Source organism: Rhipicephalus sanguineus, chromosome 4 (assembly GCF_013339695.2).
Source record: "Rhipicephalus sanguineus isolate Rsan-2018 chromosome 4, BIME_Rsan_1.4, whole genome shotgun sequence".
NCBI classification, from domain to species: Eukaryota; Metazoa; Arthropoda; class Arachnida; order Ixodida; family Ixodidae; genus Rhipicephalus; species Rhipicephalus sanguineus.
This window is the reverse complement of record NC_051179.1, coordinates 183,031,842-183,320,199: the sequence shown is the minus strand read 5'-3', so window position 1 is coordinate 183,320,199 and position 288,358 is coordinate 183,031,842. Positions and strand designations below refer to the sequence as shown.

At 47.9% G+C, this 288,358-nt stretch overlaps 2 protein-coding genes and 1 long non-coding RNA gene across 3 annotated transcripts; all 3 read left to right on the top strand.

Moving 5' to 3' along the window:
* Positions 1–20,458: 20,458 nt before the first annotated feature.
* On the top strand, positions 20,459–31,485 carry LOC125758155 (uncharacterized). Its single transcript, XR_007415913.1, has 3 exons — positions 20,459–20,477; positions 29,726–29,823; positions 31,236–31,485. It is a non-coding gene; the product is annotated as an uncharacterized LOC125758155 (long non-coding RNA).
* Positions 31,486–140,168: 108,683 nt separating this feature from the next.
* On the top strand, positions 140,169–221,155 carry LOC125758361 (uncharacterized). Its single transcript, XM_049415439.1, has 5 exons — positions 140,169–140,191; positions 140,894–140,956; positions 147,007–147,130; positions 186,344–186,439; positions 220,922–221,155. Exons 1-5 carry the CDS (start codon positions 140,169–140,171, stop codon positions 221,153–221,155), a joined length of 540 nt encoding a protein of 179 aa, XP_049271396.1.
* Positions 221,156–233,049: 11,894 nt separating this feature from the next.
* Positions 233,050–284,426, top strand: LOC119391901 (uncharacterized). Its single transcript, XM_037659551.2, has 8 exons — positions 233,050–233,161; positions 244,822–244,982; positions 261,490–261,591; positions 264,129–264,243; positions 270,571–270,643; positions 278,567–278,626; positions 280,157–280,232; positions 284,240–284,426. Exons 1-8 carry the CDS (start codon positions 233,077–233,079, stop codon positions 284,360–284,362), a joined length of 795 nt encoding a protein of 264 aa, XP_037515479.2. The 5' UTR covers positions 233,050–233,076; the 3' UTR covers positions 284,363–284,426.
* Positions 284,427–288,358: the final 3,932 nt, after the last annotated feature.

The following is a 288,358-nucleotide window of genomic DNA, read 5'->3' as shown; positions in this document are numbered from 1 at the left end:
AGTGCGGCGTTTTCGAGCGTGTGCTGCTGCTTCTACGCAGTGGCCAGGCTTGGCCTGCTTGGCTGTGGCTACTTGAAGTATAAGACGTGTTGAAAGTGCTTTCAACGTTTTTTTGTTCGATTATTTAATGCACAGTATAATATTTAAAGAATGCAACTTTGCGTGAAACGTATTTTCGTTGAGAGTTTAACACGGCGTACTCGGAGAGTTCAGCTGTAGCGTGCCGCCGCAGCGACATCGTCTCAAGATCTCAACATGTTGCCGGCTTGCGATAAGCCCAAGGAGGTTAAAAAAAATTTCCTTGGATAAGCCCCTCCTTGGATAAGCCACGCGAGCAACGCACGGTTCATGCTCCTGGGACGTTCAAACCACGAAAAAACACGCGCTGGCAAAGAACGAGTGCTGATAACACCCCAAGGTAATGCTCGATGAAAGCTTCAGCGTGAAAAATGCTGCGTATATCCACCGAGGATTGAATACTAGAAGCTACCGCCTACGTCACTGAAATGCTAGACTTCACCACGAACCGACGGTTAACGGTGCCTTCGTTTATTGCAAATATGTCGAGAGCACCGTCGAGCACCATGACGCAAAGTTGACGTCGGCGGAATTACCAGATGGCGCCCTAACTTTTCCGGTTTGCTCAATAGCCAATCACCGCGCACCAAAGGCGATACTTTTGCGATTGTCGCCTTTTGAGAATACGGGCCCTGCAGTCAACGCGCGCCGTTCGCTCTCTCTCGCCACACGGCGAGCGGCGCGGCGCTGGCGCCCTCTCTTGCGCTCAAGCAAATGGACAGGACCAATTGCACCCAGAGGGCGCTGACAGGACACGACGCTTAAAGTCCCTGAAACTTCGTAAAGTAGCGACATACGTGCATAAAAGCGCGCCTCCTCTCTTTTCTCCCTCCTCTGCCCTCTCCGAGGCTGACGCCGCGTCGGCATTGGCCAACAGCCGTCACGTGGGACAGCGCGCCGCTTTCGTTTTTTTACAGTCGCTCGCGACTGCCATCTTTGCTCTCGAAGTGCGGGCTCGCTGGTTCTCAGCGCACGTGTTCTATGGATACGCACTTTCCATACCGCGTGCGTTGTGCTCTGTGATACCTTGCGCACAAGACCGACGTCGCGGTTGGTTGCCATGGGCTTCTGCTGCGCTTTCGGATGCCGAAACAAATAAAGCGAAGGCAAAAACCGTCCGGGAAGCGCAACGAGTTGCGAAGGAAGGCTTGGTTACACCGAATCGGAAGATAGAACTTTCGGCCGACGCTTTCGACGCGACTGTGCGAGGTAAGTTGCTATCCTCCCACTATAAGTACTCGTCGAGGTTCGCGCAAATAGCTGCGTGCTATAACGCCGTAGACAGGTGTCGGTTAATTGTGCAGTACGTCGCTATTCCTCACACGTTTTATTGCTGCTTCTGCGGGGTCTGTACTCGGTGTTTTTTTCTTCAAGAATATATGGTTAGGTTTTCTGCTTGACGTGACGCGCCTACTGGTTTGAGTTTGCGGTATTGGTCTGTGCGCCTAGCATGGCACGCCGACTACGGAGGCACGCCGACTGACGATCGAAAATGTGATTGCGAAACTTCAGAGATTCGGCGCAGTTCTTTTGAAGAAACAAAGCTGTAGTGTGAAAACTCACATTAGGAGTGGTACTCTCTGTTTGTTTTTCTTGCATGCTCGGTTGTTTTTGTTTTTGTTTTTCCTGGAGCAAAGAGCTTTCTGTGGCTCTTGTACGTCGACAGATCCGCCGGTGGACTTGCGATAGAAGGTAGGTAGGCAAAGCGTGCGTGCCCAACCGAGTCGCAGGGTGCGTTCATCGTTTAGGAACCTCACGTACACGTGTTATTTAGCGCGAAGGTTTACGTGCCGTTTCGTGTGGAGGTTTATATCCGCCAGTGGCTTTCCGCCGCGGTGGAGCAGAGGTTATGGTGCTCGGCTGCTGACCCGAAGGTCGCGACCGACCGCGGCGGTCACATTTCGATGGAGGCGAATAGCTTGAGGCCAGTGTGCCGTGAGATGTCAATGCTCGTTAAAGAACATCAGATGATCAAAATTTCCCGAGCCCTCCACTACGGCGTCTCTCATAATCATATTGTGGTATTGGGACGTAAAAACCCAGATGACGTTATTATCCGCGAGTGGATCTCTCGCGAAGGAAACGTTTACGGTGGCAGCTGGCTAGTTTATTCTTTCGTTTGCTCGTTCATTGAGCAGCGAGTATAGTTCGTATGTCAAGTACGTCTACGAGGCGCACTTGCGCACTATGGTTGGTGCGTCTAATCTCTTAACGAATCAACCAACGCTGTCTTGACTGGAAATGATGTACGCCTTCTGGCGCATTCTTCTTTCAATGAAGCTCCGAGTTGCTGCTTGAACTGACAGTCATTTTCTAAATAAATATTAGTCGCCTCTCTTTAACTAGCATAATACCGCCAACACCCATTGCCCATGTGTTTCTTGCACTCTAAAAACTGTCCGTACCCTTTGTAGAGTATTCTTGCCCCTCACCAACAACCGTCGTCTGGCTAGTTTGAGCTTCCTTTCTTGAAAACTCAGCGCTCGCCGCTTTCCTATCAAGGTGCTGTTAATTAACACGCACGCCATTCGTGCCTGGAAGTACGGTGCGCCCGGCGATAATGCAAGGAAAGACACGCGAGATTGATGGCTTTGTTTCGGGACAGAAATACGCCTCTTAGCACGCAGAGATTTGGTGAAAAAGAAAAAAAAAACAAGCGAGCGAAATGCTGGATATCGTTTTGTGGGAAAGAGATGCCTCAAATACGCCCCCTTTTATACTGCAGTGTACAGTGCTACATAATACAGGCACGTATAGCGGCGTTAACTATATTTACCCAACCGATACTTCGGAACGGCTACCTCTAGTGCGTACTGGCAGCCTCAGTGCGTCATTGGTATGCATGACGAATTCGCCTCGCGAGGACGACGTATACAATGTATAAGTTTCAGAAGGCTTCATGTAGAGCGGGACATTAACGTTCAACATTACGCATGTCCTTTACAAACGCGTCCTAACATCTCCTAAACAACATATAATTTAAAAAACAAACGATACCAAGAGCTTGACGGCTAGTGCGAATTAGGGTGCCTCGATGCGCGCGGAGCGCGCGGTCATTGAGGCACCCTAGTGCGAATGCTTAAAGCGCGCCGCCTGGCAAGCAAGCGCTCTCTTTGCGAAGCGTCGTCTGCTACGCGGGAGCAAGGTAGGTGGCGCCATGCTCGAAAAGAGAGTGCGAAGGAGAGGAGAACGAGGAGGAACGCGAGCGGAGGAGGAAAGTGTCGTTACTTTACGAAGTTTCAGGGGCTTTAACGACGCTGCACGCGGCGACAGCAGACGACAATGCCCGCCGACACGCCGACACCCTAGGGTTCTTTGCCCCTAAAAGTAGTAGATGGCTTTAGCCTTCGAGTCGACTGAGGCGGATGCATAAGGGACCCTGACAGTTTTTTACGATATCAGAGTGTGCCGCGTAATAGCCAAGGATCAGTCTTGGGCAGTAACTAGTTACTAGTAACGCGTTACCGGTAACTAGTTACTTTTTTCAGTAACTTGTAACTGTAACTAGTTACTTTTAAGTTAGAGGAACTTGTAACTGTAACACTGTTACTTTTTTCGCAGTAACCGTAACGGAAAATGCCGTTACAGTTACTTCTGTCTTTATGAAAAATTATCCAACAGCAACACTTTTTCGAACTTTCTTCTTTACCATATATCCTCTCCACCCCTCAACTTTCCAGAATAGGGCTTCCCTCGCAGTTTAGGAGAGGAGGTGACTAAGCGTATTATCTTCCCTGCAGAAGACCGAGGTTGGAGGTCTGTCATTAACGCCACATGTAAATCAATCGTGGTTCAACTGAACAGCCTAGCTGCTAAGTTCGCGTCAGTTTTTTAAAGACGATAGTCTTTCTTGGGGAACTTAAACGCAGAAATTTTGGTCTGTCTTTCTGTCTGTCTGTCTGTCTTTCTGTTTGTCGGCACGTCCCTCGATTCAGCCACTCGGCCAAAGTTGAACCACTTGCCCAAGGGCCAGCCGTCTTGAACTGGTACGGCTTTTCATACTTGTGAACGTTGTCGATCAAAAAGTAAATATCATGCATATCTCAGGTGCAACATCACTAGGTAAGTATTAGGTGGCGTGTTCCTTTAATAGAAAATGCATACATACGTAATTTTAAGGACCCTAGTTTCTTAAGCTGCGCTGAAAATGCATAAGAATGGAAGCTTGAGCGAGTTGGTATGCGTTCATCTTTGTTGAAACAGCGCTCACTAGACGACGACGAAGTAAAAGAAGGCACAGGACAGGCGCTGCCTGTCCTGTGCCTTCTTTTACTTCGTCGTCGTCTAGTGAGCGCTGTTTCAACAAAGCTGAAAATGCGACTGCGCTGAAATTTGCCTTCCTCCGTGCCCTTCGCTCGAGCTCATTGTCGTGTTTCGGTTTCGGTTCTGTATTGCACTGTACGAATGCCATGGGTTGGTGTTGAAAAAGTTTAGTTTTGAGAAGGCCAAGAAGGTGAAAAAAAATATTTAAAAAATGAAAAAGCAGCGTTGTGGGCGGCCTTCAGGCTGCCGGTTGTGGGCGCCGCTCTGGCGTTCCTGTTTTACCCAGGCGACGTGTAAATAAAAGAGTGTGTGGAGAGTACTCGTTGAGTGCGGACGTTTCTCTGCTTCAGCGCTTCGCGCCAAACCGCGTTTTCGGGCTGGCTGGCGCCCCGCCGGTCGCGTTGGTCACCGCCGGTCTTCGCCTGCTGCTGCGCCGGGACTACCAGCACGCAACACAGCACTCATGTTTCCCGACGTATTGCCAGATGGCGTCCATATCTCACACAGCGCCTCATCTATCGTCTTTACACGACATTTGCAGCGAAGCACGCAGATACGCGGCCAATTTTTTTTTCAGCATATATATTCTTTTCGTCACTTGAGCATCTAGCTATGTTCTTGGTGTACAGGTGGAGGAGCATTAGGATGCCATGTTTATAGTCTCCCTCGTCTGAGGCTCCGAGCTAATCGTGTTTGACAGGTGGCTAGAAAACAGCAGAACGCGAAACGGCTAAGGCCAGAAATTCCGTGAACTAGCGAAGCGATATTTTAAAACTTCTTTGTAATTGGTTGTAAAATGTTTACTCCGCCCTAATGCAACAATTATTAACAAAATGACAGACGTTTCACCCCGAATGCAGGTGGCATCCTAAAAAAGAAAAAAAAAATGAGCCGAGGTCAGCCAGTCCACTAGTCACACATGTCCTTGCAAATGTCCAGTGGAGGACCGCGGCTGTTTTTGCAAGCCGCGGCGAATTAACCACGATGCCAGGAGTTGCTTTTCCCCCACCTTCATTCACAAACCGGCGTCGTCGCATTGTTTAGGTCAAAGCTATGACCTGTCATCCAGCAGTGCTCAACAAGCTTGGTCTTAGAACGCGTTGTATGGGTTGCTTTAGCGACATTCCGCTTGAGTTCTTTAGGCCTCGTTGATCATTTCCTGCCCGTTTCGCCGATCCCCGCATCGCATTTTTAGATACCGCCATGATCATCCGCAGGTGTGTAGTCTTAGGATTTCGTGAACACACGTTGTCATGTTCCAAGCTTTAATAACGGGACTTAAAGACGGTCTGTATGTCCGGCGAACCGGAAGCTCTCCGAACAGAGTCTGACACACCTTAAACATATGGAGCAGACACAATGGACGTCGTAACCACTCGTGATGCACTCCCCGCTGCTCTTCGTATGCGCTTCTGGGTATAGTTAATAAACGTCTTACGATATACTGCCGTCGTTCCAGTACATCAACCACGTTTTCCACTTCAAGTAATAGGCGTTCAAAGTGATTGCTGGTGTTGGGCCCCCTTTTATGTTTCCTTCGTCTAGGGTTTTACGACGTGCAACCCTTATTAAATAAATTCTATAATTTGATTTGTGATCTATTATTTTATACAGTAACGGAAAAGTAACGACGTTACTTTTGCACAGTAACTGTAACTGTAACAAGTTACATTCGGAAACTCTGTAACTGTAACTGTAACAGAGTTACATTTTTTGCTTAGGTAACTGTAACTGTAACACTGTTAGTTTTTACTGGTAACGCGCCCATGACTGCCAAGGATCAACTTCTTCGAGCGAGGTCGGTATCGCCCACGAATCTGACCACTGAAGATTATGCTCAGATCAAAAAATTGACGTGAACCTTGGACCTTCACCACATGATTTACGCAACTTCAATACTTCTTTTGTTGACCCCGCCTTCCCGTGAGGCACGTTTTATAGCAAAACGAGGTAATCATTCACCTACCTAAAAACTTTGCAAACATGCAGTGTCAAGAGAAGAAGCCACACGATTGTGAATATAGGCTAAATGTATATCGCTTAAGGTCGGAGCTATACATGAGACAATGCACACGCCTTGTCTTCAGAGCGGAAGCTGTACTACTCCATGTCTCGCAAAGTCGTTTATTTCGCTCATATGACCTCGAGCCGCCGGAGAGCAAGCACAACGCAAGGCGCGTCTGCTGAGCCTCGGCACAAGAAGAGGAGCCGCACGACTCGAGGCGCTTCACTCTCGGCCGGCTCGGACGCTACAGCCGCAGCTGCTGCTCTTTCGTCTCTGGTACGTCTCTGCGTCTTTCGAGCTTCAAGGCACGTCGCGTGATCAACGGCGGAGGAGCGTCGCAGTCCGGAGACCCCAGCTAGAGGGACCTTGATTAGAAGGAGTGTCCAAAGCGCCGGCTCCCGCGTGGGCCTTTTGCGGTGAACTCCCGCGCCGCGCCGCTGCTGCGTCGGACCCGTGGGCTTTCCGCGCTCTGGAAGCGCGCGGAAAGCGAGGGGCGTCTGCTACGCGCTGTAGTTTTTTGCGCTGAGTTTCCACACAGGGCACTTGAAGTCTACTTAACTTTTATAATGCGGTGCGGAATGGAGCTTATCCAGCGTTGTGTTATTGCTGGGGAAACAACAGAATGCAAAAAAATCATGTGTTAAGTGGCATCAGCGTGGTCTAGTTCGAGAACGTTGGTGCGTGCGTAAAAACGCGCTAAACGAACACGCACAAGGAAACAACGAAAAAAACGTATTGGCACAGGTAATCGGGCAACAGCATCACGCATGCAAGAATTAAGAGTAAAAAAAAGTCACAGTTTTGCCGCAACGGGGAAGCAATGAATGCGACAGCAACAAATTGGAATGTAAGGCGAAGAACGGAAAACAGCTCGAAATTGCCAGCGCATCGCTAAAGAATAAAGGACGCACGAAAAGAACGCACACAGGACGAGCGTGAACTATCATGCGTCACAGCTCGACACTTGAAGCGCGCCAATCAAACATAAAGCAGGACGCACGAAACGAACGAACAGGTACACACAGGACGAGCGCGAACTAACTGTCACAGTTGTCACTTATTTCTGTTTGAACAGCGCGCTCCTTTTGCAAACGCGGCCGCTGCAGCGAGCGAAATGACCTTCGTACGCTCTGTGATTTCAGCGCGGACATCGCGGGGAAAGCACAAGACATAAACCCCCCGCCCCCTCCCCTCATTCCTTGAGATAAGCGCGCGCAGGCGACCACGCCCTGTAGGGCGAAGAGCATCGGCGTTCGCAGGAGCGGGGCGACGACCTTTAAAGCGCGCCCGCGCGCACTTTGCGCCATCTCGCTGGTGCCCAAGAAAGCATGCTGAAGTAAATGGTGTATTAAACGGCTCGCCGTTAGGAGGCTGAAAAACGTATTTTGTCGTGGCCTAGCCGTCTAACGCCGCGCCCTGCGGAGCGTGAGGTCGCCCGGTCAATTCCTCGCTTCGGAATAAATTTTCCTGATTTTTCTTTGTGGCTCTTGTATATATATATATATATATATATATATATATATATATATATATATATATATATATATATATATATATATATATATATATATATATATACGGTCCCTGACGGTGTCGACGAACGGCGACGGCAAAAACCAGCCGAGAGTGTCCATGTAATTCCTATCGCAATAAAAGTAAACTACACGCGCAGTCAGCTGAAATACGCGCAGTGACCGCGTCACACTACGAACTATTTACCCATGGTCACGAGTGGTTCGCTAGCCATATGCACACTGCTTTATTCCACAAGTTGGTAGCCTCTGCTAACACTTTATTATGGACAGAGCACACCGGGAAGACGTAAGGGAAACAAAAGAAAGAGTAGGGACTGCTGTACGACCGTAATGCTGTTGGCTTATTTTTGCTTCTGAGCATACCCTGCAATTCGGGACATCGCTTTTAGTTCACGTTTTTCACGCCACATGGCGTACAGACATTGAAGATTCAAAATTCGCGCGATGGGACGCCGACAGCATAGCGCCCACAAAGACAGACGACAATATCGACTTTCACCACCGAGCGCGAACCGGCAATCGCCGACTGATAACGACAACGCATACGACGAGCGGGCGAGTGCTCAACAGTGAATCGGCAGTTTTGCATCACAGTGGCTCGTTCCGTTATCGAGACGATGGAATCTGGAAAGGGCGTTCTGCCCTTCCTCTCGTCTCCGGCCCCTTCAATATTTTTCGTCCGATCGTACTGCCGTTGGCCTCCCCTGGTCTTTTAAAGTTGGGGAAAACGCCTTTGGTCGCTGTAGTGTTTTGAATCGCTGAAGCTAATTTATAGAAATACTACCATCTTAAATTACGATGGTCTCGTTGTTCCAAAATATGCATGCTCGGGATAGACTTTCCTAATTTTATTGGCGTCATTTTATAAACCCACGATATTGCACATTTGGGTGAAAGCACCAAGTCACGTGTTATAGTCGCCGAGAGAGACTTCGTGACAGAGCAAAGGTCTAGGTTTTCCATTTGTCTGGAAGGACAACCCACCAGCCAGCGTTGAACACCAGAAAGGGTTAGGAGCAAAGTAGGGCAAACTGTGCAGCACGCGAAGTGCACGAAATAAACCTGGCATTGTTGCGGTCACAATACGGCATTTTGTTAATCAGGGCTCATTACAGCAGTACACTACATGCCTGAAGGAAATTACGAACGCTAACTAGGGATGCAAACGTATGCTTGTTGGCCGGAGAGTGGAGGGGGGGGGGGGGGAGGGAAGGAGGGAGAAGGGGGCACACTCTTGCCACTCCTTAACTGGCGCCTCTGTACAGGCAAAACTCGCACCTGAGTGTCTCATGCCATACACTTGTCCTGCTACAACACAGTAAGCTCCATACATGTACTTCAAATAATTGAGGTGATGAAAAGTGCTCAAACAAGGAACAGTGCTGAAGTGGCTTATATACATATTAAAAACAACAGCGGATAATGGTATAAAATCTGGACAAATGCAGTATAATGTAACAATGTCAAATGAGGTGCCTTGCTGGAAAAAGTGCTAAATAATAATTGCAGATAATGGCGAATAGAATCCAAATACAATACAGCGGAAGTTTCGAGGTATAATGACTAAGTAATAAAGTGTAGAGCTTTATGAGCGAACACCGTGATATGATTAAGCAGTGCGCCACAGAGGGCGACCACGCATTAATTTTAGCTACCTGGGGTTCTTCAACGTGCACAAATCTAAGTGCACGGCAGTTTCTGTATTTCGCCCCCATCTAAATGCTGCTGCCGGGATCAGGAATAGAACCCGCGTCCTTGGTCTTAGCAGCGCAACGCTTTAAAGCCCATTTTAAAGGATTTTTGTCCACTGCCCACAACATCACTGTAATAAAACTGAACTGAACGACGGCTGCTATAAAAACAAAGGCATCCATGAGCCATGCAACAGATCGCTAGAACAGCATATTCACTGCCATCATTTGTAGCTCGAGTTGCATTTACTGTTAGGTACCACACCACGTTACAAAGCAAGGCTCACAGCGCGATGAGGTTATGCTGGTATGCAGTTTGTGGCAAAAAAAAAAACAATATTGAAGTGGACTCCCATTTTGCTTCGTTGCATGAAAAGTTTTAGTATCATAATATTAGACCACCACTATTTTGAATTAAATGAAGCCGTTCTACAAAAACTATTTAAGCAAATTTGTTAAGCAGTTACACGCGTGCGCGCACACACATACACACGCACACGCACGCAAGCACGCACACACACGCGCACACAAACACACACACACAGAGGACAACCTGCGTGAAGCAGGTTATCCGAATTCTCTTATTTCTCTGACCTGCGATAAGTTGCTTCGGGAAATCAAGGGGCAGCCCTCACGAATGAGCGTAAAGATTACACTATATCCCATATGTCCATTCCTTTTCACACAGATTGAAGAAAATCGTATCCATGTTTAGAATAAATGTCGGGTTTTCGAGTAAAACCAAGCTAAACGAAATTTTCCAGGCGTTTCTGCAGTAATAGGTGCGTAGACAGAAAAGGGAGTAGAACAGGTCAGCAATGCAGTATGAAACATGCTCTGAAGTTTGTTCCTTGCATCCAGAACGTTGTGTATTCAATTACTTTTTCGTGCGGTCGTCAGTACGTGGGTCAGAGCGGGCGGTGTTTGAATATTCGGTTGAGGGAATACCACAGTTCATTGAAAGGCTTTGCGCATTCGCACTTGTCTATGCATTGTGGCGATTCTGAGTGCCACCCGCTCTTTGATAAAACAAACGTACTCTTCAAGTACCCCGAAAAACTATCAAGAGAGATCATGGAGTCGCTTTTTATAAATAAGAACGGGTCTCAATGTGTCAGACAGTTATCCGTTCCCTTACTGGATAACGAAGCTTCCATATTAGTCAGTGGATGAGGATATTATGGTACCTCGTGCCTAGTTTTTGGTTACGTTTTAATTTTTATTTTCGCATTCTATACGTCTACTTGACAATGCTTAGGTGCACAGTGTACTTTTTAGTGGAATGGCTAAGGCCGGGTTAGTCACGAGGCGTTCTGTTTGTGTTTTGTATATGTTATCGTTTTCTTCAATAAAAATTCAGTTGAAAGAAACAGCGCTGTGCTGTGTCCACTTCTCGTACTCGTCTGTGTTTTTCGCGCTGTTGGCCACGATGAGGTATTATTAATTTTAGTACTAAAATAATAAAATCTCAAGCAAAAGCAAACTTGCGTGGTGAAATTCCAGGGCAAATGGAGGACAGATTAGCGCGTTGCAGGGAAAGTTACGAAGCGCGGAAGCGTCCAATATATATATATATATATATATATATATATATATATATATATATATATATATATATATATATATATATTGTCACGTGATGCTGTAACGGGAACCTGTAACTAGCAGTACAGCAGAACGTCAGGCTGGTCCGATCATTGGCACAACGACCTCATCGTCCTTTTCACGAGCTCGTCATCATCTTTTCGACAGCGGCACATACAAGCCTGCCAAGAACAGTGCTAGGTGATCTTTACTCGTGGCATTACCCCCCCTTTTGGAGAGCATCGTCCCGATGCCACATCACGATTACGAGAAACAGAAAAAAAAACACACACACAATCACCAGGACACACGACGTAACGGTGACGAAGTGCTCACAAGGTTACACAAGAGAGTCTGACGAATAGTCAACGTTGGTAAAATGGTTTCATCCTTGAAACGTGGACGATGTCTGTCTGCTTGGAACGACGGGATCGATGAGCTGTCTCTTCAAGAACAACTTCGTAGTTCACTTCGCTGAGGCGACGGAGAACTCTATAGGGACCAAAGTAGCGGTGCAATAACTTTTCCGACCGGCCTCGTTGGCGAATGGGGATCCACAGCCATACTTGATCACCCGGTTGGTAAATAACCTCGCGATGACGAGCATTGTACCGCTGGGAGTCGATGCGTTGCTGGTTATTGATCCGCTCGAATGCAAGCTTGCGAGCGGCGTCCGCGAGTCGGATGAATTCGTTCGTATCGACACTAATGTCGTACCTGTCGGGTAGGAGCATGGCATCGAGCATTGTTGTGGCCTCCCTGCCGTGAAGCAACCGGAACGGTGTGAACCCAGTAGTTTCTTGAACGGCGGTGTTGTACGCGAACGTGATGTAGGGCAGGACATCATCCCAGTTTTTGTGGTCTCGGTCAACGTACATGGATAGCATGTCCGCGATCGTTTTGTTGAGTCTCTCTGTAAGGCCGTTGCTTTGTGGGTGGTATGCGGTAGTTTTCCGATGAGTTGTGCCACTAAGCTGCAGGACGTCTTGCATCATCTGTGCAGTGAAAGCTGTTCCACGATCGGTTATTACTACTGCGGGTGCTCCATAGCGGAGAACGATGTTCTTCATGAAGAAGTGAGCAATCTCACTGGCAGTGCCTCGTTGTAATGCTTTCGTTTCGCAGTATCGCGTCATGTAATCAGTGGCGACTACAATCCAGCGGTTTCCCTCGTGAGACTTGGGGAAAGGTCCGAGCAGGTCCATGCCAATTTGATGGAACGGTTTTGTTGGAGGAGCAACAGGCTTGAGAAAACCGGCTGGGCGTAGAGGTGGCGCTTTACGGCGCTGACATTCGCGACACGTTTTTACATAATGCTTCACGTCCTGCGTGAGCTTAGGCCAGTAGTAGTGTTGGCGAATCCGAGCCAAGGTACGCGTGAATCCCAAGTGGCCGGACGAAGCCTCATCGTGACATGCAGATAAGACGTCCGCTCGTAGAGCTGATGGAACGACGAGCAGGTGTTGAGTCGCGTAAGGGTTGAAGTTCTTTTTATAAAGGATATTGCTGCGAACACAAAACGACAATCGCGAGCGCGCGAATGCTAGTGGAGGGTCCGGACTGCGGCCTTCAAGATATTCGATAAGTTGTCGAAGCTCGGAATCGGTCTTCTGCTGTTGAGCCAAGTCAGATGCACCGATAGCGCAAAGAAAACGACCGTCGATGTCGTCATCACTTGACGTCGTTGTAAGGGGAGCGCGTGAAAGGCAATCCGCGTCAGTGTGCTTCCGTCCAGACTTGTAAACGATTGTCAAGTCGAATTCTTGAAGGCGTAAGCTCCACCTGGCCAGACGTCCTGAAGGGTCTTTGAGATTGGCCAGCCAGCAGAGGGCATGGTGATCTGTAACAACTCTGAACGGGTGGCCATACAGGTACGGTCGGAACTTTGCTATTGCCCAGACAACAGCTAGACATTCCTTTTCCGTGGTTGAGTAATTCGCCTCCGCTGATGATAAAATCCTGCTAGCATAAGCAATAGCACGTTCAACGCCGTCTTGCCACTGGACGAGGACTGCACCAAGGCCGACGTTACTGGCATCTGTGTGCAGTTCAGTGTCAGCATCTTCATCGAAGTGTCCGAGTAAGGGCTGAGTCTGAAGGCGCTGCTGAAGTTCGGCGAAGGCGCGTGTTTACTCAGGGCCCCACACAAAGAGAACATCATCTCTTGTCAGACGGGTCAGAGGTTCGGCTATGTTTGAAAAATTTGGCACAAAACGTCGGTAGTATGCGCAGAGGCCTAAAAATCGACGCACGTCACGTTTGTTGGCAGGTGGTGGGAATGCAGCGACAGCCAATGTCTTTTCTGGGTCCGGCCGAATACCATCGTGGCTAACAAGGTGGCCGAGGAACTTTAGTTCATCGTAACCAAAATGGCATTTCTATGGTTTCAGTGATAGGCCTGCCGTACGAATTGCGACAAAGATCGGAGCCGCTGCAAGTGCTGCTCAAACGTTTGTGAAAAGATAACGACGTCGTCTAAGTAAACAAGGCATGATTCCCACTTAAGACCTGACAGTACTGTATCCATCATTCTTTGGAATGTAGCGGGAGCAGAACACAGGCCGAATGGCAGCACTTTAAATTTGTACAGACCATCAGGAGTTATGAAGGCTGTCTTTTCGCGGTCGCGTTCATCGACTTCGATCTGCCAGTAGCCGCTTCGTAAATCCATGGAGGAGAAATATCGTGCATGTCGAAGGCGATCCAGTGAGTCGATGCGTGGAAGAGGGTAAACGTCTTTCTTCGTCACTTTGTTGAGCTTCCGGTAATCGACGCAAAATCGAAGAGTGCCGTCCTTCTTCTTTACCTGTACGACGGGGGACGCCCATGGACTGGTCGAGGGTTGGATTACATCGTCGTCGAGCATCTGCTTCACCTGAGAACGTATAACCTCTTGTTCCTTTTGTGACACTCGGTAGGCGTGCTGGCGCACTGGTCGTTCAGCAGGGTCCGTTATAATGCGGTGCTTCACGGTCGGGGTTTGCTTTATTTTGGATGTAGACGCGAAACAGTCACTAAACATGTGTAGCATACAGCGGATTTGCTCCTTCTGCGCGCATGACAGCTTCGGATTGACATCGACTGTATTGGCCACCGAGGTGTCACCTTTGACGGCTGCGGAAATCGGAGCAATCGTTGAACATGCTTCATCGTCAATTGCTTCGAAGTGAGCGACGGCCGTCCGCTTGGCCAAATGTTGGTATTCGCCGCTGAAATTCGTAAGCAAGAGCTCAGTCATCCCACGTTGGATTTGGATTATGCCGCGGGCAACGCAGATTTGCCGAGCCAAGAGCACCGACAGGTTTGCTTCGGCGATACCGCTACTGCCATAATCTGTGTCGCTCTGTACAGTCACGAACATACTGGTTCGCGGCGGAAGTGTGACGGCGTCGTCGACAATGCGAAGCGTTGTCCTCTGCACATTGGTATCCCTTGGTTTCGGGACATGGCCGTCCGCAAACGTTATTAGTAAGTCTCGAAGATCAATAACAGCTCCGTGCTCGCGGAGATAACTTTCCATGGCAAAGATAACTTTCCGGGAACATTCGCGCAACACGATGAAATAAGCGATGAATGTTGACTCACGGATTTGCAGCCTGGCGGTGCATCTCCCGATCGGTGTCAAGAGGTGACCTCCTGCTGACCGGAGGTTTGGTCCATGCCCCCAAGGAGTCGTAACCTTCCTTAGTTCAGCAACGAGTTCAGCGCTGATAACAGAATAATCGGCGCCAGTGTCGACCAGAGCAGTTACTGGATGGTTGTCGACAAGAATGGAAATGTCAGCAGAAACGCGTTTGTCGTCAATGGGGGGTGTCGGCGAGAAGGTATCGTCGGATGTCGGCGGACGAGTCGGAGGAGGATGTTTTAACGATCGTGAAGCAGCGGTCCCACCCCCGGAGGCCGCTGCTCCTAGTTTCCCCGGCGTGGGCTAGGGGACCTAGGCGATCGTCCCGCAACAACGTCGGCGAAGGTGGAGTGTTGACCCGGGGATGTAGAACGTCGAGGAGACGGAGAGCGGGATTGGCGTCGCTGAAGACCTGACGACTGAAGGCTTGCCAAGTACTCGGCAATAGCGCGGGGCCGTTCACCATCACGGGGTCGACGAGCATCTGGCCGAAAGCCAGGGAGGCCCATCTGTCGGTACGAACACTCACGGTACAAGTGTCCTAGCTCACCACAATGGTAGCAAAGGGGCCGATTGTCTTGGGCGCGCCACACACTAGATTTCCGAACATTAAGTCGCGGGTTCTGGTCATGCGGCGGGCCCGAGAAGTACTGCGGCGTCTGCAAGGTAGAAGGTCGGGGGGAATAGCTGACAGCCGGCGCAGGAGTGCGCAAAGCTTCCGCGTACGTTAGGAGAGGAGCTTCGGCTGGAGGCGCCACCAACGGTTGTACCAGCTGCCGTACCTCTTCGCGGACTACGTCCGTTAGAGCAGCCACTTGGAGCTGGTGAGACACTGTGCGAAACTTTTGCAGCTCCTCGCGTACGATGCTGCGCACTAGCTCCGCGAGGTCCCTGATGGTCGCGATGTCCGGTGTTGCCAAAGCCGAAGACAGACATGAAAGGTTGTTCGGCCGCTCATACTGAGAAGACCGCTGTCTTAGCATTCGCTCCATCGTTGTGGCTTCACGGAGGAATTCCGCCACAGTAGCTGGTGGGTTGCGCACAAGTCCTGCAAACAGCTGCTCTTTTACGCCCCGCATCAGGAAGCGTACCTTCTTGTCTTCCGCCATTGCGGGATCAGCTCGCCGGAACAGCCAAGACATCTCCTCAACGAACATGGCAACGCTTTCGTTTGGTCTTTGATTCCTGGAATTGAGGAGACGTTCTGCTTGCTCTTTCCGGTCGGGACTTCCATACGTGTTCTGCAGCTGAGTACAAAACTCCGGCCAGGTTGTCAAAGCAGCTTCATGGTTCTCAAACCAAATGCGCGCCGAATCCTCCAGATAGAAGTAAACATACCGGAGCTTCCGATGCTCGTCCCATTCGTTGGCGACGGCGACTCGATCGTATTGGTCCAGCCAGTCTTCAACGTCTTCGTATGCGTCCCCATGGAAGGGTTTTGGGGTTCGCGGGGCGTTGAAAGGCCATGGGGCAGACGGGGCCGTGGTCTGTTCCGTCTGGCTTGCCGTTGTTGCGCTTGCCATGTTTCTGAGCGTTGTGGAAGAGGGCCGAATTGGGGTGGTAGGCCTAATTGCCGCCGACTATGCCGAAGGTCAGCTGGTTCTTCCAAGGCGTCGCTGTTGGTGTCGGGATCTTCCTGGTGGTCGCAGTGCATAGACTGCTACCCAGCACCTCCACCAGTAATGTCACGTGATGCTGTAACGGGAACCTGTAACTAGCAGTACAGCAGAACGTCAGGCTGGTCCGATCACTGGCACAACGACCTCATCGTCCTTTTCACGAGCTCGTCCTCATCATCTTTTCGACAGCGGCACATACAAGCCTGCCAAGAACAGTGCTAGGCGATCTTTACTCGTGGCAATATATATATATATATATATATATATATATATATATATATATATATATATATATATATATATATATATATATATATATATATATATATATATATATATATATATATGTGTGTGTGTGTGTGTGTGTGTGTGTGTGTGTGTGTGTGTGTGTGTGTGTGTGTGTGTGTGTGTGTGTGTGCGAGAGTGTGCACGCTGTTTTTCTACTGTAAAGAAATGCCAGCGTATGTTCTGTCCTTCCAGGTCCATCGAGCAGTCGTACTCCCAACTGCCAAAGTTTATGTGCTACACGCTCAGCTGGCGAAAACACAAGGGCATGGAGTACGTACATCAGAACCCACTTTACTTTGGTGAGCTAGAAATTTCTGTATTTTCGTAAAATGTGGTTATTTCACGAGGATGGCTTGTAAGAAAGAGTGGCAGTGATTTCGATGAAGCAGAAAAAGATACGGTATTCAGCATGCAGCGTTACGCTTCCGTGTGCACCGCAGGAGTGTATTGAGCAGCGTTAATGGCAATAAATAATGTCATGTGACAATGAAGCCTAAGTATTTCCAGTGAGTTGTGAATGCAGAAGCATCAATGAACAATTGAACGCCAGAGTTAGTAAGCAGCGGCTGGCATGCGCTGCCAATGCCGTATGCCACCGGCGACCCGTGCGACGAGACCGAGGCAGCAACAGCTAGAAAGATAGCGGCCGTTCGCATACGCTTTAAGTTCACTAAATTTAATTAAATAATTAAGCATAGCTATTACATTTGTGAGCACGGCTGAGCACGTCCTTGCTGCACATTGTCTGTCAAGAACATTGTCCGAATATGGGGCAATCTCTATCGATTACTATCGAATCGCTTCAGTTCTAACGGCCGTAGTTTAGACCTTACGCAGACACAAGCTTGGTTGTTCGTATGGCGCAATGCCTGGCGCGTACGAGTATCTTGAAGCTCTAAAGAAAGTTTGAACGCCATTGTATCAGCATTGCCTTCATGTTTGCCACTGCGTAATGCATCACTCTCGATTGGTGCACGAGGCGTCTTGTTTAGCATGCTCTCATCGGTTTTGGTCATGTGCACGTAGAGTGCTTCAATCCATTCATGTAAAATATTGACTTGTCATACTGGCAGCTGTTGCTGTTCGTCCAGAATACTATAGCCGCTCGTGTTCGGATGTCGTCCACTTACGCCATAAGAGTGGCCGCTCCATTAGTGAACTGCCAGGCACCGTATATAGTGCACCATCGCTCATTGATCAGGGTGACGTCGTTCTGGAGACCCCGGCGCAGCTTGGGTGTCATGTGGTGGGTCTCAAGCGACGATACGTCCGCATGCCGTACTATTCTTTAATGAGACAATGAAAACAAAGAAGTAAATAAAGAAAAAAAAAGAAAGTATATAGTTAAATGGATTCTAACACGTCTTGACCATTTCGTTGTCTTTGCTGACCACTGCTCCGACAGACTGCTTGTTGACTCTGGCGTTCTCCGGGGCTCCGTGCTAGGACCACCACTCTTTTCCCTGTTTATTAATGATATACTGTTGCTGACAATCCTGTTAAAATCAAACTTTACGCTGGTGACTGTGTCCTGTATGAAGAAATATGCTGTCTATCTGACCAGCACATGCTAAAAATGCTCCACAAAAAGCGGGGGTTGGTGTGACCCACTTTTTGTGGGTCACACCAACCCACAAATGTCTATTAACTTCGAAAAAACTGTGTTTATGCAAATCACTATCAAAAATCTATTAAAATTTTTCTACTGCATAACCACACCAAACTTTCTCAAGTCACGCGCTACAAATATCTCGGTTTAAGGATCACAAATGACCTTAACTGGGCCAAACACATTCAGACAGCAACTAACACTGCAATCCGAAAGCCTCTTTTCCTCTGAAGAGTTTTGAAACTTACAACCCCCCCCCCCCCCAGTCCGTCTTCTCGCATATAAATCTATCATTATACCGACCTTGGATTACGCTTCAATTATCTGGAACCCTTTCACTAAAGACAATATCAACAAGTTAGAAAGAGTACCCGCCGCGGTGGTCTAGTAGTTATGGCGATCGACGGCTGACCCGAAGGTCGCGGGATTAAATCCTGGCCGTGGCACCCGCATTTTCGACGGAGGCGGAACTGCTAGAGGCCCGTGTACTTAGATTACAGTGCACGTTAAAGAGCCCCAGGTGGTGGAAATTTCAGGAGCGAGCCATTCGTTTTATTTACAACACCTTTGGATACACCTCAACTGCAGAACCTTACAGCACGAACTAATCCGCCGACAATAACTGAACGGAACCATTTAAACGGACTGAAATTTCTATATCAGTTGATAAAAGGACACTACAAGATAGACCTTGCAGAAATCTGTTCATTTTCATCTGGATACGCTACACGACAAAGGCATGAGCTCACAATAACGCCCTGTGTAAGCCGTAACAGCCGTTTTAAATATTCATTCTTTCCGCGAACTACACTCTAAAAACTGAAACTCATGCAGTGAGAGTTACAGAGCTGTGTTACTCCCGCAGATCTCATTATACTCTCTCTCAGGGAGGCGCTTTACTCTCTTTTGCCAGGAGGAGTGAAAAGGCCTTTCACTCCTCCTGGCGAAAGAGAGTAAAGTGCCTGTTTCACTCCCGCATCTCACGAGAGAGTAAAAGGTTCTTTTACTCTCTTGCCATATAAGAGCTTGTTTCAGAGCTTGTTTTAGTCTTGCAGCTCTCCAAATATATGGAGCTGTAAAGAAAAGTTCGTGCAGTCTAAGATCTTTGGCAGTAGCTCAATCGATGAAGTGACGGCGATACATTCCTCGTCAACTTATCGCGACGAAAACCGCTGACACGCACAAAGAATCTGCGATCATAAATGTACGCGATTATACTCACACGTACGCACACTCTGAGTCAGGTCCTAGTTATAAACTGACTAGAGGAGGCACGCTGCAGCGTACGCAATAAAATGCTGTGGACAGACAGCCCGAGAAAAAAAAAAAAGAAAAAAGGGGGGGGGTACTCTTACGTTTCGCCTTTAAAACGCGACAGCGATATCCGTACACACGCACACACACACACACACACACACACACACACACACACACACACACACACACACACACACACACACACACACACACACACACACACACACACACACACACACACACACACACACACACACACACACACACACACACACACTATCGCCTTCTCAATCGCGCTAGCTTGCCTTAGCTTCTCGATGGAGACGTGTACACAGTGCCGCAAGAAAAGCCAAAGTGCAAACGCCCTCTCTCTCTCTTTGCATCTACCTCGAATTTTCGCTCACGACCAAGTTCCAACGCTGCTCTTTCGCTCAGAACCAATGACGCCGACGCCGCCGACACCGGAATTTCTGCGCAACGAGCTCCTTGACGCTCTCGCGTCAAAAAAAAATGATATATATAAACGCGACTTCCTTCAAGCGGCCGCTAAACGGGAGGGCTGTTACATGAGGCGCCGAGAGAGAAATACGATAGCGCAACCTTACGACGCATGTGCGAGCGCGCGTGCTACAGTCGAAGTCTCGCCGTCGCCCGTCGCTGCCTTCACCATTTTCTTCCGTTGCCCGGTCATCGAAGTTTCCGAATCGCTCAGCTGTGTCGGCTGTGCGTGCCCGTGTCCTGTGTGTGCGCGACTGTGATCTCAACGCTGGACGTGAACGGCGTTTAGCGACGGCAGTGCAACATCCCGTACTGTGAGCGTGTTCGCGTTGGTTTCATGATGGTCTGCAGACTCAAGCGAGCTTACACCTTCGTGTATGTGTGTTCGGCCAGCACCTGGTTAGGCACAGTCGGAAATGCGAACGGTAAGTGGTGTTTCTGTGTTCTCAGTTTTGCGTCGCTCACGTGTGTAGTCCTGCACAGTGTGTCGCGTGGAAAGCACAATAAAAAGCAGAATGGAAAAGCATTACGCGCATATACGTGTGATGCCTGATGCGCGTTTAAAAGCTTTTGTGAAGGCACACGCTTCGCACGGCCTGTCTATCAAAGAGCGCGTACGCCTCAATGAAGACAATTTGTGCTATATTGTAGCGTAGTGTTCTGGTCACTACTTGGTCGCCGCCGGAGAGATGACACGTACAAACAGCATATCCATATACTTTCTCCTAAACTGATTTATTTTGCTTAAGTTTCCTAATTAGAGGTTGCACACACTTGTACGCTACATAACTCTTGACAACTCTGAGCAGCGCTCGCTGCAACCTGCTCTCTTGGCGTCTCCGGTGCGACTCTCCTCTCGGCTCCCCCTGGAAGCGTCCCGAGGCCACCGCAGAGACCAAACAAAAAAGCGCCACTCAGAAGTCTCCGTTGACGACACCCAATCGGGTGTCACGAATTCAAACAGGTACACCCAATCGCTGGCGGTCTCCACCGAGTTTGAACTCGATGACCACCGTCATCCTAAAGAATAATGACCTAACTAAAGTAAAAACACACAGGAAGCTACCGCGACATCCGTTAGGCTTCCACCGTACAACTCACCCCGCATACCTTCCGGCGCCGCGGATGCAAAGCCGTCTGCGGTCTCCTAAATGGGGACCGGACCCTCGTAGGAAGGAAGATAATGCGCTCGTACAACAAAACCGGTGAGCCACTCAAGGACACCACCGCGAACCCGGCTCTTAGGCTGACCCGCGACATTGGAACGAGCCAAAAGTTGAAAGAAAATAGCCACATCAAGGTTTACGCGACACCTCCCCTATACGAACTAAGAGTGTCCCCACTCTGGATGAGCTGCAAGTAAACAAAAAACCACAAACAAGGACATAATGTGCTTCGCGCCCTCCCAAAAGAAAAAAACATTTCACGTACATTTAAAAGAAAACGACACATAACTATAACATGCGAAAAAGGTGACCCGCGACCAAATAAATGCACAAAACATTTTACATCTGCAAGACACTAAAACACTAATACACGATGACGAAGTACACATGCTCAAAAATAAACTTGGTTTAAAACAGTGAAACAAGGAAAAGATAAATTGCTAACTACAGTTCTGACGCACACATCTCAGTACGAAAGCACACGCGGAGACACAGAGAGTTACAAAAGGAGTCCTTCAATTCACTCACTCATCACTGGCTGTGTAGTAAATCTCGGTGTCACTCTCATAAGCCCATAGTCTTTTCGGTTCGGTGTCGGATGACTGGTCCCTATATTGTGTCCGCGGATCAAAGTAGACGTCGGTGTCACTAGTCGAATGTTCACTTTGACCGTGATCACTCGCGGGCGGAACTGCGGCACCACCCTGCGGCACTGTGGTGTCAACACGGACCGAACACTCGCGTTCACTCTCACTCTCGTCATCCGCGTCGTCGTCGAGACATGAACGGGGGCGACACAGTTTCAAACGCGCTACATTCACAATGTCCCTCTTCCTTCCGCTGCGGTCCACGACCTCCCAGTTGTTCTCCGCTACTTGTCGAAGGAGGCGAAATGGTCCATGGTAGCGGTGGAGGAGCTTTGTTGTTTTGCCCCTCGTTCGTGAGGGCGTCCACACGTACACGAATTGCCCCGGTTGAAACACAGCACCCCGTCGTCGGGCATCGTACGCTCTCTTGTTTTTTGTTTGCTGGTCCCTCTCGCGCTGAGCCACGAGCTCCCGAGCTTGGCGAAGCCTGCGCGCCACTGCATATGCATTGAAAGCACCCTCATCGTCACGTTGCAGGTTGAGGCTCGCATCAATGGGCAAGGTCGGCTCGCGGCCATGCAACAAGAAAAATGGCGTGAAGCCGGTTGTCTCTTGCTGCGAAGAGTTGTAACCGAAGACGACATAAGGGAGGAATTCGTCCCAATCCCGGTGGTTTGTCGAAACATACATACTGAGCATGTCTGCAAGCGTACGGTTGAACCTCTCGCACAGGCCATTCGTTTGCGGGTGGTAGGCGGTGGTTGTGACGTGGTTGCTCCCCATTGCTCGGAATACCTCTTCAATGAAGTTACTGACAAAATGCTTTCCTCGGTCAGTGATTATCTTCGCCGGGGCTCCATGTCGTAGAACCACTTGCTCCACAAAAGCTTGGGCTGCCTCAGCGGCCGTTGCAGCGGGGCAGGCGACCGCTTCTACCCACTTTGTGTGATAGTCAGTCATCACAAGCACGTAGCGATGGCCGCGTTTACTTTTCACGAAGGGTCCGAGAAAATCCATCCCGATTTGCTCGAATGGCCGCCCCACGGGGGGTATAGGTTGAAGGAAACCGACAGGTTTGCCGGGTGGTGGCTTTCTCGTCTGGCAGTCTGGGCAGGTGAGGACATACTTGCTCACGTATGCAAACATCTTTGGCCAGAAATACCGGCAGCGTACTTTTTCCCATGTGCGCTTGACACCAAGGTGCCCTGCAGTGGTGTCGCCATGGCAGTGCTTTAGGATGTCCGGTCTCAGACACCTGGGGACAACAAGTGCCGCGCGGTCTTCCTGAAACCCTTTTGCCCTCCGATACAGAACACCATCGATCAACCGAAAGCTCCGTGCCGTCCTTTTAGTTTTCCTGACAACGGGCGCATTCGGCCGCTCGAGGTGCTGGATAATTTCTCTCATCCATGGATCTGCCCTCTGCCGTTCCCCAACATCCACTCGATCCAGAGCCAGCAACGGTAATTGATTTTCTTCGCTTGCCGGCGCAGGATCATGAGGAAGGCGAGAAAGCGTATCGGCATTTCCATTCTTCCGGCCTGGGCGGTGTCTCAGCGTTATGTCGAATTCCTGCAGCAACAAAGACCACCGCATGAGACGACCATTCGGATTCCGGACTTTCATAAGCCAAGCAAGGCTAGCTTGGTCGGTCACGACTGTGAATTTAGCCCCGAAAACGTACGGCCGAAACTGTGCACAGGCGTACACGACGGCGAGACATTCCTTCTCAGTGGTGCTGTAATTAATCTCAGCTTTATTAAGGTGCCGGCTAGCATATGCGATGACTCTTTCCTGAGATGCGATTTTCTGAACGAGCACGGCTCCAATGCCGTAATCGCAAGCATCCGTGTGCACCTCTATTGGCCGTCCCGGCTCAAACTGACGCAGAACGGGGGCTGTGATAAGCTTGTCCTTGAGGGATTGCATCGCTACTTCGCAGGCCGCATCCCAGACGAAAGGGGCATCTTTTTTGGTCAGGTTGGTCAGGGGTCGAGAAATACTAGAAAAATCCTTAATGAATCGCCGATAGTAGTTGCAGATTCCCAGAAAGCTCTGCACACCTTTCTTGTTTCGTGGCTGGGGGAATTTTTCGATCGCTGCCACTTTGTCGGGATCCGGCCGGATGTTTTCGCCCGTAAGAATGTGTCCGAGATACTTGATCTCCCTTCGCGCGAAACTGCACTTCTCGGGCTTTAGTCGTAAGTTCGCCGCGTTCAAAGCCGTTAGTACGCTTTCCAAGTCTTTCAAATGGGCTGCCATGGTCTTAGAGAAAATCACAATGTCGTCCAAGTAGGCCAAGCACACCCTCCAGAGCAGGCCGCTGAGAACTTTGTTGATCATTCTCTGAAATGTGGCGGGTGCGTTACACAGACCGAATGGGACAACGTTGAATTCGTAGAGTCCCCGCCAACATGTAAATGCTGTCTTAGGCTTATCCTCCTCTCGAATTCCAATTTGCCAGTAGCCTGATGTCAAATCCAATGTGGTGAAGTAACGGGATCCCTGCAGCACATCAAGAATGTCGTCGATTCTCGGCAAAGGGTGCACGTCTCTCTTTGTGACAGCATTGACTCTTCTGAAATCTACGCAGAAGCGCCAGCCGCCGTTCGGCTTCTTTACCAGAACCACAGGGGACGACCATGGGCTGTTGGACTCTCTGATCACTCCGTCATGAAGCATCTCATCAATCTGCTGGCCAATAACCTCCCTTTCGAAGGTGGAATGTCGGTAGGGATGTTGATGAATGGGAGCCGAATCACCTGTGTCTATGACATGCTCCGCGACGTCAGTTCTCTGAAGTGGGTTATGTTCTCCCGTAAACAAATGGCGGAACTTATTCAAAAGTGAGAGCAGCTCAGCTCTTTCGGTAGGTTGCAAATGGTCCCCAGTGTCCACTTCGAAGTCGCCGCTACCCGCTGTGCAGTGCGGCGCGGCGATGCCGAGCTGCGCATCATAAATAGACGCAGCCCAGCCAAGCTTCGTTCCGCAGTTCAAAGTTACTGGCGACACAGTAGGGTTAGCCACACGGACAATGCCGACACCACTCAACACATTCGTCACGGTTCGTGCCACACGCAACCCGTTTCTCAAATTAACATTTGGCTCGATAATGTGGACGCCGTCTATGGGAACCTGTACAGGCACAATCGCCTCGGTGCGTGGCTCTATGCGGATCTGCTCCTGGCACCTCATTGGGACATCGCCATGAGTGACATTCCTCGGCCCTACTTGAAGATCAAACGCCTGTCCCCCAATCTGCAATTTCTCCGCAGAAAAATCGATAACTAACCGAGCTGCTCGGCAAAATGGGAGCCCACCCAGCAGCTCGTAAGGGCATTCCTTGACAATTAGAAATTTCTGTCTTATTTGAACGGTGCCAAATTCAAGAAGTATTTCCGCTTCCCCCATTGGCGATAGGATATTTCCTCCAATTCCTCTAATCAAAATTCCATTCTCTCTCAGTTCTCGGATTGAAGTGATCTTCTGCGCGAAATCAAGGGAGACAACATTTACAGAAGAGCCGGTGTCGACGATTAGTCTGTCACTTCTTCCGTTTGCCTTGACCGGCAGATAGATCAATTGGTTTACCGCCAATGTGCAGAGTGAACGGCCAGGCTGGCCCCCTATGCCTGGCCGTTCCCGTTTCCCGAGTGAAGATGCCGCTCACCGTTGCCGCTTTGTTCGTCCCTTCTCTGTCGCTGCTGGTCCTCGTACTACCTGTGACACTGTCGCGCGATGTGGCCGAAGCGATGGCAGTAGTAGCACCGGGGGCGCTCATCGCCGCCGCGGGATGTTCTAGGAGGCCACTGGGCAGGCGGCCGGCAAACCTCGTCCTCTACAGCTTTCAACCTGTCGGCAAGTGAGTTAATCGACTCTGCGAGGGCCTTCAATTCCAGATTGCTCGCAGCGTCGCGTCGGTAATGTTGGGCGTCCGAAATGCATGTCGGCACGGCGTCCTGGTGCTCGCGAACGGGGGCGCTCACCAGAGAGGGCTGTCTCGCGATTGATTCCCCAGGAATGGCCGCTGACCACGGCTGCGTAACGTTGGCTGGGAGGTAGCAAATGGGCACGGGCCATCAACGCGGCATGGTTTATCCGCTGCAGAATTTGTAAAAATTTTCCAGAACTTGTCGGGTTGGCGAGGACCATTTTCTCTAGAGAATCGGCACGGAGTCCGCGCAAGAGATGACGTACGCGGTCGTCCTCTTTCATAGCTGGGTCTACGCGGGCGCAGAGCTGCAGTACGTCGTAATAATACTGCTCCGGGCTCTCAGACGGCAGTTGCACTCGATTCCCTAGTCTCAGGCGGGTTATCTCTGCTGCGTGGCGGCCAGTGAAGCTAGACTTAAGCAACGTGGCCCACTCTTCCCACGTATTAGGAGCGCCGGTCATAACTTTCGTAGTGTACCATTTTTTCGCGTCGCCCTCCAAAGCCAAATAAAGAAATTTCACCTTTGTATCGTCGTCCCATGAGTTGAGTGAAGATACATGTTCGTAGCAGGTCACCCACTCCGATACGGATTCCTCAGGTGTACCTTTGAAGATCGGGGGCCCGATGAAGGGTCTCGAGGTCGCAGCAGTTGGAAGGTGGGCCATTCTCGCAACGTCGTCCACGCCGTTCTGGCTCCTCAGAGTGGGCATCACCGTACGGGGGGTTTTCGCTACCGCGCAGCCTCCACCACTTTGTAGCGTAGTGTTCTGGTCGCTACTTGGTCGCCGCCGGAGAGATGACACGTACAAACAGCATATCCATATACTTTCTCCTAAACTGATTTATTTTGCTTAAGTTTCCTAATTAGAGGTTGCACACACTTGTACGCTACATAACTCTTGACAACTCTGAGCAGCGCTCGCTGCAACCTGCTCTCTTGGCGTCTCCGGTGCGACTCTCCTCTCGGCTCCCCCTGGAAGCGTCCCGAGGCCACCACAGAGACCAAACAAAAAAGCGCCACTCAGAAGTCACCGTTGACGACACCCAATCGGGTGTCACGAATTCAAACAGGTACACCCAATAGCTGGCGGTCTCCACCGAGTTTGAACTCGATGACCACCGTCATCCTAAAGAATAATGACCTAACTAAAGTAAAAACACACAGGAAGCTTCCGCGACATCCGTTAGGCTTCCACCGTACAACTCACCCCGCATACCTTCCGGCGCCGCGGATGCAAAGCCGTCTGCGGTCTCCTAAATGGGGACCGGACCCTCGTAGGAAGGAAGATAATGCGCTCGTACAACAAAACCGGTGAGCCACTCAAGGACACCACCGCAAACCCGGCTCTTAGGCTGACCCGCGACATTGGAACGAGCCAAAAGTTGAAAGAAAATAGCCACATCAAGGTTTACGCGACAATGTAATTTCTTTGCTTGCCATAAAGCCTGAGTGCGGCAGCGTGCTTTCAGAAAATATAAACAAGCGAGAGACCGCGGTTATCACTCCGTCATGTGTGCATTAAGGCTAGCTTTTGTTTTCATTTGGTGCAGTTGAAGTTGTCAGCCTCGGTTGTACGATGGTTGCGGTGCTCGATTTGCCTATCGCCTATTAGGTTATCTACGCCGTAACCTATCATCAGCATCCCCTGCAGTCAAACTACTTGCATATAAAACGTTGATTCGATCCAAACTAGAATATGCCTCTGCTATTTATGACAATCACCAAGTTAATATAAACAATTCCCTTGAATCAGTCCAGAACCGCGCTGCCAGGTTCATTCTTTCCGATTATTCCTACAGATCAAGTGTATCCGCCCTAAAATCCCAGCTCTGCCTCCCCTCACTTTCTTCTCGCCGCAAGACTGCTCGTCTGATATTATTTTTTAGGTTTTTCCATTCGCTGCCTCCAGGAAACCAAATCATCATTCCTGCACATCGTCCCGTCGCCACTCACACCAAAATGCTGTATATCTACCACGTGCACATACGACCACCTACCAACGTTCATTTTTCCTGCATACTGCCGGAGAATGGAATGCCCTTCCATCCGATATCGCCCTCATGACCGACATTGCTCAATTCAAAGCTGCCATTGAAGACCATCTTTCAAGACATGAAACCTAACCTGACCCGCCAGTTTTTTCGTTCGCCCACCCCTCATGTAATGTCCCATGTGGGACCTTTGAGGTATTATGAATAAATGAATAAATGAATCGCCGACCCGGAAGTCGCGGCTTCGATCTCGGCCGCGGCGGTAGCATTTCGGTGGAGGCGAAACGCTAAACGCCTGTGTACTCTGCGTTGTCAGTGCACGTTAAAGAAAAATAGATGGACGAAACTTCCGGAGCCCTTCGTTGCGCCCTTCACGTTTTTAGAAAAACGCCTATTTTCATAATTCACTTTCGGTAAAACACCCCCCTCCATCAGAATTTCGCTCCCCCCCCCTTCCCCTGTGGCTACGGGCCTGGCTTACGCTATTCCAAAACTCCCGAATATTAGTAAGTGGGAATACTTTTCGATAACAATTTTGCATTGCGCACTTTGTTCGTCTTTAAGACAAAAAAAGAAACAGCATACCATAGGGTAATTACGTCATTAGGTTGGACTGGATCGAATAAATTATGCTGCAGAGATATGATTATGGCCATATTATGTGAAAGTTGTCTGCTAAGTGACAGCGTTTATGGTGAAGCACGCGCATTTTACGATATTGTCACTTAATTAGTGACACTTTCGTGACATAATTAGTGACATCTTGAACTCTCCTGGATATCATGCGAATATTCTCATCGAGTTCAAGATGTGTGAGGTGTGCCAGGCTTATTCTGTCACATCAGTGCAAGTCAGCTCAATGCAATACTTATGGCAGAGGGACAATCATTTAAAAAATGTGACTCTCATAAGACTATTATGAAGCTTTGAAGCAAGGCTAAGCAGCCATTAAACATTATCACATTTTAAAAATCTAATGTTCAGCAAGGACAGAACACCTTTCGTCATTTCTTATGGTTTACTTCTGTGAGTCATATCTAAGCTTCCTACCTTCATGCTTCTTGATGAATGTAAATATTGTGTTTAGTGCAGCACCAGAAGCAGTAGACAATGGCACGCAGATCACCAGATGACTCTATCGCAAATTCTCAAAGGATGTGCTGTTGTGTACCTTCTCCGTGCTTTATCCTGCTTTGCTTGGAGCTCTTTCATTAGAATGATAGACGGCAAACAACTTAATTTATCAGAAACTCAAATGCTGTGTTTTTGACGAAATAGTAAGTGTGGAGTGAACTTGAAACCGCAAGTATTTGCTTTCTAGTCTCGCACAGGCAGTGCAATTTGTGGTTGGCTGTAGTTGTAGGTTATGTTGGCTGTAGGTTGGCTGTAGGTTATGAATGTTTGTGCAGTTGGCAACACTACACTACTGAACTTGATGTGTATATATGTAAATGCTGCAAGACTTAAAATGAAGGAAGGAAAGAAAGAAATAGATGGGGAAGACAGGCAGGTTAGCCACTTCTTAAACTGGCTGGCCATGCTGTGCAAAGGAAGAGGGTACGAGGAATAAAGGATAATACAAAAGAAACTTTACAGAAAAAGAACAAAACAGGAAAGAAGAGTATGGTGCCTCGTAAAGTCTGTCTCTAAGCTCACTTTTGCATAAGAAGCACAGCAGCACTTTCAATGCTAACATCAAACGGAAACAGCAGTGAAACAGCTCTGGAATCTGTTTTCCCTGAGATAAAAAAAAAAAAAAACGCTTTATCTACCTGCCAGTTTTGTATTATGTACTGAATTAGTTCTTGGTGTTCGAGTGCATTAGGATAATAAATTTAGAGTTAAAAGATTGTTAGATTGTTTCATGCATGGACGTCTAACTGAATTTATGCCGGTTATCTGAATTGGGTATTGGTGTGCTTTACAGCTGTTTAGTGCAGCATGAAATAGTGAGTCACTGCAAAAAATCTGTACATTTCTCTTTTTCTTTGCAGATGGTGCTCAAGATGGCACATGCAACGCTATGCAGCTGTGGACACCAGCAGCTTGATAAGAACTCTCGAAGCTCATCTGGATGCTTCACAGAACCTGGGTTGGTAGCAGCAATCTCGTTAGGACAGAGTGATCAAATAGAATCCATTTCTGAATTGTGCAATGCATCTCTGTGTTTAATGAAGCAAGTCATTGATACATTGGAAACATTGAGAGTATCACTATTTTGAGTCCAATTTCATGGTAGCTCTTATCTCAGTCATCCGATACAGTATACAGAATATGCACCTGCACTCTGTCACGCCTATAACACTATATTGAACTTATAGTGGAGTGCCTCGATAATAGACCCCTGTAGCATGATAGTGACTGTATTGTGAGGGATTCATAGTGTTCCTGGCGAAATGGTCAGTACTTATGTAACGGCAGTGCTAAGAAGACAAGGACAAGAAAGTGCACAGCACAAGCGCTTACTCACAACTGAAAGCTTTATTGCTTCAGCAGAAAATATATACCTAAAGTTGAACCTCGCCTATTACCCGCCAACTAGCTCGCATTCCCGTTTTGCTTCAAACGGTCAGTATTGTGATGCATTACCTTAACAATGAAGTGGCATGTACATCGATATACATTGAAGCTCACCAGCGCATTGTTATTATGGTGTTTAACTTTATTTTTGTGTTCGGTAGTTGCAAAACCGTTCACAAATTTGCGACACAAATGTTAGTCCTGTTGTGAGTCACAACAGGACTAACATAGGATGGGCTGCATGCGCCTTGTGATTTAAGTTATCACTGTTAGGAAAATTTTTACATTCATTTCCACTTGATAGTTATATTAATTGGTTTTTGTCTAGTTTGTGTTGGCTAGGGGAGATTTAAGGTAATAGCAAGCAGAAAGCAGCATAGAAAATTTTCAGTGTGCACGCATTTCATAGTTGGCAGAAGCAGGATGGTGCAGTGCTTACAGGCAGGTGCTATGTGCACCGCTGGTTTAGTCCGAAGTGCTGTGAGAAAGACATCTAGATGCTGCTTTGGCATAAACAGAGTTTGATATTTAAATGTAAATTAAAAAATCGAGGCTGTCCGCTGTGGCATGCCTCATAAGTACTATATATCTATATTTTGTCCCGTCTAGCCTAGGGAGAACTTGCACTAAGTTTTGAGGATAAATGAATTATTTTTGTAATAGGAGTTGCCTCCACAAAACAACAAGCAACACTGCACACTAGCTATTGTACCTTGTTCTCTTGCTAGGTGTATAAAAACATGGCAGCAAAACATGGACAAGCAAATGAGCCTCGTCTTTATTCTAATGCTGCGTCTTTCTAGATATTACAAGAATGAAAGTGTGCTGCACACTCATTGTACATCTCACAAGAAAATACTTGGCAGCTTCTTAATTTTGTATTTTTGTGTTTTTTCGGAAAAGTCTGCAGTAAGAGAAGTCAAGTGGGTATTTTGTATGGATGCAGAAAGCTTAATGGACTTCTTTGCTTGATATCTTTTTCAGGAAGACTGAACACTTTTGGCAAAGCAGCAACAGTTCTGGCCCATCTGTTTGTCTACAAGACGGTCTCTTCCGTGAACACTCCTGTGCCTTACAGTATACTATACTGATGATCTTGTACATCTCTCTGTATTTAGGATTGTCAGCACATGGACTGCTGCACTGTGTTATGCACGGTGCCGAGTCCAAACTTTCCAATAACAGTGTGCATTTGAAAATTTTACATGGTTTGAAAAGATGCTGAATGTTAACGCATTTATTTACTGAGCATGGTTCTTGACTGTTTTACAGCCATTATTTATTCCCTGTTCAATTTTTATTCAACCTCATGGCATGTCCAGTCCTTGGCTCTAATGTGCCAAGCCACCACCAGTATTGATGGGCAATTTTTAATTCAAAGCATGTTATTGCCTATCTCCGAGGTAACTTTCCTGTCACGGTATTCGGATTAATTTTCAATGTGGTACTTCTGCACGAGCCATAAATTGAGCTGTTGAAGGTGACGAAGAACCAATTTTCCGGTCGAATTGGATGGCACTAGCTGGCATGTAAATATTGTAAGCATTGGTCTACTACCTATGCATAATAATACGGGTGAATAGGGTTGCGAAATAATGCCATGTTCCCAAGCTTAACTTTATAAATTTAGATTATTTCTTAAAAATATATGAATAAAGGCGACTGTGTTTACAAACCTTGGCAGGTGGATCTATGGTCGACACCACAGGTCTTTATACAAAAAATTGAACTGCACAATCATGTGTAACATGTTTTCATGCCTGAGGGCAAACTAATGCAATATACAAGAAAAATGGTACACCACCATGCCTAAGTGTTGCAAGCCTTTATTACTTATCGAGTTGCCTTCATGTGTAAGCAGACACCAAGTTCTCTGTGCATCAGGGGCATAGGCAGAAATTTTTTTCGGGGGGGGGGGGGGGGGGGGTCGTCTCCTTGATTTGAAGTGGGAGCCGGGCAGGCAGATGTGTTCAGTTGTCATTTTGGGCTCTGTATGCCATAGCAAAAAAAAATTTCGAGGGGGGGGGGGGCGAGGGAGGCCCGGTGTGCCCCCCTGACTACGCCACTGCTGTGCATGCCATCTCATTGGATTGTACTTGCATACTGGCATTTCGAAGTGTATGTGTCTTGCTTTGTGATGAATTTTCGAACTATACTTTCATAATATTTTACTGCTGTGAATTAGTGCTCAGGTTGCATTGTGTATGTTGTTTCATCTGTTCACTAATGAGCATAGGTTCTGTGGTAGATGAAAATGTATAATTTACATTGACATTGTGAATGTTATTGTTTTGATTCTAATAAAGTGCTACAACCAGCATTTATTGTATCATTTGAAGTTTTAAGAATTTGTAATGCATTCAAACAAAAAAGTCTTTGTACATGTAAAAGAAATTGTTCAGGCTCTGATATATAGGTCGTGGTTCTCAGCCATGGATGTTTTGGAGACCCCTTGTGGACTGGTGCAAGTGATGAGGGACCCCTTGCAGTGAGAAGTAAGGAGGGGGGGGGGGGTGAGGGTTTATAAATTAGCACATTATGCAGCGTGAAATAGGTGCCTTGCGTTTCTCCGTGGCAAAGCATGGTCAAACTAAAGTGCCACGCCAATTCAATCTCAACAGCTTGTCACTAAGTTGTGCGATCTGCCGCCACATTTCAGCTGTTTCTCACTACGCTTTCTCTTCAAATATGCAAGCCTGGAAAAGCACATGTGGTAGAAAATTGCAGTAAAAGCTTTACAGCCATCTCATGGAAAGCATAAGTCAGCTCCGCCGCAATGCATAACCGTTATGCGGTGAAGCAAAACAAAAAATAGTGGGGGCCGCTGTCATTGGACATATTGTTTCTTCAAAGAAGGCGTATTTTCTTTTTTGTTCGAAGATGCGTTTCGTGGACCCCCACAAATGGCTTCGCTGACCCCCCCCCCCCCCCCTCCCTTCTTGAGAACCACTGCATGCTACAGATAATGCTTGCGTTACTAGATGGGTTTAACCGATGATTCTTGCAAAACATCGTGGAAATAAGCGACAGGCAGTAAACGGAAACAGATCAACTGTGATCGAACATTGATGGGTTGATCATTTATCAATGGTCGCATAATTTGTAGATTTGGAAGCAACTACAGGTACACGAGGTAGTAGGAGTGCACATGGCACCCACTTTTTTCAGTTTTTATTTATCTGCTGCACTCATGTTCGTGCTATGTGTAATCCTGAATCACGAAAAAGTCAAGTTGTGTCCTGCCGTGACAAAAATATCCTAATTAAAATGACACCTTATTTTCTGAAGAACAGCTGTTTCACTGAGGCATACAATAATGCCTTTTTTTTTAATAGGTACTGCACAATCTCTTCAGGAGTAGTGCCAACTACACGCGCACGTTCGCAATACAGAGGCGCAACAGTATTATCTTTTCTATTTTAAGGGAGACATGTCACTCGCGAATTAATGGACATCGTGCTTAACCTTGGTGGACGCCTTCGACATACATTTTAACGGCGGCGTGATACGGAAGAGTAAAGGTTACTTAGTAAAAGGCAGCTAGTCTCCGAGTATAAAAACAATTAAATACTGACTATGACTAATTCAGAAGCACTGTATGTCGTGCTTCAGCGCGCGTAAGTGCTCATCACGCAAATATTCGTCTAACTGCTCAGAGGTGCCGCTGACCCTGCGTGCAGATCTCAACAGCACCTACACGCGCAATAAATGCACGAGCTTGTATAGGTGCACGCTAAAATACCCTTGGAACTCTGACATCGACGTATGTAACAAAAATATGCGACATATGATGGTCTTCGAACAGCTGAGAACGCACTGCCGACACTTGCAGCTCGCGGCAAAAATAACCAAAACTGCTCCAACAGCACACGCTCGTAGAATACACATACGTGAGTTTCGCTATCTAAAGGTACTTTTCACGCCGGTATGAGCAAATTTTTGGGCGAGCGAGACATCCACGATGTATGGTGAACACAAAAAACACACGTTTATCATTTCTCTTGCGGCACGACAAACGACGAACAGAAGTCGGAGCTGAAGGTGCTAACGGTGGCCTTCGTGAGTTCATGGCGCCGCGCTAACTGTTTACTAACCTAATCCACGCGCAAACACACGCCGATGATGCAAAAAAAGAAGTAGCAAGCTCCACCCTCTCGTTGCAAACCACTTTGTAAATATATAAGGCCCTGAAAAGTCAACGAAGCACGCGGTGGCTCTGTGGCGTAATAGAGTGTCTGCTTTCGGTGCTTGTGGTCATGAGTTCGATTCCTGTGTCGTGTGCGATTTGTATGTGTTGTCACATGTGCGTGTTTACATTGATGTCCATTTTCTAATTACCCCTAGAGATAAGCATTACAGACATTATTCCGTGAAACGCTGTTCGAGTGCCGAAATTGTTTCTTTTTCGCAGCCGCTTTGTGTGCCGTAGCTGCCGCCACGTCAAGTTGCGCCAGCTATGGAGGATAAAAACAACTAACCGACACATAATGTATGACCTTCGAGATTCCGGGATTGTCACTCGCTAAGCCTGCATCGTTGATTATTTGAGTATGGCTCTCGAAAACGGTGCCGAATCGACACGAATACCTTGCTGTCGAAGCTTAAGGACGTGAACCTAAAGCAAATAAAAGCATCAGTTCGGCGATAACGAGCGACAGAGCGCGCGACGGCCACTTGATAGATTCGAGGTGGGCGGCTATCGCTTTCGGCGGCGCGGCCATGTTTACCGGGCGTGCGTATGCGCAGTTCACACCCGGTATTCCGGTGCAGAGCATTTTGCGTATTGCGGTGTGCCGGACAGACTAAAATCCTCTAATGTATGCGTTTCGGTTGCGAGCGCTCTACGTGTTTTGGTTGCGTGAATGTGTGCGCGTATGAATGTGCCATTTTCTGTGCTCGATTAATTTTATTTCAAAGCTGTTTCAACGTGATAGCTTTACTCCCTCGGAGGAGTGCTTTCACTCTATCGCAGACGGAGTACTGTACTCCATGAGGAGGCGTTGAATCACTCCCTGTCTAGAGGGAGTTGTTTCACCCCAGAAAAGGGAGTGCCCAGCGGGACAAGCCAAAACTCTCACAAAGGGAGTGCCCCGACGCCCTTTGTTTTAAGAGTGTATAAATGACTGGAACGAAGTAACCAACGCCGAAGTCTTGCAGCCATCTCAAGCTTTAGTTTCTTCCAGTCTCAACAAAAGGGCATACATTTACACCTACGCTCTGTAACCGCTCCTTCGATTCATTAGTTCTGCACTGTGGAGTTTTAAGTGCTTCATTCTTACTTTGAGATTGTTTGTGTGTACTTCTATGTTTTTTTATATGCTACCTTTCTTCATTTGTTTGCTTTTATGTTCTTGTTACCATGTAATCCCACTCTGCGAAAATCGCTGAAAGAGATTGCCGTACTTAAAAATAAAATAAAATAAATTAAAAAGAAATGACTCCATGACCTCGAGCGAGTGGCAGCTCCTGAGGAACAGAAACAACATTATGGCAGATTGCCTGCTACGCTGTTGAAAACGGAAGTTCCCACAAGGGCCGCTCGGAGCGGGGTATAGCCTGAAGGTCACATTGTCTTGGACGATTGAGCTCGGGACGACTGCAGTTTTACGATGCTGACGGAAGTGCTTCGTGTAGAGCACTGCACGGGCCGCAATTCTCGGCCCGGGCCCGGGACTCGTTCAAATTTACCCGCCCGAGCCCGGCCCGGCGACTCAAAGCGAGACCCGGGCCCGGCCCGAACCCGGGAAAAAGTTTTGCCTACCCGGTCCGGCCCGGCCCGACCCCAGATAGGGCCCGACAGAGGCCCGGGCCAATAATCTAGGTGCTGTGGCCCGAAGATAGAATAGACCGCAAAGGCGTTTCAAGCGGCATATGTCGACGCATGCTTGGCGCATGCTTCGCTAGCAAGTATACTTTAACCTATGGTACTTTCTTATAAAAAGGGGCTGGCTCACCGTGGAAACAGTTGAGTGGACATACTGGGTGTACGATGAACGTTTGGTCGGCAGTCCCATACTGTTTCTAGGAATACAATCGGGATGATCAAGAGCATTTTGTAGCAGATATTGTAGGAAGAAAAGTGATTTGCACCATGAGTCTCGTTTTGATAAGGAGCGCAATAAAAACAGAGGGGACAGAGAACAGAACGCTCTCTTCACTTTGTTTTTATTGCGTTCTCTATTGAAATTGAAATGGACACGAAAGTGAAATAATGAATCGGCTTAGATTGATAATTGTACTCTGAGAAATCTAATGTCGTTAGTTTCACCAACAGAGGTTCATTAATGAAGGAGAAAATCAAGGTCTATGTATCATTTTTAAATTTTGCGCCAAAATCTCCACACGTGACATCACGGATTTCAAAGTGTATTTTTCGTATTTTGGCGACTTTGGCTGGTAGAAATTTCCTGAAGCTTCGTATGTTAAGCCTACGGCCCACCCTCGGAAGACAATGCATTTCATTTTTACCGATCAGTAACTGCGTAGGATCTAGCAGACGCCGTGAAAATCTATAACGCGTTTGATGCGGGAATTTCAAGGTGGCGTCACGAGCCGTAATTTCTTTTTGCGCGTTTTCTCGCTTACCACGCGTCTTCTCGCGGTAGGCGTGGTGATATTGGAATTGGGAGAGAGTAATTTGCTAGTATGCCAAAAATCGTTTCTCCCCTTTTGGATCTGTAGCACATATGTCTTCATCTAGTAGCACCTTGCCACACCAAGAAAAATAGAGGAAAAAAGTCAAATTTATTACATTTGTTGTAAATACACTAACCTAGATAAAAATGATAACGAACCGCGCGCACCACGTGCACTTTGGAAATACTTATAAGAAGCCGAATGAAAAAAAAAAGCAACTATTTGTCATAGCATTTTTTTCATATATCACACCACTGCTATTATATACAGTCTATAAGTTTTTGTGGCATACTTTATAGTTTATTTGTGCGCATGTTATTGGACAAAAATCAAATTATAAAGAGATTCAACTATAAGCACACCATGGGCCGTTGCATCACATGTCCTGCCGTGCTAAAGTTTCTTGCACTCCTTGCGCTAGCCGCAGGGGCGCACATCTGCCTTGAGAAATGTGAAGGCGTCGGCCGTCGTAGTTCTTAACTTCCACCACTGGAACAAATTAAGGATGTCTTTTTGGACCTCTGCAGAATGAAAATAGCTGCTCCCTTCATTTCTCTCGTTCCCGAACATTGTGCCACTCTTCAATATATTCTATAAATGCCTGTGAGCGCTTCTCCTTGCAGTTTTCAGCAGTTTTAGTTATGCACGGCTTGCACAGGGCTTTTTTTTCGTATTTTAATGGTGTATGCCTTCCTAACGATGTTGTACCGATAGAAGGTGGCTAACGCTGGTAAGACTACACTGGTAGGACTGGCAGTAGGTGGACGAAGTGATTGCGATCTATTTTCGGGGTTCATTCCAGTTTGGTAATAAAGGTGCGAATAAGCTTCTCAACGTTTACTCATTGGATGCATATGATTCGAGGTAAGGGGACATCCCCCGGCATGCAATTCGTGATTCTTATTTCGAGCCAGATATTTCGTCAAGCTAATATACTCTACCTTTAAACATGAATATACATGTTTAATGGGCTTACGCTATTCCTGCACATTCCAACGCTGTTGTGGCAGTATCATGTAGCTCTCGTACTATATAGTGCAGGGGTCTCAGAAACGCGGCCTACGGACCTCTCACTAGCGGCCTGCGGCCCCCACATGACTGTCTTCGTCCCATTTTTTTACTTTTTTTCTTTACAAGTACGTTCTTGAGCTACACACGCGTGGCTGGCCTGAAACATTTTTTTGGTGAGGCACCAGCTGCTGCCACCATGCGTTGATGCAAAATCGTGAAACAAAACTCTGCATTGCAGAATTGGCGTACAGAGTTCAGTCATTTTGGAGATAGGTATCGATATATTGGTGGAAACTTGCCGCCAAATACCCTTCAGAAACGACCCATATATAAAATCGCAAAAAGGTCTTTAAAATAGCAACGTTAGCTTACATCTGGTAGAACCTATTCTCTTCCTCCCCTCCTCCCCCCTCCACTCCTACCTTCGTCACTGTCCTGGCCCTGGCGGAAAGAACTTTTCTGTGAATGCGGCCCGTTAGCTGAGGCGAGTTTGAGGCCCAACAAGACGAACGCTCAGAGGTTAACAATGTGGACACACAAAGTAGGCTGTGCATGTCCATCTCGCGTTACATGACCTCTGTGAGCCTAGACGGAGCCAAGGAAAAATAATGTCTTTTTAGAGATTTTATGCAACGGGACTCCACGCAGTCTTTTCGTTTTAGTGTCTGGAACTTGCAAGAACGCTTCCCCGCCTTGGGGCTCCATGATGGCACTCGCGATGATAAGTTGTAGCTGTAAATTTATTATATGACATTTATCACTGCGATTACAGAACAACATTTGGGATATGAAATAATAACGAATGCAAATAAAGCACGGAATAGCGAGATGTTAGCTATGTTAGCTATATTAGTGCCTGGTCTATTTACTTTCAGCTCGCCCGTTTTAGATAAATCAAGTAGCTCCGTATGCAAGAAGCGAAAGAAGATCAGTACTTGTCGCTCATAAAACGTCGCCAAATAGCTTGCGCCACATAAAAAAAAAACAATCGTTTTATCGAGATAAAATGTGAAACATACATGCACGCGCAACGTATGAGGAACACACTTGAAGGGACAGACACTAAAGAAAAAAACAATTTTTCTATTATCAGTAAATTACTCTTAAAATTTCATAATCACCACGCTCGCTGGGACAACACTCTTGATAAGCGAGAAAATGCGCAAAAAGAAAATGCGGGTGCCGACGCCACCTTGAAAATCGTGCAACAGACACCGTGACGTCATAGATACTGACAGCGTCTACTGGGATCTACGTACGGTTCCTAATCGGTAAAAATGGAATACATTGACCTCTGAGAGGGCCATAGACTTAACATACCAAGTTTCAAGAAGTTTCGTTGAACCAATGTCCCCCAAAAACGGCAAATACAGTTTGAAATGCATGACGTCACGAGCGGAGTTTTCGGCGCGAGATTTAAAAATGGTACTTTGCCCTTTATTTTCTCCTTATGATGGTGAAACTAATTACATTCGAGTTGTCAGAGTACACTTTATCAGTCTTAACCGATCCATATGGTATCACTTTAGTGTCTCCTTAAAAACCCGGCCCCACACGAGCCCGCCACTTCAAACCCGGGGCCGGCCCTAAGCCCGGAGCTTCAGGCCCGAGCCCGGCCCGGGCCCGCCGTGAAAACTACTTTACCCGGCCCGGCCCGGCCAACGGGCCGGGCCAGTCCCGGGTTTTCGGGTAGGCCCGAGCCCGTGCAGTGCTCTAGCTTCGTGTACTACTGCAGACGATGCACAACAGAGCTGGATCATACTCATCCAACCGTGCCTTTCTCAACGAACGAGCATCAATCGACGACGCAAATTGTGAAAATGGCCACTCCTCGCGATACGCTGTTGTATCGAGACGTGAGGTTGCGCGCGTCGGAAAGCGTACGTGCGGCCTTGGCCAAGTCAGGTTGATTCAGAGAAGCGAGAGGCAATGCGATGCGCTTACCCGCTTTTATTTGCGACATTTATTGGGACGGTTCTGTGAAAGTGGGTTTTCAGATTCAACGAGTGACATGTTCGTGTTTTCCTTGCTATGCATGACACTACGTTCGTTCACATAATAGTACACTGCTTCCAGTTATAATGATTTGACAAAACCGAAAAATTTGATCGTTATTACCTGGTATCATTATATATTGACCGGCATAAAAAAGAATAAAAAAGAGGATAACCGCATGTTTCCCCGTGCAAGCTGGATAGTTACTCACCAAGGATAAGTAAATCGGATCGAACAATGAAAGTCATGCTAAAGAACACTGAACGCTTTATTACAGGCTACACAAATAGCCATAAAATCGTTTACGCATGCTTATAAAAGTCAGAAATGGGCGAAAAGGTAAGAATTTGTGAGGAAATCTGCAGCTTTGAGGATCGATTGAATCGTCAGTAGAGAAACCTCATATTTTGTCGTAAGGCTTCCATGATACCGCTCCAGAAATCCCGATGAATTTGCTGCTTCACCTTAGGAGATATCGCCTTGCGCTTGGTCGTAGACAACTTTCACAAACGCACAGACGGGCGGAATCTCGTGTTAATGCGCAAGCTAGACCTGTGCGCTGGTGAATAAATCGCCGGCGATGGCGCGCCGGTGCTTCCACCTCCGGCGGCGGCGCGTGAACGGCGCGGGGGAGGGTGGGGGTGGGGGGGCATGTTAGAGAACGGGTGTTGTGAGAAATTTGTCCCTTGAATTTTGAAAAATAGCCACAGTTTCGGCGAAAGGGCGAAGCAGTTAATGCGATAGCAACAGGTCGTAGACTCATAATAAGTAAGGCTATAGCAGCTAACTCTTTTGGATCCAATCTCGCGTATCTTTACAAAACATTGGTGAACGGGAATACGGCCTCTCCCGGGGCGACATGCGGTTTTAGTGGAGCCTGCCGTCTCAGTGGTCTCGGCGCGAAGGGGTGAGATCACAGCGCGTAGAAGGGCATACGAGCCGTGCCCGATGTCTGCCGAGATGGCGCGCGCGACGACGCCCTTACAGGCAAAGTTCACAGTTGCTGCTTGAGCCACGGTGCCCCCCCCCCCCCCCGCCACACACATCATCGGGGTCCCTTCATGGTCTCTTGCTCAGCGAAAGAGAGGCGGGGCGTTTCCTCTCTGCTTGACGAGCAATCGACGGCAGGCCTCGCACGCAGGGCGATGTTATCGCATGCGCCCTCCAGGCGACGCAGATGGCCAGCTTGTTTCATCACTGCTTCCGCCGCTTTCCTCGCCAGCACTCGCGAGCTTTTACTCGCGGGTAGCACATACGATGCGCGGAGCGATGTTATCGATTTGCACTTTATACTTCACATGACAGCGACGGCGAAAACCGTTGAGAGTTTCCATAAAATTGCTATCGCAATAAAAGAAAATATGCAAGAACTATGTAAGCGGGCTCACCTTTTTTTTGGAGAGTTCCATCGTCTCCACTGTAAAGAGTTCGTCCGTTGAAGAATACAATAATCCGGCGCCTTTGTCATTGTTAAAGGGCCCCAAGACCACTCCGAGCACAAAGACGAGGGAGTGGTTCCTCTCTCGCCATCCCTACCCTTCTTACAAGCGATATATCCTCGCCACTTACTTCTGCATAAAGCACTCGTAAAATGTCAGCACTAAGCGTTGAGCCTATCGGATTTTCACACTTGGCGGCTACACGTCGTCATCTCCGCTTCGCAGTCGGAAACACACAAAATGGAGTGAAATCAGTTCATCGCGCACGATATAGTCATGCAAGACAGAGAAGAAGAGGTGGGCCAAAGCATGGCAAAGAAGGGTAAAAGACAATTCACAACTCATATTTCTCGTGTATGGACCAACCGAGAGCATGTACCCTAATGACGTCGCGTGAATCACTGTTCTGGTGCCGAATTGCGCCAAAAAGACGAGAAACGCCAAGAAAGAATAATACCCCTGTCACACAGGGCAAATTATGTCCTCTTTGAGGGAGTGCCCTACGCCGCTAGTGTCATTCGCACGTTGTCTAACTGGAACGCTTAGTGACACTCCCTGCAAAGCGCACTTGCCGGCGAGTGCGTTCGTCAAACTCATTTCGCTGTCACGGAGTGTCTAGCTTCGGTAGTAGTGGCTCGAGAATAAATAAGGTATTATCCGACGTCGAGCTCGTAGCCTTTTTAAACTATCATTTTCGTTATTAAAATATTCTGCTGCATTAAAACATACTATACCACAAAAAAACTACTCTGCTATTCTCGCTCCCAGGCAGTTTACAGCCACGACCACCAGGGGAATGCCCAGCACACGCCGTGCAATGGCGGCAGCCGCCGCGTTTGTTCGTCAAGTTTATTTTAAGAGCTGCTTATAGCTTGAACATATTATTACTTAAGAAACATTACCTGAAATAACGAATATATGTTGTGGTACTTAAGTACCTATCGCCATTACCGTCAGTTCCAAAGTACACTTCCCTTTCTCGTGTAGCAGCACACCGCCGAAATGACATTCTGGGGGCTTAAGTGCACTAGCTCAAAATGACACTAAATTTGTCAATTAGACCGGGGTATTACGCGCTTATTTTTTTTTTTACTTTCAGAGGCTGTTTAGAAGCAATTTGAAAAGATAAGGCGTGCAAACACGGACACGAGAGAGTAGTCAAGCCACCACAAACGCCGCTAAAAAATGAAAAATTATACAGCGGCGGAAAAGAAGGTATATACACAAATACTTATCTGTGCATTCCCAGAAAAGAGGCGATACCTATCCGGCGCGTGGTGTTCTGCGTGAGAGACAACTGTTCAATCTCTTGACTTCTCTCTTGCGTCCGTCTTTGCACGTCCTGTCTTTTAACATGAATGCCTACCAACTAGCTCAGGTATCTTTTATTTTATAGTTTTTCATTGTCTTTACTTTATCGATTTACTCGAGTAAAAATGAAAGGAAAAAAGTGTACTAACACGTCGATATATATTACTTATCTTTTATTTATCTACGCACAGTGCACTAGGTCCAAAGCTCCACGAATATGCTATCCAGCGAGTTGGGTCGTCGCCCTTAAATGGTGGAGGACGCCGCAGCGTTGAAGTCAGACAATACTCGTGAGACTTCTGGAGGAGAGAAAGATACAACTTCCGGGGAGCTATTCTCGGAAAATGAATACGTCCAACTCGGCAGAGGGCATTCAGTTACTCGAAGAACCGGCGAACCGTGACGTCATCGCGCTCTTGACCACGTCGACGCGCCCAACCCACCAGCACATTCCCAGCGTAGAAGAAAGTGCACAAAATGTGTACAGTAAAAGGACACTTACGCAAACTTGACAAGTTTGAAGTTGCATATGAACGTGTCCCAGATGTTTGAGAACGCTGCAGGGAATGCGTACCGACCTTCACAGGTGCGTTAGACGGGCGGCCGCATTAAACCTAATTCGAGGGTTAACGCGACCAGAGTTCATGCGCGGCCTCGAGATTTACGCCGAAAAGCGGATATCTGGAGGCTGTGTTCGTTCCGTTGAAGCGCATTCCGTCCCTCTAATTGTGTCGAGGGTTGTGAAAGCTTCGTGACGTGAAAATGACGTTGCAGAAGAACCAGAAACAGAGGGCGCACTGCTCGCCGAGCTCCAGCCAATCAGTGGTTGCTGAAATTGAAAGTTCACTGCATGGACATATATACAGAACACTGATCGAGAATAGCTTCCCGGTGACGTGACGTATTTTATGTCCAGATCCTCCAATCGGATTAAAGGAAATAAAAAACGGCGACGCGCCGCAATTATTGCGCGGCGGCGGCGCACAGATCTATGCGCAACCACTGGCACGCGTCGAATGCGCCCCTCAGCGTCGGTTGCACAAGGGAGGGGGGGGGGGGGTGCGTCGCGACGTCTCGAGGTGCGAGCGGTCAAGCAATGTCTGAAATTTTCGCTAACGTCTCTACGCATACGCGGGCGTAGACCAATCAGTGATATCTCGGCATCACACCACGAATTAGAAACACCTCGACAGCTGTGCCTAATAGCCACCGCTTCGAAGGCACCACCGAGTTCTGGGCGAGCACGGACTCTACGGTCGGAAACGTTCGCGAGTGACCGCGATATCAACCAGTACGACAACGACAAGGCGAACGACCGCGAGCACGGAGGAATGACCGCTAGTGCTACCAGTGAGGTGTGGCTTCGTGCCCAGTTCCAGCGACGCCGACAAATCTAGCGAATGTCTGCCGGCTGTCCTCGCGCATGTTTTCAGTGCGATCGTCGGTCGAGTGAACATTTTACTGACTACTGCAGCATGCCACTTCTCCTGCGTTTTGATCTGTATTTAACTGTGCTCGAACCGAGAGGAAACGTAATTCCGAAGTTTCAAGTCTTGCGTGAGCCCTCACCTATCTTTCCAAGTGGGTAGTTTGCGCATCTGCGCCGGCGTCTATATATATAAGCCATATTTTAACAGCAAGCTGTTTAAAGCAATCAGTAACTTGCGCTCCGTCGTGCAAAACTCCACAGGTGGGCATGTGCCACAGAAATGGGGCAAGCCCCAGTCCTGGTTACAGTTGCGGGCTATAAACGAAAACTTTGCTTGGCGAAGTGGAGCACGTGAAACGCGTGAAAGAGAGAGAGAGAGAAAGGTATAGAGAAAAAAACTGGGGAGGGGCGAAGCATGTGGGGAAGGGTGTTTCAGCTCCACTCATAGGCGTGCGCACAAGGGGGGGGGGCGCACCCCTAGTCACCTAAGATTAGAGGGGGGGGGCGCAAGGTCTCCATACTTTGACTTAGAAGGGAGGGGGGCGCTGCAATGAACCTTCGCACCCCCCCCCCCCCCCCACGCCCTGCGTACGCCTATGGCTCCACTAACGTGAAACCTGGGGAGGGGCGAAGCATGCAGTGTGCGCCTGTGTTTCCCACATCAAAGTCGCTGCTAATGGGCAATGAGAGTCCGAAGAAGAAGAAGAAGGGCCTAACCGAGGTAATTCGCCACATTGTTTGGAGATAGATTTCTTTGGTGAGGCACTAGTGGTGCCGAGCCTCAAACCGGGCATGTAGGAAAGGGTATTTCAGCTCCACTAATGTCTTCGGAAAACTGAGTCGGAATGCAGCTTACCCTAAGGTGCGTCTTCTCCTTCTTCTTCCCTGCCTTCCCGGTTTCAGATTCCCTACGGAATGTAGGGAAGGGTAAGGGTGTTTCAGCTCCACTAACGTCGTCGGCTATGGCGAGTAAAGTACCATAACTTTTTGTAGGATATGTGCGCAAAGTGATGAAGTTGGAAGCGAGGGGAAGGGGGGGGGGGTTGAACAGAATATCAGCTAAGGTTGCCGTTTGAAACGAAGAGCTTTCTTATATCTCATACATCTGTCATTCCTGAAGGGGATTTGACGTCAGGACTCGAGAAACTTGTCGATACCGATATCCACAATGACTAAAATCTGGACGCCGATACTGAAGTATAGAGTTTTTGTTCCGCGTTTATGTTTCTGCACAAGTCGATCGCATTGGGTGCCTCACACACACACACACACACACACACACACACACACACACACACACACACACACACACACACACACACACACACACACACACACACACACACACACACACACACACACACACACACACACACACACACACACACACACACACACACACACACACACACACACGCGCGCGCGCGCGCGCACGCACGCACACGCACACGCACACACACAAAAGCTGCTTAAGTTCAGTCACGTTTGTGTAGCTTACCCGAACAAAGCATGAAAATAGGCGAGAAAGTAATGCGAACACCATTTAGCAATGTCACAAACAGTCACAAAGTCATAAAAAAATATGGGGCGAACACTGGCATGTGCAAGCCGCGGGGCGCTAAGGAAAGGTCGGCGGGCCGCGTGTTTGAGACTTCTGGTGTAGACGTCATGCAAGATCTTTTGCCATCTAGCGGCCGCCGTGCGCATTTCCTCCATGTTGAAGGCTAAGCGCGCTCCGCATGTGCACACACTAAGCGTACGTATCAACGTGTGGCGGCTGATAGGAACGGCAATGCCGACATATTTTCGTGTGCCGTGTTGCTCAGATTGGGGAAATGAGGATGCTGGAAACATGTTGCAGGAAACTAACCACCACGTTATTGCATTTCCTCGCGGTAGACGAGAAGCAACAGATCGTTCAGTTGCTCCGGCTACTGCTTACGACTAACGCCGTGTTTGCTTTCGCTGATACACGCGGTATTTGACAGCATCAGGAAACACTATTTCGTGTCATGCCGGAAAGAAACAGTTTTCGCGCCGTGTGTGTGCAGGCACAGACAAACCGACTTCGTGTACTATGTTAAAATGGCTGATTGGGCGAGTTGGTGATTCATGATACTTAAAATACGAGCGCGTAACTTAAAAAGGGACTTCGGAAGACAAGGACAAGCGCATGTCGTTGTCGCTTGTAGATGTCTTCCGAAGTCCCTGTTTAAGTTACGCGCTCGTATTTTATTTTTATGTTTCGTGTACGAGCTTCAAAGCTGTGTCGCGGCTACTCGCGCATGCCTGCGCTGCTGTTGACGACATTACTTTGTTTATTGCATTGCGATAACAATTACATGTTAGACGGGTAGTTCCTGCGCGTAATTTGTTTTCAGCAATGGACCGACTGTGCTGGAACGTGTTGTTTATAGCTAGGTTTCGATTGTGGAGTATAACAAGGTAGCATTTAGTTGGATGCTTTGCGTGCGTGTTGCATCATTATGCGTATTTTTCAAGCATATCATGGGCTATCATTGCCAAATTCAGAGGGGTGGCCCAGATGTCCTGACCGCCGACCTTTTTTTAATGTGTACCCCAAGAAATGGACATATCAGGTTCTCCCAAAAGCTGATCAGCCTTAAGAAACATCCTCTGTCCACCCCCCTGTCCTGTAAAATGTTAACAGACGCTTCAAGTGTGTCGCACTTTTCCTATGAAACTGAAAAAAAATGTTGTTCCAGCAAATGGGTTACATTCGACCGTTGGTGCGCTATCGTTGGTTGCGCGCTCAGGTGGTTTCGCAAGCGTTCAGTCAGCGACGCAAAATTGTGTTGCTGCAACGGGTTCAAGTTGTAAGGCGCCAGTAGGCCCAGAAAGAGACGATGTGAACGCGAATGTTATTGGCGTATCGTGTTATTTACGACCACATGTTCGCATGATATTGCATAAAATACCAGCTAATTGGCACCTATTCGCATGCGTGAGATGCGCAATTTTAACACGAAAGTGTTTTATGCCGGGGTCCACCATGGCTCTACTGACGTATTTCCGTCACGGATATGACGTTGTAAAATATAAAGACTAACAGACGGCATAGAGAAAAAACTAGGAGAAAAGGTCCGTCACCGGGAGTCGAACTTACGACCCCTCGCTGCGCAGCGCGCGGCGCGAAACGATAGCTCCGCAAAGCACTGCTGTTGCTATCAGACCTTTGCCTCCTGGGAGAGCAGTGACCTCTCATTTTCACGCAGAGCTGAACCTGCTCGTTACGTGGATTCAGGAATCAGTGGTTGAGATGGATCCGTACGAATTGAACCTGGGCCTGCACCACGTGGACACAAGCAGCGCAGGGCAGAAGCACGCTCTCAACCTGCAGCCTAGCGGATACTATACGGTCACCTTTCAGCAGGTATTGTTGCTTTGTTACCGTGCTTGGATAAAATTGGTAAAAAAAAAAGATGAAGAGTTGTAGAAGGGTTCTCGGCTGATTGGTAGAGAGGCTTTAAAATGAAAACGGAACATGCGAGAAGTCACCGGACTGCACCTTTAAAAACAAGCGGCCTCCGCGGGTACTACAAGCTTCCTGCGCTTGGCGCAGAACCTCCGTAAATGACGTTTCCCCTTCACCGCCATCTTCAGCGGATAAATTTTTATTGAGTAAATGACTAAGCTTAGCTTCTCAGCAGCATTTTGCTCACGAACAATATTTTTGACAGACACAGACGCGTCTCTGCATTTGACACCGATCTGTTTGAAGAGGCCGTTGCAGTTTCCAAGACGGAGAGAGTTTATTCTGACATAAATCTCATGAACAAGGCGTTATCCAAACCTTTTTTGTCCGAAAGTTCCGCTTATAGCTAATATTTCTCTTGCGTTCGTTCATGTAGCACTAAATGCTCGCTTTGAGCTGCGCAACTGAGCCACAAATCTCCGGGAGATACAAGAATCGCATGTATACTCACATAGGCTGATACATTTAAGGCGGAAAGTTGGGCTAGTTGGTAACGTGAATAATAGGACATGTTTACTAGCGAAAAAAAGACGTGGACGAGAAGAAGGACTACAGGACAACGCTAGACGCTAGCGTTGTCCTGTATTCCTTCTTCTCGTCCACGTCTTTTTTTCGCTAGTGAACATGTCACATAGGCTGCTCACTAGAGGTCTGCCGGACAGTCGACGACGTGACTGACGGACGTGAAAGCCGAAGCGCTGTTGCGATTTCAACAGTTTTGAAGCATATTGAGCTGTTTATGTTTATTGTGGTTTCGTTTTAATTTGTCCTTTCGTGAACACGAGAGAACATATTTACAGTCTAGAAATAGCGGTGGTACAGGCTGTGCTTTTGCAGCCCCAGCGCGTTGAAGAATACAAGAAAGAGAAGAATAAATAAATAAAACCAAACAGCTCAGTGTGCTTCGGAAAGGTTGAAATCACAACAGCGCTTCAGCTTTCACGTCCGTCAGTCGTGTCGTCGACTGCCCGCAGTCCTCTAATGAGCAGCCTATGTGGGTATGAATGCGCTTGTTGTACTCCCCTGAGATTTATGGCTCAGTTGTTCAGCTCAAAGCGAGCGTTTCCCGCTATCTGAACAAGCACAAGAAAAAGATTAGCTATAAGCGGAACTTTCGGAGTATAAAAAATCTGGATGACGCCTTCTTCATGAGTTTTATTCCAGAAGAAAGTCTCTCCCTCTTGGGAACTGCTTCACGCTCTTGAAACAGATCGGCGTAAAATGTACAGATGCGTATGTGTGCTTTTAAAAAATGTGCTTCCTGAGCGAAATGCTGCTGAGGACTAAACTTGGTCAACAGAAATTTCTCCTCTCAAGATTGCACTGAACGGGAAGCGTCAATAGGCGCTGTTAGCTGACCGATTCTGCGGTCCGTTCCCCGTTCCGCTCAAACGCTCAACGTTACCGGAGCGCAACGCGAGTTTTTGGTTTTAGCCAAGCGTCTTTCGGTCAAGGCAAGCGCGACGCCAGCAGTGCATGAAAGTGAAAAGTATGTTGAAAAGGTAAACAAAAATTTTACTTATCTTGCAGCAAGTAAGGAAATTCTGTTTTAAAACAGCGTGAACTGATTTATTAGAGAGTTTGAGAATTGGGGCCCCAAGGAGCTTGGGGACCCAAGAAGCTTGGGGACCCAAGAAGCTTGCGAGCCGCCAGGGCGCATGCGCAGAACCCAAGCACCTCTTGGGCTCTTGCGCTCGCGTTGACCCGAGACGCAAAAATTAGAGAGTTTGAGAATTGGGGACCCGGCCCCCAAGCTGCATTGGGCAGCCTGCTCTTGCGTTCGGATGATCAGCAGAGTTTGAGAATTGGGCCAACGCAGGCTGCGTTGGGTGACGCGCGCGAAGCGCCTTGTGTGACGAAATTAAAATCATGCGAGACGCGGCCCTTCCTGAGCCGTGGCCCGCGCTGCGTCTGTGTCTTCTCTCTTGCGACCCACGACGCCTTGGGGCCCCACGCCAACTTTCGATTGTTGCGTCTTGTGTCAACGCTAGCGCAAGATCCCAAGAGTGGCTTGGGTTCTGCGCATGCGCCCTGGCGACTTGCAACTCTTTGGGTCCCCAAGCTCCTTGGGGCCCCAATTCTCGAACTCTCTATTGAAAACTAGCGTGGGGCCCCAAGGCGTCTTGGGCACGGTGTAAGAAATATACTGTTTAGGTGTGGACACTTCTCGGCTTGCACGCAGAGCGCGTTCGACCAGACAAAGTAACAACGGCGCGCGTCTGTTGGTCCGTAGTGTGCCGCGATGTGTGCGCCCCCCTACAAAACGCGCAACAAAACGCGCATCAAGGCACCCTATTGGTCCGGTGACCGCAGCGGGTATCTAGCGGCGGAAAGACGCAAAGAGAGAAAATGCTTTCTGCACCATTGCTGTAGCAACCTACGCAGTCGGTGGCAACGCCGGCGTCCGCTGCATGTCTTGTTTTTTGCTCGTGAAAAACGCGGTACGCGTTTATAACTTGAGTTGCTGGCGTGCCGTAGCCGCGTTCGCTGACTATGAAATTCAGATTTCCCGCGAATCGCCAGTGGCTACGGGCATAGAGTTTCCTACAATACTTACTAGAGGGAACTCTGGCGCTAGTGTCTACGGGAGCTGCAATGCATCGCGCTTCAGCCAGCATGGGAATCATGGGTAGTACACGGATTTGTCTAAACTTCGTTCTTTCGGTTCCGTTTGGCTCCGCGTCGCCTGCATCCGCTTTGTCGCGAAACGAAGTTCAGCAAAAATCAGCAGTTTCACTTCACCACTTTAACTTCTTTAGGCTCACCGATTCAAATCTGGTCACGAAGTTCACAACGATCCATTCTTTTATCCGAAAGAAAACCAAAACATAGCAATAAACAAAGCCACAAGTGCGTTCGAAGCCCACAAGCACGAAGACTAGGCAAATCCGTGTACTACCCATCATTCCCATGGTGGCTGAACGATCGCAGCGCCAGAGTTCCCTCTAGGTCATTTTAGGAAACTCTATATATGGCTACGGGAACGCGTTTTTGTGTTGAAGTTGCATCATCCCGCCGGTAGGTATCCGCTGCCGTCAGCGGCCCGACTGGCTCTCGGCGTTGTTACTTTATCTGGTCGGTCGCGTCTCGCGAGTGTCCTCACTAGGGTGACCTAGAATAGGGGGAGTGTCCAAAGCGCCGCGCGAATACATGGGAGGAGCGAGGGCCTTTTGCGGTGAACTTCCGCGCCGCGGCGCTGCCGTGCCGGACCCGTGCGGTCTTTATACAGGGCCAAAAAAAAAAAAAAATTGGGGGACCCTTAAGCTTCGCCTTTAAGAGTTGAACGCGATAGCGAAATCCGGCCCCTAGTGCGCACTTCAACCACTAAGTGCATACTTATTAATGTATATTGTTACACACACACACGCACGCACGCGCGCGAATTTTACAGGCTTTTAAAGCAGGAGTCGCATGGCCTCCAAGATATACGCCGCGCGCCGGCCCTCTCGGATGCCATGAAAACTCGAGACATATTTGTCACAATGCCTCACAGATGGCAGCACATTATCTAGCGTTTGCTGCGTTGGCTTGATATGTTTTCCTCTAGATGGACATAGTTGTCCATTTTTAGAGCTGTTTGAAAGTTCATGTGTGTTTTTAGCGGCGATGGCTGCACTATCCCGGCGTTTTTCGACGTAGTTTGATGGCCTCGCGAATGCGCCTACCGTATGGGCTCGTTTTCGTCGTGACACCTGCCGAACAAAATGCGTCGAGACTCCTTTCACTACATGACATTTATGTAGTGTTTTTGTCCGAAGCAGCTGCAAGCAACATCGTGGCTTTGTGGTAAGACACCTGCTTGCCACGCGAACGGCCCGGGTTCGAGCCTCATTGGGACCGAAGATTTTATCGTTTATTTTATTTGCTACTTTCTCGATTTTTCGCTCACGGATGATTTTTCGCTCACAACCAACGGTGCCGACGCCGACAGCGGAATTTCTGCGACACGAGCTCTCTAACGCTACCGCGTTAATACCGAGGGTAAGCGAGTACAAGTACCTCGGAGTATGGGTAAATGAGGGGATAGATATATGGAGGTACAAGAGAAAGCATCGGTAGCAAAGGGAAAGAGGAATGCTGCAATTATGAAGCATAGAGCTTTATGGGGGTACAATAGGTACGAGGTGCTTCGAGGGCTGTGGAAGGGTGTGATGGTCCCGGGGCTTACATTTGGGAACTCAGTGGTGTGCATGAAGTCAGAGGTACAATCAGGAATGGATGTAAATCAAAGGACGGTGGGCCGCCTCGCGTTGGGCGCTCACGGGAAGACGACAAATGAGGCTGTAAAGGGTGATATGGGATGGACAGGCTTTGAAGTGCGGGAAGCTCAGAGCAAAATGAGATTCGAAGAGAGGCTGAGGAAAATGAAGAAGAGTAGATGGGTAGAGAAGGTTTTCAGGTATTTGTATAGAAAAAGCGTTGACACGTAGTGGAGAAAAAGAACTAGGAGGCTCACCAGTAAATATACGGCTAGCAGTGCGGGCGATATGGCAACAAGGAGCATTAAGCGGAAGGTCAGAGAGGCGGAGAGGACTTATTGGATGGCAGCGATGGAAAAGAAGCCGGCTCTGAGTAACTACCGAAAGGGAAAAAACGAAATAAGGAGGGAAAGGTTTTATGATAATTCAAGGGGAAGCGCTTTACTGTTTGAAGCAAGGTCGGGCTGCCTTAGAACGCGTAGTTATAAAGCGAGATTCAGTAACGAAGAAGAACAATGTACATGCTGCGGGGGAACTAAGGAAACGATGGAACATGTACTGATTGAATGTGGCGATATTCACCCAGGTATACGTGTGGGCACGAGTCTACATGAAGCCTTGGGTTTTAGGGACAACAATGGAAAGCTGAACACGTCCGCGATAGAAATAAGTAAGAGACGGTTAGAGTATTGGTGGCAGAAAAGTAGAGATAAAGAACAAAAATAAATAATGGGGGGAAAATAGGGTCATTCTGCCTTAAGAGGCAGAGAGATAGACCGTGAATTTATATTTTTTTGGTATAATAACATAGATTTAATCAATGTAAATAAGGTATTAGGCCAACATAAAACAAGGAAGCTTTTTTTTTTTTTTTTTCTTCGAGCCTGGTGGCAGACATGTCACCGCCCCGTTACAAAGGGGACGCTCATAGCATCCATCCATCCGTGGGCTTTCTCCGCGGCTGAAGCCGCGTGAAAGCGGCGAGCGTCTGCTACGCGCGTGATATTTTGGCCGCTATTAGCTAAAATTGTGGAAATTTGGGCAACATTTATTACTGCGTCACTAAAACATAATACTGCAGCGACTCATCACACAGAGAACGCGTTTGTGTGTTGTGAAACGGGGTTTTTGTATATATCCTTGCAGCTGGTTTGTCACCTCATTGGTCCACACTTCCGCGGCTGTTTGAGGAACGCATCCTGCGCGCACTTCATTGTGAGAAAAGGCGCTTAGCTTACTTTCGTGTGCAATGACGAAAGTAAACTTGCTGCAGGAGAGAATAAACTGGAGATAACCAGGGAGAACGTAGCACATATGCACGTAACTATCTCATGCATGCTAACGCGTCTGCACCCTTCATATCCTATCTTTTATTCGTGCATTCGATTTCTTTTACAAGGCTGCCTCCGGTGCTCTGCTGTTTCAAGCCATTTCATGCGAAGTCGAATCTGTCAGTCGGCGTGGCCGCGGTACCAAAAGTAAAAAATTACTCGCGTAACTCGCGTCTCGTTCAATTGGTATACACGAAAATTGGCACGGAAGGGCACGAATGTACGTATGCCCAACACGACCGATAGGTCATGGCATCACTGACTTGACATGCTTGCTTTTTGCGTAACGACTAACAATAATAATATGGTGTATGGCGCGCATACCCGCTTTCAGCCAGAAATAATTCTGACGATGTGTGCACGGTCTGACGATTTTTCCGTCAGGTTATAAAAAACGTGGTGGTCACCGATATCGATGTCAACATGTTAGACTTACCACATACTATTGAAAGAACTGACCGCGTAGGTAAAATGTATGCGAAAAATTTACATGAAAAAAGAAACATGGTCCTTATGCATTCCCTGAGATGACTCGAAAACGAAAGCCATCGTCTTTTTCGTCAGTCGATGCATTCCCTTACAAAAATCCCATATATGGACATATATAAAATTCCCATATATGGCCACATCAGGAATTGGGCATATCAGGCCCATATATGAATATTCGCCATATATGTGCCATATAGCCATATATGGCTTGATATGCCCAATTCCTGATATGTGCCATATATGGCCATATATGTCCTGATATGCCCAATTCCTGATATACCCATATATGGATGAGGTCTATATATGAATGCAAGCCATATGGCTTTATATGGGTACTTTTATATAGCCATATATAGATGACTGCTACATATGAATTCCGCTTGTGAGCACGCATAAATTAAAGCTGCAGAAATCATTCTACAGCTAGAATTAATGCTCCATGATTATTGATGCCACCCAACGGTCTGCAGTAGGAGTCGTGTTTTCAACACGAGGGTTGTGAGCTGTTTCACTGCCCTCCCAGAAAAATTACAGTTATCCTCAAAGCTTTATTGCTAGAACTGTCATTTTGCTGTTCATTACTGTTTGGGGTCAGCACATGACTGTTAGTCAAGTTATTTTAATGTATGGAGACATTCACCTGCACAAACAACAGTTTGGCAAGGCAGCTAAGATTCAGATCAGTTATATTCTTTTAACATGCACGATCGAAGCATTCTGTGCCCATGTAGCTAAAAAGCATGCAAATAAGTTGCGCTCTAGTTTCTTTTTAGTGATTTCATTCAGGCTATATCAACTTTTCACGAAAAGATACATTGTGTGTAAATGGAGTGCTTATCGACATATTCTATTCAGTTCAACAGGGTGGCTACTTGGCTGGTTGGTACTGCATTCTAAAAGGAAAAATACGTTCTCTTGTGCGCAACAACGTTTCAGGGAAAGACAGATAGGAGTGCGCTCTGTCCTATCTGTCTTTTCTGAAACGTTTTGCGCACAAAGAACGTATTTTTACTATTCAGTTTCATAAACACATTGTCCACTGTGTTTTTATTGAGAATATTTTTGCGTGTCAATTGCGATTCTTTTGCGAGACAAATTAATTATCTACTTGCCACTGACCATGTGGACTGCGTGTGCATTGAATGATTTAGGGGACATGATATTTAACCTTTAAGGAGTTCGACCAATAGCGGCTGGTACGCAAGCTTGTGATATGCAAGTATAGTGAAAAAATGGCGGCTATAAGTCTCTGTGCGAGTAAAAATGGAGTGACATTTGTTGAAAACCAGACGCTAAAAAATTGTGTTTTCAAAACGTTGCCTGCTTTTGATACAGCTACTAAACCATTAATATTTTAATCAGTTGCAAGCCCTAAGCAGATCAGTCGGGTTTAATTTGTCGACTTGTACAAATTACGTACAGTGCTCACGGATTCAAAGGCGAGATCACATTTTTTAGTATAACGACTAGTATGCGCAACCGCTCGAGATAACCACATCATATCACAACTAATCTGGTCTCTACATATAATGTTGCTCTGGTCTGCGCGGTCGAGTCGAAATTACGCCGATATGACCCGAACTGAAGACGGTGGAGACGAAAATATGGGCGTTAATTGGTCCTACATTGTCCCGTTTGAATCCGTGAGTACTGTACACCGTCTTCTAGAATTGCCCTCGCAAGACGTTTTAGCCGTGTGCACTTATCTTCAAGACAAGCGTAATTCTAAAACAAGGTAAAAAGCTGGGCGAGAACCGACAATTTAGGACACGGGCACATATATGTCATGACACATACTTGGGGATGCGGATTGCCAACCGTTTTTCATTTGTTAATTGCGTAAGTTGTAATTGACTTTTGGTGTTCTCTCAAATGTCAAAGCAAAAAAATATCCAGATATATTTAGTTTTTTTTTTTTATTTTTACGAAAACTACAATAACACGAAAGCCATAATTTAGTTGGTACAGCGCTTGCTTCCGATAAATTGGGGGAGTCATGTCTGGAAGAAATAGAAAAGACAAAACAAAATGGTGTTGTAAAAATAAAATAGCTAGAATACGACGTCTTAATCACGTAACCACAATTATTATGCAGTCATATACTAATCGAAACATGCAATGCACTACGCTTTGTGAGTTTTCATAATTTTGAGTACAGCGTAAGAAGGCAATGAAAACGATAAACTTACCTAAAATTTAGCAGAGGCTGTGATGTACAGAGCCAGTAAATCCAAAGGAACTTAATCACAACTTAAGACGACCACACTTATCCGTACAGCTTTTCAGAAAGGAAGATGCGAGGAAAACTTGCACGCAAGCTTAGGCGTCCATTTTCCGCACCAAAAGTTAACGATGGTCAAAACCAACGGCCTCTCCACAAAAACACACTTGCCTCTGCATCCGCAATTGCACCACATGCAGAGAAGTAAATTCCTCAGGTCTGCGTTGAAGTCAGTGCAAAATCAAATCAGTCGCTGAACACGAAATAAGAGCAAGAGAGAATCACAAGTGACGAACATTAGCCGCGCATGCTGCTACGGTCAGCAAAGAAAGCAACAGCGGCGCGGATGGATACAGCCTCGATCATGATGCAGCGCTAAGGTGTCCGTGAGATCACCAATTTACACAGTTGTCGCTGCAGTAATTTTTGCGAAGCTTATTGGCAAACAAAGTTTCAACTCTTCATAATTATTTAACGCGATATTAAACACCTTACAAGTTAAACTTTTCGTGTGCTATTTTCTTTATCGCCAACCGTAGATGGGCCACGCGCCTTCTGGTCGTCTGGTTTCCTGCGTGCAGTGGAAGTTTTCCAGTATGCATTCGCCGAGTTGCTCACCCCTCAGACCGGAATCGCTTGTCCACGCTTGTGTCCGCCGAGTGCAAGCAGCCCCGCGTTTAACTAGTCACGCGGGTTTCGGGACAATAGGGCTCGCTCTATCCCCCGCTGGCTGCCGAGAGGCACAGGTGCATGTCCTTTGAGGGAGGCGTTTCGTAGAAATCTGCAATTCGCTGCTTCACGTACGCTGGCTGCCACGCGTGTTCGATCCGGATATTTATCTTTCTTCTCATGCTTTAATAATAATAATAATAATAATAATAATAATAATAATACTAATAATAATAATAATAATAATAATAATATATAATAATAATAATAATAATAATAATAATACATGTACTGTTCCTACAACCCCTAGATGAACGTTGAATCAACGATATTACTCCCATGGCAAAAAATCATATGGCCCAATTGAAACAAACGGGTGTGTCGCGTACCCATGAGATGCTGCGCGCGAGCGTGTAATTATGCATGTGCGCGCATATGTCTAGTATTCGCGTATAGTTCACAAGCATATGCGCCACACTGTTAGTGTTGAAAGGACATAGCCCCATGTAGTTTTATTATTACGTGGGCTGCTCTACGGGGCGCTGTAAATAAATGGCCAGTCTGGTTTATGTAAGGCCCTTAATTATTCAAAAACGTCTCGTGATAAATGCATTTCCAAGGTAACATTTAAGGCAATTGTGGCACGTTATTAGCGATCCCGATCAAGAAATGACACGCACAAATAGAAGTCTGGTGAGTTCGGTGTTAAAACTGCAGCATTCTGAGCGCTTAATAATTGGTGAATTAAATGTGCATCGTGTGTGCGTCAATTGGACACTTCTTAACGTATACCCTTAAGTATGTATCGAGTGAGGTTCAACTGACGCTTTGCTTTCAAACCTCGCATCAAATGATTCTTTGAATGTACTCATTACAAATGGACATTAAGGTGACGATCTGCACATTCAAGAAGTTTATACGCAGCCAAATGAAACGCAAAGCGCATCCTTGCAAGACATGAGCACGACACCAATTTTTAATGTAAGCATAAGGCCTGCGAGAATTGTACTGTCTCATTTTTGTTTTTGAAAATACTGCCTCAAATATTGCTCTGCGCATACTATTATGGTAAATGTCAACTGAAAGTGATCCCAGATGGAGGTAAACAACGTTCACAGAAACCTCGTTTAAAAGAAGTGTCCAGATATAGCATCACAAACTTCGAATTATCAGCAAGTTTGTCCACTGATGTGCGAGATAAAAAGCTGCATTAAAACTAGCATTTATTTAACCATGCATTACTGTGAACAATAGAGTTGTAATGAATGGCGGTTTTTTATATACCACAACAATACACATCGGCTTGGTTAATGAGAATAGCGAGGTTTGGGAGCTTGCATGTATTATATGTGCGGACAGGATAGCGCCCTTGTAAAAACATCTCGTATATATAATAACGCGATCGTCGTAATAATTGCCACTTATTGTGAAACCTAAAGTTTCATGTAAAACTCAAGTACAAGCTATACCACGCGTGAACCATGCACTGACACGTACATCTACCTTATTATTTTATCTTTCATGATTGCATGTGCACAAATGTTTATTACTTGATACTCTAGGTGTAGATACCAATTAGGCCACTTTCCTGTACGTATTGCCATATATGACAATCCCCATATATGTTAGTAACTCGTGCCGTAATACGTTGTTCAGCCCATATAGGTAGCACAACCCCATATATGATCTACTTGATGTACATATATGGTGTGGCCATGCCATATATGACGCATTCACTCTATATATGGACCAGCCGCGCCATATATGGCTGTATTTGTCTCCATATATGGCCAATCGCGCCATATATGGCCCTATTTACATCCATATATGGTAAGCGGTAGCCCATATGCAACATATATACTCATATATGGCCGCATATAATTTATATAAGTGCCATATATGACATTTCCGTAAGGGTTGATCCTCCCTCGCCCCTCTCCGAAAGCTTTCTGCACATAACGTGGTTTCGGACTGCCGACAGGATCGAAGGCATTGCAAGCTTTTTGCACCTCACCTGCGTTTACATTGCCTACATCGGGGGCCGATTACGGAGGCAATGGAAAGCGACCATGTCATGTGACGGCGTCATCATATGACGTCATTTTGACTGACGTCACAGTGACGTCACAAGTTCTGTCGACGTCATCGCGCGATGATTTTGTGCATCACTCGTGTTGGCTACGCGGGACGCCGACGGTCAAATTTCATGTTTGATGAGGCATATAAGGCTTTAGCGTTAAAAAAACACAAACCAAAGAAAATGAAACGATAACAGTGCAACATCGTGTATGCCTCACTTCATGTTACGAACGATCGCCCGAAAACAGACGTGATTCTCAGTTCAGAGCAGCTGATTGCACGCGTCTGCAGGACAAAAGAGGCTTGCTTTACCCGTCTGGTCATCTCTTTATATTTATTCAAGAGATGAGCAGACTCGCTATTTAAGTACTCCGGAGCTTCAGCACGAAATTGTGGTGGACGCTATATTGAGGTCATCAGGAAAAAGCGGGAAATTGCGGTCGGGTGCCCTGTTGGCGCGCACTCAACTGCCGCAGAAACAAGTGTATTTTATGTAACTACTCGTCCATATCTTTTCGTAAAGTCTCTGAACCGGACGAACGCTAACCTCCGAGAACCGTGAAAACATCTGAAGTTGAGAATCAGTTGTTTGAAACTGTTTTCATTTCGTTCACGCGAACGTTTCATACTGACGTTCAGCGATCGAATGTAACGTGCGATTATAAATATATATATATATATATATATATATATATATATATATATATATATATATATATATATATATATATATATATATATATATATATATATATTCGTTCAGGCAGCTTGCACAGCAAGAATGGGGGCATTTGCAACTTTGTTTCATGATATCTGGATATTTGTAAAACATTTTCTATACTACGCCTTTTATGCAAGAACTTGTGGAATAAGATTAGTTTACCTGGCATTGCTTTTCCTTCAAATGTTTGAGCACGGTGAGCCTTGTTGTACGCTACCTCAGAAACAAAAATAAGCTAACAGCATTGCGGTCGTATGGCCGTCTCTACTCTTTTTTATCTTTTTTTTGTTTCCCTTGCGTCTTACCGGTGTGCCCCGTACATAATAAAGAGCTTCTGGAGGCTAATAAATTGTCAAATAAAGCCGTGTGCATATGGCTAGCAAACCAGTGGCGACTATGAGTAAAACGCTCGTGAAGTCACTGCGCGCAAGTATTTCAGCTGACTGTGCGCGCAATTTACTTTTTTTATTACTCTTAATTCGAGCATGCGTGATGCTATTGCCCGATTACTCGTGCGAATAGGGTTTTGTTTTTCGTTCATTGCTTGTGCGTGTCCGTTTTGCGCGTTTTTACACACGCACCAACGTTCTCGAACTCTGTGACCGCAACTAGGCCACGCTGATGCCGCTTGACACATGATTTTTCGCATTCTGTTGTTGCCCCAGCACTAACACAACGCTTAAAGATGTATAAGCTTCATTCCGCACCGCATTACTAAAGTTAAGTAGACTTCAAGTGCCCTGTGTGGAAACGCGGCGCAAAAAACTACAGCGCGTAGCAGACGCCCCTCGCTTTCCGCGCGCTTCCCGAGCGCGGAAAGCCCACGGGTCCGGCGCAGCAGCGGCGCGGCGCGGGAGTTCACGGCAAAAGGCCCACGCGGGAGCCGGCGCTTTGGACACTCCCCCAATTCTAGTACACTCTAGTCCTCACTATAGTGAACTAGAAGAGATGTAGTGGCACGAAAAGCTTCGCACAGGCGGCCCGTTTTCGCATGGATGCCGTGAGATGGCGCCACTGCAACTTTTCATACTACTATGGCGCGCCAGCCTACGGTCGCCGCGGATTTTCCTCACGCAATAATCGCAGATTTCGATATTATCGGTGCTGCTATCTACACACACCAATCTTACACATGCAATTATTCAGTATTTGCACATTTCTGGTATTGAATGTGCGGGTAAATCAATAACACCCAAACTTTGTGTTATGTAAAATGACTTTTTGAGGGCCCGGATTTTGCGAAATTAGCACCTGCGCCCTTTTTTCGACGCGGACGTCAAGAGAATGAAACATTCTTGATGTGACGAGAGTGTTGATAAGTTCCCAGGGTAGTACGCAGCACCTAGCTAGGGGGTTCCCACCCTTCCACCGCCAGCGAAGACCCACTCATGCCCACCTTCACTCTCGAGATAAATTCTTGATCGTGCAGTTATTTAATATGTAATTCAGGTTAAGTGCAGCGTTCTACACATGGCAGGCAGCTGCTTGCTCAATAATTCAAAGACAAAAAGGCAGGTAAGAAATCTTATTTATTTAAGGTGCAGCGAATAATGTCTAGCACCTGCTCAGTTTAAGATGTTTTGCACTTTCACGCTTTTTGATGCTACGCTGGTTTAGGCTTTTTGTGAAAAAGTGGAGGCGTGTCGTAACATAAAATGCCGTGACTTCGGCTGTGAGTTGCTCAGAATGTTCTGGACATCCAAGTTCAATCTTCTTCTTTTGCTTAAAGTGACTTAAAACATCGAGTACACTGTCAGAATGCAATTCCGAAAGACTAAAACATTCAGTAAAAGCATTTTCCAAGTTTACGACAAACGTATACAGCAAACTTGACGGGTAGAGAAGGCCACCATTGTCTCGCATGCGTGTGAATGTAGCCAGGTTCAAGCATTCTGCAGCCTCTTTAGTCATCAAGAGACGAGTAAGGCATGCCTCACACTCTGACTTCAAGATGCACTTTCGGGCAACATACCCGGCATTGTAGAAAATAAGTCTGTTGTCACTGAAAGCTACAACACAAGATGAATGGTCAGGGGCACTTTCTGTAAGCAGGTCTTCTGCTGCACTCAAGTCTCCCGAATCAAGCAGTTTGTCAACAAGTTGTTGCTTAGCACTTGGGCTAGCTTGGAGACCAGCGTCTGCAGGCAGAAGAGCACTGAGAACTCCTGCCTCGCAATTTCCTCTAGATACTGAGCGTGCTAGGTTGCTGAAACTCAGGCAGTTAATTGTGATGATAAACTGCTGGGGTGTGGGATGGGTGTTGCAGCCAGAAGACTGGCGTACAATTCCAAAAAGGCGCTCGACAGGGTCTTGACTTAACCTAGACGTCATGAGGTACCTATAGCCGAGATCTTCACATAGGTACTTCAAGAGGGCAAGCACACTTCCTATTGTCACTCGTAGTCCTGTCGCTGTAGATTTACTGAGGAATCCTTGTTGCCCTTCTGTGCAATTTTCCCAGCTCTTCAAAAACTCTAGGAATGAATCAAGTTTCTGTACAGCAGTAGAGTTGGGCCGCAGCGCCTCGGAAGGAAAGCGTGATGTCATGATCTCGATGAGGTCGTGAATGACTCTGCAAAAGGGAATGAGAAAGGGTTATACTCTGTACACTGCATTGGTAGTAGAAAGGGTTACTAAGCAGAAAGAAAAAGGCACTACATTAGAGAAAATGAGCAGCACGTACCTGAAAAAATTCAGTGTAGCTGTGATGTCGCCAAAACGTTCCTCAATCGTGGTCTTGTAGAGCTCCATCCCATCAATGACATTTTCCCCAAAAAGCTGGAACGCTAGTGAGACCCTCATCCTCTCGAAATTGTTGGGGTTCGTGTGACTGTTGGTGATCCCAGGCATTGCCTGCAAGGTGACACAATTCCTGGTGCTGTCCTCTCTGATTGCCTTACGAACCACCTGCATAGAGACCTGAAATAAATGCAACGTGATAGTTACTCAACATATCGCCCTTTTACGAAAACTGAAAATGCATAAAAGTCCAGTGTGCACTTTAGCTGCACAAACTTACTTTTCCTTCGGGAACTTGATAGTCAGACTTCAGCAGACGGTTGCGCAGACATTTTATTAAATGTGGGAAATCCGAGAGGAAGTATAGTTGACGACTGGGGTCCACGGGGTGCACAGTACTGCATTTGGTGCCGGTCAGTGATGCAGCAATGCCCATTTTGGTCCACATTTTTCTATTCCATGTTGCGCCATCTGAAGTAATGAAGTCCACTCGCAGCCCAGCTTTTTCTGCTAGAATCACGGCTTCGACCATGATCTTGGCTAGAAGACCACCTTCTACGTTTCCACGTGTGGCAAATGCTCCCAATATTTGAGTCCATTTGCCTACAAAAGGCGAGAGAAAACGAGACGCTGTCTGCTGCAGGCGAATCTTCATCCACTGGTGCTCCACCATCATCCTCATCGCTGCAGGATCGGCTTTGTTGGCACGCTTTCTTCTGCTGCGATTCAGTTGACGCCAGGGCTTTCCTCTTCCTTTCTGGCCTTTGTCGCGGCTTTGCGGTGGAGAGATACGATGGGCAGCCTGGAAGCAGTGTTGGCACGGCGTCTGGAGCAAGAGACGGCTTTCCTCTCGGAATCCGCACTTCGTTGCCGTTTATGACATGCACATAGTCGCGCAGAACGAAGTGCGGTTCAAAGTGGTTCTCGCATACAGCAGAAGAAATGCTGAAAGGTTTATCTTTCCTGTGAAGGTTGCGCTCCCACTTCTTTCGGAGGTCGTCGTCCTTCGGTGCGGCGAAGAGCGACGCTTTTGGCCCATTCGGGTAGCCCGTGCGGCAGCCCGGAGCGAAGCAGTGCGAGTCTGTCCGCCTCTTCGCCATGCCGCGGGCTGCACGCGGCGAACACGCTCAGCGCACACGATCCACACGAGAAGGCACTAAAGCGCAACGGGTGCTCCCAACACTCGCGACACGCAAGCCCAGCCAAACTAGCGCGTTGGACAAGAGAACACGTTGGTGACGTTGGCACGTTGGGCCCAGCCGCCCGCACGATACCGCCGCCAAACACACTATGAAAAGGAGCAGCAGCGCCCCCACCAGCCCTAGCGGCCGTCCAGAGCGTACAGGGACGCTGGGAAACCAGGCGCGCCCCTCCGGTCATGCCACTACATCTCTTTTAGTTCACTATAGTCCTCACCTAAAGAGTGTATATCTTACACCGTGGTCTTGGGTCACCAGCGAGAAGACACAGACGCAGCGCGGGCCACGGTGCAGTATGGCCGCGTCTTGAATGATTTTAAATTTCGTCACGCGTGGCGCTCCGTGCGCTTGACCCAACGCAGCCTGCGTTGGCCCCAATTCTCAAACTCTGCTGATCATCCAAACGCAAAAGCAGGCTGCCCAACGCAGCTTGGGGGCCCAGCGTCTTGGGCCCCCAATTCTCAAACTCTCTATTTTCGCGTTACGGTGGTGCTCGACGCATGAGCCTTTTTTATTTTCTTGTCACGTTGGCTTGGCTAGCCACCACAGCTTGGCGCTGGACTACAATCTAAGCTACAATTATCCAATCTTATGTGCACGGTGCCTTCATGCTGTTAGGTATACATTGTGCTCGCTCAAGTTCCGCTGTGTTCTCCTGTACACTTTGTGTATAGCGAGTACTCGTAGCCCGTGAGCGTGCTACAAGGTCTCCTTCTCTCACAACTGCGATGGACAGAGATGGAGGACCTACTTTCGGCCCATGGGCTTCTGAATATTGAGCGCATGGACGCTGGCGTCTTCAGAACGTATTTCAGATTTGAAAAGAGGGACATCGGAAGACTGAAGGCTGCATTGCTCATACCAGATACAATCTACACAGCCCAAAGGGTAGCTTTGTCCGGAGAAGAGGCACTATGCATAATACTTCGTGCAACTACAGTTCTTATTTAACAACAGCCTCTTGCGTGACTTATTGCGTTAACTACACTGAGCAGTACGCATATAAACTCTTGAACCCATTTTGTTAACTGCTGAGATACAGCAGGCCCGGCATTTGGTGCCTGAAGTGCACATGCCTCCTGGTAGAAGGGTATTCTATTTCATTAAAAACTGAGCAGCTGCTTATGTTACAGAAATAAATATTTGCATCCGAAAATATTGCATTGTTAATGCTGGTAAAGGCTTATTTTCTGCTCCAAAGCGGGGTTTTATCTGCTCCAGAAGTTGGGCTAAAATTGCTTCGATCGATGACGTCACTGAAAGTGGGAGTGAACCCGGAGATGCAAAGGTGTTACGGATACGGTGCGGCACAGATGCCTGGGCATCATCTGGCTCTTGGACTGTGGTTTCTTCTTGCGTGTTGTCCATCTGCACTGCAGTGTCACCACTCCCTGGCAGCTGGTGGCTCAGTTTCCGCATCTCCAATCATTCCCAAGAGGAGTGATGCTATTGACTGATTTTCTGCAGCAGAAGAGAGGGCAATGAAGTGAAATTAAAAAAAAAAAATCCTTGTCCAGCGGAAGACTGTATTGCAAATAGGCGATGAAATCTCGCAATGAGGAAATCACTACCGGTACACCATACTTCTCGTCCTGTGTGGAGCTGCTCTGAAAATTTAGGTTGCGCATAACCCATTAGGGTGGTATTGCGTTTGACGAACGTTCAGAAAAGCAACTGAGCATGAACATTGTCTATGCAATTGCTTGTCCCCCTTTCTCACGGCGCTTCAAAAAACAGAAATTTAGATTAAGAATGCTTTCGACTCTGAACGCAGTTACGAACAGGCAAAACGAAATGGGAAGCAAAACGTCATCACATGCTCACATAACAGCGTACAGCCATGAGAATGCAGTCAGCACTACAACACCGAAAAACATTGTGAACACAAGGTTAGCAGTTTTTCGCATGAATAGAGCATCAACATGACGTCACATATCGCCATATTCTTTAGCGCCACTATGTCGTCCTATAACACCACGTCACAATACGAATTCATCAAATAACATCGTCCATTTGCATTGCATCCGTGATCGGTGCATTAATCACGGAGGCAATGCAACGCGATAACGGAGTTCTATCATCAAGTGCAGCAGAGAAAGGCCAGCGTTATAGTCGGCGAAAATTATGTAACAATTCGTACGTACCATTACCGCGTCCATTTTCAGCTTCCATCCCTTGAGAAGACTGCAGCAGCCGGTGAGAAGCGGCGCCTCTCACCTGCTGCGCCAAGCACACCTCGGCTGCAGCCGACGGCCTTAATGCCTGCCTTCCCACCGAAGCCGTCCTATTTCCTTTGTTAGACCTCGTGCGGGGTTCATAGTGGAACTCATGTGCAAGATCGGGCACTTCTTGAAGGAGCTGCTGCAGCTCTCCATATTGTTCCTCCGTTCCAGACCTAGCAGTGCAAAGTATGAGTTAGCTCAGATGAGCTCACGCAGTATGGACGCTTACCCACGTATTCGGAAAAGCTTCAACTTGACAAGACACCGCCTTCAAAGCGGCACAAACGCGCTTCAAACGGGCTGCCCTGGGGCAGCGCGTTGAGCGCGTTGCCTTGTAGCAAGTCAAACTAAAAAGCGTTTCTGAATAGGTGGGGGAGTGGCTGCTGTTAAAAACCAAATTGTTACTACTTTACATGAAATCGCTTACTTGCGAAGGTTTGCGGAGTCCTGTTGACGGAAGTACAAAAGAAGCAGCTCGAGACGCTCCTTTATGGCCCGAAGTGTCAGCTCTCCATTCATCGCTGCAATGACTTTTCGTGGAACGCCAATCCACATGGAACGCCATCCTACATGGGTTCAAAAGGATTGGCTGCGACGACTTCTCGGAGAAGGCACAGATCCTCGTGTATCCTGAAGTGCTGTCGGGGCTTGCTTGTTGGCCGAACAACCACTATGTTTTCTGAGCAGCGCGGACTCGCGACACAAGAGGCTGCCATTGTCGTTGTTTCTCCTCCTGTCACGTGATCCCTCGCTCGCTACAGTCTAGGCCGACGGCGACGGTCCGGTCACACGCTCAGCGCCTTAACGTCTGGCGCATGCCCAGTGGCGCCACCATCTACTGGCTGAGCGGAGCGGGAGGCGAAATACGGTCAGCTAAAAGCGCCTATTGTCGGACGTCATATACGCCAAGCGCAAGAAGGCGAAGATCATGAGTACCGTCTCCAGGACACTTTCTGCGTCGACCCAGTCTTCCTTGAGTGCCTGTCCCGCGTCCTGTGTGCACTAGGGCTGAAGAAACTGTTGCATGCGAAAACCCGACTCGAGTGTGCATCTAGACGAACTTTTTCCGATAATTGCTTTCGCCGAGAAGAATACTACGACGAGTACAAACCCGCATTTATGTAAATTTGCACTTTAAAGTAACGCTTGGTCTTTTTTCTGTCAATTCGATGTTTCGTGAACCCGAGAGAACGTACTTAAGACATAAAAATCATGACAATGGCAACTATAGCTAGATGCTCACTCATTTATATGGTTGGGCGTGAACGTCGATTCGGACAGATTGGAGGCTTCGTAGCTCCGGTATGACAAAAAAAATTATGCAACGTGTTTTCACAGATGAAGTTAGAACACGTGCATGGCTTTAATTCTGGGGAGTTTAAAGAAAATCAAAGATTGTGTTTTTTTAATCACACTTCAAAACATTGCATTTTTAGAGAGATGCCTTCACTTATGCATTTTGGGTTGGCGTTTGACATCATTCTTGGCAATCATATTTAACACAATTTGAAAACTAATGTGTGGGAACACCCTGGGAAATTTTGGAAATTCTGTGTTTAATAAAAGCGCAGCAAAAAAATCTGAAATTAGAGAATTATTGAGCAATGTGCCGCATTCGTGGTTTTTTAAAGTAAAATATGACGAAAAAAACTGTACCATAACATGTCGTAAACGCACGTTACTTATAGTATGCCAAGAAAAGTTTTCAGACTCACAGCTACAACAGTTGTTTTGTAGGATCTCATGAAAATCCCATCTTCACCTTGTGATGCACTGCCAGGTATGACACGGACCGAAAAAACGAGAGACAACCAGGGCTTAAAGTCAGGGGGGGCTCGGTGGCGCCCAGCCCCCTTTTCCACTTCTTAAGGAGGGGCTATATGTGTGTGTGTGCATGTATGTATACATGTCGCCGCCCTCTGAGGGCCCCCCTCCAATGAAGGGAGACTTTAAGCCCTGGAGACAACACAGGGTCATGCGCAAACTAACAGCTACTTGATTTCGAGAATGGACAGACTTATGCACAAGAACGAAAGGAGGAATAGGAAAAAGAGGGGGGGGGGTGGGATTCAGTCATAAAAAATATGGTAGACAAAAAACTTGTCGCCCGCATCTTCCTACGGGGGAACTCGAGTAAATGCGTCCCAGAGTGGCGGGGGTATCGCGTGAATGTTGCGTAATTGGGTTTCGCAGAAGCTTCGCGCTGCCCGAGTGATGGATCCGCTGCTCGACGTTCACGAACGGTTGCTGCTTCTCGAGCATGACGTTCAGGATACACAGCCCGTCGTTGCCGTTTCGCAGCTGCTTCTCGTTCCCCGAGTGAAGGATCCGCAGCCCGTCGTTGCCGTCTCTCAGCAGCTTCTCGTGCACGAAGTTCCGGGTCCGCAGCTCACTTTAAACGCTTGCGTTCAGCGTCGTATGCTCGTCTCTTCGCAGCCTTGTCTTCTGCGTTGCTTGCTGTTGTTGACGCCGACGACGGTGAGGGTGGGGTAACGTTGCCTTCAACGAGTGGTGGGACGCTGATTGAAGGTACTGTTGCTTCCATCGCATCTACTCGAGTCAAGCAAAGCGTCAAGTCAAGCGAAAGCCAAGTAAAGACGCCCTTGACTGAATTCCGAACGCGCGCTCCGCCGCTTATATACACACCGCCCGCGTTCGATCGAGAGAATCGAGAGGAGGGAGGGACGGAGAGGAGGGAGAGAGAGGAGAGGCCTGCTGCCGGCACGAGACGAGCCGAGTATGCGAGGGAGGGAGAGGAGAGGCTTGCTGCCGGCACGAGACGAGCCGAGCATGCGCAGTGGGGATGTGGACGGCGGCCGACGCCGCAGGTGCGACTAATACCCTTGTTACACAGGCAGCCTAAACCGCGGTTACGCTAACCGCGGTTTCGTTAACCGCGGTTCGCTGATGTTACACGGCACACGAAACCGCGGTTATGCCGCTAACCGCGGTTTTAAGAAACCGAGCTTGGCAAGCTCGGTTAGGCAGATAACCGAGAAAATGGCGGCGCCCACCACCGATGTGTGCATGCCGGCGAGCGCGCGTGAAAAACGAACGAACTGGACGACACGGACCACGGAAAGCCTGATAAGGTTGTGGGAAAATCATTTGCGTGATCTGCGGAGCACGTCACGCGATGCAAAGGTGTACGCGGCAATTACAGCCGAGTTAAACGCCGAAGTTCCGCCTGACGCAGACCAATTCACGCCAAAGCAAGTCCGGATGGATGCTTTCGCGCTGTGTAACATCGGCGAACCGTGGTTGGCGCTAACCGCGGTTCAACGCGGTCAACCGTGGTTGGTCGTAACCGCGCTTGCTTTGCCTGTGTAACATGGGTATAAGAAATGCTCGACATTTAAAAAGAGAGCATATCAGCCTGTCAAGCAGTGCCAGCGACACGTGTCATGAGTTATGTATACGGTAACAGGGTTGCCTTCCAAAAGTTAATTTCTTTTTAAGAGAGGGCGATCGAGGGAGTGCTAACGCACTCTTCGCTGATGTGCATATAAAACGCTTCGGTAATTTCCCTCTCTGTCTTGTCGATAGAGCGCGCCAAAACTTTTGTGTCATGAAACATCGGCGTGCATTTCCGCTCTTCTCCGTCAGTAAGGACGAGAAGATTAGCGGAACTTGCAGGGCCGCCTTTGACGGGGTCGGAGAAGACGGGTTTACGTTGCCTTGCTCAACGTGAGGTCGCTGCATAGCCACGCCGCGGACATTCACCATAACGAATTGCTGAGGAGGGCCACGTTTACATGCTTTACCAAGACGCGGAAGAGCCGCATTCGGATCGACGATTTAAAACTTTGGCATAACCTCGAAACACCAGGACCAGCTAGGTGCCGATCAGCTCCGCTGCCACTTTAGCCTTGCGCCACTAGTGAAGCTACGCCCACCTTTTTTTCTTGTCCTGCTATTCGACTCGTGCGCCACCGATGGGGGCGCTGCGAACGGCGCTCTGTTATTTGTATAGGAAGAGCGTGGACACACAGTGGAGAAAAGAAAACTAGGAGGCTCATTAGTAAATATACGGCTGGTAGCGTAAGCAATATGTCAACAAAGAGCGTTAAGCGAAAAGTCAGAGAGGCGGAGAGGATTTACTGGACCGCAGCTATGGAGAAAAAACCGGCTTTGAGTATCTACCGAAAGGTCAAAAATGGAATAAGGAGGGAGGCATTTTACGATAATTCAAGGGGAAGCGCTCTACTGTTTGAAGCGAGATCGGGTTGCCTTAGAACGGGTAGTTATAAAGCGAGATTCAGTAAAGAAGAAGAACAATGCACGTGCTGCGGGGAAGATAAGGAAACGGCGGAGCATGTTCTGATTGAATGTGGAGACATCCACCCAGGTGTACGTTTGGGCACGAGCCTACATGAAGCCTTGGGTTTTAGAGACGACAATGGAAAGTTGAACACACCCGCGATTGAAATAAGTAAGAGACGGTTAGAGTATTGGTAGCGGAAAATTAGAGAGAAAGGACAAAAATAAATATTCGAAAAAAATAAGGATATTCTGCCATAAAGTGCAAAGAACTGGGCTGAGAATTTACGTTTTCTTTTCTTGTAGTAAGATAGAGTTAATTGAAGTGTAGACATTAGGTCAACATTAAGAAAAAAAGGGAATATATATATATATATATATATATATATATATATATATATATATATATATATATATATATATATATATATATATATATATATATATATATATATACATATATATATATGTATGTGTGTGTGTGTGTGTGTGTGTGTGTGTGTGTGTGTGTGTGTGTGTGTGTGTATAAATATATATATTTGTCGAGCCTGGTGGCACACTTGTCACCGCCCCGTTATAAAGGGGACGCCTATAGCATCCATTCATCCATCCATCCATCGGTAACGCAAAGGCGGGGATTCGCCTTCTGTCGTCTGCTAGGCTGTGGCTAAAACAGCAGCATTTTCGTTATGATTTGCATTATTTGCATTGCCTCCATGATCTGTGGGCCGATCATGGAGGCAATGCAAAATCAGGTGCTCTGTAGAAAGCTTGCAATGCCTCGGATCCTGTAGGCAGTGCAAAAGCACGTTACATCCAGAAAGCATTCAGCGGGCGGCAGGGGACGAACAAGACATCGACAGACGAAAAAGAAGATGGCTTTCGCCTTCGAGTCATCTTAGGCCAATGCATAAGGGAGGGACCCTGTGAGTCTTCTTAGTACAGTGATCGCACCGCGCCCTATCATGAGTCGACCGTTGAGAGTGATTTACACAAGTTTATTGCAAATTCATCTTATTACGACTTTTGATGCGAAAGCTTTGTATTTATCTACGTTAGTATGATGACACTAATTATGTTCGGAATACTTTCAGACGATCGTGAACGAGTCAGGAAACGTCGATTTATTAACATACCGATTAAAGTATGCTGCAAAAAAAGAACAAGACCTCCGCACAGCCTAGTAATATTTCATATCACCGTCGTGCATACGATTTTGACTCGTGCTCTCAACCTTTTTATTTCTTGTATAAGTTTCAAGTACTAACGACGCGCTTACACAGCAGCTGCTCAAAACTGGGCCTTAATCAAAGATTGTTGACTGTAACGGCCATTTAATTTATTTGAATGACATCACGCGTCGTTTGTCATGCGCTTAAAACTACGAACAACGAAGGTTACCCGAAGGAGCAGGCTTGGCAAGCGAACACGCGCAACACCACGCTATATACGCGCAACACGCTATATACTTTAACGCATACACGGATAATAATAATAATATCTGGGGTTTAACGTCCCAAAACCACGATATGATTATGAGAGACGCCGTAGTGGAGTGCTCCGGAAATTTCGACCACCTGGGGTTCTTTAACGTGCACCTAAATCTAAGGGCCTCAAACATAACGCATACAGGGAAGCCGAAGACCGAACTTTGAAGTTAGTGATCAAAAACGGGCCGGAAAGTCATTTTGAGTGCGCCTAGGACATAGAACAGTGGCGAAAAGAAATTGTAGCGTTACATGCAGATGTACACATTGATGGCTAGCAGACGACACCGCAAGCAATCAACACTGAACGTGTTCCTGACTGCAACTCCGCTCGATTCTGGTGGGCATTTTGCTTGAACCTTCAGTACAAACGGCTTTATGAACTTGCCCACTAACGTTTCAATAAGTCGAGCAGGACAGACAGGCCTGTAGCGTCTTTTGGGACGTTAAACCCCAGATATTATTATTATTATTATTAGGCCTGTAGCGTCGAGCAGCCTTCCGGTAGCGCGCGCGAAGAGCGGCCCCCGAGTCGTCTCTCCGACGTGACACGCGAGGGGGCGCCACTGAGAGATCTCGAGGCGAATATTTAAATTGTCTGTTCCTGAACGGCAATGTCGGGCACACACTGGGGGGCGTTTTGTAAGAACGCAGTGCGTGACCTTCGGCGCTACGGGGCGTTCCCGCGAGTGAGGCTGGAAGAACTCTCGCAATTGAAGTATAGCGGTGGAACACTGCGCTGTCACCTTGGTGTGTGCTAGGGTGAGACCCAAAGCCGACGCCAATATGCCGCTGCCTTGTATCAATGGGGGACTCATGGAGCTGTAAAGGCGTTTATTGACGGCGGGATCGACGGTGACGATGCGCAGCGACGACAGTAACGACAGAGCGCAGACTCTCACGAGCAAGAGCACGAGGGGCGTGCTCTCCGAGAAGAGGCGAAGAGGGCGACCCACTAGAAGGCGCTCAAGAGGACGGCCCATTACAGCGTTCTAATGCTTCTGTACAATTACCCCGGGTACGCAAAGGGAGCCGCCCGGCGACCTAACAGCTGGTCACTATGAGCGGGTCATGGTAGGGCTTGAGGCGCTCCACGTTCACAATGTCGCGCCCTCGACGGCGCATGTCCGAAGATGGCTCAATGGGTTCAATCAGGTAGTTGACCGGGGACGTGCGTTCGACGACACGGTAGGGGCCTTCGTATTTGGGCAGCAGTTTGGAAGAGAGGCCAGTTGCAGCGGTCGGGACCGTGAGCCACACGAGCGCTCCAGGGAGGAACGTGGACTCAGAAGTGGTGGTGCCACCGCGAATGCTCTTCTGCCGCTCTTGTTCGTGCGTTGTAAAGGTCTTCGCAAGCTCGCGACATTCTTCAGCAAGCCTGGCTGTGTCCGAAATAGGCGCACATTCAGATCGATCCGGCCTGTAGGGAAGGATGGTGTCGATTGTGTGCGACGGGTGCCTGCCGTACAATAAGAAAAATGGCGAGAAACCAGTAGTGCTCTGAGAGGCGGCATTGTAGGCGTACGTGACGAAGGGCAGAATGACATCCCAATTTGTGTGGTCGGCTGCGACGTACATTGAGAGCATGTCGCCGAGCGTGCGGTTAAAGCGTTCGGTGAGGCCATTCGTCTGCGGGTGGTAAGCAGTAGTTTTGTGGTGAACGACGTTGCACTCTTTGAGAATGGCTTCGACGACTTCCGACAAGAAGACACGGCCTCGATCACTGAGCAGCTCCTGGGGCGGACCGTGACGCAGCATGAATCGGTGGAGCAGGAAGGAGGCAACATCGCGCGCTGTAGCCGCTGGGAGGGCGGCGGTTTCGGCGTATCGCGTTAGATGGTCAACAGCGACGATGGCCCAGCGGTTACCAGCCGAAGTCAGAGGAAGTGGTCCATACAAATCGATGCCCACGCGCCCAAACGGACGGTTAGGGCAAGGTAATGGTTGTAGACCTGCTGGCGACACGTGCGTTGCAGGTTTTCGGCGTTTGCAATCGAGGCAGGAGCGAACGAACTTCTGCACGTAGCGGTACATCCCTCGCCAGAAGTATCGTTGTCGAATGCGGTGGTAAGTTTTGGATACCCCAGAGTGTGCGCATTGCGGGTAAGAGTGGAAGGCCTCGCATATTTCAGAACGCGGACTGCGGGGTATCACTAGTAGCCACTGGCGGCCGTCGGCGTTATAATTGCGTCGGTGCAGTAGGTCGTCACGAATGGCGAAATGGTGGGCTTGACGACGCAACGCGCGAGTGGATGGTGTTGCCGACGGATCTGTCAGCAAGTCGATCAGCGAGGTGATCCATTTATCCTTGCGCTGTTCGGTAGCAATGGTGTGAACGTCGATTGAAGCAACAGCTATGTGAGATACTGAGCAGGGGGTATTGTCGTCAGGCAAGGGAGAGCGCGAGAGGGCGTCGGCGTCAGCATGCTGGCGTCCGTTGCGGTACAGCACGCAGATGTCGTAGTCTTGCAGTCGAAGTGCCCAGCGGGCGAGACAGCCTGAGGGATCCTTCAATGACGACAGCCAGCATAGTGCATGATGGTCGGTGACGACATCAAATGGGCGACCATACAAATAAGGTCGAAACTTTGTAAGGGCCCAGATGATCGCCAGGCACTCTTTTTCCGTGACTGTGTAATTGGTCTCGGCTCTGGTAAGCGTACGGCTTGCGTATGCCACGACATATTCGGGGAACCCTGGTTTGCGCTGCGCAAGAACAGCGCCGAGGCCTACACCGCTGGCGTCCGTGTGTACCTCCGTTGGGGCCGTAGGATCGTAGTGGCGTAGTATGGGAGGAGACGTCAACAAACGACGGATCTTTGCGAACGCGTCGTCACACTCGGACGACCATGAATCTAGCGGTCCGTTACTTCCAAGGAGCTTCGTCAGCGGCGATATGATGGTGGCGAAGTTTCGTATGAAGCGTCGAAAGTACGAACACAGTCCTACGAAACTGCGCAGTTCTTTGACGGACGTAGGTTTGGGAAATTCGGCCACGGCCCGAAGCTTGGCCGGATCGGGAAGGATTCCGTCCTTGGACACGACGTAGCCGAGGATTGTCAGCTGCCGCGCTGCAAATCGGCACTTCTTCAGATTCAGTTGGAGGCCTGCGTTGCGCAAACGCGTCAAAACATGCCGCAGACGTTGGAGATGCGTGGAGAAGTCCGGAGCGAAAACGACGACGTCGTCCAGGTAACACAAGCACGTGTGCCATTTCAAGTTGCGCAGAACGGTGTCCATCATGCGCTCGAAGGTCGCGGGCGCATTACACAGACCAAACGGCATGACGTTAAACTCGTACAAGCCGTCGGGCGTGACAAAGGCTGTCTTCGGTCGAGCGTCATCCGCCATGGGTACTTGCCAGTACCCCGAGCGCAAATCAAGAGATGAAAAGACTTCGGCTCCTTGCAGACTGTCAATCGCGTCATCGATTCGCGGCAGCGGGTAAACATCCTTGCGAGTGATCTTGTTGAGCCGTCGGTAGTCCACACAGAACCGCACGGAACCGTCCTTATTCGCAACGAGAACAACGGGAGACGCCCATGGGCTGTCCGAGGGCCGAATAACGTCGCGTCGAATCATGTCGTCGACTTGTTCATTAATGACCCGGCGTTCTGCTGGAGACACGCGATATGGACGTTGCCGCAGTGGTGGTTGGGCGCCAGTGTCGATGCGATGGGTAACAGCGGAAGTGCGGCCGAGAGAAGTTTGCCCGACATCGAAAGAAGAACGAAATTCTTCCAGCAGGCACAGAAGTTGGGAACGCTGGACCGATGTGAGGTTGTCAGCAATGGAGGACCTAAACACATCAGCAGGTGACGAATCGGACGTGGAAACAACACTGAGCGTACGGGAGCTGGCGCAGTGCGTGTCACCCGGTGCGTCTATAACTTGGGCGTCTTCGAGGGGTTCCGCTCTGCCGAGACATTCCCCTCGCACCAACGTAACAATGAACGGGGATGGGTTGGTCACAAAAATATCCGTGTCGCCCTGAGTGATTTCCACGGTCGCAAATGGCACCAGCAAGCCTTTCCTAGTGAAAACGCGGTCACACGGAGAAAGGAGTGCAACGGCGTCGCAGAAACCGGTGTAGTGGACTGACACAGCCGTTGACGAATTTGCAGGAACTGTGATGTCGTCTTTGACGAATACCTTGGTCGCAGCCGATGAACTGTCTGCCGGCGTCAAATCTGAGAATGGTGAAAGCTCTATTTCGGCTGGCGCGCAATGAATGACGGCGTCGTGGCGGGAGAGAAAATCCCATCCCAGGATGACGTCGTGAGAGCATGAGGAAATTATGATGAATTCGACGGCGTACAGAGCGTCCTGAATGATGACACGGGCTGTGCATACCGCCGTCGGGTGAATACATTGGGCGCTGGCTGTACGGAGGGAAAGACCGGAAAGTGGCGTCGTCACTTTTCGTAGCAGGCGGCTTAGTTTAGCGTCCATAACGGATACGGCGGCTCCAGTGTCGATAAGGGCAGATGCGCGAACACCGTCCACAAAAACGTCTATTACGTTCGATGGGCTTCGCTGAGGGCTTTCGCAGTTCGATAGCGTCGCAGCCCTTGCCTCGTGGACTGCGACGACTAGTTTTCCTGGTCGCGTGCGACCGGACGCGGGCGCATCGGCGACAGTGAGCGACGTCGGGGAGACGGAGAGCGCCGAGTAGATGGAGCTTGGCGTGACGTCGGTGACAGAGGCGTAGGTGGGGCGTAAAATGTGCGGTTCGCGCGATTTCCTCGCGCACGAATGACTTCACCTCTGCGAGCAAGGCGGAGTGGTCGGATATGGTCGACAAGCCAGCGAGCTCGGCGTCGCGGGATGGAGAGCGACGGGTCATGGACCGCTGCCGGCGCAGTTCCTCGTAGCTCTGGCAGAGCGTGATGACCTCGGCCACTGTGCTGGGGTTTTTGGCGAGCAGCATCGTGAAGGCATCGTCGTCGATGCCTTTCATAATGTGCCTCATCTTGTCAGATTCCGACATGGTGGCGTCGGCTTTCTTACACAAATCGAGGACGTCTTCAATGTAGCTGGTAAAGGTTTCGCCGGCCTGCTGAGCTCGTTCTCGCAAACGCTGTTCGGCCTGCAGCTTACGAACGGCAGGACGGCCAAACACGTTGATGATGGCGGTCTTGAAAGCGGACCACGTCGGGAAATCGGATGCGTGGTTGTTGTACCACATGCCGGCCACACCCGCGAGGTAGAAAACCAAGTTGCTCAGCTCGCCTGCTTCGTCCCATTTATTGGGGACACTCACCCGTTCGTAAATCGTGAGCCAGTCCTCCACGTCGGTGCCATCCGCGCCGGTGAAGATAGGAGGGTCGCGGATACGGGGGACACCGGGACAAGCGGTCGGGGCAGGAGGCGGCGTTTGCTGAGTGGCGTCTTGCGGCATGGTAGACGGCACGGTACGGGATCGAAGCTCCAGGGGCATCAGATGGAGACCGAAGTTGTGGGGATGGTACAGCACTCTCCACCACTTTGTAAAGGCGTTTATTGACGGCGGGATCGACGGCGACGATGCGCAGCGACGACAGTAACGACAGAGCGCAGACTCTCACGAGCAAGAGCACGAGGGGCGTGCTCTCCGAGAAGAGGCGAAGAGGGCGACCCACTAGAAGGCGCTCAAGAGGACAGCCCATTACAGCGTTCTAATGCTTCTGTACAGAGCCAATAGGGCGACAATAGAGAAGGTCTACAATAAGGTTAAATTACCATAAAAGATCCCCTGCGATGATAGCTCCGAGGACGTCAGCCACGAGGAATAGCGTCAAGGAGGGCGCCGGAACAAGAATGACCGATTTCTGGCCACACGTTTTTAGCCGACCAGGGCCCGGGACTTTAATGACTGAACCCCGGGCCCTGAATGCTCGCTGTTCCGTCGAGTTGGTTGGTTGTTCCTAGAGGAATGGCACAACCCGCCACGGGGGATCGGCCACGAATTGTGCGGCAGTAGGATTTGTGAATGAAAGAAAAAGGATAATTCTAAAGAGCTAATTTGTAGGTAAGCGAAAATATTATTTGCGTTTGCGTGCGAGCTCGTTCCACGCTTCATTTTCCTCGTTCTCTTCTTCCCTAATCGCCGCCAGCATCCTCACAAACTCTAGAAACGTTGACAGAAGTGAGAAAATGCGTCATGGTGATTCTCTCGACAGTTTTGTAACACGGTTAGTGACGTAGAAAAGAGTACTTCACGTTTGGTCAGTGTATAACGTGCCTTCATCACACACTGCGCCGACAGCTGCTCGAAAAGTTGCAAGATGGAGGACACCAAGTTAAGCGATATAGACAAGGGGCAGGAGACAAGAAGGTGACACTACAAGCACTCGACGCGATCGCCTCGGCACCTTCTTATCTGCTGTTCTCATTTTTGCAGCAGAGCTATCGTGGTCAAGGTTTGCCGTGTGTCGCAGGTAGAAAAGTATCATCATAACATACTAGCACGCCCTCAGCGACCGCCTAAGTACTCTGTAACAACATAAGCTGGAATGCAGTGGGATTTGCCCAATTTCTGTGGCACATGCGCGCTATAAGAGTGTTTTACAGCGCAGCTGTTATGGTCTAGGTTTGCCGTGCGTCATAGATAGAAAGTTATCATCATCATGAAACGGCACGCGCTCCACGATCTTATTCTTCAAAACGATCTTGACGCTATAAATTGCTGGTGCAATAAATGGCTAATGACCCTTAACTCGACCAAAAGCAAGGTAGTTTCTTTCACTCGTAAGCACTCCGCATCTGACTTTATCCTATAAATAACACAGCATTGCCTCACGCTTCTTCATACAAATATTTAGGAAGAAATCGAACGTCTACACTCTTTTGCAAAGAGCACGTAACTACATTTTGCGCTAGGCATCTAAGACACCTGGAGGGAGGAGGAGGGAGGAGGAGGGAGGAGGAGAAGAAAAACGGAAGGACAGGGAGGTTAGCCAGTTCTCAGACCGGCTGGCTACCCTGTGCTGGGGAAAGGGGAAGGGGGAGTGAAAGATGATAGAAAAGAGATGTTACAAAAAGAAGAAGAAGAAAAAAAGAACAATAGTACGATAAACGACACTGCTTAAAGCCTGTCTAATGAGATTAGTTTTGCGCAAAAAGCGCAATAACGCTTTCAAAGATTTCCGTGCCGAGGATGGTTTTGGCCAGTGTCCTAAGATCTTTTCCTCCGACAGTGGACGATTGTCAAGTCTATTTAACGCTTTGGACAGTTCTCTTTGTGCACTGAAGTGAGGACACTCGCAGAGAAGATGGGCGATTGTCTCCTCGCAGCTACAGTTGTCACATGTCGGGCTGCTGGCCATTCCAATTCGAAATGAGTAGGCCTTCGTGAAGGCCACCCCGAGACACAGGCGGCACAAGAGCGTCTCCTCAGCTCTAGTTATTCCCGACGGAAGACGGAGCTGTAGATTCGGGTCCAAGTTGTGGAGACGGGCGTTGGTAAATTCCGTCGAGTTCCACTGTGCCAGTGTCAGTTCACGTGCATGGGAACGAAGCCTTGTTGCGGCGTCCGTTCTTGACAGCGGTATAAGACACCTGGATATTTGCGCCGTAAGCTGCGTGATTCTAACTCTAACGGCAAATTATCCTACCTAACGTTCGTTCACCCACAGCTAGAATTCGCCTCAGCGGTGTGGCCTCCTCATCAGAAGTGCCCCTTAACAACACAGAGTAAATCCAAAATAGGGCCGCTCGATTCATCATCATCTAACTGCAACCATCATTGAACCTTAAAGGGCCCCTAAACCACCCAGAGGTCTAAATTTAGTTGTGGTGTGACAGTGGTGCACGAACGCGGTGCGTGACCACAAAGAACACGTAGCCGTGAGAACGTTTCGAAACGGTGCCGTGATAGCGAAGTTACACGCGTTTGATGATCGAAACGCTGCGATCGCTCGTTTCACTCTTTCCTTCGCTACCCTCCACTCGTCTACTGGTCTCCTCTCCCAAAGCCGCTTTGCTGAGTGGCCCTCCCAACCTCAAGTGACTTACTGTCATCGCTGACGCGCTCTTTGAAACAACGGGCACTTCCGGTTGCCGCGACTGTGAACTCCGTGCTTCTCGGCTAACCACTGTTGTTGCCGTGCCGGCCCGTACTCCTACGAATTGTGCCGGTATGGACCCTGTGTTGCGCGCACGCCTTCGAAGGATCGACAACATGATGGACCCGTACGGTGACACGTGTCGCGTCTTTTCGTTTTCCCAGTCGACGCTCTTGCAGCCAAGCACTGATGCGTGAAAGCCATCGCAAAACCCTGTCGGATTCAGTCCGCGCAGCTTATCAGACTGCGAGACGTGACTGTGCTGGCACGCTAGCGACTTGGTAGTAGCGTTACGGGTCGCAGTTGTCGATTCGCAAGCGTGCACACGCGGGCAACACGACGAAGAACAGCAAGGAGCGCGGGCAGCTGCTTGCAGACCAACCGGAAGTCGTAGGTTCTTGTTCGACCAATCGCAGCATCGCCTGCATACCGCATCACAGAGTAACACGTTGACGTCACACACGTCACAAGGCTGACCGGAAGAGCCCGGAGGAGAGAATAAATTGTTTCTTGGGATTTTTGGCGCGCCCGCCGCTTGTAGCGCTGCCACGTGTGGCATCGTTGATCTTGACGGCATTCTGCACACGATGCGCGTGTCTAGTTGAAATGCCTGAAAAAATATCGGAGGTGGTTTAGGGGCCCTTTAAGAAAGAACTTCATCTGCAGCCATTCGAAGCCATTCAATCTGTTTCAGTTATGTCTGCTACATGAATACGTTCATGATCTGCAGCCCCTTCACTTACAAATTCACATCCCAACGCCTACATCACGACGTTTACATAACAGCCGGAGCATTAGGCGTGTTTTTGTAAGGACTCAAGCTTCTCATTCATCTGGACTACCACGCGCCATTGCACTATAGAATTACCATCCGGAAGCCATTGTTATAATCACTGACCGCAACCATTTTCGTGAACAACTAAACCTACATTTTAATATTGTATAACGATTTTCATTGGCTATTGCTATACTTCTCTTGGCCTATGTTGCACTTTTTTTTTTCATTTACTGTGCTTTGTCTTTTGTTATTTATTGCTCTTTACCCCCCTCACACAATGCTTCTTCGGAAACCCTGTTACTAAACAATAAATAAAAAAAGTACTTTTGCATCGGCTTCGGGCCCTTCTGTAAAGCCGACAGGTGCCTTACTGTCTCAGCATTTTTATAAATATTATGTTTTGACTGAAAAAGCGCACCCCCTGCAGATTGAGTTTTATGTCTCAGCATGAGTGGAGTTAGCTAAAGAAAGCTTAGAGAGCGCATCATATAGTATATACCACGATGTTGACATTAAGCGTACCGGTATTCCTGCGACAATTAAGAAAAATAAATGCCTCTGTGGTGGCCAATTCGAATTAAAGAATTCTCTTCATCCAATGCAGCGTGGCGTGAAAAAGCTGCCTCATCCATACGACACCAAGTGCACCAACTACAGCCTTTTCGAGACGCTCGACATATATCCAGTGAAAATGACCCGCGAGGTAAGTATTGAGAAATGCTCCGCGAAATAGTAATATCCGAACACATTTCTGACATAAGGTTATTGCATGATCTATTTGTCGTTACGCATTTTCCATGGGTGTTGTTGATGTTATTTGTAAGATTAAATTCTGTAGAGTTTTACAGTGGCACCTCGCCTTAAAGGTGCCCTGCCGATCGGTAGTCAAAGCTCCTGAGAACAGGCGAGCGGAGTATTATAGCGCAGCATGCGGCCTGGAATTTGCAATTCATTCTCAAAGTCAGCCAGAAAGTGTTCCTTCTTCTCGCGACAAATGATGCCATAAACTCAAACGACCTCGCCATAAACCCAAAGTCCACAGCCGTTGGCTGATTTGAGAATCGTGAAGGGCATTGTCACTGTGGCCGCCACTTAATGCCGCCACATGCCCGCGCTCGCTCGCGATCACACTGGAAGTAAGCCGCGCGTTTTAAAAAAAAAATTACACCATCACCCGCTAACTTGCGCGATCAGGTTCCGTTGGCGTTCGTTGGGCATGCTACCGACCTCGGATCGTTATTAACGGTGTTATTAACCTTGTAGACGAAGGTGAAACGGTTAACGAAGGTCTTTATTGAGCAGCGCCTAGTACTTGAGGTGTGCACTTTGCTTTCATGAGGATGGCTTTGTGGTCGCTGAAGTGAACCGTGAGGGGATCTTGGTGCAGTGGGTGGATCTTGAAATTGGTGAAGACGTGATCAATGCATGTGCCGTGAATGGTAGTTCGCTGCCCTTCTCTTCGCAGCTTTGTCTTGAGTGGACGCAATTGGGCTGATGCTGACGCGTGCTTGCGTCAGCCCACTCACTGACGGGACTGTTGTTTCCATCACGCTTCATCGGAAGCACCAATGAAGTCAAGTGGAGTCAACGAAAGCAAGCGCTGCACTGAACGCGCGCTGCGCTCTAACCGCTTAGAGGAGGAGAGTAGCACAGAGAGTAGCGCATGCGCCGCGAAAGCAAAAGCGAGAACGCAGGAGAAGTGCAAGCAGGTGCTGGTAGAGAAGTGGAGAGAGTAACGCACAGCTGTCGGACAGAGGGAAGGAGGAGAGGCGTGCATGCGTAGTGTGAGTGCGGACTACCACGGCGCGTGCGGATTACCACGCCGCCTTACATACCCCCGAGCAAGAGATGCGTCGCATCTAAAAAAAAAGAAAGTGCCCAAGGTCGTGACGCGCGCTGACGAAGGGACGCATCTCCTTGCCCCTTGTCATCCTGGATAGCTTTCAGTGCACTCGCTAGTGCGATAGGAGAGAGAAAGCGCTTGAAGCGCGCTACAAATCCCTCTTAACTGCGCTCGTACTTGACTGATTCTAAAAACTTTTGCGGAAGTCGATTCGTGAGGCAATAAGCTCTTTTAATGAAGACATTCGACGATTACTTGGAAAAGTGTTGCAGAGTGCGTATAAGCGTAATAAGCCACATATTCTACATACTCCTATTAAGGCAAAATGCTAATTAAGACTGATCGCTGACTAGTTCTCAGTCAAAGACTCGTTTTCAGAAAAAAATTCACTCGATTAGACATACCATCTTACTTAATAAACGTTCATACTATGGAGTTCGGGGGCTTGCTCTAAACATGATTCAAAATCACTGCATCTCTAGATTAAAGAACACAGGTTATAGCGGGTTTAGTTCGCAGATGAAAGAAATAAGTCTTAGGATTGCTCGAGATCAATTTTAGGTCATCTATTCTTTATTTTATACATAAATCATATTGTTACCAAAGTGCTTACTTAAGATAGAGCGTTGTAAGCCGAAAACACAAGTTCGTTTTTACATGTAACAGCCTACGTGTGCTTGAAACTGCAGCTAAAATTTATTTGATGAACTTAGCTTAACAGTTACAGCTAATTTTGAATAAGACCAAGTATGTTGTTTTTAAGCCTTTGAGTAAGCGTGAACTGGGTTATTTCTGTGTAGTTTAACATTTGTATCAAGCGTTCCTCCTCATTCGGGCAAGTTCTTTCGTTCCACCTGGAGCATGTAAGTTTCCACTTTCTGCAACGACAAGGGCGTGCACGCAGCACTTTCTCATGAAGGTCGCTTCGCTTTAGTCGAATATTACTGATGAATGAATTATTATCGTACTGGTATTATTTACAATAGACGTCTGAGAATCTTTCTTCACTATGCAATCGGTAGAAACAATGTCTCCTCAAAGAAGCAAAATAGCATTTTTAGCCGCAAATGTCACCACTGCGCCTACATGATGGCGGTGATGTGTCAGTGAATGGGTTCATAACAGGAAACAGCGCGAGCGAATGGTACAAGAAAAAATCCGGCAGATCCCACGCACTGTGGGAATCGATGTAATGCGAAGCAACCAGCAAAGAGCTGCATACATTTAGCTTTGAGGTAAATGAAGTCATTCATGTCATGACATCTAATCCACTATATATCGCATGTTTGTCATGCATGCATGTACAATCTGGTAAATACCATGCTAATGAAACGTATATTCGGGTATATGCAATGCATGACCTGTCATTTATGTTCGTCACGCACTCATGTCATGCCATACCAATTTTGTACATATTCGCTTAACAAAACCGCGGGAAGGGCAACAAGACAGTGTCAGGCAAATCATACCATACATGACATGAATGTCAGGATTCGCATGTTAGGACCTGTCATTTATGTTCGCCGTACAGTCACGTCACGCAATACCAATACGGCCGCAAGGGCACCATGAGCGTGGCATGTAAATCATGCGCTACGTGACATGATGTGATTCTTTCTTTATTATTATTCTTGGTATAGGGGTATTGACATGCATATCCATAGGCATGCGCAGGGGTGGGGGGGACATGGGGGTGGCCCCCCTTCCTAGTCACCTATGAGCGGGGGGCACGCAAAGTCTGCCCCATACATTGACTTAATAGGGAGTGGGGCGCTGGGATGAACCTTCGCCCGTCTTCGCCCCCCCTGAAGGGGAACCCTGCGCACGCCTATGCGCATATCATTATTTTCAAGTTACCTCTGGTCATTTATGTTCGTTGAACAGTCAAGACACGCAATGCCAATTTTGGTGTACATCAAGCAATGAAACGGCCGCGAGGTCAGCATGAGCATTGCATGTAAATCATGCTGTACATGAAATGCATGCACTGATTGTCATGTTAACACTCGTCATTTATGTTCGTCGTAGAGTCACGTCACGCAATACCAATTTGGGTGTATATCAAGCCAGCGAAAAGGCCGCGAGCGAACCATGAGCGTGGCATGCAAATCATGCCCTGCGTGACACGCATGTCATCATTTTCATGTTACCACTCGTCATTTATGTTCATCATACAGTCGCGTCACGCAATGTCAATTTTGGTGCATATCAAGCAACCGAAACAGCCGCGATCGAGTGCGCCATGAGCGTGGTATTTAAATCATGCCCTACGTGACACGCAAGTCGTGATTTTCATGTTACCACCTGTAATTTATGTTCATCACACATTCGCGTCATGCAATGCGAATTTTGGTGTATATCAAGCTGGCGAAACGGCCGCGGGCGCACCATAATCGTGGCATGTAACATTTCATGATGTTCATGTTATGACCTGTTATTTATATTCGTCATACAGTCATACAGTCATTTATATTCGTCATGCAGTCATGATTTTCGTATACATCCCATTAACGAAATGGCCAGGAGAGCTCAAAGTCGTAGGCGGCCATGTAGATAGATAGATAGATAGATAGATAGATAGATAGATAGATAGATAGATAGATAGATAGATAGATAGATAGATAGATAGATAGATAGATAGATAGATAGATAGATACGCTCAAAGTCGCAGAAGTTCGCTAAGAAATGCTTCGCATTTACATGGCTTGTTCGCGCTGCCAGGAACTGCAAGGATTGACACAGAAAAAGGCACACACAGGGTGTGTCAATTCTGAGTCAATTCGTCCAGTTCCTGGCACCGCGAACAAGCAATGTATTCGCACCCACTAGCCCCCATAGCAGCTTTGCTTCGCATTTAGAAACGATCATGTTATCCAGCGGCAAGTCCTGTCAGTCTGTTTTGTCCGGTTTGCCCACGCTGTTTCCCGTTACGAAACCATGCCAACAAGATCAAGTTCATACACTCTCTGGGAGTGGGGCTTCAAATGGGATGCGAGGCATCGTAGCCGAGTGACGAAAGAATATTCTCCGCGCGTGTATGCGTCGTCTGTTGGTTCGAAGCTGTAAAGTGGCAGGTAATGCGCTGGTGAACCGAATACCTACAATGAATGTACCTCTAGCGTGTGTGTGTACAGTACCACAGAAAGCGATTGTGTGCAGGCCGACGTGCTAAGCAAAATAAGACTGGAAGCAGGTATCGCCGCGGAGACCACAAAAATGAAGCTGGTAGTGTGAATGCTTCTGCGACAGCGGCGTGAATACTGACTGTTGATGTTAGTGCTGTCCGCGATAGACATGCATCTTGTGTGGAGAAATTTCGGCAGGTCGTGACAATCAATTGTGACTGCCGCTGGCATTGCGGCGTCATTACTGCGCATCGGCATTAGCAAAACGAGGTGGACTGGCCCGAGCCTTACCGTGGTTGCCTGTCAACCAAGCTACTTGACACGCGAGCTGGGGTTCAAACGTGATAACGCTGAGAAGGCCCCAGTTCGACCAGGCCTCGGACACTTCGGCTAGTTTCGGTATTGGAAATAAAGTGTCGCCATGAATCTACTAGCAAGCGAAAATTGAACTAATTCTGCATATGTGGTTTTACCTTTCCAACCTACGCAGCGATAAAATAAAGTGATGCAATTACGTGTAGAAATAAAATGTGTTCCTAGTTGTTTCTTTTTTTAACACCCTATACATTTATTTAGTTACTTGATTCGTTGCTCTTATCTGGGGTGCTACCCTGCATAGACTTTCCTAAAATATTTACTAGAGGGAACTGTGGCGCTGCAGAGTAAGAGCGCTAGGGCAAGGATGTGTTTTTTCGAGAGCTGGTTGGAGACGTTTCATGCTGCAATAATGAAGCACAGAGCGTTATGGGGACACAACAGGTACGAGGTGCTTCGATGTCTGTGGAAAGGTGTAATGATCCCGGGGCTTACAATTGGGAACTCTGTGGTGTGCATGAGGTCAGAGGTACAATCCGGAATAGATGTGAATCAAAGGACTGTGGGACGCCTCGCGTTGGGCGCTCACGGGAAGACGACAAATGAGGCTGTAAAGGGCGATATGGGATGGCAAACTTTGAGGTGAAGGAAGCTCAGAGCAAAGTGAGGTTCGACAAGAGGCTAAGGAATATGAAGGATAGTAGATGGACAGAGAAGGTGTTCCGTTATTTGTATAGGAAGAGCGTGTACTCACAGTGGAGAAAAAGAACTAGGAGGCTCACTAGCTGGTAGGGTAAGCGATATGGCAACAAAGAGCGTTAAATAAAAAGTCAGAATGGCGGAGTGGACTTAGTAGATGGCAGCGAAGAAAAAAAAACCGGCTCTGAGTAACTACCGAAATGGCAAAAAGGAAATAAGGAAATAAGGAGGGAGGCATTTTATTATCATTCGAGGGGAAGGGCTTTACTGTTTGGAGGGAGGTCGGGTTGCCTTAGAACGCGTAGTTATAAAGCGAGATTCAGTAAAGAAGAAGAACAATGCACGTGCTGCGGGGAAGATAAGGAAACGGCGGAGCATGTTCTGATTGAATGTGGCGATATTCACCCACACCCAGGTATACGTGTGGGCACGAGCCTACATGAAGTTTTGGGTTTTAAGGACAACAATGGAAAGCTGAACAAGCCCGTGATAGAAATAAGTAAGGGACGGCTAGGGTATTGGTGGCAGAAATGTAGAGAGAAAGGACGAATTAAATAGTGGGAGAAGTAAGGACATATTCTGCCGTAAGCGGCAGAGAACTGGGCTGTGACTTTGTTTATCTCTATGGTAGGAATAATTTAATCGTAGTAGACAAGGCACTACGCCAACCTAAATAAAGGGGGGGGTGGAGAAAAAGGAAATAAATATTTTTTTCTTTTTTTATCGAGCCTGGTGGCACACATGTGAACGCCCCGTTATAAAGGGGACGCTCATAGCATCCATCGTTGAGCCGCCATGGGAATGGTCGGTAGTACACGGATTTACCTAATCTTCGTGCTTGCGGCCCCGAACGCATTTCTGGCTTTGTTTATTAGATGCGTAGCAGCTCTTTGACTAGCCTGTGTAACGCTGTCCGTCCGCACAAACGCGAGGCAACGCGCTTCCCTCGGCGCAGGTGTTGGAGCGGTGCCAAGTAGGTCACGCCGCAGCTGGGCGTTGACGCACGCTTCCCTCGCAGGTGCGCGCGTACGTCACTCTCTCCCTCACCCGCCAGAGCGCCGCAGCTGCCGGCTCCAACGCCCGCTCGCCTCCCGTGTCTGCGTTTCAAACAAACGTTTACACTAGTAAACGCTACACCGCGTTTCGCTTCAAACGAATCTTCCAGCGCTCACCGCAGCACCCGCGTTAGCGCCGTTCAACCCGTAACGCCACCCGTGCGCAACGCTGCTGCTTCGCATCCCATCAGCGTTCCCTTCGGGGAGACAGTCCAATTTTGTTGTGTTTCGGCTTCCATTTCGGATAAAAGAATGGCCTGTTATGAACTTTGGGAGCCGATTTAAATTGGTGAGCCTAAAATGTCAAGGTACTTGCAAAGTCGAAGTACTGAACTTTTGCTGAATTTCGTCTGGCGACAAAGCGGCTCCAGGCCACATGGGGCCAAACGGAGCCGAAAGAGCGAAGCTTACAGAAATCCGTGTACTACCCATAATTCCCATACTGGCTGAAGCGCCATGCGCTGCAGCTCCCATAGCCACTAGAGCCAGAGTTCCCTCAAGTGTATTATAAGGAAACTCTATGCTATCCTGGACTGTCGCCATTTTCTGCATAACTTGACGTTGGCGTGACGTATACATACTGGTGAGGAAGCCACAGGAATTGCTTGAGCAACGTGACGTAAAGGGGACATGAAATACAAAGAGACGTGCAATTAAGCAACATTTTGTTTCTGTAATTGTAAATGCAACAATGAAAAATAAAGCGAAAGTGAAGCGTTTAGATTTATAGCCGTGAAGCATACGATATCGTCTGCACTTCAGCGCCATTTTTGAAGATGGGCGACGAAGCCATTGTGACTTTTCCAGCCACTATGCGAACGAGCCAAGTTAGCACCGACATCGTTTTCTCAGGAGAGCACGGGACAGTAAGTGAGCAGCAAAGTTGGATTTTATTAGTGATCATCCCCATATGGGGAGGCCGGCTTGCGAGTTCCGGCCGAAGGTACGACGGGAGCTGTGGCAGACGCTGACAGAACGCGCTGACCCAGGCCGCCGCCGGAGTGGCAGCGGCTATGATCAAGTAAGGTGGCGGCAGCGCGAGCCCGAGGCGCGGAATAGCAAAGTTATCAGGTAAGTTAGCGTTCCATTCGGGGAGCCTTGACGTTTCAGCGGTGCAAATGCTTATTGCAGGAGAACAGGTGGATGGCCGTTTGATTTGGCGACGCAAGTATAGGGGGACGACGTTCGCATCATTACAATTGCGCGCGTCGGCTCCGTCTTGGGCTGCGGCAGCCCTTCGTTCCCCAGGCCCTCGGCGTCCAGAAGCGCTGCCGGTAGCGGAAAGGTGAGAATCTGCGCAGCATGTCAAGCATTAATAATGTCCCTTCCGTTCCTTCAGTCTTTATTGTTGTGGTGGCTGTTCAGTATCTAGTTTACTTGAAGTAATGTACCAACTAGCCCAACAGCGAGTTGTGCTATTTACGAAGTCTTAAATGCGCGAAGTATGGTCCCAAACATGAGATGTGCCGAAGGGGTGGTCTATGAGGTTCCTGTTACATTCGGCTGTTCCCACATAGGACACACTGGTGGATGTTTAAATGAGCGGATCAGGTAGCAATAACGGAATGTTGAGGAAAATAAAGAGGGCCCAAATTTGCCTAAGCATATTAGGAATTGCCCTTCAAGCTCTTGCGGACCATGCTTTTCTGACGTGCGGGTTATCGCCAGAAGCAAAGATAAAACAGCCAGAGAATTGATTGAAGAGTTCTGTGTCGGCAAAAGAGGTGACATGTGCGTTAGTGACACTGCTGTAGTATTGCATAAATCCGAGAAAAAGTTTATTGAGCATGCGCTGGCTGACCACCGTTGATGCGAATATGTTTTCTGGGTACGCGCGGAGAAGGATACATGTGTACGTGCATTTCTGCAAATAAATCAGTTTTTAGTGGAGCTCTGTCCCGTGTCCTTTCTTGTGATTGTGTTCATGCGCTCCTTAATAACAATAATGAACGTACACAAGCTCACCCAACAAAAAGCGTTCTTATGTTCCTGAACTAACGTGATCATTAAAATGGTGCTGTATGTTTTGCTAGGAATGCGTATGGACTACTGTCACACATCAGTATGTAAATGAAAGTTACACTCGTGTAAATATACGGAAGCATACGCAATAATAGTTAAGTTGCAGGACCTTAGGTAATGCGCGATCACTGGAAAATGAAAGATTTGGTCAAGGCCAAAATCAATCCACAGAAATGATGCATCCTCGAGGATCATGACGATAGAGGGTACTTCTACGTAGCTTATAACATAAGGATAAGAAGTGCATAATGGCCACAGATAAAGAAAATGATTTGTAGTATATCACGCAGTTGATGTTACTTTGGACTGGCCGCACAAAGAAGTTGCATGCCGAGAGATGTCTTTTTTCTAGATGTCCTTGTTTCAAAAAAGGCTGGCGGAATATTAGAGATATCCATCGTTGTTGTTGATAGCTGTGAACGATGAGACCATAATGGAAACAATGAAAAATCTGACTGGTTTTGTTATTGCATTGACGAACCATACGGTGGTTGCTCAAGACCTACGATAAAACAAGGCGATTTCTGCAAAGCACTTTGAAACTCATTGCCGAAGAAGATGAATTGCCTCGCAGCACATTCTGAAATGTCAGGCATTGCGTTTGTACGTAAACCTTTACAGTGCACAATAGAAACGAGGACAGAAAGTAGCGCCCCTTTCGGCACTGGTTCGTGTTGTGCTATAATTGTTTGCATAGATTACCAGCCGGAGGAAGCTTGTGTTCGTGCATGTACGAGTGGCATTCCAGATTGCATTCAAGGTTGCATGCACTGCTGCAAAATAACGCAGGCTGTTTGCAGAGTTACGATGGTCTCGACAAACTAGTCCTGCTGTGATTCGCTGCAGAAGCTGAGAACGCTTTTGCCTAACTGCCTGGTACAATTATCGTGCTCTCAATGAGTGAAAACAACGAAGCTTTTGTTTGAAAACAATTCGTGCAAGAACACAATTACAGGGGATAGGTTTAGGATCGAACACAATGCAAGTGAATACTTTGCTATGAGAAAAAAGAAGAGCTTCTTGTGTTTCAGGTTTGTGTGTACATCGAGCAGGAATGTAAACCCCGTCACATCCAGTTGTGCCCAGCTGTGAACCACTGCAGAGCGTGATCCCACATGTGCCTACCCGCCTGGTACGTGCCTACTGTTGCCGGATCGTCGCTATTGCTGTTGTAAAGGTCCGCAACTTGTCATTCGAGTTCTTCAGTGCCAAGAATGTCGTCTGGCTCGGACAGTTGCTGCCGAACTCTGAGGTTGTGAAGCACCACGGAAACTGCGACAATCTTCGCCGTGAAGAGTGGGCCATAGTAACTCTGCAGGCACCGAAAGTGGGCCTTGAGGACTACAATGTACTGATATACGACGCACCGCGGTGACGAGTGGTTGCGGTTGAATTGAGCAGCAAGAGATGCCCCAGAATGTGCTCCAGGGATGAGATTAAGCAGCCAAGGCTGCAGCGGGTACGCACTATCACCTGCGCAGGACAGTGGTCCAATTAGCATAATATGAATGTATACATGAATATGTGCGATTCTTTTTTCACTTTCTGTAACTTATTCGAAGGCATCGTGTCACTAATATGTACGGATTTTTCTTTTTTCTACAGATAGACATATTGACATAATTGCTTGTCTGGTTAGGTTAGCTAATTACGACTTTTGAAAGGCTAAAACGACAAAAAAGGGTTTATTTTCAGACGATTTGCAATCAACGTGATTCCTTCGTCAGGGTGAATGACAACGAATATGTTGAACTGCAACGTTTAACTTCTTTCGTTGAACAGGTGGGGCGAGTGGCAGAAGGCGCGTCTTCTTTGGTGGGGAAGGTGTTGTGCTTTCCTTTGGTTGCTTGGGACTGATGTGCGGGGGTGGAGAAGACGGTTAGTACACCCAAGGCTTAGTTTCCGTTAGTTTCGTTGTGCTTAGGCCGTGAATGTAAAGTGACAGCAGGCTTCTTTTGCAATCATTTGGGTTGTTCTTAGTTTTTATGAACCATGACTGAAATACCCTTGAGTTGAGTAAGTCGACTTACTTTATTGCTATATAGCACTTGGCTGCGCTTGCTTATTTGCATTCATTTTTTCATACAGGTTTGTTTTTATGAATGTACAACATTTATGACAGTTGCATTCTATGTATTCTTTTTTATTAACATAGCCTCAAAGTGTAGCATTTCATTTCTATATCATCACATTCACGGGATTATTATTCATTATTTCACCACTTTGTAATCAAGTATCATACAATGTAATACCCCCTCGGGGGTCTTTAAGGAAAATAAAGTTATGGTATGCTATGTTAATGTCTTCATTGAAGTTTCTTTCGTGCTTGACCTTTCTATCGCACTAGCAGCCTTTCCTAAGACCATAGAACGACAAGTTGCAACAGTGCCTCCCCTATCTTTTTGTGCCTGGGCGAAGGAGAGGAGCGCAATGGGGGAACCGGCTGTCGGCGTTAGTGCGGCTTTGAGCCGCTAGGCGCCGCCACCGTAGTAGACCCGCAGTCACGTCGTCCCTCGCAGAAACGAATGCCGTGGCTCCATTTGAAGCTGCTGTATGGTTCAGTTTTCGGCTGTATTCGCGTTGTGTAAAGTATAATGAAAACTTGTAAACGGCAATGTTCTGGCTAACCAGCCCATTTCAAAGGCATGTGCCGCTCGCGGCTTTTTGATCGAGAAGTTTGCGCGTCATCTGCTAGGCCGATACCGGAGGGCGCGTGCCAGTGATGCGCAGAAGATTGTTTTGTCACCGTTACGTTCGCTTGACTGAGAGTTGGTTTTTGACTGTGTGAAAGTGGATCACCCGTTCCCTTCGTAAAGCTTTTGAGAATTACATTTGTTGCCACTGACAGAAAGCAACAGCTGGTGCCATAAAATGAGGAACTATGCCAAGTGATTCCACTATTTCAGAGCTTAAACCAGTTGAATCGTGGTGGTAAGACAAACAAATAAAAAACAGCTGCATATGCCGCGCACATCCTACAACATTGGCGAACCTGTGTGAACAGACACTGTTGTTCAAGTCTAAAGTCGTAGTGCTGACTCTCAACTTGAGCCACTGTGATAGGTGTGAAAAACGCGGCCTATTGTCAGTTGCATGCGCTTGTCTGTGTATTTGTCGACGGATTGGTGGGCACCACATGATTGTCGGTTGTTTCGCCGTAGCGCATGTGGTGCCCATGAGCTCCAATTCTTCGGCTTCGAGACCTAATATCAGCGCTGCACATGAAAGCGATCGCGAGGCAGCGTTGCTCTACTGGTACATGCATTGGTTCACTGTTCGGACGCAGCACAGTCACGTATAGTGACACTTGCCATGGTTGATTCAGCTACCTTGAGCTGCAAACGTGAAGGGTAGTCTGCAAAGACTGACGCTACTGCATCCTTCTTAAGGCGCCGCTTCTTATATTCTATGAAATCTTCGAGTCGTAAATCACGGCTGCATATATGAATGTAGTTTGAAGATGTATTAGGAGACCAATTATCCCGCCTAATTACTACAAGCCACCTCTCCTGAACACCAGCGGCAGCTGAAATTTCATAGTGCGACAGCCGAATAGTGTATTAAGGCGAAAGCCTTAAATGGCTCATGAAACGCGAAAATTGACCGTCGGCGGTGTTAACACGAGTGATGCAAGAAATCATTACGTGATGACGTCATCATATGACGTCACAGATATTAAAATTTTGTGACATCATCGTGACGTCACATAACGTGACGTCGTCATATTATATCTTCACTTGGCCAAAACGGGCCGATCACGGAGGCAGTGCATAACCAGATTAGGTACAGAAAACTTGCAGCGCCTCTGATTCTTGAGGCAGGGGCGTAGGCAGAATTTTTTTTCGGTGGGGGAAGGGGGGGACGGCAGGCAGATGTGGTCAAGTGTCATTTTGTGCTCTGTATGTCACAGCAAAAAAAAAAGGATCCAGGGGGGGAGGGGACACGGGCCCAGTGGATACGCCACTGCCTTGAGGCTGTACGAAAATAACGTTAGATGCAGAAATATCTCGGAGGGAGGCACGGGATGTTGAGTACATTGACTGGGAATAAAAAAAGATGGCTTTCGCCTTTTAGTCGTCTTAGGTGAATTCCTCACGGATCATTTGAGTGTTTTTTTCTTTATAAATAAAGGGGGGAAAAGGCAATCGTGACTTCTTTCCCTTTCATCTGCATAGTGGAACGCAGCAGTATGACATAATAAGGCATGCGAATGACGTGGTTGCAATAGGCTGAAATAGAAAGTAAGACGCGAATGCTATCAAACTCGAATGCAAGTATTGAACTGACAGCACGGCTTGATAGACTGCCTGCGGAATACGTACAGTGGGGATGGGAAGAAACGCGAACATGTGGCATCTACGTTTCTTGCTGTTTCGCATTTATTTTCATGCAGTTGTAGCCTGGATGATTGATGAAAACACGGGGTTATCCATTATATAATCAAAGACCACCTAGCATCTTTTTATTGCCACCACGGTCAGAGCGGGATGAAAACCGCTTCTTTCCATCCCCATGTACCCGTGAAAGCCTGCGAGAAGCACGAATGCAACTGAACTCGGATGCAAACACGAATTCGTGAGCTTCGTAATACGCGCGGCCGTTCAGCGCCAGCATATCGTAGACTACTCGCACAGCGCGAGTGTAGGAATAAGAGAGAAGCTGATAGCTCAGCTCTCAAACATGCGCAGTAGCCATTTCTGAGTGAAGAAACTACATATATGGCGTTTTTGTGTTGCAATAAACATCAGTTGGAAGTAGCGCTCTGTGTGTCGTCTTCTTGTTCCCGTCTTTGTGCGCTTAACGGTTTCATAATGTCAGTGTACCAACTAGCTCGGACCCAGCCTCTTATTCAGTATTTTGTGTGCCACTTGCTGCAAAGTACGGGGTTTGGAAAAACCCCTGTCTGCAACTTTCGCCACATAACCTCGTCTTTCTTATTGAGCGATCTATCCGCACCTGGGTATACTTGCCGACTCAGCCTGTACTGTGTTACGATTTCATGATATGCGAGCATATCCTCACTTATTTTTCTAAGTTCGTTAACTTGTGAGCTTACGGGGGTCGACCGGTAAGTGAGACCTCGGGCGACCGAATGAGCCTCCTCGTTCCCTCTAAGTCCCTGGTGAGCTGGTGCCCAGACGAGCAGAATAATCTCTCTGGGTCCTCCTAACGTGTTTAATATACGGACGGCAGTCTCCGTCACCCTTCCCGATTCATAATTCCTCACGGCGTTTTTGGAGTCGCTGATGACCACCCTGACCCCCTTTTGGCTGATGGCCAAGGCTATGGCCTCTACAGTCTCAACACCACTGACTGTGCAGCACGCCATCAGGGCGCCGTTATCCCTGACTGCCACTGCCGTGTGTGCCACTTTGTTCTCATATTCCGCAGCGTCTGTATACAGGACGTCCTGTCGACCGGTGTACTTGGCTTGTAATGCCTCTGCCCTGGCTTCACGTTTGCCTTCGTGAAAGGCAGGGTTCATGTTTCTGGGTAGCGGAGGTATCTTTATTCTGTCCCTGATCTGTGCCGGTATGTCTTTTGAGCGCACTTGCTCACGCTTAGGCTCGTAACCCAATCTCTCTAATATTGCTCTCCCCGTTTTAGATCCGAGTAGCCTTTGATGCTGTGCGGTAACAGTAGCCTCAATCAGCTCATCGAGTGTGTTTGATACGCCTAATTTCATGAGTCTGTCAGCGGACGTGTTCGGGGGAAATCCGAGCGCGACTTCCACAATTTTTTAGGGGCGAAGCTCCTTAAGGCGGCACCCGTTCGTCCCTCGTAGTCGTAGTAGTGCGTAACCAGTCGTAACGCTAGTACCAGATCTTGACCTCCAAGGTGGTGCCGGTGGGAGATTTTTCCTGTGCGTTGTTGAACAATAAAAAATTCGCAGCGTGCGCGTTAACTAAAAGCCGAATTCTTCTGTCTCTCATTCCCCATTAGCAGCCATTGGCATGTTCCAGTAGGAAACGTTAGTAGAAGTAGAAGTGTAAGTGTTAGCTAAAAGCTGACTTCTTCTGTCTCTCATTCCCATTAGCAGCCATTGTTTACCTCCAAGGTAGTGCCTGGTGAGATTTCTCCTGTGCGTGATTAAACAATAAAAATTTTGTTCAAAACGCCATTGATTGATGAAATAAACCAACGAAAGACGCCAGATGTTTTGTAAAAGCAAAACGAAAGAACGCCAGATGTTTCTAAAGCAAAACGAAAAGACGCCAGCTGCTTAACGAAAGACGCCAGATTTTTCGAAAGCAATGGTTTTCTAAACAATGAAAATTCACAGCGTACATGTAAAATTAAAGTGAGCTGCAAGTCGTCATAACTCATCGAACCTTTAGTATAAACGCGCCCGATCTCACGTCGGTGATGATGTACTGGGCAGAATTCACGGAAGATTCACGGTTTACCGATGAACCTCTGCAGCTTCGCCCACTCATCATCATTCACTCCGTGGATAAGCTGTGATTTTTTGATAATGGTATCGAGCTTGTTACGTTCCGCTTGATTTAATTTGGAGGACAACAAAGAATCTCGAGAAGTTAAGAACCACACAGCGGGTAATAAAGTAACCATGACTAATGCCTTTGCTACACTAAGACACCACACAAGCATTCTCACGCTTGCATACCAAGCAGCTATTCACCACCCTGACCATGGAGTCCACTGCACAAGTCCTAGATCACGGTCGATATGCTCCACACAAAGGCGTCGTCCACACGGCGGCAGGGACCAGCAGGGTTGGTCACATACCTGCACAGTGTTGTGTGCATTAGAAGGAAGTCGCCAACAGCAATACAACCAGCTACACGCAGTACAGCAGCAAATGTGTGATGCAACGCACTTATTTATCCCAAGTTGATTTCGAAGCGCAGCTTCGATATCTTTACATCGTGGTTTAGCGCTAAAGAAAGACCGACACATGTGAGAGACAGGACAGGCGCTACTAACAACTGCGCACCAGTGTGGTATTCGTCACGTCTGCGCACCAGTGTGGTATTTATTCCATTGCAAACCTTGCAATAAACAAGTTGTTAGTAGCGCCTGTCCTGTCTCTAACATGTGTCGGTCTTTCTTTAGCGCTAAACCACGATGTTAAGTACTCACCAACTCGCCCAACAACAAGTTCTTATTAAGTATATTCGATATCTTTATCTTTCATTTCATATGTGGCAATTACGGCATGTGTGTATATCGTTGTTCATGAAATTGGAGTGCAATCACTACGTTTACTTTCCTTTCATGCATTACTTTTCTTCAGTGCAAGACAGCTATCACAATGGAATATGAAGCTCGATGAACCTTTCTTTTTTGTGTCGTCAAGTCACCCCTGCCGAAACAAAATAGTGACGGAATCTCTGCTTACCGCGACTACTGCAGGTCGCCGTCAACCTTGGGTTGATGGCCATCTAACACGGAATCGTCCCCAACTGTTTTCTGATGAAATAAAGTTTTTCCATCCATCCATGCGTTCTTTTCTATCACTGCAGTTCGGGCCACAGGAAATGTCGCTAAAAGTTGGAGAGTGGCCAAACTCTGTCTTTCACGTTCCTCCTTTGCATTCTACAAACATGCGCAAGATTAAAAAAGATGAAACTTCCTATCATCGCCATGACTTCGATGGCTTAAAAGTTCTTGAGGGAAAAGTTGGCAGCCTTGTTGCCGTCGTCCTTGTCATACGCACACTTATGCACACAAACGTGCAGACGCAGCCGTGACATCTTGCATCCACGTGGACAAAGCCTTCCTTCGCCGCGGCCAATTTTTCCGCGCTGGTAGGGAGGGCGATCCACTCGTGCCGAGGCGCTTGACGATTGCTTCCACGACAGCATGAACCCTGCGATTCACACTGGACTGTCTCGTCGCCACGTCGTCGTCGCTTGCGATCGCGTCCTGGTAAATGCCGGTGGCGAAGAAGCAAAGAGCACGAAGCACTTGCAGCTAAATCGTCATGGCTGTTCTCGTACTCGTACGCCGCCCCTCCAGAGGCTCTGGCGAACCTGTCCGCACAACCCACGCACCATGCCCTTCGTCAGCCGGCACCGCATTCGAAACAATTCATCGGGCATCGCGAAAGCATCGCGGTACTCGCGGAACTCTTTCCTTCTGCAGCTCCAGTCACTCCCCGATGAACGGGAGCGCCAGTTTTCTTCGCACACCTAGCGTTATCTTGCAGCGGGCACCACAACTCCGAACAAACGGAAATAAATAACAGCCTTTTGCTTTTACAAGCAAAGTTTATATGCTGTACTTTGTAATATTAATAAATGAAACATGCGATCAGGGTAATTTACGGAACGACATCTACTGATACGTATGTGAGGCGAACCATCGAACAAGCAACGCAGCTTCCACCAATATGGCGGCCAATTTTAGGACTTCCGTCGTTCTCACATTTTAAGGAGAAATATGGCCTAATGCAACATCACGCAACGTGAAATCCACGCAACAAAAAGTGAGGTCCTGTGACGCGATGAACAGCATCAGTTCAATGGCCAATCGTGTTAGAGATATGGCGGCTCTTCGTCAAGTGAACAGTAGTTTCGAAAAGCCGTAAGTTGAGGTCGCGCAGCCTAGTACCATATTTCGCTTTTGTTCTTCAGCGCAAACCTCTATCTCTACGTCGTGGAGTAGGGCGAAGCTCTTATTCGAAAAAAAAAATAAACTATTTTTGTCACGTTACGTCATCGCAAATGCCGGTGTCGTAGCGCTATTGCAATGCCACATCATGAACGCCCTCGCGAGACCAGTTAAATCAAGTAACATGGCGGAATTTGACAATGTCCAGGATACCACCCCTCTTCTGCTGTTTGTCTGCTGCTGCCGCTTTCACTGTGTGCACGTGTAGAATTTTTCCAGTATGCCTTGAAGGTGAAAATTTTGGTGTCTGTGAGTGCGACCCTTTCCTTTTCTGGGCTTGTCTTCTCCGTCTCGTTCCTTGTTATTGAGGCGTCGGCACATATTGTTGAGCAATGTATACGGGCTGTACCCCATTACATGCTTTAGCATTAGTTCACTATCATGTCCATTTTCACAGTAATCAAAGTCTGTGAACTCTGCCCGTGCACCCTACCCATGTGCCTTTCTGGCTTTCGTTGCGAGCTGTTCCACAACAACGATGTTGTGTGCAACTGCGTTCAGAGCTGACATTGCAGGGTAAACAAGACCTCCTCTGTCTATTTCCTTTGCGAGGCTGTACAGCGGAAGTGCAGGTGAAACACTGATTGTCCTATTCTCGGTTAGTGCGCCTTTGCAGTTGTCACGCTTTAGCTTCTTGAGAGTCACATGCACAGCGTACCCTGTAAGATCCACTATCACCGGTGAAACAACCTTTAGCTTTGATACTGCTCGGGCAGTCGAGACGACGCTCCAGCTTGCTCGCTGTATGCTTGCTCCTTCTTGAAATTCCTCCCACGTTTGGTCGGTGGCGTTCGCAGTAGACGTGCAAACCTTTGGTAGTGGGATTTGCAGGTGAAGCTTGTTTTCGCTTTCGTAGAGCTGCCTGGTAGGAACACCGTAACAGAACCCAGCCAGGCGCCTGTACCTCCCAAAGCTAACTTCAAGAAGGTCAGCCTGGAATTTACCGATGAGAGCAAAATACATGTCGAGCTCATCAAGAAAGTATGTGACAAGCTCCACGAGTGCTTGGGTTGTCTGCTGAAGAGCACCATGAGTCTAGTGAATGAGTCGGCAAACGTTAGCATTTACTTCCTGTCATGCCTCCAACCAGTCCAGAGAGTCGTACAGGAAAGCAACACACACATTCATAGTCGTAGTATCCACAGCAACGGGGCGTACACATTCCTGGCATCGCGCCTCACAGTTTGGTCGCTCACCTTCGAACCCGCGCACAAAGAAAAGCAGCACACATCACAAGTTCGAAGCGACCGACGGCATTAGGAAAACAATGCAACATTATCTCTTCTCGTGCAGCTTACAATCGCGAACTCAGCATAGTATGTCAGCGAGCGCGTGAGGAATATGATATACATCCAGCGTCCAAGCCCAGTTATGTCGAAGTGACGAAAGCGCTGATGCGAAAGCGCCACCGACCGCGGTCGTCGGTGAGGAACCGCCACCAAGGACAGCGTGGAACGCAATCAGCGTCGCCGCCCCGTAGTGACCGCGTGGGTGCTAGAGCCCGCAGAGCATTTGTCTTTGAATTTGTCTTGGTAAACGCTTTAGGTGCAAATGTACTCTTTAAAATAAGTTAGTGAACAGTAAGTAAACGCATGTGTTTACTAGTTCCGAGCGTATTTTACCACCTTCACGGCATCCCTTTACTAGCCAGCAGCCAGCAGCTAGTAAAGCTAGGAAATTTTGCCGTTACTAACCAGGGAGGCTTTCTTAGTGTTTTTAACTAGGCAAATACTAAGCCATCTATGTTGCCAGGTGCTTCATGGTTGCCGCACCACATTACCCCGTAATCGTGACAGCCTATGCAAAATTTGTTTTATTGCAAAATGACAGATACGTGGGCAAGTTCATTTGGGTTCATACTGATGTAAAAGGGCAGCGCCAAAACGGAATACGCAAAGCAGCTGTCCTCCAACGCAGTTGTGAGTACAGCGAATGTCCTGTCATATTCTCTTCCTTTGTGCTTGCTTTTGGCGCTGCCATTTTACATCAGTATTTAACTTTATTGATTGCGTTCGATTAACAGCTTCGTGTTACCCGATAGCACACATATATGCAAATAGAAGGGCACAAAATAATTGTTAGAAAATATCAATTGTTTTTCTAGATTCCGTGCCTTTTAACCCGCAAACGGTGTGCTATCCCGAAGTAGGAACATAAATAGCCTTCAAGCTGCTGTTACCGTAGATATCGGGTACGTAGAACGCTTGATATTCTGAAGTGTTTGTGTGTGCGTGCTCTTGTTTGTGATCCGTATATGTGTCTATGTACGTTTTCGTGATGTGTACTTACCATCGTAGTTATTCGAAGTAATTAGCGGTCATTAAATAGCGAAAGAAAACAATGCCGTTTAGTTTTGGCATTTCATCTTATAGATGCTTTTATAGTACAATCAACTTGATATGGCAATGCACACGCCCATATAAACAAAATAGGTGGCGACCTCTAGTTGGCTAATTGTAGTCCAGTATAGTTAGTGCGGTTACCAAGTTGCTGGTGTGGCTACTGACAATTTCTTAATAGTCCAACGATTCCAGCTAGTACTATTCTCTTACTAACCGGGTAGCGAACTTCACTCAACTGCATTTTACTACCTTTATTTACTAAGTGCTTTCCCTGCAGGGGCGTCTTCGCGAGCAGGCATTTGATGAGCGGCGTCACCACGGATCCTAGCCATGGGGGGGGGGGGGTGTTTCGACACCCTCCTACGCCTAGCCGTGCGTGGCTTTGCCGTGTCCGGGGAAAGGTCGTCTTGGGGGTTGAGTAGACGCCGGGTGCTTGGACCTCTAAGGACCCCGGCAGCAGCAACACTCCTTTGGCCCCGGCTTCACGTAGACGGCACCGCTGGGCTGACCCATTCAGAGGAAATCGGTGGTCGCGTTGATATTTTTCTTTCCTATCTTCTTTTCCTGCTGTCCTGTCTCCTATTTTCTTCAGTTACTTCCCTGTATTCTAGGTGGCTTGGGTTAACCTTGTGTTCTATATCCTGCCTTGGATATATTGGGTTATGGCAGATATGTATAGCTGGTGCCGGCATGTATTACTCAAGCATTGTAGTGTCCCCATGTTGGGCTCGATGGTGGGTGGCTACCATAAGTGCAGAATAAGGAAACATTTTTCGGGTACTCCTTTCCCCCACTTTCTGATCGCTCTCTGCAAGGAACGCGCCCCGAACTTACAGCAAGCTTTCTGAAGCAGCACAAAGATAAATTTCCTCGATGTCACGTGATCCACAGAGAGCAAATCGGCATTCCAGTGAGAGGTGTTTCACCTTTTCTTGTCGCTAAATGGCTTGAACAACCAGGAACATGATACAAAATCATTAAAATATAAAGCGGAGATCTACTTCTCGAAATCTGCTGCAAAGCCCAACATGAGAAACTCGCTAGTCTTCAGTGATTTGGATACACTCCTATAACTGGGACTCAGGACAAATCAATAAATACAGTCCGTGAAGTAGTGACAGATGATGACTTGATTACACTGAGTGAGGCCAAACTGAGTGAGTTAACTGAGTGAGGACGGATGGAAGGAACTAAATGTGATCGACGTAAAAGGATCAAGATACGAATGTTATTTCGTAAATGTAGCGGTCGTGCTGTGCGCAACTTTTGCATGTCCCTGTTTTGCTCCGCTATAATATGTATTCAAGCCACTTAGAGGTGACAAAGAGATACCAACTAAACTCCAGTGGTCGCGTTTCTCATCCTCATATTTGGCTCAAGTAGGCTCCCAGAACACATTGAAACAGGTTACATGAAAATCCGTGTCAGAGCATACATACCCAATTCCTGACCGTGCTTCAAGTGCCAGAGATATGGCCATGAATCTTAGACCTCCCGAGGAGGGTCAACATACGCAAAGTGTGACGAGAACGATCACTCCTCTGACGACTGCAACAACGCTCCCCACTGCGCGAACTGCGACGGTGGGCACCCTTCTTACTCTCGTTCATGCCCTGCGTGGAAAAAGGAGAAGGACATATTAACATTGAAAGTCAAAGAAAATATATCATTCAAAGATGCACGAAACCGGCTCTCAATAGTACAATACAGCACATACCCAGATGTGACGCGAGGGGTCAGTGTCACAACGGACTCTGGCTTCCGCTGCGACCTCACGTGGGGTTGCAGTAGCTAAGCCTCCAGCCCCACAGGTGGATGATGCAGCTGTAGCTCTGCCACCAACAAAGGGCCAACAGCCTAGTGGCTCGGTGCCTTCAACGGCCTCTTCTTGCGAGACGAGGCCTAAAGCTGATCAGTCCCCGCGCATAGCGCGCGCATCCAGCGCCTCCGTGGAGGCGATGGGTACAACACCTGTCACCTCGGCGCCAATGTCGTTGAAGGAGCGGTACCACTCCCTTGAGGGTGCCACTACGTGTAACCAACGTATAACAGCTCCTGCGAAAGAAAGTCTGACATAAAGTAAATCTTGGTATGCAGAATACTCTCCCCTCTAGTTATATAGTGGCGACACAGATACTGCAGTGGAATGATAGAGGCCTATTACGTAATCTAGATGACATCAGAGAACTAATAAGCAAGTTTAATTCTAAAGTACTCGGTGGAGAGGAGACACACCTAAGGAAAAAAAAAACACATTTTTTAGATCAATAGCATATTTCGTAAGGATCACATTGACGGCCTCGCTTCGTGCGGTGGGGTCGCTATCGTCATGGTGAAGTCTATTGCTATCCTGGAGTTAGAACCCCAAACTTCTCTAGAGGGAATGGCCAGTCGCGCCATCTTGCTTAATAGGATCTCAACTGTCTGCTCTATATATATTCCTGCTCATCAAACACCAAACATGAAAGATTTCTGAGGTCTAATTAACCAGCTCCCGGAGCTGTTTATCTGAGCCGGTTATTTTAATGCACACAACTCGCTATGGAGCGATTGTCGGTGTGATGCGAGGGGCCGCTTTTCAGAGCGGTAACGCTTGGACTCTCGTGCAAGCCTTCTAAATAAGAAACAACCAACATACTACAGCACAACGCACAATACTTACTCTGCGATAGACCTAACAATCTGTTCAGCCATTCTTTTGCCCAGCCTAGATTGGGAGGTGATGCAAAATCCCTACGGTTGTGACCACTTTCCAATCTGCCTCAAAACCTCAGAGAAACGCGCCATTCCACACAACCCTCAGTGAAAAGTAGCGTCCGCAGATTGGGAAAAGTTCCTTCGCATAACTCACATGCATAGAAATGCTTTTAATGCTTTTAACATAGACGATGCTATTGCTCATTTTACCGCTTTTATAAGTGACGCTGCATTAGAGCGCATTCCCATGGCAAATGGTGGCCCAAGGAAAAAGCGCGTTCCATGGTGGAATGACCAGTGCAGGGGCGCGTTCAAAAGCCAAAATAAGGCATGGAGATTGCTACGTGAGCACCCAACGGCGGAAAATCTTAAAAAAAACTTTAAACACGCACAATCCCAGGGCAGGCGCACACATCGTAATGCGAAAAGAGCGAGCTAGGTAAAGTATATCTCGAGTTGAGTATAAACTCATACACGCAAGAAGTGAAAGTCTCGAATACACTAAGAAAATTATCAGACAAGCAGTTCCACCCTGCGTCCTTTGTAGACGACCAAGGCGGCAGCCTTGAAGACCAGGCAAATGCGCTTGGTGAACATTTCGAGCGCGTGTCTAGTTCGTCAAACTATTCAGCCAGCTTCCTAAAACACAAAGAAATAGCAGAAAAGAAAGCAAGTCTTATAGACGCGAACCGCACAACCGTCCCTTTGGTATGGCTGAGTTTAAAGCCTCCTTGAACAGTTGTCAGAAGCCTTCGCCGAGAGCTGACATAATCATGTACACAAGTAAAACATCTACATCCCGATGCGCAGATGGCGCTTCTGAGTCTCCATAACAAGGTCTGGACCGCAGGATACAAAAACGCTATTGTAATCCCAGTGATAAAACAAGGCAAAGATCCATCTTGTGCAGCAAGTTACTGTCCGATATCTCTGACAAGTTGTCTTTGTAAGCTTTTTGAAAAGATGATAAATCGCCGGCTGTTATACTTCCTTGAAACAAATAAGCATCTCGATATGTATCAGTGCGGTTTCAGGGAAGGCCGATCTACAACGGACCATCTCGTGCGTATCGAGGCTTACATACGGGCTGCCTTTATCCACGAGTGGTCTTTTCTCTACAGTTATTGATTCCGCGAAACATGTTTTATTCTGTCTACGTCGATGATGTCCAGATAGCGTTTAAATCCTGCAATCTTGCAAATGTGAGCGGCAGGTACAGTTCGGCCTCAACAAAGTGCCAGCCTGGGCAAATGAGAATGGGTTCAAACTAAACCTCCGGAAAAGCTCCTGCGTTCTTTTTTCAAGAAAGAGAGGCCTAACCCCTCACCCTGATATCCATCTGCAGGGGCACCGCATACCTTTGAATACAAAGCGGAAATTTTTAGGTGTGTTCCTAGACTCAAAGCTGACCTTCATATAAAGCACAAAATACCTAAAAAACTAATGTCTTTAAACCATGAACACACTCAAAGTTCTCTCACACACGGCATGGGGAAGTGATAAATAATGTCTCATGAAGCTTTACAAAAGTTTCATATGTACACGCTTGCACTTCACTTCTGTAACTTACCATTCTGCTGCCCCAAGTGCATTGAAGATGCTAGATCTTGTTCATCATCTAGACATCCGTCTGGCTACTGGTGCATGTGGAATCCATGAATGGTCGCTCGTCCTGCAAATGTCATATTTAAGCTTTACTTACTTTCTTCGAATACACTCGGATCCACAGCACCCCACTTGCACAGCCATATATGATGTGACCTCAGCCACGCTCTATACTGACCGACCTGCAGCGAGACAGCCCTTCTCGGTACTGGTGACGAAACTCAGTGACGAAATCAATGTCCCTCTTGAGCATGTATAATGCTCCCTGCAAGGCCGTTATTTGCCACCACGACAGTGGCAGGTATTAGAGTGCGACATGTCTTTTTTGGAGGTAATTAAGCACGCTCCAGAAGTACACATTCAAATGCACTGCGTAGAACTACCGTCAAAATACTTGTGCCCTGCATTTTTCACAGACGCATCGAAATCTTGTGCAGGTGTGTCTTACGCTGCTGTGGTTCCTTCGCTCTCGGAATGCGAGAGGCTCCACCCACTGACGAGTATTTTTACATCTGAGGCTTAATGCACTCCTTTCTGCTATTAAATATGTTCATAGTACCAGGCTCCAAAACAACGGTTATCTATACAGACTCGCTAACTGTTGTCAAAGCCTTAAAACCACTAAAAACAAACAAAAATCCCATTCTTGTTGAACTTTTTTCAACTCTGTGCAAAGTGTATGTAGCAGAGAAACGTGTAATAAATGCTGGGTTCGCGGTCACAGGGGCATTGAAGGCAATGTACTCGCTGACAGAATGGCGACTCCCATAGGAACAAAACCTAGAAACCCCTCTATAGGTCTTCCTGCCCTAGATCGTAAAGCATTCGCGCGTAAGAACGTGAGGGACTACTGACAGCGATTGTGGGATACTGGGACCTGTAACAAGCTTCACCTAATTAAACCGCAGAGAGCAAAATGGCCTCCTTGTACGACGCACTGAGGTCACTCTCTGTCGACTAAGAATAGGCCATACACACGATATGCACACTCACCTACTGCTGGGCAATGATCCTCTCGTCAGTGGTGAATGTGGTGAGACACTAACGGCCCTTCACATATTACTCAAATGCCGCAAACTCGACACACTAAGGTAGAAACACTTTCTCCTGGCATATAAACATATAATACCATTACACCCAGCGCTATTGCTCGGCTCGGACCCTCTGTTCAGAACGGGCTCTGTTTTGTGTTTTTTAAACGAATGTCAAACATTGAATGTTATCGCCCCAACTGGTGTGTAGATCAGCCTCTGAGGAGAGGCAGCTGCAGCGGCAGCTTTCAGAGGCACATGTCTCCAGGCCCTTGTGGTCAAGGGCTCTGCCGAGGCATTAGTGTCGTCTTCACAAAACGCTATTGCAACTTCTAACTTTCCTGCGAAATACTTTTAATGTATTTTAGTCTCTCATCACTACCACGTGTAACCCATAGCCCACCGCACTACATGCATCGAGCCCTCATTTGCTGCACATATCTGGTTTAGGCCTTTTTACAGCCACGACATCATAAACACATCATAAGCCACTGTTAATTGACATCCCAGCGTAAACTGACATTGTGATCTTTGGCCAGATTTCGCCCTTGTGCCACAAAACACCAATACATCATCATCATACTAAGTGCTTCTTGTGGCAAGTAAACGGTAAGTGTGTAGTTGGAGAATACGCCGACGTTTTTAACACAAAAGTGTTTTATGCCGAGGTCCAGCAAGACATTAATGGCGTATTCCGTCATGGAATGACGTTGATGAAATGGACGCTAACGGATGAGAAAGAAGAGACTGTGAGCAAAAGTACCCCACCGGGAATCGAACCTACGGCTTCTTCTCCGGAACGATAAGCGCCCGGCGCTCTACCGACCAAGCTTCCGAGGCACCGAGGCAGATGCACGTCACTCCACAAACGCGTCTTATACCTCTCACACAATCTCTCTCGCACGGTGCTCTCTGTTGCCGGGGCTAGGCGGGGCGGTGTGGTGCCGCCGTTTGTGAGCGGTGACGTGAAGTAATGTGGCAAGACAATTTCTAGCGCCGATAGAGAAAGACTCGGTGACGACGAAGTGGCGACGACGGTGATAACGACGATTCGGTGATGATGAGTGTGCGCCGGCGCGCAATCTCGAAGACCGTGGTTAAAGCGTCTCGATTCCAGCGAAAAACACTGGCTCCGCTAACATCAGGGAGTCGCTCTAGGCGCTGTTACGTTCTTTGCCTTTCGCTTCGTGTTAGCGTGTGACGGCTCGTTCTCAGAGTAGTGCAGCTTCCGCATGCAACCAACAACGGTGTTTCGTCGACAACTGCTTCAAGTGCTATAGCACCGACTAATATAATTGGTGCAGTGAGCACTGCAGAAAGGCAACGATGTCGACTTGCGCATGTCGTGCCTTGGTGAAGCGAGACAGAGCGAGACGCGCGTTCGCGGCTCAAGCTACGAACTTCTGCCTCCCGTGTTACTGAAGCCCAGTATGGCGGTGTATGCATGAGCACACGCGTAGGTTAGCCCATTACTCGGGAGCGCACAATGTGCCGTTTTTCGCCTTAACGGACGACGCTTCGAAGAAGTACATATCGAGTACTAGTTTTTTTATTAAGTGCTTGTTGATGTCATCTTTGCGCTATATTCACTGCAGGGTGTCGGAACGAAATGTTTTTCGTTTCGGTTTTAGTTTCGTTCCACCGCAAAAAGTTCCGTTCCGTTTCTGTTCCGGAACGAAAAAATAATGTTCCGTAATGGTTCGTAACGTTTTTTTATGGAAAAATTTGAAGCTAAAGTAATCATAAAAAAACATTTGATTTGTGATGTAGTTACTTGCCTTCCCCCTTAGAAAGCGGGACAAGTGTAAAACACGTTCTTCAGAGGAGCGGAAGTAACTGTACATATGAATTCCTACCAACTAGCACAAACCAGTATACCCTTCAAAGTCATAGTATTTATTTTCTCAAAAGTCTATGACGATTTTAGTGGGCTCAGTGCTTTGTGTCAAGGGAGTGAGCACTATCTCAGAAGCAGCACGTCACTGAGTGCACTCTGTGATGTGCGAGACCGCTGTTTTGATAAAAAGATTGCCAGGCCTGCGCAGAATGTGCAGCACAGTCACAGCGAAAGTTGGAAGAGCGGACTTCGTAGAGCCCGTTGTAGAGTCTCTTGGGGCAGCTGATACAAGTACACATGCAGGGTACCCACTACGCCATAAATCATCGTAATTTTTCTGAAGTACCGAAGTTCCCACTATGTCATTTTTCGTGATTCTTCGGAGAATCGTCGTAGCCGCTACACATCTGTAAGGCATTATGTGCGCTTTGTGCTGTGGCTGATGACGATGAACTATGGCTGAGCACTTTGCAGTGGGTGGGAAGCATTAAACCACACACTCTTTGCGGAATTAGCATTGTGTGATGGCTGGTTGTCGTTTTACTCTTCTGCCACGCTGTATTACTTATGTTAACACGATTCCTTGCCCGACATGATGCCTGTATAGAGTATTTTTGCGAAGGAGTTATAAGCACCAGTGTGGCACTATGGTGGAAGACTCGAATGCGACGCAGGGGGCGCGGTTTAAAATCCCATCCGATCCTAGAAATTTGTTTCTCATTTTATTTTTTCTTACTTCACGCGATAATGGTCACGCACACGGGTGGTGGCGGGCAAATATGGTGCCAAAATCAGCTGTTCTGATCACATAAGAGCCTTCGCTGTAACAAATTTCAGCGCCGACAATGCCCTCTCCACTTTGGCATGCGTGACAGGCCCGCAAAAGTCCACTTGGGCTAATATCAACATCTCTGGTTGCCACTGTTTTAGTTTTTCGCACAATTTCAACATATCTTTGCTTTCGAATTGCTGCCTGAGGTACGCGTTAATACTGTACCCTGAGATATGCTCACATTGCATGAGCTCAATTGTTCCGGACTGCGAAGTTTTCTCGTGAACCGAAAAACGATTGAAAAAATTTCGGTTTCACTCCGGAACGAAATAATAGATAAAGTTTCGGTTACGTTTTCGCTCCGGTCAAATATATCGTTTTTTTCGTTTTTCGTTTTCGGTTTTCGTTCCGTTCCGACACCCTGATTCACTGTATACGCTGTGTCCAGACATAGGTTAAAAGCTTCAGCTGCCACAACGGTTCATAGGCGGTAGTTGTCGCGATGGAGATATGCCACTAGGCGTCAACGCTATAGCTGCCAAAAACCAATAGACATTGTGCAAGTTCTCATATATCACTACATAATGAGCACTACTTCTGTGATGACACGTTTCATTTTCGTGTTGTACCGATTCCTATGACGGAGGGATCAGTGTTTAAATGCGCAGCACTTCTTAGCGAGCCTTTGGCACTTTGAGCGTTTCTGTCTACGTATCTATCTAGCCGCGTACGTCTCGGTGCTCTCATGATCGCATCTGATGTAGACCAAAATTGACATGAGAGGGTAAGAGGGTTTGACGAGTATGGCTGCCGGGTCATGAGATGAATAACGTGAAAATCCTGTCGCGTACGTCGTCAAACCCTTTCCGCCAGAGACGTGTGGCGCATACCCGTTTACCACGGGCCGCGGTGTACGGGTGTGCGCCACAGGTGATTAATAGTTTATATCTACCCAGGAACGGCTCCCTTCTTGATCGAGAACATATATTAATAATTTAAATGCGAGAGCTTCAAGAAAAACCGACATCGGCAGCATTGACCCGACGAATGGAAAGAATAAATATTAGGATCCCAGCAGGAATCGAACCCAAGTATTCTGCGTGGCATTCTTGTATTCTACCACAAAGCCACGCCAGGTCTGTAAACTGGATTGGAAAAACAGGCTATGCAGGCGTAATGTTGGCGCAACGTCAGTTGTGGTTGTGGTGCTGGCTATCTAATTTTAAAAGAAAGCAATAAACCCTACAAATGTGCTTCTATGAACCAGGCGTCATATCAAATTAACGTCTTTGCTTCCAGTGTTGGCTGCGCTTTTATAGCAGCCTAATAAACGCTACATTTTTATTCCTATGGTTCAGCAGGCTATATTGAAGCATTGCTCGACCCCGGAGGAAATAATTAACGAAAGTTACGTATGATATTCACATGATTGCACTATAAAGTGCACTTAGTTTCGATAATACTGACGTATGTACTCTAACGTGATGGCTGACGTTACGTCGCACCATCCTTTAAACGCCAGTGTTGTCGACGTGCCTGGTATAAGCCCACGATGTGCACACAGCTACCACACTTACAAAAACACGTCGATCCACCTCGTAACGTTTGGCTCAAAGGCGTAAAATACAGCTTACAAGTGCTCGCTGACTTCTTCGCATGGAACCGATTCCCACAACACGTGTGATCTGCCGAATTTTTTTTGTCATACTTGAAATGAAACTTTTTTCTTAGTGTGTACGGAAACGTGAGACACGCGCACAAAAAGTATGTGTGGCGCCTCACGCGCGCGCGCAGCGGTAAAAAGCAACAACAACAAAAGCAAACAAACAAGAAAACAAAACAAACATTACCAGGCGAATCAAATAAAGGAAGGGACATCAGTTACCGCTGTCCAATGGTGCAGAATGGTCTCGGACTGCAGACTAAGCTGAAGAGTAGAAGTGAAATATGACCCCCCAGCTCTGCAGAACGCGCGCGATAAGGAAAGAGAAGAAGAAAACAACAAAAAGCATGATACACAGCTTCACGCACAGTGCTGGGCAGTATCGAAGATACATGTATCTTAGATACTATCTTAGATACTCTTTGGGTGTCTTGTATCTGTATCGCGATACGTCCCGCAAGACTCGTATCAGTAGCTGTATTTCCGCATTAACGTCTTGAATTGGTCTAGTTGGTACATACTGGTACATACAGCGCCGTGTTTGTGTCCTCTCGTCTCCGTCCTGTTCTAGCGCTGTCTCTCCGTTCAAAAATCTGTATTTCCGATACATTGAAGAATGTATCGTGTATTTTAAGAAAACAGATATTGCGATCGCAACACCACCGTGCGAAACAATAAACGATGACGTAACGCCACTTCTCATGCTGATACTGCGGCCACTAAGCCATCAAAATAAAACTGAAGGCAGTGGCATTATTTTGACTTTCCGCCAGAGTTTCCGGCGAGGGCAGGGAGTGAGCTCTGAGCGTCCCTATCGATGAAGCAGAACCACGCGGTGGCGCTCGCGTCGTCTCGACAGACAAGCGCGCAAACATTTACGCCCAGCCGACCTTTTATTTTTTCGATGTTTTTTTTTAGTTGTGTCAGTGCCATCACGCTTAACTCCTAGCCACTGTCCTGTGCCGCATACTCCAATCCATGCGGCGTCTTTCGCACATATTGTGATCCCGCTGTATTGTCGTTATCGAAGTTTCTCATGTGTTGTGCTTCGTCACGAAGTCTGAAGAATGCAAGAATGGGGTTGGTTTACATCTCGTGGCTTTCACACATCGGCGATTTGAAGGACCTATTGACTTACTTATATGGAAATAAGATTCCCACAGCTATAGGACCTCCGGTACCGACGCTGAATCTAACAAAACAAGCATTCACCTAACAGAAGCTATATTGGCGTATGTCTTCATTTCTTTTATTCAATGAGTTGTTAAAATAATGTTTCTTTAGCACAAGTTCTTTCTCAGCTGTACGTCTCTTCCATCCCATACATTACGTATGTCTTTGTATTGTTTCTTTTTTTCGGTACGCATTCCTGCATATGTATTTAACGAGCTACCAAGGTTGCTCTCTGATTTATTCTTACTTTTAACTGTCTGCGTCGTTTCTGCTACTGTTTAAATATTTATATCCCACTTGAGTTTATTGCTATGTCAAGACGATGTTGAAAACAAATACATAGTAATCTGCGCGCGCCTGTAGTATACAGCAACAAAAATTCTGTTTATTACATAGTACAATGAAAAGCTGAGTAACGTAATAACGTAAATTATTAGGAGCCATCTAAAAGATTTTACAAGGAGATTGCGGAAAGATTGTTATACCAAACGCTCCGTTTTTCTCATGAGCATCTCAACGAGACGTTTCGCGTTTTCCAAAGGCACTGAACTTTTTGTGGTCTTAGCTTAAATGCTTAATTGTTATAGGTATTGGGGGTTGCACGTGACGGTGGTCTAGTGGTTATTGTGCTTGGCTGCTGACTCGAAGGTCCCGGCGGCCGCATTTCGATGGAAGGCAAAATGCTGGAGGCAATATGATTAAGGCCCGTGTTCGTAGCTCTTAGAACCCAGGGTGGTCGAAATTTCCGGAGAACTCCACTACGGCGTCTCTCGTAATCATGTCGCGGTTTTGGGACGTAAAACGCAGCAATTATTATTAGCTCTTGGGGGTACCGCCTGCACCGTGTTTCTATACTTACTACCTGTGTTTGACACGGAACCGCTTTTCCATTTTACTTAGACATATTTGATTTCCTTTTTTTTATGTTTGCCTAAATGGTTTTACTGCTACTAATAAGCAGGTATTCGGACCTATAAGTGGCAATATAGTGTGAATAGCGGCGTTTTGTGCAACTGTACAATACGTCTGAGACGTTTCTGAGCTGCGCATATTTTCTCAGAAATTATTAAAAGAGTGCGCATTACTAAGTACGTCACTAACGAATGCTTTTCGAGTAGGTAATCAGAATATGAAAATCATTTCAATTTTATGTCCACTACGTAAGCACGATGCGTCGCAATGAGCGTCGCTACCAGTGTTCTTGCTGATCTACACCTGTGCGGTGATCCGGTACTGCGAAAACTGTAATACGTCTACGGGCAATGTAAAACTCCACAGCGGTATTTGCACCATCGTGCTGAAGCTTATAAAGTTCTTGTAAAGTGATCGGAAGGTGGGCTAGTTGGTAAGTCATATTCTTTCAGTGAACTGAAAGCGCGGGAACTGACAACGGAGCGCTCGTGTTGTGTGGTTCTTCCTCGTACGTTGTCTGTTCCCGCGCTCCCAGTTCGCTGAACGAATATAAATTTCTTGTGATTAGATGGCAACCTGCTAACTGGTTGGCAAGCAGCGCAGCGATTCCCACCATTGTTAAAAGCGACAAGCAAAAACCGCCACCAGCGTAGTGTATACACTCTTATTCAAGTCCCGCATAACGTCCGGCACATAAGCGGCCCATTTTTATTCCACCACAAGGTACTCCATATATGCGGCCCTTCAATCGCCATTAAGCGTGACAAATTCTGCGGTGACGGGCTGGGCCCGCTATATGCGGCCGCGAGCGGACGCAACGCTTATATGGAGCCCGGGGTTTATTGACGCGAACATTTCTCGAGCGGACGCAACGCTTATACAGGGCCCGTGTTTTATGCGGGAAATTGAGATCGGCGCCGCGGCGAGAAGCGAGAGAGCGCCGAGCGAGCGTGCTCAAGGCTCGAAGTCCACGTTGACGTCGTATAGTGTTTCCTGTGTTGGCGCCGGATGCGGCCGGTGAACTCGAGATTCCCTGACCTTGGCAATCGTATCTGATTTCGTGCGAAGCACGTGCGTTGGAAACGCAGCGGCCGTGCCGAGTTACGTCAGTCGCCTCTGCTGCTTCGTTCGCCTCGCACCGTTTTTGTTTTAAGTATACAAGTTCGTATTGTAGACGTGCCTTTGTTTCTGTTTGCTCGAGAATACGCAAAATTATCACGCAAGCAACGCCCGCGACGTCTACAAACTCAACGTGCGAAGGAAGTTTTCACCTTTGATCGCGTTCTCTTCCTGCTCACGCTGCTGACTTATCCCCCCTACAGTTCTCTCTCCCATGCGCGTCGAGCGGTGTCCGTCTCTTGCGCCCGCTCCTTGCGTGGTCTCTCTGTTTTCGTTGAGAATTCGGTCCCGCGATCGTCTTGGCGTGCTTCAACGTTTCGGCAGTGCCGATCAGGCCCTGCTGCGTGGGATGTACACCTCGACCGACGTCAAAGGCATTCAGAGAGGAGCGTGCAGTTATGACGGCACGTGTGAGTGCAAAGTGTGTCAGTGCGATGTGAGTGTGAGTGCATCAGATTGCTCGCGTACAGCCGCCAGCCAGGGGAACCAGGCGTGCCACATCAAGTTGCCTGGTGCTCCTATACTGCGGGAACTGCCCCGTGAACCATGCACGACTGGGTGAGTTTATTTCGATGCTCCCAATCTTGTTTTGTGCTGTTAGAAACAAAGCACCGCTCCTAACGAGTCTCTATATGGATCTGTGAAAGGCGCATCGGAAGGAGCCTCTTGCTCGGGCCTTTTCTTCGAAATGCATGAAGGTCGCAATCTGCGTTTAGGTACTGCAACAGATATAACTTAGATATTTGTTTCTGGTGGAGAGTTGATAAATTACAATTAAGTCTATAGCTAGCTCATTCCACTGAAGAATTTTCTTTCACACGACAATTTTGTCACAATTATGCAGCGATTTTCGGCGCAGCATATGAAATTTAAAAAAAAAGCTATTCTATGTCTGACCAGACGACAAATACATATGTTTGTCAAGACCACGTTGAAAGGAGATATTCAGGGTAATTTTACGCCCAATTATGCGGTATGCAAACACAAAATACTTTAGAATAATAGAATGTGTTTCTGCAAAAGAGCTTTAATTTCAATGAAAGAAAGACAATATTCAATAAGCAGGTGGTTGCACCACTCTCAGATGTGTGCATCGACAGCCGAAAGGACCTGCAAAGTTGTGATATTAGTCTATATACAACAGCACCATTCACTGCATGCATCTGTGTACACAAAGTGGGCCCTTTGAGTCTGCTAAAGTACTCTGACATTGACTTTGAATGTAATTTGTATCATTCACTCAACGAAAGATTCTATGTCAAATTTCAGTATTAGAACGTCCATGTAGATTGAAGTTTGTTTCCTTTGTGCTGCAAAGAATATTTATATTAGCCTATGCGTAGCCACCTTACATGCGTAGCCACCTTACATGCGTAGCCACCTTACATGATGATGGGAACTGCTGTGTATCCTAGTGTGGACATGGCCTTTAGTTTTTTCAATGCGGACTCTGTCGCTATGTCCACCTTGTTTGTAGCAGAGTTCCTTTTCTGCCATTAAATAGCGTCCAGTCAATTCCTTTGTTTAAAATAGTTTAAGGTAGTTCAAGTACATCTGTATGCACAAAGGCGTACACACATAAGCAATCATGTAAGTCAATGTGGGCAATCCATTCGGGCCTTTTTGATTGTCCTGTGGTACTTCCATTTCCCAACAGAAACAGAAACCAGGTATTTCCAGGTTTGCCCTGTGAGCGTGACACTACAGCACTCAAGTTTAGTGCAAAAGGACATGCCCAACACACATGCCATCTGTCACCACCTATGATATGTCACCACTGAGAGGTGGCTTCAGCCTACTATTAAAGCAAGCCAAGGCTCTGCTTTCCATAACTTATGGTCTCAGTACCCTCATTTGGCTGCTGTTTTTACCCATTTTCATGGAACAGATATATGATATGAACATTGCGTGCGAAACACAAAGAAATGCTTGCTTATACACTTGTGAGATCTGACATTGTACCTGTGGCTGCTTTGAATGCATTAGCAAAATTTCAAGCAGTGGCACCTATAGCTGTCTATCGGGGTTGCTGAAACTGCTTTATTTACTGTGGCATAAACCACGCCCATAAAAATCTCAATTTATGCACGGTTTTGCATATATATATAAAGCGTGCAATATTTAGTGCTGGCATTCATCCATCCACTACCTCTGAATTGTTAGCTTTTTGTATAAAGATGTGCCGTGCAGAACATAAAACATACATTACTTTTTATTACTTTTTTCCAGTATCTTGCAGATGTCCATGGGTTGCCAGGGCCCATGATTGTTTGGGGCTCGGCAACAAAGCTTATTTTTTGTGCTGAGGACGAGCGTGTTACCCTGAAAGATGACTGCACGCTTGAGAAGGCACTTTTCTTGTGTTTGACCGTACATTACATAAAGGATGTTACCTACCCGTCTGCTTTCGCCCAAACATTGGGACTAATTCAAAGTTTGTTCCACAAGGAAGAGAGTTTTCCACGCTGCTGGGCAAGCAGTAAACTGCTGAAGATTCTCGACAAGCTCAAGGACAACGCCTAACTTGTGTTCTTTTTTGTGCAGCTTTATTTCGTTTGTGTGTTTTTTGTTACATTGTTAGGCTGGGTAGATAAGGCTGCTGGCTAGCTGAATTTTCACAAACTTTAGAGACATTTAAGTTCGTTTTATGTCCATGCACTTTTCAATGCTCTTTCTCTTGAGGATACCTGAGTAGCAGGTACACTAGCATTGGAATCTGTGGCAGACATCATGTGCAATAATAACTGTATATGTGTGTGTGTATGTGTGTGTTCATATATACATATTCATTGTTCATTTTGTAGTTTTCCTCGAAGTATAACATACACAGTCATCATATTATTTCTGATGCATGTACTATGAAAAGTCCTATTTATTAGGGCATTATATTAGCATATCACTTGTCGTTGATGCATAGCTGATGCCCATGCTTTGAAATTTTATTAGCCACTACCTACAGAAAAGCTGCGTCCTCAAACTTCAGGCCTACTAATATAGAGGGTATCTAGTTTAGTCATACATTTGTGATAAATCATAGTACCTACGTGCACTACACAGCTCATGATATAGAACAGAATTTTTTTCACTGTGTATTCTACTCATATATTGCAAATTAAGTGCCAGAAACAGGCAGGAAGCACACCTCAAGCCCTTCGTCTGTTTCCAAGGCTACATATATGACGTCGATCAAGGCCCACTTACTCTCAATCAGGGGCGTAGCCAGAAATCTTTTTCGGGGGGGGGGGGGGGTTCAACCATACTTTATGTATGTTCGTGCGTGTGTATGTATGTGTGCGTGCCTATATATGCAATCAAAATTGAAAAATTTCGGGGGGAGGGGGGGCTTGAACCCCCCGAGCCCCCCCCTTGGCTACGCCCCTGCTTTCAATACTTCTTTGTTACTCTAGTCAATTCTGTGTTATCTTATTGTGTTTAAGTAAAGTTATTATAATTGAAGGCATTTAGGTAGCTCCTGCCATTTATGTGGTGCAATTTTCTATGTATGTATTGACCTGCACTCTGCAAGAAAGTAGAGTTTTTTCTACGTATAGGCATGCTGAAACTCAAGCTAGGTCATTATCAATTCTAGTCAGATTTGAAGGCCTGAAACCCATAAGCATAGAAAAACAACAATCATTCTGTTCAATTATTTGATCACCTCTTTCACAGTTGTTTTTTTTACTTTGTTTCTGTAAAAGTGTAAGATTCACTTATTAGTTTACAAATGCTGTATTGGTGTATACATTGTTGCTCGGTTTTGTTTGTAATTGAAAATAAAATGTCAAACTACAAAAGTGTGCACTGCGTGTTCAGGCTTACTGACTATGCAAATAGAGGTCAGTCATGCTGTTTGAAAAAAAAAAACTAGTTAAGTTATGCAAAATATTTATAGCTGTTACTGTCTAGAGAAGGACACAGGTGACTTGTGAGATCACAGGGCCAGTGATAAGATGCATGATTAAAGCATTGCAGAATGCATCAATCCATGCATGCAGATGATGGTACCGAGAGTCGCATAGCAATTGTGGTCATTACTGATGGAGAAACTGGTTAGGAATTTCAACTGAAGAGTTTTGAATGCATAAACTATATGTCAGAATGATACATCCATTAGAATGCTGCATTACTGAACTTGTAAGACTGTTCATAAAGAAAATTTTTACTGATAACCGATAGGCCACTGACTGCTTTTGGGACACAACTGCAAGGAAAGTGCACACATTCATGGCCAAATTGCTAAGTATCTTGCTAGAAAATAACAAGTGGACTGCCCCCTTATTTGTTTTGAAAGGATAAGTTCATGAGATTCAGTTAGCTTAATCTGATCCAATAACAGCTTTGAAAACCACTTCAGAGAAAGTACTGCCGAGATCCTTTAGGGGGCCATTATGTTCACAGGTGCTGAAGTGGAATACGTGGAGGTTGAGAATTGAGCAATAAGGAATATGGCATATATTTTAGGGTGATTTTATTATTACATTGATTATTTAGTTGACACAATGCTCTATTACTCCAACAATAGAGCATATAAGTGAAGAACCCTTATGATGCATCCTATTGTATATGTATTGATGCGTGTGCTCTGCAGGCGAGAAAGACAATGGGGACATCAGTGAACATCAACATCTAGTGGGTCTTCGGGATTTTGCCGAAGACATCATGTTTGTCATTCATGGTGAATCGGTAGTGCAGCCATACACGGACATAGGAAAGAAGGTACACAACACAGTGCTGTGTTTCGTGTACCTTTCCTCTGTCCGTGTATGGTTGTGCTGCCGATTCATCATGAAGGACAACCAACTAGCCCAAGTTTCAGTCTAGTTAGACATGTTTGTGCCTGCTTTTTTTTGTGTCAACAAGCTGTCCTCCTACTCTTGTAGAACTTCTCACTGTCTTGTGTTTTCGTTGTACCGTGACAATATTCTCTATTTTTTCTCTCATGGCTTTGCATCTCATTGTTCTGCTCAGTGTGCAACTGCGCAGCAGCATAACATGTTCCTTCATTCAATTAATGCACTAAATACTGGCATGGGTACTCGAAGAAATGGCGCAAAATGTAACAACAATTAGCGATGCGAGATGAAACACCTAAATGCCACAGTCCTACAGTAATGGGTAAAGGGAAGGGCTTGGAGCAGAGAACAGAAGATCATGGAAATAAGGGACCCATGCATACATAATTAAGTACCAGTCTGGCACAGTGATGGATTTGGACTCAATGCCTGACTAACTTATTGTAAAGAAATGTCTCAACGCTGCAAGGGAAAGGCCATGTTTTGAAATGGTGCCAGAAAAAGAACAAATACAATTCAGGTCTCAACATTTAGTGAAGGACAAATCTAGTACATTATGCGAATACCCTTTATGTCCGACAGATGTTGTGCCGGGGTAAGTGCCACGGAAGGGGGCTGCATGTAAAGGATAATATAGAATTGATCGCTGGGCAAGTTGGTAAACCATGACTACAAAGAACTGCGCGAAATAAACTGGCACAAGGAAGACGCTTGTCCATGCGTCTCCTTGTGTCAGTTTATTTCGTGCAGTTCTTCGTATCAAAGAATAACAGCTGCACATTAGACATGTGTATGTCTGCATGCTTTTGTGAGCCACCGCTATATGAGCTGCTAAATCTGAAAAAAAGCAGCAACACTTGCACTTGAACTACTACAGAATGTTTTTGTGTAGACCTGGTGTTGGTACGGGCAATAAATCTTGAATTCTCAAGCACAGTTTGTATTAGCTGCTGTACTAGCCAAAGCTAAGGATGTTGCATGACAGTTGATATTTAAATAAAAGTGCACGCAAAGCTACATGGTATGGAGCAGGGGCTTAGCCAGGGTGATTTTTCGGGTGATGGAGGGGTTCAACCCCCCCCCCCCCCCCCCCCCCCACACACACACACACAAATTTTCAATTTTGCTTGCGTATATATACACGCACGCATACAAACACATGCATGAACATACATAAAGTATGGTTGAACCCTCCTCCCCCCCGAAAAAAATTTCTGGCTACGCCCCTGTTATGGAACATGAGGGAGGTTGACTGGGACACGTAAAGCTCAACATTTATGGGTGTGCTATTTGTGTGAAAGCGTGCTTTTTATTTGCAGCTCTTACTTGCAATTATGACACGTATTGAGTATAAGAATTGTTCCTCTATATGGACTATTTAGTATTATACGCTTACATGTCGCGTCCCGTGATCCGAATCAAGCAGGATGCTACTGAGTGCACATTTTTAAGACAGGCGATTATTTATTCCTAGAAGTCAAGATTACTGCCCTAGTTTAGCCACTTTTAGCATTTTGCTAGTCTATACATTAAAGCGTCGTTAAGCTCAACGCATACTCGAGTGGATCACGTGGAGTGAAGTAATACTGGCTCTTGTCGCTCAGATCACATCTCGTAGCCAAGGAAGTAATCACTTTCACTCGTCGACAACGGGTGAAATACGAAAACAACCTTCCACCTGCCTTGTTCCCCAACACAGGGCCTCCACCAGACCGCTCTTCGGCGCTGATATGCGGTCAACTGAGACATGTTGTAGAGCTTAACGTTCATGAACCTTCAAGGTGCAAAACAAGTGCATATTTAATTTGGGGTTGTTATTTAGATTTAACAGCACCCATTAAATATTAGAATGTTTGAAGTTAATCTTTGCATTATTCAGTATAATTGTTCACATGATCCTTCTGAATCCTACAGGCCACTTCTGACTTTTGAAGAAATATCATGGTTTTATCCTTGAAAGCTGGATCATATTGTGACTTCATTCGATTTCAAGCATTGCTAGCTTCTTTTGATGCGACGCTTGGCAGGAAACATATGTTCTAACGGGTGATGCAAGCGATTTAATGCGTGCTCTTTCCGCGCCAGTCATGCACTATACGTTTCACCGTTTGTGGAAGCCAAGGGGAGCATCACTTCCAACTGTCAACAACGAACGAACCACGAGAACGAACAACCTCAGACCCGCCATCCTCCCCAGCATCACAATTCCACGGCATCGCTCGTCGGCGCCGTCAGCCTCGAGCTCGGGTGACTGCATTCTTTTTCTGCGAAGGCTCGTTGTTCTTTCGACTCAACAACAACGTTAGAAATGAGCGCGCGCGTTCTGAAAGCTGGTCCGTCGCCCCGTACGCGCTGCACTACACCAAACCCATCTGTTGCGCGAATAAGCGATTATGTGTTTTAATCCGATTCCCTGAGATGAAGCTCTGCACCTCTGCACCGACATCAACGCGATGCCCGCGAAGGACGTGGGAGACTACTTCGCCGAGTGGAGATGAGATCAGCTGACTTCCACCGCCTGTACTGCGTCAAACATCGCAGAATACTTTTCTATGGTTGCACGTCAGGGCACGTTTGGCTGCTGTATGATGCCGGCAAATGGATATGCACTCGGAAACGCGTCGTTCATGGTTCACCTCTGTCTTCGTGCAGGATGCGCAAGCCGTCGGACGAGAAACATAATTCCACACACAAACTGACTGTGACTGCCCGCGAGGGTTCGCTTAAGGTCGTGTACACGTATACACGCGCATATATACGCGAACGATGCATCTCACATATGCATAATTATAGCGTTGTAACCGATCATAAAATCGTCCAAGATAACGTGAAGTGCATATATAAAGCCGCGTAAGTCCACCCAGATCGTGTGGTGCGGTGGCGTAGTGGTTACAGTGTCTGCTTGTCACGCGGTTGGCCTGGGTTCAAATCCCCGTGGTGAAGTGTGTGTGTTGATACATGGTTTATGACTCTGTGCAGTGTTCTGGTGATGTGTAAATGCATATTCGTGAGTTGGAAGGCTGAAAAGAACAAAAGAAAAAAAAAGAGGAACACTCCACGACCAACTACAATATAGAAGAATTTCTTTTTTTTTCTAGAAATTTGCGAAAAGTACCACATATATTTCGACCGCATATTGAACCGTATATAAGCCGGACAGATTTCACCTGAAATACCGCTTAACCAAATCGACGGTATGCGTTACTTTAAGCGGTCACTTTTAAACGGCCTTCTGGTAACGAGATGGCCTCGGATATGGAAGAGCCGCATAAACTTAGGCCGCATAAGAAAGAGCCGCTTAGCCAGAGGCGGCATGAAGAAGGGCCGCATAAGAGAGCCGTATAAGTAGGCCGCTTAGAGAGCCATTTATAAGCGTCGAAAATTTGACCTACTTTCCGACTTATATGCGTTGTTTTAAGCGGTCGTTTGCTAAGAGTGTAGAGAGCTGTCATGTTAAGCAGCTAAAGAAACGCCAGTAAGCTGGTCCGGAATGAAACTAATATATCTTGAGCAAGAATACGAAACGTTTGGAATACTCACATACATTTCATTCAAATGAAAGAAAATTAGTCGCAGTTAATAAATTTTCAAGCGAACATTTTGTGCGTAGGCGTTTTTGCTACAATATAGAAATATATAATTACAAATTTGTGTATTAAAGTATCTTAAGATACAATTGCAATGTATCGTATCGGATGCAATCAGCGTTGTGGTATCTTGTATCTGTATCTACAATACTTCTTGCCTGAGTGTCTGTATCGTATAGCGATACAATTTCAATGTATCTTTGCCTAGCCCTGTTCACGCAGCACTGTATGACGGCGCAACACGGCGTGCGATGCGTACCATTGAGAAACCACGTGGATAAGGGATAAGCGTGCTTACACTTACGATTGCCACTAGAGGGCACGACTATCAAACGAGAGCAAATGAGAACGTCACTGCTTCGAAGGGGCAGTGACGCTCTCCTTTGAAATGCTTTTAAATCATGATTAGCATATCGTAAGCAGAACGCAGAAGTAATGATTAATGCAAGCGGTGAAATTTCGGAGATTACTCTGTCATAATCTGATGCTCCATGGTATACTTCTGTGCAATAAAGAGCCTTCGTGGTCTTTCGCATTGTTCGAGCTGTCTAGATACTGTCGCAGGAAATCCGATTGGCTGCACAGAAGACTCTACAGACCGTTCGGTGCAGGTCTACACGGCCAGGGTATACTGTAGATCATGAGAAAAAATCCACATGAGCAGGCGACGTTGCTTTGAGAGCGCGTGCGTACGATGCATGTAGATTTAATGACAATAGTTCTAGCCGGAAGCATGCGGACACCATCCCGGAAATTGTCACCGTGTTAGGGCGTAGGCGTCGTCTAAAATTCTGGTCAGCTGTGTACCGCTGCGGGGAATGTCGCCATCTTTGAGTTCGGTTTCTCTGTAATGCGTGGCATTGTGAGCATTTTCTACATTATTAGTGGCGCTGCCCGCCTAGTAGTATTTACGGCTTCATTTTTTACACCGCAGATCTGCCTGGAAGAGTGTCAAATGAATATCACATGGAACATGTGCCACTGCGTGGACCAGGGCTACGCCTTCCGAAACAGGGTAAACGAGTCTGGCTGCACGGCCAAGGAAATGGGTGAGAGTTCGCTCAATATCTCCCCGTAAAACAACAAGGACGGCATAATATTCAAGCGTAGGATGTGCTACAGCTGCCATCTTCTCGACAAAAAGTTGACTTTACCTGCGCTACTATAAAGTGTATATTCATGACTTGGTGCATTTTGATCGACACGTTCGAAGCGGCAATCGGATTGTCCGTCTCTTTTTTTTTTCAGTGAGCATGAAATGTATATTTCGAAAAACTTCGTATACATACGAAGCAGGGGAAGGTGGATGGAAACTGGAACAGGTTGAGAAAGTGTAACATTATGTAAAATACTGTAAAAACAGCAAACAATTCTGAGCCACTTTGTGAATGTGAATGAGCAGCGAAGGTGTTTAGCGCACGCCACTGGGTGAGAGAAAGTTTCTAGCCTTAGCCGTTCACACCCTGCAAATAAATCCCGAATGTCTGTCCACAAAGTCTGCTTTGAAATTATCGTATGCTCCTTTAAATTTTTCCATTTGAGCATCATGGTAGTTGCGCCTTTTTGCCGCATTCTCCGATTGGCGACATGCGTCATCTTTACTGGCTTGCCGCATGCGATGCATGCGGTAAAATGAAGTCTGGCGTATTTCACTAAGTAAAAATAGACTTGTTTCTATTCTACAAATAGTCCAAAGGCTTTTGTGCGAAGTGTTTGTCAGAGTGAGCCGTCGCAGGTATGAGCGAGCGCCTTCGATATTTAGAAGTATGAGTCCTATGCAGATGACCCGTCGCGTACTGGTTGAATGGACAGCGGTGGCTGTTGGTGCTGCTTTTGCCTTTTTTGGTTTGTGCTAGAATAACCTCGTCCTTGATACAGTGCAATAGTAGAGAAGAAAATAACCCCACATCATCGTTATTAAGCCAACATGAAATGAAAAATCATGCGCTAGAAGAAAAAGAATAATGATGGACAAACAAAGATATTCAGTGATTATAATTACATACACACGAATGAACTTAGTTTAGGACCACTTTTACTGCTTGAAATGTGCCTTCCAAAAACACGAAGAAGGCGTGGACATTGAGATATTGAGACAGGCTATTTGGTTACTGGCTCGATGAAACATGGTTAATCGGCTCTTACAACGACAGGATGAAGAAATAATGTACACAGGATCTATCACGTGTACTCTTTCTTGGAGCAATACTGCGATTCGGCCTAGTTGGAACATATTCATCTTAATGAATTCGCGCAAGCACGGAAACAGAGAAGAGATACTCAAAGATGAGTGCCATCTAACAACTGGTTCATTTTTTCGAAAACATTCACTTAACAACCCTCCGATCGGCACGTTCTGGTACAAAACTCATGAAAAGCGCTCATGACACTGCTTGTGATCACATGCCTTAAAGGGGCCCTGCAACGCTTTTTCAGCATGGTCAGAAAACGCTGCCGATCGGTTGTCGAGGCTCCCGAGAACACGCGAGCCAAACATTATGGCGCAGCACGCGGCCTGACCTTCACAAAAAAATCTCGAAGTCAGTTAAAAATTGCTTCCTCTTCTTTCGACAAATGTTGCTATTTACTCAAAATCACTGCGTCATTTACTCAAGTTCTACGCAATTGGCTGATTTGAACATGGCGCGCTCGGTAGTTACTGTGGCCGCCGCGGAAGGCCGCCACTTGCCCACGCGCGTCCGCGATTGCACTGAATGCACGCCGCGCGTTCGAAGAGAAAAAAAAGGAAAGAGTGCTCAAGGTCACGAGACACACGTGACGTATCTTCTTCCCCCGTGCCATCATTCCCTGCTTAGCTTCCAGCGCTTCCGTCGGGCCGAGAGGAGAGAAAGCAATTACAGCCTGCGACAAATCTTTGTAACTCCGCTCGTACTGGACGGATTCTAAACATTTTGCGGCGGTCGATTCGCGAGGCAATAAACTTCTTTAGTGAAGCCATCCATCGCTACTTGGAAAAGAGTCGTAGGGCCCCTTCAATGTACCGATTACGGGAACGAAATTTCTTTCCCAGGCAAGACAATAGAGGGGTGGCTAAAACACTTTTTGCTTCTCAATGTAAAAGGCTTCCACTAACTCCCTCGAAGTTTGATTGCGATGCTTGTATTCAGTCCTGGTGCTGCTAAAACAAGGCATGCATGCGCACTCACTGCAATGCAACGCTAAATGTGTGCCAGGGCGACCTTTCGGACTCGACATGTGTGCCCTTAGCCTCGTGTTTATACATGTGCCAGTGTGCCTACGAACACACGACCACACGTCAAAGGCGTATGGTACACTGCATTGTTTGCACATTTATCAAACTGGTGCTTGTGTTCAATACTAAAGTCTTCCTGTACACCGTTCAGTTTCTCGAATTTCTGATTAACGAAACAACACACACCTCCGATGTTGTTCTTGGCCTACTACACCACTTTAACATCGTAATTTCCAGCTACCTTTTTTATTCTGTGAGATAACCCGTCCACACAAGGGATCACGGCCACCTTTGAGCTAGATTAAATCTGTCTATCTTTTTCGAAAAATGGCTCTTTTTTGTTTAAGGTTTTGTATTAGCCTGCCGCGTGTAGCCTGCATCACAGATAGCTGATACCCTGCGTCCTCCAGTTGAGCAACCTGTTTGTGAAACACTCCATGAGCGTTGTGCAAACCGAAAACAATTTATGATTACGCCACTATTGACCAGCTTAGAAAGGTTTGAAGCAAAATTCGTGAGCGGCTTCTTAGCCCGAGGCGAAAAGGTCCAACAGACAGGTCTGATTAAAATTCTAGTTTCAAATCCAGAAATGGAAGCTTGTTTTCCAGCGGCATTTCAGAAGTAAAAGTTAATCCTTTGTCGCGTGTATTAAAAGCCTCTAACACCGCTCTTATGAATACACCCTTGTGAACTTCACAGCCTGAAATTAAATAGTCCTCCACATATCTGTAGACCTTGTAGACTACACCTTCTAGACACCTTGCCAGATCTCTGTCTATGCTGCCCATGAACATGTTACTACGATCGGGGCTACCTTCGACCCGATGCATACTCCCTTTTCCTGAATGTACGTACGTTTTATCGCAGAACCTCACATCAGTGTTTGCTAAATAAAAGTGCAGTAACGAAAAGAAAGATTCATTGAGAAGCAAAAAGAAAACTGTGTTACCCGCCCCTGTGTTGCCTTGCTTGGGAAAGAAATTTCGCTCCTGTGATTGGTACACCCTTTGAGGGATAATGGGACGAATCTGTCCCAATTTGTTTTTCAGTAAAAGCGTCCTCTGCCACTCCACGTTGCCATCAGCGCCATGCTTTTATGCTGCCATGGGGGAGAAACATTTAGGAAACGAAGAAAAAATATTTCATATGTTTACGATACATGGTATCGGTGATACACTTAGTCTAAGTTTGTTTTGTTCTGTAAAAATGTTTTTAAAACTGCTGTTCCTTTGCGTGCAAGATAGCTATAATTGTAGACTTATGGTACGTTTCTCCTTTTCTGAGTACCGAGAGGTAGTTCTAGCAGAGAACTATATATTTTGTTTCAAAATTGGAGCAGTACATCGACCAACGATCGTGTCGAAGCGTACTTGAAAGAAAAATGAAGCAGTTCCTTGCTGAGCCTACCTACATAACAAGTACACATAAATGTGTTTTCAAGTTCGATGGACATTATTACCTTAAAAGAACGCTTGATGACGGAAAAGACCTTAAAGTTCATTTTTGTCCTATTTTGCTACTGCGGTATTAGTGGCAATGAGACTAAAAGCTGGGGCTAAGACATTGTTCCTGAAATGGAGGCCCGAAAGAAAGGAATGACGAGATCGATGCTCTAGAGAGTCAGGAAGCGAAAGAGAACACAGATATGCAAAGCTTAAGAGAAGACCCAATACTTCAGACCTGGATGGAGTTCATGAATGCATTTACAGGATTCAGTGCATTCAATGACACCAGGGCTGGGCAGTATCGCGATACAAGAGTATCGCGTTAGTATGTCTAAGATGCTATTGAGTATCTGTATTTCTGTATCAAGATACATTTGAAAAATGTATCTGTATTTCTGTAGTAAAATAATTCTACGATGTATCGATTGTATCGCGATACTTTCGTTGGCCGCGGGTATCTCGTTACTTTTTTGCGCGGAAATCACGACCACACTGAAAAACGAAGAAACACAAGTTTCTTCGTATCTCGTTACTTTTTGTCGGAAATGATCACACGTGTTTGCGAAGTGAAAAGGGACACTTTTTTGTGCTAAGCAAGGGAAATGCGCGCCACCCGGTCGGCGACACAGAGAGGGTGGCGAAGGGTTCCCCACACGCAAAGAATTGCCCATGTAGTAAAGCGCCCGACGCCGCTAATGGCACAAACGCGGAGGCAATATTGTCAGTTTTGCCGACAAAGTCGCTATCGCTCATGGCTGGTGCAGCACCCGTAATTTTTTTCGGTGGTCAGCCATTTCGCGAGTTCGCGAGTCTTGTGTTGAAGCCAAACGGATGTTGTCTAGTATATAGACTGACAAGCTGAGGTTGCCTGAGTGCAGTGAACAGAACAACCTTTTCAGCAAAGCAGGTCTTCAGTGTTAAATAAATGTATGCTTTCTCTCAAGATACCAATGTTTGTTATTGATTCGGGCGATATGGTTTACTTGCATGTTTCAATACGCTGCTACAATATTCAAAATGTTATGCTGCATTTAAAAATGTCTTTTTCGAAGTAACAGCATCCCCTAAATAAAACGTATTCCAGTAACTGTATTTGTATTCCTGTATCTGTATTCCGGAATACTTTTTTCGTCTTTTCGCAAATGTATCTCCAAAATAGCCCGTTACGTCAAAGAGAAATGTATCTCAGTATCTGTATTTTAGACTTCCAGCGCATGTATTTCGATATCTGTAATCCGGAATACTTTTCCGAGTATCTCTGCCCAGCCCTGAGTGACACCATATTGATGTGGCTTGCCTTATTTCGTAGCCGCAGTATTATATATGGGCGCAAATTCAGGCATAAGTGAGGTGCTCTTCCGTATCTGCGCCAACAGAATAGACAGAAAGGAGCTAAAACGGTTAGTGTATGCGAAGAGGTCAGACAGAACCGCTGGCACAGCACAACAGGCGCAGGCGCACATTGTGTATCATTGCTGGAAATGAGTTGCACCTGAATTTCTTTTTTTGCACAGTTTCTGAAGTGTCCCTCTGTACCACTTGCTTCGAGTGTTTTCGTACAAGAAATTTGGCGAAGAATTACGGCTTGGTGCGCTCATGAGACAATGCGACAGGTGTTGTCCCACTTTTTCAAAGACATGTCATGGGTCGATGGGACACATAGGTCTCACTTTTTTCTCAGCTGCGTAATCACAAATAAAGCTCAACTGAGGCGTGGATTTGCTGCTCATGGTCCATGAAGATCACATTAGCTGGCTGTATTTTCCGCGGTCTCAGGATAATTTGCTTCTGTATTCTCCTGCGCACTCTAAGCTAGTTAAACGAGGAATAGCCTATTTTACCATGAGAAGCGCCCTCGTCCGATCGTGATCTCATCAGACAGAAGCCAGTTTCATGAACCAGGTGGACCGCTTGAGGAACGCTGGATTCCATAGTGCGCTTTTGATCTGCCTAGCTGAAGAATTGCTCGTCAGTCTTAGAACTACCAGATATAGGAGGCCGAACGAGCGCACACTCTCGCGCTTGGCTGACGTTCCCTACATTCACGGCTTCTCACAGGTTCAAGAAGACTACTGGCAGAGTAGGTGTACGAGTTTTGTTTTCCGCTCCAAACCGTCTGGCCTCCATATGCAGGGAGGTGAACAGGAATGAAACAATCTCCTCTTGCTGTGACAAGAAGCATAGAAATCGTTTCACTGAATACGTGAAAAGCGTCGTTTATGGCATTCCATTATCGCGCGGAAAATCACACGTAGGACAAACCGGACGGTGCATAAATGAGAGAATGCGCGAGCATGCTAATTCTTTAACAGCAACAAAAGGCAGTAACTTGGCTATTCATTATACATTATGCGGCTGCTCCCCTTTGCTTGACAATGTGCTAATTCTCAAGTAATATCAGGATCAACGTGCGTGCGAAACTTCTGAGACAGACATAATTCACAAAAGGGGAGCAGCCTGTGTTAATGCGCCATCAGTAGCACTCTTTGACAGAGAAATTAGCTACCTTCACACCTCATTTGTTGGAACAAGATGACATCACCAAAAGAACAAGGACAGACGAAAAATGCTCTTTTTTCGCTCTTTTTCACACTGTGAAGTTATCATGCCATACAAACTCCCCGAAGCTTCCGTGCTCAAGAGCCTCAGTTGTGATCACGCACCTTGTTGTCACATGCTTTAAGGGGCGAAGCACCTTAGGATCTCGGGTTGTCGGCGTGTAATGGCGTCGTCACGTGCCATCATAAACAGGCACGAGCCACAAAAATGGTTATATCCCACTACTCGTCACCGGTCTTTACTATGCATATTACGAGTTAAAGGTTCGTTGTTGCTGCCTGAAATATTATATTTGGCTTAGCAGTGGTGTCAGAATCCTCGACGAAATTTACCAAGGCGCTCAAGTCCTTATCTAAATCCAGAGGCACAAACGTAGGTCTCTAGGATAATAAGTCATCTATTTGAAACACCACCTCTTGAAACATATCTGCAAAGTGATGGTGCTTTACTCGCCACCAGTCCACTAAAATGAAGAAGGCAGCAGTTAGCCCAACAAATAGCTGACGACCTTAGTGGAGCTGAAACGCCCTTTCCTACATGCCATCTGGAACTGAAACCGGGTATGTAGGGACGAAGAAGAAGAAACACCTTAGGGTAACATTCATTTCGACGCAGTTTTCCGACTTTGTTAGTGGAGCTGAAAGGCCCTTCCCCGCCTGCCCGGTTTCAGGCATGGCACCACTAGTGCCTCATCAAAAGAATCTTTGTCAAAACAATGGGGCGAATTACCTTGGTTGTACCCTCTGCCACATGGCTCACACCTACTCCGGGGGATTGGCCAATAATTGATCTTATGATATTAATTATTTTGGTCAGGCCCTTCATATTCTTTTTCTGTCATTTCTTCTTCTTTTTTTGTCTGTCATTGCCCATTAGCAGCGATTTTGCTGTGGGAAACACCGGCGCACACTGCATGCTTTTTCGCCCCTCCCCAGGCTTCATGTTAGTGGAGCTGAAACACCTTTCCTACTTGATGCGCCCTTCCACAATTTTTCTTCCTGTCACAACACTGTTTCTTTTGTTTTCTTGTTGCGTGTTTTGTTTTTGTTTTTTGTTGCTCGTCGCAGTTTTCTACTCTTGTAGTCACTTGCTGATAAACATTCTTCACTGGCGCAAAATGGCACAAACCCTATCGAGACACTCGGTAAGGTTTGTTGGTACATCATTTTCACTTGGCGCAGCAAAGAACAAGGACACACAACGAAGGAGCGGTGTGTGTGTCGTCAGATGCCTCCTTCATTGCATATCCTCGTTCTTTGCAGCGCTTATACAAATTGGCAGTGATCGGCGTGTCAACGTCGCACAAGGATTCCGCAGGAGAGATCCATTTCGGGGGGCCATGAATGCTGTTCTTTCTGAGTTACAATATGTCTTGGTCATGGAAGTTAGCTAAATTAGCGGGTGCCCAGTACGCCTGCAGATCAAAGAAGTGGCGCTGATGTTTTGTAAGGCCCGCCACGATGGTCTAGTGGTTATGGTGCTCGACTGCTGACCCGAAGGCCGCGGGATTGAATCCCGGCCGCATTTTCAATGAAAGCTAAAATGCTTGAGGCCCATGTACTTAAATTTAGGTGCACGTTGAAGAACCCCAGGTGGTCAAAATTTCCGGAGCCCTACACTACAGCGTCCCTCATAATCATATCGGGGTTTTGGGATGTTAAAACCCACCAGTTATCAATATTATGATGTTTGTAAGTATTATTCGTTTCTTTTTTCCTTGCGCCACACTATTTTAACTTTATCGATACAGTGCCAACACCTCGAATACTGTCACCTGCGAAGGACACGGGTTGGGCTACACATATTGAGCTGAACTTAAAGAAGGACGGCGCGGTCTGTATATATGGCGATATAAGGTGGCCTGCAAACTTTACCTGTTCTGCCTGTCATTGACGATAATTTTGCATGTATTTATTGCGGGGATATCAGCACACTGAGCCCATTAAATGCTTATAGCCAGGTTCACATCGGGATTCCAGGATGGATTACTTGCTTTTAACCGGCTGTCTTTCGGTACAGCCTGGATAGCTGCGATATTCCAGTGGATAATCATATCTTGGTTTTGACACGTTAAACCCCAAAAATTATTATTACGGATAACATAGATGCTTTGTCAGGCCTAACAGATGTGCAGTCATTCCCTGACGACGTTTCGGTAGTGAAAAACCATGACAATAAAGAAAACTTGCGCAAATTCTGCAATGTTTCCTTAAGCACAGAGGGAAGCAGACGATAAAGTTGTGCAGTTTTTGTCGAGCAGCAGTAGCGTACCTCGGCCATATAATCGACCGCGAAGGCGCGCGTATGATTGAGAAGCGAGTAGAATGATTCGCGAGACACCGAGCCCGCGAAATGCTGAGAAGTTTTCTTTTTCTTCATTAGAAGCTCATGTTTTTGCATCATGTTTCTTACTCCATTAGAAGCTCGTGCCCTACATGGGTTCGCTTCTTGCATTGCTAAATAAGTTACGAGATAAGGGAACACGATGGCTCTAGGGAGGCGCTCAGGAGGCATATATTTATTTAGGAAACAAGTTCTGCGGCATAGCTGCTTTTTGCATAGGACGACCCTGACAGACCACTTAAGCAGAAATACTTGGCAGCAAGGAATTATCGCTGTGTTTCCTCACACAGACGGCGTTCAGAAGAAACCCATTGCGTTCCGGTCTGGAACGATAACCAAAGAAGAGAGTTATTCGTTACTTGAGCACGATTCTCTCGCCTTTGTGTGTGGCGGAACGAGCGTCCAGGTTACCTCAACTTCATCTTGGTTACCGACCACGAACCACTCCTGGGACAGCAGAGAGTGGGTCGGCCAGCGGCAGCGTTAGGAGCTGCCCGTAGAGGGCGCAGCGCATTCCATCTCGGCGGATTTCCGTATACGCTTCAGTACAGACGTGGAAAACAGCTTCTGAATTACGACGACCTGAGTCGACTGCTACCGCGGAGGTGTTAGAAGTGGAACCACCTGGCTATATGTTTTGTCTTTTACAGCATTTTATGAAGAAATTATTCTTTGCTAATGAGTAAAGCGAACACACCTTTGGGCTAAGATATGGAGATTACGCGAAGGAAAACGCACGGCTCATCTTGATTTTTTTTAGCCATCTAGGGCATGTAATTGTAAACATAATGATGTCGTAACCTAAAAAGAAAGGAAAGTGCTCGGCTAAGCGAAGTAGCGTCATGGGTATACCTCATTTCGCAGAGAATTGTGTGCTGCCCCGGAGTCGACCAGTGGCGCTCGTGGAGTGCGAGAGACGCTGCGGATTTCCGTGCGAGTGAGTCATTCTTTCAGATCACGCCGTACGTTGTAAATATAATATTTATTTTAACGTTGGTCTACTGCACACAGAAACACTTCGCCGAGTCAAGATACGCTAGCTCACTTCACGGACAACTGTCTGGCACGTCCGGCGCACGCACGTTAGAACAAAAGGATCATTGTGGACCCTTTTTTTATTTATACAAGGCGTTGTGAATATGTCTTGTAAGAGCAGCTTCCAGGCTGCTCACCCGAACTGCAGTTTTCTAAAGAATGTTTGAAAAATTTGGGCTCTTCTCTATTAACACTTCGAAAGTCACCATTTACATAGTAAATTTAGGCAGTGTACTTTTTTGCTTTTTGAGTAAAACAAAAATATGGTGAACTAATTCTGGCTTCACCAGAAGAATGCGTCTACCACTCTTTGGGAGAGCTATCTGTAGCAATATTACAGTATGTGTTCGAGGTGGTGGTTTGCGTAGTACTATGCTTGCAAAGGAGCCTACATTTTAAGGCAAATGGTGGTAAAAAGGTTTGTGGTTCGTCCTTTTGGGGGACTAATGGGGCCGCCACAACCATTAATTCTTCGAAGGACTAACGGCGCCGGGCCTAACAGTTAGTCCAGACAGATCACCTCAATAGACTAACATTTAGTCCTCACATTTACACCTTACCGGTAACAGTTAGTCCCCAAAGGTCACCTCAATGGACTAACATTTAGTCCTCCCATTTGCACATTACCGGGCAGCTGTTTGTCCCCAGAGTTGTACCTCGACGGACGAACGGTCGGTCTACTCAAATACTCCATTCGTTTGAACTCTTTATCCCCAGTTCAAATATTTCATTAATACCCAGAGATGATTTTATATGTTACTATCCGCAAGGCTTAATACTTTTTCCACAGATTACTTTCCGCGGTGAGCAAGAAATGGCGCGGAAAAGAACACGCGAGAAATATTTACTCGTGCGTGTATCACTGCTTTCGCAGTCAATGCGACAACGGAAGACAAAAGTGGGACAATGAAACGTTTTATATTTCTTTATACATATGAAGCTTCTGTGCTGTTTCATTGAATTCACCGTAAAATGCCCGATACAGCCGCATTGACATATCTCGTACAGTTCGTTTTACGAAGCTGCTCCAACGGAAGCACGCACCAGGGCGTACAGCATTGTGCACGTTGTGGACAACGGCTGCATCCTGCAAAGCACAGAAAGATTGCAAATAGTTAGTCATACGTGACAGAGAGGATGAAAACACACGCACATGGCAAATACGTGCAAGGTGAAATAAAGAATGAAGGGTTCGCGCCGTCGTGCTGCCAATGAAGTGATGCTGGCCGGTTGAAGTAAAAAATAAACGTTTAATAACACTAAGAAAACTATCCGAAAGATACGCGGTACAATGACGTGGGCACACGCACTCGACCCTAACCTTGGCCCCGGCGGGGGACACCCCTCCCGCGCACACAGCTTTCCGTCAGCGACTGTGCGGGCGACGCCATGGCTGCCGCTTTTAAAGCCCGTGAGTGGGCCACACGCATCACTGGTGCGCAGCACGTGTCACGCCAGCCTCGCGATGGGCGAGATTCCCACAAGACACACGTATAAAATATGGCATGCCAATAATTTCACCGTGATGTCTTACATCATGAAAACGCATTCGAGCCACATAGCGCAACAGCTCAAGTGCAGCAGCCGCAGCCGTTACGCCGAGGCACCGCCAACCACCGTACCGCCAACGAGTCGGTGTTTCCTGCGAACGGCGTCGCACAGCTCTAGCAAGCCCGTCAGCCGCCGCTGCCGCCAGCGAACCTCGAACAGAAGAGCGAGCGAACGCGTTGCCGCCGCCACGAACGGCGCCGAGCCGCTTGCGAGCGAGCGAGCGACGGGGAAGCCGAGGGTAATGGCGACCAATTTCCACAGAGTTCCGAAGCACAGCTAAAGTCGGCTAGCTAAAGCACCCGCCAGCCTATGCCGGTGCTCTTCAACCGCGCGACATACAACCGAGTTCGTTGCCGGCCACCGCAATGCGTTTCGGGCGAGTCGCAGCGCAGCGGCGTGGTCTCTGCCCAGTGTCTCAAGACCGCAGCTCATCAGAGCGGCAAACCCTCGATGAGCGAGCGTCCGCGCGGCCCACGGCAATGGCGGCCAACTTCCAGGCGGTCACAAAGCACAGGCGGTCGGAATGGCGGAGCTGACGCCCAAGCCGGCCTTCGCGGTGCATTTCCGGCGCGCGATATAGAGCACGACTGAGCCGGTCGATGGCAAGCGCGATGTGTTTCGCGCGCGCGTCCGGTACGGTAGAATAAAGAATGATGGCCTACTTGCGAGAGAATCCAGCGCCGATTTCTGCCCAGAGTCAGATCGAAATCATGGATCCCACAGGCCTACTGTCTCCTCGGCCACCATTCCCTGCCGGTGGTGACCACAAGCGGTAAATGGTGCATATAAATAGCTCGCCGTTATTTCGCCGGGGCATTCAGGGTGTTTGGTTGAGTTGTCTAACGCAGCGCGCTGGGGAGCGGAGGTCGCTGGTTCGAATCCCTGGTCGCTTCCTTCGTGATCGTTTTCTTCTGCTTTATTTTTCTTTGTGCATTTTCTACATATATACATACGTATACATACCCGGGACATGACGGCGACGGCAAAAATCTGCCGAGAATGTCCATATAATTGCTATCGCAATAAAATGCGCTGAAAGTGTCCATATAATTGCTATCGCAATAAAGTTATTGTTACAGGCAACAACCTTTGATTAAATCCAAGTTTTCAGTAGCTGCTGTGTAAGTGCGTTTAAAAAAGAAATAAAAAGGTTGAGAGCACGAGTCGAAAGGGGATGCATGACGGTGATGTGAAGTATTGGTAGGTTTTGCGGAGGTTTTTTTTATGCAACATGTTTTAATCCGTACGTTAATAAACCAACAACTCATTCATAGTCGCCTAAAAATATGCGGAAAAGAATTAGTGTAACGATACTAACGTACAGAAATACGAAGCTTTCGCATCGCAAGGTCGTAATAAGATGTATTTGAAATAAAATAATGTAAATCACTCTCAACGGTCGACTCCTGATAGGGCGTATTACGATCACTCTACGAAAAATTACACCATCTCCCACCAAAGGGAACCATGTGGGATGCGAAGCAGCGCAGCGGTAGACTTAAAGTTCCGTGATCACTGAGATTGTGTAAGGCGGAGAGGCCAGAGTCTTACCCAGCCCCTTACACAGGCCCGAAAGTGCTAGCGCGTGCCAGCACACATGGGTCTAAAGGGGAGAGGCCACAGCGTCTTACCCAGCCCCTTATACAGGCCCGAACGGGCTAGCGCGGGCCAGCACTCGTGGTTCCCGAGCAATGGAAGGACGGACAGAGCCCCGAGCAAAAGCTGCTTCGCATCTAAAAGATTCATAGGGTCGCTTATGCCTTTGCCTATGATGACTCGAAGGCGAAAGCCATCTTGTTCTTTCTCTTCAGTCGATGTATTGTTCCTTCCTCGACCCCCTCCGATTGCTTTCTGGACGTAACGTGGTTTTGCACTGCCAAGAGGATCGGAGGCATTGAAAGTTTTGTACACATCACCTGCTTTTGCATTGTCTCCGTGATCGGCCCACCGATCACCGAGGCAATGCAAAGTGACGATGTCATGTGATGACGTCATCATGCGACAATACATTAAGACGTCGCAAAATTTGCTGGTCGGTGATGTCATGATGACGTCATAAGATCACGTCATCATGTGATGATTTTTTGCATCACTTGTGTTTTAGAGACGGTTGCTGGCACCTGGGGACACGAAAATCCGCTCCTGATTTATGTCAGTTTATGCCAGTAGCAGTAACCTGTTGTTTAATCACATACAGCTGGTGTCGCGCCAACCGAAGTGAGCGAGGACAGCAGCATTGTATAAAGTGTTGGCACTTGAGAAAATAGCTACTTCACGCTCCGCTAAGTGCCGGGCGACGCTGCCGACGCGGGACTCCGATGGTCAGCTTTCGCGTATCTTAAGGCTTTCTTAAGGCTTTCACCTTAAGATAGTCAATCTTGTTACAGCGCGGTAACGAATAGCCATAGCTAGCCAAAGGGGCCTAAAGAATGGTGGGAAAGAGTTCTCTTTGTCCTCTTCCTTGACACATTCGCCGATTTTTCCTACTATTTATCAAGCTATACTATCGGTGTCAAATGAATCACGAACAGCGGAGCGCGTTGTCCAAGCATTAGGAATTGTATAGTGCGCGCCGTCCTGTCATCGCTATTGATAGGCCCGCACACCCGATTAGGCAGCACGTAACGGTGTGAACTTTACAATATTTCGTCTCAGAAGACCAAGATTGATACCCTCCAAGCGAAACTGCAAGCTCTTGAAGAAAAGCTGGGAACAGCTATCACCCAGCCACCCTTTCTGCCCTCGCCCATTGACTCTTCCTCAGACATGGACATTCAGACCCCCAAAGGATGCACTAGCAAGCGCCGCAGACCCAGCACCCCCCTTCAGTCTCTCCACCTTTCTGAAGAGGTACAGGTAGCCATCAAGATGGCCCTGGTGGATCTTGAAAAACGGTTGGATAGCCGCTTCAACTCCGTCCACCAACTTCTCACTGCGCAACACGAAACTCTAAACTCCCTGCGCACAGTATTCGGCGCCTATCCTCCCGCCTCGTCCTTACAATCTCTCCAAGCAACAGTCGATACCCTGCAATCTGCCATGCTTGAAAGAATCCGAGCCAAGCCACCTCTCCATGCCCGCATCACCTCCCCCTCCGCCGCCCGACCCTGGCAAATACCGGCCGAGGCGTCACCTTCCGCTGCTCATAATGGCTGACCGATCCGTCGTCACCGTTTGGCAGTGGAACTGCCGTGGTTTTCGTCCAAAGCGTAACCACCTCTTTCTCCACTTTCAACAACTAGACCCCTCGGCCGCCCCTGATATAATCGTGGTACAGGAAAGTCACGCCGACGTATCCCTCTCAGGTTTCGTCGCCTACAACCAAGCAGCTCACCATCCTCTGCCCCATCCCGTCACGGCCGTCCTCATTCGGCGGACGCTCGGCGTCAATCGAGCTGATCTAGCCTTCCCTGAAGTCCACCACGTCTTTCTCGAGATACTACCTCAACGCCGTGAACAGGCCTCTCTCTTTCTTCTCAGCGTCTACAACTCCCCGCGCGCCACTGAAAATGCGTCGCTCCTCGCCCTGCTCCGTCCCGCTGCAGCGAGAGCAGCGAAAGCCCCCCTTCTCGGCGACTTCAACGTCAAGCATCTTGACTGGGGTTACCCCAAGGCCGATGGGCCCAGAAGGAGGCTGTGGGAGCTCGCTCAAGACCTCAACCTTTCCCTGCTCACCGACCCCACGCAACCAACGCGCATCGGCAACAGCGTATGCCGCGACACCACCCCAGACCTCAGCTTCTGCCGCAGCGTGCGCGACGCGCGCTGGTTCAACACGCATCAGTCCCTCGGCAGTGACCACTATGTTCTCACCATTCAAGTCCGCACCTCCCCGTGCAAGTCATGCCCCCACACGGCCCGCCATACAGATTGGGACGCGTTCCGAGAACGCCGGCTGCACTCCGCCGCCTCCAATATCGAGGACCTCTCGACGTGGACCGACCAGCTGCTAGCGGACCTCGAAGCGGTCACCGCCTCGATCCCCACCACGGAGGACCATCCGGCAGTCGACTGCCGCCTAGACCACCTGTGGGCCGCTCGCACGGGCTAACCAACCGTTGGCGTAAGCAACGTCACAACCGTCGCTTACGCCACCGCATCGCACATCTTGATCGTACGATCGAGCAACACACCACCGTGCTCACCCGCCAACAGTGGGAACAGCTTTGCTCGGGGCTGTCCAGTCAGTTGGGCTGCAAGAAAACCTGGCATCTCCTCCGCCACCTCCTCGACCCTGCATCCGCCAAGTCAGTCGCTCGGCAACAATTAGAACGAGTGATCCGGGCCTACCCCGGTGACACTTCGTCGCTGATGGCAGACCTTGCCGCCAAATACTTCCAGCTTCTACCTCCTGGCACACCTTTTCACCCTCTCGCGTCGTACTCTGGCGCCCCTAACGTAGAACTAGACGCCGATACCACGGAAGCGGAGGTCTACGCGGTTATACTTAAGCTGCGCACCACTTCCGCCCCCGGTCCAGATCGCATCTCCACAAGCTGCTCCGAAATCTCGACGCTCTTTCGGTCGCTACCCTCACTTCCTTCCTCAACGAGTGCTGGCGCTCCGGCAACCTCCCTCAGTCATGGAAACACGCTCGCGTGGCTTCCATTCCAAAGCAGGGCAAGAAACTCATAATCGAGAATCTCACTGACTTCGTGCGTCGGCAAGCTTCTAGAACTTGTCATTCTCGCTCGCTTGCAAACGCACACAGACGCTAACCATCTCGTTCCCCATAACATGCTTTCCGCCCCCATCTTTCCACACAAGATGCCCTCTTGCAACTCCACCACGACCTCCTCGACCCACCCATATTTTCAGACACTGAGGCTCTCCTTAGCCTCGTCCTTCACAAGGCGTTTGACTTTGTCTCCCATTCGGCTATCCTTGCTGAACTTGATGCCCTGAACCCCGGCACTCGCACCTGCAACTACATTCGCGCGTTCCTCATGGCCCGCACGGCTGAAATCATCATAGGAGACCTCCAGTCTCCCACGTATGAGCTTGGCCCTCGTCGCACCCCTCAGGGTGCCGTATAGTCGCCTTTTCTGTTCAACCTTGTCCTCTGCTCGTTTCCTGGCAAACTGGACCATATCCCCGTTCTCAAACACACCCTGTACGCGGACGACATCGCTCTATGGTTCACGTCGGGCTCTGACGGCCACATCGAGCAGAGGCTGCAACGCGCAACCGACGTCGTCACGTCCCACGTGCACGCCGCAGGTCTCACTTGCTCGGCGGCCAAATCGGCCCTGCTTCTCATGCGACCTCTCGACCGGCGTCGCTATAAGTCTCCTCAACCCACCATCACGGTTCACGCCAACTCCACTCCCGTCCCAGTCATTTCCAATCTCCGCGTGCTCGGGCTGATACTGCAGTCCAACCGTCACACACACCATCGACACACCATAACACACACACCATCGACAAGGTCTCGCTCTTAGTGCAGCAGACCGCGCGTATGCTCGCCCGTGTCCGTGCGCGGCGTGAAGGCATGCGAGAACACGACCTGCTCCGCATTGTCAACGCTTTCGTTGTTTCCCGCCTTACGTACGGCCTTCGTTATACTCGTCTCCTCAAATCGGAACGCGACAAAATTCACGTTCTCATCCGCCGGGCATACAAGACTGCCCTCGGCTATCCCTCCAACGCGTCCACAGATCGTCTTCTCAGCTTTGGTGTACAGAACCCCCTCGACGGGTTGATTGAAGCTCACCGCTCCGCTTAGGTGCAACGCCTTTACCGTTCGCCGGCCGGTCGCGACATCCTTTCCTCCATCGGCCATGACACCTCCTCTCATACACCGGATCTGGTCTCACTACCTCATGCTGTTCGAGTGGCCTTCACCATCAAGCCGCTACCCAAGAATATGCTCGCGGGCCACCACGACGCTCACCGCCAAGCCCGTGCGGCTATGCCTCACGCGAAGTACGCCGACCACCCGGCAGTCGTCTAGTGATGCAGCTCGATACGGCTCACCCAGGGACGCCTTCGTAGTCGTTTCCGTGTCGCCCTCCTCAGCACCTACTGGGCTGGCCATGACGGCCGGCACCGTTCGAACACCCTACGCCGTCGAGGCGCGACCTCGGCCGACGCTGGCGTCACACTCAGCGACTCCAAACAAGCCATCTCCAATGTCGCGCGAAGTCTCGTCTCGCCTGCCACCCTACGACTCCTCCGTCCGCTACTGCTGCTAAATGAGCAGCGCCACGTTGAACTGATCTGGGTCCCCGCCCACTCGAGTCACCCCGGCAACGAGACAGCTCACCAACACGCTCGAAGATTCGTCGACCGAGCGGTGGGCCCGTCATACTCGGACACCCCGATGCCGGAGCCCCTGGTCACCTACCACGACAACACCCAGAACTATCGCCTCGATCGATACGCCTATCACCCCCTCACTGCAGTCTTCCCAAGCGGTCCGAGATCGCCTGGCGACGCCTACAGAGCCGCACTTTTCCGTGCCCCCTAGTGCTTTCGTACATCCACCCAGGTGTCATCAGTCCACGCTGCTGCTTTTGCGGCGGCGTTTCCTCGCTGAACCACATCCTCTGGGGCTGCCCGGACGATCCTCCGCCCGCCGACCTCAGTCGCTCACCCCTGACGGATGCACAATGGGAGGCCCTTCTCTCCAGCAACGACAGAGACATCCAGACACGGGTCCTGGGACGAGCTGAAGACGTCATCGAAGAACACAGCCCGGCAGCCTACGTGGCTTAGGCTCCTTTACCCTCACCCCCTCGACTGAGAAAGATGTTACTCACTCACTGGGAGGAGCAACGTCGTGCCGATGCCACTGGCGGTGTTTCTGAGGCACAGGAAAGTTCTCTTTTTCAATCTATCTGCTGTGGAAGTCAGCAGATTCTTTCCCTCTCGTCAGCTCGTTGCTAGGCAGCTGCCATTGGTAAGGAAAAAAAATTCAACATAAAGTTCCGCAGGTAGAATGAGAGCTTATTCAGGAGTTGTTAAAAAACACGTAAATGTAAACTTTTGGGAATTTCCTGTCGTGGAAACACAATATTTCGGTAAGTTTAGTGAGCTGCTAAACCGCTGAACTTGTTCCCGTGTTTCTTTGATACTTTATCCATCATTGAATATGTGTCTTTTTTTCAGAGCGCGAAGCACCTATCGTAACTTGAAGATGCAGAGAATGTCACGCAGATGTTATATCTGACACTTTGCAATACAATTTTAGTTGCCATAAGTTTCGCTGGCTTTGGAGCTGATTCGTCTTGCTACGTGTAGGGGCTACTGAGGCTCACCCACTATTGTATATATGCAGATATACGCATATACACACTCAGATGTTTATATGTAGACCGAACTCCTCGTCACTATAAAATGTTTTTGCCTACGCCAAGAAACTGTAGTGCTTTAACATCGGCGGAAAAGAATAACCGAATAACACTATGGCAGACAATAAGCGCTTTCTTTTAGTAGGTTGAACATTTCGTGTCTGAAAACTTGAGATCACAACAATGAATGAATGACCGTTGTGTTTTGCTCCACATGCAGGGAGACCATCTACGACATCACGCAGTCATTCTCTAAGTCATACGGGCTCATGGCGGAAGAAGGGTAAGCCATGAACTGAGTAACATCTTTAGGTGTCCAGATCTTGAAAGACCTAGTTCCGGAATATCAAGGAAAAAGTTTGGGTGCAGTGGTGTTAGCTGTTATGACTGAAATATCAGGAGCCCTTCCCCTATCGGTTGAATAGGGGCGAGCGAAGTTTCGCGTGGACCTGCTGGTTTGTTTATTTCTTTTTTTTGGCATTACGCAATTCTTCATTCTAATGCAAGCGTTCAGTTTCATTATAAGAAGCGGCCTTCCTCCGAACTTTGTTGTCGGGCTGAATATGCATGGCGTCTTTCGTATTCTTTCCAGCGTTCTCAGCCTCTAGAACGGCCCAAAGAAAGGGCCATCACGCGATCATGAAAACGCGGGTTAGGAATTCAATTTTCTGGAAATCGGAATTTTCCGGAATGTGCAGTTCGTGATATCGATCTTGTGCGTTGTAAGGTAGATCGCTTTTAGTCCGCCAACATGAAATAATTCAATGAAGCACCCATATAGGAAGTGTACTGCATTCTAATTGTTTTTTGCATCGTCGGTTGGAAACATTCGTAAGCTTAAGTTCAGTTTACATTGGACAAGCATAGGTGCGTACCACTTACGTCTGCTCCTGCTGCCACCCTCTGGCACAGGACATTCACAAAGAAAGCTCAGATACCTCCGCGTGGCCATGACCTCCTGAGTGGACTCACTCGACAAGTACCGGTATCGCTACGAAGATGAATGCGGCCATGACGCCTTCAGTCCGCGCGAAGGGGGCGGGGGCACCGAAGAAGCTGCGGCAAGCCGAACTGAACCACTTTTTATGGCCATTCCGAGGGCTACAAGCGGCTCGTCGAAGCCACCTGCGGGATTTCAGAACACTAGGCCGCCTGAGTTAAAGCAGTCGATATACGGTGCGCATCATAGGTTCATCCTGGACTTCACGGAGGAAACACAGCTGCACCATTTTGTGCAAAGCGTATTGATGCCTTTATACTGATATATATTATTTCACTGTATCTATCATATTACTCATAATAAAAATAACTCTGAAGCATTCAAAATGTGGCCAATTTTCCCACGGTCACAAAATAGTTATAACGCATGTTGTAGCACTTGGAGTAGCTTCTTTACAATGCGTGTCATGTAGCTGGTGCCTTGCCCATTGTGTACAGATGTTTCCTTGGCAGTTAGCCCTGGATGTTATGGGAAGAAAGCAACAATATTGTGACGACTAAAAGCCGGAAGATTGACAGAAGACAACGAAGTGAGGAGCACGAGCAGCAACCACTGTCTCTCTCTGAGAAAGACGACGTTGAAGCCAGGGTTGCCACTGACTCTCGAGTAAATGTCGCCAAATGACGAGCAAAAAATCGCCAAAAGTCGCCATTTTTTTACAAATTTCGCCAAAAAAGTCGCCATTCTAGATGTGTACGGCACACCTAGTAATAAAAATTTCCACTCACGTATAGCCCCAGTAGAATACAGTACGATCCAAGACCCTTAAATTATATTGACGTTTCTCAATGCCAGTGGTATCGCCCGCTTCACCATGGGAGTGCATGGTGCTGCTTCTCCGACTAGACGCAAGATATGTGCGTGGTGGCGCAAGGTTGAATGAATGAAACGCTCATGATATCCTTCAATTCCTGTCCGCTCGTTTCAATGGTAAAAGTGTGGTAAACCTTGGGCGAAAACCGTGAAAGCGTTTCTTGTAGACAGCTTTACGTACCCTTATACAAATTAAATGGATTAAAAGGTTTATTGAAGGTAACACGACAGAATTCGTACAGTAACCGATCATTAGTGAGTCTTACACCTTTTCAGTGTGAACTAATATGATACCGGACGCCACCGACCCTTTTTTATAGTCACTTATATCTACACGCGTCAATCCGATGCGTTATTAATGAACAGGTAGACAATGTAAAATGTTATATACCAATTGTTTTCATCGCACACGTTCACCGAGAACAGTGGAAAGTGCCTCAATAAAAAATTTTTATTGCAGAAATAGCCACGTATCCGCATCTCTTCGCTATTCCAAAACTGTCTTTACGAGCTGAATTGGGGGTATTGCAACAATAATTAAGTCGTCAAGCTATACAGAACAGTTGGAACTTTGGCGGAACAAATGGTCGGAACACGCGGCCAACCCGTCGTCTAGCCCTTTCAGAAGCGAAACTTTAGAGAAGCTTAAAACACCTAAAGCCATAAACTTATCGTCAAACACTGCCCCCTCGTGGTTTGCAATGCAGTCCGCTGACTTACATTTTGCTAGTATGTCGCTGGGAGACGTTCCAGTACCTCCTGCATCTAGATGAATTGAGGAGAAGATACACACGAGTTACAGGACGGACATACGCAATGACGCGTAATGTGCACATTCTACTCGTAGGTCGAAAACCAAGAAAAATACAGAGAATATTGCCGCTCATTCGTTGGGAAGACACTGAGCTTAGGATGCATAACTCAGCAGAGACCTAAGCCGAAAATCGCCAAAAATTCGCCATGTCGCCATTCATAATTTTAAGTCGCCACGGGCCTCTCAAATTCGCCAATTTGGCGAAAAGTAGCCACCATTGGCAACCCTGGTTGAAGCGTCTGCTCTTTTGATCTGTCAATACAGGCCTTGTTTTCCTTGTCGCACCGTGGTCCTGTATCCTGTTCTTTCCTCGTTGCGACAATATTATTGATTGAAATACCGGTTTCTTTATCGCACTAATCCGAAAGTGCACTTAAAATATGTGAAACTTTTGTTTCACTAAATGTGTAAAAATAACCTACTCGAGGAATGAGATATTGCTTCTCAAATGCGACTTGATGCACACTATAGCTCGTATGTGTTTTTTTCACTGATATATGGTATAGTTACGACGATACATGCGAGGCCTTCGTAATGTATTTGCCCCCTTTTATCTCAGTGGCCTGCTCTGTTACCAAGCAATAAACTTCCGGAATGCCTTCTAGTACTTGCTCGAAAACAAACGGGGACGAAGAAAGGAGACACACGGACTAGCGCAATCTAACAACTGATTTATTTTTGAAAAAAAAAACGTTTGCTTAAAAGCCCAACGTGATCTGCGCGCTTCCGCCAGAGAGCACACACCATCCGCGCATATAACAATCACTAGACCACAGTTCCCGAGACCATCGCGTCCACACACACAAACACACACACCAAAAAGAAACCATGAAAGGCACCTACATCGACAAAATGAAGAGGGAACGTCATTAAAGATACGCGGACAGCAGCGAAATCTCCTTATCTAATAAAGCAACAGATGGATGGCTGATGCACTTGTCTTTTAGTCTGTCAATCCAAAGCGCCTCAACTATTTCCCTCGCAGTCTTGTTCCGGTGTTTGAACAGAATGCCAGTGCCTCCAGGCTGAGGTGTGCACCCACATTCTTTACAGTGCATGGCCATATGCGTACTAGGCGGAAGCGCGCAGATCACGTTGGGCTTTTAAGCAAACGTTTTTTTCAAAAATAAATCAGTTGTTAGATTGCGCTAGTCCGTGTGTCTCCTTTCTTCGTCCCCGTTTGTTTTCGCGCAAGTACTACAATGAATTAGTTCCAACTAGGCCAGCTAGCAGTTTTGTTCCGGAATGCAGTTTTGTTGACTCAGCAACTCCCGCCCACGTGAAGCCACGCCGCAAAGAACTGATGTTTTCTCGATGGCCATCACACGCTGGAAAATTTAATACTGCATTGCGTCGCCTCAGTGTGCCACCGACACAAAGTCAGTGGTAAAAAACAGAAGCAATGAGTATTTATACTCACCGGTCCGTAAATACTCGGCCTTAAAACGAGTGTTCATCCCGTGAACGCTTCAATGATCCCCTAGTTCCCCGAAAGTCAGCTGAATGCACTTCGCAAAAGCGTTTAACTAGTCAAAACAAACAAAACGAAACCTTGTGTGTCGGCCGATAGTGGCACTAAATATTTACAGTGAAACGAAACAGCGTGAGATTAATCCGAGCGCGCCAGGAACCGTTACCTGCCGTTACGTCGCCTCTGCCACCGTATATTTTGAACTGAAGTTAATGATCTCATTAAGCTGCTCACGACTACGAGTCAGCGGGAACAAAAACGGTTACAAAAGATTGGTGACACAGTACCTGGAAAGGCAGTACCACTTAGTATAAATAGCAGTTTGTTTTATTTAGGTGTAGTATTATACAAAGTAGTCTTCGGTTGCTTCACGAATATTTTCAATTAAAGATAGGCCCCGACAAGGGCGCCCCTACATAAAAGTGCAATAGCGAGAAAAGCGGCCCCATGTACGTCCTAATGCGGAGGTCAGTAGATCCACTCCCGGTGCTGGAAGCTGAAACACGCCGCCGTTGATTTTTTTGCTCTTTGTAGCAATTCCTAGAACTTGAGAGCTTCCGAGCCCTGGCTTGTGCGCGGGCGGCAGTGCGCTAGACGCAGCCATCGGAAGGCCGAGCAAACCTCGCATTGCTAAGAAAGACGCCGCTTACCGAGGAGTACGCGGCGCGCTGCCGACAGATAACGGCAGCGTCGGCGACGAGCGGATCTGGCACGGGTTGCCCAAGAAATGACGGCGAAGCGACGACGGTGAGCCGAAAACCCTGAGTACGTATGACGAGAGAATGCCAGAGAACGGGAAAGGCAACGGCGGTTGCGAGAAGACCCCGAAGCGATTAGAGGCTTACGCGAACGACGACGTGCTCGTAGACCTATGGGAGGTGCGAACGCTCGGCTTCAGCGCCAGTTTCTTTGTCTAGAGTTTGTACATCCGTGTAATGTCTGTAACCGTCTGTGGTTGAAATTGAACCTCTCTGCGATGAGCTCTGTGCGTAGCTGTGTCGAGCCTATGGTCGGACTACAAGTGCTACGTGACGCCTTTTCTGATACCAGGCACCAGGAGGAACCTAGAAAGAACCTAGAAGCATCCTACCATCACCTAGCTAAAGTTTTGCAACAACTTAGAAGCACCGAGATTAGACTTCAGAATCGTTCAGCTTGGCTGTTCCAAGCCAGTGCAAGCTTCGCCATCTTTTTTTCGTAGTATTTTCAAGCATTGGAATGACTCTGCGTTAGAAGTTAGACTCCTGCTCGTAGTGCAAAGCGCACATCCGTGCATAGGACAACGTTATGTGCGTGTAGTAACACGTATAGTACAGGTCTGATCACTTCTCCACATCGCTACGTGTGGCTGCAAGTGTGCCATTTCCGTCCGTGTCTCTCGCCTTGCGAGATGCTCACCCAACTAGCCGACAAGTTCACTCTTCAAGCTTAAAATATACTTGTGGGCTTGTTGGTTGGTCACATTCACGATAAACGGCAGCGCACGCCGGGTTAAGACAGATACGCAAAGCACGAAAAACGGACGACACCAGCGCTGAACTGCAACTGATCTTTATTGACCACCACAGTTGCTTAAATAGCATCTTGTTGCGCATGCGTGTAGCATCTGGCAGAGCAAGTTCAATAGACAATCCCAACAGCAACTAAACCCAGAAGCCGCCATTAATTCACAAAGCAAAAGCGAAAGGATACAAGATAAAAAACCCGAAAAAGCACCAAAAACAAAACCACATCACGTGTTAATACCTAAAAACTTCCGCTCTTTTGAAGATAGAGCAACCGATGGGCAGCTAATACAGTCTTCCCTCCTTTCCAAAATTTCTGCTGCTCTTGAAATTTCACGTGCAATTTTGCCTTTTTCCCTACCCAGTGCCGTGCGCTGCCGTTTATCCTGAATATTCAAGATTGCACCGTACCGCTGTGAGCAAAAGCAGTCTAGAGAAGCGCATTCCACGCAACCTCTCTAGTTTTCTTTTCGTTAAATATTACCTCCTTCTACGTAATGTCGATTTCACTCATGGTAACTTTGCTACCGCCACAAATTATTCGAAATATCAAACGGGATAATTGTTGCCTCAGTTCAACCGCACCACTAGGAATGTGACTTATAATTTTGAAAAGTGTCAACTAGAAAACTCATCGCACCTGGAGTATATGCTCTACTCATTGTACAGATTAATCAAAGATGTGGGGAATGGTTAGGCGTATTAAAATATACACCTCATTCTAAGACAGAGATGGCACAAATATTGTGGGTGATGCGCTGTTCCATATTCTGTGCAGCGTCTACTTCCTCAAGCTGAAGCTCCTCATGACGTCCCGGAACGTCGAAGTGGTCCACTTCATCCCGGCACTCACCGTGAGTAGCGCACAACGTACCAAAAGAGAATAGGAAGAATGCGGAGTCTCGCCGGTCTTTTCGAGAGTCGTTTTCAGAAACGTCAGGCCAAAAGATTGCAATCGAGGGATTCAAGCATAGGTAAATTGAAGCCTAGGCACGTATTTCGAGCTAACAATGCTATTTACTTTACACATTTATTGAAAGGCGCTCAAGTTATAAACATTGAAACGGCAGTTCAAGTGGTGATGTCAGAAAATTGTGATGGGCTTCTGAATCAACAGGAATACCAGGAAAGATAGACTGCCATCATTGAGAAACGAAGGAAGGCCGTTGAGGTGCTAATTAAATTGGAGAGCGATACATAACTTTATTGAGTGGAGCGGTTTAGGTACCAGGTCCCCACCTAAATGATGGCCAGTAGCCCTTGAGCCCTAGCTGCAAATGCAAAATAAATGCTGATTAAAAAGGCGCTGCAGACGGAACTACGTCATTTTGATTGGCGAAACAGCGCGCACAAATTGGAATTGCATGAAACCTGAATAATTGAAAGTGGGAACCAGCTGCAAAAAGTATACAACTTTGCTGACGTAACAAATGTACTACACTCTCAGAGCTAACAGTCGCTGCTATTCATTGCTTGCATGCGATACCGGGAAAATTTCTGGTAAAATGGTGAGGTACAGGAGGCAGGTGGTGAGGGACCAGTGTCTGAGAAATCATCAAACATTGAGAGCGCAATGCTGTCGTGTAACTACACTAGAACATTTAACCACTCACAACAGGCAGTTGCTTAACGGCACGAAAGAATGGGGAAAAAAAGGGTTTCAGTATGTGTGGCGCAGGAACGGATAGGCTTTTGCGCGCAAGGCAAACGGCGATTACGCTATTGTCGTGCGAAAATGCGAAATGCGAACGACTTGCCCGTACAATGTCGTTTCGGTCAGGTGTGTAGGCTTGCATGTAACATGGGTGAATTAAATAGTCATGTATTTCTCTCGCAAGTGGTAAATGTCGTCGTTTTACTGCTGATAAGAGATCTTGGAAATCATCATCACCATCTGCCTGACTACGTCCACTGCATATCAAAGGCCTCTCCCATGTTCCGCCAATCAAGCCGGTCCTGTTCTTGCTGCTGTCACGTTATACCCATAAAGTTCTTAATCTCATCTGTCCACCTAACTTTCTGTCTTCCCCTTGGGCGTTTGCCTTCTTTTAGAATCCAGTCAGCTACTCTTAATGACCACTGGTTATCTTGCCAACGCGCTGCATGTTCTGCCCAGGTACATTTCTTCTTGATTTCGACTAAGCTGTCCTAGCACCCGTTTGTTCCCTGGCCCACTGTGCTCTCTTCCTGTCTCTTAAGTTTACCCCTGTCATTTTCCTTTCCATTGCTCGCTGCGTCGTCTTCAGTTTCGGTCGAGCCCTCTTTGTAAGCCTCCATGTTTCTGATCCGTAGGTCCTGGCAAGATGCAGCTGTTATATACCTTCCTCTTGAGCGATAGTGGTGAACTACCATTCATGATTTGAGAATGCTTGCTGAATGTGCTCCATCCTATCATCATTCTTCTAGTTACCTCAGTCTCAAAGTACGGCTCCGCGGTTACGACCTGTCCTAAGTAGACTTATTCCTTTACAACTTTTAGTGCCTCGCTACCTATCGCAAAGCGCTGTTCTCTTCCGAGACTGCCGTACAATGCTTTAGATTTCTGCATATTAATTTTCAGACGTACCGTGCTGCTTTTCTTGTCCAATTCGGTAATCATCCGTTGCAATTCGTCCCGTGAGTTACTCATCAATGTAATGTCATCAGCGAATTGCACGTTACTGAGGTACTCCATAGCGGAAAGAAAACAGCGCAAAAGACGGAGCACAAGAGAGAAGGAACCACAAACAGCAGCGCTGACTTACAAAAATGCTTTATTCCTCAACACCACGCAAGATATGCTAGCGCAGTGCAAAATGATGGAAAGAAGGGACAAAGATAAACAAAAGATAACATGCACAAACTATCAGCATCATCACAGTAACCCATGCACGTTTTGCGTACAACCACCAGGTAGAGAATCAATTTCTTTTCTGTCAAGACAATTGATTGTGGTTCCTTTGTGGTTCCTTGTGGTTTGTGGTTCCTTTTCTCTCGTGCTCCGTCTTTTGCGCTGTTTTCTTTCCGGTATGTCACACCAACATGCCCAAGCATTCACTTTAACTAAAGTACTCTCCATTAACTCGTATTCCTAACTCGTCTCAATCTAGGGCCCTGAGAATCTCTTCTAAGCAGGCGGTGAATAGCATTGGGGAGACCGTGTCGCCCTGCCTTACACCCTTCTATATTGGGATTTTGTCGCTGTCTTTATGGAGGGCTACGGTGGTTGTGGAGCTGCACAGAATATGGAACAGCACATTACCCAGAATATTTCTTACATCTCTGTCTTAATCAGACTAAGCTAGACATTTTAATACATCTAACCGTTTCTCACATCTTGATCTTGGAAATATATGCACTTAAATATTCGTTCCTTCAAGAATAAATGAATGATTCGATCTTTAATTTTTATTGATCAATTTTCATTCTCGTTGGACGCCATATTACTCCGATAAACGAGAGGCAAACAAAAATGAAGAAGTCGTGCGTTCGACCTGTTATCACTAGAGGCGGATTTTACAGCCAAAGATGTTATGAGATCACAACAAGGGCCGTTTTTGGCGCCGTAGTTGTCCGCCGCCGCCGCCGCTGGTGTCCGTAAGCACTATCGCTCGAAATAAAAAAAAAACGAAATAGAAGAAATTTCCAGGATGGAACGAGGTTCGAACCTGGGCCTTCTGCCTGGGAGCCCAGTATTCTACTTCAGAGCCATGCCGGTGCTTGCAACTGCTTTGAAAAAAGACCCTATACAGGCTTCATGTCGGGAAGGAACCACATTAACATATGTAATGTAGCGTGGCAGAAGAGTAAAATAACAACCAAGCGTCACACAACGTGAATTCTGTAATCAGGCGTCACACAATGCCAATTGCGCAACGAGTGGGTTGTTGAATGCTTCCAACCCATTACAAAGGGCTTTGCCATAATTCTTCATCGTCATCAGCCACAGCATCAACAAAGTGCACATAATGCCTTAGAGGTGTTTAGCTGGTACCACGGTTCTCCGCAGAATGACGAAAAATTGCATAGTGGTTGCTTCCCTACTTGAAAGAAATTATGATGATTTAAGCGTAGTGGGTTCCTCGCAAGCGCACTTCTATTGTTTGTCAAGGAAGCCCATAAGGCTCCCATGATCCATTTCCTCAAGGTCTCGATAAAGTTAATTCCCTCTCTCTATCTCTTTCTCACGTTAGCGTATGGTATAAAGCGTGGTGGGAGAGTGAAATAACGACCGGGCGTCACACAATGCCAAATAAGTAACTAGTGGGTCCTTTAAAGCTTCCAACCCATTACAAAGGTCTCAGCCATAACTCATCGTCATCAGCCGTCGCATCAAGAAACTGCACACAATGCCTTACAGATGGTACCTCGCTTCTCCGCAGAATGACGAGTAATGTCGTGGTGGGTGCTTCCCAACATCACAAAAATGATGATTTGTGGCGTAGTGGGTACGTTGCTAGTGTACCTGTAGTAGCAGCCGCAAGAGAGTTTATAACGGGCTCTAGAAATGCCGCTCTTCGAGCTCTCGCTGTGACTGTGCTGCGCTTTCCGCGCAGACCTGGCGTTTTTTAGGCATTAAAAAGCGCGTATTAGGCGCCAAGAATAGGGAGGGACAACCTCCTTCTAGACCAGCAACCCCGTAAATACAGGCACAATAAATATTTATATAAATGCAACTAATTTCAAAACAAAAACGTGCACGACCTGTATTTACTACAGGAAGGCGGAAAAGTTATTGTTTATGATGCCACAAACGCGCAAACAGTTGAACATAGCCGTGCGATTGTTCTTTTTCCCAAACGGTTTCCAGAAGACTGTCCCTCCGTTTAGTCTCTAGCATGGCGTATCAAATGCCCCCTGTCGAATCAAGACACTCTTGGGTGTCTCTCTTTTCTGAATGGCTGGGAAGGGCAGATGAGGATTAAATAGCCAGATCGCTAAAGGACGAGAAGGAAGGCATGCTTCCTATAGGCGGCATTTCATTGCGTAGGGCCGATTTCGCCCCTGTCGGTGAACAGCCTATAAAATACAAACGAAAGAGAAGCCGAGTGCCCATCACACTTTTTTCTTCTCTTCCTCTTAACGCTTTCCCCTGGCGGCTGTCCGCGGTTTCGCATTCGCCAACCGCTCGCATCATGTCAGCGCGGCGGCCTATGCAGGCCGGCGCGTGCGTCCCATTTCACTGCTGCTAGCAGCTGTTTTCCGGAAGTTGGGTGAAATAGAGGACGCTGTTGAAACCCTTAGATTTCCGAACAATGTTGCCGGATAATATGAATCATGGTCTCAAACTGCATCCGAAAGCGAATATTGAAGCTAAGTAGCGTTCACGCAGGCGCCGAATTCAAAAATAGGCATTTTAGACATTTATAGGTATTTAGGCAAAGACGCAAAAATAGGCATTTATAGGCGCTATAAAAACACTATAAAAGCCCTTTTTAAGATCTAACTCATGCTCATATATGAATGTGATGCGATAGGAGAGCAAGGAACAAAATAGGCTGCATAAAATGAGATGTCTAGTTGCGCTCTTTAGAGTGATAACAGCGTAGCTGTTTAAGCTCCTAGTAACTCCGTCGTCGTGTAGAAAAACTTCACCATCAGGAAGGGAATAACTCAATTGACACGCGCTTTTTTTGTCTTCTACTTCATGTTCTGCTTCGCTCCCAGAAACCTTGTACGGTTTTGAGCTGCAAGGGATGCACCCGATACTGAGTAGCAAGCCAGGTGAAAAACCTGGCTAACTTCTCCGGGAATTTCATTAAAGGTTATTATCTCTCTCTTTCTCGGATGGGCGAGTGAGAGAGTACAGATACAGAGAGAGAAGGGAGAAGAGAGAGAAAGAAATAGCTTGAAAGTAAGAGAAAGAGAGAAACAGAGAGAAGTAAAGGGACTAAAGACATGAAAAGACAGAAAGACAGAGGAAGAAATAGACAGAGCGAGAAAGAGATAGGGAGCAACAGACACAAAAAAGAGATAGAAAAAAACAGAGGACAAGAGAGAAAGAAAGCAACAGGTAAAGAGCCAGAAAGAAAGGGAAGAGAGAGAAAGAAAGATGAGGAGACCGATAAAGAGAGCGATAGACAAGGAAAGGAAGAAATGAAAATAAGTGGAGAAATAAAGAGATACAAAAACAGGGGAAAGGAAGGAAAGCCAGGAAGAAAGAAAGTGAGAAATAAAAGAGCACAAGGGAGGCCGCCCAGCTCCGCTCTTCCTTCAGGCTTGGCACCACTATGCGAAGCTGCCTTAATTTTCTAACAGTGAAGCAGTTTTAGCTCGGCGTAAAATGTCGTGACCACACACTATTAAGAACGGGCACGCGCTCTCTTCGTCCTCTTCTTCATCTTCAGCTTCGCTTCCAGAACACGCGCGCCGATTTCTCCGGCGTGGCCTGTAATAACCCTGATATAGGAGAGGGCGAGTGCACAGAGAGAGAAAGAAAGAGAAAAAAAAGTAGAGACGGACAAAAAGATATCAGGGAAAAAAGTGCAATTCCTGGGGAAAAAATAATCTTCGCGAGGCGGTAATGCAACCCGCGTATCCTTGATCCGAAGGCAAGCGTCATAAGCACTCGGCTATCTAGGCACGCTGGAAGATTATAGCATCCCAGGCTGCATGCCGGCATTGGACCGATCTCGGCCAAATGTCGGCAGCAATATCGCCTTCACGTCGGCAAATCATACTCGCGCTACTTTCACCCACATCAGCCGGATGTCAGCTAGCCGGCGTTGGGCTGATGTGGGCTTGCCGGCGTTGTACCGATGTGGGCTAGCCAGCGTCGGACCGAGAAGGGCCTGCGGCTCTTCAGCCGATGATGTCAAGCCGTCATGCACCTATGTAAGCTAACCGATGCTGGCGTGGTGTCTGCCCCGCCGGCGTCGCGAAGCCGCCGGTGTGATCATTTGCGCCCGTTATTATGGTGATTTAGCAGTGGTTGTTTACCGTGCGGTAATACTCTACTGTCGTGGTCTGCATGTAGTTAGTTTAGATGGGGACACCGGCGGTAGCTTCTCGTCAAGTACAATAACTTGATTAGAAAGGTTGATACGCTTGTTATGAAAATATTGCCACGTCAGTTTCTTTATCGCTTTTGCTGTATTCGGTTTTCGGCCACAAAGATTGTCAGCAACGCTCAGCGCGAACTGCGCCTCATTGTTCGAGAACCTTCGCGATCATTGTAGATTGTTTTGTTAAGATTGCGCGCAAGACGCGCACACTCGAGCTTATTCTAGAATTTGCACGACAGCCAGCGATAACGCTGGAATATTCGACGGCACATGTTTAAATAACGACACGCTTCACCGCCTGTCAGTTGATCGACGGTCGACGCTCTGTTCGCCGCTATCAGTTTATTGCTGTAAGCTGGAGTTTCATTTTCCCGGCCACAAGTTCGGCCTAATAAAGAGTTTCTTCTCGGACGTGCTGACTGCTGCCTTCGTCGACGTCATGACCACGTGACATCTGGTGGAGGTGCTGTTCCTTCATGATCCGGACGCCCCCGTCAAGCCGTGAACCCAGCCCACAGCGCGGAGAAGACATTGCAGTCAGCTACGACCAGCGAGCTAGCCGTAGGCAACAAGGTCTACCACCGGAGTACGGGCCTCTACCTGACAAGACCAGGAACACCCCGACCATGCCCACCACATCAACGACGGCGACAGCACCCATGGCGCCTGCACCTGTGCTCCTACATCAACCGAGGGAGCCACCTACTTTCCGCGGGTCACCGCTCGAAGACCCGGAAAGTTGGCTTGAAAGGCACGACCACGTCGCTCGTTTCAACAACTGGACTGATCCCGATAAGCTACGACACGTGTACTTCGCCTTGGAAGACGCCGCTCGAACATGGTTCGAGAACCGAGAGGCCACGCTCACAACCTGGGACCTTTTTCGTGCCGCTTTCCTGGACACCTTCACGAGCGTCGTCCGGAAGGAAAGAGCCGAAGCTCTGCTAGAGACTCGTGTACAGCTGCCGAACGAGAACATCGGCATGTACACTGAAGAAATGGTCCGCCTTTTTCGCCATGCTGACCCCGCTATGTCCGAGGAGAAGAAGATCCGCTTCTTAATGCGAGGAGTCAAGCAGGAACTCTTTGCCGGCCTTGTTCGTAACCCACCTAAGATGGTCGCGGAATTCGTCTCGGAAGCCTCAACGATCGAAAAGGCGCTTGAAATGCGCACGAGGCAGTACAACCGCCGGATTCCCACGACGACCTACGGGGAGGTTCAAGCGCTGCAATCTGAAGACCTGCAAGACACGATCAGAGCGATCGTGCGGGAGGAGCTGCGAAAACTGTTGCCGTCCTCGCAGCCTCAAGTAGACTCGATTACTGACGTCGTACGCCAGGAAATACAGCGATCCCTGGGAGCACCTCAACTAATGCAGCCTGAGCCACAAGGGATCAGCTACGCCGCTGCAGTCCGCCGCAACACTCCTCCTCGCTCGCGTCAAGACGCCGCGCCGCCGCAGCAGTTCCGCCGCCAGGCACCGCCGCCACCACCACCGACGCCATACCGCCCGCCGACAGGACAACGCTGCGCCCCCCGAAAGACCGACGTTTGGCGTGCCCCTGACAACCGACCGCTCTGCTATCACTGCGGGGAAGCCGGCCACACATACCGCCGCTGCCAGTACCGTCAGATGGGCCTACGTGGCTTCGCCGTCAACGCACCGCCCCCACAGCATGGTGAGCTGCCACGTGACATCGCCGACTACTTGGCCACCACTGAATGGGCACCTCGACGTACCTCGCGTTCGCCGTCGCCTGGACGCTACCGTTCCCCTCAGCGACGACAGATGTACAGCGGCCCAAACCGGGGCCGGTCGCCTAGCCCGTATCCGGGAAACTAAGGGCAGCAACCGATGGAGGTGCGGTTGCTGTACGACGAAATGCCGAAGATCCTCCGCGGCCGCCGCCGACGACCACCCGACGAGACCTGCAGAACACGACGCGAAGCAGACGAAGCCCTGCCGACGAAACCTCGCGGACCGAAGAAGACCCGACGACGCAACATGGAAGCAGCGGAACATACCGACGCAGCCGTGACCCGACGCCGCGACCCAACCGCAACGCAAGACGACGAACTAGCGACCTCGACGTTATCATCGACGGCCACAACGTCACCGCTCTCGTCGACACTGGGGCCGACTATTCCGTCGTCAGTGGGCCATTCGCCACCAAGCTGAAGAAAGTAAAGACCGCTTGGAGTGGACCCGAAATCCGGACAGCTGGAGGCCACTTGATAACGCCGATTGGTGTCTGCACGGCGAGAGTCACCATCAATAACCGGACTTATCCTGCGAGCTTTGTAATCCTACAAAATTGCTCCAGGGATGTGATACTTGGAATGGACTTCCTAAGTGACCACGGCGCCGTCATCGACCTTAGGTCTGAGTCGATAACACTAACCTCAGAAAAAGCGCTCCCGCCCCGTGCGACGCCAGGGAACCATGCATTGAATGTGATAGAAGAGCAGGTGACCATTCCGCCACGTTCCAGCGTCATTATTTCCGTCGGCACCGAAAAATCTGCGTACCTTGAAGGCGTCATCGAGGGCGATCAGCACCTACTCCTGAACCGTCAAATTTGCGTCGCACGAGGTATAGCCGAGCTGCGTGACGGTAAAGCAAAGGTAGTGCTGACAAACTTCAGCCACGAATATAGGCACCTCAACATTGGTACGACGGTCGCCTACATCGAAGAATGTGTAGCCGCCAGCGATGCTTTCGCCCTCTTCGATGCTGCCGAACCTGCTTCGACGAGTCGAGGTCCCGAACCAGATTTCGACGTCAACCCGAGCCTTCCGAAGGTCAAGCAAGACCAGCTCAAAACCCTGCTCCTGCAATACAAGGACTGCTTTTCATCGTCTTCCAGACTTCGGCAGACACCGATCGCAAGACATCGCATCATAACAGAAGAAAGTACCAGGCCACTTCGTCAGAGCCCGTACAGAGTTTCGACGCGAGAACGTGAGGCCATAAGGAAACAAGTCGACGAAATGCTACGCGACGACATCATCCAGCCTTCAAAGAGTCCGTGGGCGTCACCCGTGGTGTTAGTGAAGAAGAAGGATGGGACCCTACGTTTCTGCGTCGATTATCGTCGCCTGAACAAAATCACGAAAAAGGACGTGTACCCTCTCCCACGTATAGACGACGCCCTAGATCGACTCCACAACGCGAAGTACTTTTCTTCGATGGACCTCAAGACCGGCTACTGGCAAATCGAAGTCGACGAGAGGGACCGAGAAAAGACTGCCTTCATAACACCGGATGGCCTGTTCGAGTTCAAGGTCATGCCCTTTGGTCTTTGCTCTGCACGCGCGACTTTGCAACGAGTCATGGATACTGTATTAGCTGGCTTGAAGTGGCAGACTTGCCTTGTTTACTTGGACGACGTCGTTGTGTTTTCCTCGAACTTCGACGAGCACCTCCAGAGACTTCAATCCGTATTTCAAGCAATCAAGAACTCCGGGCTCACCCTGAAGCCAGAAAAGTGCCGCTTCGCGTACCAAGAGCTCTTGTTTTTGGGTCACGTGATCAGCAAGACTGGAGTGCTCCCAGACCCGCAGAAAACAGCTGCCATCGCCGCTTTCCCGCCACCCACCGACAAGAAGGCCGTGCGCCGATTTCTCGGCTTGTGCGCCTATTACAGACGCTTTGTGAAAGACTTTTCACGGATAGCCGAGCCACTAACGCAGCTCACGAAGACCGACGTCGAATTCAGGTGGCAAACAGCGCAAGTCGAAGCATTTCATGAACTCAAACGACGCCTGCAGACACCTCCGATACTCGCGCATTTCGACGAATACGCCGATACGGAGATTCACACCGATGCAAGCAGCGTATGACGTGGCGCCGTCCTTGTGCAGCGGACGGGTGGACTGGAAAGGGTTATCAGTTATGATAGCCGGTCGCTGTCTAAGGCAGAGGCAAACTATTCCACAACAGAAAAGGAGTGCCTCGCCATCATCTGGGCTACGTCAAAGTTTCGCCCCTACCTCTACGGCAGGCCCTTCACAGTTGTGAGCGACCATCACGCCTTGTGTTGGCTAGCTAACTTGAAGGACCCTTCAGGTCGCCTCGCACGGTGGAGCCTAAGACTTCAAGAGTTTGACATTACCGTCGTGTACAAGTCCGGAAGGAAACACTCAGACGCCGACTGCCTGTCTCGTGCCCCCGTCGACCCACCACCGCCCGACGACCCGGATGATGACAGCTTCTTGGGAGCCATAAGTGCCGACGACTTCGCCGAACGACAGCGAGCCGACCCGGAACTGAAGGGCCTTGTGGATTACCTCGAGGGCAGGACCACCGTTGTTCCGAAGGTATTCACGCGGGGACTGACGTCGTTTTTCTTGCGCAACGGTGTTCTCCTAAAGAAGAACTTCTCACCGCTTCGAGCCGATTGCCTTCTCGTGGTACCCTCGACATTGCGGCCAGAGGTCCTCCAGGCTCTCCACGACGACCCGACGTCTGGACACCTGGGTGTTTCTCGCACGCTAGCAAGAATACAGGAGAAGTACTACTGGCCGCGCCTTTCTGCCGACGTCACCCGTTACGTAAAGACCTGCCGGGACTGTCAGCGACGCAAGACACCGCCCACTAGGCCAGCGGGGACTTCTGCAGCCTATCGAGCCACCTCGACGGCCGTTCCAGCAAATCGGGATGGACTTACTGGGGCCGTTCCCGACGTCTGATACCGGAAACAAGTGGATCGTCGTGGCAACTGACTACCTCACCCGCTACGCCGAGACAAAGGCCTTGCCCAAAAAGCAGTGCCGCCGAGGTAGCCAAGTTCTTCGTGGAGCACATCGTCTTGCGTCATGGCGCCCCAGAGGTCCTCATCATAGACAGAGGTACCGCCTTTACTGCGGACCTAACTCAGGCGATCTTCAAGTACAGCGAGACGAGCGACTGCCGCACCACCGCCTACCACCCGCAGACCAATGGCCTCACCGAGCGTCTAAATAAGACCATCGCCGACATGCTGGTCATGTACGTCGACGTCGAACACAAGACATGGGACGCCATCCTTCCGTACGTGACCTTCGCGTACAACACGGCCGCACAGGAAACGACACATATGACGCCATACAAGTTGGTCTACGGACGGAGCCCGGCAACGACGCTTGACGCCATGTTACCAAATGTCACCGACGAGGAAAACATCGACGTGACCACCTACCTACAGCGCGCCGAAGAAGCACGACAGCTCGCCCGCCTACGGATCAAGAACCAGCAGACGACTGACAGCCGCCACTACAACCTTCGACGACGCCATATGGAATACCAACCCGGTGACCGTGTATGGGTATGGACGCCAATACGCCGACGGGGACTTAGTGAGAAGCTTCTTCGACGATACTTCGGACCGTACAGGGTACTTCGACGCCTCGGCGCCCTCGACTACGAGGTTGTCCCTGAAGGCATTACGAACTCTCAGAGGCGCCGAGCTCGACCTGAAGTCGTCCATGTCGTGCGCCTCAAGCGATATTACGCGCGTTAGTGAATGTGAGGACTGTACTTTTGCTTATCGTTTATTGTACCTTCTTGCTTTACTCCTGTTGTTTATTGTTGCATGTATTGGCCACCCCCTCCCCCCCCGTGTTCTGTTTGAAGCATCGGGACGATGCTTTTTCAGAGGGGGGCATTGCCACGTGAGTTTCTTTATCGCTTTTGCTGTATTCGGTTTTCGGCCACAAAGATTGTCAGCAATGCTCAGCGCGAACTGCGCCTCATTGTTCGAGAACCTTCGCGATCATTGTAGATTGTTTTGTTAAGATTGCGTGCAAGACGCGCACACTCGAGCTTATTCTAGAATTTGCACGACAGCCAGCGATAACGCTGGAATATTTGACGGCACATGTTTAAATAACGACACGCTTCACCGCCTGTCAGTTGATCGACGGTCGACGCTCTGTTCGCCGCTATCAGTTTATTGCTGTAAGCTGGAGTTTCATTTTCCCGGCCACAAGTTCGGCCTAATAAAGAGTTTCATCTCGGACGTGCTGACTGCTGCCTTCGTCGACGTCACGACCACGTGACAATATTACGGGTGCGTGCCGACCGCGGTATTTTGGTATTACTCTAGTTACTGTGCTGTAAGTAAGCAGCGCTAAAATAGTCTATTCGCAGCCTAACGGCATTCATCGAATACCATTGCTGCCGTATTCAGAAAATACTTCGTAATTACAACGAGAGCTCTACTGTGCCATTGAGGCCCCGAATTCCGTGGAACCGTGGAAGGCCAAGAAGGATAGGAAATATTGTCTCCACACAAGTAAAAGGGTGAAAGGCCAACTGCACCAACTACGTATGCGTCAGGGTAATGAAGGAGCAACTCATATGCAAGGTGATCACAAGGTGAACAGAAATTTATTCACACATATGAGCACACGCCAGCAGTTCCGGAATAATTATGTCATAAAGGAATAGATAAACATCTGCAGGTATCATAGCGAACAGCTAAAACGATCCCACAGCCAGGGTATTCCCACAGAAAGGCAGGAAAATCCTTTTCGCGAATGGGGTCAGGCGAAGAGTTACAATCGATTCCATATTATTCACGGCACATTCACAGTAAATATTTAAAGAACTAGTACGTCCTTCTTGGTAATCTTGTTGAAATGCCGATAGCCGACGCAGAACCACCAGGTGTTGTCTTTCTTGTTCACAAGTACCACAGGGGACACCGAAGGACTCGCAGATGGTTTATGTCCTTAGCGAGGATCTTGTCGACTTCGGTTTGAATGACGCCGCGGCCGGTCACAGACACATGGTAGAGGCGTCGATGGATGGGTCTTGCGTCGCCGGTATCAATACGATGGTTTACAGGACACATTTGGCCAAGTTGGGGTGAAGAAAAATAGAAAAATTCACGCTATGACGTTAACCAAAGGCGCAGGTCCTCACTGAGAACTGTGAAGGTCCGCGACAATCATGCCGTCAAACGGGTCACCAAGCGTAGTGCGAGCGGCAGGACTTCCAGGAGACGACCGCGGAGCATCAATGGCCAGGGTCACAGGATCGTGTGCATCTAAAGGTGCAATACTGCCCAGCGTGATGCCTTCGGAAAGCAACTGTGGGGAGCGCCCAATGTTCAGTACAGGTATGCATGCACGGTTCGCACAAACAATCACATCTGAGTGAGGTAGTGCTACACGTCACGTCAGGAGAACGACCAAGGATGGGGTGAACACGTAGGTTCCATCACGTACCGAAGCGTCTGGAGTAAATGAGACGTAAGTCGCTGTACCTGGCCGGAAGCCAACAAACTGGACAACACATAAACGCGGGGCGACTTGTTCGGTGAGGTCAGGCATAGCAGGAAGCTGTATCAGCTAAAGACCAGAAGAACAGTCCATAAAGGCAGAATGCGCGCCCAGAAAGTCGTAGCCGATGATGGCGTCATGGGGGCACTCGTCCAGAACAGCAAAGAGAACTGAGGTCTTGTGGTCATCAAAGCTCACACGCGCAGTACACATTCTAAAAACGCAAGGTCTACTGCCATCGGCTTCCCGAACAGGCGATGAGGCGGGCGTAAAGACCTTGCAGACTAAAAGGAAAAATACGTTCTTTGTGCGCAAAACGTTTCAGAAAAAAAGACAGATAGGACAGAGCGTATCTTGCCTTGCAGAGACGGCAAGATACGTGAGCGCTCATTAATGATATTTGGCATCCAGTGTGCGCCTCTGGGTCGGATCGCGGTATCTGGAATAGGTCGGTCGGGGGCGGTAGGATGGTACACTGCTGACCGCAGGGCCATTTAGGGCACATACGGGCTGGACAACTGCGTTCGCCAGTTCCCGCACGATGACCTGGAATGATGACACCAGTGCTGGGCAGTATGGAAGATACATGTATCTTCGATACTATCTTAGATACTATTTGGTTATCTTGTATCTGTATCGCGATACGTCTCGCGAGACGTGTATCAGTATCTGTATTTCCGATACATTGAAGAATGTATCGTGTATCTTAAGATACAAGATACTGCGATCGCAACACCACGATGCGAAACAATAAACGTTGGTTGAACTCCGCTCCTCAAGCCGATAATGCCCCCACTAAGCCACCAGGTTAAAACTAAAGACAGTGACATTATTTTATTTTTTCTCCAGAGTTGTCCAGCGAGGAAAGGGATCAGAGACACGTGGTGGCGCTCGCGTCGTCTCGACAGACCAACGCGCAAACGTCTACGCCCAGAGGACATTTTGTTTTCACGGATTCTTTTTTTTTATTTGTGCCAGTGATATGGCACTTGGCTCTTAGCCACTGTCCTATGCCACGTATTCCAATGCGTGCGGTGTCTTTTGCACAAATTCTGATGCCGCTGTAGTGTCGTTATCGAAGTTTATCCTGCGTTGTGCTTCGTTAGGAAGACTGAAGAAAGCAAGAAAAGGGGTTGCTTTGCGTCTCGTGGCTTTCACACATCGGCGATTTGAAGGAACTTGTCGATGCAGGTTTGGCTTACATGCAATGAGAGTTTAATAGAAGGTATTTTGGTGTACGTCTCTTTTTCTTTTATTCAACGAGTTTTCAAAATCATAATTAGATTGTGAGCACAAGTTCTTTCTAAGCTGTTCTTTTCGATCCGATACATTACCTATGTCTCTGTACTGCTTTTTTCGGGTCTGCTTACAGCAATATTTCTTTAACGTGCTAGCAAGGTAAGCTCGAGATCTCTGCTTTATCCTTACTTTTAGCTGTCTGCATCATTTCTGCTGCTGTTTACAGACTTATATTCCGCTCAAGCTTGCTGTTATGTCGAGGCGACGTTGAGAACAAATATATAATAATCTGCGCGTGCTTGGGGTATACAGTAACTAAAATTCTGTTTACTGCTTAGCAAAATAGCGAAATTGAGTTTTCATTATATTAACGTAAATTATTAGGAGCCATCTCAAAGAAGTTATCAAAGGAATTGGAGAAACATTGTTATACAAGATGCTCAGTTTTTATATGAGCGTCTCAACGAGTCGGTTTACGCTATTTTACATAGGCGCTGAATTTTCTGTGGTCTTACCCTAAATGCTTAATTCTCATAGCTATTAGGGGTTACCCGCAGCGGTAGTCTAGTGGTTACGATGCTGGACTGCTAACCCGTAGGTCGCGGCGGCCGCAGTTCGATGCCCGTGTGCTTATATTTGTTTTATGACACCACGTAGTCTAAATTCCTGGAGACCTCCATACGGCATCTATCATTATCATATCGTGGTTCTGTGGGACGTTAAATGGAACAATTATTATTAGCTCTTGGGGGTGCCGCCTGTATCGTGTTCCTATACTTATTCGCTGTGTTTGATGCAGAACCACTTTTCTATTTTACCTAGGTATATTTGTTTTTCTTTTTTAATCTTTTCAAAATATGTTTACTGTTACTAATAAGCAAGTAATCCGAGATTAAGTGGCAGTATCGTGTGAATAGCGGTGGTGTCCTGCGGCACTTCGTGCCGCGGCCCAGGAAACGTCTGACACGTTTCCTGGGCTACAGATGTTCTCTCATGAGAGAAAAATTGTTAAAAGATCGCGCATTACATAAGCACGTCGCCAACGAACTCTTTATGCCAGCAGATATGTAGAACATAAAAGTAATTGCAGTTTTATGTCCTCTACGTAAACACGATGCGTCGCAAAGAATGTTGCTACCAGCTTCTCGCTGATGTACACCTGTTCGTTGATCGGGTATCGCGAAAACCGTGCTACGTTTGCGGGCAAGGTAGAATTTAACAACGGTATTTGCACCATTGTGCGGAGGATTCTGATTGATCTTCTTGTGATTAGATAGCATTCCGCTAGCTGGTCGGCGAGCAGAGCATCGACTCCACCCAATCACAAAAGCGACAAGCAACAGCCGTTATCAGCGAAGTGCATAAAGAGCTGTCATGATATGCAGCTAAAGCAACCCCAATAACTTGTTTCAAAACGAAAGTAAGATATCTTCAGCAAGAAATACAAAACTTTTGAGATACTCACAGACATTTCATTGAAATGAAACAAAAATGGTCGCAGTTAAAGTTTCAAGCGAACATTTTTGTGCATCGGCGTTTAGTGCTACATTACCGTATAAACAGATATACAATAACAAATTTCCGAATGTATCGAAGTATCTTAAGATACAATTGGAATGTATCGCATCGGATACAATCGGCGTTGTGGTATCTTGTATCTGTATCTCAAATACTTCTTGCCTGAGTATCTTGCATCGTATCGCGATACAATTTCAAAGTATCTTCGCGCAGCCCTGGATGACACTGTCGGGTCGGTCTCCTCGTAAAAGCGGGCTTGCGAAACAGATGAGATTGCTGCCTCGATCTCGCGTCGCACAAGGCGCAGGAAGCTTTCGGTATTGGGAGGTGTCTGGAGCTGGACGTCTTCGCACGACGACGTGGCGGTGGTGTTAGAGAACCGAACCAATTGCCGCGTGACTCGATGGCTCTTCACTTAAAGCGGCGGCACTCCCTTGTGATATCGTCGATGTTGGAACAGTCCTTGTAGATGAGTAAATGAAAGGCGTCATCAGCGATGGCTTTAAGAATGTAGCTGACTTTGTAAGCTTCGAGAATTTGGTCGTCAACCTGCCAGCACAAGGCAGATTGGATGTACATCAAGTACGGCGCCATCGAGGTTTGCGCACGGCACGAAAGTTCCTTCTGGGGGGTACATTGGCGTGCAATTGGCTTTCCGAAAAAGTATTTCATTTTCTGTTTGCATGCGTCCGAACTGGTCAACTCCTCCTCATGAGTATCGAACCACACACTGGCCGTTCCCCTCAGGTAGTAAATGACGTTTGCTAGCATCAAAGTCGCATCCCACCGGTCGCTCTTGCTGGCCCGCTGGTAGTCGGTCAGCCAATAATTTTCGACGGGCACGTTATCAGTTCCGCAGAAAGTGCCAGGGTATCGAAGATGGGTCACAACAACGTGGCTGAGTTCAGTTGGCGTAGCGGGAGCTGGACGAACGGGCCTGCCTGTCGACATGATGGATTGCCCAAGAAGACGCCCACTGCGAAATTTCGTGGTGTGCTTCGGATATAGTCGGCATCTCCACCAGAGATGTTGCGCGGAGACGGCAGAAGGCTGTATTTACAATATTTACACAAATACAGTGATCGGCGTGACAACAACCCAGATGGCGAAACAGGAAGTAACCTACCCTGCTCTTCTTCATCCTCTAGATAAGCGACACATAACAATATAATGTCTTCGAGAGTCCCTACACTACGTAACAGACAATGTGAGAAGTCGTATAAATTTCTTGCGGTGTTCACAGACCAAAGTGGGAGAAATACATGTTAAGTATTCAAATCACAGTTGGCAATTACATATAAGGTAGAAGTTGAAGAGAAGATGAAGTTTTCAAGAGATGAAAAATTCTTGGAACACGGGGTGTCGCTTAAGGCAACGTTGCGAGTGACCGACGTGTCTTCTTTAAGGCTTAAAGTGCCGACCTTAGCGCATGCCTGCCTTAGTTATTTGACAATTACATCATTGTTATCTGCTTGAGCTTTCGACCAGATGCGCAAGCGGTAAAAAAAAACACGAACAGAGCAATAAGCGCAGTTAAGCTTCATTTGTAATAATGTTTGCAACTAAGGTGTACTGTGTTTGCTAGTATTGGCGGTGATTTAAGTTGCCAGTACTGACTGTTTTGTACAAAAGTAGCCGTGTAGCTTTGTCGATCTTTGTCATTCCGCCCAGGATTAAATGCAGACACTACACCTTGCCGGATCTGTGAATTTGCCACAATTGTATTCATATTTGCCTTTATTACGAGGTTTGAAACTGGGTGGTTGTGATACACTACCAACTAACAAGAAAACGACAAGCGCTCGACTGAAAAATGCAGCGGACAAGACAAATGAACAGACGGATGATGGCGCTGTCCTGTTCATGTTTGTTGTCCTCTGGGTTGCGATGTGCAACCTTTGATGTGTACCAGATATCCGGAGTCAAGATTTTATTTTTGGCTCCTTCTCGGACTGATCGCCTACAGAATATAAGTTGCGGTGCAGTCGCGTCCTGCACATGTATGCTATGACTCTTCTTCCCGCACTTTTCTCGATTGAGACCAGCTTGCTTTATCCCTCGCTGTTGGCCACTTGGCTACAGCACTGCTACTTTCCGCACCAAGTGCTGAACGTTTTTTTCGGACCAAAACTAGCCTATGGCTATGCGCCCACACAGCGTTTGCAAACTATGTAAGGAAAGAAATAAACAAATTTCAATTCAACCGCAAGCTGTTATCCACAAATTCTTTTTTTTTCTTCACATTAAACCAGAGTCCTTCAATACTTTTACTGGTCACGAAGCTTCCGCGAAAGTTTGATATAGGGACAGGAGGAGCCGCTAGGGGCGCGCTCGCCCGTGTGGGGGCATCGGTGCGGAGCCGGCGCTGCAGTTCTACGGCACGCATCGGAACTGAAAAACGTGATTAAATGTGCCCGTGAACGTTGATTATATCTTCCAAGCAATATTACTTTCAGGTACATTCGGGGAAGCTCTAATACAGTGCAATTTAGCGTCGAATGAGGCCTTGGAGTACGAAATTCGTCGGCGACAAACGCATGCTGCCTCCGCTGTGCGATATACTACCGCTATAAAAGCTTGTTTCTTCCGTTTTCTGAAAGCATCTAGTGGAAACCTGCGGATGATCCAGAGTCCTTCAAGGGCTCTGGCGGATCTTAATGACTCGCGGAAGTACAGTGGCTGCAACTCTTGAACGCGCATATCAAATCTTTCAGTCTGTATACACCTAGTGTTTGTATAGGAAGATATCTTAAAGAAGCCTCGTATTTATCGAACCGACAGTCGCTTTGAATGAATCAGTGCGTTGAATTTAGCAGTGGAGGAGCAACAATGTATAATTTATACGGCTTTTTCCTGGTTTTGCGTTTTCTGTCACGTTGGTTTATCACTACGGCGCCATGCTGCGTTTAAAGTTCGATCGCTCATGCAATACTGTGTAGTTTTCGCAGTGCTCCTTTGCTGTTTTTAAGGCGGAAGACTTAGATGCCTCATCAAACGCGAAAATTGACCGTCGGCGCCGGCGGTGTCGCATGTCGGTGGCGTCAACACGAGTAGTGCAAGAAATCATCACCTGGTGACGTCACCATATGACGTCAGAAATCGCCAAAATTTGTGATCTCATCATGGCGACACGTAACGTGGCGTCAGAAGATAACGTCATCACATGACATCGTCGCTTTGCATTGGCTCCGTGATCTCTGGACCGATCACGGAGGCAGTGCAAAAACAGACGAGGTGCAGAAACCTTGCAATGTCTCCCATCCTGGAGGCAGTGCAAAACCACCTTAGGTGCCGACAGCTTTCAGAGGGCGGCGGGGGAGGATAAATAAATCGACTGAAGAAAAAGAAGATGGCCTTAACCGTTCGATTAGTCTAAGGCGAATGCTTAAGAGACCCTGTGAGTTTTAACACGAAAGTGTTTTATGCCCGGGTCCACCAAGACTTCACTGACGTATTTCCGTCACGGATATGACGTTCTTAAAATGTGTACGAACATAATACAAAGAAAAAAAAACCAGAAGAAAAACTTCTCCAAACATGTGAAATTTGGGAATCGAACCCACGACCTCTCGATCCGCGACGATAGATCGCCGAGCGTTTAACCCAGAGTCTGGTTTAACCCATTGCGCCACAAACGCATTTGCAGAAAGCTACACAGACGCGCCTTATATATCTAACACTCCTCCGTGTACCTGCGCTCTTACTCGGGGTGGTGCCGCCGCCTACGAGCAGAAAAGAGAAGTACTGCATTATGACACTAACGCGCACCGACAGTGAACGCTTCGGTGGTCTCAGCACTACGACACCTCGATGCCAGCATTCGAAGGGACGCTGGCATCAAGAAGCACTACCAACGCCACCTAGGTGGCGTTCGCCCTACTCAGCACAGCGGAGCGTGGCCTCCGCAATCAGCTCTGAAAATGTTTCTGAAGTTCATCGCGGAGGCTTCAATTGCGACGCGCTATACGCGCTGATTTGACTCGGTGACGATTCAGTTACGTGCTCTGTCTTTGGCGTTGTATTAGTGTGTCAGTTACGTGCTTCGTCTTTCGCGTTGTGCTAGCGTGTGCAGCGTAGTGCTCCACTGTCTACTGATACGAGTGTGATGGCACCGACTACGAGAACTGCGGCATTAAGCGCCGTCGAAAGACAACGACGTCGGCGAGCTAACGTCGCGCAAGTGAGTTTGGTGCAGCGATGGACACGCCAGGGGGGAGCGGGAGGCCTTCGCGCATTCACGGCTCAAGCTGAGAACTCTGCCTCTCTCTTTCCTGAAGTTGACCGCATCGCGACCCAACTGGCTGCCATACACAAACCGAACCAAGACCGAAATCATGCACCATTCGCTGCAGCGGACCGCGAGTTCACCAACCGATTCAGTGACAACCCGTTCGGTTTCGCCTGCACGGTTTGCGAACGCCTGTGGTTCACCTGTGATTTGATCGATGCTCCGGCGCGTGCAATGCAGTGTCTCCGGACAATGTATCCCGGTCGCGAGTCTTTCCAAGACTTCCGCTTATGTGCCAACTGTTTTTTGCGCTCTTCAGTTGCGACTTCCACTAAATTATTTTTCTTTCTTTCCGGCTTTCGTAAGCGTGTCGGTCTTCATCAGGTGTTGATTACGTCTACAGTTAGCGCGTCAGAACCAGGCTTGTTTTGCAGGACGGTTAGGAATTCTTCATTGCTTCACCAAAGCCATAGCTTATGATACCGCCACTCGGAACCAACTATTTTTACTTAGTTCGGATTTTTGCTCTGATACACATGTACAGCACATACAGTCGCGCTCAATATGACTTGCAACACGGGAGTGTGTGGCCGCCCGGATTTAAAGATTTCCCGTTTCTTCCACAAGCCTTATTTCTACGACTAAACGCTGTTCTCTCACTGGGGGATGTTCCCAAATAAGAAAATAATATTAAGGTACAGAAATGAAGCAAGTTTAGACCGTGCGCAATCATTAAACTCGTGAGGCCACGCGCTCCCATGTTGCAAGTCATATTGAGCGCGACTGTACCTTGTGTGTATCCGTTACGTTTTCGTTGTGTAGGCGGGTGAGCTCTGGACGTTTCTGCACCAGACAAATACACCGAGAGGCCGTCGAAAATCCCGGGCACAGCGCCCGGCAAAAGGCTCGAAACATCGCGCTGTGACGTCACAACACCACCTCCGACTAGCCTTTGGTGCACGCGAACAATGTCACTGTCATCGAAGTGCTTTTCGCAGACACGCACATGCGGGAAGTCAAATGTGAGACCACCGGTTTCTCGTCGTGGTATGGCGCGCTTCCACATTTCCCGCCGTTCGGTGTCTCACCGTCACTTTTTCGTCATTTCCCTTGTATCCTCGTCGAATCCGGGATACGCAGCAGGTACGCGGCATCCTTTCCGACCTTCAGGCACAACACACTAGGCACAATACACGACATAAGGTGAAAACTGTGCGCTGACTCGCCAAGATATTTTGCACTCGCAGCGGCAGCCGCCTTCGCTGCCGTCTGCCCGATGCCAACAGACTGGACGCAGCGCCGCGCGGCGGCCGCCGCTTGCAGCGCACAAAGCTCCCCCGTAGAGTTACGGTGAAGCTTCATGACCAGTAAAAGTATTGAAGGACTCTGATTAAACCTTTCTTATAGGTGCCGATTTTCAAGGCCATCATTGTCACCCTGTCTTATGTACACTGCAAGACTCTCCCAACGATTTTCAACACACCCTGTTATGCGCGAGCTGATTCTTTTATGCGTGCAAATTTCGTAGTTTCGTCACTGCACCTAGGCCATTGCCGTCTTCGGCCGCGTTTGCATCTCTTGGTATCTATTCCAACGCTCAAATTGACCGTTGGTTATACGTCCTTCGCATTACGTGACCTGCCCAGGGGTGCTCTGCAGCATGGCCCGGGTGGACGCGAGTACGCTCCGGGCTCGCGTCCACGGCGGTCATGACAGGAAGACAGTGCGGAGCGCGCGAAATCAGCGTTAAGAAAACGGCTACAAGAACACTCATGGCGTTACGAACGCATGCTCGGCACTTGTGCGGTTTTCAAAGGAACAACGCGTGCGCACCCGCAAGCGCCGCTACTCAGTCAATATTGCCACGCCCGCTTCTTGTTTTATTTTGATGTAATCGGGTTTTACGAGCAAGAACGGTTATCAACGCTCGACGCTGACCGCACCAGAGTGTTCGAGAACCTTCGCGATTGTAGTAGATTGCTTTGTTAAGATTGCGCGCAGGACGCGAATAGTCTAGTTTATTCCAGAGCTTGCGTGACCACCAGTGATAAGACTGGAGAGTTTGATGCGTGATATATAAAAGACGGTGCGTCCCAGCCATGAGCAGTTTTATCGACGGCCGACGCCCTGTTCGCCGCTATCAGTGTACAGCGTGTATTGCTCTAGTTTGACTTTTCATTTCCCGGCCACAAGTTCGGCGAAATAAACAGTTTCATCTTGAACACGCCGACTGCTGTCTTCGTCGACGTCACAACCACGTGACAATATTTAAACAGCGCAGCAGCGCGAATGTGATTGTCGCACTATCGCATATGCTGTTTTCACTGAAGTGCAATGGACCGAATACATTGGATTGTTGATACTGATGGTACGCGTTTAGCGTTGAGTCCGTGAGGCGTTTAATAAATAAATAGCACAGGTTCAGCGACCAGCAGTCCGAAACGGAGCAAGCACGAGCACCAACAACCGTCCTCGTCTTCGTCTTTCACTGGCGCCCCTGTTTGCGCCCTATCCATTCTACAAATCACTCCCCCGCAGAAAAGGAGCCATCCTGGCGACTTAAGCAACAGGGACGACTGGTGGGTCGTAATGCGGCTTCAATCGGTCGACGTGAACAATCTCACGGCCACGGCGGCGCCGGTCTGCGGATGGTTGAACGGGCTCGACAACATAGTTGACGGGAGAGGCTTGACTTAGGACGCGGTAGGGGCCTTCATACTTCTGCAGTAGCTTTGTGGAAAGGCCAGGAGCAGAGGAGGGAACGCGAAGCCACACCAATGTTCCAGGCGAATATGACTGGGGAGGCAGGTTCACGTCATGGAGGTCCTTTTGGCGTGCTTGGTCTTGTGCGGTTAAGGAACGTGCGAGCTGCCTGCATTCCTCGGCGTAGGTGGCGACTTCAGATAGAGTTGTGGACTCTGAAGCGTCCGGGCGGTACAGAAGAATGGTGTCCATAAATGAGGAAGGTTCGCGGCCGTAAAGAAGAAAGAAGGGAGAAAATCCTGTCGTAGACTGAGTAGCGCTATTGTAAGCGTACGTAACAAATGGTAGTATGCGGTCCCAGTTGGTGTGGTCAGCGGAGACGTACATGGACAGCATATCGCCTAGTGTGCGGTTAAAGCGCTCAGTCATTCCGTTGGTTTGTGGATGGTAGGCGCTGGTTGTCCGGTGCACAACGTTGCATTCACGGAGGAGGGCTTGTACGGCATCAGAGAGGAACGTGCGTCCGCGGTCGCTGAGTAGCTCGCGAGGCGCGCCGTGGCGAAGAACAAGTTGGTGAAGTATGAATAAGCCGACTTCACGTGATGTGGCCTCTGGCAGCGCGGCAGTCTCAGCATAGCGTGTCAGATGATCGATAGCGACGATCACCCAGCGGTTCCCGTCTGGTGTGTACGGAAGGGGGCCGTACAAATCAATTCCGATGCGATCAAAAGGCCGGGAGGGACAAGGCAACGGCTGGAGCGGTCCAGTGACTATACGTGGGGGGCTCTTCCGGCGCTGACACTTGGAGCATGAACGCACGTATTGTCGGACGAAGCGGTACATGCCACGCCAGTAGCACCGCAGCCGGAGGCGTGCATAGGTTTTGATTAGACCAGCGTGGCCGCATTGGGGATCCGCGTGAAAGGAGGCACAGATATCGGCACGGAGGTGGCGATGAATCACCAACAACCACTTGCGACCATCAGATAGATAGTTGCGGCGGTATAGGAGCCCATCGCGGATGGTGAAATGTCGAGCTGTGCGCCGCAGCGAGCGAGTGGCGGTACGTGGTGAGGTCTTAGATAGGAACTCCATTAAAGAGACTATCCAAGGATCCTGACGCTGCTCAGAAGGCATGTCAGCGTGTGTAAGGGCCGCAGAATCGTAGCTGGAAACAGACCCGTTGCCACAGTCATGGGGAAGGGGAGAGCGAGAAAGAGCGTCGGCATCTGAATGTCTACGGCCTGACCTGTAGACGACGTGGATGTCGTATTCTTGGAGACGTAATGCCCATCGAGCTAGACGACCAGATGGATCTTTCAGTGAAGATAACCAGCAGAGGGCGTGGTGATCAGTCACGACATCAAATGGGCGGCCATGTACGTAAGGTCGAAATTTTGTAATTGCCCAAACGATGGCTAAACATTCTTTCTCCGTGACCGAATAATTTTCTTCAGCTCTGGTGAGAGTGCGACTTGCGTAAGAAACAACGTACTCGTCGAAGCCAGACTTGCGTTGAGCAAGAATAGCGTCAAGGCCGACTCCACTGGCGTCCGTGTGGATTTCGGTAGGGGCGTCTGGGTCAAAGTGACGGAGAATCGGTGGCGATGTCAGCAGACGACGTAATTTCGCGAATGCGGCGTCGCAAGCGGAAGACCATGCCATGACATCTTGGCTATCAGCAAGTAGGCGTGTTAAAGGGGCCATTATGGATGCGAAATCACGAACGAATCGCCGAAAATATGAGCATAGGCCTATGAAGCTCCGGAGTTCTTTCAGGGTCGACGGCTTGGGAAACTCGGCGACAGCGCGGACCTTTGCAGGGTCGGGTAGAATGCCATCCTTGCTGACAATTTCTCATTGCTGACTCATTGCTGAATCATTGCTGACTGATTTTCTCACTGTCGTTTCAGCCAGTTTTGAACGCGAGGAGCCAAACAAAGAAGTTGCGTTCGATTTTTGATGGCGCAGTTGTTTGCAGTCGTACGAAGTAGGCGACCTCGGTGAACCATTGCATGCCTTCATTCAAGCGCGCGGCACCTTACAACCCAATAGAAGTATTTTTTTAAAATTAAAGTTCCGTATGAAATCCTACCAAGCAAACGGCGTCACTTAGCACTTATTATCCAGCAAGCAATGATAAAAAGGTCCCAGAAATTCTCAGAATCACCCACAGAAGCGTAGGCATTATTTTGCCCCGTTTCTTCGATTTTGCTAACTTATTTTCTAGGCAGCCGCGGCGGTTGCATTTTGATGGCGGCGAAATGCAACAGGCCGGTGTACTGTGCCATCTCAGTGCACGTTTCAGAACACCAGGTGGTGAAAAAACTTGCGGAGCCCTCCACTACGGCGTGCCTCACAATCATACAAGGGCAGAAATTCGGCCTTGTTGGTAACACATTAGCAAAGCATTTAGCGCAAAAAGACACAAGGACGAGAAGGGAGGACACAACACGTGCGCTAACATTCAACAAAATGGTTTATTTCAACCGAAGCACGAATATATACAGTGGTGATGCTCAAACGCTACAGCCAAATGTCATGCGCAGAGAAGTATGTTTTTGTCATTCTGATTTTAACAGGAGACGTGCAGAGAAGTGATATTTTCTTATCATAACCTTTTATACAAGATATGCGCACCAACCACAAAACTAATGCACGTTCAAAAAAATACAATTCTTTTTCTGAGAGGGACAGGGACGGCGTGCTTATACAATCGCTACCCAACTTTGCGATTTTGGCGGCTTCTACTATTAGTCTTGTTAGTTCATCACGGTTAGTCAATAACACCTTGGTGTTCTCAAAAACCGGGGCGCGCCCACAAGCTCTGCAATGCATCACTTCTTTACAAGGTTGCAGTGCTCTCGTAACCTGTCATTCAGACAGCGCCCCGTCTGTCCGACGTACTGCTTTCCGCAAGAGAGGGGAATCTTATACACCACCGCCTCTCTGCAGTCCACGAACTGAGTCCTATGTCTTATCTTGCAAGCAGAGGCGTTTTGCTGTGCTGCAATCTGCAAATAGAATTAAGCTTGCACGGGGCGGGAAAAACTACCTGCACAATAGCACGTGACGCCACCCGTTTTATGTTATGCAAGATTCTGTGCATGTACGGCACAACAGCTATCTTGTTTCGCTTGGCATCAACGTTGAAACGACGACCTTGATTAGCGTACCGGTATTTCTTAACCAAGGCCTCGGCGACTGACACCTGGACGTGCACGGGGTAGCCAGCTTCCGAGAGGCGGGAAGACTCTTCCAGAGACTGTCCTTTACACAGTGTTCACATGATTTGCTGATAGCGTTATCTCGGCAGTGTCTAACGATGCTTCTTTTAACGAATTTGGTGCGAGATGAGCTGAACGGCAAAAACTGCTTGTTGCGCCTTGGATCATACTACCAGCAGGTCCGGTTATTAAGGAACGTAAACTTGATATCAAGGAACCGGAGCTTCCCATCATTAGTAGGCAGTTCATGCGTTAATGACAAAGGGTCTAGGCACTGTCGGAACAAGTTCAGTACGTTAGCAATTGGAGGTTCAGAGGGAACTCTGAACCTCCAATTGCTAACTTGTGTCTTTTTGCGCTAAATTTTTTCCTAACGTCTCACAATCGTATCGTTGTTGTGGCACGTAAACCCCACTTATTATTATAACTTATCTTCTAAGCTCTTGCATGTATTCCTATATGTTTTCTTTGAAACACTGTCAGTCCAGACAGAACATTTTTTTTCTTTATTGTTCAAGAACTGCTGTAAAGTCGGAAGTTACCCTTATAGCCAATGTTACGACCTCAAAATATCTTAATAGTATACGTTGTTGGGCTAGTTGGTTCATAATCTTCAAAATTGGCTGGCGCGAAAATCGACAAGGACTAAGAAGGAACACTGATGTACAGGACAGGCGCTCAAAATATCTGTTTAGTAATCGCATTCATATAACACTACAGGTTTCGACCGTACTTCCTATGTAGCCCTGTGTATTCCTCTGGGAAATTGTTCAGTGGAACGAGCACTGACTGACACATTGTAAGAAAAAAAAAGCCGAGATGGGAGTAAATGGACTTCTCTAGCTCACGCCCCGACGGGGGTTTTATATACTCCGTCGAAGCGGAGTAAAAAATTTACCCCCCTTAAGGATGGTGGTTTTGGATGGACTGAGGGGAGTATTTGTTTACATCCATCGGGGAGCTTTTCCAATTAAGTATGGGAGCATAGGCGTGCGCACAGGGAGGGGGGGGGCAGGGGGGGCGGCCGCGCCCCCTAAACACCTAAGAAAGGGGGGGGGGCGCAAAATCTGCCCCGTACATTGACCCTTCTAGACACCCAAAGGGGGGGGGGGGCGCTAAATCTGCCCCATACATTGACTTAGTAGAGTGGGGGGGGGGCGCTGCGACAAACCTTTGCCCCCCCTAATGGGGAACCCTGCGTACGCCTATGTATGGGAGTAAATTTTTATAACCATCGAAAAAAAAATGTTTCTCGCTGTCGGATCATACGGCAGAGTATCTTCAATCAAATTAGCATCGAAGCACACAAGGTCGATCACACGTACACAAACGTGCGGCGCCAAGCCGGTATACCGCGTTGTTGCCGACGGCGTCGCTAGGCCTCTCCCAGGAGTACGGCACGGCTATTCGATGAACGACAGCTCGCGGTCAGAAAATGCTTGCTGCTGGGCAGTTTTCGTCGCCATTATTTTACACACACAATAAAAAAAACAGGTGTCCGCTATCCGCTTTAAGCTACGGAGCGATGCACTTACAACGAATGAGACGGCTCGTAGTCGCGGTTGCTGTTGCTCGCAGTGCATCGGCGGCCGCATGTTGGTTCAATCTGTCTCGTATCGGTGCTTGCCTTCTCGTTAGACGTTTGACAGTGGTGTTCGCATGGCGCAAAATAGACAATTTAAATTTATTCATTTCAGCAGCTTTTATTTTCTGTGAAACATATTCCTTGCTTCACCGGTGGCCGGTGCGAGCTCGTAGAACTCGCCACGGCGACCGGTGTGGCGGTGCGTGTTCGCGACGCCGCCGGCTTGGTACCGACGACGAAGCGAAGCCTTCTTACCGCTTAGAAGTTGCAGCCGGGAAACATCGGTGACACTCCGAGAAGCAACCGTTGCCCGTGGTCAGGGCGAGCGCGTCACTGGCACAGCTCTCACACCGGCCGCCGGCCGGCTTGATGCCGACGACGTATACCGAAGCCTACTTCTCACTCTAGAAGTACACGTTGCTGGGCTAGTCGGTTCATGTCCAAGTACAAGCCACAAATATGGCTGTTTCTTGCGCGAGAAAATAACGAGGGAAGGGGTCCAGGAGAGTCGAAAGTCTGCGCTCCCCTGGACCCCTTCGCTCGTTATTTCCTAGCGCAACAAACAGCCATTACTTTGTGGATTGTTCTTGGTCTACTTCTCACTGCTTCGAAGATTTCGCCGTTAAAACTCCGGAAACAACCAATGGCGATCGCAACAGCTTACTTTTGTTACCGATGGAATTATTCTTCGCATTTCTTCGTAACTCAGCACGTTGAAGCGAGGTATCCGTGGCGTGTCGGAGGCTTGCACTCGTGTGCATGGGCACTGCCGCTTGACGGGAGAATAAACACGGGACAGCCATCTCGATGTGTTCGCGGTTGGATGCTGGCACAAGTTGAACTTGTCCCTGTCCAAAACGGTTCAGCGGAGAAAATAGTCCTACACGTCTACCCAAAGCACTAATCGGCAGTTGGTGCAAGACATCGGTGCACTGTAGCTTCACACGCGGTAAACAGACGCAGACGCGCACACACACACACGCACGTACATCGCCGCCAAAAGTAGTTTTTGGAGCTCCCATGGGGAGTTTATGAACGTGAGGAGATACTCCGTGCGGAGTATAATAATGTCACGTTTATATGCTCCCTCACTTCGCAACGGGAGCATAAAGACGACATGTGCCGTACTAACTCCGCTATGACGGAGTAAATGATGTGGGCATGGGAGTTTTCGGGGCTGATAAGCTGATAAAACTCCCATCTGGGCTAAGTTTTGCTTACAGTGCACTGTTATTCCTCTTCCCGGAATATTTGGTCGAACGCTTACTTCCGGTTATCCGAATATTCTAAAATATATTCTTCTAAAAAAGCAGATGCTTCTGGTTAAAAGTTTAACAACGGAGCTGTTTAAGCTGGCCGCAATCTGTCCGAAGCGAAGAAACAGAAAAACATTACGCGTCGCGATGACGTCACTGCGCGTTGCCTAGCAACCGGTCGAACAGCTGTACGCCTGCTTCGCTAGCCCATACACTGCACCGTCACCAACCCGCTTGCCTGTACACTGCGCGCAAGCGCTCGGTCATGCCAGACGTGACGTCACGGCCAACTGCGCATGCGCTCGTTCATTCATTATACAGCCGGCGCGTGGCGTCGGTGCGCTGCGCCAGACTCAGGCATGGGGAGACCTAGGAAGGTTCGCACTGGCGATGAGAAAGCCGCTCACCGGCAATCGCGGCACACTGCCTAGCGAGAATACTGGACTCGACTCGTTTCAAGTAGTCCACGACGTTCTAAGGCCGAAACGGTGAGAGCCGACAGTGCTGGACTCGACTGGAACTTGGCACCACTTGGCATCACTTCGTATGGCCAGGACCAGCTAGGCACCGATCAGCTCCGCTGTGCCTTAGCCTTGAGCCAATACACTGCAAACGCAAACTAGCCGAATTGGGCGTTTTAAGGGCTACAATCCTCCTCAATACTACCTTCATCTGGACAGTACTCCCTTAGGGTTTAATGAGGTGGGTGTAATAAAGTTCTGCGTCCTCAATTTTACTTCGTTAAGAAATTATGTGGAAGAAAGGAGGTAGATTCACTATCTGACGCCATTCGTCGAATGGAGTTCCAAGAACAAAAAACTCCCATCTCATTTCCTCTGGCATGTTTTCTCTATTTTTTCCGAAGCTTTCCATAACGCCTTCAGTGCTGGCGGGCATGTATGCAGCTGTGCGGGGGAAAGAAGTAAAAGATAGAGGCGGCATGCTTCAGCGCACTAAAAATACCTTGCACAGATAGCCCAGAGAAAGAGATATACGCGACCCTCCGAACGGCTGGAGAGGAAGCGAGGAAGCCCTTTGGCCTTGTCGGGGCTGCAGCCTACTGCGGCCCGCCCCCGCCAGGTCAAAAGCAAGCCAGACTTCGCGCCGCATGCGCGCGCGAAGAAAAAAAAAACATAGAAAAAAAAAGAAAGAAACGCGAGGGGGGAGTCGTTCCCGCGGCGGCGCGATCGTCGTAGCTAGGCCGACTAGGCCTTGTGGACGCCACTTCTCAAGTGATCAGCTGTGTCGGTCGTGTGTGCGCGTTTTGTGCCTGCAGTGCCTGCAGCCTCACTGTGTTCTCGCCGCTGGATGTGATATGCGTGGTTTGACGACAGTGCGACATGCTGCGCTGCGAGTGCGATAATCGCGACGGCCTGTCGACTCAAGCGAGCGTGCCGCTGTGCATTACCAAGCAGATGATGGGCACCCTGCGTGCTCGGCACAGTCAGGAACAAAAATGGTAAGTAATACTGATGTTCTCTCTCTTTGCGAGCCCTTATCGTCGCTTATGCACCTGTAGATGACCTTCTGCACATTGCATCGCTTGAAAAGTGCAATGAAAAGCAAAAAAAAAAGAAAAGTAAAATCGGCATGTCAAGCTTGCGAAATGCCCGCCAGCGCACCATGAGCGTGGCATGTAACCCATGCCGTACATTACACGCATGTCATTCATTGTTTCCATGTTACCAGCTGTCATTTATGTACGTCATACAGTCACGTCACGCTATACCAATCTTGGTATGATATCAAGTTAGAGAACCGGACGCGAGTGCACCAGGCTCCATGCCGTAAATGACATACATGTCGTTATTTTCATGTTACTATACGCCATTTATGTTCGTCGCACAATCACGTCACGCTATATCAATTTAGGTGCATGTCAAGCTAGCGAACACGCCGCGAGCGCACCATGAGCGTGGCGTGTGTACATGACATGCATGTCATTATTTTCATGTTGCCAGCTGTCATTTATGTTGGACGTACAGTCACACTGCACAATACCGATTTTGGTGTATATGAAGCAGGCGAAACGGCCACTAGCGCCCCCGAGACCATGTTGTCAAAATAACGCCATACATGACAAGCGTGTCATGATTTGCACGTTAGAAACTGTCGTTTATGTGTGTCATACACTCTTGTGACACCATACCTATTTTAGTAAATATCAAGTTAACGAAACAGTCGCAAGAGAACCAAGGGAGTGACGTGTAAATCATGTCGTTAATGAAATGCATATCATGATTTTCAAGTTAAGACCCATCATTCATGTTCTTCATGCAGTCGTGTCATGCCACACGAATTTTGGCATACATCCCATCAACGAAACAACCACACGAGCTATGAGTCGTAGGCGGCTAGACAGACAGGTAGATAGATCCGTTCAAAGTCGCAGAAGTGTTTAACAAATGCTTCGCATTTGTTATGGAACTGTTTTGGAACTTCTGTGAATATCACTCACGCTTCATACGACCAGTCAATCGACCCAGGAGTGCGCCCTGATAAAGTTGTTTGCACGATATAATTTTCTTGCCTGCGATAAAGCATGAATGAGGCATGATGCTTTCAGGGAATATATATTAGAGCAAAAGGCCACGGTTATCACATTGTCACATGATAGAATGTGCATAAAGGACAACTTTGTTTTCGATTTATTCTTTTCTCCAACATCATTTGTTTGTTTTAATCCTTCGTCATCGTGTCAATTTGCGCACATTGACATGTGACAAGACCGTGCGCTCTCATTTTGCAGCATCTACCTTGGATGCAGTCAACCACCCTGGGCATCTTTCTCCCGCCATGCAACTGTGAAAACCCACCGAAGCACAGATTGTCAGGAAGTGAAAAGACTTTTCGTCAACAATTTTGCATTGCGCACTCTGCCCATCTCCTGAAATAGCGTATTAAGGTACACAAGCACTGTACCTTCATACATATGCATCAAGGAACAGTGAAATAGCATATTAAGGTACATTAACATTATTAGCTTGGATTCGTTTAGCTAGAACGAATAAATCATGTTAAATCTATAGAACGACGGCCATATCACGTGACAGACATCTGCTAAGTGCAGTGTGTATTGTGAAGCACATGCGTTTTATGGTATTGAATGAATGAATAAATGTTTATTCCAGCAAAATACAGGAAATGGGCCTCAAGTGAAAAGCGACAATGGTAGTTTGAGAAGTGACAAGACCCAGTAGAGCAAAAAGAGAGACAGAGCAGCAGAAACGTGTGCACGTTCAAAGGCAAAACATATACGCGTACAAAAAGAAACAGGAAAGATAAAGCAGAAGAAACGTGCACATTCAAAGGCAAAACACCTACGCCATCTGCAAAGTGACAAAATAAAAAAGGGTGAACATTTACGCTAGTGAAAACAATGGAAATCAGAAAACAGTGAAAACAGAAAAGAAGGAACGGTTATTCAACGGCATGGAAGGAATGCAACTTCATTGGTCACGTATCAACAGTGGAATTTGCCAAGGTTACATGTGCATATTCTTAGCCATTAGGAGATGTGCAAGGCTAATTTAATCGCATTGATATAAGTCAGCTGTTGAGTCTGTTGAGCCAGATTGTTGAGTCATATTGTTTATTCCCTCTCGTTAATTTGCTGTTTTGCATTATGTTGCCATAGTTTTCAAGGTCAATACATAGTATCTTGACTGTTGACACAATTTGACACGGTGAAAGCGCTGTTATTGTGCCCAGGCCTTAGTTTATCCTCATTAGAAGTGCAATGGTTATTTTTGCCATGGTTCAGTGCCAAGTTGCCCAATCTTCACTCCTAAACAGAGTAGGTGCGGTTAATCAAGACCTTGCTAACATTCACAACCCTTTTAAAGTGTACTTATGATGATAACTTTACTGACATCAAAAACTACTCACATAATGGTAAACATGGCAAGAGTACACTTCTGGTGGTGTTTCGCATTTTTTTTACATCCGTTTGTTTTTCGCCCTGTGCACACGAAGTGAAACGCTCACAAGGAAATACTTAGCAGCATCTCAATTTTGTATTTATTTCGTGTTTTGACAAAATGTCTGCAATAAGGATAGTCAAGTGCGAATCTTCGGTAAGACATTCATTTTTATGCATACAGAAATCTTAGTGGACTTCTTTTTTGTGTAATTTTCAGGAATACACTTCTGGCAAAGTAGCAAGTGTTGCTTGCCCACCAGTCTGTGTTCAAGACAAGTGTATTGTGGCATGAGTGTCGGCAGGATTTTGTTTTGGGGGTGCAAGGCGGCGTAACGTGTTGGCCTGGTGAGCAGGAGAGCATTGGTGTAGCTTGGGTGGAGTCAAGTGCTGGTGTGTCTTGATGGCGGCAGGTGCCCTTTGTGCAAACCCCTGCCGACACCAATGATTGTGGGAACACCCTGATGTGCCTCACTTTACACTATGTCGAACAGCTCATACATCTTACCACATTTAGGCCAACACTGTTGCAGAGTGTTATGCGCAATACTGCGTGCAACCTTTCTGATATCGTGTGCATTTGAAAATTTCGCATTGTTGAAAAAGACGCTGAGTGGACCCAGTGTTATTCAGCAAACATAAGTCTTAACAGGGGCAGTTGGGCGAGTTGGTGTATATTTATAGTTAAAGAGGGTGCAAAAAAAGTCACAGCACAGAGAAATGAAGGGGACAGGATGACGCGCTTCTAGCAACTGAAGTTTAATCGAAACCACAGAAAGATGTAAACACACAGTACGAAAAAATTACAAGACTAAACAATCACACATCCACAGAGGAATGAAGGGCGCAGACAGGACAATGCGCTACTAGTAACTGAAGTGTAATCAAAACCACAGAAAGATATAAACACACATGACTAAAAAAGCCAAGCACATGTTCAACTTCAGTTGTTAATAGTGTGTCATTCCGTCCCCTTTGTTGCTATGTGTTCTGATTTCGTTTTCACGTTTTCCTTACCTATGAACTGAACTCCTGACTGTTTCACAGTCTCTATATATGTGTGGTCAATTTTTATTCATCCTCATGGCATATCAAGTCCTAGTATCCAATGTGCAAACCGACCAGTCACTATTTACAGGAATTTTTTTTATTTAGTGCCTGTGATTGCCTAATTGCAAGTTGACGTTGCAGCCATGGTGCTTGGATTATTTTCAATGTGGTAATTATGCGTAAGCCATCAAGTGAGGAATTAAGGATGAACTTTTGAGTTACAGATGGCACTAACTGGCATAAAAACATTGAAGCATGGCTGTACTTGTTATGCATATTAGAAGTATTGGTACATTGCAGTCATGTGATTATGCCGACAAGTTTCCAAGCACACTTCCAGAAATTTACGATGGCTTCCAGGTATCTGTGAGTAAATATGTACAGCAACATATGAAGGCAACCTTGTAATTTTGTGGGCATTGCTGAATGCTTTTATGCACCTTGGTAAGTGGACCTACAGTCAACACCACAGGTCTATTTTGGGCTTTTTTGTAGGAAACTCAACTCCAAAATCATGTGCGACATGTTTTGATGCCATAGGGCAAACTAATGCAATAAAAAACTGTACAACTGCCTGTCTACACGGTTTCATATTTCCCAAAAGTGATGCTAGCCTTATTGTACTAATTAGTTGCCTTCGTGTGTAGGCTGACACCAAGTTCCTTGGGTAGCTTATTTTTTTGGATTGCACTTACATACTGGCACGGTGAAGTGCACACGTTAGTGCGCATCACGATGAGATTTTACACCCTACTTTCGTATTGCTCTACTGTTGTGAATTATGTACAGTGCTTAGGCTGTACTGTACATGTTGTTCCACGTGTTCAGTTTTGGGAGCAGGTTCTGTGCACGACGATAGAAATATATACCTATATCCTTACATTCACACGAGAACTGCTGTTGTTTTGATTCCAATAAAATGTTGCAACCACTGGTTCTTGTATCAATTGAAGTATGACTACTTGTCGTGCATGCAAATTGAAGAAATGAATTTGTGCTTGCAAAACAAATTGCTGAAACACTGCCTGCTCAATGTAACTGCTTGTGTTTTATTACCAAACACATTGAACAGATTATTCCCAGATTATGACACATTGTAGAAGATAGGGAACAGAAAGTTAGACAGAAAGTCATCACTCTGTTCTAACGTAGATTCGGTGATCTTTTATCAATAGTAGCATAATTGAAGGTTGCTGTTGTATAAATAAAGTTTAACGTAGTGTGCAGGTGGACGAGGGAGTGCACATATGATAGCTTTTCCAGTTTTCTGCATATTTGCTACAGTCCTCGTTTTTCTGTGTTACGACTGTGAAATTCTGAATTGCAAACAAGCCAACCTCTCTGCTCCTGTGGTGAAGTAATTCAACAGAACCATATTTTCTCAAGAACAGCTGTTCCATTGAGGAAGAGGGTAATGCTTTTTTTAATGGGTACTGCATCATCTGTCTGAGGGGAGGGCCATGTACACATATACGTTCACAAGAGAGAAGTGCAAGTACATTAACTTTTTTTGTTTTGTGGGAGACCTGTCACTGGTAAACTGGGGAGGTTGTCCTTGACCTTGGGGCACGCGTTAGGCATTCGCTTTAAAACAGTGGCGTGATGCTTACCAATAAAAGCTAATTAGTAAGAAATGTAGGTAGTATCCGAGTATGAACGCAAATATATACTGAATATGCGTTATAGAGAATCACTGAATGGCGTGCTAAAGCGTGCATTGCGAATAAGCGCTAAATGCGGAAATAGATAAGCGTTCAGCTGCTCAGAAGGCGCTGCTGCCCCTAGCTGCGTGCAGCTCGCGGCTGTACGCGCGCATTCAATGCACTTTATGTAGGCGCGTTACAATGTCCTTGTAACTCTGGAATTTTCTGCATGTGTAATTTTCATATGCGAACGCAGGCGGTCCGCGCTAAAGAGTGCATTGCGAATAAGCGCTAATTGCGGAAACAGATTTTTATTCAGCTGCTCAGAGCGCGCTGCTGCCCCTGCGTGCAGCTCGCGGCAGTACGCGCGCATTAAATGCACTTAATGTAGGCGCGTTACAATGTTCTAAGTCGGGCATCTGCGTGTGTAACTTTCATATGAGAACGCAGGCGGTCTTCGAACCGCTCATAACACCCTGCCGCATCTGGACGCGCGCAGTTCGCCGCTGCAGAAATAACGAAAATTGCTCCACAGCATACGCTCATGGAATGCACATACGTTCGCTCATCTGAAGATACCTTTGTCGCGCTGGTATTCACGAATTTAGCGCGAGCGAAGAGGGCACACGTTTATACTTTTTATAGTGGCACTACACGGTGAACCGGAGAATTCGGAGCCGAGCGTATTTACGTCGATCGGCACGGCCTGCATGACGCCCCACAAATTATGTATTGACCTTCCGCAAGAGCAAACACACGCCGATGGTACAAGAACAGAAGTTCGAAGTTGTGCCGGCGGGTTACCAGCCGCTTTGTACATACATTGGTACATATATAAGCCCACGAAAAAAGCAAGCTTGCAAGTGGTGGCGCTGTGGTGTAATGGTTATAGTGCTTGCTTTAAGTGCGTGTGGTCGCGAGTTCGATTCCTGTGTCGTGCGTAGTTGTATACAAATGTCATGGTTGTGCATAAATACTTTGATGTCCATTTTCTATTATGTCTTAGTGATGAAGAGTAGCGGAAATTGGCCCGTAAACGTAATATAGTGCCTAAAATATACATTTTTTCTTCCATTTCGCGACCGCTCTAGGGCCTCGTATAAAAGGACGCTTTAACAGCTCTCAAAAGAAGCAGAAAAACTCTCAATGCGCTCTGTTCAAGCCCCCAAAATGGGTTACATAAAAACAGCAACTTTACCTCCAAAAGGAGGCTTTAAAAGCTCTCAAAAGAACCAGAAAAACTTCCAATGCGCTCCGTTCAAGCCCTCAAAATGAGTTCAATAAAACACAAATTTACCTCCTTAGTTCCGTCCAATCACTCCCTCCTTTTGAACCTCCTTTTTTAACCTCCTTTCGAAGGGGGTTTTGCGTAGTACCTTTAGGATGCGCGCTGCGAAACGAGCCCGAAACTCCCTAAAAGGCTCAAACCCGTTTGCAGTGTAGTGCAAGCTACGCCAGGATTTTTTTAATTGTATATATCGTATTTTCTCGCATATAACCCGCACGAAAAAAAAAAACAAACGGGAAAATGTGCTTGGAAATGGCGTTGTGCGCTATATGCAGGGGCGGCTTACATGCGAGAAAATAAGGTATATGACATCGGAGCAAAATTTTATTTATGGTAAAGGCCAATCAAGTGTCAGCATAATTAATGAAAACTAATTGATTGAGCTCATTGGAAGAAAAAGGAGGACGAATAAACTTTACTGATAAGAAATGGGAGCTCAATGGGAGATTGTTAGTAGCTGGGATCGTTGCTGGTGTTGGCGTAGCACATCTCAACCACGCGCTTGTTTCGACGTGGCCTCTGAGGTCCGCGTGTGAAAGACAATGTTCACCCGCGCAATACACGACGCGCGAGTACCACCACCTAATCGCCTCCGCAGTTTCTTTCTTTATTGTCATAGTTCATGTGCACCGCCAGTAAGTTGGAAAAGGTATCCATTTGCATTGTTACAATGTCGCAGAGTCATCGACTGTACAGTGATGAAATTGTTTCAATTTACTAGGCGTCACGTGACAGACAGATGTTGTTTAAGCCACTTCTCCGTTTCATCGATTCCGTTTCTTTGGTGACATTTCAGGAACACATCTCAACTCTTCCAACCCTTTCAAAGCGATCTATAAAATGCGACGGACCTCTGCTCTTCCATTTCTTCATTAGTTTTTTTGTTGTTTTTTTTTGCTGTTTTTCCTTGTTTTGTTTTGTTGATTCAACCCTGAGATGCTGAACGCGGTGCCACAATAGATTTCATCGGTGGCATCCCCTTCAAAGCAATGTGATCACGTTAGCCGAAACGAAGTCACAACCAGTGTTTTTAAGCGTCGCGTGGAAGGCAGATTTCGCCGGTGTAGTAGCTGCATAATGATTATGTATTAAAAAATAGCGCCTTCCTATTATTATATTTCGTATTATGGCAAATATATTTCAAAAGTTCTGCCGTTTCAGACCCCATCTTGCTATTTCGTAGGCTTGAATAAAATTGCCTTGGACTTGACTAAAAGCTGTTGGTGCTTACATTAGGCATACTGGCGCATGGTTAAACTCGCTGGCGTTTGGATTAAACACGTGATGGTAGGAATGAATGATTCGCTCATGGATTAAATAGTTCTGCGCTGAGGTAATTTTTGAGGTGCTTGAAATATTTTAGCTAACACTTAAAGTTAGCAGGCGAAGTGTTAGTATACTCTGCGACGACTTATCTTGAGAGTGGAGCGAAGGCCACGGAGGCTGGGCTTCTGCATATTTGTGTGGCTCCCCAAGTAGTGCGGCAGCTTGCGGCTGATTTCGGTTTTTCTCACTCGCATCGTTAACGCGTTTAGAAAATATGTACACGAAAAATGTGAATGTGAGAAACATTTCGATTGTTCAGCGTAAATTTGAGTGTCATATTAGGAGTATATTTGTCTCGGAGAACTAAACAGCGCGCTTGCGACCGGACACTGACCCACTACGTCATGGACGCCTTGTTTATTTTGGAAAACGGGCGTGCTGAGAAGGTGGTGCCGTCTAAGGAAGGGAAATAAAAGGAAGACATTATCGCAAAGTGAACAATAACTGTATCTTACGTACGACTTCCCACAAATGATTGGGTCTCATAATGAATAAAGCAGCATTTATTTCAGCAAGGCAAATGAGAGAATGATCAGAAAACCTAAATACTATTTTGTGGCGCGGTAGCAGGCATGCGCTTCGATTCTGTAGCTTCCACAGTGCTGTCAAGAAAAGCTGTCGTCGAGTGTAAAAGTTCTTGCGGATAGATGCAACGTGACTATCGGTACGTATGTTCACGGTCGTTTGGGATGTGAACGTGGTGATAAACACATATGCGCGTAGAAAGCGTCTTGAGCCGCCAAAATCCTTTATAACGACTTCGTCGATAGTATCCGATACGAGATAATAGAAAAAAATCTATCTCTACCCTAAAGGTCGCATTTATGCCTCGCAGCTAACGCAGCTGCTGGGAGTGGTGGGCGGTTACATGGGCTTCTGGATGGAGCTGTCTACTCTCAAGGTTCTCTGGCGACTTATCATGGTGCTTCAGGTAAGATCTGTTTTTCTCAAAGCTTCACGTACTTCTCAGGACATGAAGAGAGGGGATGTATGGAGAGAGAAACGAATAGCACCGTTGGTAACAGGCTTGGAAGAAATGAGAGCCCCATTAGCAGCTACCGTCTGTCATCTTCATGATTGGTGTATATAAATGGCGTATATAAATAGCTCGCCGTATGTATGCTAGAGGATGTATGCGTGGTGGCTGAGCGGCTAACCGCATTGCGCCACGGAGCGAGGGTGTCGCCGGTTGAAAGCCCCGGTCCCACTTCAACAGAATAACTGTTTCGTTATTTGTATCTACCTGAAATTTTCGCTCACGGACAAAGCTGAGTTTTCGTTCCCAAATAAAAACGTCGCCGCCGCCTACACCAAAATTTCATCGAAGGGAGCTCTTTAACGCTCTCGCGTTAAAACTGGCGCAAAATAAATCACAGATGGGTCACTGTTCATCTGTTGTATGGTTGCATGTAGTTCTATATGTTTCCGTACGCCTGCACGTCACGTATTCTAGCATGTACCGAGGCGGTCAAAAGAAATGAGAACCGCGCGCCGCCCGCGTGCTCCACTGTTCGCAATTCTTTCTATCACTAAATTAAAATGGGAACAAACAGCTCTGAACAGGGTACGGTGAGAGAACGACCGACTGGGGCGCTGTTCAGCGCTGTTTGTTCCCGTCTGAAGCATGTACCAACCAGCCCAGTAACGCAATCCTGCTTTTCGTCACGGTCTCACCTATGCCAGAATCACCCTTGATTGCATCATGCGCGTCTATAGTGCGTTTTAGAGTGCAGCTCTTAGGCGCCCGTTCCTGAGTTGAGCGGCGTCGCCGTTGGCGTCGGCGTAACCGATAGAGCGAACGAGGACAAAAGAGAGCGAAAGCGAGACTGCCTCAGAGAGTTTTCCACCACGAGAGCCAGCGAGCCGCTGTGTTAGCGTCTGCAGTGCCTCGTGAGTGCACGCACTGCGCTCTCTTAGCGTCTTCAAAACCTCGTGCCTGCTCGCGCTTCTTGTGACAGCGTAACGCATGCCTCTCGCGCACGGGCATGAGATACTGGGTTGAGCTGCAAGGCTTGGCAGAAGTACACATGCGTTGGCCGAAGGGATACTTTTTGTGTGGAACGTTCTAGCGGACTCTTAAAGGGCCCCTCACCAGGACACATAAAAAATTGTAGTTCGACAGTGTCAGTTGTTGAGTGCCAAATGAGGAGCATTATCCCACAACAAATTTTTAAATTGGTTCATTACGAGCTGAGGAAACCAATATTTTGAAGCGGCACGAAACCAATATGCGAGGAGGTGATTTTGAAACCCTTGCCACTCGCCCCTTGTAGCCTCCGGAAGCCAAATTCCTTCCCTGCCCCCTTCGGCACTGGAGCGGGAGGATGACGAAGGGGGCAGGATGACGCATACAGATCAGCACGTCACGTGCGCAAGGTCACTTGCGCATGAGGTGCCCGAGCCAGCCCGAGCTCCCGAGCACACGAGCGGTGTTGTGGTTCGGCGTTCTGTGTAGTGTACGGCATGTTTCTGCGAGATGGAACCCTCAGTGCGCGCACGTTTGGAGAGGCTGGCACGGATGGTGGACCCGCGATGGATCGCGTCGCACCGCTGGAAATGCAGTCAGGGACGGTACACAAAAAAAGTCATAGTTTCGCCGCAACGGCGAAGCAATGAATACGATAACAACAAATTGGACAGTTATGCGAAGAACGGAAAGCAGCTCGAAATTTCCAGCGCGTCGCTGAAGAGCAAAGGACGCATGAAAAAAATCACTCCCTGGATAATCGCGAACTATCAAACGTCACAGCTCGAGACTTAAAGGGCGCTGCTCAAACATGAAGAAGGACGCACGAAACGAATTCACAGGTAACAAAGGGCGAGCGCGAACTAACAACTATCACAGTCACTTGTTTCTGTTCGACTAGCGTTCTCGTTTCGCAAACGCGGCCATTGCAACGAGCTAAGTGACCTTCGTACGCTCTTTAACTTCAGCACGCAAATCGCGCTGAAAGCACAAGAGATCCAAACCAACCACTCACGAGATAAACGCGCGCGCAGGCGACCACGCCTTATAGGGCAAAGTGCGCCTGGCGACGTAGGAGGCGCGAGCGTATCATAACGAGCGGGGCGACGACCTTTAAAGCGCGCCCTCGCGCTTTTCGCACCATCTCGCTGGTGACCAAGAAAGCACGATGAAGCAAATTGTGTATATACATAGCTCGCCGTTAGCATGTACGTCTCCTGGCTGTACGTCTCCTGGCCTATCCGTCTAGCGCCGCGCGCTACGGAGCGGTAGTTCGCCTGTTCGATTCAGCGCTGCGGAAAAAAAACATGGCTGATCCCTCTGTCATAGGAATCGGTATAACACGAAAGTAAAACGTGTCTTCACAGAGGTAGTTGAGCGTTTGTTGTGCATTGTTTCGCCCCGACGGCTAAGGAATGAATGCTATAGCAACAAGTTGTTATGTCACGCGAAGAACGGCAAGCAGCTCGAAACTTGCAACGCGCTGCTCAAGCAGAAAGGACGAACGGAACGAACATACACAGGATGAGCGCGAAAAAAACAACTGTCACAGCTCGACAGGTAAAGCGCGCTGGTCAAATACTAAGGAGGACGCACGAAACGAACGCAGAAGTATACACAGTATGAGCGCGAACTGTCACAGTTGTAACTTATTTGTTTGTGAGCAGCGCGCTCGTTTCGCAAAAGCGGCCGCTGCAGTGAGCGAAGTGACCTTTGTGCTGTTCTGTAACTTCAACGCAAACTTGTGGTGAGAGCGCAAGACGTACAAGATAAGCGAGGGTATGGTGGCTAGCCACCATAGCGAGGGCGCAGGAGCAACCACGCCCTGTAGAGGCGCACACTCGTCTCAACGCGCGGGCGACGACGTTTAAAGCGCGCCATTCGAGCCATTCGCGCCACGTCGCTAGTGATAACGAAAACACGCTGTGCACTCCGATCTCTGAGTACCGCCACCGGCAAGTGGTGTATATAAATAGCACGCCGTTAGTACGATGAGGAACGTGCCGTCTGTGGCGGAGTCGTTTCGCGCAGCGCGCTGGGGATCGTGGGGTCAAAGGTCGTCTCCGGTGGCGGAACTTTTTCATCTAGTTTTTTCTTTGCCACACGTTAGTCTATATAGATTTACAACGTCATATCCGTGACGGAAATGCGTCAGTGGAGCCGTGGTGGATTCCGGCATAAAACGTTTTCGTGTTAAAAATCTTTCTGAATTATTTGTCTTCGTGGCTTATATATACATATACATATATATATATATATATATATATATATATATATATATATATATATATATATATATATATATATATATATATATATATATATTGACGACGATGCCTTCACCATATTGCTCGCTAAAAAGCCTTCCACCGTGGCCGAGGTCATAACACTGTGCCAGAGCTACGAGGAGCTCCGCCGGCAACGTTCGATGACCCGTCGTTCTCCATCACGCGACGAAGAGCTTGCTGGCTTGGCGGCCATACCTGACCAGGCCACGCTGCTGGCAGAAATGAAGGCATTCGTGCGCGAGGAAATCGCACGCCAGTTCTCTCCTGGCCTTCGCCCACCCGCCGCACGTTCAACAGTCGTCGACGACCCTTCTTCCTCTTCCTCCCATCCGCCGAGCGATTGAGCAGGAAATCGCGGAGGTGATGCCTGAGTACCACTAGCAACCTCCGGCTCCTGCGCCACAGAGTTACGCTCAGGTTGTCGCCAGGACGCACCAGGCAATCCCTGCGGCTGCACCGTTGAGTTACGCCGAAGCCGCCGCTAGACCTCCGTCCTTCGAAGCGGGCGTGCCGGCTACGTATGCTGCCGTCATCCCTAGGCCCCGACTGCAACCCACCTTGCAGTCATTTCAGCAGCCGCCCCGTCAATCGCATACTGCGACGTGGGCGGGACCTTCCCCGGCGAACCGATGGCGCACACCCGACAATCGGCCCATCTGCTTTGCATGCGGTTATGCCGGTCACGTGGCCCGTTACTGCCATCGAGTGCAGCCGCCTCGAGTCGCGTCAACCACCAACAGCCAGTCCAGCCGTGCATTCTACGACCCGCCTATGTCGCCGACGTCACGCCCAGCTCCATCCACTCGCCGCCCTCCGTCTCCACGCCGTCGCTCACTGTCACCAATGCGGCCACGTTCTGTCGCACGAGAGCAGGAAAACTAGTCGTCGCAGTCCACGAGGCAAGGGCTGCGACGCTATCGAACTGTGAAAGCCCTCAGCGAAGTCCATCGAATGTCATAGACGTGTTTGTGGACGGTGTTCGCGCATCTGCCCTTGTCGACACTGGAGCCGCCGTATTCGTTATGGACGTAAAACTTAGCCGCTTACTTCGAAAAGTGACGACGCCAGTTTCTGGGATGTCCCTCCGTACCGCAAGCTCCCAGAGTATTAGGCCTACAGCAGTATGCACTTCTCGCGTCGTCATTCAGGACGTTCTGTACGAGGTCGAGTTCATCATAATTGCTGCACGCTCCCACGACGTCATCCTGGGATGGGATTTTATCTCCCGCCACGACGTCATTATTCACTGCGCACCAGCCGCCCTCGAACTCTCACCGTTCTCACATTTGACGCCGGGAGACAGTCCATCGGCATTCACCAAGACCCTCGTCAAAGACGATACCAAAGTTCCTCCAAATGAAAGAGTTGCTGGTACCTTTCGCGACCGTGCAAGTCACTCAGGGTAGCACCGCTATTTTTGTTACCAACCCATCCTCGCACATTGTTACGTTGGTGCGAGGGGAATGTCTCGGCAGAGTGGAGCCCCTCGAAGACGCACAAGTTCTGGACGCACCCGATGACTCGCACTGCACCAGTTCCCGTACCATCAGTGCCGTTTCCACATCTGATTCCTCACCCGCGGATGTATTTGGTCCCTCCATTGCTGACAACCTTACGTCGGTCCAGCGTTCCCAGCTTCTGTGCCTGTTGGAAGAATTTCGTTCTTCTTTCGATGTCGGGCAAACTTCTCTCGGCCGCACGTCCGCTGTTACGCATCGCATCGACACTGGCGCCCAACCACCACTGCGGCAACGTCCATATCGCGTGTCTCCCACAGAACGTCGGGTAATTAATGAGCAAGTGGACGATATGCTTCGACGCGACGTTATTCGACCCTCGGACAGCCCGTGGGCGTCTCCTGTTGTTCTCGTTGCCAAGAAGGACGGTTCTGTGCGCTTCTGTGCGGACTACCGAAGGCTCAACAAGATCACTCGGAAGGATGTTTCCACTGCCGCGAATCGACGACGCGATTGACAGCCTCCAAGGAGCAGAATACTTTTCATCTCTCGATTTGCGCTCGGGGTAATGGCAAGTACACATGGCTGATGATGCTCGACCGAAGACAGCCTTTGTCACGCCCGACGGCTTGTACGAGTTCAACGTCATGCCGTTTGGTCTGTGCAAATGCGCCCGCGACCTTCGAGCGCATGATGGACACCGTTCTGCGCAACTTGAAATGGCACACGTGGTTGTGTTACCTGGACGACGTCGTCGTTTTCGCTCCGGACTTCACGCATCTTCAACGTCTGCGGCATGTTTTGACGCGTTTGACCAACGCCGGCCTCCAACTGAACCTGAAGAAGTGCCTATTTGCAGCACGGCAGCTGACAATCCTAGGCTACGTCGTGTCCAAGGACGGAATCCTTCCCGATCCGGCCAAGTTTCGGGCCGTGGCCGAATTTCCCAAACCTACGTCCGTCAAAGAACTGCGCAGTTTCGTAGGACTGTGCTCTTAGTTTCGACGTTTCATACGCAACTTTGCCACCATCATATCGCCGCTGACGAAGCTCCTTGGAAGTAATATATATATATATATATATATATATATATATATATATATATATATATTATCACGGTGTCATGAGGTCGACGAAGGCGGCAGTCGCCGTTTCGGAGATGAACCTCTTCATTTGGCCGAACTTGTGGCCGGGAAACGGAAAGTCAGACTACAGCGATACACACCGTACACCGATAGCGGCGAACAGAGCGTCGCCCGTCGATAAAACTGCTCAAATTGATCTACTACAATCGCGAAGCTTCTCGAACACTGCGCCATTGTCAGCGTGGAGCGTTGCTAACTGTCTTTGCTGGTCAAACCCGAATACCTCAAAATAAAAGAAGAAGCGGGCGTCGCACTATATATATATATATATATATATATATATATATATATTGTAGAGAAGCATTGGAACGCTCTAATGGGTCGTCCTCTGAAGCGCCTCCTAGTGGGTCACCCTCTTCGCCTATCCTCGGAGAGCACGCCCCTCGTGCTCGTGCTCGTGAGAGTCTGCGAGTCTGCGCTCTGTCGTTGTGCATCGTCGCCGTCAATCTCGCCGTCAATAAACGTCTTAACAAAGTGGTGGAGAGTGCTGTACCGTCACCACAACTTCGGTCTCCATTCGATGCCCCTGGAGCTTCGATCCCGTACCGTGCCATCTACCATGCCGCAAGACGCCGCTCAGCAAACGCCGCCTCCTGCTCCGACCACTTGTCCTGGTGTCCCCCGCATCCGTGACCCTCCTGTCTTCACCGGCGCGGATGGCACCGACGTGGAGGACTGGCTCACGATTTACGAACGGGTGAGTGTCCCAAATAAATGGGACGAAGCAGGCAAGCTGAGCAACTTGGTTTTCTACCTCGCGGGTGTGGCAGGCATGTGGTACAACAACCATGCATCCGATTTCCCGACGTGGTCCGATTTCAAGACCGCCATCGTCGACGTGTTTGGCCGCCCTGCCGTCCGTAAGCTGCAAGCCGAACAGTGGTTGCGTGAACGGGCACAGCAGGCCGGTGAATCATTCACGAGCTACATTGAAGACATCCTTGACTTGTGCAAAAAAGCCGACGCGAGCATGCCGGAGTCTGAGAGAATCAGGAATGTTATGAAAGGCATCGACGACGATGCCTTCACCATGCTGCTGGCCAAAAACCCTCGCACAGTGGCAGAGGTCATCACGCTGTGCCAAAGTTACGAGGAGCTGCGCTGGCAGCGCTTGATGACCCGTCGACCGCCATCACGCGATGCTGATCTCGCGGGCTTGTCGGCCATTTCCGACCACTCCACCTTGCTCGCCGAAATCAAGTCGTTCGTGCGTGAGGAAATTGCCCGCCAGATCTCTCTACTGGCTTTCGCTCCACCGCAGCGTGTTGACCAGCCGCCCACTACCCTCCTGCCTCCTCTCCGCCGAGCGATTCAGCAGGAAATCGCAGAGGTCATTCCCGAATACCACCAACCGCCTCCAGTGCATGCGCCACTAAGCTACGCGCAAGCTGTAGCCAGGCCGCCCCCAGCGATTCCTGTGGCTGCACCGCGAAGTTACGCCGAAACCGTCGTCGGACCCCAGGCCTTCGACGCGGCTGTGCCGCCTACGTACGTCGACGTCGTCCCCAAGCCCCGACTCCTGCCCACAATGCCCTCATATCAGCAGCCGTCTCGTCCGTCCCGTTCTGCGACATGGATGGGACCCGCGAACCGCTGGCGCACTTCCGACAACCGCCCCATCTGCTTCGCGTGCGGTTGCGCCGGTCACGTCGCACGCTACTGCAATCGCATGGAGCCGCCTCGGGTAGCATCAGCCCTGCCCAGCCAATCAAGCCGACCTTATTATGACCAAGCGCCGCCTATGTCACCGACGTCCCGCGCCGCTACAGCTACCCGCCGTTCACCGTCTCCACGACGTCGCTCACTGTCGCCCATGCGGCCACGTCCGGTCTCACGTGACCAGGAAAACTAGTCGTCGCAGTCCACGAGGCAAGGGCTGCGACGCTATCGAACTGCGAAAGCCCTCAGCGAAGCCCATCGAACGTGATAGACGTGTTTGTGGACGGTGTTCGCGCATCTGCCCTTATCGACACTGGAGCCGCCGTATCCGTCATGGACGCCAAACTTAGCCGATTACTGCGAAAAGTGACGACGCCACTTTCCGGTCTCTCCCTCCGTACAGCCAGCGCCCAAAGTATTCACCCTACAGCGGTGTGCACCGCCCGCGTCATTATCCAGGATGCTCTGTACGCCATCGAATTGATCATAATTCCAGCCTGCGCTCACGACGTCATCCTAGGATGGGATTTTCTCTCCCTCCACGAAGCCGTCATTCATTGCGCACCAGCCGAAATAGAGCTCTCACCGTTCCCTGATTGGACGCCGGCAGACAATCCATCGGCTGCGGGCAAGGTACATGTCAAAGACTACACCAAGGTGCCTGCAAACTCGTCAACGGTGGTGTCAGTCTACTGCGCAAGTCTTTCCGACACCGTTGCACTCCTCTCGCCATCTGACTGTGTTTGCACGAGGAAAGGCTTGCTGGTGCCTTTCGCGACAGTGCAAGTCACTCAGGGCAGCACCTCTATTTTTGTTATCAATCCATTCCCGTACAGTGTCACGTTGGTGCAAGGGGAATGTCTCGGTAGCGTGGAACCCCTCGAAGACGCACAAGTTATGGACGAACCAGATGAAATGCACTGCCACAGTTCCAGTACGCTCGGTGCTGTTTCCACGTCTGGTTCATCACCCGCTGATGTATTTGGTTCCTCCATTGCTGACAACCTTACGCCAGTCCAGCGTTCCCAGCTTCTGGGCCTGTTGGAAGAATTTCGCTCTTCTTTCGATGTCGCTCAAACTTCCCTCGGCCGCACGTCCGCCGTTACACATCGCATCGACACTGGCACCCAGCCGCCACTGCGGCAACGTCCATATCGCGTATCTCCCACAGAACGCCGTGTAATCAACGAGCAAGTCGACGAGATGCTTCGCCGCGATGTTATTCGACCTTCTAACAGCCCCTGGGCGTCTCCTGTCGTTCTTGTGGCGAAGAAGGACGGTTCTGTGCGGTTCTGTGTGGACTACCGACGACTTAACAAGATCACTCGCAAGGACGTGTATCCACTACCGCGAATAGACGACGCAATTGACAGCCTGCAAGGCGCAGAATTCTTTTCATCTCTCGATTTGCGCTCAGGGTACTGGCAAGTACCCATGGCTGATGACGCTCGACCGAAGACCGCCTTTGTCACGCCCGACGGCTTGTACGAATTCAACGTCATGCCGTTTGGGCCGTGTAATGCACCCGCCACCTTTGAGCGCATGATGGATACAGTTCTGCACAACCTGAAATGGCACACATGCTTATGCTACCTCGACGACGTCGTTGTTTTCGCTCCGGACTTCTCTACGCATCTTCAACGCCTGCGGCATGTTTTGACGCGTTTGAGCGAGGCCGGTCTGCAACTGAATCTAAAGAAGTGCCGATTTGCAGCACGGCAGCTGACAATACTCGGTTACGTCGTGTCCAAGGACGGTATTCTCCCCGATCCAGCCAAGCTTCGGGCCGTGACCGAGTTCCCCAAACCTACGTCCGTCAAGGAACTGCGCAGTTTCGTAGGACTGTGTTCCTACTTTCGGCGCTTCATTCGAAACTTCGCGACTATCATATCGCCGCTGACGAAGCTCCTCGGAAGTAATGGGCCGCTCAATTCGTGGTCGTCAGAGTGCGACGAAGCTTTCGCGAAGCTCCGTCGTTTGTTGACGTCGCCTCCCATACTACGCCACTACGACCCTACGGCCCCTACAGAGGTACACACGGACGCGAGCGGTGTTGGCCTTGGCGCTGTCCTTGGGCAGCGCAAGCCGGGGTTCCCTGAATATGTCGTGGCATATGCAAGTCGTACGCTTACCAAAGCCGAGACTAATTACACCGTCACCGAAAAGGAATGCTTGGCGATTATCTGGGCCCTTACGAAGTTCCGACCTTATTTGTATGGTCGCCCATTTGATGTCATCACCGACCACCATGCACTATGCTGGCTGTCATCATTGAAGGATCCATCAGGCCGCCTCGCCCGCTGGGCACTTCGCCTACAGGACTACGACATCCGCGTGCTGTACCGCAACGGACGCCAGCATGCTGACGCCGACGCACTCTCGCGCTCCCCCTTGCCTGACGACAATACCCACAGCTCAATGTCTCACAATGCCGTTTCTTCCATCGACATTCACACCATCGCTACCGAACAGCGCAAGGATCAGTGGATCGCTTCACTGATAGACTTGCTCACTGATGCATCGGCAACACCATCCACTCGCGCGTTGCGTCGTCAAGCCCATCATTTCGCCATTCGCGACGACCTCCTTCACCGACGCAATTATAACGCCGACGGCCGCCAGTGGCTACTAGTAATACCCCGCAGTCTCCGTTCTGACATATGCGAATCGTTCCACGCTGATCCGCAGTGTGCGCACTCTGGGGTATCGAAAACATACCACCGCATTCGCCAACGGTACTTTTGGCGAGGGATGTACCGCTACGTGCAGAAGTTCGTTCGCTCCTGCATCGATTGTCAGCGCCGCAAAGGTTCAACGCACCAGTCACCAGCAGGTCTACAGCCTTTACCTTGCCCTGACCGGCCGTTTGGGCGCGTTGGCATCGATTTGTATGGGCCACTTCCTCTGACGTCGGCTGGTAACCGCTGGGCCATCGTCGCTGTAGACCACCTTACGCGATACGCCGAAACTGCCGCCCTCCCCGCGGCTACAGCGCGCGATGTAGCCTCCTTCATGCTCCACCGGTTCATGCTGCGCCACGGTCCACCGCAGGAGCTGCTCAGCGATCGAGGCCGTGTCTTCCTGTCGGAAGTCGTCGAAGCCATCCTAAAGAGTGCAACGTTGTTCACCGCAAAACTACTGCTTACCACCCGCAGACGAATGGCCTCACCGAACGCTTTAACCGCACGCTCGGCGACTTGCTATCGATGTACGTCGCCGCCGATCACACAAATTGGGATTCGATTCTGCCTTTCGTCACCTACGCCTACAATACCGCCCCTCAAAGCACCACTGGTTTCTCACCCTTTTTCTTATTGTACGGCAGGCACCCGTCGCACACAATCGACACAATCCTTCCATACACGCCGGATCGATCGGAGTGTGCGCCTATTTCTGCCACAGCCAGACTTGCTGAGGAGTGTCGCGAGCTTGCCAGGACCTTTACTATGCAGGACCAAGAGCGGCAGAAGAGCATTCGCACTGCCACCAACACTTCTGCACCCACGTTCCTCCCTGGAGCGCTCGTATGGCTCTCGGTTCCTACCACTGCAGCTGGCCTCTCTTCCAAACTACTACCAAAATACGAAGGCCCCTACCGTGTCGTCGAACGCACATCCCCGGTCAACTACCTGATTGAACCTATTGAACCATCTTCCGACATGCGCCGTCGAGGGCGCGACATTGTCAACGTGGAGCGCCTCAAGCTCTACCATGATCCGCTCATAGTGACCAGCTTTTAGGTCGCCAGGCGGATCCCTTTTCGTACCCGGGGTAATTGTAGAGAAGCATTGGAACGCTCTAATGGGTCGTCCTCTCAAGCGCCTCCTAGTGGGTCACCCTCTTCGCCTATCCTCGGAGAGCACGCCCCTCGTGCTCGTGCTCGTGAGAGTCTGCGAGTCTGCGCTCTGTCGTTGTGCATCGTCGCCGTAAATCTCGCCGTCAATAAACGTCTTAACAATATATATATATATATATATATATATATATATATATATATATATATATATATATATATATATATATATATATATATATATATATATATATACATACCAAGAAGACTCGCTCGTAGCACTCATCCATATCGAAAAATAGCTCGCCGACGCTCGCCATGTGAGAATTAACGACCAGGCTGTAAAATATGTGGCACAAATAACAGCCGACGCGGACTTACAAGCTCAAACAGACGTTTATTAGCGTCTGCATGAGCCCAGAACGTCAAGATGGCTCCTTCCTCGCTGGTAGAACGAGCGCACGCGCTCGCTGGCCTAAAGCTCGTCTTCTTCGTCCAGCAAGCTGAACGCGGGAAATTCAACACATTCCCGGCCGCGCAGTGGTGTCTCGTCTGTACGGTCAGGCGCTTGCTGTATTACCTCCGTACGCGTCGATCCTTCCGCTTCCTCGACGTGGCCTGAAGGTGTCAGCCTTCTATTTTCGGACTCCTCCTTTAGTTGCCGAAGCTTCTCTCGTGCTTTGGCATGGAGACTGAAGACGTCCTCTCCTGCCAGCTCGCGGATGTTGGCGAGCAGGTCCACAGGGCTCTCAGCACATGGTGCTGCGACGGTTTCAGCAGCAGGCGTCTGTTGCCAAAACGGTCCAGCGATGTCCTGACGTTCAGGTTTTCTTTGCTGGGAAGGCCGTTCTGTAATCTTGGGTCCGATTCTTGCAGCACTTGGTGAGTTTGCGTCTTCTCGTGTGAGCAGTGAGGGACGCTCTTGAATTTGCTGGATGGCAGCACAGTCTTGCGTGCACAACCAATCATCCTTCGGGCGATTCTTCAGGCTACCCAATTGTGTCCGACTTCCAATAGTCTGCTGATGCAGACACGTTACACGATGTCCTGGCTGTTTCTTTTCTGTCCCCAAAGTATGGCGCTGTTCCTCGACCAACTGGTGCATCTTGAGCAGCAGGGAGAAAATCAGTCTCATCTTCTCCTCCAACCCCCGCAGCTTCTTGCGCACCTCGTCCAACTCCTGAGTGAGCTTCTCCACTTTGGACTCGTACTCCTTCACTAATTCTTCCTGCGCAGGTTTCCCCATGGCTTCCTTTAATTTGTATTCGAAGTTCTCGCGATGAGTTCGTTCATCGATAAGCAGGCGTTGAAGTTCCTTCAGCTTGTTTTCATGGGCTCTGTGCTCCCGCTCACGAGCAGCCTGCTCCTCGCGCAAATTCAGTCGCAGCTCGGCCATCTTAGTTTCCATTGAAGTGGCCTGCTCGTTCACGTTTCTTACAGCTTGAGCTTCACGTAGTGCGGCATCCTTCGCCTGGGTGACTCGCTTTTGGTTATCATGAAAGGCCGGCTCCAGGCTCCGACTTTTGCAGGTTTGAACATGGTTTCCGAGTCGGGTCTCGTAGCGCTGGAGTGTTTCTTTTTCCTTTAGGGTGATCTCGTCCAATCCTGTGCGGTTTGACTTGTCTGGTCGGGTGGTCAGGTGCATGAATAGGGAGTCAACTGTCTTTGACCATGAGGTTTCGGTGCTCCCTTGAAACATCCACTCAAACTTTTCCATGGTTGTCGTTTCGGTGTTGCCAGATCTGGAGAGTTCGCCGGTCACTTTGACGTCTTCACGCAGCTTTCGTCGTAGCTTGTCTGGGTCCACATAGTGGTTGCATGACGACCTTTGCAGCCCGAGCATGTAACTCTACGCTTGCAATCTCTTTCTCGGTGACCTTTACAGGTGCATCGAAAGCACCGCATTTCGGCGGAGAGAAGCTTCTTCTTCTCTGACAGCGGTAGGTCTCTACGGCAGGACTCCGTCAAATGCTGCGTAGATTTGCAAAAGGTGCAGCCCGTATCCGAAGATGGTTTTGAAGCTTGGTTGTGAAGCACCGATGACGTTGGGGTCGCGCTGTGAAAGCGACGGCTCTTGTCTCTAGGATAGGCCACCTCATCGCATCCTTTCTGTTCCCCATAGTCACTTTTTTCGAGGCTCTCCAGTTCAATAGAGACGAAGTGAAGAAGACGCTCTAGTTCCGTGTCATGCTGAACGTTGGAGCTTTCAGGTTGTGTCGCGCAGGATCGATGATATGCCACGACGATGTCACGTGGCAATGCCCTCAGCAGAATGTCGCACAGCATCAATGAAAAGGACGACTTGCTGATGCCAAGCGCCTCCAGTCCCCGCGTGTTAATCAGCACATGGTTATATAACTTGCGCAGTTTGGCCACTTCGTTAGACGAACGCACAGGAGTAAGCCTTCGAAGTCTTGAGAAATACTCCTGCTCCAAGCGCTTTTTGTCACCGAAACGTCTTTTCAGGATGTCTAACGCGTGTTCGTAGCATGCTTCGGTGGTAGGAAGCCCCGCTATAGCTGCCGCTGCGTCTCCTTTCAAGAACAGCCTCAGGTAGTTAAATTTGTCGCTAGTTGAAAGATTGCCGTTCTGGTTGATGACCTGATCGAATTGTTCCCAGAACTCGCTCCACTTGCACAAGTCACCAGCGAAAGGGTTAATCGTCAGCTTCGGTAACTTGGCTCCTGGCCTACCAGAAGGTCCCATAGCCGCTGGCACGTCGCGAACTTCGATGTGCAGTGACACTGGAGATGTTTCGCCATGCTGGCGGCGTTTGCTCTGGAGCTCGGCTAAGATGCGGGTCGCGTTGTCCTCATATTCAATTACGGTAGCGTACTCCGCCTCAAATGTCTCGTCACTTATGTGGCTCTCCATCTCATCGTTAATCTTCTTCAGCTCCTCGTTGTTGCTCTTGAGCCTCTCACAAATCGAATCGATCTGTCGCACTGTCGCGTCATCATTCTCAAGTACCGCACTTGCCTCTTGAATGAGCTTGGTGTTCTGGGCCCTTCGCGTGGTCCTCTTCATCTTGAGCCTGTCCATGGCGATCAGCTGATCTGTTGGCCTCCGTAGTTTGTGGCTGTTGTTCCAGTCGGTAGCCACCAGCGATGTCCCTTGACGGTAGCTCCCGGCTGTCGCCTCCCGGGTTTAACGGCACCAAATGTAAAATATGTGGCACAAAAACCAGCCGACGCGGACTTACAAGCTCAAACAGACGTTTATTAGCGTCCGCATGAGCCCAGAACGTCAAGATGGCTCTCTTTTCCTGGTAGAATGAGCGCACGCGCTCGCTGGCCCAAAGCTCGTCTTCTTCGTCCAGCAAGCTGAACGCGGGAAATTCAACACAGGCTACAGGGAAGACACGACGCTCGTCGCGTTTCTCTTCGCGTTACACGAAGCTTTGAAGGAGTGCATATTGTTGATGCCATATTTGCAAGGAATTCACAATATGCGGTGTGCACGTATATGTTAAGAACTTGAGCTACCGCAAGGGTTAGATCATGATCATGGGCGTTAGCCATCGGTACAGAGATGTGCCGCTAGGCGTCAACGCGAGTGCGTCCACATCAAGCGGTGCTGTTTCTGCCAAACAACAGTAGACACTACGCAAGCTCTCATATACCAATGAACTATGACAATCAACTGCTTCCGTGACGACATGTTTCACTTATTTGTTATACCGATTTCTATGACAGAGGGATCAGCCATCTTTCTTTTTGCTTCGAATCGCAGTGAGATGCGAGACCAATCTTCGTCCCTTTCGCATTGTTTTGTGTTCACACCGTTTCCACGTCGTGCAGGCGTCAGGTCTCACAACGCTTAGCGCGTTTTATTGCGATAGCAATTATATGGACACTCTGGGCTGCATTTTGCCGTCGCCGTCCCCGTCTGGTATCTCGCCGTCTGGGTCGTCGTCTGGTATCGCCGTCTGGAAGAAGAGACGTCTCTCCTTCGTCCTCGTCTTTCAAGCGCATCCACTTCATCGACATGCAGAACCAACTGGCCCAACTAAGTGCACTGTGAGAGTAAAGTGTGAAAGATAAAAGGCGCGTTCATGTAGCCTCCGTTATGTGTTTGGCGGCAGCTGAGTGGCCTAAACGCCAGTAATCGTCCTGGACCGAGATGTCATGGGTTCGACTCCTATCAACGAATCTTTTTCTTACAGTTTTTTTCCTTGCCATTTTATGGCGTTCATTTGATGGCGTTCATATTTCCGTGACTGAAAACATCATGAAAGCCTTGGTGGACCCCGGCATAAAACACTTTCGTGTTAAAATAAATAAAAACGTTTGCGTGTTATTACTTCTCTCACCTTTTATTATTCTATTCAAGCAACAGAAAACAAAGACTGCACATGGCGCGTCGAATAACACTCTCGGTGTCAGGTGCTGCAGTGAGCGACGTCAGAGGACCGATGACTACGTAGGGCCATTCCTTGTACGTCAGTTTGAAGTTTGACCTCTTTCCGCGGCGCGTAGCGTTACAAATCTTGGCAGACATTACCGTGAGCGCCCAGGATAGTCGTTGCACTTGTCAGGTCGAAATGGTTAGACCTGGTGAGGGGCGCTTTTAGGGGCCCTTGATAAGACAGTTTTAGCTGAGAGTCGTTTACGGTCAGGGTAGCTGTTTGGGCTTTGTTGGGGTCGAACTTCGTACGTTCGCCGAATACCTTCATATTGTTACCCACCCCGCGGCCGGCGAGCCCACGCCAACACGGAAGCGGTGGTTCCGGGTGGTGGAACGAACTGTCTGCTGGTCACAAAGGACTCAAGGACTCACGTCTCCCGAGGGGTTTAATTATGGTGCCTTGCAGGAGACCGTGGCCGAGCCGGGCTACAGGGACGGAAGGTACACTTGCGCCTTCGCTGTGACAGCCAAAAGCAGCGGCAACGGCGGCAATGATGCACGGGCCAATTGTATTGATGGCCCGTCAGCCCAGCATTGCAAGTACGTACCCGGAGGTGCTTTCCCCACGACACGTCAACGACTGAGGCCGAACATTCCGAGGACCGCGGTGAAAGGGAGCTGAGCGGCGGCGGCGAACCGACGAGTGGGCGAGAGGCGGTGATTCCTGCGAGGAGGTGGCGAGGAAGAATCTGGGCCTGGTACTTTCAGCGGCAGCCGACCGGGAGTCAAGGAGAGAGTTATTCCTGCATTCCGATTGGACTCTAAGAGTGTTTGAATGGGAGACAGGGAATAAAACCAGGGGTGCAGCGACAATAGAAAAGGGGGAGAGAAACGAATAAACGTCTCTATCCATATGATGTCGGAGCGGTCGTTTCCCCAAGGTGCCAGCAGATGAAAAGTTCTCGTCTTTGGCTTCCTTGGCGGTAGCAGCAAATGTCGCGCAACCAGCGAGGCGAGTGGAAGAAACCAAATAGAACCTAACTGGCTTGTTGGTTTGGCATGACACAGGTTGAAAGCCTCTTCTCTGTCTTCGTCTTTCGCGCTTTCAACCTGTGGCTTACGGTCAGCCCCGCGCTGATGCAGCGTCTCGACAGAGTGCAGGCAGCTGCCTAGATTTTGGGTTTTGGAAAGCACGTCGTGTCTAGCGGTCAGCTTGGCGGAAAAAACGACAGCGAAACCAAGTGGACGCACTTTCACGCTGCGTTCACTTAAGTTCATAAGCGGATCGAGAGATGCGTTCTGCGTTCCACTGCTCGCACGATCGTTCTGCGCATGCGGACTACAGTTCCTTCTAAGCGTTTGTGTGCAAATCGCGTCGCGCGCACTACAGTTCCTTCTATGCGTTTTTGTGTAAATCACAGACCCGCGTAAATCATACGCGGGTCTGACCGGTGGGGATCGTAAACGCTCAGCTAGAAGCGTCTATACACCAGAGCACGCCTGTCTCGCACCCAGGCTGCTGGCGAGCCGAGCGGATACTCTCGCACCTAGACGCCGGGCTGCACGGGCTGCCAAGGCGCACGCGAGCTGCACCAAGTAAACAGGGCAAGCTGCAGTTCTGAGGCTTTAAAATGTGAAAAAGTACCCGTTCACGCCGCTTCAGCGTATAAGAGCTCGTCTGGGCACTACTGCGTCGTCTTTGGTTGCCAAAACAAGCAGCGCAACAAGAGAATATTAGCGTTGTCTGCGACGATTACGACGCGCCACGGAAATAGTGCCGGTGCGGTGTTTTCAGCTTCGCCGCGACTGAATAACTGTGATTCAAGCAGAAAAACTAGGAGCCGAGTGAAAATGCGCGAGTAAGTACACTAACAGCGTGTATTCTGCAGTGTGATGCCCACCTATTTCATTTTGCAAACCTAATTTGCGTGACACGCAGCTGGGTTGAAGGCAGGCGCGAGCTTTGTGTGGGGGTGCACTTCATACCTTTGAGCGTTTCCTTTGACGAAAATCTAGTGCAAGGTAGTGCTTCCAAGCACAAGCAATCGGCATGCTTTGCCACTTTCAACGTAGTATTAAGCTTTAGTGCTTTTGATGGCATCCACGCCTTCGAGATTTCGTCTTCAAAAGGTAATAAATGGCACGGTGCTCCTCAACAGCTGGCCAGAATTTCGTGCTTTCATTTCAGTGTTTGATGTCCCCAAATTTATTTGGACACGAGGCATCCAGCGGCACATAATACATATATTGGCACTTAAGTAAACAGTATTCGCGCCAGTGTCCTTTACGTCGCAGGCGTAGCTAACCGGCTTAACTAAGAGTAGCACAGTTGCGCTTGTAAAGCACCATCGTTACAAGAATAAAATCGCGCAGCTAGCTTCCAAAAGGGTTCGCTGAACGATACTTCAGGTTATACTCTCTGATAGCACGCTTTTGTGAGCAAGACGAATTATTGTAAGAGCGCCCGTGAAACAAAAATTACGTTCCGCGAAACTACCCGTAAAGCGTACCCTAATTATTGCGCGATGCATGCTGATGATGAGCTTTCACAAAACTTTGTGCGCAACTTGTAATATGGGGCAACAAAACATCGTTTCACTCTTTCGCGAGCTGCACTGCAATTACGATTCACGCGTTCTACAGCGAGAACGTTTTTTTACAAATGTAACAGCGTACGTATCTGACGAGGTTGCTTCCGCAGCCCACTCAGCACGTACTGTATACATTGTGGACTTGCATGAGGAAGATGTTCTCGATGTTTCAATAATATCAGCGAAAATGTCCGGGCTAGAAATGACGCGAAACACGCTCTCAGACGGGCTGAGTTTCGGAAGTTTCACGTTTGCTCTGTGTAGCGTCTGCTGGCGTGGCAGCCCGCGCATGTTGTTTCGTCGCGTGTGCGATAGATGGCGCGACGCGCAATGCAAATATGGCGATGCGCATGGAATTCTCTGTGTTCTGGTCTGTCAGTCATCGGCGGCGGAAGTTGGCGAAGCCAGGTTCACCACGTTACGTTGACGCGAAATCCGAGCATTCATTTTCTGATGGAGGCAGAAACGCTTCAGGCCTGTGTACTTAGATTTAGGTGCACGTTAAAGAACCTCAGGTGGTCGAAAATTCCGGAGCCCTCCATTACGGCTTCTTTCATAATCATGTCGTAGTTTTGGGTTATTACAGTAAACCCGGCAGTTATTGCAGTAAAACCCGGCATTGTATACTCCCACTCGCGCCACGCCACGTCGCCTTGACGCATTCGCACTTGCTCGACTTGTGACAAAATCAAAACATCTAAACAGCTGTGCTCAGAATTAGCAATACGCAGTATCGTAATCGTCGCTGAATTTTTATTAAGAGACAGGTTACGAGCGCTTGAACTTAAATCCCGACAGCGGAGCCCGTAAGTGCCGCGCAGTTCGCATTTCTTTCATCAGGTTAGTACGCGTGCGGCGTGCGTATAGGCAAGTGATAACTATAGCTATTTCCTAAACAGTTAGAGAACAAAGGTATAGGGGCTGCGAAAGGGCACGCAATTCTTAAAACACTATAGCTGCGGCGGCGCGGTGTTGATCTCACGCAAAATCAACACCGCGCCGCCGCAGCTACAGTGAACGAGAATAATTTTTCTAGTGCACGATAACTGCTTAGAATAACAGAGAGCTGAGCTAGTTGGTAAGTATTCATTCTAAAAAGACAGGGCGTGCAAACACGGACACAAGCGCTGTCCTTGTCAGTCTCTTCTGTCCGTCTGTTTTTTAGTGCACTTCAACAAAATTTTCAATTATGAACGTAATCCAACTGGCCAAACTTGCCATCTTGCCACAAGAAAGAAGTCAGGACACCACAAACGCCGACTAACCGCCTACGTAGGACAGACGGGCCGATGCACCAACTAGAGATTGTTGGAACATAAGAGAGAGAACATAAGAGAGTAACAGGAGGCTCACCTTCTAATCTATCTTTACATTATCGAGATTGTAAATGCACGCCAAAATTCGATGAATGCGCAGTGTTGTACCGGCATAGAAATGAAGAAACGCGCCTGATGGTTGAAGCATGGCATATAGAGAATAGTGGTAGCGCATGCGTGAGCCAACCGTCGATTAACTTGCATAAAGATGAAATCAATTGCCTTAACAGTTATCTTCCACGTAGACCGCCACGCGTGCCGGATTGATAGGTTCGCCTGTTGCATGGGCATGCGCAGATAAGTTTTCGTGCCTTCCTTCTTTTCAGCCGTTGTGCATCTCTTCAGTTGTTAGTTGATTAGTCGGCGTTTGTGGTGTCCTGACTTCTTTCTTGTGTCCGTGTTTGCACGCCCTGTCTTTTACAGCGAAAGCTGTTATGAGATCATTTCACCGGCCGTTTTTGGCGCCGTAGTTGTCCGCCGCCGCCGCCGCCGCCGCTGCCGGTGTCCGTAACCAGTATCGCTCGAAATAAGAAAAAAAGGAAATAAGAAAAAAATTTCCAGGATGGAACGATGTTCGAACCTGGGTCCTCTGCGTGGGAGCCCAGTATTCAACCTCTGAGCCATGCCGGTGCTTGAAACTGCTTTGCAAAAAGGTCCTATACAGGCTTCATGTCGGGAAGTAACCACACTAGCACATGCAATATAGCGTGCTTGAATAGTAAAATAAGCACCAAGCGTCGCACAACGCGAATTCTGTAACCAGGCGTCACACAATGCGAATTGCGCAACGAGTAGGTTGTTGAATGCTTCCAACCCATTACAAAGGGCTCTGCCATAATTCTTTCATCAGGCACAGCATCAACAAAGTGCGCATAATGCCTTACATGCGTTTAGGAGGTACCAATGCTCTCCGTAGAATGACGAAAAATGGCACAGTGCCTGCTGCCCTACTTCTAAAAATTACAATGATTTATAGCGTATAGTGGGTTCCTCGCAAGTGCACTTGTATTGGTTGCCAAGGAAGCCCATAAGCGCATGATCCACTTCCTCGGGGTCTCAGTAAAATTACAATGATTTATAGCGTAGTGGGTTCCTCGCAAGTGAACTTCTATTGGTTGTCAAGGAAGCCCATAAGCGCATGATCCATTTCCTCGGGGTCTCAGTGAAGTTCTTCGCCCCCCCCCCCCCGTCTCTCTCCCACGTCAACGTATCGTATACAGCATGACGGGAGAAGGAAATAGCGACCGGGCGTCACCCAATACAAATTACATGACTGGTGGGCCGTTTAAACCTTCCAACCCATTACAAAGGGCTGAGCCATAATTCTTCATCGTCATCAGTCGTCGCGTCAACAAAGTGAACATAATGCCTTACCGACGTGTAGCTGGTGCCTCGCTTCTCCGCAGAATGAAGAATAATGGCTTAGTAGGTGCTTCCCAACTTCAGAAAAATTTTGATTTATGGCGTAGTGGGTACCTTTCTAGTGTACTTGTATTGTCGCCCCAAGAGAGCTTAAAACGGGCTCTAGAAACGCCGCTCTTCCAGCTTTCGCTGTGACTGTGCTGCGGTTTCAGCGCAGGCCTGGCATTTTTTAGAACTACAGCTGCAACACCAGCCGCGCTGGACCAAATATGGCGGTGGGTGGGACGGTCGCGGTATTTATCCCGTTCCAGTGACTAACCCAAACTACTACATAACGGCAGCCTACGGAGCCGTCTCAAAAGGAAACGGGGTTATATAGGCACCGGTGGGTCGTTGCCGTTCTGACACATTAGTGGCAGCTAAAGTCACTGGAACGGGAAAAGTACCGCATTCCTATTCTCTTCGCCGCCGCGCCCTTTCGGGGGCTTCGCTACACAAATGGTCCAGCTCGCTCACCTCGCTAGTATCTCCCGGCCGCCAACGCACGGCGCTTCGGAGGGCGATTGTTTTTATACCCCAGAAAAGCGTGCAGGAGCATTAGGACATTCCGTATAGTTTTGACACTTCATCGGAAGCCTGCCGAGGAATCAAAGAATGCCTGGGTGCCACGCTTTTGGTTGCAGTAACCGGCGTAGAACGAGCAAAGCCCTCTGTGCTATTGCCAGCGGGAAAAAGGAGGCCAAGCGAAGGGCTGTTTGTCATGCTAAGAATACGGTGGGAAAAATTTGTTCCTACGACTGATAGCCGCCTTTGTGAGATAAGCGTTTCATTGAGAATTCGCAAATGCTGTTTCGGGGAATGTTTGCGTCTCCCCTGCACTAGTGCAGCTTGTTTCGCGTGGTTGCCGCAGAAGGTTTATGCACAATAACATTGCCGGGCAGCTCTGAATTATGTTTGGCGTAAAATTGACAGCTTTGGGCTCCCATATAACGATCAGCGCGCCATGAAAACTGACTGCTGCAGATTGGTATTGCGTGACATGATCGTATGACGAACATAAATATCACGTGGTAACATCACAATAATGGCACGCATGTCATGTAAGGCATGATTTAGATGCCATGATCATGGTGCTCTCGTGGCCAGTTAGCTGGCTTGATATGCACCAAAATCGGTATTGCGTAACGTGACTGTATGACGAATATAAATAACAGGTGGTAACATGAAAGTAACGGCACGGATATCATGTAAGGCATGCCTTGTAATTTATGTTCGTCACGCACCCATGCCATGTCATAGCAAATTTAGTACATATCCAGCTTACAAAACGGCCGGAAGCGCACCAATACAATGTAACGTAAATAATGCGTACATGGCTTGCATGTCACGATTGCCACGTTACCACCTGTTATTCATGTTCGTCATATAGTCACATCACGTTATACCAAACTTCGTGTATATACACTCTTGTCACGCCATACCAATTTTGGTGTGTATCAAGCTAGCGAAGCGGCCGCGGACGCTCCATGAGCGTGGTATCTAAATCATTCCGTACATAGCATGCGTATAATTATTTTCATGCTACCACCTGTAATTTATATTCGTCATACAGTCATGGTATGCCATACCAAGTTGGTAGACATCCCATTAACGGAACGGCCAGGAGAGCACAAAGTCGTGGACGGCTGGATAGATAGATAGATAGATAGATAGATAGATAGATAGATAGATAGATAGATAGATAGATAGATAGATAGATAGATAGATAGATAGATAGATAGATAGATAGATAGATAGATAGATACGTTCAAAGACGCCGAAGTTCGCTAGGAAATGCTTCGCTTTAATAAATGCCGACAGCCGAGCGCGTGAATGCCGCGCAGTTTACATTTCTTTGTCGCGTTAGTACGCGCACGTGTGCGTGTAGGCAAGTGAAGACTGCTGCCGTTTCTTTCCTCATCAGTTAGAGAACAACGGTATGCTTCATTCGGGGCTGCAAAAGCGCACCCAATGCGTAAAACATGCGTTACTCCGCGTGAAATCAACACCACGCCGCAGCTTCTGCCGCGCTGGACCAAACATGGCGGTGGGCAGGACGGTCGCGGTACTTTTTAGTGGTAACAAGATTCATTACATTATACGCCTGCCTTTACTTATTCGTAACTAAGTGTTTTTCAGAATGTTCGTGGCAATCTGGGGGAGCAAAAGCCTTGCAGCAGCCTTCCAGTAGTGGTATGGCGTTGTCTTCGATATTCGATCTCACTCCATAATTTTACGCCTACATTACATCTGTGTGTAATGGGCTCACGTAATCAGGGCGAGGCTACACTATCAACGAAAATATACCCAGCTGGGAGGTCTTCGGGGTAGATGCTCCCGCTTAACTCAACTCTGGTGGCCTCTCCCCCACTCGAACACATCGGATTGTACCGGAGGAATATACACGTTCTTTGATCGCCGTTCTCCTCCCGCTGGCGATGGAGGGTGGAAAAGGGTACCCATTGCCTGATTATACTCCGGTGCTCATGCCGCAAGTGCTCCGGCGCATCGCTCAGCGGCTTTCATTGGCTGCTGGAGGAGTGACGTAGGCAGCCTCGCCGGACGACCGGTCCCTAGAAACTAATGGTAAAGATCTTCCCTTTCGCCCGAACCGTCACGCGGCAGTCAGAATGGCTGTCAAGAACACAGCATCCGGAGCAGACAAGATCGGCAATGCAAACATAAGAAACGTGGGGCGGGAACATATCAAATCTATCCCGGAATTCCTGAACAAGCAATGGGAAGCGGTGACCGTTACAATAAAGTGGCGACACGCGCAGATCATCACCATCCCAAAGCCAGGCAAAAAGCCGAGCTTAGAAAACCTACGACCTATCTCACTTAGAGAAACTAAGTGAACGAATAATTACGGTCAGGCTGCAAAATTACCTGGAAGATAACGACCTCATGCCTCACACTATGTTTGGGTTCCGTCCCAAGCTATCAAAGCCAGATGTCTTACTTCTCATCAGAGAAGAAGTTCTCAGCAACGTTCCTGAGTATGAAGAACATGTATTAAATGCGAAGCATTTCTACAGAAAAAAAGCCGCCAGATCCCACGCATTGTGGGAATCGATGTAATGCGAAGCAGCCAGCAAAGAGCTGCATACATCGTCTTGTCTGTTATTGAGGAAAATGCGTGCCACTCATGTTATTTATGTTCGTTACACAGTAACGTCGCGCAACACCAAATTCAGGGTAGACCAAGCTAGCGAAACTGCCGCCAGCGCACCATGAGCGTGGCACGTAAGTCACGCTGTACATGACATGCGTGTCATGATTTTCATGTTAACTCGGGTTATTTATGTTCGTCGCACAGTCACGTCGCGCAATACCAATTTCGGGATAGATCAAGCTAGCGGAACGGCCACCAGCGCACCATGATCGTGGCACGTAAGTCATGCTGTACGTGACATGCGTGTCATGATTTTCCTATTAGCTAGTGTTATTTATGTTCGTCACACAGTCGCGTCGCAAGATACCAATTTTGGTGTATATCAAGCTAGCGAAACGGCCGCCAGCGCACCATGAGCGCGGCACGTAAGTCATGCTGTACATGACACGCTTGTCATGATTTTCATGTTAAGTCGTGTTATTTATGTTCGTCATACAGTCATGTCGCAAGATACCAATTTTGGCATATATCAAGCTAGCGAAACGGCCGCCAGCGCACCATGAGCGTGGAACGTAAGTCATGTTATACATGACATGCTTTTCATGATTTTCATGTTAAGTCGTGTTAATTATGTTCGTCACACAGTCACATCGCGCAATACTGATTTCGGGGTAGATCAAGCTAGCGAAGCGGCCCCCAGCGCACCATGAGCGCGGCACGTAAGTCATGCTGTACATGACATGCTTGTCATGATTTTCATGTTAAGTCGTGTTATTTATGTTCGTCACACAGTCACGTCGCGCAATACCAATTCCGGGGTAGATCAAGCTAGCGATACGGCCGCCAGAGCACCATGAGCGTGGCACGTAAGTCATGCTGTACATGACATGCTTGTCATGATTTTCATGTTAAGTCGTGTTATTTATGTTCGTCACACAGTCACGTCGCGCAATACCAATTCCGGGGTAGATCAAGCTAGTGATACGGCCGCCAGAGCACCATGAGCGTGGCACGTAAGTAATGCTGTACATGACATGCTTGTCATGATTTTCATGTTAAGTCGTGTTAATTATGTTCTTCACACAGTCACATCGCCCAATACCAATTCCGGGGTAGATCAAGCTAGCGATACGTCCGCCAGCGCACCATGAGCGTGGCATGTAAGTCATACTATACATGACATGCGTGTCATGGTTTTCATGTTAACTCATGCTATTTATGTTTGTCATGCAGTCATGTCGCAAGGTACCAATTTTTGTATATATCAAGCAAGCGAAACGGCCGCCAGCGAACCATGAGCGTGGAACGTAAGTCATGTTATACATGACATGCTTTTCAGGATTTTCATGTTAAGTCATGTTAATTATGTTCGTCACACAGTAACGTCACGCAGTACCAATGTTGGTATATATCAAGCCAGCGAAACAGCCGCGAGCGCACCATGAGCGTGGCATGCATATGATGCTGTACATGACATGCGTGTCATGATTTGCACGTTAGGACCTGTCACCTATGTTCGTCATACACTCTTGTCACGCCGTATCAATTTTGGTATATATCAAATTAACGAAACGGCCGCAAGAGCACCAAGACTGTGGCATGTATATCATGTCGTTCATGACATGCATGTCATGATTTTCATGTTATGACTCGTCATTCATGTTCGTCATACAGTCATGCTATGTCATACCAATTTTGGTGTACATTCGATTAACGAAGCGAGCAGGAGAGCACAAAGTCGTAGGCGGCTAGATAGATAGATAGATAGATAAATAAATAGATAGATAGATAGATAGATAGATAGATAGATAGATAGATAGATAGATAGATAGATAGATAGATAGATAGATACGCTCAAAGTCGCAGAAGTTCGCTAAGAAATGCTTCGCATTTAAAACGCCGCCTATGTTGACGCTGCTACATACGTGAACGGGAAAGACGCTGTGGTGACGATGATCGACGCTCAATTAAGGGAGAAGGTCAGCGCATCGCCGAAGAGTAAGGCCGCGCACACTTGTGCAGTTCATCAGAAAGAGGGCGCTTTCCTCACCGCAAGGAAGGGAAGCGCCCTGTTTGCCGTGCCATGTGCACAGTTCGTCCTTTGTGGGAGGAACAGCGCACTTTTCGGGTGAACTGTGCGCAGTTACTCCCGCATACATTTTTGAGCGTAAAGGTGGGTTCAGTAGATCGCTTACAGTTTGTACGCGTTGCGCTCTCGTCGCACACTTAGGCCATGGAAAGCACGAAGGGCTCGCTGCAGCGTCCGCGTTTGCGAAATGACTGAACCTTTCTTCATATGACTTTCGAATTTGCTGCCAACGGATTCTTCATAAACATTGCTTCGCCCTTGAGGTTCACGGTGCCACTTTTTATTTCGCTCGTACTCACCGTGATTGTGAAAGTATTCCGCTTGCTTGAGTATATTTGTTGTGATCCACTGTGATTCGAACTGGAGCCTACTAACATTTGGCAGCCGCCGCGGTTGCGCAGTGGTTACGGCGCTCGGCTGCTTACCCGAAATTCACGCGTTAGATCCCGCCCGCGGCAGTCGCATGTTAGTGGAGGCGGAATGCTAGGCGCCAGTGTACTAAAGATTTATGGCGTGTTACAATACTCACCGTAGAAGGATAGATAGACAGCTAAGTGGACAGCAGCCATCCTATTACCATTCTCGCGTAGCCAATAAAATAGGCAGCTTCGCTCTAGTTCACTTTAGCTTCGCGGAGCCAGCATCGCAGACAAAAACGATGCAGGTTACTTTGCTGTGCAAACAAGATGGCGGCTCATCGAACTGATCGGATCTCGCCATAATGGTCGTCTATACACAAGCAGTCAATTTTCCACGCGCTCAATATGAGCTACATTCAATTTTTCATAGATTTGAGCACGAAAAAAGTCATAGAAACAACGGTTACGTTTGTTTTTCTTAGCTTTCACTTCGCGAAGCGAGGTGGCGTGACGTCGCGCAGATGTCTGCCAGACGCGATCCGTTTCTCGGACGACTGGGGATCGATGCTGTCTTCGAAGCTGTCAGCGTAGGCTGTCTACGATGCTGTCAAGAATTGGAACAGCCTTAGGTGCGTGTTAAAGGACCCCAGGTGGCCGAAATCTGCAGTATCCCACCTATACGGCGGGGTTCATAATTACATCGGGCTTTGACACGTAAAACGTGAGAAGGGATTAACCTCACATTGAATGCCACGCGCTGTCTTGTAGCATTAAAAATGGGAGACGTAGAAAGATACATTACCTAGGTTTTCATATTACAGCGAAAGCTGTTATGAGATCATTTGTGCGGCCGTTTTTGGCGCCGTAGTTGTCCGCCGCCGGTGTCGGTAACCACTATCGCTCGAAATAAAAAAAAAAGAAAATATTCTAGGTTGGAACGAGGTTCGAACCTGGGCCCTCTGCGTGAGAGCCCAGTATTCAACCTCAGAGCCATGCCGGTGCTTGAAACTGCTTGGCAAAAAGGTCCTATACAGGCTTTATGTCTGTAAGGAATCACATTAACATATGCAATATAGCGTGGTAGAAGAGTAAAATAAGCACCAAGCGTAGCACAACGCGAATTCTGTAACCAGGCGTCACACAATGCGAATTGCGCAACGAGTCGGTTGTTGAATGCTTCCAACCCATTACAAAGGGCTCCGCCATAATTCTTCATCGTCATCAGGCACAGCATCAACAAATTGCTCATAATGCCTTATGTGCGTTCAGCAGGTACCACGGCTCTCCGTAGAATGACGAAAAATGGCACAGTGCCTGCTGCCCTACTTTTCAAAAATTACAATGATTTATAGCTTAGTGGGTTCCTCGCAAGTGCACTTGACACTTGTATTGGTTGCCAAGGAAGCCTATAAGTGCATGATCCATTTCCTCGGGGTCTCAGTAAGACTACAATGATTTATAGCGTAGTGGGTACCTCGCAAGCGCACTTGTATTGGTTGCCAAGGAAGCCGCCGGTGTCCGCCACCACTATCGCTCGAAATAAGAAAGAAAAACACAAAATAAGAAAATAATTCTAGCATAGAACGAGTTTCGAACCTGGGCCCTCTGCGTGAGAGCCCAGTATTCAACCTCTGAGCCATGGCGGTGCTTGAAACTGCTTCGCAAAAAGGTCCTATACAGGCTTTATGTCGGGAAGGAACCACATTAACATATGCAATGTAGCGTGGTAGAAGAGTGCGTGATCCATTTCCTCGGGGTCTCAGTAAAGTTCTTCGCCCACCTCCCTCCCCCCATCTCTCTCCCACGTCAACGTATGCTATACCCCTGCCACACTGGAGGTGTTAATGGCATTTGGTTCGAAGGTCATTCGGCGCAACGAATGTCATTCGATATGAGGTGGTGCTACACAGGAAAAAGTAATGTCATTCGTTCGTGATACCAATGTCGATAATTTAGAAAAAGAAAGCCAGAAAAGTTGAGTAAGGTAAATGTAGCGTGGTAGAAAACGTAAGTTATTTATTTTAAAAGACATATAGGGAGTCGCTTTGCTAAAAGAAACACGCATAGAAATTTTGTATTGGAATATTTCTGGCCACTACAAGCCAACACGAGCCTTAGCTTTTAGCCGCAGCTGATAGAATGAACACAAGAAACATGGCGGACATGGCGGTGCCACTGAACAACGACGCTAAGCTGCACCAAATAAAGCGTTTAGTTGCTGTCTACTTGGCGTTTCTTGAGAAGCGCGTTAGCCAGAGGAAGAGGCTTGAGTATGAGATAAACGAAGAATGTAGACGCAGCGACGACATTCAGCAGCGCATTCAAGCGAACGCGTTCGCTAATGCAGGAGTGGTCGCTACAGCATCGATCATTCACCGGGAACGTTGGACCTTCCAAAGGAACGAACGATGGTTTGAAGATACGCTGCCAAACCTTGGAGACCGTCACTTCAAACAAGCCTTTCGGGTGTCACCCTCTACGTTTAGGTATTTGGTGGAAGCCTGCGGATGTGTATTAGAACGCCAGACAACGCGGCTGAGAAAGCCCATCTCCGTAGAAAAGAGAGTGGCGGTGGGACTGTACCGGTTGTGTTCGAGTGCAGAAGACAGAACTATTGCACATCTTTTTGGAATTGGGAGATCCACAGTGAACGCACTCTACAAAGATTTTTGCAAGGCTGTAATCAGCCAACTAGAAAGCGAGTGGCTCCAAATGATCCGGCGGGATGACATGAAGGAAGATATCAGGGAATTCTTCGCTTTCAGCGGGTTTCCTCATGGCATAAGCGCCCTCGACGGCTGCCACTTTTGTGTGTCACCACCGAAAGAACATGCGGTGGATTATTACAACTACAAAGGATGGTAAGTATCAGAAGTTCTTTTGGTTTAAAGGCGTTTGATCAGCACAGCTTCAGCCTTGTTCTCTATGTTTTAGGGGAAATTGTAAACTTCACGTGGTCGTTTAGTCCGAAATTCGCGCATACTTCAAATTAATACATAGATGCATGAAATAAAAGTTCGACAGAAGTTTGCAATTGAAACATTCGGTCGAGCTTTCTTTTTATTCTCGCTGCCTATTCAAGTTTCGCAGTCAGGGTGTTTCAGTGACCGATTTATTAATGTGTAATATATTTCGTTGTTAGGACGGCGCAAAATTACCGCTTTACATTAGCGTGGAAGTCCTATAATCACTCTGAAGAAGTGCAGATGCTTGTATCACTCTGTTAGGAAGTTATTTTGCATGTGACTGTAGTGCAAGTGCAGCATGAAAACTGGTATTAATGCATGTCTTCTTCGCACGTACAGCATCGTACTGCTTGCAGTGGTCGACCATATGTACCGTTTTCGGTATATCAACATTGGAGCCCCTGGCAGGTGCCACGACGCCAACGTGTATGCAAGGTCAAATCTGTCGAAGATGGTTGACGGTGGGTGCTTCAGATTACGCGTGGCTGTGTTTGAGGACGTCGAGGTGCAGCCAATAATACTGTGTGACCAGGCTTTTCCACTGACAACAAACCTGCTCAAGCCGTTTCCTAATGCGTCGCCAAACACAGAGGAAGCTACATTCAACTATAATTTATCGAGGATTAGACGTATTGTGGAAAATGCGTTCGGGAGGCTGAAGGCACGCTTAGGATTTGTAATGAAAAGAATGGAATGTACCTTGGCAAATGCGAAGCTCGCCATCAGGGCATCATGTACTTTACACAACATATGTGAAGGCTTTCGGGACAGCGCGGAACGACAGTGGGAGCAAGAAGCCCGTGCCTTCGATGCTCTGTACGAGCAGCCATCGCACACTACCACTGCATCCAGTGGTGCAGGTGATGTAGTTAGAGGTGCTCTTGCGCAGTATTTTTGGAAGTTGAACCAGAACCCGTAACTCTCAGACGTTGTCACAGAGGTTTGATTGATTTGATTGATATGTGGGGTTTAACGTCCCAAGCCACACTATGATTATGAGAGACGCCGTAGTGGAGGGCTCCGGAAATTTCGACCACCTGGGGTTCTTTAATGTGCACCCAAATCTGAGCACACGGGCCTACAGCATTTTCGCCTCAATCGAAAATGCAGCCGCCGCAGCCGGGATTCGATCCCGTGACCTGCGGGTCAGCAGCCGAGTACCTTAGCCACTAGACCACCACGGCGGGGCTGTCACAGAGGTTTGCGATTCTCACTGGTGTCGGAAGAGAAATATCCTACGACTGACTTTGAAGGAACGGCGCCTCGGGTGGTTTTCCACACAAGCAGCAAAAGTCACCTGTTGTGAAAGTGCACAAACCACGAACGAATTTGGCTGCTTTGGGAGTTGACGTTTAACCAGTCAATAGTGCGGTCATCGGTGTCACAAGTCTTGTGGAGGCGGCGTTTGTGGCGTGACCCACGTAACAAACCGAGTCGACTATAACACCAGGCACCGTCATCATTTACCTGAAGTGGCGAGACCATCTGCGGTGCCCCATCAACTCCCTTACGAGCACCACAACCTGGCATGGTCCTTACGGAACTTTTGTGTGTGTTTTTTACTGTTTTTTATTTATCATCGCCTGTTTCTTGCCAAGCTTTTTATTGATATGCCGTGTTGTCTGTTTTTCTCTTCTGTACTTGTAGTTATTCATTCAGTGCATATTGTCTAGTGTCTTTTTTTCTTTTTCATCATGCATACTTTTTCCCCTCTTAATTGATTTCGTTAGCTCTTGACATTGTCGTTGTTCAAAGTGAATGCTTGTTTGTTCTCTGTACAAAGGGTCTGCCATTCAACACGAACACCAGTACACGTGCAACCCTGCATGGGTCGACCGGCCATCAAAAGTTCCAAATGCACCACTTCAAGGCAGGCCTAAGCCCGAGTCTGCCGCGGCACCGTTGCTAGACCAGCCTCACCGAAGTGTGTGTCAGACGTGAAGGTACACCAAGCTGTGGAAGCTTTACAGGTGTTAGCTAGGGCTTATATACTTGTTTAAAGTACACCTTCGTGATGTAATGCTCCCATAAAGATCACTTCGACTAAGTGCAGAAAACATAAATACTGTTTATTTACAATGATACCTATACAATTAGCTCCCAGCCATCTTTTCGAGCACAGATATGAGCCTCTCTTCGCGATCCGCTGCTGCCTGGTCCAATTTTAGCTGTCTCTCACGCAGTTGCAGCTCTTTGTTTTTGGAACGCTCCAAAGAGAGGCGCAGCTGCCGCTGCTCCTCGATAAGCTCCGACATTAGCATTTGCTGCGGTGACTGCTTCTTGTTGGACTGCCGCTGCTGTGTTTCTTCTGCAGCTGGTGTTGCTGTTGTCCCTTCACTCGTTCGTGTATCTGCACCTTCTGTTGGACTGCTGCTGGCTTCAGTTTCTTGTGTTGCTGTGGGGTCTGTCACCTGTATAGAAATTTCGTGGCCTCCCAAGGCATCATCCGCCTGCTCACATGTGCTGCCCATCTGCATATCCCTTATGATCTGAAAAAGAAACAATAAATAGATTGAAAATGAAAGTGGTCTGCCTATATTTATTTGTGTATTCCTGATTAAAGAATTGTTAACTTTGCAAAACTAGCACAAGAAAGGCATTACATCAAAACTTACAAACTACTCTATAAAGTTAATACTCATAATACTGTAGCTAATATTAATGAAGGAAAGAAGTGTACATTTAAGGGCTCGTTTTCTTTGTTAGACACAATAGTATGTTCTGTTGCATGTTAACACATTTTGACAATAACTTGAATCCAATTCAGAAAATAAGATGAAAGTTTTTCTGAGCAGAAAACCAAAATTTTTTTAATTGTGTATAGATGTAACCACTGCACAACCAGATTACAAAGACAACTGCCATCATTTCACTTACCTGCTCCACTGCGCTGCTGTCACTGCATGCCGTTTCTTGCAGCAGGCTTGCATCGTTCATAGGCAGCGCTTGCAGAAATCTGTTGATCTCCCAGTAGTAGGGCCACGTAATCTTTCCACATCCAGTACCCTTTTTCTTGTTGATGTCTCTGCAATAACAAGGGTAAAACTCAGTCATGTTTACGCTAAACTGTCAACATAAACGAGTGAACATTTTCAATCAGCTGTTACGCACTCGAGTCGCTCGCTTCGACAATATTTATTCTAGCTTTCTTGAAATGCGTTCAGAACAGAGACAGTAGTAATATAGTCATGCCGAGCTCTCTGCATCTGCTAGGACTCGATCAATCCCATGCACTCAGACGACTCTGCACGCGAAAACGCTGGGACGTGCATTCGCTTCATCCGTGACGTGACGGGGAAAAAAATGAATGAAAAAAATACGTATCGCGTCTATTGAAGTTCTCTAGAACGCGAAGTCATAGAGGCACCCATGGCAGTTGGTGGTGCGACAGCACGCTCACAAAAAACGAGACCGTTCCACCTTTGTCAATTTAAAAGCGCGGTCTCTCACATCCATACGGGATAACCGCTTGCAAAGGAGGAGCGCACAGTACAGTTACTTAATTTTTGATAAGTTAATAAATATGCGCAGCGCGTAAAAAAAAGTCACACTTACCTGTACTTGTTCCCCAGGTTTTCAATTTGTGTCTTCGTCTCTTTCAGGGTCTTCTCGATCCCAAGTTTGTGCAACTCCTCGACAATCCGGGCGTACACTGTACTATTCCTTTTGGCTTTACGCAGGTCCCTCAGATTATCTTCCCATAGCCTTATCAGAGCAAGCGTCTCCGTCTGAGTCCAGTGCGCACGCGGAGCTGATGCCATCGCTGCAAACACACGTACGCGTCGGCGTGTGTTTGTTTACAATATGGCCGACCGCGCCGTCGGCCGGAAGCCTGCGAGTGGTCTCTGTACCACTGAGGTTGAGAGTACAAAGTTTTTTGCGACAGCATTCCACACAACTGCTCTCGTTAAGATCACTGATGCCTTAAAAAACTCAAAATTAATAGCGTGTTTGCATTATTTCTTCTCAAATTGAGAATGCTGAGTGCCACATTTCAAGTAGTCTATGGGGTTGAGAGTATACATTCGGTGCTAGTGCGATGGCGAATGTGTTTCTCGAACTCATTCGATCGCCTAAGTCATTCGGTTCTAATGACATTAAATATCGCTGTATAGCAGCCGCATAATCTCATTAGGTGCGAATGTCATTCTGTTCGAATGACATTAAAAGGTCCAGTGTGGCAGGGGTATTATACAACATGGCGGGAGAGGGAAATAGCGACTGGGCGTCACCCAATGGAAATTACATCACTGGTGGGCCGTTTAAAGCTTCCAACCCATTCCAAAGGGCTGAGTCATAATTCTTCATCGTCATCAGTCGTCGCTTCAACAAAGTGCACATAACGCTTTACAGACGTGTAGCTGGTACCTCGCTTCTCCGAAGAATGACGAATAATGATTTAGTAGGTGCTTCCCTTCACAAAAATTGTGATTTATGGCGTAGTGGGTATCTTGCTAGTGTACTTGTATTAGTAGCCCCAAGAGAGCTTACAACGGGCTCTAGAAACGCCGCTCTTCCAGCTTTCGCTGTGACTGTGTTGCGGTGTCAGCGCAGGCCTGGCGTTTTTGCGTAAGCACGCATGGATGCCTTAATCTCCGTCAAGCACTGAGCACCATATAGTTTACTGACGCAAACAACCGTGTTAATTCACGGGAGGCATTTAGTACTTACTATGTATTCATCCGTTCGTATCTTGCTGGCCTTACACGCGGCTAATACATTAGCTCGGTGTCATTACGCAGTCAATGATGGCTAGCGCTGACAAATACGAAGTATTGGTATATGTTACTTATGTGACGTAAATAAAATAATGCCCACGGACTATTTCCTGAGTAGGAAGCCTGTGCTGCTGTTTTGTCGTCTGTTTTCTGTTTCAGCTTTGCAGAAAGCTGTGCGATAATCGCACTCTCATATTCCACAGGGCTGCCTGGCGTCAGCGAATGGCCGGCTAGGGCCTTTGGCTCGAACCCGGGTGCGTTTCACTTCGTGGCTCGTGCTCGTGGTGGTAGCTGGCGCGTGCACTTTGGTGTGCCTGGCCAGCTCGGTGTGGGATGTTCGTAGCTACATGCAGTACCGCACGACTGTGCAGTTCGAGCAGCAGCCACTATCGGGTATCGCATTCCCAGCTATGACGATCTGCAACGAGAACGGGTAAGCAGCTCCCTCCCGTTTCAGCACGTCAAACGACACCATGAGTGCAAGTGCTTGCTGTGAGAGCCATGTGCTTACCATGAGCTTTACTTCGTAGTTCGCCACACGGAATACTGAACGTTTTAAAGCAATGCCACTTTTTTCGCTCCCATACCTAATACTTACATTTGTATTTATTATTGTAAATTGATCTATGTATGTTACACAGTATCTTCCGGAAAGATGGAAAAGTGTGATATACCGCCTGATCAAGTTGCTTACGGCGTGAAAACGTCTTTTTCGCAGAATTTTTTATCGATTTTTCTTGAGATGCATCTGAGCCCCATTGGTGATATACAGTGAACTCTCAATTGAGTGAACTTCAAGGGACCCAAGGAAACAGTTCACTTAACTGAAAGTTCACTAAACTGAATATTCACTAGAATATGGAACAGCATTGGGCACAGCAGTCATTAGAGTCAAAAGTGTGAAATGCAATTTATTTTGAAAAGAAATCTGTAATTTTCATTTGGACTGGTGCCCTAAAAGCGCAAGAAGAGACAAAGCTTTCCAGAGAGTGTACGTTTCTGTGCACTGCCTCTGGCACAGCTTGTTGCTGAGACACGAAGTTAACATACTCTACCGCCTCGGCTAAAGTTACAGGATTTGAACCTGCCTCAGCCGTTACGACTTGCTCGTCGCACTCTTCTGGTTCCGGACGAACACTCCAAACAATTTCCACATCAGATAGTTCTGCGCAAGTGACGAGATCACTGTCACACTGCACATAGTCCTCAAATGAAGCACCACTGACAACGTCCGGCTGTTGACAGACCTCTGTCCACATTCCAGAGTCAATGACCTCGTCGTGCTCTTCTTCTTGCTCATTTGCATCCTGCATGGGAGAAAGGCCGGATTTGTGCCAGCAGTTTCTAATTGTAGCCTGTGACACTGACCACCAGGAGCCTGTCACCATCTCGGCCACCTGCCTGACATTGATGGGCTCATTGTTCCCAATCGTTATATTAGTTAAAACCCGCTGCACAAGCCGCCGTCGGTACTCGACCTTCAAGTTTTGTATGATGCCCAAGTCGAGCGGTTGAAGCACGGTGGTGCAATTTGGCGGGAGGTATTCGACACGCACACTGCTCAAATGGAGATCGACAAGATGTGCAGAGCAATTGTCTACAGTCAAATGAATCTTTCTTTTTGCCTTTCTCATTTTTTCGTTAATGCTCAGCAGCCACTCACTGAAGAGATTCCTGCTTTTTGGTTGCTTTTATATGTGCATGGAAGTGAAGGGAAACCTTTAAAACATCGCGGTTTCGCGTATTTTCCTACGGGTATGTTTTGGGATCGCAGGTCGCGGAGTCATACCGCAACGGTATCATCCACTGCCTTGAAATGTCCCGTGCAGAGTCGTTTCCTGGTAGGATTGAACAAAGTTTCTGCTTCGAGCTTCGATTTTTGTTTCACTATCGTTGACAACGTCGATGGTGCAATTCCGTATCCCTTCGCAATGTCCACTTGCCTTTGCTCGCTGTCCAGACACTGAAGGATTTTGAGCTTGTCTGACAGAGACAACCGCTTCCGTTTCGTCAAACTCATTACGAAAGTGCCGAAATGCGCTGTTGTTTCCCGAAATGAAGATGGCCGCACAATACCGATGATGCCGATGAGACAGACAAAAAAAAAGCCGGAAGATCCCACGCATTGTGGGAATCGATGTAATGCGAAGCAGCCAGCAAAGAGCTGCATACATCGTCTTGTATGAGGAAAATGCGTGTCATGGTTTTCATGTTAACTCCTATTATTTATGTTCGTCACACAGTAACGTCGCGCAATACCAACTTCGGGGTCGATCAAGCTAGAGAAACGGCCGCCAGCGGCCCATGAGCGTGGCACGCAAGTCATGCTATACATGACATACTTGTCATGACTTTCATGTTAACTCGTGTTATTTATGTTGCTCACACCGTCACGTCGCAAGATACCAATTTTGGTGTATATCAAGCTCGCGCAACGGCCGCCAGCACCCCATGAGCGTGGCACGTAAGTCATCCTGTACATGACATGCGTGTCATGATTTTCATGTTAACTCGTGTTATTTGTGTTCGTTACACAGTCACGTCGCGCAATACCAATTTCGGGGTAGATCAAGCTAGCGAAACGGCCGCCAGCGCCCCATGAGCGTGGCACGTAAGTCATGCTGTACGTGATATGCGTGTCATGATTTTCATGTTAACTCGTGTTTTTATTGCGATAGCAATTATATGGACAGTCTCGGCTGGATTTTGCCGTCGCCGTCGCCGCCGTCATGCACCGTATATGTATAAGTATGTATATATATAAAGGCCCCAAAGAAAACTCAGAAAAAATGCTTCCGAAGCGCGGAATCGAACCAGGGACCTGTTGCTCCGCAGCGAGCGGCGCTATCCACTACGCCACGAAACGCAGATCCTCCACGTAGCTAACGGCGAGCGTTATATACACACCATTTAGCGCAGCACGGACTCGGAGACAGCAGGCGATAATAAGCGTTTCTTCATTACCAGCGAGGTGGCGCTAGGAGCCCGACGGGCGCATTTAAAAGTCGTCGGCGAGCTCGCTCGCTTCTTCTTATATTTGCGCATGGGAGAAGCTTGCCGTTCCGCTGTCTGCTCGCGCGGTTTTCTCGTGGCGAGGGGTAGAGGAATGTTTCACGCTTTCACCGTGATGTCCGTGCTCATGTTACGGCGCGTACGAATGTCACTCGAGCTCAGGGACGCCGCCAAACGAACAAACAGAAGATGAGCGCGAACTATCAAGTGTCACAGCTCGACACTTGAAGCACGCTAGTTTCCTTCGCTGCTTCGGCCGCCTTTGCAACAGAAGCGCTGTTCAAACTGAGAGTATCCATTGGCGAGCCTCACTTCGTATAGCATTAGTTCCTTGCTATCGCATTCATTGCTTCGCCCATGCGGCGAAACTGTGACTTTTTATGTTCGCCACACAGTCACGTCGCGCAATACCAATTTAGGGGTAGAGCAAGCTAGCAAAATGGCCGCCAGCGCTCCATGAGCGTGGCACGTAAGTCATGCTGTACATGACATGCGTGTCATGATTTTCATGTTAACTCGTGTTATTTATGTTCGTTACACAGTCACGTCACAAGACACCAAGTGTATATAAATCTAGCGAAACCGCCGCCAGCGCCCCATGAGCGTGGCACGTAAGTCATGCTGTACATGACATGCGTGTCATGATTTTCATGTTAACTCGTGTTATTTATGTTCGTTACACAGTCACGTCGCGCTATACCAATTTCGGGGTAGATCAAGCTAGCGAAGCCGCCGCCAGCGCCCCATGAGCGTGCCACGTAAGTCATGCTGTACATGACATGCGTGTCATGATTTTCATGTTATCTCGTGTTATTTATGTTCGTCACACAGTCACGTCGCAAGATACCAATTTTGGTGTATATCAAACTAGCGCAACGGCCGCCAGCGCACCATGAGCGTAGCATGTAATTCATGCTGTACATGACATGCGTGTCATGATTTTCACGTTATGACTTGTCATTTATGTTCGTCATACAGCCATGTTACGCCATACCAATTTTGGTGCACATTCGATGAACCAAGCGACCAGGAGAGCACAAAGTCGTAGGCGGCTAGATAGATAGATAGATAGATAGATAGATAGATAGATAGATAGATAGATAGATAGATAGATAGATAGATAGATAGATAGATAGATACGCTCAAAGTCGCAGAAGTTCGCTAAGAAATGCTTCGCATTTAAAAAAAAAGAAGGGGCGAACTGACGCACACGTGGCTCGTTTCCGTCACCCGCACGGCCGCTTTGCCTGAGCGGCGCTGCATGCACAAGCGAAGTCGCGCCGCCGCCGATGGATGGGCGATTTAGTGGCGGCTCGCATCGGCTATGCCAGTGCTGCAGTGTACAAAGCTTCCTTTAATTGATTTAAAAAATAAGCCTGAGCCCGCGGATCAAGTTCGTTCAACAGAAAAATTCACTATTCTGAAATTCGTTTAACTGAAAGATTTTTGCATGGAACCGATAAGAAAATCACCGGGGATTTTCTAAAAGTTCGTTATTCTGAAATATTCGTTAAACCGACGCTCGTACAAGTGAGAGTTTACTGTAGTTAGTTAGAATTCACGATGAAATGTGTGAGCACTCCTTTGGCATTATTTGGTGACACCTTCACATGCCATGAATTATTCATATACGGGCAATTTTGTCTGGGAATGAGGCTTCAAAAGATACTCGGTCGCACAACATAGTCGCGAACATAATGTTCGACTTACTTTTATACATGCCACATATTGTTTTTTTTTTTTCTTAGGGTACTCATTATTGTTGCTTCATAGTTTTGCACGGAGTAGATAAGATATTCTCATGAACGAAGAAGCTATAATAAAAAGAGTAAAAAGTTGGGCATGTTGGTAATGCAGAACTGATCACGTAGCTCAAAATTTGGCACAGTACAAGAGAAGGGCTCGTCTTCGTGTCAAATACGTGATCAGTTAGCTCTAACGAAAACCGTGCAAAGCGGCTTGAGATGTTCCTGCTTTTATTTCGAACCATTTCTACTTACGTGTCAGGGATTTCGCAGGATGTGAAAAACGCCACACAACGAACAGATTTTGAGCTAACATTGGATTCAGCGGCGGAACTTAAAACGAGGGACAAAAAACTATATTAATGAGCACTAACAGGCAATAATGCCAAGGAAAGTATAGGGGATGTTATTAGTAGTAAATGTAATGTAAATGTTAAGAAACAAAAGTGGACGAAAAGATTACTTGCCGCGGGCAGGGACCGAACCAGCGACCTTCGGATAACGCGTCCGAAAAAACTAGACAGACATGGACGTCGCTGTACTAACAAGTGAAATTTTATTTCTCTGCGTGCGGCTAAATAAATAACCTTTGATGCCTTAAAGAGCGGATAAGAGAACATGCTGCCTCACTGAAGGCAACAGAACCTTGTGGACACCTAGCACCTTATTGCAGGGACTGCGCATGTCAGGCATATCTCGATCAAGTTTCCGCCATAGCGAAAGGAAGCAACAAACTTAAGCGGGAGATAAAAGAAGCCCCAGAGATTGAGAAGGAAGGTGGCACGTGCGTCACTGGTCCTGACAAGAAACCAACTTTCATTTCTCACTGGCGTGTGAAAAACTAGTTCGTGGAAATGACACCAGGCGCCAATCACTGTTAGATACTTGTTGGTGACTGTGCGTGTTTCGGTTATTTATATAGCCGCGCGCATACAAATAAAGTTTCAGTTGTTAGTACAGCGACGCCCTTGTCCGTCTTCTTTTTTTGTCCCTCGTTTTAAGTAAGTTCCGCTGCCCAAACCAGTGTTTGCTATGAACCAACTAGCTCTGGCAAATACCTTTTGAGATTCTGAGCCTTCCTCTTTTAAAGTTTCAAAGATATTGTTCACCGTGTCAGTCTCAAAATGTTCAGAAGCATCATTCAATATAAAGGCATTGCTTTGGAAGTTTGTGCGCCATATTTCGGAAAACTAACAATGCGCATTGAAACCTCACGTATAATATTCACAGTAAGACCTGCTGCTTCCGCGAAAACCCAGCAGAGGGGTTCTCGACCGACGTTAACGAAGAAGCTACGTAGTTAGCGTGTAGGTCCAAGGCACGTGACGAGTACTCCAGTTTAGTGCGCATGGAAGACATTCACTCGCAAGGACACGGGCACGTGCATACGTTTCTAGATTTGCGAGACCAGGCACTGAAAGGGTCAAATGTTTTGATAATGTGTATCCGTGGTATACCTCATTACTGTCCTTGCCTATTTTTCCTAAAAACCAATGTTTAGAATTACACACCACTCTCCTGAAAGTGTGGCTACATTTCGTTTTCGTTTGCTCATAGACAGAATGCTCGACTAGCAACTTAACAAGGGAGTGAAATGATAAAAATTGTTATTTTCCACACGCAGGGTGAACATTACGAAACTTTGCATTGATGCTGGCCGTGGAGAATGCTCGAATGCTTCTTTCGTAAGTTGGATGTTCCCATGTCCCACTCTGTTTCTGCTCGAGCGCTATCTGCGTGCCAGGGCCGTAGCCAGAATATTATTTCACTAAGCAGGTTCGTGCGCGTGTGTGTATATATGCGCGTATTACATTCATGCAAACTGAAAAAAGAAAGAATTGTCGAACGGAGCGGACGTGTGTGTTAACCCTCCCATATCCGCCTGTGCAGTGTATCCGTGTTTTCTGCGCGACACCATAATGAAATATATCTACTTACGCGCCACTAAAGTATGTCTAACGATTTTATTGCGATAGCAATTATATGGACAGTCTCGGCTGGATTTTGCCGTCGCCGGCGCCGTCATTCACCTTATATGTATAAGTATGTATATATATGTAAGTCCCAAAGAAAAATAATTCCGAAAAATGCTTCCAAAGCGCCGAATCGAACCAGCGACCTGTCGTTCACCAGCGCGTGGCGCTAACCACAACGCCAGAAAGCGCAGATCCTTCAGGTAGCTAACGGCGAGCGTTATATACACACACTTTACCGTTGGCAGGACTCAGAGATGGCAGGCGCTTATAAGCGTTTCTTCATTACCAGCGAGATGGCGCGAGGAGCGCGACTCGCGGATTTAAAAGTTGTCGGCGAGCTCGCTCGCTTCTGCCTATATTTGCGCATAGAGAACATCGCCCTTCCGCTGTCTGCTCGCGCGATATTCTCATGGTGAGGGAAGAGGGATGTTTCGAGCTTTAACCGTGATGTCCGCGCTCATGTTACGGAGCGTACGAAAGTCACTTCAGCTTAAGGGACGCCGCTAAACGAACAAACAGACGATGAGCGCGAACTATCAAGTGTCACCACAGCTCGACACTTGAAGCACGCTAGTTTCGTTCGCTGCTTCGGCCGCCTTTGCAACAGGAGCGCTGTTCAAACTGAGAGTATCTATTGGCGAGCCTCTCTTCGTATAGCATTAGTTTCTTCCTATCGCATTCATTGCTTCGCACTTGCGGCGAAACTGTGACTTTTTTCCTTTCCCCACATTTTCGAATCTTCAAGTTCAACACAGGTTTGCAGTTTGTGGTCATTCAATGTGCACTAACGCCTGTAGCCGCCACCTGCAAGTCATTCAATTTCTTGCAGGCGTACGCTATCGGTACGAATATGGAGCTCATGAAGCATTTGCTGCACTACTCTTACCCCATTGCGTACATGGTGGATGATTGCAACATGAAGTTCACAGGAGAGACCTGCCAAAGCTTCAGCTGCACACACTTGCAAGTATCGCCCAGTTTATGCTTCCCATTCCAAAGCAATAATTTCACGGAGCTTCAACTGGACTAGAGGTAAAAAAATAATGAAAAGGAAAAGCAGTCATGATGTATTAAGTTAATAGACTTGTCTCTTTGCTCATACCACCTATTGCCTCGATAACTGCACTTAAGGCACATTCACGCGTGAAAAGCGCAAAGAGAGCGAAAACGACAGAACGGGCGTAAAATCGTGCTCGCGAGTGCAGAGCACGTACACATTTGTTCTGTCGCTGCTGGATACCGCAAGTCTTCGTGAACACATGAAGAGAATGTAACCACTTTTGCCCGTTCCCTGAGCTGTTTACTTCCATCCATCCATCCATCCATCCATCCATCCATCCGTCCGTCCGTCCGTTCGTTTATCTATCTATCTATCTATCTATCTATCTATCTATCTATCTATCTATCTATCTATCTATCTATCTATCTATCTATCTATCTATCTATCTATCTATCTATCTATCTATCTATCTATCTATCTATCTATCTATCTATCTATCTATCTATCTATCTATCTATCTATCTATCTATCTATCTATCTATCTATCTATCTATCACGCACAGGACATGACATAAATAACGTGACTTGCCCACCGTGTACGTCATGAAACCTGTCCTGTTCTGGGGCTTCCGGACATGAAGACGCCGACAGTACTTAAACATGCTTCATTCGCATGCCAGCAACATAACGATAACCAAGAGTGCGCCCACCCAGCCGTGCGCCAAGCGCTTGTACTCACATCGTGGGCGAGGGTGTTGCGATATGGGCCGCGTGACAGAGTATCGCGCGAGCACACGTGTACAGATATGCGAGATCCCCTCCACACTTATTTGAATCCCCAAGCTTTGTCCGGAAAGTTTACGGCACAAAGCGATCACGTGCGCGGCGCTGTCTCTGCGGGTAGCGACGTTCGCTAGTAGCGTTTGAAGTGCCCGCCGGTTCACTTTTGTGCGTTGGGCGTGCTGTCGACTTCGTTTGATGAGTGGGTGGCCGGGATCGGTGCTAGAAATTTTTGCCGTCTTCCACCGATGGGCAGATAGAACTCAGCGGTGATGTCGGTGTTATCTTTGCGGATGTGATTTTGGTGACGCACCCACTGGAATACACCACGAGGGGTCACTACACTCTAACGATATGACACTGGTTCCGTGCGGGCGAGAACTGTTGCACACATCCACTTAGGTCCCGATCGGAAATTGCCTACACGAATGCATCACCTACAGCAAATACGTTGTCGCGACACGGGTGATGCCTTGTTTGGTCAAACTGGCGCTGGAGCACACTGTTCGCGACCGCTGGTCGTATCAGGTCTAGTCTGGTCCGCAAGAGTCTCCCCAGGAGCAAACTGGAAGGGGCCTCCCCTGTCGTAGCATAAGGCGTATTACAACACGCCAGAAAGAAGACGGCTAACTCATCAGTGGCTGTCCTCGGGCTGCTCTTGCTATTAATAATATCTGGGGTTTAACGTCCCAAAACCAGGACATGTTTATGAGTGACGCCGTAGTGGCGGCTCCGTGAATTTCGGCCACCTGGGGTTCTTTAACGTGCGCCTAAATTGAAGTACACGGGCCTGAAACATTTTCGCCTCGTTCTCAAAAGACAGGGCGGCCAAACACGGACACAACAAAGAAGTCAGGAAACCACAAACGCCGACTAACAACTGAAGAGACGGCCAACGGCGGAAAAGAAAGAAGGCACGAAAACTTGTCTTTGCATGCCCATGAAACCGGCGAACCTATCAATTCGGCACGCGTAGGGGTCTACGTGGAAGAAAATTGTTAAGGAATTTGATTTCATCTTTATGCAAGTTAATCGACCGTTGGCTCACGCATGCGCTACCGCTATTCTCGATATGCCATGCTTCAATCATCAGGCGCGTTTCTTCATTTATACACCGGTACAACACTGCGCATTCATCGAATTTTGGCGTGCACTTACAATCTCGACAATGTAAAGATAGATTAGAAGGTGAGCCTCCTGTTAGCGATCTCTTATGTTCCAACAATCTCTGGTTAATGTATCGGCCCGTTTGTCCTACGTAGAAGCGGCCGCAGCTGAAAGGGACCTTATAAAGCACACTCGTACGGCAATCAGTGAATTTGTTGGTGTGTTTTACGAAACAAGTATCGGTCCGCTTCTTGTCCTTTAGTCACTCATTCTTCCTCTGCACAGCGGCAAAAATCTTACCTAGCTTAGTGGCAGCCGTGAAAACAACGTTAACGCCGTATCTACTTCCTACTTTCTTTAGCCTGTGAGATACGCAATGAATGTCCGGTATACCTACGATACGTTTCTTCCTATCGCTTTCTGCAACCATGCTCGGACTTAACATAATGGACTTCTTTAAAAGTTCAGCAACAGTGGCCACTGCATCACGAGGATACCCTACATCTCAAAGACGCGTAACCTGTGCGTTAGAGCTATCAGTCACTTTATGCTCGCGCGACTTCGTGAGGGCTGACTTAAGGCAAGGCATGGCGATGCCGTTTTTTACAACCTTCGAGTGCTTCGACGAAAAATTTAACAGTGGTTTCGAAGACCTAGGAGAATACTGCCAGCACACGTGGTTCTTATGGAACGTTAAGGAAATGTCTAGAAATTGTATTCCTTTAATCTGAGGCAGCTCTTTAGTAAAGCTCAGCCCTCCTCTATTTAGATCAAATTTTTCGCTCACTGAAGTTACGACCGTTTCAAAGTCCTCACCGCTACAAAAATCAAGTAATCGTCCACATAATGAAAAATCTTAATAACTGAATTACTTAAGGCGTCTTCCAAAAGTTTGTCAATCTTGCTAAGGTATAAATCATTAAGAACCGGAAGAACCTTAGAACCAATACATATCCCTGATTTCTGCACATGAACGCCTTCCTTCCAACCTACCGGCGTCGACTTTAAATACATGGAAAGAATTTCTAGACATGCCCCGGTAGAAACACCACATTTATCGGTGAAAACCGTCTCGTGCCCTTGAACGTTAATACATACATTAAAACATTTTAACAAGTCCTCATGTGGCAAAGAGTAATAAAACTCTTCAATATCCATACTAAAAGCTTTACAACCGCCGGGACTCTCCTCTGAGAGGAACTGAACTAGCGCCTGAGAGTTACGCATACGGAAAGGGTCTGAAAAACTCAAAGAGGTTAAGCAGTTCAGCAAATAACTAGATACAGCGACTTGCCAGATGCCTTGCTCTGAAACGAGAAAGGCACCTGGTTAATTACTGTGTCGAGAAGAAGCTCAGGCTAGTAATTTCAGATAAGGAAGGGTATTTCGTAATTATACCGGACAGTTTGTTCTCAGAAAAAAGCATTAACAGCCATAAAAAATTTTTAGGACGGTAAAACTTAAACCATCGGTAGTTAGGCCACATGCTGTCGACCTTTTGTTAAGACATAAGCTTGAGAGAATAGCTTGTAATGTCAAGAAGGCTAAATCACTTACTTTAGAATTGTTTTTTTAACCAAAACATATAAGAAGGAGATTCCGTTTCGAGCAATCGTTTTAGAGAAAGGCACCTGGCAAGTCGCTGTATCTAGTTATTTGCATATCAGCTTAACCTCTTTTGAGTTTTTCGGACCCTTTTCGTATGCGTGAGTGGCGGGAACCTTCCGTCAGAGTGCAGCGCAGCTCCTCCACAGGAACCGAAGATGACGTAGTTCTGTTATTCGTGTCCACGCCCACACTTTCGGCGCGCTCGCGTGGGCGGACCAATAAAATACTTTCTTGCGGTTATTCTAAAGCACCTACCGCAACAACCAGAGAAAAAATTAGGACATCGTCGAAAATAATGTCGGTACTTCTTAACCACGAAGCTTTAGTGAATTCTAAAAGAACCTTATCACATCACTGAGTATTGCACAAGCGTGACCTCTTCATTTTAGCTACGACAGTTGTGCAAGTGAGACTTCAGTTGCAAGGTGAAATACGGTTTTGAGTTCCTGCTTAGCTTGTTGTTTTAAGTTTTTCTTACTACTCCTAACAGGCAGTTTTAGCGCACATAGGTATAATATTTGCTTTGAAAAAGCTCATTTGTTAACATCGCTTTGTCTGCGGGCATGTGGAATGCCTAGTGCGAAGCAATCAAGTGAAGAAAGGAAGGACGGTGGAAAGCAAGATAATGACAAATTCTAACAATGGCTACCAACTGAGCCTATTGTTCACATGCACAAGATGACAAGTCTATTCAACACTGCGTCAAAAGCGCGTGCCAAATCGGCAACATCCTGCGGCTGGTTTATCAACTTACAGACGTGGCAACAGTCGCATAGTAGGTCTACAATGAAGCCATAAACGTTGTACGTAGCCAACCCATGAAGGGTTATACATTCTGCATACAGTCGACGACAAAGGGGACTAGCCGGTGCAGTGTGCCTGCTGTTCTCCATTTTCGTCGATGCTGTGCACACCGGTGTAAATACACTCGTAAATAGTCACGCGTCGTGTGATTTTACGTAACAATATAAATATAGCGTGCTGGCAATATACGTTAATTCACGAACAGTGCAGATATTGCACTATGTCATCATATGTGTGAAGGATTTGGCAGCAGAAAGTCGCAGTGATACTGAACGGTTTTCTCGGATTTCAGATGGCGGCTGAGTTACACGTCAAACTGGAAGGCGATGTGTTTCACCTTCCACCTGTCGGCGCAAAATGACGGCAACTACTCCCACTCCTACTGGTCATGCAGTGAACCATGGAAATATCGTGAGTGCTAAAAAATACATCGCGCATATCTGCCACGAGCTGGAGAGCCTGTATACGTACAGTACAGCCATATGAACCTATTCTTGTAGATATGCACTTGCTGTTCCACTAAAAGCTGCAATATTCCATTTTCACAAACGCCGCCGTATGAGTTGACATGAGAAAACTCGCAAGCTACCCTTTGAATGCAAGCGCAGATTCATAGTCTGTGAAGAACTTTTAATCAGTTCACGGCATATAAACGTAGGTTATGTCTTTTCAGTTTCTCTTCTAGCTAATAGAGATGGTCTATTAATCTTTTTAATCTATTACCAAGTATTGTTCATATGTTTGGGCATTAATATGACTTAATCGATTTAGCTGAAGGTGTTTTTGTCGATTAATCGACTAATCAATATTTTCACGGGCTCTATCAAGGAGGCTGAAACAGGGTATATAGTTCATACAGGACCCAACTTATTTGTTTGGTAGGCGGAACAAAGATGAAAAATACAAGAACGTAATGGATTGAAAGTGAAGTCCTTTGTTTCGGTTCGTTTATAAGTTTAACGTCCCATAGCGGCTCCACAGGCTCCGGATGATTAACGTGTACTGACATCGCACAGTACACGAGTGTCTAACATTTTGCCACCATCGAAATGCGACCGCTGGAGGCAGCATCCAACTGGCGTCGATAGGTTTAGCGGCCGGGCAGCGCAACGACTGCGCGACCACGGCAAAACAAAATTTGTTTTATTAAACACTAAAGACAATAGGAGCGAATTATTAGTGAAAGGATAAACAACACACGGAGTAGAGTTAGCGAGGCAGAAATCCAGAAAATAACGGACACATTGAGGGGCGACTGTCGCACAAGGAGTGTTCCTTTCATATTGACAAACATGCAACGCCGCTACAAGGTGGCGCTTATTTATCGCATATCTTGAGCTTTAGCGTAAACAAGCAACGCAAGAAGACATAACACTCAAGGCAACAGCATGCACTCTGGCTTTCTCGTATCTTGCGTCATCCGGTTTCGTGCCACTACGGGAAACCTCAAGGTATGCAATACCGACTAGCCCACTAGTCTGTTTTCTTCAACTTGTTGAGTGAAACACAGAACAAAACCAAACATAGACAAACGACACTAGTGAAAGGGGAGGTCCAATAAAAATATTCAAAAAAGTTGAAGCATGTCAACCCTAAAAAAAGTTACCGGTTTCGGTTTTTCGAACAACACGCTCTTTTGTAAGGAGCAAGGGAGCAACAAATGGCTCAGATGTTTGATTGGGCAACGCCGTTGTTTGGATGACAACCAATATTCCATTACCAATAATGCCAACTCTCCTTGGCAATATTCTCTGTTAGTTCTCATTAACCAATATTCCTAGCTCTTAGAACTACCTTCCTTGCCCTTCCATCAACATCCTAGGGAAGGATCGTGTCCAAGAAAAGTGAGCATGACAGCAAACCAACCAGAAACTTGAGTGATGATGCAGATGCTCCTGCATCTGCATCACCGACGACTCCCTAGACGTGCATATAGCTGTGCGCGCGAAAGGGGAGGTGGAAAGTAGGGCGCAGATGGATTTTACAGCGAAAACTCTTACGCCGCGTCTACAGCCGAGCCACACGACGCCGATATAGGTCTGCCGACTGTCGCCGGGAGCGTATTCTGTCGCGACCTCGTCCTAATTACGCTGCAAAAGTCGGCCGATTGTCTGTGGAAGACGCCGCCCGCGGCTTCTCGTCCTCCCAGCCTCTCGTCAGCCTATGCTCTGGTTACACAGGAGGCGAGCGTGGCGACATCCACCAAACTTGCGCGAAGAAACGGGAACACGGCACCATCTGCCGCTCGTTTCCTCATTTCAGCCGTCATCACTCCTCTTCCATTGTCCCTCTCGGCGTACGCGGCGCAACCCCCTTCAGCCTCGGCTGCGTCCCGGACACGGGTGCGGATAAACAAAGGAAAGCGAATAAAAAACGACGGAGAGGTGCGCAAGGTGCCCATTGTCAAATGCCCAAGGGTGTCTAAGGGGCGTCCGTTATCTCCCCCGGGAGCTCCCCTTTGAGGTTCGAAGCGTTGCACATCTGGTTTGAGCAAGGCAAGTTTTTGCTCGGCCACCAATCTCCCAAGGACTTCCCGACGACAAGTCAGCCGGTGCGTTTTGCTGGTGTTTTTGGCCTGCCATCATGTTACACTACGACGACATGCATTCTTTGGAAGCGTCAGCACCACCGTGTTTTCTGATGACAACGCACTTTATCCCCCTGGACAGCTGCATGCATGCCCGCCAGCAGTGAAGGTATTGTAGAGAGCTTCGGAAACAAATAAAAACAACACATGAGAGATGAGGAGAAATGGGAGTTTTTTGTTGGTATCGGTTTGTGATAATTGTTAGATCGTGAGTTTTCCTCCTTTCTCCCATCTTTTATCCACATAATTTCTTAACGAAGTAAAATTGAGGACGCAGAATCCTATTACAACCACCTCATTACACCTTAAGGGAGTATGGTCCAGATGGAGGTAGTATTAAGGAGGATTGTAGCTCTTAAAACGCCCAATTAGGCTACTTTGCGTTTGCAGTGCACCACACACAACCTCTGTTTCCCACGGTCAGTGGCAACCACTGGCTCCCGAGTTGTAGAGTTTGTAGCGCCTCAGAATGCGGCGCTCGGAAAAGAAGAAGAAGTTGGCATTCGGCCGCGCGTCGGGTGCAGCGCAATAATAAAAAATCAGTTCGAAAACTGAACGCTGTCAGGGCTGGATCTTTCTCGCGTTAGCTCCGACAGTTAATGGTGACCCGATAAAGAACACGCAGCCCCGATCATCCCGCATGGATCCCGCCGGCTCTGCCACCAATCCTACCGCTCCTGACGCCCAAGAAGACGCCAGACCTAGCGGTCGCTGCGATCCAACATGTCAACCTGCCACCATTTTGGCCCAACAGCCCCAGCACATGGTTTCTGCAGGTCGAGGCGCACTTCCGTCTACGGCAAATCACCAGCCAACAGACCAGGTACTGGCATCTGGTGTCCTGCTTACCTCCGGACGTAGCCGACGACTTAGCTGACATTTTAGCGTCGCCGCACACGAGCCATCCCTACGACACGTTGAAGGCAGCTATCATTTCCCGCAAGTCTGAGTCCGAACAGAGCAGACTCCAACAGCTCATCACGGCCACAGAGCTCGGTGACCGTCGCCCATCACAGCTCCTGCGACGCATGCGCCAGCTCCTTGGCGGCCCGTCTGCCCCTCAAGAGGAGAAGCTGTTGCGTGAGTTGTTCCTCCAGCGCTTACCGCAGAGCATGGTCCCGGTCCTCGTGGCTGCAGGAGATGTCCCAGTAGACACACTCGCTGAAATGGCTGACCGAGTGGCGGACTACTCGCGGGCACATAGCCTCAACGCCGTTACCGCACCGCCACCGGCCACCGCTGCAGACCCGGCGCTCGCGAGCATCGAGAACCGTTTGGACGCCCTTGTCAGGCGCCTCGATGGCTTTGTATCTGCGCATCGTCGACCGTCATCCAGGTTCCAGATACACAGTCGCTCGTCGACGCCCCCACGTTCTCCGGAACTTCGGTCAACCGATGCGCCGCGGGACGTCTCATCCTCAACCGTGTGCTGGTACCACCGCCGATTCGGTGCCTCTGCTCGCAAGTGCACTCGCCCGTGCTCCTGGTCGGGAAATGCGACGACCGGCCACTGACGGCGGCAAGTGGTACTGGTCAAAATTCATGCCGCCTTTTCTACGTTTCTGATAAGGTCACTGGCGCTTGCTTCCTAGTCGACACAGGAGCCCAGGTTAGCGTCATACCGGCCTCGTGTGCAGATCGCCGTCGCAACGAACAGACCTGCCCACTCCAAGCGATCAACAATTCCGCCATTCGCACATACGGTCAACGCTCTCTTACACTTGACCTTGGACTACGCCGTATGTTCCGCTGGATTTTCATCCTCGCTGATGTCTCGCAAGGTATTATTGGAGCTGACTTCCTCAGTTTTTTCAACCTTGCTGTGGACATGCATGCTCATCGCCTCATTGATCTCAACGCCCGCCTCTCCATCAACGGTGTACTCTGTACTTCCTCGTCAACAGGACTGCGAGCTCTCACACCTGCTTCGCCGTATGCAAAAATACTCGCCGACTTTCCCAGCATCACGAAGCCGCACACCAGAGAGTCACCGGTGAAGCATTCCATCACTCACCACATTGTGACCACTGGACCTCCCGTTTTTACACGACCCCGTCGACTATCTGGAGAACGCCTCGCCATCGCCCGCCGTGAGTTTGAGCACATGCTTGAACTCGGCATTGTGCGGCCTTCCTCAAGCAACTGGGCGTCGCCACTCCACATGGTGCCGAAGAAAGGTCCTGGCGACTGGAGACCATGTGGGGATTACCGTGCTCTCAATGCCCACACCTTACCAGACCGCTATCCACTTCCTCACATACAGGATTTCACGTCAAATTTGGCTCGGTGCACAATCTTCTCTAAGATTGACTTAGTGAAGGCTTACCATCAGATTCCTGTAGAACCCGCCGACATTCCGAAGACGGCCATCACCACCCCATTCGGTCTGTTTGAATATGTGAGGATGCCTTTTGGATTGCGCAACTCGGCACAGACCTTTCAGCGCACTATCAACGAGGTCACGCGAGGTCTCGATTTCGTATTTGCCTACCTTGATGACCTCCTTGTAGCAAGCTCATCCGACCCTGAGCATGAAGCCCACCTGCGCACCCTGTTCCACCGCCTGGATGATTACGGCCTCGTAATTAATCCCAATAAGTGCCTCTTCGGCGTCGCTACAATAGAGTTCCTAGGCCACCTTGTCACTCCACAGGGTATCCAACCACTCGCCAGCAAAGTGAAAGCTATTCAAGACTTTCCACCCCCGACTTCACTGAAGCGACTCCGAGAATTTCTGGGCCTACTAAACTTCCATCGCCGCTTTCTTCCAAAGTGTGCCACATTCCTAAAGCCCTTGACCGACCTATTGGCTAAAAAGAAAGACCCGGCTGCGCCACTGGAGTGGACCGAGGACGCTGCATCTGCCTTCGGCACTGCGAAGAAGGCTCTGGCAGACGCCACCATGCTCATACATCCCGTCCCTGATGCCCCAATTAGTCTCATCACCGATGCATCAAGCGTGGCAGTTGGCGCCGTTCTCGAGCAGCACGTATCCGGTTGGCAGCCCCTTGGTTTTTTCTCGCAAAAACTAAAGCCACCGGAAGCAAAATACAGTACATTTGCCCGAGAACTCCTCGCGGTATACCTCGCCATCAAACATTTTCGTCATTTATTGGAGGGCCGGGACTTTTACGTCGTTACAGACCACAAGCCCCTGACGTTTGCCTTCCATCGCAATCACAGCAATTACACTGCACGGGAGATCCGTCAACTATGCTTCATTTCCGAGTTCACTGTGGATCTCAGACACGTCCATGGGCCGGAAAATGCTGCTGCTGATGCACTATCCCGCAGCGATGCCTTGTCGACCCAGCCACCACTAGACATGGAAGAGCTAGCAGCTGCCCAAAGCAACGATCCTGAGCTGCATCGTCTTCGTTCTTCATCCACGTCTCTATCGTTCACGGAGTGCCCGCTTCCATTTTCTACCTCATTAATAACGTGCGAAACGTCTACTGGTGTCCCTCGGCCCTTCGTGCCTTCAGCTTTTCGTCGTGCAATTTTTGATCAATTGCACAACATGAGCCATCCTGGTATTCGTGCGACCCAGAAGCTAGTCACATCTCGTTTCCTTTGGCCAAGCATCAATGCTGATGTCCGACGCTGGGCGCGAACCTGCCTTGAGTACCAGCGGGTTAAAGTTCACCGTCACACTGTCACGGCAACATCCCCCTTTCGGCCTCCAGACGCAAGGTTTTCTCACGTCCATCTCGACATCGTCGGCCCTCTTCCGTCATCGCAAGGAGCCTGTTACCTGCTGACATGTGTGGATCGCTTCACCAGATGGCCGGAAGCGTTTCCCATTTCCGACATTACAGCACCAACAGTTGCTAAGGCTTTCACAAACGGCTGGGTGTCGCGCTTTGGATGCCCTTCTGTCGCCACCACTGATCGCGGTCGTCAATTTCAATCGGCCCTTTTCACCGCACTTGCCAATATCTTGGGCATTCGACACATTCACACAACTGCCTACCATCCTTCCGCCAATGGCATGGTCGAATGGCTTCATCGACAACTGAAAGCTGCCCTCACTGCTCACCAGCCAAGGGAACGTTGGCTCGACCACCTCCCCTTCGTACTTCTGGGTATCCGATCAGCATTGAAAGCGGATCTCGGCTGCTCATCAGCCGAACTAGTGTATGGCGTTTCCCTGCGTCTTCCAGGAGAATTCTTCGAGCCATCATCGCCACCTTCCACTCACGATGCCTCCACGTACATTCGAGAGCTGCGCACCACGTTTCGGGACCTTGCTCCTGTGATTCCTGCCGACCGATACCCCCAGTCTGTCTTCGTCAGCCAGGATCTACATGACTGCAGTCACGTCTTCGTTCGGCGTGACCAAATACGGCCACCACTCACACCAGCCTATGATGGCCCATTCCGCGTACTCCATCGTACACCTAAGACGTTCACGCTGGACATCAATGGCCGTGAAGACGTCGTGGCTGCCGATCGACTAAAACCTGCGTATATCGCCGCTCTAGCGTCCACGGGGCTTCAATCTTCAGCCTGGATGCCCTCATCCAAGCATGTCCACTGGGCGACTCCTATGGCTCTCGTTCTACGGGGGGGAGCCCTGTAGCGCCTCAGAATGCGGCGCTCGGAAAAGAAGAAGTTGGCATTCGGCCGCGCGTCGGGTGCAGCGCAATAATAAAAAATCAGTTCGAAAACTGAACGCTGTCAGGGCTGGATCTTTCTCGCGTTAGCTCCGACAAGTTTATTGGTGGGTCACTATAAGGGTCGAAACCCATTTCCCGTGTCATACGTTCCATCCGTGCTAGGAGCGCGCGATCCATCGGCGTGCTGTTACGCCTGCTGCTCACGTACGCGCACAATCGAAAGCAAGCTTCACACAGAGGACGTAAGCATGCGCGCTTCCAAGCCAGTAGGCGTCCGACTAAGGGAAACACAGCGGATTATACCAGACTATCAATTCAAATAGTTCGCGTCAGCGCCTAGTCCCCAGACGCGGCACACCGTGCAGCTAAAGCAACCGACCGGAACTATTAGTTGCCAGCAGTGGCCATCGGCACTGCCAAGTTAGGCAGAAAGAAAACCACACAACATTGAAGCGAGATGACAATGCACTGGGTGAGGCACCTAGAACGGCGCTGCCCTCTCCATCGGAGTGAAGTGAGTTGAGAGGGAATGCGTCAGGTAAATATAGCGATTGCTATATCTGCTATCCTACTATAGCTTTTGGAAAAATTCTTTCGGCTATAGATTCCTGGGAGCCCTCCCACTCATTCCAAGGTGTTTTTCATGGCCCCCCAGGCGGTGGTTCATGACCGCTTTAAGGATAAGTTTCGTTTGTCAATAAAGCCTTACGAATTTTCTCCGGCCGCTTGCTCCCAAACACAATGAATTCTTCCAGTCCATCGCAATGCAGCTGAGGGGCGCACAGCCGTTCCCTAGGTCAGGCAGGGAGGATTGCTCAGCATGGTCAGCCGCATAGTTGCCGTCGGTTGGAATTCTGTGGAAGTGAGGTGTTTCATGGTGCGCCGCAGTTGTCCACTCTATGTAAATAGAGTGAACGACCGTGGTTGGCCTCCAGCCCCAACGACCGCAGCTGGGGAGCAGGTTCTATGCGCGGAGTCGTACATTGACACTGGAGAACCACTGCGAAGCGGTGGCTGGCGCTTGGCACTCCGTTGTTCTAAACGATGCGTTGTTTTCTTCTTATTTCGCGATGATCGTAGCGAATGGACTCTGGTCCGTTCCAGGTTCGAGCCCGAGGCTCAAAGCGCTGAGGAAAAACTGGCAGACGCACTCTTGAGTGACGCCCCATCAACTGCTGAGCGGCTGACTTCAACTGCTCTTCCCTTGGCATATTTATTCACTCCAGTAAAGCACTGTAAATTTGAGTTATCAAAGAACGACATTTTTTTAGCACCTTCTTCGCCTACTGTGTAGCACGTGCGGCCATGCCGTTACCGCGAGGATAACGGCATGGCGAGTGTTCGCGAGTGTCTTAGCTGCTGGGCTACCCATTTTCTTTCTTTATTGCGTATATGCATACTTGCTACGTTGACAAATTTATACACTAAAATAAAAGAGAAGCTGTTCAAGTTTCATAAGTGACTGGCTTCTTTATGTTGCTTCCTCTGGAGGCGGCTTTCTACTTTATGAAGCCACTCAGAAACGTCATGTCGGATCTTTTGAGTTTTCACGAATCAAGATATAAATTTAAAGAAGTAATGTCGAACTGGAATGCATTATTATCGGCATGGCGCACCGCTATTCTAGACTTGCATAATAAGGGCAAGCCCAATTACACAAGCAGGTCAATGGTACCCTTTCTTGTTTTTTAGCTTGGAGACAGCTGTTGCCGTAGGCGTCAAGGGGCAACACTTTTTTTAAAGTCCATTTTAGGACTTCCCAGAATGACATTGCATCCCAGCTGCCAAGAAAAAAACGCGTTCAAAAACGTGTCTTTCGGCTTCCTGAATAGCTGACAATGATGTCCCCACGGAATGAATAACCCCTTTTCCTGCATCTCTGTTTTGACAGGGAATGTTTCATCTTGCAACTCGTTACACGTTTGTTTTTATGGCACTTCCTACTCATATGTTTTTTTTCATTGCGTTTGGCATGAGTGCTCCGGGGCGAAAAATCACAGCATATCCACGGGGTGAATGATGATGAGCGGGGCGAAGCTCCGGAGGAAATCATCGGTAAACCGTGAAACTATTCCGTGAAAATCGCCCAGTACATCATATAAAGAGTGTGAAACACCGTTTATATATTAAACATCAAACTTTTATTGTACTGTTGGTTTACGTGGTCCCTTCATTATCACCGCTTTGTGATCGGTGAAATACTGGGAAAGTGTCCGCTCCCGAGCGAAAGAGAATGCGCGCCAAGAGCGAGCGCCTTGTCTGCCTCCATCCGGCGACTCCGAGCGAAAGAGAAAGCGCGCCAAGAGCGAGCGCCTTTTACGATCGCAGGCATCCAATGACATGCGCCATGCGCATTACGCAAGCGCCATCTGTCATCTTTAAACAACAACTCTAAGAAATACATGAAACGCCATCTAGTGAGCAATTCATTAAACTAGAGCTCTAAGAAATACATGAAACGCCATCTAGTGAGCAATTCATTAAACTAGAGCTGGCTACATACGTACTTCTACTACAGAGGAGGGAACGACCCACACCCTAAAGAGCTTCGCCCCTAAAAACTGCCGGGGCTCATTCACAGCAGCATTCAAGAGATTCAAGAGAGCCGCCAGTCTTGATGCCGAAGAAACAAACTGCGCGGCAGGACACAAGTTTGGAGTCAGCGAACGCGCGACGCTGCAGTTGCGGCTGCATCGTGATGAAATTTTCACGTGTTACGGCAAGCGCCGACATTTTCGCGGCCCCGTGTCTGGACGCTTTCTGGAGCTGGAGGCGAAATTTGTGGAATACGTGACCGATCTACGCGATCTCTCGCTGCTGATGTCATGTGAAATGGTGACGAAGCAAGCGCGTGTGTTCACTGCGGAAGTAGGAATATCGACGACTTACTTCCAAGTCAGCAGGGCCTGGGCATCCAAAAAGAGGTAGAGGGCTCGCCTCGCTCCCAGCATGGACCAGGTGATCTCGGCTGCATACGAAGCGAAAGTCTTTGCCTTCCTGAGGCACTTTCTAAAGACCCGCGCATCACGTAGGTATTGCGTCGGCCAGATCGGCATCCAGACCAGACTTCGGTTTATTTCGATATGGTCAGCAATACTACTGTAAGCGAGAAACGAGCTCGCGAAGTGAACCTCATTTCTACATGCTGTGGAGGTCTGCGTCTTACTGTAATGCTCTCATGCTTGGCGGATGGTACGTAGCCACGCCGGTCATCGTTCTTAAACGAAAGATGACGGCCAAGGAAGTGTCTACGAACGGCATCGTAGTACGAGTGAATGAAAGTAGTTTCATGACCGCCCACATGGTTGTAGATTGGTATCCTATGGCGTGGCCCTTGAGGTCGTGGGCGTTGATCAGGATGGACGCTTCCAACCTGCTAGTGTTGTGTTGATTCCGGGGCCACCTCATTTCCAAGGTAAAAGTAAAGCTCCGGAGGGAGCGTATGGACATGCTGCTGATTCCAGGTGTGATGCCCGGGCAGCTCCAGCACCTCGGCATGACCTTTTAAAAGACTTATAAGGATTTGTTGCGCTCGAAAACAACTAGTGGATGTCTGCGAAGGACCCTGAACTTACACCGACCAAGCGGGTTTACAGAACCGTTTTAGCAACTGTGTGCTGACGGGTGCTCCCTGATTGGGCGGCAATCTGCATGGGCGGCTTTCAATAGGTGTCCTGGTGTGGTGCTTTGCTAAGTGCGGGCTAACACTGCACGATGACGGGCTGTGGGACCGCAGCAGTTGCGACGGCGGCAGCGATAGCGGAAATGAGCCCATTTACGACTAGTGACCAGCGACTGCGTGGATAAACTTACTTTGTGTAAAATGCGCCCGCGTGTTTTTGTTTCTTTTTTTTAAATGCGATATAGAGAATCGACTGACATTCCAGTCAACTTGCAATCGCGTAATGCTATGGTAATGCTCTGGCACGCTGATAGCGCGCACGGCTTTCTCGACTAGGAAGGGCCGAGAAGCAGAGACGAATCACGGAAAAGACGTCTGACAGACGCGTATTATTTTTATGGAATGGAGCAAGCCATCAAATAGTCTTTTTTTTTAAAGTATATTCGGGCCATATCGAAGCGAAGCGCGAGGAAAAACAGGACACAGTAAAGAACACACGGGACAGGCGCGTTACGCTGTAAGATAGACAGAAACGTGTGAAGGTGCGTGCTGTTTTCTCGCGTGTGGCAAGAGGGCTGTTTGAGTGCATTTACCTCGTACATTGCATATACGTGGTCTTCCCAGGTGTTCATGATTGTTCACACGCTAGGAAAATGAAAAACCTGTCTCTGACTCCTAGCCCTCTAGTGGCTTATGCAAATGCCTGCCACTTTTTTCTCTTATTCTCTCTACCACTATGCTCTCAGGATCTGCAAACCAATGAGGATTATAGCGCTCATTTAGTAACATTGCTTGCTAAGAAAAGCTTGCCTGGATATCTCGCAGAACTAGTGCAGCTGCGTATTTGCTACTGCAAAATACTGTTCAGAGCAACCAGCACTTACAGGCTGAGTTTTCAGCTGAATTGAAAGTCAGAGAGGCGCTGAAAGAAACATTGAGAACATTCACAACAGACTGCGTGGACTACCTAGAAAGAACTTGGTGGTCTCCGTCACACCTTGCAAGACGCGCCGCTCGGTGTGTTTCTCTATGAACTCGTTTGAACGATTTTTTAGCTTGGTGATGCAAGCTAGAAAATCGTTTCATACATTTCCATGCAGTTTTCCCTAAAAGATACCGACGCGAACGATGACTACGTGTTAAGAGGTGGTTTAAAGCAAGTATTTTCGCCTTGGAAATGCACATGCATGTCAGCATGGTCTGGCGTTGGTTCACGTCCAACAACAATGCCTCCGTCTCACAGGCCTGGAACTTTCGCTGGCGGTGCAGCGCGAGCGAAGCGATGAAGAGGAGGAAGTGGCGCCCCTCTCAGCTCTGCTGCACGAACAGGGGCTCTTCACGGCCGGTATGCTGAACCCGTTTATATTCACGTATGGCGAGAGCTACCTCATCTCCGCGTTCCAGGTCAGTATGGTTGAACACACCGAACATACTAGAGATGAAAAAATCCGTAAACAGGGGGTGGATGCTCGAGCCGACGTTTAGACAAGTGGACATGTCTTCTTCAAGGATGGAACTGACAAGGCTGGAAGAACACAAGTCCTCTTGTAGAAACGTCGGCCAGAGCACCCACTCCCTGTTTGCGGACTTTTTCATCGTAAGCTTCCATCTTCGCCTTCCTGCCGTTTTCTAGCTTACTAGGGCAGCCCATGTAACAGTTTAACGTACCACGCTAATAGTGATAGGCGACGGGAAGTGGGCGTGTAGTGGGAATACGCGCCGACATGGAACTGGTTAAGAGCACCTTTTAAAAAATTCAGGAGTCTTCGCCTTATCAGAAAAATGGGCCAAGAGAACCTTTGCGTCCGCGTGCCTGTGTACTCCTTTCTTTCTTTCTTTCTTTCTTTCTTTCTTTCTTTCTTTCTTTCTTTCTTTCTTTCTTTCTTTCTTTCTTTCTTTCTTTCTTTCTTTCTTTCTTTCTTTTTTTCTTTCTTTCTTTCTTTCTTTGTTTTTTCTTTCCTTTCACAGCGAAGCTGTTAGTCAAACCATAAAGGCGGTGGTGGTGAAGCAAAAACTATCATCATCATCAAAGGGTATGTGCCACAGAACTTGGGCAAATCCCACTACTAACCGCTCCCTGCAATTGAGCCTGATGGCTAAGAGAACGGGTACAGAGAGAGTGAAAGAGAAAAAGAAACAGAGACAGAAAGAAAGAGAAAGAGAGAAATTCTTGCCAAATGAAATTCTTCGCGAGGCGGGATTCAGAGGCCATGCTTGAGCTGCGTCGTCGCCGAATCAATCCGTGCCCCCGATCCGAAGACAAGCGTCCTAACCACTCGGTTATCCAGGCACGCTAGCAGAGCATAGCATAGCCTTAAATAGTATAGTGCAGCAAGGAAGTGAGAAAGGGAAGTCAGCGTGAGGAGGAGAGATGTGATGGTGAGGAGGAGGGAATGGAGGAGGGGAGAGAGCAAAGCCTAGCACAGACAATAAGAAAATGAGAAATAGAGAGAAACAAAGGCAGAAAGAGAGAAAATCAACGAAAGAGAGAAAATAACATGGAAAGGAAGAGGAAGCAAGAACCACGACCAGATACCGCACCACCTGGCCAAGCCGTGCATGCGCAGTAGCTAAGCCATGGCCACCAACGAAGACCTCGCGCGCAACATCCGTTTTACAGTGCGTAGCCTGGCTGCGTCCGATCGTGCCGAGACAGCCACGGGCGTCCTAAGAAAGTGCGTACTCCCGAGGAGCTAGCCGCGCATCTCGAAGCTAGACGTGTCGGTCGACGGGAAGCATGAACGGCGACGGGCCCGTGCTTCGCTGTGCCAAGCCTTGCGCGACCTAATGCAAGCTTCCCGATTTTTTCCCTTCTTTTCTGTCGCATTGCGCCATGCTCCATCGTAACTGCTACCTTCCACCAGGCCTGCCATTGGACTTTCACACACGTGCATAGCAGCCAATACTTAAGTAGCGACATGCCAAATCATCCAGCGATCTTTCCATCACCATAAATATGGATGGATGGATGGATGGATGGATGGATGGATGGATGGATGGATGGATGGATGGATGGATGGATGGATGGATGGATGGATGGATGGACGGACGGATGGATGAAAGAACTTTATTGAGGTCCAATAGGTCGTGCTAGTTACCTAGCCCGAAGCGGGCCGCTCCCACGTTGGGATCGAAAGACCTAGCCTTTCGGCCGCTTGGTGGGCCCATTGGACTGCCCATAATTGTCCCTCTAATGTCGGACTGCGCAGAGCTGCGTCCCACCGCTCTCCAGTGTTTTCCTTGTCGCTGCGTAACGCGGAGCAACGCCAGAGCATATGAGTGAGGTCTATGGTTTCGTGGCATGTTTGGCATGTTGTAGGAATAGAGAACTCCGGATAAATCTTGTTAATTAACAGCGGGTTCGGATAGGATCTTGTTTGTAAGAGCCTTAGCGTAATGGCCTGTGCTCTATTTATGGCTGAAAAAATTTGCACATCTTTCTTGAAGTTCAATACTCGTTTTGCTCACTTATTTCTGGTACGTAAAATATTCCCGCCTATTTGTGAGTTTGTATATTTGCGCCGACTCAGCTAGAGGGCATCAAAAAACAGTTTTTTATAAGGTCGTTTGTGTGATGTACTTGATAAAACGGTTTTTCCGGCCAGCTAATGAACTGATGAACTAATGAACTGATTAAATTCTGATATTAAACGCGCCAAACAGGAACATTGAATGATTAAGTTCACTGCTGTCTCGGGAAATTCAAATCTGATGTGGAAGGCAATTAATGAGGTAATGAAGAAATATGATAATATCTGGGGTTTAACGTCCCAAAGCCATGACATGATTATGAGACGCGCCGTAGTGGAGGGCTACGGAAATTTCGACCACCCGTGGTTCTTTAACGTGCACCAAGATCGAAGTATAGGAGCCTCCAAACCTCTACCGCAAGGAAAGTTACACTTTAACACAGCGGACTATGAGATATTCAGATTGCAAATACAATCAATTCACATTTTATAGATGTTGGTTCATCATCGCAACCTAAGCTATCGGTTGCTCCTTCGGAATATATATATTGTACTCTGTTCTTGATGGCCATCGATGAACAAGAGATCCAGAACGTCAAATAACAGCGCAAAAGACGACGGACAAACACACATAGACAAAAGAGCGCTGACTTCCAACTGGTTTATTTATGCGGAAACAGAAATGTATAGCACTCACATATCACAAGAAACAGAACATTACATCATGCGCAGAAACTCCTTTTTTATATGAAGAAGAGCTATGGAAGGAGTGCTGACGCACTGATCACCAAGCTTATCCAATCAGATCAGCTTCTATGATCTCACGCGTAATCTGTTCCCAGTTCTTAGCGACGACACTCGACTTGACAAACAACGGAACGCACCCGCAGCGAGAACAGTGATGAGCTAGATTGCCTTGCTTATATTTTTTTACATTGTACTTGTGTACAAAAATATAAGCAAGGCAATCTAGCTCATCACTGTTCTCGCTGCGGGTGCGTTCCGTTGTTTGTCAAGTCGAGTGTCGTCGCTTAGAACTGGGAACAGATTACGCGTGAGATGATAGAAGCTGATCTGATTGATAAGCTTGGTGATCAGTGCGTCAGCACTCCTTCCATAGCTCTTCTTCATAAAGAAAAGGAGTTTCTGCGCATGATGTAATGTTCGGTTTGTTGTGATATGTGAGTGCTATATATTTCTGTTTCCGCATAAATAAACCAGTTGGAAGTCAGCGCTCGTTTGTCTCTGTGTGTTCGGCCGTCGTCTTTTGCGCTGTTATTTTACGATCATGAGCAACCAACTAGCCCGATTTACCGCCATTGTGAAGATCTAGAACACAATATGATCGTTAAAAGACAGTTGTGCTGCTGGTGCAATCGATGTGATGTGAAGCCGCTGAAAGCCGTTAGAGAATATGTAAGCATACCTCTTGCACATATGTAATTTAATTCTTTCGAATGCGCGTTGCCGGATAAGATTAAGCTGGCCCGAGTGACTGTTATACATTTATTTCGTTCATATTTGAACACCCGGAAGTGATCATCACGTCTGCTTTTTAGAAAAGTTTGGAAGAGCGCGTTGCATGATTTAATTCTGTTATACAACTCACGCTATATCCAAGGCTTTCTCGTATTCTTGTGTTTTTTGAACTTCACAAGGGGGAAGTATCTATCGCATCATAGCACAGAGGCGGATATAAAAGCCTCGTACGCTGTGTTTGCGTCGGTATTCGCAGTTACTTCGTCCCACCGATAACAAGAGATTAATTCTACGATTCTTACGCTTTGTTCGGGATATACCCGTTTGGAGTTTTCATGTGTTCTTTGGCAAGACAGTTTTGAGGCAATAGACAATATATTGGTAAGTGATCGCTAAGATCACACATCAGGACCCCTGCTCTGGTATGGTGAGTAGGAAAACTTGTTACACAGAAGTAGATGGTTGTATGGGTTGTAGGTGTAATTTCTGTGAGTCCATCGATGACATTTTCACGTAAAGGAAGGCGGAAACCTCGTTTCGCAAAAGGCACATGCTATGCACGAATGAAAGCTCTTCTTTTCTGACAAATCGCTTCAAAATTTGCTTTCAGAATAAGGCCAGCTTTGCGCCGGCATATTCCGACACCCAACCTCATCCTCCGGCACTCAGGGACACGCCGTGAGCGGTTACTGGCCGCGTGTTTTACAAACGTAACCCATCTAAATACTCTGAAAAACACATGCGAGTACGAGCGCCCGAAGAACACCCAGCGCTAGCGGACGTCGTCTACGTTGAGGTGAGACATGTAAAGTGCTAGAATTACCGCACATAGCTCCCACAATCACGCACACACCCTCGATTCTATTATAACGCCGAACGTCATCGCACATTCAGGCAAGATACGAAATACAGCGGCGGCTCCAACGGCCCCAACGGCGGCAAAATACGGCGGCGGCCCCAACAGCGTGCCGTCGAAAGTCCAAAGCTTTTCACCTTCTCGGCGGGGCATGTCCAATTTAAGTGACTACCACGTACGTGCTGGAAGAATCATAGTATATCTGCACCTCAAACCACAGTCTTGAAGTCAGCAAAAACCATTATTAAGGGTACATCTAAGCGTTCTTAAACAGACTTTTTTTCACGTTTCCACGCGCGGAAGAACGCTGCACATTCAATACCGATGGAAATGTTATGACGTAGACTAAAGCGCATCTCAAAACGACATCGTGCACCTTCAGCAGTGCAGACGCAATGTGCGATCAGCAAAAAATCGCCCTTGATAATTGATTGCATCGCTCATTTTACGGGAGCTTGTGCAACGCGCATAAAGGTCTCAGCTCTTTAACTGACCGTTTTAGTTGAGCATTCGCAACAGCGCCGAGGACGCAGACTGGTGTTGGAAATGGCTGGCAGCCTACTTCGACAGAGCTGCTGCAGCCGCACAGCTGAAGCTGTACAATTAGTACCTACGAAAGCAGTACAATCGCCGTTAACAGGCGCATGTTGTCGATGTTCACAGTTTAAATATGCTGCCCTGCAAGCGTCACTTCGAGGAAGGAGCCTCCGCGTACAATATGGCCTGACCGCAACCGCAGATGCGCATGTTCTCCCAAACACAAAACGATGACAAAACTACTAGACACGCAACCCACGCAACCAACGCAACGCATTCCAAAATACCGCGGACACTGAGAGAGGAAGCGGAGGCGCCGTGCCACCGGGGTGCCCGCCTGGCCCGCCTTCGTCGGCAAGCCACGGCGCCACAGCGGCGTCGACCGCCAAGCGCGCGAAATGTATGGCGTACACGGCGGCGTCTTCACCACAGAAGCCAATAGAAGCGCGCTTCACTACAGTCAAGTGACTCTTTCAGAAATGTTAACTATCTTCTTGTTTCTACCTTTCAAAAGGGGTCAAGTGGATAACGGAAGTGTCGCACTGTCGTGACCCTCTTTTGACTCTTTTTTAAGAGTGTATGGAAAGCGACTGAAATGTCACACCCACAGCCGACGGCGGATCGCTTCAGTGTTACTCAAGTTATTTAGCATGCACATTCGAACCGCGGCGCTACAGCTAGATTGTTGTCCATGAAATCTCGTAATCGCGGTGTAACTTACTGTAAAATAGTAAGGATTTCGGCAGCAGAAAGCATAGCGCACGGCATACCAGCGTGCACGTGGCACTTTTTCGCGTGCAAGGAAGGATAAGTGGTCGGATCTGCTGAATGCACTGAAGGCAAGTGTATTTTTTTCTGTTACTTCATTTATTTTGGCCCCATTTACGGAGGAAAGCATTGCAAGTGCTCGATTTTCCTGATATAGATCGCTGTAAGGGCGCATCAGTTCGTCTCTGGTGGTATTAGGCCAAAGCCTTTAATGTCTCATATTCGCGGTGACCGTCCGTCCGTGCCCTGGCACGGTGCCAGCTGTGGCCTCTCCCCCTCACACTCTGTCAGCGATCACCTGATGTCACACCGGCCCATAGCAACAGTTGCGCGTTGCTCCTTCCAGCGCGCGTTGCGTAACTGTTGCGCAATGCAGCGGCGGCGTCCGTTCGTCAACGCGCAACAGTTGCGCATTGCTCCTTCCAAAATGCGTTGCGCAACACTACACGTGTTTTCATTTCACTATATCTTGAGAGAAAGAATGCTACACCGAATGGGAAATGCACAAACGAAGCAAGCACCGATACCTGCTTTTTGCAATACTGCTTCGAAATGGGTTGCTTTCTTCGCCGGCTTTAAATTTAGCTGAAAAAAATGATGAACATACCTGTTGTGGGCTCAGGGCCAGTAGTTGCCCGGAGCCTTCGGAGAGAACACGGAGGCAACAAGCAAACAGCTTTACTTGACGAAGGCCCGGCTGCGACTGATCTGTCTTAGGCGGCAGGATGAGCGCGAGCCCCAAGCGTCATCGCGCCCAGCCCAATAATCGTTCACTTTTTTATTGCGATAGCAATTATATGGACAGTCTCGGCTGGATTTTGCCGTCGCCGTCGCCGTCATGCACCGTATATGTATAAGTATGTATATATATATATAAAAGCCCCAAAGAAAAATAATTCAGAAAAATGCTTCCGAAGCGCGGAATCGAACCAGGGACCTCTTCTTCCGCAGCGAGTGGCGCTATCCACTACGCCACGAAACGCAGATCCTCCACGTAGCTAACGGCGAGCGTTATATACATACCCTTTACCGCTGGACGGACTCACAGACGGCAGGCGATAATAAGCTTTCTTCATTACCAGCGAGATGGCGCTAGCAGCGCGACGGGCGCATTTAAAAGTCGTCGTCGAGCTCGCTCGCTTCTTATATTTGCGCAGCGAGAACATTGCTCTTCCGTTGTCTGCTCGCGCGGTTTTCTCTAGGTGAGGGGAAGAGGAATGTTTCACGCTTTCACCGTGATGTCCGCGCTCATGTTACCGAGCGTACGAAAGTCACTCGAGCTGAAGGGACGCCGCTAAACGAACAAACAGAAGATGAGCGCGAACCATGAAGTGTCACAGCTCGACTGTTGAAGCACGCTAGTTTCCTTCGCTGCTTCGGCCGCCTTTGCAACAGGAACGCTGTTCAAACTGAGAGTATCCATTGGCGAGCCTCACTTCGTATAGCATTAATTTCTTGCTATCGCATTCATTGCTTCGCCCTTGCGGCGAAACTGTGACTTTTCTTTTTTTATCTCCTTCGCCAGCACACCGGTACACTGCAGCCCGCAAACTTCATAGTGCGCGTTTCTAGCACATGCGGATCTCTTGCAGAGGCATCGCACTTCTAAGTCATCTAATATAGGAGGCGCATATCTACAGCAAAAAAAGAAGCGCATTTGAAAGCAAGAAATAGGCCCCAGCATGCACTTTGCCTCTCGTACACATTGCCCTGACATTTCTAAATCAGTGGGAGGTTATATAGTGGCAGGTTGGAGTTACTGTATATGCTACCTTTAGGTAGCATATAGAGAGAACGAATACAGAGAGAGAGAGAAAGAAAGAAAAAGAAACAGAAGAATTTCTTGGTGCGCCACGATCCGAAGGCGAGCATCTTAACCACCGGCTATCCAGGCACGCTAGCAGAGCATAGCATTGCGTTGCATGATATAGTATAGCAAGGGGGTTGAAAAGGGAAGTGAGGGTGAGGTGGCGAGAACTGCGGGTGAAGAGGAGGGAAAAGATAAAAGCATAGCATAGAAAGGAGCAGAAAGAGAAATAGAGAGAGATAGAAAAACATAGAAATAAAGAGGAAGCAAGCGAGAAAGCGAGAGAGATAAAGAGAGAAAGAGCAAGCAAGAACGAGAAAGAGAGAGAGAGCAAGTGACGATGACAAAGAAGAAAGTGAGAAATAGAAGTGAGGGTGAGGAGGGCGAGATGTGAGGGGAGAGGAGAGGGAAAAGAAGGACAGGAAATAGTGAAGTATAGCATAGGCGGAACGAGCAAAAGGGAAATGAAGAAAAATTAGAGTAGAAAGAGAAAGAGCGAAAGAGAGAGAATCAAAGAAAGAGAGAGTAAGGAGTATATATATATATATATAGAGATAGAGGGAAAAGATAGAAAGAAAGATGAAGCAAGCGAGAAATAGAGGGAGCAGATTGGTTAGGGATTATACCAGCCGCAACCTTGTTGCGCATGTTCGCAAAGGCACATCCAACCAAACTACACCACACTACATTATGCACTGGTCCATGTCGACGCCATTGTTTACTATCATTCTGTGTGATAAATCTTGAGCTTTCACTAGCGTCGGCGGCCACGACGCGGCACCATGATGTGCGTCGCAGCCAGCGTCGCGCCACTTCCCGCAACCTGTGCCGCGGAGCCGTTGCCTACACTATTACCTCCGGCAGCACGCCGATTACTCTCCCACCGCAGGCGTTTAGAAGAGCAAGTGTATGGCGCCGTACCTGATTTTCGCAACGACGCTACTTTCAGAGTGCCAGTAGTTAGAGCTTCGGTGATAGTGTGAAGAACCGCTAAGAACACTGAAGCAATACTTTTAACACGAAAGTGTTTTATGCCGGGGTCCACCACGGCTCCACTGACGTATTTCCGTCACGGATATGACGTTGTAAAATATAAATACTAACAGTGGACAAAGAAAAAAAAAACATAAGAAAAAGTTCCGTCACCGGGAATCGAATTTACGACCCCTCGCTCCGCAGCGTACAGCGCGAAACGATTCGGCCACAAACGGCATGTTCTTCGCAATGCGAACGGCGAGCTATTTATATACACCATTTGCCGGCGGCGGTACTCAGAGATCGGTGTTACAGCGTGTTACAGCGTGTTACATCGCGAAGGGCTCGAAGAGCGCGCTTTAAAAGTCGCCGCTGTTTCGACAAGCGCCCGCCTCTACAGGGCGTGGTCGCTCGTGCGTGCGCTTATCTCGTGATCGCGGTGGTTCGTACGTCTTGCGTTGAGAGCGCAAAGGTCACCTGGCCCACTGCAGCGGCCGCTTTTGCGAAAGGAGCGTGGTGCTGACGCAGGAATAGGTTACAAATGTTCCCTCTCATCCTGTGTAGGTTCATTCCGTGCGTCCTTTCTGCTTGAGCAGCGTGTTGCAACTTTCGAGCTGCTTGCCGTTCTTCGCGTGACATTACAACAGACCATTTTCAAGCACACGAGCGCTATCAACGGGCGCGCAAGCACTCATGGGAAATGTGTGTACGCCGCAGCAGCCGCCTCGACTAGCGCGCGGGCTTCGCGCTGTAGCTTTCTGCTTGCGCCGTGCCAGGACTTCTTAGACACAATGAATTTGGCAAGGTGCAACATGTTACTGCGCAATTCAATCACGAACTTCAGTCTTTAGCTGCGACGGCCTCTCGACGATTTCCATCTGTCCCACTGTTGGACTAGTTGAGCGACTCAGAAGCGTCACCTTTTATTTATTTATTAAATGCGAAGCATTTCTTAGCGAACCTCTGGCACTTTGAGCGTTTCTATCTACGTATCTATCTATCTATCTATCTAGCCGCCTACGTCTGGGTGCTCTCATGATCGCCTCCTTAACTTGGTGTAGACCGAAATTTGCATGGCAGGGTTAGAGGATTTGACGAATATGACTGCCGGGTCATGACATGAATAACGTTAAAATCCTGTCGCGTACGTCGTCAAACCCTTTCCACCAGACACGTGTGGCACATACCCGTTCACCACGGGCCGCGGTGTACGGGTATGCGCCACAGGTGATTGACAGTTTATATCTACCCAGGAACGGCGAGAACAGATTGGTAACCTAAATGCTAGAGCGTTAAGGAAAACCAACATCGCAGCGTTGAATCAACGAATGGAAAGAATGAAAATTAGGATCCCAGCAGGAATCGAACCCAAGCATTCTGCGTGGCAATCAGGTATTCTACCACTGAGCCACGCCAGGTCTATAAACTGGTTTGGAAAAACAGCCTACGAAGGCGTAATATCGGTGCAACGTCAATTGTGGTTGTGGTTCTGGCTATCTAATTTTGCAAGAAAGCAATAAACACTACATGATTATCCTACGATGTGTACTCCTACGATACAGGCGTCATATCTGATTAACGTCTGTAGTTCCAGTGTTGGCTCCGCTTTTATAGTAGTCTAATAAACATTATGTTTGTATTTCTATGATTCAGCAAGCTATATTAAAGCATTGCTCGACCCCGGTGGAATACATTAACGAAAGTTACACATGATATCCACATCACCGCACCGTAAGGTGCACTTCGTCCACCAGAACGACGCAGTGTCCTCTTCATTTTTTACGAGGCTGGGCGACGGCCTCATGCTGACCGAGGATGATGCCAGATTGATTGGCAGCCGCTTTGTAGACTAGGCTACGTAGGCCACATACGCCCACGTAGTCTACGAATACGACAAGTGCCATCTACTGATGTTCGTCTACGTAGCACTATCCAGGCCTACCAGCCTCGACGGCCTATACGTCACCAACGCGAAGGGTGGCTTCAGGTTCCGACATGTCGCCGGCTCTGTCGACAGACAATTTGTCGACGAAATGACCGAGGCATCCACGAATTCCAACAGCTCTACTATACCACATAATTCACTACACATGGACCCCTCGTCACCACGATCACGACCAGATCTTATAACAAGTCATGACCAGCTGCTGGTGCTCACTGATCACGGTGATGATGCCCTTGTTCAAGAACTGTCAAGAACTTCTTGCACACATGCACACGGGTTTGTGAAACGTGCGTGCGTTCTCGGGACACGTATAAGCACTACATCAGCTTACCGCTTCTGGTGTTGGTAATACACCCGTTGCCATTGGCAGCGTTACCCAGCCGTAAACAACTGGTGATATAACACATATGCGGCTCTTCAACATATATACATGTGTGCGTATAAAATTTATACAAATCTTTAGCGTCATTTTGTAACGTGTCGCTAAGTAAAAATAGTTACGCCACAGTCACCTACCCACCGCATGCTTCGCATACCATCGACTCCCACGTTACGTGGGATCTACCGAATTTTTTTTCTTGGCGCCAGTGCGCCTTACGGCATAAATGAAAAAAAAATACATCTCGGTTGCCTATGAAGTGCAGGAGCGGTCTATGATTCGCGGATGCATTTGGAATCAACGTCCGTCGACACTGTCGACGAATACAGTGTGGGGTTCTGATATTTAAAGAGTACACTCGAAAGTGCAGTCGGCATTTGGGGAAATGAGATACATTTATTGCGTCGCACGCACCGTATATGTAACGAATGATAAGTGCCTACTAACCTCCGTTGGTGCTATAACTACAGGTTGGAATAATACTTAGAGCGAAAAAAGAAAGGAGCAGTACAAGGAAAGAAATTCACAAACCAGCGCTCACACACAACTGAAAGTTTGTCATGCGTGAAAAAAAAGCATATATACAATAATGGGAGTGCGTCGCGCGTGTCATGAAGAGGCACAAAAAAGTCAAACAACCAAGGAGCGTGTTTACAGTCGATTAATAAGGTCGAATTCCTTGTCATGTAACGACTGAGAAGGTTGACTGACACAAAGTGTGGCGTTATTTGTAGCATGATATGCCTCCGAAATTTCTCGCGTTGTCTGATTAGGTTGATGGTACAAAATTACTGTGCTTTCGAAGATGGGATTACATTTTCATGACCGACATAGCGATGCGAGATGAGACGGCTCCATTCACTGAATTTCGGTGCTCGCTGAGGCGCGTATTAATACATCGACCAGTCTGGCCTATCTAGAATAAGTTGGGCTTCGCAATTTCCCTCCGTTGTTGGTTCGTCCGCCGAAAGTGAATCTTTTATTAACTTGTGCTTAAATTTGAATCTTGCGCAACTTGTTTCTGGGCCTACTAGAACTGGCACTACTTCATCAAACACACTTGACCTAGTCCTTGTCAATAACCCTAATCTAGTGCATTCATTAACTTGTTTACCCGGAATAAGCGATCATTGTTTCTTACATTTTTTTGTAAACGGCCGCGTTACTCGTCAAAAAACCAATCCAAAATTTATCAGATTATGCGAGAGGCGATTACACAGCAATTAATAATCAGCTTGCATTATTCATAGACGAGTTCATGCCAGAATTTTTTAGCCGTACCGTGGAAGATAATTGGAACCTATTTAAAAACAAAGCCACATCGCTTGCTGCTAAATATATTCCACTGCGCAGGCTTTCCGGCAAGAAACGCTCCCCTTGGTTTTCGACGACACTAAAAAGATTATCCAACAAGAAAAAACGCACTTTTCGTCTTGCGAAACGCTGTCAATTACCTACACGTTGGAATGATTACTCAAACGCACTGCATGCATATCGAATCGCGTTGAGAGAAGCGAAGGTCACCTTCTTTAATACATATCTACCTTCCCTTCTTTCAACTAATCCATCGAAATTTTGGAGCACTATTCAAATAAAAAAGATAAATAACATATCTCTTACAGATACTGGTGGTTGCACAATGAGCGATGAAGAATGTTGCAGGGTTCTAAATGACACCTTTGCGAAATCATTTTCTGACTGCTGTACTGACACAGTCCCGTACATGTGCAAAAAGGATTTTTTTCCCATGGATCCACTTGTTGTCGATTTTGCGGGGATTTTAAAGTTAATTCATAATTTAAAACTATCCTCTTCCTGTGGCGCGGACGAAATTAATTCCAAATTTCTAATAAATACTGCTGTGTACTCCTCTGTGATTTTTATGTACCTTTTCACCCAGTCTTTTGAGTGCTCGACTTTGCCCGCAGATTGGAAGGTGGGGAAGGTGGTGCCTCTGTTGAAATCAGGTAACCCGCATTCTCCTCTCAATTACAGACCCATTTCACTTACCAGCATACCTTGCAAAATCCTTGAACATGTCATATTTTCTAATCTCGTTTCATTTCTTGAATCAAACTCTTTCTTCACTTCATTTCAGCATGGTTTTCGCAAGAACTACTCCTGCGAAACACAACTAATATCGTTTATACATAGCATTTCTTCCTCTTTAGACAAAGGCCAAGTAATTGATTGCATTTTCTTAGATTTTGCTAAAGCTTTTGACAAGGTGTCTCATCGCTTACTACTTCTTAAACTCAGTACTCTTAATATTGACCCTAACATTTTCAATTGGATAGAATGCTTTCTAACTAACCGTACTCAATTTGTAACTGCTAATAATGCTGCATCCCAGCGCTGTGACGTAAAGTCAGGTGTTCCCCAAGGCTCCGTCTTGGGCCCATTGCTATTTTTAATTTATATTAGTGACTTACCTACTGTTATTAATAGTTCTATAAAACTATTTGCCGACGAATGTGTTCTATACCGTGAAATAACTAATCAGCATGATAACTTTATTCTTCAATCAGACCTAGATAACATATCTAAGTGGTGCTCACAATGGCTTATGTTCCTAAATCCCATTAAATGCAAAATCATGTCTTTTTCGCGTCGCACTGACTCATCCACTTCTTTCGGCTATGCTATCAATAACATCAACCTTGATTACGTAACTTCATATAAATATCTCGGAATACAGCTAACCAATAATCTTTCATGGCATGCGCACATCGAATACATCACTAACAATGCCAACAGATCCCTCGGCTACATACGCCGAAATTTTTCTAAAGCCCCCTGCCATTTGAAGTTAATGCTGTACAAAACACTAATTAGACCTAAGCTTGAGTATGCGTCATTTGTGTGGGACCCCGGTCAAAAAACATTATCAGCTATCATCGAGTCAGTTCAAAATCGGTCAGCACGTTTCATTAATTCAAACTATAACCGCACATCTAGCGTTTCACTAATGAAATCAAACCTTGGACTAATTGATTTGCAAACTAGAAGAAAAATTTCTCGCCTATGTCTTTTTCATAAACTCATTTACCAAAATACTTCACTTAAACAGGAACTCATCTCCGAGCCTTCATACATATCGTCACGTCTTGACCATCAGCATAAAGTTTTTATTCCTTTCTGCCGTACTAACGTTTTTTCAGACTCCTTTCTGCCAAAAACCAGTGCCGAGTGGAACCACCTTCCCCCCTCCATCGCCTCCATTGAGGACGTGTCATCCTTCAAGACTACACTAACCGGTCATATCTTAAGCCTCGAATAACTGAGTATTGTTTGAACATGTATTCTAATTAATTTGTTGTATTATTGTGTTCTGTTTTTTACTACATTTTTTGTTATATTACCCACCCCCTCTGTAACGCCTTTATGTGCCCTGAGGGTAATGTAAATAAATAAATAAATGTGTGGACACAAGAAAGAGAAATTTGCGGCTAACTCCTACACAATTTGCACAACAATTGGCATGCCTCTGACCGCATTTTTCTTTGCCCACCGCAGACCCCTGCGACCTTAATGCGACTAAGCTTATTTAGGGCGGCATTCACAGCCTTCACCCCCACATTGCTTCCCTACGTTCTTCAGGTCATGCGACTGATTATAGATATGTGGAATAACTGCAGTATTTATAGTTTCTTCATTATATACGGATGGAGGACGTCCGTGTTAATCTTTCTTTGCCATGCGAAGAGATTTTTGCAAACCGATACAACGATACGCAGGATATCCCGCTTCTTTGATCACATTGCAGCTGGAAACTACTGCTTATCTTATGTGCGCAAGGTTTTTTCCAATGCCGTGCGTAATCATGACATCACAATTCCTCGTTTAACAATATTCGAATGCGCCGACGCGAAATTAAAAGCCTATTTCGCTGAACGCGGGCTCTACTGCCCGCAAATATGCTCCATAGTGAAACTTAAAAGCATGTATCAAGAAACTGCAAATTATCAGAGCAAGGCATCCCGCAAGTGATCATCCCATCCCTTTTTTTTAAACACGTTTAGAATGTGGTCACTTCTTTGTACAGCGCGTGACTTGTCAATTAAAATCAAATAATCATCTGCATGTCTGAACACTGTAACACCTCTCTATAGTTTGGTTAAACCCGATCACGAGCCGCTATGCCATTAATTGCCATAGCGGCTTGTGAACAAGTAATCTTTGAATAAATAAGAATTCGGTGTTACAGCTCACATTGCTTACGATAGCGCGTTTTGACGGCATGTATCGGCACGTGAAAACTGGCATGCCGCTTAACTGCTACATCTGGTATACATCCGCTCGGTAATACCTACACTGACTGCATCATTCCTTTCGCATTTCATGCGTAGAGATACATGCAGGTGCGTTCGGACATGTGTAGTACTTAGGATTAATAATAGTCAACCAGCGGTGACGCGTTTCTTTCGTTTGGTGCTCCCACGGCACCAACGAAGAGCAAGCGACGGAACAGCCGGCGGGCTCGCCGTACACACTTTTCCCATAGTGCTTCGCGCGCCCGCTGGGGGTTCTGGGATTGTTTGAAAATGGTCTATTTGTTGCTGTAGCATTCATTCCTTCGCCCTTGGGGCGAAAGAATGCACAACAAACGCTCAACTACGTCTGTGAAGACACGTTTCACTTTCGTGTTATAACGATTCGTATGACAGAGTGATCAGCCATGTTTTTTTTGCAATTTGTTTGGCCCCGTAGCTAGCGAATGTAATACGGTCCCGTACGAAAGGCTGACTGTCAAAGACTGCTTTTTAACCTTTGGCTGGTTGGCCAGATATCTCGTGTCACTCTCGCAACGATGCCCGGATGATGTTGTTTGAGTTCGGCATTGTGTATCTTGAGAGCTCGTATGGTCTCGTTTGAGCGCCGAGATAACGGCGTTTGCATTTGGCTAAATGTCACGTGACGGCTTCCGACAACGGAAGCAAAAAGCACTTCATGCTTAAAAAGATGCCTCGCCATCACTTCGTATTTCAGCTTTGGCACCTGAATGCATTGACGCACCCTATCGGCCTCAATGACGCAGCGCCCCCCACACTGCTGTGGCCGGTGCTCGTAATAGAGAGAACATGATTCGTGCGCGATGTCCGCAGTGGCGGGCGGTGGGTATCAAACACATGCCATGAGTTTACGCCGTTACCAAAGTGGCATGTTGTTTGTAACATCGAGCAAGTTGATCGGCACAAGAACTAGAGCAGCCACACCTGAATCCAGTTTTGCATGGACTCAAGAACATAATGCCCACTATCTACGCGGCTGTGATGTCGGTGTGCCAAGAAGCGGGCGGCAGGAGGTATACGTTAAGGATGTAAGCGAAAAAAAAATTTTTAGAATAAAATGAAAAATCGAATAATTGGAAATACAAAGAAGCAAGCAGCTAGGCTGTTAGATGAAAATTACTCTGCTGTGCGCTGCTCGCGAGTTGATGCAGATGTGATATTCTTAGCTGAAATAAAAAAATGCCAGTTTCAATGTGGAAACTTTAGAAGGTAACGCGTCATCGAAGTCTGCAGCTGCGGGTTAGAAGCTGTAATATCAGCTGAACATTTTCCACAAACTGTCAGGAAAAATGTTTTCGCCGTGTGTTGTGAGTACCATTTGGAACTTTCATGTCCGCAGGTTCCACGACGTCTTTGTCTCCTGAGCACGTGCCCCCGATACAAATGTGATGCCCCTTGCGCAGGAAGAGGTGCTGTCGCTGCCGCCGCCGTACGAGACGATGTGCAGCAAGTACGACAGCAAGGGCGGCGAGTACAGCTACGCCGACGGCGTCGTGCAGTCCGAGGTGCGTGTCTATGGCGCTCACCGAGCTTGCCGCAGTAGTACAGAGTGCGTAGAGTCTATTTATTCGCTAACTGAAGCGCCCGTCAGAGACATGTCTGTGGGTGTGTGCTCAGTCATTATAGTACCTGTTGATATCGAAGAAGATTCGCTACGCAGTTGGAGTATACTTTACTGAACATTACATAGGAAATATTGTCATAGACACAGAGAATGTAATTGCGCTTGGCTTTTTGACGGGACTTGTAATGAACCGGAGCACCATTTACGAGGCATTCTTATGGAAGCAAATGATACAACGGAGGTAGTGCGGTAATTATCCGGAAGCTCACGTACTGTTTTAGCCGCGATTGCAATAATTTATTTAGCGTTTGTCTATGACTTGTCTATGACTTGTCTATGTATATTTCCTGTGATGTTTCCTGATAGGCTTCGTGGCGGGTGGCTTGCGCGGAGGCGGTGATTATTTCTGCTCTATGTTGTAAATTTTATTTTATTCAAAGCAAAAGTGTGGAGAAAAAAGCGAAATGCTTTGTCCATACTTGATAGCAAAAACTTTAAAAGCAAACACGGCACAAACACACAAATCATCCAGCGCGAATCTCCAGCTTGAACCACATGTCCACGAACTATGAAAAACTACCGCCGTTTGCATCTTTCATGTAACAATTACCCTGCGCCGTTCACGCCGTTCATGGCAGAGACATTCGTTCGCCTTTCGTACTTTTGTAGACCATATTTTCCAGACAATAGCTGAGTTGTTTGTTGGTTTGGGCTGGCTGGCATTCCGCTTTACTTCAAGGCTGTACCGCCAAGGATATATGACAAGCGTAAGGGCTGAAAAGAAGATCCGACTCGCAGACCATTGGCAAAACATGGAGAAGGGCTGCAGATTAATACTTGACCAACGGAGGCTTCGTTTATGTCACTTAGGCTTTCTGCTATACCACTCTAGTTTAGCTACTTTAGTGATGTTCGGAGTCAATTATCAGTCATTCTCATTCGCCATGGGGGAGCTTGAGTACTCGATCTGCAGCTGATTGTGGGGTATAAATTGTTTCTGTAGAGAAAACACTGGAGCAGGCTGTCTGGAATGCAGTCGCAAGTGCGCAAGTTGAGCAGCTTGTGGGTGATAGTTCACTTGTTGAGTTCTGGAGTACAGAATTGACTTGTAGAATATATAAGTAAAGTTTTTGCGAGCATTACAAGAGTACATAATTATGGCACCGGTAACGACAGCTGTACGATCTGATCGGGATATCGTCGTCTATGCACTGGTATTTCTGATCTTGACGCAAGCGACTCTGCTCGTCCAACCTAAGCAGACAGAGACGTTAGGTCGTGGTCACCTGAGGAGGTATGACATTTTAATATCTTGCTGCCTGAGTCTCATTGTGCCAATTCTGGACAGAACGTGTCAAACGGCAGGTGCACATACCTCAATAACCATTACATTTACGAAAAAAAATACACTTTAAAGACACGCAAGCCCATAGAACACTAGCTTTAACTTCCATGATCATACTTACTACAGCAAGGATCTCAGCGCGATCACTTCAGATCGATTCGAGAAATGTAGAGACAGCCGAGACCTCAATGAACGGCGCGAGGCTAAATGCAACTCTGACATTATGCCGCGTGGCACGACAGTCGCCATTTTTGCATGCAACAATGGGATTAATAAGAACTTGCTGGGCCAGTTAGTGTATACTTGACGACATCTTCATTACAGCGCTAAAAGGACAAACACATGAGCGACAACAAGACAACAGTTGTGAGTAGCGCTTGCCGCGTTGTGTCTCATGTGTTTGTCCTTTTAGAGCTAAAATGAAGATGTCGTCATGACACATGCGATGATTTCATGTCTTCTCTGTATTCTCGACAGTCTTACAAGCATTGTTTCACACATGAGAAATATGATGCGCTAAACTTCAGGAACACCTAGTGAGTGAATGTATTCTTTCTCATGACCTTGTTCCGCAATTGTTGTGCGCCCGTTCTTGTCAGAGACAGTTGGTGTGCATTGGTGTCTTCGTCGTACGACGCGAATCCTTGGACGTCATTTTTGGGCCTTGCTATCGAAAACAGTGCATTAAAGTGAACAAGCGTGAAGTTCCTTGGGTGTCACTTGGAAGACGGTGAGCGCAATTATGCCACTTTATTTTATTCACGGAAATCGGCGAGGAAATTTTAATCTAATTTGCCCCGCGGGCAAGGCCTTGAATGGTGCAGTGTCTGAGCGGCATGATACCAGTAGAACGAAACTCCGCTGTTTCCCAATAAAGGGCTACAATGTTGGCAACGGGTAGAAGGTGAACGCTTTCAAGGAATCGCAACGTGAGCTTGCTTAGCTGTGAATAACAACACAATCGCCGAAGTAACATTAGTGAATCTGCACTATTGTATTCACACTTCTTGTAAGCACGTGTAACGTTTTCGTGCGATCTTCTATGTCAGCGCACTCATGTTATTTAGTTCAATGAATAAGTATCCATTGAAAACATCAGTAATGCTCTTGATAATTAAATTTCCATTCATCAGGAGTGCAGTAGCAAGTGCATCGCGGACAATTGGCAACAGCACTGCAGCTGCTTCTCCAAACTGTACTCCGTGAAGCATAGGCGCCACGGCCCCATCTGCGAGTACATTGACCACCGTGAGTATATGTCACTGTACGTGGAATACAGAGGTCGGCGTTGAGGAAGTTCCGATGCGCTTGCACACAAACCTTGTTGAGGCATGCCAATCGTGCTGCTAAACACAATATGACGTAATTCGAAAGAAAAAAAAAAGAGCGCAAAAAAGCACGTGTGACACAGTCCATTGCGGTAATATTTTTTCGTGTGTAGTGTATATGGCTCCCTACAGAGATTTCGTGTGTAGTGAGGCTTATATGCCTCACTACACACGAAATGTGACCGTCGGCGTCCGGGGTGATCGGCGGCGTCACGCGTCCTGCGGCGTCAGATACGTGTGGTGCAAAAAATCATCATGCGATGACTTCATCATGACGTCACGCAATAACTTGTAACTTCATCATGGCGTCACAAATTCTGGCGTAACGTCATGTGACGTAACGCTGCATATTGCCGTAGTAGCGCCCTCCTATGGGTGCCTAATAAAAACTGAACCTCAAGAGAAGAAAAAGAAAATTACACCATCTCCCGCTAAAGGGGACAATGAGGCGATACGAAGCAGCTTTTCGGCATGTCGAGCTCGCGTTTCCTCCGTAGCAGTTTTCCGCCGACTTTGCCGTTTGCGCTGGGCTTCCCTAGCCCGGAGCTCGGTGTCCGCTTGCCGACGTTTACGCTGCGTTTAGGCACCTCGAGTCTTCCTCTGCTCCACCCGCTGCTCCGCGATCTTAGCAGGCGTTAAGGTATTACTGCAACTTGCGCCGACGTTGACGTTTGAAATTATGACACCGGCGCAGCCGGCGCAGTGACTGAGCGGGTGTACGACCTAACGCGAGCCTTTTATCTAAACGAGGAAGGGGAGTGGAGAGGGGGTGTGGGAGTGGAGAGCGAGAAAGGAGAGGGTGAAGGGAGAGGGGAAGTGGAGAGGAGGTGTGTGGAGAGGGTGTGCGCATGCGCAGTAAGGGTGGTCACGCCGCACACCGGATTGAACTCCGCCTTAATCTGCTTCGCATCTAATAAAGATGGCGCTTCTAAGTGGCACCTGAAGCCACGGCTCTTGTTCCCTGCTGGCGTCGATTCTGGTTGAGCTGTCTCGTTCCTTCGCTGCTGTGGCATAAGCCTACACCATCATCTAATAAAGTTGCTCTCTCTCTCTCATCACACGACATCGTAGCTTGGTCAAATGTAGGCTGATCACGGAAGCAGTGCAAAACCAGGTGAGGTGCCTCCGATCCTGTAGGCACTGCGAAACCACGCTAGGTGCACGAAGCTTTCGGAGGGTGGCGGGGCAGGATAAATACATCTAGGGATCAAAACGGCAAGTTGGGCGAGTTGGTAGTTGAACATAGCTTGTTGAGGGCAGCGCGACCCCTAGCCCGGAGCTCGGGGTCGTTTGTTTGTGTACGTGTCTCTCAGTCCTCAGTCCGGGTCGCGCTGCCCTAAGCAAACTATGTACATCTAGGGAGCCTAGATGTCAGGCCGCTCATGTATGCTCCCTAATACATCGACTGAGAAAAAAAGAAGGCTTTCTCCTTCGAGTCGTGTTAGGTGAAATCCACAGGAACCCTCTGATTTTTTATCGGTGCCTTACAGGACTCGTCGGATGTGTAGTGTACAGTGGCAAACAGAAATTTACTCATTCAAATAAACTACGTTGTTTAATGGTGTGGGCGTTTATTAGTAACAGCTTCGTTCCCCATGCATCTTCGTTGTCGCGTGGCGTTCCTCTTCATCATCGGATGCGGGAACGTGTCTTGTGTCTATGACCTGTGCTTTGGGCGGGAGTCGCTTCGCCATAAAAAGGTCACATTAACTGTTGCGTCACATGTGGTGGAGGTACTGCGTACAGGAATTTAGCACTGCAAATTCTACGTAATGCAGAAAGCCGCCAAAAGTTAGGCGAGCGCCGCACATGCCGGAAGGTTGAATGGCGTCCTCTTGAACAACGAGTAGCTTAGGTCCATCATATGGGTAAGGTAATTTTGGAGACGCGAACAGAAGGCGTGATGCTTCCACGTGTACACATTGAACTAAAACAGATATCATATTGTACGAACGCGTTGTAGGAATTTCTGTGCTATCGAGCAATGGAGCTTTACCTCCAAAAGCAGCATAATTTAGTTTTCCGCACAACGGGCGACAAACTGAGAAGTGGGTCTACGTGGCAACGTGTAACGGCGAAGCGCGATCGTGAGCGGCTTCTGGCAGGGCGGTAAGTAGGAGCCGTCTCGGAGGTTACAGGTGAGGCTAGAGAGCGGCCTCGAGGCAGAACCTAACGACGAGGTAGAAAATGGGACTCATCAGGAACGTCACCCATATTGTATGCGCCGTATCCACGACGCTCGTCCTGCTGATGTTTCCTATATCCATGGCCACATGTGTGGCTACACATGTAGCCTACATGTGTGGCCTACGTGGCCACAATATCAGCAGTATTAGGAGACTGGATGAGCAGGGCGGCACGATGGATCGAGAGGTTGTCTGGGCGCGCTGGGAGTCATCGAAGCCAGGTGGGCCGGCGTCGGTTTTTGGCGCATGGACTGAACGACGACTACCGAAAAAGGGGCAGCTTTGCGCATGTTAGTTGGAGCGCAGAGGCCAGAAAGTCCATGACGGCGTGTATGACAGCGCACGAACATAGAAAGGAAAGGGCAGGGTAGACAAAAAGGGCGCAGCTGCTGCCAACTGAATTCTATGTAATGTTGCAAAAAAAAGCAAAATATATATCTGAGAAAACGATAAAAGCGAGACAAGTCAAATCTGTTTTAGCATTTGACCATGATTGCCCTACAACCCGGCCAGGCAATCACGTTCAGGCCACGACACGGCAACGGATGGATTCATTGGGCAATTCGGCCACTTTATATATCTTTTTCACTTCTATATTCTCGCGAATTAGCTGCGACGTGTGCCTTGCCACTATCACACACTGATTAAACAGGGGGCTGCAACCGCAGTGCCGACAACGAATGCCAAGATGCCCCTGAGCCACATTGTACACGTTATTTCGGTGCACACGCAGGTGATTGTTAACACACCTGCTGGTCTGGCTGACATATGCCTTTCCACACGTCAGCGGGATCGAGTAGACGACGCCTACTGCGCAGGGGACGTAGCGTGACCTAGCTGTGTGCAACAAAACATGAAGCAGAGTTGGCGCGAGGTACGTTTAGTTGCCTGCACTGTCTCTGCAATTTTTTAGGTGCCAAGAAAACCACCTAAACACTGGCGGTCTGACCAATCTTTACTTGATATATTTTACTTGACATCTTTACTTGACAGTGCAACGGACGCGCGTAAGCGCCGCGTCCGTTGCACTGTCATGGCTTGAGCGTGATTCCCTGGCAGGGTTGCCGGGCAATCGTGGCCACATGCTGAAACTAATTTGAACAGGGTGGCATCTTTCCCACGTAATTAAATGAGGCTTTAAGAAAATAAATGTGGTTGGGGAGGCCCAACGTGAGTTTGAGAGTGGCACAAATAAATTTGGGCTTTTTAGCACATAGTGTTTGCGTCAGGGGAACTCAAGCTTGGCTGAAAAAAAGTTATTGCCGACACGAATGCAGCACAAAGCCGCAGCATTTGACTCTCTCGCTATATACGTCCACCAGCAAACGTCGCGTAGCTTATGAACGCGAAATCCTTGGATGCCTCTTCAAACGGGAAGATTGACCGTCGGCGGCGTCAAGACGAGTAACGCAAAAAATAATGGTCACGTGATGACATCACCATATGACGTCATCATGACGTCACAGATGTACTAAATTTGTAACTTCATTATGACATCACCATGACGTGACATAACGTGATGTCACATGGCGTATTCACACGACATGGTCCCTTTGCATTGCCTCCGTGATCGGCGGGCCGATCACGGAGGCAATGCAAGACGTCGTGTCGCTTAAGAAGGCGAAAGGCCTAGATGCCTCATCAAACGGGAAGATTGCCCGTCGGCGGCGTCAACAGGAGTGATGCAAAAAATAATCGTCACGTGATGGCGTCACCATATGACATCATCATGGCGTCACAGATCGCCAAAATATGTAGCGTCATTATGACGTCACATAACGTGACGTCACATCATGACGTATTCACATGTCATCGTCGCTTTGCATTTCCTCCGTCATCGGTCACGGAGGCCGTGCGAAACCGCATTAGGTGCAGAACACTTTTGGAGTGGGGCGTGGGAGAATCAATACATCGACGAATCCATAAGGGACCCTGTAAGTTTTTTTAATTCCACGGATCTAAACAATGAGTTGCGCATCTGTAGCTGAATTTGTGGACGCTGAGCACGGGGCCGACGATAAAGAGGTCGCGCGGCAGGGTTATGAGATGGTATCGCACGTGGTAAAAGGTAGCGCCTTTTCCATCCTGTGGCAGATAACTATCATTTGCCGGCGGGAAGCGCACGTGAGACAACGTCTCATTCCGCGCTGTCTGCTACTCACCGAACATCGCAGGCCCGACGCAGTAACGAAAGTCTTCGTCGCGGAAGTGCTTGTTGCACACAAGACTCGTAGCCGATGGCTACTTGCCGGTTCTTAGCTTTACAACTCTTGCTTCGCGCAGTTTCTTGTGCCGCGGTTACCGGTGCAGGCTGAAACTGGGCTCCGTTGCGTAAGCCCGGCACTGCGGCACCGATCGGTAGAGGCCCATGTTCGTCGCCTTCGGAGGCAGCCGCTCTATTATAATGGTTTCATTTGAGTAGCAAATGCAAGAAAACTTCCGTATTTGAACAGACCGCAGCGCATGTGGGACTTGAAACTCGTTTTCAAAGCACGCGGCAGCGCTCCACAAGCAGCCGACGCGGCCGCTGAGACCACGTGATCCTGCCAAGCACGTCACGCCGACGGTTGCGCCGTCGTTTTCAGTGGGGGGCCTCGCGGCCAATATTGGATTGCTTGGACATGGCGTGCTTGTGCGTGTGAAGAAAATGCCTATTTCGCCAATATCCAAGACACTTTTCAAAGCGCATACAAAAACGTTGCCTGTAAAACCCTGGTTAAGCAGCAAAGGCATCTTTGTATCCTGAAATGATTGTCGGCTCTGTGAAGTTGGAGAAACTATAGAACATTGCTTCATCGCCTGTATGGAGGCCATCCTCTTTTGGGACGTTCTATGAAGAGCTGCTAAAAAGTAACATGATTTATATTATTATAGCGTACGTTATCTCGTGCCGCCCAAAAACAATTGTATGTCTGCTCACATGCTCTTATTCGTATTAATGGGTATCCACAGTCTATGGAAAACACGCATGTTAGACAGGCATGCCGAACCAATGGTATCATAGCGGTCACATTTCATACAAAGGGCTCTACAGCTAAAATACTTTTGTGAACAGTTACATTTTCAGCCGCACTGGTATCCACCGTTCATGAAATGCACCGCCATATTACCCTTTTATAACACAGCGTTATTTAAAATTGTGACCCTTATTGTGCGCTTATGAAGGCGGCTTTGAATATTCTGTACGCTATGCAATAGTTTAAACGCATTGGTAATAATTACCACGAAAGGAAAAAAAATAGCGTGGCCCTGTGGTAGACCTGCCTGCCATGTAGACGGCCTGGGTTCAATTCTTACTCGAAACTAAGATTTTTATTATTTATTTTATTCGCATCTTTCTCTATTTTTACGTCACGGGCAAAGATGATGACTTTCGCTCACAACCGACGACGCCGACACCAGAATTTCTGCGAAACGAGTTGTTTAACGCTGTCGGGTTAAAATGCGGCTAGAGTAACCACCTTGAAATTACCGCACCAAATGGCGTGACGTCATAGATTTTGACGGCATCTACTGGGTCTTTCGTAGCGTCTGACCAGTAAGAATGAAGCACATTGTCCTCCGTGGGGCCCATAAACTGAATACACCAAGTTTCCGGAAATTTCGTTCAGCCAATGTCACCAAAGCACGAAAAATACATCTTGAAATCCCAGACATCACGTGCGGCGATATCGTCCCGAAATTTAAGAATGAAACTTTGATCTTGATATTCTTCTCTACTGATAAACCTAGAATGGCGAAATTAACGACATTAGAGGTTTCAGAGTACAATTAATCATTCTAAACCCACTCATAATTTCGATTTATTGTCCCTTTAATATTTTACTTACTTCAAGTCATGAGAGTCCCGTCTTGCAGATGTTTGCAGATGTCAATGACGCTTGCCCGTGCCTAAACGAAAGCCAAGCCGTAGCAGATGAATTTTAGCAGAATGCAAAAAATTAGCACTCATCGCAAAATCATTTCTCCACATGACATCCTTGATAACGAGAATGTGGGCTTAGCCGTTCTTAATCCTGATTGCCTAATGCTTATGCATCAATACGCTTTATTTCCCGCAGTTAGGTGCACGGACAAAATGAAGCGGCAACTTTGGCTGCACAGCTGCCAGTCTGCGTGTACGAGACCCTGCCGGTAAGAAGACTCTCAGGGTAATTCTTGCACCACCTGGCCTTTACAGCGTTGTCGCGCTCGGCATTGTCAAATGCATCACATTTTTGCACAATACGATAGAGCGCTGGGCTCGCAGTAACCGGAGTCTCATGTAGCAACTTAAAGGAGCCCTGACATTAATTTTACGCATGCCAATATTTTTGAATCCTCGAGTAGTTATCGAACCCCGGGTAGTGATTCGGGGCTCCAAATGCAATGGAGGGACGGATAACTATCTGGTATATTGATTATTATGACCAGTATCGAGCCCGATTCGAAACGGGCACAAAGCCCGCGATTTTGTAGCCGTGGCAGCGCTGCCTCGCGGCCACCTCCTGACCGCGTCCCAGCTGATCGCGTTAAGCAGAAAGACGTTAGGTCAAGTTAAGCTGACATTACGGCTGCTGGTTGTGACCAGCATCGCCGTCGTCGCCGTCAAGTCTCGACAAGTGATGAAGGCAACCGTCTGTAATTGGAAACCGCCGGACGTGCGACTTCCCAAAGCTTATTTTAGCTTCGACAGTCAAGGCGGTGATGCGGGAATATCATCACTTGTAATCATATTCGTGGAGCAAAAAGTAAGGAACACATACACAGGACGGGCGCTAGGCATCAACATCGAACATCAACATAGACATCGTAAGGTGGTAACACGTGGGGAAGCAGGCATAAGAAAGCACTTCGGAGTGTGATGGTGCGCATGCGCTCATGTCCGACGGCTTTTTGGCTTTTTTTGTTTTCTGGCAGTAATAATTCAGTTGATCTCTAGCGCCCGTCCTGTGTATGTGTTCCTTACTTGTGTCTTCGTCCTGTTTTTTGCGCTACGAATGTGATTACAAGTAGCTTCGACACTTTGCAAAGGAGTGACTCAGAAATAGACATTGTTCCACGCAGCGAGGAGAAGGTGCATGAGGATGCCCCTTTGGGCCATGCCTAGCTATATTACTTGCGATAATTTTAGCGCGTACGGCATTCCGGTATACGCAAAAGGGTTTACGGCATATCGGACTACCGTACGATGGCATCGACATTTCACGCTTTGCACAAACACAGTGATAGATACGTACGTTTCCTTGTTTTTGCCTAATTTCTATGATGGAAAAAGCTCCAAGAAGACAACGCATTCGGAATTACGCCACAGCCGCGAATGTACACCAGCAGATAAATAGAATACACTTTGATTCTACAATAAAAATTCTGTCCATTACAGGTTCTTCTTTGCGCTGCCAGATGGCCCCACCTATCGAGCCTCTCACGTTTACGGCTCCGGTAATCCGGTATTACGCTAACGCGCAGAAGTACGGACGAACTATTATTATTGCGATAGCAATTATATGGACAGTCTCGGCTGAATTTTGCCGTCGCCGTCATGCACCGTATATGTATAAGTATGTATATATATATATATAAAAGCCCCAAAGAAAAATAATTCAGAAAAATGCTTCCGAAGCGCGGAATCGAACCAGGGACCTCTTGCTCCGCAGCGAGTGGCGCTAACCGCTACGCCACGAAACGCAGATCCTCCGCGTAGCTAACGGCGAGCGTTATATACACACCCTTTACCGCTGGACGGACTCAGAGACGGCCGGCGCTTATAAGCGTTTTTTCATTACCAGCGAGATGGCGCTAGGAGCACGACGGGCGCATTTAAAAGTCGTCGGCGAGCTCGCTCGCTTCTTCTTATATTTGCGCAAGGAGAACCTTGCCTTTCCGCTGTCTGCTCGCGCGGTTTTCTGGTGGTGAGAGGAAGAGGGTTGTTTCAAGGTTTCACCGTGGTGTCCGCGCTCATGTTACGGAGCGTACGAAAGTCACTCGAGCAAGGGACGCCGCTAAACGAACAAACAGACGATGAGCACGAACTATCAAGTGTCACAGCTCGACACTTGAAGCACGCTAGTTTCGTTCGCTGCTTCGGCCGCCTTTGCAACAGGAGTGCTGTTCAAACTGAGAGTATCCATTGGCGAGCCTCACTTCGTATAGCATTAGTTTCTTGCTATCGCATTCATTGCTTCGCCCTTGCGGCGAAACTGTGACTTTTTTTCAACTAATGCCATCTGCGTGCGTCTTGTTGGCGATGAGATTTCTCTATACACTTTGATAGCTTGTGGTCGTGTTAGAGTGTGCCATGCGCGTAATGAAAGGACACACTCTTTCTGCTTTTTCCGCACTTCGAAGAATACGACTGCAGCGCACAAAGGTTCCCCGACATGCTGACTGACGAGCACATGACAAACTATTCGAAGAGGCGCGACGAAAATCAGGCATGAGGAGTGGGCAGAGCCACTGGGAGGGAAAGCGTTTGCAGGCGTGGGCGCCAGTCAGCGCCGCGATAAAAACACACAGATCGTCGACGCCATCGCCACTAACGCCTCATCACTCAGGATGGTATGGACCACACCGAACACGTGACAACAACGTTGATGTCGCAGGGTGCTGAACTTGAGTTTATTACGCTGTTTGCTCTCAGGATAAAATAACTTCCCGGTGGCAAACGCCATGAAAATTTGGCCAAGAATACTTACGCATACCAAGCAATCAAATGAAAGGCACATCTCGTGCTTGAAATTTTGTGTAAATGCTGTTCAACAGACATGACTGACCTTGAGCGAGGATTGTTTCAAAATCAACAAGCGTTTTTCACGCATCCCCTGTGCCTGCTACCAGCGGGTAATCATGTTCGTGCTTCTTGTACGTCACCTAACTAAAACCTTATATGTGAAAAATAATGCAAGTATAATGCTGTATATGTTTGCAAACAATTTTTCAAACTATAGGCGTTATCCGACGACATGTAGAAGCAGTGTTGTCGCAGGCACCTGTCTTTCGTTTTTAAAGACGATAGTCTTTCTTGGGGAACTTAAACGCAGAAATTTTGGTCTGTCTTTCTGCCTGTCTGTCTTTCTGTTTGTCGGCACGTCCCTCGATTCAGCCACTCGGCCAAAGTTGAACCACTTGCCCAAGGGCCAGCCGTCTTGAACTGGTACGGCTGTTCATACTTGTGAACGTTGTCGATCAAAAAGTAAATATCATGCATATCTGAGGTGCAACATCACTAGGTAAGTATTAGGTGGCGTGTTCCTTTAATAGAAAATGCATACATACGTAATTTTAAGGACCCTAGTTTCTTAAGCTGCGCTGAAAATGCATAAGAATGGAAGCTTGAGCGAGTTGGTATGCGTTCATCTTTGTTGAAACAGCGCTCACTAGACGACGACGAAGTAAAAGAAGGCACAGGACAGGCGCTGCCTGTCGTGTGCCTTCTTTTACTTCGTCGTCGTCTAGTGAGCGCTGTTTCAACAAAGCTGAAAATGCGACTGCGCTGAAATTTGCCTTCCTCCGTGCCCTTCGCACGAGCTCATTGTTGTGTCTCGGTTTCGGTTTTGTATTGCACTGTACGAATGCCATGGGTTGGTGTTGAAAAACTTTAGTTTTGAGAAGGCCAAGAAGGTGAAAAAAAAATTTAAAAAATGAAAAAGCAGCGTTGTGGGCGGCCTTCAGGCTGCCGGTTGTGGGCGCCGCTCTGGCGTTCCTGTTTTACCCAGGCGACGTGTAAATAAAAGAGTGTGTGGAGAGTACTCGTTGAGTGCGGACGTTTCTCTGCTTCAGCGCTTCGCGCCAAACCGCGTTTTCGGGCTGGCTGGCTTCCCCGCCGGTCGCGTTGGTCACCGCCGGTCTTCGCCTGCCGCTGCGCCGGGACTACCAGCACGCAACACAGCACTCATGTTTCCCGACGTATTGCCAGATGGCGTCCATATCTCACACAGCGCCTCTTCTATCGTCTTTACACGACATTTGCAGCGAAGCACGCAGATACGCGGCCAATTTTTTTTATGATTTAACTCCACGTCCATTATCTTGGTACGTAATGTATGGAAAAATCCTCATCCTAGTGACAAAGGAAAATTTAGTAATCTCACCTGTACGTGGTGGCCGTGTTCTATCTAGTATAATGCGTTGTAACCAATCGCAATGCTCATCGTCTAAACATCCCTTTAAACATGACACCAAAATACCCTAGCTTGAAAAATCTGTCACTGTGCACCGTATTCAACTTATGAAGTTCCACAGTTTCGTCAAGTCAAGTGGCATAGACGGCGTCTTCAGCGACAGATGAGTTCTCAGTGACGAAACAAGCGTGCCTTTGTGTTGTGGTGTGTTCTTAACATGTCCGTACGAAAGAAACAATGCTGGCGTCAAACAAAACGATTTATCACCTCTTCTTAACAACCAGAGTTACTCCATGCTAGAAGATACGTTCAGTGCGAATGAGTATAGAAAATGGGGCTAACTAAAATATAATAAAATCATGGCCTGGTGGATAACCCAGGCAACGCAGCACGTTGGAGTATTATTGTTTATACTTCAAGCGGTGCTTCGCGAAAGCGGCAGTAAAACTAGAAAAAAAAACGCCGAAACAGCGCAAGCTATCAAGTCAGCATTTTATTGAAAAAACAAATTTATATATATATATATATATATATATATATATATATATATATATATACATAACGTGAGGTTATCAGGCGCTGAAAGTCAAGTCGTGAGCAGACAGGGGATTATCTCAGTAACCACCACTTGAAGATTACTTACCAACTCGCCCAGCAGTCCGTCCTTCAGTTTGTCTATACGCTGGCAAATGACGGTCCAATGAATACCTATAATCGAGTCATTACAGAACCAAGATTCGCCGAATCATACTGTCACAACGCCAACAACGGCCGAGCGTCACCAGTCAACATACGATATTGACGCTGCCGTCCGGTGAAGGCAGCAAGATTGGCCCGTTGTTGCAAATTAGCATGTCCTGGTGGCATTACTATCCATTGAGGGGAATTGCTGTGCACGTGAAATATCATGAAAACACGATTTCAAAACCGTAAGGGCGAAGCAATAAACGCGACAGCAACAAAATGAAATGTCATACGAAGAAAAGCTAGCAGCTGATTCCTTTAGCAAACATGGTCGCTGCAGCAAGAGAAGTGACCTTCGTGAGGTCTACGGCTTCAACGCAAACAGATAAGCGCGCGATGACAGGCGACTACGTCCTATAGGAGAAAGTAAGGCTGGATGGCCAACCCCGCTCCGGAGCCGAAAGAAGGGCGGGGCGACGCCCTAAACGCGCTCTTTGGTGCTTTAGGCCATCTCGTAGTCCATAGTGCCTCTGCCAAGCTTAAACACCTTAGAGACGCGCGTACCACTAGCGGCAGATGGTCTATATCAGAGGTCTCAAGCTCACCTCAGCTAGCGGGCCAAGGTCGCGAATTTCAGTCGCACTAGGGCCAGGACGGACAGGTGGGCGGGGGCAGAGAGACTAACAAAACTTTAGCTAGCGTTGCCACTTGAAAGATGTCACTTCCCAGTCTCGTATACGGCTCATTTCTGAACAGCACTGGGCCTCAGGACTCGCGAAACATCGATATCGATCTCCAGAATGACTAAAATCTGGACGCCGATACTGAAACAGAGTTTTTGTTGCGCGGTTATATTTCAACTAGAGTGTCGGAACTAAATGTTTTAAATGCGAAGCATTTCTTAGCGAACCTTTGTCACTTTGAGCTTATACATATACGTATCTATCTATCTATCTATCTATCTATCTATCTATCTATCTATCTATCTATCTATCTATCTATCGCTGTTCTCATGATCGCCTGCTTAACTTGGCGTAGACCAAAATTGGCATGGAAGAATAAGAGCATTTGACGAATACGGATGTCGGGTCATTACATGAATAACGTGAAAATCCTGTCGCGTACGTCGTGAAACCGTTTCCTCAGACACGTGTGGCACATACCCGTTTACCAGAGGCCGCGGTGTACGGGTATGCGCCACAGATGATTGACAGTTTACATGTACCCATGAACGGCAAGAACAGACATTGGTAACTTAAATGAGAGAGCGTTAAGAAGAACCGAGATCGGCAGCGTTGACCCGACGAATGGAACGAATAAGAATTAGGATCCCAGCAGGATTCGAACCCAAGCATTCTGCGTGGCAATCAGGTATTCTACCACAGAGCCACGCCAGGTCCATAAACTCATTTGGAAAAACAGCCTATGCAGGCGTAATGTCGGTGCAACGTCAATTGTGTCTGTGGTGCTGGCTGTCTCATTTTACAAGAAAGCAATAAACACTACATATGTACTACTTGGATACAGGCGTCATATCAGATTAACGACTGTGGTTGCAGTTTTGGCTCCGCTTTTATAGCAGTCTAATAAACATTACATTTGTATTCCTGTGATTCAGCAAGCTATATTGAAGCCTTGCTCGACCCCAATAGAACGAAAGTTGCTTGTGATATTCACATGATTTCATCATAAAGTGCACCTAGTTTCGATAATACTGGCGTATGTACTCTAACGTGAGGGCTGAGGTTACGTCGCACCATAAGTTACCCTTTAAACGCCAGTGTTGTCGACGTGCCTGGTAAGCCCACGATGTGCACAGAGCTACTACACTTACAAAATTTCACCTCGTAACGCTTGGCGTAAAGCCATAAAATGCCGCATAGAAGAACTCGCTGACTGCTTCGCATGAAACCGATTCCCACAGCGCGTGGGATCTGCCTAATTTTTTTCGTTTCGGTTTTAGTTTCGTTGCACTACAAAAAGTTCCGTTCCGTTTCTGTTCCGGAAGTATTCGTATTGCTTTTTATTTGTGTGCACAAATTTGAACTTAAAGTAGTCATAAAAATCATCGCATTTGTGGTATAGTTACTTGCCCTCCTCTTCAGAAAGTGGGACAAGGGTAGAATACGTTCTTCAGAGGAGCGGAGTTAACTGCAAAAGGAATTCTTACCAACTAGCACAAACCAGTACCTTTCAAAGACATAGTATATATTTTCTCAGAAGTCAATTGAATTTTTTTCAGCGGGCTCAATGCTTTGCGTCAAGCGAGTGAACACGATCTCAGAAGCAGCGCGTCATTGAGTGTAGTACTCTATGATGTGCGAGACCGCTGTTCTCATAAAAAATCGCCATGCCTGCGCGGGGCATTCGGCACAGTCACAGCAAAAGCCGGAAGAGCGGCGTATCTAGAGCCCGTTCTACCTGGGGCAACAAGTACACATTCAAGGTACCCCCTACGCCATAAATCATCATCACCTTAGGTGATATAAAACACGTTCAGTGGGTACGCATGCGTGTTCATTATTCCAGACTTTAGGGCACCGCTTGCCTTTGGAAAGGCACCGCTTGCCCTCGCCAGCTTTTCTGCCCTCCGGATCAACTCCGAAGGCAAGGCAAGACAGCAATGCCTAGCACCACACTCTCGTGTTATTCTCATATTGCTCGTCGGTGTGAGCCGTGCATTTCCATGTGATGTGGTAGGGCGTTGGTGTGTTTCCAGACCATGGGCATGTCTTTGTATGCTGTTGGATAGTATTTGTATGATCTGTGGAGGTTCGAATAATATTCGTTTCGAGCCTACATAGCATCCTAGAGTGCTTATTTGGGACGGTTGGTACATGGTCATAGGAAACGAGAAACAGGGTGAACCACAGGACAACACGGCCGAGACGGACCAACCTGACGTGGCAGAGGCCACTGCTGAAATGCTGTTGTGCGGTACTGGTAGTCTTCTAAATTCCCTGTAGTATTGCAAGATCGCTTTGTAACTGCGTCGATGGGAGTAAGAAAGAACTATTTTTATAGACTGATTTATATGCTAATGGCAGCAGCAGGTGTACCCACCAACTCGATGGGACCTTGGAACAACTATACAACTCAACCACCTTCGGTTCTAACATGTGCCACATTGCTCATAGTCTACGAAATGCAGTGTAGAAAAAGAGTCTTTTATAGCTCAAACCACATACATTTCACAGATAAGACCGTGCCTGTGCTGAAACTGCACTGCATAGCGCTACCGCTATCACTGACCGTGCACACCACATCTTCCCAGTGAGGTGCGTTACAAGGGCCTGGTGTTCCGGACTGGAGTCGTGATGGAAACGTCAGACAAGTAAGCAGACTCCTATAAAAGCATTCGACTGAATGAACGGATGTGTCGGCTACTTCTCGGCAACGCTTTCTAGGTTGTGAAGGTTCTAACGACTATTTCACTGTGTGGTGCTAATAATTACGTTATTTAGTGATACTTAACGTTTAGTACTCAGCCATTGCAATCTGAGACACACAAACATTAACACTTCCGAACACCGACACTAATTTAATATAATTGCTGCCAGGAAAAGCGTATACTGAATGGATAGTAAAACAGCAGGTGTCTTCAGGAGTGGCTCGGCATTGTATATATTACCAGCCTGTCAACTGCATGTTCAGCTTCGGTGGTGACGTAAAAATGCAAAAAAAATATGAACATGGTCGCTTGACTTTGCACTGTAAGTGACTATGCTCACCCGGAGTGCAACCTCAGCCTCGTTTTCATTTGCCTCTCTGCACATTTGTCAATGTTGAGTTTTGCTCACAGCAGGACAGCTTACAATGAATATTTGCTAAAAAGGTAATAAGACACTTTTATCAGCAACATCAAACAAAACACATTCGAGTACAATTGTGAGTCATCTTGAAAACTATTTTAGCGCAAAATAGACGTCCTGTATGATAAATGGAAGAGCGCGAAAAACGTAGACACAGGGGAAAGAGCCTCGGTCATGTCAACTGTTTTGCTTCAAACAACGTAGAAAAACAGGACGAGCGCTGACTCTCAACAAAATTTAATAATGGAAGAAACGTGACATGTATACACCCAGAACACGCAATTAAAGAAAAGAAATAACAAACCGGTGTCGCGAAGCAATGGCTAGCCAAAAGTATTTCAAGAAATGCCCCTTGTTGAGATCGTGCAATTGAAGGCTGGCTTATATATTAATAAATTATACGCTCAATATGTGCTGCTTCTACCACCAGCCTAGTGTGCATAACTTTATAATTATACGAAATTGTTGCTTTTTCTAACATTGGCGAGCACTTGCACTGGGCGCGATGAGTAAGCACACGCGAAAGCTTGTTATTCTTCAAAGACAACAGATGATCTCTAACCCTGACATTGACACAGCTGCCCGTTTGCCATATGTACACTCGGCCACAAAAAAGTGGAAAGGAGTACACAACGTTCATCTTGCAATTCACGTACTGGTTTAGGTGTTTCACTTGACACACTGATTTGATGCGCGTATCCTTTCCTCTTTTGAAAACATACTCAGCGCTAGCAGACAAAGACGTAGGAGAGACGACACCAGCGCATGGTGGTGTCGTGTGTCCTACGTCCTTGTGTGCTGGCGCCCCTGAGTATGTTTTCAAATTCAATTTACCAACACGCCAAAAAATGGCAATGCTAAAGTTCCTTTCCACTTACCTGTTTCTGTCATAAGGCCCCTCAAACAGCGATCTGTCCAATAGTGAAGCAATTGTTGCAGAGTAAGGTTTGCTGAATCAGGTTACGCACGGCACGAAAGGCTCAAACAACATCGGCACTCCTTCAGCCTCGACATGCGTACTCTTATAAACAAGACCTTTGCTTTCTCTGCAGTCGTTCTCTTGTGCATGTCACAGTGGTCATGGGTTCCAACAAGAAGAAGACAATCTACACCTTTCCCCGGATACCTGTGAGTTGAATACTGTCGCATGTGGCATTGCGTGGGAACTAGGGTTCAAGGCTAAGCACGTTGGTTAGAGTAGTACGGCGCATACACGGTGTCCCCACTAACCTGAACCAAGATAAAAAACAAACATAAATATCAATAGTTCGAGAAAAAATGCTACCAAGTGCATATTAGTAGTAGTCTCGTGTACGTACAAACTCCATATTGCTTACAATATGGAGTATTTATTAAAAATCTCTTTTAGCGCGTCACTTTTACAATTAGTGCTTGCATCCTTAACCTGTCAATCATAAACTTATAGACCACCTGAAATAACTTCGGAATCAAACATTTATTTCATGCTCAAATTCGCCTGGTTGTTTTTTCCCGAGAAAAACAAAAGCGTTTGAAGAGCTTGAAATATAAATTACAAGAACGCTCGCGTGCTTTTACTCTAGCACTTTTAAGAGTACTTAGACGGATACACAGTTGCATGGGTTTCGCGTCTCATCGTACAACGCTTGACATTTTTGATGGCTGTGGTAAGAAACTTCGCCGCTTAAAACATTGATAAGCTGATACAGCGCACAAAGGAAAATAGCCGAGCCCGTTAAAAGAAGGGACAGAGCGCTCACTTACAACTTGCCCAGTATTTTACACTAGTTGAGCACAAACCCGCAAGAATCTCGTCCAGCGCACGAAATTCTTGCGGTATACAAGGCGAGAGATACCGCTGTCTGAGAAGCAAACTACCGACGGCAGGCACTTCGCGTAAGGTGATGCGCACTTCGTGCGACGGAGATGGCCGGCTCGTTTCACCGCCGCTTCATCCGCGTTCGTGCCCAATGCTCGCGCGCTACTCACGCGTAGAACATACGCTTAGCGGGGCGATGTTATCGATTTGGACGTCATACGGAACATGCCGGCAAATGCGACAGCGGCCGCAAAAAGCCGCTGAGAATGTCCATAAACTGCTATCGCAGTAAAAGATTGTAACGAAAAGTACGAGTGTGCGGAACGCAGCAGCAGAGGAACAGTAGTCAAGCCGGGCTTAGACTGTGTGGTTGGGCGAAGCGGACTGGTCTTGACCAGCAGTCACGTTTCTCCTGCCTATATAACCTGTCATCTCACCTGTAAATAAACCCATTCCTTCGTAACAGTTACAACATCGGATCTATACAGGGCAAGCAACGCCAATGTGCCTGAAGCCTTATCACGTATAGCCTTCTGAGATGAAAGTCATCGCCAAGCAGATTGAAGACATGTTGAAGAATATAGTCATACAAGATTCGTGTAGCCCCTGACCGGCTCCTGTCATTCTCGTGAGAAAGGGCAATTCATGGAGATGCTGTGCGGACTATTGCCGCCTAAACGCCGTTACGAAAAAAGACGTCTACCCTCTGCCACGTATAGATGACGCCGTCGACTGTCTACACTCTGCCTCCTATTTTTTTCTGTTGACTTGTGTTCGGGGTATTCGTAAATTACTACGCACCCATCAGAGAAGGAGAAGACAGCCTTCCTAACACCTGGCGGTCTTTTTGAATTTAACGTAATGACCTTCGATCCGTTTGTGCAATACTCCAGCTACATTTGAGAGATTTATGGATACAGTACTCCGTGGACCAAAGTGAAATTTGCACGTCCTATTTAGATGACATTGTCATTTATGAAAAAAAAAACTTTTCATGAGCACAACGAACGCTTGTCGCATGTGCTTGAATGTATACGGAAAATGTGCCTTCTTTTAGACTCTAAAAAGTGTCATTTTGGCGAACGTGAAGCCCTCGCACTAGGCTTTCTTGTGGACAGAGAACGTATACGACCGGACCCACGGAAGACCGCAGGGGCTCGTAACTTTGAGCAACCGCAAAACGTGAACGACCTGTGAAGTTTTTTGAGCCTTTGCTCATATTTCCGCCGATGTATTAATAATTTTGCAGAACTCGCTTGCCCACTGACGGCCCTTCTCCATAAAGATGCACCGTAGTTGTGGGATGACAAATGCGAGGCTGCATTTCAACAGCTGAAATTTTTGCTGACTTCAGGACCTATTCTGAAGCATTTTGATACTGAAGCTTTCACTGAATTGCATACTGATGCTAGTGGACTTCCTGTTAGCCCTTGCTCGTGCAAATCTGTAGCGGCCGCCAGCATGTCGTCGCTTACGCCATTCGACCAGAGCAGAGAACGACACCGTCACCGAGCTCGAGTGCTTACCAGTCGTCTTCGCCATTCCGAAGTTCCGCATCTGCACGGCGGCCGAGCATTCACGATAGCGAATGACCATTACTCACTCTGCGGGCTTGTTGGACTCCGCGACCCGTCTGGCTGGTTGGCTCGTTGAGCGTTGCGCAAAAGAGGAAGAGGAGTGGAGCCGGCGCTTAGACTGTGTGGTTGGGCGAACCTGAGTGGCCTTGACCCGCAGTTACGCTCCTCCTGCTTCTATATAATTTCTTCTCATCTGTAAATAAAACCATTTCTTCGTAACTAAATATTTGTTCAGGCACTTTCTACCGCACAAATTACAGTTTCAGTTTGGCTTTTGCTTGGGTTTACTTCAAACGTGGCTCTGAATTCGAGACGCGCCTTCGGTTCAGTACCGCTTTTCACAGAAAAATTAGGTTGTTTAAGTTATCCAGCTGTCGATGGAGAGGCTGCCCCTTACAAGAGCAGAATGTTGACCCTTTCCTGCACAAGTTTTTGTTTCGTCATAATATTATCCTTGGTGTTGCACGAAAGCATAACAATAACTGTGCTACCATAGAAAATAAATTTCGTGGATTTTCACACTTTGTACAAGCAGAAAAAAGGTACGTTAAAATTTGCAACTAAGTGGAAGTAAAGAACGAGTTGAAGAGGAAAGGTACTCGTTGCGATTCGAACTCAAATAATTATCTGCACATGACAATGAGTCGGTGCACTCATTATCATGGTGTGGTACAAAAGAAAGCAATTGCTCCTGCTTGATGAACAAAGCTTGTTTTCCACACTTCCAGCATTGCGTCTTGCATATTTTTATGTAGCCAGGAAATTTGGAACGCCTTTCCACATCAGGTTGAACATTTGAAGGAGAGAGGGTAAAACATCTTGATTATTTATATTGGAATTTAGCGAGGAGCATGAGAGTAACCCCTAGTCCGGGGTCCCTGGGATGATTCCGGCGATGTGTCAAGCCCGTTGTATTAAGGCTCGGATACCACGGCAGGAGGAACCAGATCCTAACAGAGCGAATAAGATTTGTCGCGTTCAGGAATGAAGAGGAAGAGGATCGTGAGGGCACGAGAGGCGGGGACACTCGCAACTGAGGGCAGATCACAACGTGTAATAAAACACCACCACACCACAGAGTGTATCAGCGGTACGGCCTGATAAACCACACAATTTAGAACGAAGGAGCAGAGACGTAAGGGTACACCCGGAACGAATCGACACAACAGCGCGCGAATACACCGTACTCCTACGAAAAAAATTTGGACATACGACCTAGAAACGTGCTGCACACAGGTTCAACCGAAATCGATTTGCACTGATGGTTGTTGTGAGTCCCGGAAGGTCGCCGTCTTCACTGTAAGAAGGAATTACTGCCATAGAAGCATTTAGGGTCCATTTCCATTTCTGAGGTGAACAAACCCCCATGTACACGTTGTTGCACTTGCGCAACATAGCAACGTTCCATCGCCAGGAACAAACCATTACGAGATGACTTTTTTTCAATCTACACAATCAGGAGGATTTGCAGGAGAGCTTAAAAATTTTTCCCGCGCTTTATCGCGTTAGGCAATGCACTTATTATTGACAAAACCTAACTGTATTACTGCACGCTGGCACTTGTAACGTCTGCCGTGGATGTTTTCGGAATAGTCGCATGGGATGAGCCCTGATGGCAACACCGGACGATGCCATTTAAAAGCAATGTTGCGGAAATGCGACAACGTCTACAGGCGGATTCAAGCAGGCTTTCTGTTTGTTTTAATTGCAACAAAGTGCAGTAAAGGATTAATTTGGCTAAAGAATATTTCTCTTGGCAGATGGAAGATTTGATGATCTACATTGGAGGCCACGTGGACATGTGGTTGGGCTTCGCACTCATCGGAGTCTGCGGAGTTGTACTAGACTTTGCTGTGAAGTGTTCCAAGTGGTTTAGTCGGTAAGTACTGACGCTACTGTACGACGTTCATGCAAAAGTATCTCGTGCACTCAGCAACTACAAGCATCACAGTGCGAAGCCAACTATAATCGTATGCGTCATGATGCTACACACTGAACAAAAATAACTCGAACATGGAGCAAACCGCTTGTCCTCTAGCAAACTGCCTCTACAGGATTTTTACTACGTACAACTGAGTGAATTTACTCTCATGTTGATCAGGATCTTGAATGTAGAAATGATAGCAATTTTTTGGCCGGAATTAGTTTTCTTAGCGAGGATAGTCACAGTAATTTTTTGCTGCCCTTACAGAGTTTTCCCGGTGAGTTCTGAGAGTTATTTCTCAGTCGAGAGTTTCTTGTGTCTGATGTAGTAGTACTTATTTACTCTTTTAACTGAGTTTTAGCGCGTACTTCTGGTGGTCAAGAAAAAAGTTAGGGGTACGATCGCACCAGGAGCCTTGAAATTTCAAAACTGATCAACATTGCAGGATTCAGTATCGATGACATATCAGTAAACAGAGATAACCATAATACAAACATACACACAACCATTGCAAGGTGAAAGACAAATGGAGTGTCTGTTTCCGCTGCACAACCGTGGCCACCCAGTATATTGCCGCGAAGCGTCAGTTTTGTGCATGCCGATAGCCGCCTGCATGCGGCCTTATCATCTCGGATCGTGATGCGAGACGCGTCGCGATTACCTGGGATGACCGTGGCCTCGCGCGCTGGCGATGAGATAGGCCCATACTGCTGGCGAATGTACTAGCTGATTTTGGGGGCGTATCCCGAGCGTTCGATACAGCCTTAAAATAGAGCCCGGGTAATTACAGCGGGTATTCTGTTCCCCGACGGCTGCCGACGACTTTGTTCGCCGCCGCTGAAGCCAAGGTGTGCATATTGCTCGTATGGGCGCAAGTCCGCCTAATAAACGGATTCTCCTCTACATCACGAGCCTCCCAGTCTCCTGTCTTCGGGCTGCCGTCACGGTTACGTGACATCTGGTGGAGGTGCTGGGTATGCACAAGACCCATCCTGCAACAGCCACCACAGAGAACAAAGACACCGAAGACACGGATATTCGAAGCAGCCGCCGTCTCCAAAACTTGCCGCCTGAGCTGGGACTGCTACCGGACCCCATGCGGCCCCGAAAAGAATCTTCCACACTCACCATGAGCAACCCGACGACATCCACTCCTGTCATTCTGCAACAGCCCCGCGTGCCTCCAACCTTCCATGGTTACCCTACTGAAGACCCGGAAGAATGGCTCGACCAATTCGAGCGGGTGGCTACCATCAACAGGTGGGATGAAGAAATGAAGTTGCGATATGTTTTCTTTTCCCTGGACGGCCCCGCTAAAACTTGGTACGAAAACCACGAGACCACACTGACCACCTGGGAATTATTAAGGCGTGATGTGCTGAGGACGTTCACCAGCATTATGCGAAAAGAAAGGGCCCAACTGCTGCTAGAATCAAGGACCCAACAACCTAACGAGACTGTGAACATGTACGTCGAAGAAATGAAACGCCTTTTTCGGCGAGCGGACGAAAACATGCCAGAAGACAAAATGGTCGGTTACCTAATGCAAGGAGTGAAAGAGTCGCTTTTCGCCGGCCTGATAAGAAATCCCCCCAAAACAATCGATGAATTCGCTCAAGAAGCGCGCACCATTGAGAGGACCCTGGATGCCCGGACTCGGCAATACAACCGTCCGCTTCAGCTCAATGCGCTCTACTCGGAACCAATGACCACCACTAACGACTTGCGGGAAGTTATTCGTGAAGTGGTTCGAGAGGAACTACGCCGACTGCTGCCGTCTGCCTCACAGCCCCCCCCCCAAGCAGCATCTCTCTTGGACGTAGTGCGCGAAGAAGTCCAGCAGGCGCTTGGCTCTGCGTCAGCGACGACTGGAACAGAGGCCGAAGCCATGACATACGCCGCTGCAGTGCACAGCAGCCCGCTTCGACGAGACGCGCCTAGCACCCCGCGGCGGGTACCAGCAGCCCCAAACCACCACCCTCTATTCCCCGCTCACACCACATACGAGCGACGCCCGAGCCTAAGAAAATGCGACGCCTGGAGAACTCCAGACGACCGTCCACTCTGCTTCCACTGCGGTGAGGCCGGCCACATCCTTCGACACTGCCCCTACAGGCGAATGGGACTGCATGGCTTCTCCTCTGGGGCACTGCGACCACGCCCTGGGCAGCGACCTCCGGCAATCGAAGATTACTTGCGCCATACGGAGTACTTGCCCAGCCGTTCGCCATCCCCTTCATCCCCACGCTTCGAGTCCCCTGGCCGCAGCCCCACCACGGCCACGCGAGTGAGGTCCCCAAGCCCCCGTAGGGGAAACTGAAACCAGCAACCTTTGGAGGCGAGGTTGCTTCAGGACGAAAAGCCAAAGACCTTCCACCGGCGACCATGCACGACGACGACACCACCTCATGTACGACGACAACGATGGCGCGACAACGCCGGGACATAAGTGAATCGCCGATAAAAACGGAAGCGGCAAGGCACAACAGTAGTCAAAGTATCCGACGAAGTCGTGACCCGAACCCAAAACCAACGCGCAATTTCAGCCCACGTGTCACCGACCTTCAAGTATCTATCGACGGCCACACGGTAACTGCCTTAATAGACACAGGCGCCGACTACTCAGTCATCAGTGGGTCATTAGCAGCGAAATTGAAGAAGGTAAAGACGACTTGGGACGGCCCACAGATCCGCACAGCGGGAGGCCACATCCTCACCCCATCGGGACAATGTACTTCACGAGTGACATTTCACGGACACATACCTTGTGACTTTCTTGGTGCTGCCGCAGTGCTCCCGTGACGTGATTCTCGGCATGGACTTCTTGACTCAAAACAGAGCGGTTATCGATCTGTGGTCGAGGTCCATCACACTTTTCTCGGATGAGGCTGTAAATTCGTCCTTGCCTCTGCACAATCGTACGGCCCTCCGTGTGCTCGAGGATGACGTGAGCATCCCGCCCCGATCAACTGCTCTAGTCACCGTAACCGCTGCCACTGCCGAAAACGTCCATGGCATCGTCGAAGGTAACATACAGCTTTTGCTGGACCGAGATGTCGCAATCGCAAGAGGAATTGCGGATTTCCGCAATGGACACAGCTCAGTGCTGCTAACGAATTTCAGCCAAGAACACCGTCGCCTATCCAAAGGCACGACCATTGCCTTCCTCGAAGAAATTGTCGAAGTGAGCGACGCCCTCGTCCTTTCAGACCCGGCATCCACGACCCCGCAGATCCAAAACTCGGTGCCGACATTCGACATTAACCCTTCCCTGCCCCAGCACAAGCAGCAACTGATCCAGAACCTTCTTCAAAGTTACGACGACTGCTTCGCTAGCTCTTCACAGGTCCGACCAACTTCTGTTGCAAAACGCCGAATAATAACCCAAGAAGACACCCGCCCTCTCCACCAAAGTCCTTATCATGTGTCGACACTTGAACGCCAAGCCATCCGAGAGCAAGTTGAGGAAATGTTACACGACGATGTTATTCAGCCATCTAAAAGCCCATAGGCAGCACCGGTCGTTCTTGTCAAAAAGAAAGACGGAAGCCTCCGGTTTTGCGTCGATTACCGACGATTAAACAGCGTCACCAAGAAGGACGTCTACCCCTTACCCCGGATCGACGATACTTTAGACCGTCTGAGCAATGCAAAGTACTTCTCGTCCATGGATCTGAAAACAGGGTATTGGCAAATCCAAGTTGATGAAAGAGATCGAGAGAAGACCGCCTTCATCACGCCGGATGGGCTGTATGAGTTCAAGGTGATGCCATTTGGACTTTGTTCCGCTCCAGCAACCTTCCAGCGTCTAATGGACAGAGTACTGGCAGGCCTCAAGTGGCAGATATGTCTGGTGTACCTGGATGATGTTGTCGTCTTCGCCGCTAACTTCAGCGATCACCTCAAAAGGCTTCGGACTGTATTGCGGGCAATCGAGTCATCAGGGTTGAGGCTG

Bases quoted from the DNA above. Each gene is read 5' to 3' on its own strand.
- LOC125758361 (XM_049415439.1), top strand. From the start codon at position 140,169: ATGCCACTGGCGGTGTTTCTGAG. The intron at 140,192-140,893 runs GCACAGGAAAGT...CTCCACATGCAG, and splicing joins CCACTGGCGGTGTTTCTGAG to GGAGACCATCTACGACATCA. The intron at 186,440-220,921 runs GTAAGATCTGTT...CATATTCCACAG, and splicing joins GACTTATCATGGTGCTTCAG to GGCTGCCTGGCGTCAGCGAA.
- LOC119391901 (XM_037659551.2), top strand. From the start codon at position 233,077: ATGTGTTTCACCTTCCACCTGTCGGCGCAAAATGACGGCAACTACTCC. The intron at 270,644-278,566 runs GTAAGAAGACTC...ACATCTTCCCAG, and splicing joins GCGTGTACGAGACCCTGCCG to TGAGGTGCGTTACAAGGGCC. The intron at 278,627-280,156 runs GTAAGCAGACTC...CTTTCTCTGCAG, and splicing joins GTGATGGAAACGTCAGACAA to TCGTTCTCTTGTGCATGTCA.